Below are 288,358 nucleotides of genomic sequence, written 5' to 3'. Positions count from 1 at the left end.
GAAGCCTTGAAGCTTCACTTCCTCTATCCATCTGCACCACAACCCAAACTGAGTAGTGCCTCTGAGTATCTCAATACATGCTTTGGAGCCTTCCAATACAGCTTGGTCATGTGCTCACCAAATACATGAGTGAACCAAGAAGCTGCCTGTAAATAGTAGCTTCCACTACTTCTCCTGATGTAGAATCCTCCTTCCTCTAGTTACCAGCTAGAGGAGCTTCCATGGGTTTAATATTCTACATGCAGAATCTCCAGAGTATCTCATTGGCATACATTCCTTGAGAAACAAACAACTCCCCATCTCCCTGCCATACCTCCATGCCGAGAAAGTAATACATGAGCCCCATTTCCTTCATCTCAAACTCTCTTGCAAGGTCCTCCTTGCAATATTTGACTAGCTTCTCATCACTTGTCAGTGAGATCATCTACATAAAGTACAATGATCAAAAGCTTACCTTCCAAAACTATGTGATATAGGTTCATGTCTACTTCACTCTTCGTGAAGCCCAACCTAGTGAAGTAGCTATCTATGCTTGTGTACTAAGCACGAGGTGGTTGCTTCATCCCATACAACGATCTCTTGTGTTGGCACACATGCAACTCATGGTCCAAGGTTTCAAAACCTTCAGTCTACTATATGTACACCTATTCCTCAGTCATGCCATTTGAGGAAGGTAGTATTCACATCCATTTGATGGATCTTCCAACCCATCTATGTTGATAGTTCCAAAATACATCTAATTAACGAGTACCTTGCAACAGGAGAAAAGCTCTTATCATAGTCAATCCCCTCTACCTGTGAAAAGCCATGGGCCATAAATCTGGCCTTATGATTCTCAACACCACCATCTGTAGCTTGCTTTACCTTGTAAGGCTAATGGGAGCTCACAACTGACTTGTCCTCTGGTCTCAGGACCAGATCCCAAGCACTATTCTGAAATATGGAGTCATACTCCTCCACCATCGTATTAACCCAAACTGACTGCTACACTGCTTCCTGAAAGGAAGATGGATCTGTCACAACACATGCACCCATAAGTGCCATGTATCAAGTGTACCTCTTTGGTTACCTCCTTTATCTGTGCTAAGAAGAGGGTGCTCCTGTTATCACTCTAGGAAACTCTTCGAGGTTGTAGATCGGAGATGCCTGGTAACATGTAATCTTCAATATTTTTCTCTCAACTATTGGAATAAATGATGGTTTGGATCAAGTTAGATAACCATTTCAATTCTATTCTCACTCAAGACATGCATGAACACCCTCAACAACACAAGGCTTTAGACCACAAATGCTCAATAGTTTGCAGGTTTCATGGATAGATGGAGAATACTTACAATACCAACAAATTTCATACATGAATATATGAATGGCTCGCTATAGGCAGTAAATGAGGTTACTGACTATACTGGTAGATGCATATATAATAACACATATAAATGGCTAGCTACAAGTAGCAAGGAAGGTTGCTAATCTAATATATCAAAGTAGAGATAAGATGATAGTTATCTGGCCTTACACACACAGAAAACCTGAACAAATTGTTAAAGTGCAAGCGTAGAATAGCATAAAGGGAATGGACATTGAACATATAATGGAAAAAGAAGCTTATATTTCTTATAATGTATATGAGAAGATTGAATAAACATAGGAGGAATAATCTCCAAAAGTTGAACCTTTGTTACATATACTTTTATGCCTTTTATAGGCCCTTTACAATGCTCCCGATCTCTTTAGAAGTCTTGGAGTCTTAACCTTGTCTAATCTATCCCTTAACCATTTGATTCGCTCAATAGGCAGACATGGATCAGAGGTCTTTCTCTTTCTGATAGGGGAATAACTGCATTCAGATATTTTGGGTGTGGTGGCAGGGAGCTCTATCTTGATAGAGATGCCCACAATCTCTTCTATTGATTTTGGTTGTGTCATGTTGTGTTGCTCCATGATGTATCTGATTCGGGTTGTGTTGTGTTGTAGATGCCCATGATATTTCTATTTCAGGCTAGTTGGGCATGCTTTGTTGCGCTGTAGATGCCTCTCTGCCTTCGTTTCTCTTCAAACTATTTAATAATGAGTGTTTTCTGTTTTACATAGAAACTACTGTAATGCTATAAACTCCCACCAATGTTTGTTCCTTTTGGACTTTAAAAGTCCTCCAGAATGATTTATTTACCCTTTATATTCGCCCTTTGTGTTGCTGTCGCCTATCGTAGATGACCTGGTCCCTTTGTTCTCTTTGTATTTTTGCAATATGGTGAAAACCTTAAAAAACATGAAAAACCGGCCTTTGTGGACCTAAAAACATATATATATATATATATATATATATATATATATATATATATATATATATATATATATATATATATATATTTTACCTTTGAAACACATCGGGTCCGAACTTCATCATTATCGGCGTTGCCAAGGTTCCTGTGTATTTCGTTAAATAATGAAATATATGAAGAATGCATTACAAAATGCTTGGGCGCGGATTTGAAACATTAAGGAATATTGTTCACAATGTCGTCGAGTCCGGCCTTATCGCAATGCACATAGGAATATGTGAAGGCCCACCCCTTTGGTCAGCACCGACGTGCTAATGCGATGCGATCTAATTGAAATCGCATATCGCTATATGTAAAGGCCCTACCCCTTTGGTCTTCCCAATCTATGATATGTCAATGTCATTTGGGCCATTGATCCGTGTATGCGATTGACGGTCCTTGTTTAATCACCGATCACCATCTCCATTGCCCCATGGTCTACGTCAATTTGCCTCCGCTAATACGACCCACTAATTAGATCTAGGCTGTTGATCGGCCAAATCTAACGGCTACTATGCCTTCTCACTTTAAGCCTATGATTTTGGAATTTTAATGGTTTTCAAACGTTTCTTGCCTCCCAATAGTGTATTTCCTCCCCCTTAAGGGCTTTCCTCCTCTGACCATTTTGATTTCAAACGACCCTTAAGAGGATTTTGAAGAATTTTGGAGCACACTTGGGTCCTTTGGGATAATTCTTAAGTAAGTTTGGAGACTTTTAGGACATATATGGATACATTTTTGGGTTGTTTGCCTCCAAGGCTAACATTGGCTCCTTCTGGGGATGAAAGACTCCCTGTGAGGTTTCAAGAACTGCAGATCAGTTCCTTTCCTATAAAAACAAAATTTAAATCTTCCTTCTAGTATTCCAATGGGCATGGAGTCTTTTTAGCATAAAAATAAAAGCTGAAAGAAAAATATATTTACAATACCAAGGCTTTAAGGCCTTAAATGAAATAGAGTTTCAAGAACCGCCCATTTACTGGGCTACCAAATCCATATTCTCCTTCCAAATTGTGCAGAATGAATGTATTGTTGTGCCGAACTTGAGCAATGACAAAAGGACCTGTCCACAAGGAGTCAAACTTGCCATGATTACCTCTTTTTCCTTTAAATGAATCCCATTTAAGCACCCAATCACCAACTTCGAACTTGTCCGCTTTTACCTTCTTGTCAAAAGTTTCTTTGATTGCCTTTTGATGAGCCTTTGATTAATCAACCTGCTGCTCTCTTATCTAGTGTACTTCTACCAGCTTATTCATTCTTCTTACCATATCATTCTCTTCATCTTGTTCTTCTTGCAAGGACTTAGCCAGAGGGAGGATGAGTTGGATGGGGAAAACAACATCAGCACCATAAACCAACTTGAATGGAGAATTACTTATGGACTTTTTGATGGTAACTCCGTCAACCCATAGTGCAAACTTTAGCTTGGAATCCCAGCTCTTTTTGTTGTCCTCTAACAACTTTTTGATTACCCTTACCAAGCTCTTGTTAGATGATTCTACTAGGGCATTTCGTTGAGGATAATATGAGGTAGAATGCACCACTTGAATGCCCATGGATTCAGTCATGTCCTTCATGGGATACAATATGACCCAGATATTCCACCTCTTGTACTCCAAAGAAACTTTTGGATATTTTTTCATATAATTCTTTCTCCTCCAATAGTTGTAGCACCGTGTCAACATGTTCAACATGATCCTTCCAAGACTTTCTGTAGATTAGTATATCATCAAAAAATACTAACACAAATTTTCTAAGGAATTGTTTGAAAATGGAATTCATCAAACCTTGAAATGTTGAAGGTGCATTGGTAAGGCCAAAAGGCATGACCAAAAATTCATAATGACCCTCATGAGTTCTAAATGTTGTTTTCAAAAGGTCTTCAGTCTTCATTCTGATTTGATGATATCCTGAATGAAGATCCAACTTGGTGAAGTAAATTGATCCATGCAATTCATCTAGTAATTCATCAATGTGAGGAACGGGAAAGTTATCTTTAATAGTGAGCTTGTTGAGCTGCCTATAATATGGACACATGCGCCATGATCCATCCTTCTTGTGCACTAATACTACTGGAGCAGAGAAAGAATTTTGACTCGGTTGAATTATAATAGCCTCTAGCATTTCTGTAACCATACGTTCAATTTCACTCTTTTGGGCATAGGGATATCTGTACGGCCCCATGTTCTGAGGAACACTTCTTGGAATCAGATGAATAGCATGATCATGATCACGAATATGTGGGAGAACTTTGGGAGTCTCAAATACATTGGAATGATTGTCCAAGACTTTTTGGAGATCTGGAGAAATAGATGATTCCATTGTGGAAACATCTGGTGAACATAATTGTGCAATTACGCCCCTTTGTTCCTTTCTTAGAAGATTTTTCATACCGTTAGAGTTGATTATATTTCCTGGTTTCCCTGCAATACCCCTTAATTAAACTTCCTTTCCTTCCACAGAAAATTTCATGAAAATTTCTTGAAAATTAAAATCTATTGTACCCAAGGATTGTAGCCATTGGACTCCTAGTATAACATCAGCACCTCCTATTGGAATGGAAAGCATTAGGATAGTCAATACATATTCTCCCATCGATAGCTTGATATTATGGCACTTTCCAGAGCAATTTATTGTTCCTCCGTTTGCAACCATCACTTGACACTCTGGTGCTAGATATAAGAAGTAATTCAATTCTTTTGCTACCTTACAATGAATAAAATTGTGGGTACTTCCTGAATCAATAAACACTATTAACTTTTTCTTCTTGATTTGTCCTTCTATCTTGATGGTTTGAGGAGTGGTAATTCCTGCTAATGCATTACAAGGTATGGTCGGATTCATTTCTTCTTTATCTAGGCTTTGTTCCTAGAGTATATCCTCTTTTTCAAACCTTTCTTGCTCCTTTTCTTCTTCCTCTTCGCAATCTATGTAGAATAATTTCTTCTCAGCACACTTATGACCTTTAGCATATTTTCTATCACAACTGTAACAGATTCCTTTTGCTCTTTTTTCTTCCATTTTTTGTGGTGTCAACCTTACAGGTTGTGGAAGACTAGGGGCAACAACACTTCCATCTTTATAGTTGTGAGTGGTATGCTTCCTGGTTGCCATAATTTTGCTTTCCATTTTTCTTGCTAACCTGAATGCCTTCTCTAATGAAGTAGATTCCAAAAGGCGAACATCATGTTGGATATTATCCCTTAAAGTCCCTATGAACACATCAATCCTATGCTCCTTTGGGACATTTTTTGCCCTTATGTTCAATTATTGGCACTCCCCAATGTGCTCCATTATTGAACCCTTTTGTTTGAGACTTATCAATTGGCTAAAAAAAGTGTTGCTTTTTGTATCCTCATAATGTGTTGTCAATTCTTCTGTAAAAATTGCCCAAGTGATAATTTGGTTACGAGAGCAAAGCCATTGATACCATACAAACTGATTTGGTTCCAAATATAAAGTTGCAATACATACCTTTTGTGTGTTTTGCACATTATTGAGATCGAAAAATTACTCCATCTGTAATATCCATGTTGCAGGATCCTTGCCATCAAACTTCCTCATATAGATTTTTGGAATATGGTGGGTCTTCAATCCCACATTAGAGTCTATGAAATTATGATTAAGATTTCTTTTGTTTACATCATGATTTTCCTTTACTACCTTTTCACCATTAGTAAGTATTTCTTGTAGAAAAATTTTCAAATCTATCTTCAAATCTGCCATGTCTATCTTCAAATCTGTCTTCAAATCTGTCATGTCTCTCTTCAAATCTATCTTAAAATCTATCTTCAAATCATCCATATTAGCTTCCATGCCCTTTATCTTAGATTCCATTCCATTTATCTTAGCTACTGCTAGCTTTTGTGAGAGTGACATTTGTTGCACTCGTTCCTGTAATTTTGATATATCATGTAGCATTTCTTCCTCTTCTTCATGAGTCATGCTAGAGCTTTCAGGTTTCTTACTAGGTGTTTGAATTTTCTTTCCTTGGGGCATCAGTTACCGATAATAATGCTCTACTATGCCCTTTGAATTCCTTCAAAATAAATTTTCAAACCAATCTCAAGCAAAAATTTAAAAGAATCTACACACCTTTTTTCACTTTGTAGGAGCTCGATATTGCCTCTGACGTATCTCTGTACTTCTAGATCATCTAGTTCTGAAGTTGTGACCTACAGTAGCCCTCTGTGTCCTCTTTCCAATGCCACCATTCCGATCCGAATTCGATTCTCCAAGGAAGAGTTATGCAAAATCTCCCACAGTGACCTGATTATAGACTAGTTCAGAAGGGCGAACTTGTACGACATGCCACAAGTCACTATTTCGACCTTTGGCTCTAAATATACACAAGAAACTACAGTCCATCCTATTCCTATACTTTTTTACAAAATTTCAATCCGATGCTCAGAGAGAAAGTTATGACAATTTTGCCTAGGTCACCTATTTGGAATGTAATTCAGGAGTCCGCAAAAAGACCATCTTCCTCAGATGATATCTCCGTAAATATAGCGTGAAAACCTCTGAAATTTGGACACAAGGTTCAAAACGATTTATTCTCAAATGGGTTTTTTCTTTAGCTTCTAAAACGTTGCAAACGAAAAGTTATAGTGAAAATGCCACGATGACCTATTTGGAGTAGCGAAACCCTAGAATCCAAAGCTCTTATACCAAATGTTATGAAACCAGCTCAAGAGAAGAGAGAAAAGATAGATCAACACCTTATAATTTACCCTCTTCGAGGGGGAAACCTCCTTTACATTATATAAATGAACAATTCTTGGATGATTCAAATGACAAAACCTCCTTTCTATATATAGGACTCTAACGAGTCGCAATATAACCCAGCTGACCTAACAATAATAATATAAAGCCACAAAAATAACAATAGAGGGATTCTATGGGGCACAGTAATAACAATATGGGGATAATAGGGGCAGAACAATATTAATAAGGGATGAAACTACAATAGTAATGGGGTAATCACTAATATTATAGGGACCCAACAAAGAAGGTATGGATCTACCAAACATGGTTGAAAACTGGAAAAAGAAGGGAATGGAACACATATCGGAAGAAGAAATAAAAAGAATTAATGACATACTCACAGCATAGCAAAGAGTAGAGATGGACCTGCAAAGAAAAAGCTTGGGCATGACTAAAGGGCTTTGGGTCCAGACACAGGTTTTGCATCAAACCTCCACAAGTTTTAAACATTGTAAAAAGAGAGGACGCAGAACCAACAATGAGGCATTACAAGAACTGGGTCAAATGCTCTTAAACCCTAGTAAGATGAAAGCCCCAGAGGCTTTTTCTCTAACCTCCTAAACTCTGTTTAAAATGAAAATTCTTTCTTGGAATGCTAGAGGGCTAAACAACCAAACAAAACAACGTATTTTAAAGAAGAAAGTCCAAAAGGAACAACTAGACATAGTGTTTGTGCAGGAAACTACATGCTGAAGCAATATTGTAATCAATATAAGCAAAAAACTAGGTAAGCATATGGAATACTTGGAGACAGCCAGCAATGGATGGGAAGGAGGCTTAATCAGTCTGTGGAATCCACAAGTAATCAATATTCTTTCCTCTGAGGCGGCGAGATCCTTCATAGCTGTAGAAGCCCAAGTCGTAGGAAACTCTGAGACCTATCTTTGTACTAATGTCTATGGCCCCCAAAATCTAGAGGACAAGCTTCTTTATTTGAGAACTTTTCTTAACCTAAAGCTAAGGTATCCCCAAGCTAAGGCGATCATTGGAGGGGATTTCAACATGATTACCACCCTCATGGAAAAGAGAGGAGGTATAGCGAAACTCAACAGAGACTCTGAAGCTTTCCTAGACTTCATCAAGATGGGTAATCTAGTGGGTGTTTTCACATGGAATAACAAAAGGGAAGGTGAAAAGCAAATAGCATCTCGATTGGATAGATTTCTAGTAATAGAAGGAATACTGCTGGAAGGAATTATTGTGGAATCAGATATTCTTCGCAGTGGAGGGTCAGACCACTGGCCCATTACATTGACCGCAGCAATCCAGGGTACTCCAAGAAATAAACCTTTTAGATTCGAAAAATTTTGGCTCACTCATCTTGAGTTCATTCAACAAATTGAACAATGGCGGACAAAACCTTTGGGTATTAAAGGCACCAAAATGTATAGGTTACAGGGTAAGCTGAAATACATTAAAGACAAAATCAAAATTTGGAATCAAGAAGTGTTTGGGAACATATTCAAAGAGAAAAAGTAACTAGAGGAGCAATTAGAGCAGATACATGAAGGATGGATTCAAGGGAACATAAACCTAGAAACTGTGAACAAGGAAAGGATGCTGATGTAGGACAAGCAACTATGTTGCCAACAAGAGGAAACTCTTTGGAAGAAAAACTCTTGAGTTCACTAGCTTAAGGAAGGAGAACAGAACACGAAATTCTTCCATAGATCAGTTATTGACCACAAAGGAGACAATAAAATTCTTAGCCTCAAAGATGAATAGGGAGCCACGATACAGACGCATCAAGAGATCTCCAACCTTCTTACTATGCATTTCAGCAATATAGCTCAAGAACCTGGAGTTGACAGAATGGAGGCCATTGATGAACTTACTTTCTCAATCCCCAAGCTAATTACGGAGGAGAAAAACTTGGCTCTGACTCGAGAAATTTCTATGGAAAAGGTGGAAGAGGGCATGAAAGAAATATCTAATGGTAAAGAACCTGGGCCTAATGGTTTTACGATAAACTTCTAAAAAGCTTGTTGGGAAATAGTCAAAATAGAATTTTGGGAGGTAGTGGAGGATTCCCAGTGATCCGCCTCAATCCTCAAGTCCCTCAATTCTACCTTCCTTACCCTAATTCCAAAGAGGAGGAAGCTAACGCCCTTTCCAAGTTTCAGCCAATTGCGCTATGCAATGTCTTATACAAGATTATTTCCAAAGTAATAGCCAATAGAATGAAACCCATACTTCCGGGCATTATCTCAGAAGAGCAGTCAGGCTATGTAGAGGGGAGACAGATTCTGGACAATATATTACTGGCACAAGAGATGATTCACACACTTCAAACTTGAAAGAAAGTAGGTATGATGATGCAACTAGATCTGTCAAAGGCATATGATAAGGCTAACTGGTACTATCTGGAAGCGATATTGAAAGCCTTTGGCTTTCCTGAACAATGGATAGTTTGGATTCTAGCTTTTGTCAGATCCACTAGATTTTCCATTCTAGTGAATGGAGCCCCTTCTACCCAATTCTCTCCTTCGCGAGGTCTAAGATAGGGTGATTCATTATCCCCCTTCCTTTTCATGATTTTAATGGAAGGTTTAAGTAGACTTATTGATAAAGCTAAAGAGGAAGGAGTTATTAAAGGACTTCAGCCCCTGCCCTCACTTCCAGCAACTACACACCAACAATTTGTTGATGATACGATGTTGCATGGTACTCCATCAGTTAGAGAAGCCTTGGGCTACAAAAGGATTCTCAATCTCTTCAGCAAGGCCTTAGGTATGGAACTAAATTTATCAAAATCTTCTATCTTATTTTTCAATACTCATTTAGCTGTGTAAAAAAATCTTTCCTCCATTCTAGGCTTCAGAAGAAGTAGCCTCCCCTTGAGCTACCTAGGAGCTCCGTTAACTGACAAACCTTGGCAAAAAATGCACTGGGAAAAGATTTTGGCAAGCCTGGAAAAAAGATGTCATCATTGGACCCACAAGGCCCTAAACTTCTCGGGAAGATTGGTCTTAACCAAAGCAGTCCTCCAGGCCATTCCTCAATATATGCTTTCCATTATTCTAGCTCCCAAGGGAGTACTGCAAAACATAAGGGTCATCCAAAGGACCTTTCTCTGGTCGGGTAATTCAAAGAAGAAGAAATGGTCACTAATAGCATGGAACAAGATGTGAAAACCTAAACAACTGGGAGGGCTAAACTTGTAGGACCCTTCGATGGTTAACCGGGCCTATGGTGTGAAATTATGGTGGAGGTGGCTGAAAGAACCTAAAATACCATGGGCCAAACATTGCAAGGAAAAGTACGCTCCAAATCACAATTTACATAACTTAATCCGAATGCAAGAAAACCCAAAAGGCTCACCAATTTGGAACCTAGCGAGAAATAACTGGCAAATTATCCAGGAGCATAGCTTTTGGGAAATTCATGATGGAAAGACAACCTTTTTTTGGGAAGATGCATGGCAACAACTCCCCAAGCTGGAAAGGCCTGAATTCTAAGATTTCCAAAGAAGCAACCAGGAGCTAGGGAGAAGTATAATGAATCAGTATTGGAAGCCTAATGAAAATGACCAGGTGTGGAGAACCTGGATATTTAATGAGACAGAGCATATGACTGAAGTAAACAATGATATGAAGGACCGGAGAACATAGCTAGACAAGCGAAGGATAAGGAAAGCAGGGGATAGTGACCAATTACAATGGGGAAAGCTAGAGGGAGGAAAATTCATGCTCAAAGAAGCCAGAACACACATAGAAGATACTGAGCATGAAGAAAAGGTCAAATGGCACAACAAAGTCTGTGATGCCTAGCTTTGGTTGAAAATCAAAACTTTCATATGGCTCCTAATGCACAGGAAAATGCTAACCTGGGAGAATCTCCGGAAAAAAGGATTCACAGGCCCTTCATGCTGCCCCATGTGTGGAACGGAAGAGGAAACCATGAATCACATCTTCAACACTTGTGACTGGGCAGATAGTATATGTAAATGGGCGGAAACCATTCTTCAAAGAATGGATAGGGTTAGGAATTCTATTCAAGAAACTATCGAGAATTGGAGTGGTAATTTCTCCAATACTCAGTTGGTTAACACCATTTGGAAACTCACACCAGGGGTCATTGCATGGACAATTTGGAAAGAAAGGAACCGGAGAGTCTTCCTAAATGAAATTATAGATATAAACCACTTAAAAGATACAATTCTTCAAAATATCAAGCAAACAGTTCTCGTCAAAGGAAGGATAGAACAAGACATAAACATCTCTAGTGCAGACTTACAGATTTTGAAAGCTTTTGACATTGATAGGGGAGACTTCCCATCTTCCTTGAATCGTCAGCAAGAGCTAAATACTAATGTGAACACTTGGATTCGACCGCCATTAGGATTCCTCAAACTCAGTTTTGATGGAGCTTCCAGGGGTAATCTGGGACTTGCTGGCATCGAACGGGTTCTTAGGGACAACAAAGGCAGAATTTAGTACATTTATATTCGAGCGCTAGGTGAAGGGACTAATAACGAAATGGAATTTGTAGCAGTGGAACAAGGTTTGAGAATTCTGAGGAAACTAAAAGCTAGAGCAACTGTGGTGGAAGGGGACTCTCAACTGGTGGTTGCAGTAGCGAGGAAACTGTATACGGGGGCCAAAACAAGTAAAGTCACTCAGCACTAGAGATTGGCCAAAGCAACAGAGAGAATTTCTGAACACCTATCTTGTCTGGACAGCTTAATCTTTCAGGTAGTTAGACGCAAGGCTAATATAGTGGCGAATCACTTAGTAAATTATGGCATTAATAATCCCACTGCCAACTTGGACAGCTGTTGGTAGGAAATCACATGCACAAAGCTAAGAAACAGGTGCTCTCTTCTTTCGAGGCAAAACATTATTTAACGAAATAAGAGGCTAGGGGTATGAAGATCTTTCCCGTTAGTGGAGAATGACGCCATCCAATCGAAGGGAAGCAACGATGAAGGGTCGGCAGGCTAAAGGAATACAAGGTTGGAAGTGGCATTCAATGCACAAGCACACAGGGACTGTTCCAAGGAGAACCATGAACAAAAATTATGGATACCGCCAGCATCAAAACAAAATAGAAGCCACTTGGCACTCACTGGAATGGTTCAAGCGTGGGAGATTTAATAACAAGGATTCGGCTTATCAACAAAAATGGGATCTTCAGAGCAGAAGTAATTATGAATGGATGTGCAATCATAAGTTGACAAGATGGGGAGGCTTAAGCGACTCAGGGTTTCCCTCTTCTATAATTACAGTTCCAAATACAAGAGCAATGCTCTGCTCTCCAATGGATTCCAGCATTGTCTCAATTATGCTCTCAGAAGGTTTCGTTTCTCTGTTCTTTGTCATAAGAGGATGGTGTGGGAAGGTAGTAGAAATGCTTCGGCTAATAAAGACATGCACCATGCTTGGGAGGAATACGAAACAAGAAATTCGCAGAAGGAAAAACACAGAATTGAGGAGCAGGAAGCAATTGTTGCTGAAGAGGAAGAGAACCTGGAGGAAAATGAATTGGAAAAGGAAATGGAGTGGGTTCAGGATCCCAACACGGTAACAACTCGGGCTACTCAATATGTCTGCACTCAGGCGGAGATGTGGCATATGAAAACAATGTTAGCAAAAGCTATCAGTATGCAAGTGGAGTATCTCAATCAGGCTCACCATCCTATTTTTGTCTCATTTGCTTATCACGCGGTGGTTTTGGAAGCACTGGACTTCAAAATAAATTCACTGGAGCAATAATTCGGTGACATATCCAAAAAGTTGACAGTGTTAATAAGTCTTCTGAGGCATACCATATGCCAGGATGCCGTTGCTGTGGGGGAAGGGCAGAGGAGACCACAAGGATCAGTTAGGGGAAGCGTTCTTCCCAGCATCCACCTTAGCCCGAAAAACCCATAACTTTGGCCAGCTGGGATACCACAACTAAGGACTATATCATTCTCGGGCTGTAATGGGTTGCTATGGGAGTCTCAATGTGCTTCCATGGTTCATGGTTCAGCACTTGGTCTCTTTCGGTTACGCAAGTTTACTTGTTTTGTTTCGGTACACTGTTTCTCATTTTAACTGTCCATTTTCTTAGTTTTTCTTGTTTTTCTTGGAGGAGCTTTGGTCTGTTTGGTTTCTGTTTTGCCAGATGCTTAGATGGATTACTGGTTTTGCTTTCCCTAGCCTTCTTTATGCCGCCCTGCGTGGTGAGCCTTTGGGCTTTTTGACAGTCTTGATGGTTATGAAGTGTTGGAATCGAGCAAGGGAGTTAATCTTTAGTCTGCACGAGCAGACCTTTTTGTACTATATGCAATCTTTGTCTTAATACAAACTGCTGATTTACAAAAAAAAATATTAAGTTTAATATTTTCATAAATGGTATATATAAAATATTTGTGGCTTCTCTCTTTTTGTCAATATATTTTCTTAGGTGCTTCAATAGCATTTTCACTTTTTCAACATATAAAATATTAATTTTGCAGTTATGTTGACATGCCACATATGCCCTACAAGCATTAGTCATAGTATTATATACGCAGGGAATAATAATAGATATGAAACACATTCCACTTTGCCAATATTAGCACCATGTACTGTAAATTGCAAACGGTCGAGATATCCACAGATTTCATTCTTTAGAAAAAGAAAAGGGTCATCCAACAAGGGGACAAATTGGGACAAATTTGGGAGAGTTTGTGGTGAAACACAAGAAAGGAAATGAAAGGATCGATTGATTAGTTTGGGGTGAACACAATAGACAGACAAATAATTCCCTTCCCACCCACACTCGCCAAGTCCGTGTAAGCCAGCTACCCTAGTTATTTTTTTCTTATGAGTGTTTGAATTGACATTGAAGAGCATGATGATGATGATGATGATGATGGTTAACGTCCACTGACACCAAACTTGGTCTATCAGACCTAAAGAAACGAATTATTTAGTTTGATTTAAGATTTTATTCCTATGCTCAAAAAGGTTGGAGAGAAGCCTCCCGAGCTCACTTTAATTTTCACAACGTAAAAGGCTAGTAACATCAGTTTTGCAACAAATATTTTGAAACTGAAATCTAATGTGGATGTACGCAGGGCACTCTAAAAGGAAGTGATTTTCATCCTCGATGTTCGTATTCTCATAGAGATGGTAGAACCTTTCTATCCATGGTGTTTTAGGAACTGCCCAACGATCCATTTCACTATGGAGCTCATGAGAGTTCGTTCTAAGCTTTGCTATATTAATTTTCTTGTTTGAGATAGCTAAAAAAGAGAAATACTTTTGATCTTCTATGGTGGGTTTGATGACCTCCTTATAATATCTTCATTTTCTTTTAGCTGCTAAATCTTTCTCACATCACATTTTTTCTTTGAACTTAGAAGTAACAATATTTTTAATGTTATTAATGTTTTGCAATGCAACATTCTCGTCGATCTCCCAATGTATTAACCAGGCCTTGGTGTCCATATACCAACCTCATTTGAGCCTTAGGTGGTTTTGACTAGAAATTAAAGCTAGCTTAGGAAGTCTATGGTCTCCTATGTTATTAAGTTTGTGCTTGTACAACAGAAGCCTAGTCATACCTAGGCTCTCGATAGGGGAAAGACCCACTTCTATAAGGAGAATAGGATAGGGTGTGTTGCTTTTAATTTTGAGGTTATACTTTATAAAACGCTTCTGTATTTGTTCAATATTTCTCCAGGTTTTTTTAGAGATGCTACAACCACAAACCTCACATCCATATAAGATAACCAGAGTGACTAAAGTTTCAAAGAGGAACTTCTTCCTATCCCACATTATGAGGTTTTTCATTTTACAATTATTTTCAAGACCAAAATAAGCTTTCCATCCACCATTAATCGTTTTCTCAATGCTATAGTTCTAGTTGAGCTTGTGATGAATATCAATTCCTAGGTACTTGTAGGAAGACACTTCCTCCAAGTTACTATTGTCATACATAAAATTAGCATAAGTGTTCTTCTTGGATTTGATAATCATAAGTTTTGTTCTGTTAGTGTTAACAATCATACCCATGGTAGACCAGAAATCCTTAAGAAGCATATGTTTCTTATCAAGATCAGATGGGCACCTTGCGAGAAGAACAATATCGTCAGCGTAGAGAAGAAGGATGATGACTATCCCAGCTAAGATCGTGCCAGCACATCCTACTTCCTCTAATCAACCTTCTAGCTTGTCGATGTAAATGCCAAATAGGGTAGGGGAGAGGGGGAAACATTTTTTAACTCCAATATTACACTTAATATCTTTCAACCACCCCTCATTGCCCTTCAACTTACCAATTACATTCTCGTATAACCTTATAGCGGCAGTTCTCAACTCAGATGGAACCTTTACCTCTTCAAATATGTTCCAAAGGTTGTTTCTAGGAACCATATCGAAAGCCTTTCTAAAGTCCACAAAGCAACAAAAGGGATTGAATTTATCATTGTAGCATTCCTCCAAAATGATCCTAAGTGTAACGAGGTGGTCTGTTGTTGAGTGTTGCTTTCTAAAACCTGCTTGGCCTTTAGCCCACTTACCTTCACTTTCAAGCCATATGCTCAGCTTCCTTTCCAAAATAATACCATATAACTTGGCTAGGAGAGGGCTGATCATAATTGTCCGATAAGTAGAGGGGTTATTTGTATCCCTACTTCTAAAAATAAGGATAATTAGGCTTTGAGTCCATGGTTTAGGGAACCCTTGCTTAACCGCTTGATTGAAAAGCTTGTGAATGTGGGGGATGAGGACAAGACCTCCAACTTTTAAGATTTCCACCTAGTAACCTTGAATGTCCTTAGCTTTCCCATTAGCCAAGCGATTAGCCCAAAAATCAATACCTTCTAATGAGAAACCTTCCTTCATTGTGAGTAGGGTTTCAAAGTTATCCATGACGTTTGGAGATTCATAAAGCTTTTTAAGATAGGAATTCCAGGAGTGTAAAGCAATTTTATTATTATCTTTAGTTTTCCTAGTTAGAATCTGCCTCCAGAATTTCTTAGGAGCTACCTTAGAGAGGTGTAAGAGATTCTCGTCTTTTACGAATATACTGCCTTATTTTTTGCATTTTTTTCAAATTTATATTTTTTAAAAGATTTTTTTTTGTAAATTAAAAAATAAAACCCATAAAAATTGTCTATTCAAGAATTTAGACCATTGAGAAAATGGAATTTTTGAATTTAATTACAAACAATTTGTGTTTATGGTACATAGTAACTAATAAATAATGTTACTTTTCAAATTATTTATATTTATTTTACATAGTAATCAGTGATATAGCACATAGTAATTAATAATAGAGTACATAAAATTCAATTCTTGCCATCATTACACAATAAGAGGGGAAACATTTTAACCAATCATATTTTATATATATAGAAATAATTTTTATTTAAAAATAATAAATTTAATTTCACAATGTTAAACTTTCTATAGATTTTAATTATTTTTAGTCATAGAAAAACTAATAGCCAGACAATAAAAAATTGAATACCACCTACACAAATAATAAGTGATTTATGAATTTATTGATAAGTATAAATTTATATTAAATTTTATATATTTTGATTTATGAATTGTTAAAAAAATAATTATAGTAAAAATATTATGATGATGATGATGATGGTGGTGGTGGTGGTTAACGTCCACTGAGACCAAACTTTGGTCTATCACACTTAAAGAAACAAATTATTTAGTTTGATTTAAGATTTTATTCGTGTGCTCAAAAATCTTGGAGAGAAGAAGCTTGGAGAGAAGCCTCCCAAGCTCACTATAATTTTGACATCCTAAAAGGCTAGGAAGGTCAGTATTGCAACAAAGATTATGAAACTAAGATCTAATGTAGTTCTAGGCGCGACACTCCAAAAGGAAGTGATTTTCATCTTCGATGTTCATATTGTCACAGAGATGGAAAATCCTTTCCATCCATGCTGTAGAAGTTTGGAGAGAAGCCTCCCAAGGTCATTATAATTTTGACATCCTAAAAGGCTAGGAAGGTCAGTATTGCAACAAAGATTATGAAACTGAGATCTAATGTAGTTGTAGGCGGGGCACTCCAAGAGGAAGTGATTTTTATCTTCGATGTTCATATTGTCACAGAGATGGCAAATCCTTTCCATCCATCGTGTTTTAGGAACCGTCTAATGATCTGTTTCACTATGGAGTTCATGAGAGTTAGTTTTAATCTTTGCTATATTAATTTTCTTGTTTGAGCTAGTTAAAACAAAGAGATACTTTTGATCTTCTACGGTGGGGTTGATGACCTACTTATAATATCTCAATTTTCTTTTAACTGCTAAATCTTTCTCACACCACATTTTTTCTTTGAACTTAGAAGTAGCAATATTTTTGATGTTATTAATGTTTTGTAATGCATCATTCTCACCTATCTATCAATGGTTTAGCTAGGCCCTAGTGTCTTTATACCAACCTCATTTGAGCCTTATGTGGTTTTGGTTGGAATTTAAAGCTAGCTTAGGAAGTCTATGATTTCCTATGTTATTGAGTTTGTGCTTGTACAATAGAAGCATAGTCATAGCTAGGCTCTCGATATGGGAAAGACCCACTTCTATAAGTAGTATATGGTAGAGTGTATTGCTTTTAAGTTTAAGGATATGCATCATAAAACACTTTGAATTTTCTCAATCTTTCTCCAAGATATATATATATATATATATATATATTATAACAATGATGTTAAGTATTAATTTTTTGTAGAATTAACATTTTAATTCATTTTAATTATAGATCTAGTTAGAGCTCACAAAGATTAATTTGATGCAAACTTTTTTTATAATGTAAAACATAAAAAAGAAATGCACCTCCAAAGGTTTCATCTTTCTAGGCATTTGATAGATGATGCTTAAGATGAACCCCCCCCCCCCCCTCTCTCACTCTCTCTCTCTCTCTCTCTCTCTCTATATATATATATATATATATACATTTTTTAAATTGCATTTTGGAATGCAAAAAAGTGTATCAACGCCTTGAATATATAGAATAAAATGGCTTAAACATGCAATTACAACAAATATTTGCTCCATTCAAAATTTAATCCTTAATAAAAGGATCAACATAAAAAATAATAATACTTGAAATGTTATCACAATATGAATTTAAGTTTTCAATATTACTATTATTATATTAAAACCATATATAATATCTAAATTGTTGACATAATTTAGGCAACATGAGCATTGAGATAGTTTATTTATAGATTAGGATGTCCACATAAAATCTTTTTTTTATTAATATATTTTTAAATACATTTCAATATTACTTAATTTTAAAAATTGATATTTAATTTATAATGCACATTAAATTTTTAATTAGTATTACTATTTTTTAAATATCACATATTAATTTTATATTATGAATTACGTTAACTACATATTTTCATAATTTTAATAAATTATTTTCATAAGTTCCTCATTTATCATGCCATATTTTAATAAATCATTTTTATAATTTCCTCATTTATCCTATCTTTTTAATAAATTATGATGTGAATATAAATTTTAAAACTATAATTCTAAATATAAACAGCCTTTCACTTGAGAACTCATTCTCAAATAAAACACTCTCTTTTTTTTTTTATTTAGGCTTCCCTATTTTTGTCAATATAGCTTCCAACGCCATTGCACATGTCTATGTAGGTTAGCGTTTTCATTTTTTTCAACGTATAAAAATATTAATTTTGACATTCAGTTTACACGCCACATATGCCCCACAAGCATTAGTCAAAATCGCCAAAATGCAAAAGGCCGTCATATCTTGTCTACGCACAGGACGTTCTCTTTTCAAAATAGAGTGCTGGTCTACCCAAGGGATAAATTAATTATTTAAAAAAATATATATATTAATAGTCTGTTAATTTAATTATTTAAAAAAAAATTATAAAAGTGTTTGAATCTTATTTTTATGATAAAAATCTATTAAAAGTTTTAAAGGCACTTAGAATTCTAAACTTTAATACTTATTTAGGATTTCCAAAATTTCACTAAATTTTACCAAATTCTTATAAATCTTACAAAATAATAATAATAATAAACAATTATATATAATATTATAATCATAATGATGTTAGTTATCAATTTTTTGGTAAAATTAATATTTATGACGTTCGATCCATTTTAATTATGGATTTAATAAGAGCTCACACGGATTAATTTGGGGAAAATTCTTTTTATAATGTAAAACATAAAAAGTTGCATTTTTAACAGTTGCATTTTCAACCCCTTAAATATATGGAATCAAACAACTTAAGCATCAAATTACAATAAATATTTGCTCCATTAAAAATTAATCCTTAATAAAAGGGTCAAAATATAGGATAATATTACTTGAAATGTTATAACAATATGAATTTAAGTTTTCAAAATTATTACTATTATTGTAAAACCATATATGATATTTAAATTGTTGACATAATTTAGTTAACATGAGCATTGAGATATTTTATTTATGGATTAGGTTTTCACATCAAAACTTTTCTTTTTATTAATATATTTTTAAATGCATTTCACGATTACTTAATTTTATGTATTGAAATATTTTATTTATGATGCACATTGAAATTTTTAATTAATAATATATTTTTAAAATGTCACATATTAATCTTCTATTATGAATTGAATTAATTACACTTTAAAATAATGATACTTGAAATGTTATAACAATATAAATTTAAGTTTTCATTATTATTACTATTATTTTCAAACCATGTACAATATTTAAATTGTTGACATAATTTAGTTAACATGAGTATTGAGATATTTTATTTATGGATTAGTTGTGCACATTATTTTTTTTATTAATATATTTTTAAATGCATTTAAGTATTACTTAATTATATGTATTGAAATATGTTATTTTTTATGCACATTGAATTTTTTAATTATTATTAATATTTTTTAAATGTCACATATTAATTTTATATTAAGAATTGAATTAATTACACATCACATTCTTATTATTATTTTCTAAATTTAAAAAGAAGAAAATGAGTAATATTTAGATTAAATGTGCACCTGGTCCCAACAAATACATTGCTCTATTTTAGTATGGTTTCATATACCTATTAACCATAAATCCATTGCATCTTTGATACTAACCCATTAGCACTTTTTTAGCACTTTTTTTTAGTAAACCCATCCTGTAGAGAGACTTCCTATTAAAAGCTTAAAAAAAACAAAAAACCCAAAGACACATTGCATGTAGATCAATCATATTAAGTCAATGCTTCTTGAGGTCTATGTTATGCTTTGTCGCAGGCTCCAAACTGTGGTTCTCACCTATGGTTGATTCTCTTTACAACTTCAGAATAAAATAATTACCTTCAGTGTCTCTACATCATCTTCCAATCTTGAGATTTGATGCTTGAGGGCCAAAATTTGACTAACATGTTTGACCTCTGTGTGGTAAATCTCATAGAATTTCACTTGTAAATTGTAGTCAACCCCTTCATGGATTCTTGAGTAGATACACATTGGGAGCATGGGTTAATAACTGAAGAATATTAAGAATTAGAATAAATGTTCATGTTGTTGTGATGAGAGAAGTATCGACTGGAACGGGCTTTATGCAAGAAAAATGTCAACCACCCTAATCTAAATTTATTCGGAAGACAATTGTAGCCAACATTACTTCACATAGTTTAATAATTCTTCGAAGCTCTTAAATGGTAGCTCCATTCGACCCACCAATGTAAGTCGATGTGCTTCCTACACATATTTTCCACACTCAGGATTTGTACAGGTTTTGAATACCCCCTACTCACTTCCCTATTTACGATGAAATCCAGTTCACAACTTGTTAACCTAGGCTCATCCATTAACAAGAATTCATTCTTCGTTGACGAAGGTTCCCAGATATTTTTCAACAGAGCACGACAACTAGGAAAATGAATGAGATTGTCATACCAATTCTCTGTTATGTAATCGCATTAGAGAAAATCCTTTTAGATCTGAAAGAGATAAAACGAAAGAATAAGTTAAAACAAGAGTTCTGAAAATAACAAGGAATGAAAATAATATGTTCCAAAACATAAACAAATTAATTCAATCTATTTTCCCAGCCTTCAAGCCTGTGAAGCCTCTAAGTATACAGATATATAAAATATTGAAGAAGAAATATCGTTTAATATAACGTGGACACGCTACCAACAACAAATATTCTAAAACAGACAATGAGGCCTTGTTCTGGGAACAAATATTAAAAAACAAAACTAAAGAATTCCCCATAAAAGGGGCACGTCTACTAATAGTAAAAAGAATGAACTAGATTAGTCGTCCGTTTAGGGACACATAACCATAACTACCTATGAGATATTTATAGAATTTGGGTGTCAGAATAGATGTGAAGTGATGCCCCTGCACTAATAGACTTGCAAACACGACATGTGTTCCTAAATTTTTTGGCTTCACAGAAATAGCCTACCTTTATGCACGACATTTTCATCCAAATACAAGGAATATACGAGTAGGAATAAAGAGGAATCTAATTTCTCTCACCTTTAAAGGATTTAGAAAGATATCCAAGTCTCCTTTAAAAGGATATTCAAATTGTGAAACACACTCAATTGAGAACTCAACTGTGGTTGTGTAGGAGTCTACTTGCCTTCACTCTTAATTATCTTACATCCTCCCCTACCATACCATGAGTCATTTCCATCCTCCAAAATTATATGAAGATTAAAAGATTCTTCCTCTTAAACTTACTGAGTTCCTTCACCTATATCCATAGTGAATCACATATCTCTCATCTATTCCCTTCTTCTAAAAAATCCTTTTACCAAAAAAATACTCTCTTTCGATTTTTATAAACACTCGAAATCTTGTAAGATAATATCTCCTTAATCTCCAAATCTACTTAAAGGCTAGTGCACGGTGGCACCCTCTCCACTCACTGTTTAAATATTAGGGTTATAGATGACCCCCGCACCTGCTCCAACCTCCCCAAGATTCTCACGAGATGCATTGTCAAAAAATAGAGAGAATGAAGCTTCCATTTGTCTTCATTTTTTGAATTCTTGTTGGTCTAGTCTTATACATGGAATCTTGATGACATTTTGATGAAGTTGGGATTTAACCACTAGAGAAGAAGCTTGGATAGATTTGATCCAAGCACACTCCTACTGGTTTAGAGCCCTAATTTCAAATAGATTGTAACCCCAATCAATGATAGTCTAAAGAAGAAGGAAGGTGGCTTTAAAGGCATGTTTGTGAAGATACAGAATTTCATTCTTGAAAATTAATCCTTATTCCTAGAGATCAAAATTTCCAACACAGAAATTTGTTTTACCAACACCAAATCGATAGGGAAGAGGCCTTCCTGATCTAAGCATAATGAATTTTCCAAGACACAAACATATCCTCCGAGGAACTAGGGATCGAGGCAATATTTCAAATCTGACCGAAATCTATACACTAAAATTCCATAATGAAGGGACATAACATAAAGAGATGTCTAATGTTTTATTCCTCACTTCTGCATAGAACACATCTCAATTGCCCTGAGATATTCCTCTTCTTAAGATTCTCAGCGCTAAGAATTTTTCCATGGACAAGAGACCAAAAAAGGTGTTGATCTTTGGGATACTATCTTAACTCCAAATTTTACACCATAGATGACGTAGGGTAGAGTGATGGAGGAATTTTATAATAATAGAATAAGCCAGCTTAACCAAGTAATTTAAATTGGAACTTATGATCCAAGTGTGATAATTCTTCAACTGATTTGAGATGGGATCCATGCCTTTTTATATTTGAATCAACCTGTTCCAATTGGGGATCAGCTGAGATTGTCGAGAATTTTTGGTTATTCCAAACAAAATACAGTGGAAAAATCCTCTGTTTCCACTGTTGAGAATTTTCTGATAAATTCTGAAACAACAAAAATATGAACAGAGAGCAATACTCTGTTTTCTGATAATTCAAAAACACAAGAAAAGAGCATAAAATAATACTCTACTTTGCCTCAGGATCAAAAAATGATCAAAATAATACTCTATTTTTGACACAGAAAAATACTCTGTTTTTAACTCAGAAAAACAGAAAAATTCGTTCTCTGGAAACGGTGTGGCAGCAACACAGTTTTTTTTCAGTTGCTGTAACTTGTGTTGCAGCAACGTTGTTCGTGGTGTTGCAGCAACGTAAAGTTTTGACGTCAAGTATTTTTTGAGTTACGGTGTAACAGCAACAGGGATTTTTGACGTGAAGTATTTTTCGACTTATGGTGTAACAGCAACAGGCAAAAAGAAACTTCTATTTATGAACGATAAACTAACTGATAAAATAAGTCTTCCTCACGTAAAGGGATCTTCACAAAATATTATGCTAAAGAGCATCTTCCTCTTGACAGAGGGATTACAACAGGAACGGTTCAGTTCCACAAAACAACTATCTCAGAAAATTTCAGCACTGCTGTGCAATACAAAAAAAAACTCTCTTGTTCTACACTGTTGTGTGTTACAAAAGGACTTTCAATCTATGTTTTTCTACACTGTTGTGTCTGCATTTTATAGTGCGGGAAAGGGTCATCACTGCTTTAACTTGCTGATGAAGTCTCTGCTGCTCATGATTAACAGATTTGATCTTTTGCTGTATTTCTTGAGTCGGTGGTGATGAAATCTATGACTGATAAATGCTGCTACGGCTCGAGAATGGTTCTTTTCTGTTTCAGCCGTTATGCCCATTAATACGGTTGTTGAAAAGTAATGGTGTAGCGCTGGATCTGATCTTCTTCCTTCTGGAAACACAAAAATAATTAAAGAGTGAAAAGATGGTAATGGCGGTGATTTAAAAGATCGGGAAAAAATGTGGGGCGTCGGATCACGACAAATGAATAAAGTAGCTGCTGTTGTTCTATTCACTGTAGTTGAAATTAGAATTTCAACACTCCCCTTTAATTTCAACTGCTGGGTTATCAATCATATCCAGAAGTTTCCTTAAAAACTCAAAACTTTTCTGATCCAATGGCTTTGTCAGAATATCTGCAACCTGTTCTTGAGTCCTGCAATGTTGTAAAATGATTTCTCCATTGTTCACCAATTCTCTGATGTAGTGAAACTTTGTGTCTATGTGTTTCGTTCTCTTCTGGAATACAGAGTTCTTGGATAATGCAATAGCTGAGCTATTGTCACAAAAAATAACTGTTGCTGTTGCCTGCTGCTGGCATAGACTTCTCAACATTCTCCTCATCCAAACCGCTTTACATGCTACTGCTGTAGCTGCCACATAGTTTGCTTCTGCTGTAGACAATGCCACAATTGGTTGTTTCTTGGAAGCCCATGAAATGGCTCCTGAACCTATGTGAAAAATGTAACCAGATGTGCTTTTCCAGTCATCTACACTTCCAGCCCAATCACTATCTGTGTATCCAACTAAATCTGAACATTCTGAAATAGTATAAAATATGCCATACCTTTTTGTACCTTTAACATACCTCAGAATTCTCTTTGCTGCCTGCCAATGTGTTTCTTTTGGCTTCTCCATGAATCTGGAAATTAAACTAACAGCATACATTATGTCTGGCCTAGTTGCAGTCAAATACATGAGGCTGCCAACTATGCTCTTGTACACACTAGGGTCAAAATCTTCGCTGTTGTCCTCTTTGCTGAGTTTTAATCCCATCACTGTGGGAGTGATTGCTGCCTTGCTGTCCTGCATGTTAAATCTGCTCAACACTTCATTTACATATTTTGCCTGTGAAATAAAAATTCCATTTTCATTTTGATCTACTTCTATTCGTAAGAAGTATCTCAGCAAACCCATGTCAGTCATCTCAAATTCTTCTTTCATGACTGATTTGAAATTTTCAATGAGGTAGTCATCATTACCTGTAAAAATCACATCATCAACATATAACACAACAATTAAAATTTTACAGTCTTTTTCTTTGATGTAAACAGTGGGTTCTCCCTCACACTTCTCAAATCCGTTTTCCAGTAGATAGGAATCTATCCTACTGTAACATGCTCTTGGCACTTGCTTTAGCCCATAAAGAGCTTTCTTCAATCTGCAGACTTTGTGCTCTTGGCCTTTCTTTTCATAGCCTAGAGGTTGCTCAATGTAAACCTCTTCCATTAATACTCCATTCAAGAATGCTGACTTCACGTCCATTTGGTAAACTTTCCATTTGTTTTGTGCTGCTATGGACAGCACTGTTCTTACTGTTTCCATTCTTGCAACCGGTGTGAAAGTCTCCTCATAATCTCTCCCATACTACTGCTTGTATCCCTTGACAACAAGTCTTGCCTTATGCCTTTCTATCTTTCCTTCAGCATTACTCTTGGTCTTGTAGGCCCATTTAACTCCAATGACTTCTTTACCTTTTGGTAGCTCAACTAAATCCCATGTCTTATTTCTTTCTATGGCATTCATCTCCTCATCCATAGCTTCTATCCATTTCTTATTTTTAATTGCATCTTCGAAATGAACAGGGTCATCAACGTGACAATACAAAGCAAACAAAGAATTCATTCCTTCATCATAAATATCACTTAAATTTCTGAATTTCTTACCTCTTTCATTCGGTGTGCAAGTGCTTGTAGATGCACTTGAATTTCCTCCTTGTGATGTGCTTGGAGAAGCACTCTCATTTCTCCTCAAGGGTGTCTCTTAATGTTCTGTTGTTGGCGCTGCTATTTGGGGATGTGTTTCAGCCAACTCCTCATCATCATCATCATGAGACAAACAGTTTTTAACATTAACTGTTTTCTCTATGCTTCCATCCCAAGCTTCCTCTTCAATAAATTGAACATCTCTGCTCACAAAAAACTTCTTGGTGGATGGGATATATAATCTGTAAGCTTTGGATTCTTCACTGTATCCAATGAAAATACATTTCTCCCCTTTGCTGTCCAATTTCTTCCTTAGCTGATCTGGAATGTGTGCATAAGCCACACAACCAAAAACTTTCATGTGGGTGACTCCTTGCTTTCTCCTACTCCATGCTTCTTCTGGCACTTTGTTCATCACTGCTTTTGTAGGACATCTATTCAAAATATATACTGCACAGTGTACAGCTTCAGCCCAATAATCATTTGGCAAATGCTTTGCCTTCAACATGCTCCTCACCATATCCATAATTGTTCTGTTTTTCCTTTCAGTAACACCATTTTGCTGCGGGGTGTACCTTGCTTATGAATTCCATTTTCTCTGCAAAAACGTAAAAATTCTTTGGAGATATACTCACCTCCTCTGTCAGTTCTCAAAACCTTGATACGCAGCCCACTTTGATTTTCTACAAGTGCTTTGAAATTTTGAAAATTTTCAAACACTTCACTCTTATTCTTCAGAAAATAAACCCAAGTCTTTCTGGTAAAGTCATCAATAAATGTTAGAAAATATTGGCTGCCTGCAAGTGATGGAGCTTGCATCGGTCCACATAAATCTGAGTGGATAATTTCTAAGGGTGTTTTTGCCCTTATGCTTTTTCCGGTTGGAAAACTTTCTCTGTGTTGTTTCCCCAATATACAACCTTCACAAAGGCTGTCTGGCTTTTCTATCAGTGGTAATCCTCTTACCATTCCTTTTCTACTCAACAAATTAAGACCTCCAAAGTTGAGATGTCCAAATCTCAAATGCCACAACCAATTTTCATCCTTTGGTACGCTTTGGAGAGCCTCTTGTGTCACTGCTGCAATTACTTCTTTATTTTTCAGATCTGCCTTTATTCTGAGAGGGAACATCCTGTTCCTTGTCATCTTCACTTCAGCAATACAACGTTTGTTGGGTAATCTGTCCATGCTGGTGCATACATCATTCTTAAAGAAAACATTGTAACCCTTCTGAACAAGATGTCCAATACTCAAGAGATTACACTTCATTCCAGGAACATAATAGACATCTGCTATGGTTTTCTTTTCACCTTTCTTTGTAAATATTTTAACTTCTCCTTTTCCCATAACAGAAATTTTACTATCAGTCCCAAGTGTGACTTGTGATTGCACACTCTGATCTAAAGCAGAAAACAGGGCTATGTTTCCTGTCATATGGTTGCTGCAACCAGAATCTAGAAACCATATATCCTCACTGTTTGTTTCAGCCATATTACAAACTAACAACACATTATCTTGACTGATATTTTCTCTAGTGATATTTGCACTAGATCTATTACTCATATCATGCTGCTTCTTCCTACATTCATTTGCATAGTGCCCATATTTTTTACAATAATAACATTGGACATTGGATTTTTCATACCTTTGTCCTTGAGCATGATGTTGTCCACTTTGTTGACTGCTGCCATGGCCTTGGTTCTGATTTGGATTGCTGCCTCTTCCTTGAACGTTTGCTGGACTGTTTCTTCCGCCTCTGTATTGGGTTCTGCCTCTTCCTCTCTTGTTTCCTCTGCCTTGACCTCTTCCTCTTCCAAATGACATCTGGGTCTTGAATGCTTGCTCTAGAGATGAGTTTTCATTTCTACTCAACCTCTGCTCATGTGTTATCAGTGATGCATGAAGTTCATCAACTGAAAAATTTGAGAGATCCTTTGTCTCTTCTATGGTGGTGACAATCACATCAAACTTTGAGGGTAGGCACCTCAATAGTTTCTCCACAATCCTCCTTTCTTCAAGAGTTTCTCCATAAGACCTTATCTGTGTGACCAAACCAATTGCTTGTGTGAAGAATGAGTCAATATTGTCTGACTCCTTCATACGCAGGTTCTCAAAATCTTTCCTCAGCAACTGTAGTTTTGCTATCTTCACTTTCTCCATGCCTTGATAGGTTGTCTTGAGAGTTTGCCATGCTTCTCTGGATGTCTTGGCTGCTGCTATCCTCGGAAACACACTTTCATGCACTGCTTGATATAAAAGTACAAAGGCTTTTGAGTCCTTCTTCTTATTGCTCTTCAACAGCTCTTTCTCTACCTAAGTTAATCCAATAAACTCTTCTTCATTTGATGGTTCTTCAAATCCATATTCAACAAGTTCCCATAAATCTTGTGAGGCAAACACGGCTCTCATGGTTATTGCCCAGTAGTCATAATTTTTCCCGTTGAACTGTGGGAGCTGGGTATTAAACATACCCACGCTGGTGCTGGCCATTCTTACAATACTTAACTGTAAAAAAAATCACTTAATTGTCTTCAGCAGCTACATAAAAAACTAATCTGAAAAATACCTTGACAGCGTTTTCGCTCTGCTAGATAATTTGCTGAAGCAACAAATCTTCTTTCAGCTTCTTTGATGTCTTCAAAGAGCCAGGACAAGCTCTGATACCATGTCGGGAGTTTCTAGTTATTCCAAACAAAATACAGTGGAAAAATCCTCTGTTTCCACTGTTGAGAATTTTCTGATAAATTCTGAAATAACAAAAATATGAACAGAGAGCAATACTCTGTTTTCTGATAATTCAAAAACACAAGAACAGAGCATAAAATAATACTCTACTTTGCCTCAGGATCAAAAACTGATCAAAATAATACTCTGTTTTTGACACAGAAAAATACTCTGTTTTTAACTCAGAAAAACAGAAAAATTCGTTCTCTGGAAACGTTGTTGTAGCAACACAGTTTTTTTTCAGTTGCTGTAACTTGTGTTGCAGCAACGCTGTTCGTGGTGTTGCAGCGACGTAAATTTTTGACGTCAAGTATTTTTTGAGTTACGGTGTAACAGCAACAGGGATTTTTGACGTGAAGTATTTTTCGACTTACGGTGTAACAGCAACAGGCAAAAAGAAACTTCTATTTATGAACGATAAACTAACTGATAAAATAAGTCTTCCTTACGTAGAGGGATCTTCACAAAATATTATGCTAAATAGCATCTTCCTCTTGACAGAGGGATTACAACAGGAACGCTTCAGTTCCACAAAACAACTATCTCAGAAAATTTCAGCACTGCTATGCAATACAAAAAAAAACTATCTTGTTCTACACTGTTGTGTGTTACAAAAGGACTTTCAATCTATGTTTTTCTACACTGCTGTGTCTGCATTTTATAGTGCGGGAAAGGGTCATCACTGCTTTAACTTGCTGATTAAGTCTCTGCTGCTCATGATTAACAGATTTGATCTTTTGTTGTATTTCTTGAGTCGGTGGTGATGAAATCTATGAATGATAAATGCTGCTATGGCTCGAGAATGGATCTTTTCTGTTTCAGCCGTTATGCCCATTAATACGGTTGTTGAAAAGTAATGGTGTAGCGCTGGATCTGATCTTCTTCCTTCTGGAAACACAAAAATAATTAAAGAGTGAAAAGATGGTAATGGCGGTGATTTAAAAGATCGGGAAAAAATGTGGGGCACCGGATCACGACAAATGAATAAAGTAGCTGCTGCTGTTCTGTTCACTGCAGTTGAAATTATAATTTCAACAGAGATGTGAGATTTAGATTGATCCAACTTCTCCAAAGACCTTGTTCATCCACACATAAATGTCTTTTAGTTTCCTATACACCTTCCTTTGCATCCATTTCCTAATTTCATCAAATTCCTGAACTCTTTCAGGAGGAAACAGAGAAGAGAAGTTATCAATCAAAATATTGATCTGTGCACCATTGCCAGCACACCAACTTAGATGATCCACAACAACGGCGGCTGCCTCTTTGCATAGAGCCCAAATTTTCGATCCTGAGCTAGTCCAAGAAAACGATTCATCTATGAGCAAGAAATTCATATTGAAGTACTTTTGAATAAAATAATTCTTCCATCATTATTTGGAGTCTGAAATTAATTGTGAAATGATTTTGTCCTTGAGAACCAAATTCATTAATAAATGATCTCTAATGGCTAAACCTCCATTTATTTTTGGGAGGCAAACAATGTTACACTGGACAAGATGAATTTTTTTCATTATTTTTCTTGTGTTGTCGTAAGATTTTGGGGATGAGAATACTCAACTAGGATAACACCAATTTAGGTGAAAGAAGACTAAAACATAGATAGATCAGAAGGGAGGACATAACAGATTTAATGAGAATCACTCTAGCAGTAGATACAAGCCACTAAGTGCCCCATGCTTATATTTCCTTTCTATATTTACTCAAGATATTGGCCCAGCAATCGAGATTAGAGGAGCCTAGTGAAATTGTAATCCCAAGCTATTTGAAAATGTGGCATTCAGTGACCAAAGAAAATTCTAGAACTCGAGAAATATCACGAATGATTTGAGATGGAAATTTCCATCCATATATCCGACTTGTTTTGTTATTAATGAGACCTCTAGATAGATCTATGTATTTGTCGAGAATCCTCAAGCGATTCTATATCTACTATTATTCCCCTTCAATCTCACCATATCTGAATTCATTTTCACAAAGTAGCTATGAAAAGTGGGTTTTTGGTTTTGCAACAAACCCTCTAATAGGTGCATCATGGTAAGCTACAAATATAGGGTGTTTTCTTTAAAAAGTGGTGCAAGATCCAAAATATGACGTTAAATTTAGAAATATTGAGGAATATATACAATATATGTAGGATCATGCTCTAATCTACAAATTTATGGGATTATGGATCTCTGAATAGTCTTTGATTGGGTGGATTTGAAACAAATGGAGCTTCCAGGGTTAAATAGAATTGGAGCTAGGGGAAAAAGGTTTCTTCACAATCATTTTATACAACTTGGAAGAAAGATCGAGGATTTTTGAAGGAGCATCATATTTTTTTAACAATGCAGAGCTCTTCATGTGATTTTGGAGGGAGTAGTATAACTAAAATAAGAAAGATTTCCTTATTTCCCCTATGTGGATTCATATATTTTCTCTTCCCAAGGGATATTGGGAGGAAGAAACCCTTGACGACATTAAAAATTTCATCAATAACACTTTTACAGTATTAGAGGATACTAAGAGAGGGATGTACACATGATATGATCAAACCTATGTTTACATGAATATCTCCCAACCCCTTCAAACCTATATGATATTTATTATCAATATAGCGTTTGGAAGTGGTCTTTAAATTATAAACATGTCCAATTTAGATGAAAACAATTTCATGAATATGGGCATCTTATTAGGGACTATCTAACGAATACAAAGGGATCATTTGAAGCAACCCATTCTTAGAAAGAGTAAGATGGTTCAGGAAAAGTCCCCCAAAGAATAAGAAATTTGAGTCCTCAAGGTACCTCAAATGTTGATCAAATCCCTAGATCTGGAAATAGGATTGAGTCTCTCTTTTCTATAAAGGAGTCTCTATAGAAAGACAACATTCAATCAAGCATGAAATCAATAGAATGAAATTCCCATAACCCTCTACTAAATCCTACAAAGCCCGTGCAAAATTCTTTTGAACAGCACAAGAAAAATCCAACACCACAGGAAATGATTAGCTCCACTTCAGAAGAAGCTAAATTACAAGCCCTATAAGAATATATGGATCTATATAGCCCATTATTGATTTCCCTTTTAGAATAATGGCATGGAAAAGTTATCAAGGACATCCCAGATCATCAGGCTAAAATTTTGTATAACAGTTATCTTCGAATCAGGGAAATAAACCAACTAGTATCCAGTTCTTCATAGTTTGGTTTCGGTTTTCAAATGAAGGATTTCAAGGTGGCATCCATGAAAGACAAAGAACCCATAAATATAGGTTGCAAGAACAATAAGGAATTGATCTAAGAAGACAATGAACAATTAATTAACTCGGAGAAAATCATGCCAATTAGTTTCCATGGTAAGGTTGTACAAGAATGTTATTTCCAAGTTTAAGAATGTAGAGGAGTCATCAAAGAAATCAATTGTAATATAGGACTTAAGGAATATTGTCCCATGCCCCCTATCCATTTTTCATATGCAATAACAAGTTATAAGAATGTTTGGAAGAAGTAGGTCATGTCAAAATGACTCTCACCAATACATGCATCATCCTTATACATTACATCAATGATATTTTTCTTATTGTGAGGAGGCCCTATTATCTTGAAAAACAACTAAAAATCCTCAAGGATTTCTAGTTTATTATGGCTATGACTTACAAAACAAAGTTATGATAATTACATTTTAGGTGTGGTCTATATTGGAATTGGGCTTAAGGAATTTTATTTTTTCATGAATAAAAAATTGTTTGGATAGTCTTGATTTGATATGCTTGGAATATTCTTCATCTAAATCACAATCCAATGGATTAGATTAAGTGTGTGAGAAAAGGAAAGCCACATTTTTCAGTTTTAAAAAAAAATAACAAATTAAATTAAATTATTATTCTTTCACCACATGTTAAGCGGTAGGTGATCCTTGTATGTAAATTTTGTCGTCGACGATCCAGACTATGCAACTTGTGTACAATTTTTTTTCATATAATTCTACGCAATTATACTCTATTATACATCGAATGACCAATAAAATAAAATGTTCCCATGGCTTGTCTACTATAAACCATTGTGTTTTAGTGTCCATTCAGTTTAATTGACATTGTTGCTTATCATAAAACAATTCCAATAAAAAACGTGAAACACTATAAAGGTAGCTTTAATATTCTAGAAGCTTTTTGAAAAATGATCATTTATCTCCAGCTTGATTAGACATGTGGGAAATGTTAAAGCTTCTACTTCTTTATAATAGATATAAATAGACACACATTTTCGGGTGGAATATTTGTAGCCTTAGAATAAATATATAAAGAAACAAAACTATGCGCCTAATAATTATAAAGTATGCATATTATTAATAATCACATTAATAATCTTAATTAATATTAATAATACTAATATTAATATATATAATAATAATATTAAATTAATTAATACATAAATAATATATTATTATTTAATATTTAATATTAGGGTTGAATATTAAGTTGATGCATAGGGCATATATGAACTACATTTATTAATGTGATTGTGCTAGTTAAATTAAAAAATAATTATGAAATTTGATGTATGGAAATAATATCTTGAAGGAATGAAATAATTCAAATATATTGATATCAATCCTCATCATAAGCTTAATTGACCTATAGCATTGATAAAGGGTTATGGCCCAAAGATAAATTACCCATTGATATATATGGGCCATATATTAATGACTTAATCTACACAAATAGTCTTGAAAATTATATCTCATATATTGGACTTTGGAAGCCCCTTAATGCTTAAATAAAAGAGTCTAGGGAGGGCTAACTAAACATATAATAAGGAAAATTACTTGCTAATTTTTTGCAAATGCAATATCAAGTTATGTGGACTTGATTATGTGAAAGCCCCATACTTAAGCATGCTTGAGTTAGAGGAGTCTTAGAATGGGTGACCTCATAGAATTTCTTGGTTATTGGGTGCAATCGTTGAAGGTGATGATCGATGTTATTTTATTCACTTCACTAGCATGAAACCCACGTATTCACCCCTATGAGCATCACCAAATGTAGTGAATAATAAGTGAAATATTTAAAATCATGAGAAATTGGTGAGTTGTAACTAGTACTCATGGATATGGGTCATAGATTAATGACTTATTCTATGCAAATAATCCTAAAATGATATCGCATATGTTGGATTAATGCCCTTCAAGACTTAGATAGAAGAGTCAATAGAGCTCTAACTAAACAAACTCATATGCTATAGTACATGCCACGTTTTGAAAAGTGGGTAAAAAGTTAAGTAAGATTGATTGTGGGGAATACCCCATATTTATGTGCACTTGATCCATTAAAATATGATAAGAGGTTACCTCTTAGGAAGTCCTACCAGGTGCAAGCCCAAAAGATGATTATTTTTCCTATGCCATTCATTTTTCTAGTTTCAATCGTGCTTCTTCACATCTATGGGTAGCATTTGATATAATGAGTTGTAAGTAAACTATTCAAAGTCACAAGAAATTAGTCAATTGTGACTAAAACTCATGGATGTGGGTCACATATTAATATATTACTCTATATAGATAAACCCAAAAAGGATATCGCATTGCAAAAAGGATAAATGAAGGGTGAAAATATTATTATGGACTTGAAAGAAATTGTAAATTAGTAGACATTTAGCTATGAGATGAGAAGAAACTCCTATTTGAGATTCTCATCATTCCTATTGTCTTATATGGTTATGAATTTTTAGGTTGTAGTATCTCTGGAGAATCATGGAAAAAGATAAAGAAAATCCAATAGTGCTTTATAACTTACAAACTGAAAATTAGAGGAAATACATACTATCATATCCTCAGAGAAGCATTTTTTCCCCCATTAAGGACATGGTTATGACTAGGTACCCAATGTACAAGAATAAGAGAAAAATATGAAAGACAAGATGCTTCATAAGATTCCTTCAAACTCCAATCAAAACTACCTACAACTCAAATGAGGATGAAATAAAGGTGTGAAAATCAACTTAAATCATTAGGCAATAAAGGATGACATCACCCTACAATGTAATGATAATTTTAAAATCATTACTACATCAAAATTTAAGGAGTTGTGATGCAATAATGAATTAGAGAAAGAAATAATATTAAGAAACTATAAGGATTTCATCAACCTATTATGCCACAACACCCCCCATAATTTTTTACAAGAATATGGGAACCCTTCATATAAAGTTTGGTTAAATCACTCCTATATTACATTGACTTATTCTGTGATACTTCACTTTGCTTGAATTTTGTTTTCGACTATTCCATTGTGTGCATCTTGTCACCACATTTACAATGGTTCAAATTTTTCCCTATTTGGGCTTATGGTTTGGAAAATATTCTTAATCAAAATTTGGTTAAAATTCGCCACCTCGGCATAACATATGTAAATTTGTATTTTATCATGTTTTATAAACTATATATTCAATTCTCTTTTAATATAATGTAATTAATTTTGTCTTAATTAATTAAGTTAATATAGTTTTATTTAATTAATTAAATGTAATTAAATTTTAAATATGATTAATTAATTGATTGATTGATTTAATTGATTATTAATTTGATTAAATAATTGTGATTAGTTATGATATGAACATAGTTTTAATATTTTAATAAAATAATCTCAAACAAGTGGGTCGATGCCCGAGTAGTTAATGAGGACAGACTGTAAATCCATTGGCAATATGCCTATGTTGGTTCAAATCTAGAAAAGAACTAGTAAGGAAGGGCTCTGCCCTAGGGGAATAGCACTTTCTATCTTTGGGCTTTTTTATTCCCCAGGAACATATACGTTCCCTTCACACCAAGCTTGCCCTTAACACGAACAATGGGGCACAAGCAACTACAGGGCATAGGGTATGAGAACTCCAGAATGATGAAGGTGAGTTCTGGAGATAGAACAATTCCTTCTATCGTGTATCCCCAGTCAATGCACCTTTAGATGCTTTCATCTATTGAGGATTTTAGTACCGATCGAAAGGTTTATCTAGATAGATATAGAATAGGTAGATATCTGTTAGCGGGTAGCGGGAATCGAACGAAACGAAGTATGTCGTATGGAACCTATTCGACTAAACACCACTTATTCGAAATGGGAGCGCGGGATAGGGCCCTTTGTCCCGACATGACCAACTGCACCAGCTAGTGCCAGGATCATTTGCTTCCCACTTTGGTCAGTTGGCAATAATCTTTCTGTGGACCTCTGGTAATTGTTCCATGTGGCTTGGCAAGGCAATTTTGAAGTATGGGTAATTAGTTCTATTTTGTTATTCAAAAACCATTTTCTTTTTCAATTCACTAGTTCTAAAAAGGTCAAGGTATTTTTGAATTTTCTGTTGAAACAATTAGGGAAAACTTCGAAAATGATTTCAATATTGAACCTTGGACATATGATAGCTCCAATGAAAAATAAGATTGTGTTTTTTTTCCACGGTAGCCTACTCTAGTCTCCTTACAAAACGTTCATTTTTGAATGTATAAATAGATTCAACACCCTGAAAAACCCTAAGACACACAAATTGTATAGGTTAAGTAACTTAAACTCAAGTTTTTAAATATCTCAACTAGATTTTTATTAAAAGTTAACAAACAAAATGCTCTTAAAAAAAATAATTTCATTTATAAATTGAACTAAGCACACATATAGAAATAGTTTGCAGATATAATAGATTGGAAAGCTCGTTGAGTTCTCTGAAGTTATGGTCTCAGACGAAAATCAAGGGTGCTCCCCAAAAGGTTCTTCCGAAGTCATAATCTCTGAAAAACCTCGTACCATAATCGTCGAGAACTATATACTTTGAGAGAGTGGCTTTAAGGGAAGTTTGAGTAAGGAGGAAGCTCATAACAAAGTTGTATGTCATAAATATTTAAACAGTGGGTGGAGAGGGTGCCACTCACTGTTATCTCCTTAATCTACTTAAAGGCTAGTGCACGTAGTGGTTCCGGTGAATTTGTCATCCATGTCAATTTGACATGGACTTAAATTACTGATATGAATTGACATGGACTTAAATTACTGATATGAAAGACTGGATGGTGAGATTGGAAATGAAAATGAAACTACAATCTATAAGTGATATTATCTATCCTCTCAAACTTTTATAAAAATTATAAAACCATTCGAGTAGGTGGTGGGAACTTATTCTTGGTCACCTTCATAAAAACCATGTCACCTACATTGATCAATGCATATGTTTTATCTTGATCTACCCACTTCATCTTGTTTGTTACTTCTATGAAGTTCACTTGAAGCATCTCAAATGTATCTCACCATCTAAATCCCAAGGACGAGGAAGTACTCATGTAATAAGCATGTATAAATATATGTGGCATCATGGGAATATTCCCATTGATTATGTTGAATGGATTTTAACGTATGTACACACTCTTTTAAAAGTTTTAATTGAATTGTGTTCATCCAATTATTTTAGAGAGTTCTTTACATCAACTCTTATAAAAGTATCAATTACTCCTCCAATAGAGACGTGATACACTCTTTCTATCCATTTCTTTGCATAGGAAAAATGTAACTATGTAACAACTTTGTATCCAAAAAAAATTTAACATTGAAGTAAAAAATTTCCATGTAAAACATTTTATCTATGTATGATACAATACAGACCCAGTCCTATACATGTCAAAATAATTTATTTTCCATCTATTACACATTATATGACACCTTCACATTATATGACACCTTCATTGAGATAGAGATGATGTACGTGGAAAAATAGTCAACCACAACTGTAATCCCATTATACTAATCCCATTATACTCCTGCACCATAGCAAGATGTGAAATGAAATCCATCGAAACTCACCTACAATTCTAGATTTACTCCTCTACTTTCCACCTCATATCCTCCCAGAATTGACCTCTCTCCAATAATTCCACTATCCTACATTATTTAAGGTGCTCCTACATTGTTTAAGGTGCTCAGTATATGCTTTATCATTCCATAATCTATCATGCCGTGTCAATGCCACATGCTCGTCTGAATCATCAATGTTTCTCTTATGATACCCGTTGAGTTGAATTTATATTTTATATGAATCTATTTCCTTTTTCTTTAGAAAATCGGATGCTTTTAATGTCTATCACATTCTCAAACATTCTCAAATTTATCGGATGCTTTTAATGTCTATCACATTCTCAAACATTCTCAAATTTTTTTATAGTGGAAAGAAAAAAACTTATTTTGGATGGGCCCATGAGAATTTTTTTAATAGTGACTTAAGTTTTATTTTTTTTAATGCGCAAGAGAGTTTTTTTAATAGCGATTTAAGTTTTATCTTTTATTTTTAGACTTTTTTTTAAGGAAATGATATCTACATGGAAGAAATCATTTCGCAGATTTATATGCACTCCATGGGTTAGGATATCTTTAAATATTTAGACTCTATATGTTTTTCCATATTTTAAAATAGTTATAGGATCAATGTAAAATTATTGTTAGATTGCTAATCAAAGTCTTATTGATATATAACTTTACAATCGCAAGAGGGTGAGGATGTGTTTTATGATATATTTTTTTCTCATATTAATATTAATGATTCATTTGATAAGTTCTATATGGAGGTATTTATGATCAATCTTAACATTATCATTATTGAATGATGAAAAATTCAATGATGACATCTTTATTGGTAGAAATGAATCAAATTTCAACAAGATATGGGACTTTAATTTTTGCGAGATTTTTAAGGTGGAGTAAGTAGAACTTGTTTGAACTATTTCCTATGACTCATGTCCTATTATCTTCGTCTACCTTAATTTATTATTATTATTATTAGTTTATATATTTGTAATAAATCTCTTTGTAATACTCTATTTGGATAAAATATTATTTAAATGTATCACAAAAGAGAAAATAATTTTATTGAGATATCACTTTAGGGACAAAGTGTTTCAATCGAGAATGAGATCTTAAAAATTAAAATATAAGTCAAAGGGCGTTTATTGTTAGATGCATAGTTTTAAAATCTATTTTCTTAGCATAAAGTAATGAATATTCACATATAAGTTATCAAAAGGAAGGCATGATAAATAGGAAACTTTGAAAATGATTTATAAAAAGTATTATAAAATTTAATTTTAAATTTGGTATTTATAACAAAACTATCTTTTAAGGATTATATTCAAACACTTTGTTGATGGGAAAAAGTGTCGTGCATCAATATCATGTGGAATCCACCATCTTTGAAGGAAAATGGTCTAATTTGCGCCCAATGTGGGTGGTATCCCCTCATGTTGATGGACACGTAAACTGAGTGTTGCAATATATTCTTTAAAAAACATTTATTTTTTTTTTATAAATAACAAATTTAAATTTTTTTTTTAATATTTTTTAATAAATCATGTGAATATTTATTACTCTATATTAAGAAAATATATTTTAAAACTATACTTATGAAGATAAACACCTTTTTACTTATATTTCAATTTTTGAGATCTCATTCTCTAATAATATTCTGTATCCCTATATATATATATATATATATATATATATATATATATATATATATATATTAGGTGATATCTCATTAAAAATATTTTCTCTTGTGTGATAGTTTTAAATAATATGTAGTAGGGTTTACAATTTGATCCAAGTAGAGTATTAGAAAGAAATTTATTACAAGGTAATGTATTAGAAAGAACTTTATTACAAATATCCAAAATATTTTATAATAAATTATAGTAGAGGAAGATAAAGAGGACATGACTCATAGGAAATGGTTCAAACAAGTTCTATTTACTCCACCATAAAATTCTCACGAAAAATAAAGTCTCATTTTATGTTAAAATTGGATTCACTTCTACAAATAAAGATGTGATCACTGAATTTTTCATCATTCAATGATGAAAAATATTAAGATGGAGAATCCAAGCCTCCCTGTAAAGCTTATCCAATGGATCATTCATACTAACATGAGAAAATAAAATATCATGATACACACCCACACACTCCTCCAATTATAAGGCGATATATTAATAAGACTCTGATCAACAATCTAGCAATTATTTAGAATTTATTGTATAACCATTTTAGAATGTGCAAAGACATGTAAAGTCCAAACATTTAGGGATATCTTAGGATATAGTAACCCATGGAGTGCATAAAAGTTTGCAAAATTATTTCTTCCATGGTTTATTTATCATTTCCCAAGAAAAAAATGTTTTTCAAAGAAATGAAGAGTAAATCGTAAGCCACTATAAAGAATCCCCTCCCACCCATCAAAAATAGGTTTTCTTTCTAAGTATAAGTATCTCACTCGAGGGCTATTTGTCCTTAGAGAAAAAATTTGAGAATGTGAAATAGAACACCGACAAAACTATTAAGGTTGGGATATGATCTTGTCTTTAATACATTTTATTATGCCCCAACCAAATGCCCCATGTCATAGTAGTAGGTAATTATTTAAGCTCTTGTAGAGATTGATTCTATAGAATAATTTAAAACATTCTAGAATGTATTATGGAACTTATTTAAGTCCCTGTAGAGATTGACTCTATAGAATAATTTAAAACATTCTAGAATGTATTGTGGAACATACTTGAGTCCTTTTACCGATTGATTTTCAAAAAATAATTTAAAACATCCTAAAATGTATAGTTTGTTCCGCAGATGATGTGGCTTTACCTAAGATTCCAAACAAATGCAAAAGAATATTGTACATTGGTACTAAAGATATATATGACAATTGTTGTCAATGACATCTCTGCATAACGCACACATATCCAAACCTTTGAACCCAACCTCTGGATCACATGGAAAGTAAGAACCTAACTCTTCAAAATGGGTTAAAAGATAAAGATGTCCTTTGAAGAAGCTATTATTTTCCAATATTTTTTTCTATTATTAATTATACCCTAAGTTGGTTTCATACTAACACCTAAAGTTTTGTATCCCAAGCAATTTGATTCTATTTTTTCCTTACTGTAATACTTCATAAATAAAATTATCTGATATCAATCAACCTCCAAACCCAAATGAAAAGCACAGAACAACCCTTGTCTCATTATAAAAGAAATATCTAAATTAAATATTTAATAAAAAAATATATTTATTAATTTAAAGTAAATTATAATGTAAAAATCTTATATTCTTTTTTTTTGTAAACTAAGGTGGAACCATTTCTATTATAACAGGTTAAAACCAGTGCATACATACGGTGGCCTCAACCCGCCCCATAGGGAAACTGGGTCTGTTGGCCATCTAAAGTTTTTAATAGCCATCCAAAAACAAAATTTAACTAGTCTGCTTGTCCATGCTATATAAACTATCCATTCAAAAAAACTACCACTCTTTACTAGCTGCATTATGGAAATTAAACAAAGGGTGGCGAGCTTTTCTACTTCCTAACTAAGGAAGAGATAGACATATCTTGACAAAGTCATTCTTCCATTGCGCTCGGCTGATGTTCCTCCTCTTTAACCTCCTGAGTGAGCTTCTTGAGCTGCTGTTGTATCTCGTCGAGCTTGCCATCTTGCATCATGATGGTTATCTGCAGTTTGTTTATCTCCTTCTTTAGATTAGGAATACCTTGGGCTAGTTCGGCCATCTCCATGGCTACCTGCTCCATAGCCTTAGCTAGCAGTCGCTTCATGACCCAATACACATGTAAGGCCTATTTATACAGAGACATGCGACCTCTGGTGTTGCCAGGATCTGGTAACAGGTACTCCCAATCCTCCATCTCAGACTCGGACTGCTCCTGGGTCGCTTCCTCTTCCAGGTGTTGAATTATTCTCCTGATGTCTGCATTCGTGTCTTTGCAATATGCCCTCTCTGCATACTGCACTTGACGGCTTATCGTTTTCCTTCCTCATTTGGGTCCTACTGTCCTGGTTCGTCCCTGATCTTGTCGACCTTCTTGCCACCGTCCCCTTCTCCCCCTGTGGCCCCTTCCTCGTCCTGCTCTGCCTGCATTGTATTCCCTTGCTCTGCTGCCCTGACCTACTTCTCTGGCTGGTGCTCCCATGTCGGCTTCCTCTTCTCGGTCTCTGTCTTTCCTTTCTCCTATATCCTCCACTGTCTGTCGTGTATTCTCCTGAATTCTCCCTTTACCTCTATCACTTCTCCTTACCTGTTGTTGCCTATCCCATTCCAGGTCAAGTGTTTCCTCTGTGTTTGCGTAGGTCTGTTCCTCTTCTTTCCCTTGTTCTGCCTTGGAACCTTGTGCTCGTGCAAGTCTGCCTCCCCTGTTTCCCTGCATTGCAGTCCTCATACCGTCCTCAATTTTCCTGCTCTGAGTTTTCCCCAGCTCCAGAGGTTGATCCTGAGTAATTACACCTGCTCCGTCTACCACCTTTCCTTTCCTTCCTCCGTTCACCTCGAGAGCGCTCCTTGCATGCTTCCCCTTATGTCTCCACCCGTATCTATTCCGGCTTACCTGCCACCCTCCTCTGATCTGTTGTACCTCCTTTCTCTGCCGCCTGTATTCACCATAAGAGCCCACTCCTCCTCTGCCATCCCTTGTGCGTCCTAGTCCTTGTCCCATCACCGTTCCGCCGTCACCTCCACCACCTCCGTGTTTGAGTTTATTCCTCCGTCTACCATTTAGCATGATGCCCAGTCCACCTACCTTGTCATCCACCTGCCGCGAGCTCCTGCTGTAAGGTGGCTCATAATTGCCACCCCGCGTCCCTATACTGCCTTCCCGTCTCATCATTTTAACCACCCCGATCAGGGAATGTAAAAATCTTATATTCATTTTAATAATAAACCGGATATAAAAAAATATCTAAATTAATTATTTAATAAAAATATATTTATTAATAAAAAATTTTATAAAAAAAATATATTCATTAATAAAAAAATTATAATATAAATAAACTGATATTTATCTTCATAATAAAAAAGATATTATAACTAAAAACGTCCATCATAAACTATTCAATGTATAGTACAAATAAATATTTTAATTATAATTTATAGTAATCCATACAAATCTGACTAGAATTCACTTTCTATCCAAAATATTAATGAACCACCCAAAGAAAGCCACCTCTCAAATCTAACTGTTAAAAGAATTCCGACATAAACCAATTTAATTATTAAAAGACTTCCAACATAAATATATAAATATAATTATTTAAATTTCATGTTAATTGAAGATATTTTCCTAAATGGTATATATAAAATATTTGTGGCATCTCTCTTTTTGTCAATATATTTTCTTCGGCGCTACAATAGCGTTTTCAGTTTTTCAACGTATAAAATATTAATTTTGCCGTTAAGTCGAGACGCCACACATCGAGATCTGGATATGCCAGATCTGCCCTACAATCATTAGTCATAGTATTACATACGGAGGGAATAATAATAGATATCCCACTCCGCCAATATCGCCACAATGTACTGTAAATTGGGAAAGGTCGAGATATCCACGGATTTCATTCTTTGGAAAAAGAAAAGGGTCATCCACCAAGGGGACAAATTCCGAAAAATTTGGGGTTGTTAAATTTGTCGGATTGTTATTTTGTTTTTTTTTTAAATGATAAGAGTGTTTGAATTTTTTTATGATAAAAATAAATTAAATATTAAAAAAAAATTAAAATACTTAGATACGATATTTTGGATTTCCAAAAAAAACACGTTTTATTATCAAAATTCTACAAAAATTTATATTATTTACTAAACAAATTTACATTATTTTTAAATTATCTCAGTAAATATATCATATTTTAGATATATACAAATAATTTTTATTTAAAAATAATAAATTTATTTTCATAATGTTAAACTTTCGATAGATTTTAATTTTTTTAGTCGAGGTAAAACTAATAGCAAGTCAACAAAAAATTGAATAATAGTAGCACATATAATAAGCCAATTATTAATTTATTGATAAGTATAAATTTATATTAAATTTTATATATTTTGATTTATTAACTGTTAAAAGAATAATTATAGTAAAAAGCTTATGATGATGATGGTGATGGTGGGTGGTGGTGGGTAACGTCCACTAAGACCGAACATTGGTCAATTGAATCTAATGAAACGAATTATTTATTCGATTTAAGATTTTGTTCTTGTGCTCAAAAAGCTTGGAGAGAAGCCTCCCGAGCTCACTATAATTTTGAAATTGTAAAAGCCTAGGAAGGTTAATATTGCAACAAAGATGATGAAACTGAGATCTAATGTGGTTGTAAGTGGCCCACTTTAAGAGGAAGTGATTTTCATCTTCGATGTTCATATTGTCACAGAGATGGAAACGTCATGTTTCACTATGCACCTCATGAGAGTTCGTTCTAATCTTGGCTATGTTAATTTTCTTCTTTGAGCTAGTTAAAACAAAGAGATACTTTTTATGTTCTACGGTGGGGTTGATGACCTCCTTATAATATCTTAATTTTCTTTTAGCTACTAAATATTTCTCACACCACATTTTTTCTTTGAACTTAGAAGTAACAATAGTTTTAATGTTATAGTTCATTCTAATCTTGGTTATATTAATTTTTATCTTTGAGCTAGTTAAAACAGAGAGATACTTTTGATTTTCTACAGTGGCGTTGATGACCTCCTTATAATATCTTAATTTTCTTTTAACTACTAAATCTTTCTCACACCATATTTTTTCTTTCAACTTAGAAGTAGCAATAATCTCCCAATGGTTTAACCAGGCGTCGGTGTCTTTATACCAACCTCGTTTGAGCCTTAGGTGGTTTTGGCTAGAATTTAAAGCTAACTTAGGAAGTCTATGGTTTCCTATGTTATTGATTTTGTGATTATACAACAAAAGCCTAGTCATAGCTAGGCTCTCCATACGGGAAAGACCCACTTCTATAAGAATTATAGGATAGGGTGTATTGCATTGCCTAATCTTTCTCCAAGATTGAGAAAGATATATATATATATATATATATATATATATATATATATATATATAATATTTTATAATAACAATGATGTTAATTATTAAAATTTTCTAGAATTAATATTTAGATTCATTTTAATTATAGATCTAGTAAGAGCTCACAAAGATTAATTTGGTACAAACCTTTTTTATAATGTAAAACTTAAAAAAAATGCACCTCCAAAGGTTGCATCTTTCTAGGGATTTGATAGATGATGTTTAAGATGAATCCCTCTCTCTCTTTCTCTCTCGCTATATATATATATATATATATATATATATATCTTAATTTTTTAAATTTCATTTTGAAATGCATAAAAATGTTTCAATGACTTAAATATATAGAATAAAATAGCTTAAACATACAATTACTACAAATATTTCTTCCATTCAAAATTAATCCTTAATCCTCAATAAAAATATCAAAATATAAAATAACGATACTGTATGTTATAACAATGTGAATTTAAATTTTCAATGTTATTATTATTATTTTAAAACCATATATAATATGTAAATTGTTGACATAATTTAAGTAACATGAGTGTTGAGATATTTTATTTATAGATTAAATTGTCTGTATCAAAACTTTTTTTCTATTAATATATTTTTAAATACATTTCAATATTACTTAATTTTATATATGAAATATTTAATTTATAATACACATTAAAATTTTTAATTACTATTAATATTTTTTAAATATCACATATTAATACTAATTTATGAATTAAATTAATTACACATCTTCATAATTTTAATAAATTATTTTCCTAATTTCTTCATTTTTAATAAATTATTTTTATAATTTTTTAATAAATTATGATGTAAATATTTATTATTTTATTTAAAAAAAAATAAAACTATAATTCTAAATATAAACACCTTTTCGCTTGAAATCTCATTATCGAATAGAACACTCTCTTTTTCTTACTTTTTTTAATAATATCGCTTCCAACGCCTTTGTTTGCACATGTCTATGTAGGTTAGCGCTTTCATTTTTTCAATGTATAAAAGTATTAATTTTGAGATTCAGTTTACAAGCCACATATGCCCCCACAGGCATTAGAATAATAATACATATGAAACACATCCCACTCCGCCAAAAGGCCGTCATATCTTGTCTACGCACAGGACATTCTCTTTTCAAAATAGAGTGGTTCTCTACACAGGGGACATTCTCTTTCTGAAAAAATAGTGGTCGTCTAACCAAGGGACAAATTTGTCCGAGAGTGTGGTAATTTAATTATTCAAAAAAAATTGAAATAAAAATGATTATACAAGTGTTTGAATCTTATTTTTTTATAATAAAAACTCAATATCATAAAAAACTTTAAAGTCACCTAAAATTCTAAATCTTAATAATTGTATTTAGGATTTTCCAAAATTTCACCAAATTTAATTAAAATCTTATAAATCTTTAAAAAAAATTTATAATAAAGAATTATATATATATTTATAATAATAATGATGTTTGTTATTATTTTTTTTGAAAAATTAATATTTATAAGTTTTGATCCATTTTAATTATGGATTTAATAAGAGCTCACACAGAGTAATTTGGTGCAAATTCTTTTTAAAATGTAGAACTCAAGAAGTTTCACTTTTCACTAGGGACTTGATAGATTATTGTTAATATGAACCCCTCTCTCTCTCTTTCTTGATATATATTCATTTTTTAAATTATATTTTGGAATACAGTAATGGATTTAACCCCTTGAATATATGGAATAAGACAACTTAAATATGAAATTACAAAAAATATTTGCTCCATTAAAACTTATCCTTAATAAAAGGGTTAAAATATAAAATAATGATACTTGAAATGTTATAATAATTCGAATTTAAGTTTTCAATATTTTTACTATTATTGTAAAACCATATATAATATGTAAATTGTTGACATAATTTAGTTAACATGAGCATTGAGATATTTTTATTGTGGATTAGGTTGTGACATAATTTTTTTTTATTAATATATTTTTAAATGCTTTTCAGTATTACTTAATTTTAATTTTATGTATTCAAATATTTTATTTATGATGCAGATTGAAATTTTTAATTTATATTATATTTTTAAAATGTCACATTAATTTTATATTACAAATTGAATTAATTACACTTTAAAATAATGATACTTGAAATGTTGTAACAATATGAATTTAAGTTTTCAATATTATTACTATTATTTTAAAACCATGTCCAATATGTAAATTGTTGACATAATTTAGTTAACATCAGTATTAAGATATTCTATTTAGGTTGTGCGCATTATTTTTTTTTAATTAATATATTTTTAAATGAATTTTAGTATTACATTATTATATGTATTGAAATATTTTGTTTATGATGTACATTGAATTTTTTAATTACTATTAATATTTTTTAAATGTCACATATTAATTTTATATTACGAACTAAATTAATTACACATCTACTTCTTATTACTTTTTTTTTTTAATTTAAAAAGAAAAAAAGAGTGATATTTAGATTAAATGTGTGCCCCGTCTCAAGAAATACATTTCTCTATTTTAGTACATTTTCATATACCTATTAACCATAAATCCATTGCATCTTTGATACTAACCCATTGGCACGTTATTAGTAAACCCATCACATAGAGATACTTCCTATTGAAAGCTTACTTGAAATGTTATGACAAAATGAATTTAAGTTTTCAATATTATTATTATTTTAAAATCATATATAATATGTAAATTGTTGACATAATTTAGGTAACATGAGTGTTGAGATATTTTATTTATAGGTTAAATTGTCTACCTTAAAACCTTTTTTCTATTAATATATTTTTAAGTACATTTCAATATTACTTAATTTTATATATGGAATATTTAATTTATAATACACATTAAATTTTTTATTTACTATTAATATTTTTTAAATATCACATATTTTTTTATTTTTTATTTTTTATTTTTATGTTTATTTTTTTGAATAAGATTAAATCTATTAAAGATACAAAAAATAATGTTACATGGAAGCACCGGCCTCTACAGAACTTGTCTCAGAGTTTTTACCAAGCATTAGCAAACAGTAGTTAAAAAAACGAGATTGCCCTCAAGGGAAAACCAATCCAAAAATCATGGTGAGAGCTGCCCACGCAGGGGAACCAGCATGTAATTCCCATGTTAGCGAGTTTTTGGAGCAAAACAAAAATAAGAAAAGCTCGCATATGATCTGAATTTGAAACTACTTGAAATTTGTTTGCAAGGTATTCAATTCGGAATTAAACATGTTTAAAAGATTTCCATGTCTTGCTGAAAGAAAACACATGAGATTATCAGCTCTTCATGACCCATTTAAGCATAGCAGAGTTATTTCCTTTTACTATTTAACACATTAAAATGAATTTGTTCTGCAAAATAAATCAACCACAAATGCAAAAGAAGTTGATAAAGCAGTTCACCCCCTCCAGGGCTACGTCTGCTAGGTCCAAAGCTCCCAACCGGGCTTGTCCTTGTTTTTATTAAATGCTCAAATTGAAAATACAGCTGAATAGAAGCATCTATAGGAGAAATAGATGGTAAAAATAAATTTATAACACTTGAATCCTTCAGGATTGACTATTGGATCACCTCCAATGGATACCTGCAACCCTATACAGTCTTCACAACACTGGGCCCTAGTGGCTCCTAGAACTTTCACGACTCCAAAACCTCTGCAAAATGACCTCAAATGGCTGTAAGATCTGCACCAATGGATTTATAAGGTCAAAAATACCCAAAATAAAAAAAAAATTCGTCCAAAACCGACTTTCCTAGCCAAAGTTATGGCCATTTAAAGTTTCTCCAGTTTTTCCCTAGAAAAACTCCAGCTAACTTTAGTTAACTCCAGATAGCTCCGCCAATTATGGCGGGTCCGCCAAATTTGGCGCTCCTGCAAAAATTCCGCCAACTTAACTGCAGTTACATTTAATGTTTGGTGGTTGCCTCGGATTTCGTGCCCGACGGAATATTCCTTTTTTAATTTTCTTTTGAAAAATTAAAATTTCTAGTGTTATGGACAAATTCTTCTTTTTGCCATAACTTTCTCATACGACGACCGTTTTTCGAACCGTTTGTGGCGCCAGAATCAAGAAGATGAGCACTTTCCATTCATTCAACTTTGAACTAGTTCTAAGCACTTTAAATTTTGGAGCATTTTACGACACTTAGGACATCAGCACCTGATCACGCCTCCCCATTGGGAAGCTTTTGGACCCCAAAAGCCTTCAACTACCTGTTAAAGAGGTGACGGTACAGCTCCCTCACTCTGTCCACCTCCATCCACTTTGCCTTGTTCGTTTTGCTACCTTTGAAACCAACCCGAACATAATCTACACTGCCCCTCCTTGAAGTGCGTGTCCTTCTGTCAAGGATTGTATCTTCTTTCAGCTCATCTAAGAATTCTAGTGAGAAATCTTCTATAGATGGCAGTTGAATAACATTTTCAAGATCAGCAATCAAAGGAGGTTCATACAAACGTAAGTTCTCAAAATTGACAACAGAATACATTTGCATGTAGGAAGGCAAATCTAATTGAAAAGCATTATTTCCAACCTTCTTGAGGATTTTGAATGGACCATAACGAATAGGCTTCAGCTTTTTACCTTCTCCTTGCATCCTTTCCTTACTAATGTACAGCCATACCTCATCTCCTTCTTGAAACTTGTGATCGACTCTATGCTTGTCGTGTCTTTCCTTGTACTTGCGTTGACTCTTCTCAAGTTGTTCTTGAATTTGCTGATGTATTTGCTGAATTCTTTCAATGAATGAACGAGCTTTGTCAATGTCACTATGTCCCTCAATGGCAACATCTTTCTCAAGAATGAAATCAAGAGGTGATTTTGGCAAGTAACCAAAACAAACTTCAAACGGTGAGGTGTTTGTGGAAGAGTGCTTGGCACGATTGTAAGCATGTTGTATGTAGTGAAAATGTTCATCCCAAAGCTTGGGATGCTTGCTGCAATAACCTTTGAAGAGGTGCACAATGGTTCTGTTCACAACTTCGGTTTGTCCATCTGTTTGCGGATGGAAAGCAATACTTTTCTTCAACTTTGTGTCCATCATCTCCCATAGGTTGGACCAAAATTTCCCCACAAATCTGGAATCTTTGTCACTAATAATGGAAGTAGGCAAACCGAAGTGAATCCATACATGATGAAAAAATAATTCAGTAGTTTGTTGAGCAGTTATAGTTTTCTTACAAGGCATAAGTATACACATTTTTCTGGAACGATCAACTACTACATATAAATAATCATGCTGCTTTCGAGATTTTGGCAAACCTCCTACAAAATCCATAGAGATGCTCTCCCATGGTCTAGAAGGTACCGGCAAAGGAGTATACAAACCAAGCTTCCTGTTGCTAGGCTTGCTTGTAGCACATAATGAACAACCTCTTATGAACCTTGAAACAAAATCTACCATGCGAGGCCAATAGCAATACCTCTGTAGATGTGCAACTATTTTGCTCACACCAAAATGGCCAGCAATAAGAGAAGAATGAGCTTCTCTTATGACATTTATCCTCTCCCCCTGTGGTATACACAACTTGCCCAAATGAAACAACAAATTGTTATGCATGTGATAGTCATTTTCCTCTACATGATTTCCTTTACTCAAGTTAGCATACACATCTTTAAAGTCACCATCAGATGCATATTGTTCTATGTAACTATCATGTACAATGGAATCATTCTTAAGTAAAGTAACAACACCAATAATAGGCCTTGAAAGCATATCAGCAACCTTATTCAAAGTACCTTTCTTATACCTTATTACCAAATGGAACTATTGCAAGAAGCCCATCCATCTGAAGTGTCGTGACTGTTGTAACTTGCTTTGTGATTGCAGGTACTGTAAGGGTTGATGGTCAGTATGTATAACAGTTTCTTTGCCCATCAAGTAGTGTCTCCACTTTTTGACGCTTTGTACCAACGCATACAACTGCTTATCATATGTAGGATAATTTACAACAACACCATTAAAAGTTTCAGAATGAAAAGCAATAGGCTTACCATGCTGTAGAAGAACTGCACCCATAGCATAATCACTAGCATCAGTTTGTATCTCAAATGGTTGTCTCAAATCCGGTAATGCAAGGACTAGAGCTGAACTAATCTTCTCTTTCAAAGATTCGAAAGCTTTTTGCTGCTTGCCTCCCCATTGGAAAGCATGCTTCACACTTGTCACTGCATGCATAGGAGCTGCTATAGAAGAGAAGTTAGAGATAAACTTCCTCCAATATTGAGCTGCACCCAAAAAACTTCTTACCTCTGTTATGGATTTGGGAGTAGGCCACTTCACAATAGCCTCAATCTTAGCAGGATCAATTCTCAAAGCACCTCCTCCTACTATGTGTCCCAAATAAACCAAAGAAGTCTTTCCAAATTCACACTTTGACATTTTAAGAAATAACTGATTCTTCTTCAAAACAACAAGTACTTTTCTAACATGCATGACATGATCTTCTCTAGACTTGCTGAAAATTAAGATGTCATCTAAGTAGACAATAACGAAATCATCAAGAAAAGGACGCAAGACATCATCCATTACCCGCATGAAAGTTGCAGGTGCATTGCACAAACCAAACGGCATCGCAAGCCACTCAAAGAGTCCTTGTTTGGTTTTAAAGGCTGTCTTCCAAATGTCACTTTCTTCAATTCTTACTTGATGATATCCATTGCGCAAGTCTAGCTTAGTGAAATATCGAGCATCTTTCAGCTGGTCTAGCAAATCATCTATCCTTGGGAGTGGGTAACGATTCTTTACCGTTATCTTGTTCAAGGCCCTGAAATCAACACACATACGCCAAGTGCCATCTTTCTTTGGAATCAATACAATCGGTGACCCACATGGCGGAGTACTTGGCCTTATGAAACCCTTGTCCAACAAGTCCTTGATTTGCTTCTTTATTTCAGCATTCTCCATAATAGACGTGTGGTACATGCCTATGTTTGGAAGAGGACAATCTGGATGCAAATGGATTTCATGCTGAATCTCCCTCTTAGGAGGCAAACCTGTTGGCTCCTGAAACATCTCATGATATGCATCAACTACATCATACAGATCTGATTTAAGTTTTGGATCACAGTTGTCAAATGACTCATGATTCACATCAACCTTGGGCTTAATCATAAGAAGAACAAAATTCTTACTTGAATTGACTAGCCTTTTTACCTGTCCTGCATTCACCATCGCTATATTTGTCTTCTTGCGATGAGCTCTAACAATGAACTCCTTGCCATCTTTGAACAATGATATTTGTTTTCATGGCGATGAAAGATAGCTTTCCTGTCAAACAAGTAAGGACTTCCCGAAACAATTCCTGCTATATCGAAAGGTACCACATCAAGTTCAACTGTGTCAATAAAATGTGCAGTAATTGCAAAGCGCAATGTGCACTTTCTTGAAACTTGTAAATTTGCATCCTTGCAAATCCATCCAAGTGGATATGGCTTCGGATGTGGAACGGTCTCAAGTTGAAGCTGCTTGACCAAGTCCTCTGATATAAGGTTTGCTTGTGACCCACTATCAAAAAGGGTGTCAATTTTAGTATGTTTTGAAATCACTCTCACATGAAACAGTTCAATTCTTTATTCCTCATTAGGAGCTTGTACATGGCAGTTTGAGGTACTAGTGCTGGCTTGAGTTTCAATTTCTTTTTCCTTCAAGTTTTTCAAACCCATGGCTGTAATTTTGGTTTCATCACCTGAATCTTCCCCTAAATCTTGTGGTGTAGATGTAGTAGCAGCAGTTTTCTGTTTCCCTTTGGATTTGTTAAATTGAGGTCTTTTTTCAGGATATAATTTCCAACAGTTTTTCTCCTCATGACCTGGTTTAGAACAGTGTTTACAGATCACTTTCTCACTCTCCTGTTTGATAGATGCATTCTTTTTGCCCTTTCCCTTGGAGGTTTTCTCTTTGTTTTTCCCCTTGGGGGGCTTGTTTCTACCCTCTTCAAATGTGTTTTTTCCCCTTGCCTCTAAATGGGTAGCTTGGACACAAACCTCGTCCAGGCTAGTAGGGTTAAACATCAAGATGGTGTGTCTAAGGTAGCTACGCAAGCCACCAATGTATTTCAACAATGTTTCCTAGGTCTGCAAATCTACCCCTAACAAGAGAGCTCTTCTCCTGAATTCTTGGGTGTAGTCTTGGACACTCTGACCCATAAGTTGTCTGAAATTTTTCCAATTCATAATGGCCTTCTGCATGTGAGCAAGAGGATAAAACTGTTTTTTAATGGCTAATAGAAATTCAGGCCATGTTAAGGTAACCTTACCAAATTTCTTGATCTCCTCTTTAGTCTTGGCCTCCCACTAGACCAATGCTGCTCCATCCATTCTCAAAGAAGCCAACTAAATCTTTGTGGCATCATCATGCATATTTTGGATCCTCAAGTAAACTTCCAATTGCCTAATCCATTTGTCATGCTTTTCTGCATTCACTTCACCATTAAACATAGGTAATTCGAATTTTACATCAAGCTTCAAAAAAGGACTTTTTCCAGAGGATCTATGCTTATGAACAGAAGAAGACGAAGATGAAGAGGAAGAAGGTGAAGATGGGGGTGGTGGATCACCATTTCCTCCATGTCCTTTCGTGGAATGATCATCATACTTCTTACCTCCTGAAGAGCCCTCTCCTTCATGTGGATGTTTAGACCCTTCTCCAGCCAATTTCTCATTTCTTTCTTGGTACAATATCCTCACCATTTCAGTGAGGTCCAAGAAAGCCTTTCTGAAGACTCTTTCTTCTTCTCTTGGATCTGTCTCTGTAGGAATTTCTCCTTCATGTTCAGACATCCTTGAAGCTTCTGCTGAGACTCTTGAGGGTGAAATTGAAGGTGGAGGTGATGGCTCTCTGGCCTTCCTTGACTGAGGATTCTCTCGTTCTCTAGTCAACTGTCCTTCCCCTCTTTTAAGTTTGAACCTGGTAAACATCAATACTTTCCAAGACAGTTAGAAGATCTTTGCACAAAAAACCTGAGCTCCGATACCAACTTGATCTGAATTTGAAACTACTTGAAATTTGTTTGCAAGGTATTCAATTCAGAATTAAACATGTGTAAACGATTTCCATGTCTTGCAGAAAGAAAACACATGAAATTTTCAGCTGTTCATGACCCATTTAAGCATAGCAGAGTTATTTCCTTTTACTATTTAACACATTGAAATGAATTTGTTTTGCAAAATAAATCAACCACAAATTCAAAAGAAGTTGATAAAGTAGTTCACCCCCTCTAGGGCTACGTCTGCTGGGTCCAAAGCTCCCAACCAGGCTTGTCCTTGTTTTTATTAAATGCTCAAATTGAAAATACAGCTGAATAGAAGCATCTACAGGAGAAATAGATTGTAAAAATGGATTCAGAACACTTGACTCCTTCAGGATCGACTATTGGATCACCTCCAATGGATACCTGCAACCCTATACAGTCTTCACAAAACTGGGCCCTAGTGGCTCCTAGAACTTTCACGGCTTCAAAACCTCTGTAAAATGACCTCAGATGGCTATAATACCTGCACCAATTACTTTAGAAGGTCGAAAATACCTAAAATAAAAAAAAACTTTGTCCAAAACCGACTTTCCTAGCCAAAGTTATGGCCATTTAAAGTTTCTCTAGTTTTTCCCTAGAAAAACTCCAGCTAACTTTAGTTAACTCCAGATAGCTCCGCCAATTATGGCGGGTCCGCCAAATTTGGCACTCCTACCAAAATTCCGCAAACTTAACTGCAGTTACATTTAATGTTTGGTGGTTGCCTCGGATTTCGTGCCCGGCGGAATATTCCTTTTTTAATTTTTTTTTGAAAAATTAAAATTTCTAATGTTATGGACAAATTCTTCTTTTTGCCATAACTTCCTCATACGGCGACCGTTTTTTGAACCATTTGCAGCGCTGGAATCGGGAAGACGAGCACGTTCTAGTTATTCAACTTTGAACCAGTTCTAAGCACTTTAAATTTTGATAATTTTACGACACTTAGGACATGAGCACCTGATCACCATATAACAGCAATTACAATTGAAATCTACAAAAAAGACCCCTGAAATGGTGACCGGGTGTCTAAGAACCTGAAAAATGAGCCGTAGCTTGCTAGGTGTCAGCAGATGGCAGAGGCTCCTCCACCATGAGACACCCGTAAGCATATAAATCTTTGATGTTATGCTGTTGTTCACTAGTCGTGGCTTCCGTCTATGTCTTTCCACCTGGAGTGCTCGTCGCGGCTGCCATCTTCCCATTACCACCAAGGGTGTTGTTCATCCTATTCAGAGCTTCCAGCATAGAGTGAGCAGCTTCCGTCCTGTTCAGAGTGTCACCCTTAGAGCTGTTGTCATGAGTGTTCCGCCTGCTAGTGCCAGTCCTATTTAGAATGATGCTATCCAGGACAACAGTGCGTTGAGGCTCCTCTCTGAAGGCAACATAGATGGTGGCAATGATACAGGGGCGTTCCAGGGTGCATCTGAATTGAAACTGGGTGGAATGATAGGGATTCATCATTGGCACAGAGTCATCATGGGGGTACTGGGTTTCCTCATTACGCCGAAGGCCAGCCCTCTAGGCCTGCCTTCTACCACTGTGGGTGTTGGGATACCGACCCGTGCTGAGAGCAGCAGTCGAAGGCGAGGAGGAATCCACCTAGGCCAAGTCAGACAGGGACAGCAAGGGAGGGCGAATTGCTCTCCCTCTGCTGTTTGCCCTGCGACTTCTCATTTTGTGCCTCAAGCGGGGCATATTTGCTTGGTGAATATTAGTATGTCAGGTGCTTGGAGGAGTAGGAGAGGGGATGGAATGGTTTATGGAGGCAAGGGAGTGAGGAATTCGACTATCAGTGGTGGAATTGAGTGTCGAAGCAGCAATTCTATAGCACCAAAGCTGCTTGTGCGAGAAGTGGGCACCTTCGTTCATCTCAATGTAGTAGAGGAGATGGCATCTTCTCCCCATTGCTGTTAGAGAGCTCGGCTTTGTTGCAGCGGGGAGGCAGTGACAGGCCAAAGGAGCCATAACAGGGGGAAGGCGCTCAGCATTCTCCATCTTAAGGACTAGAAGTACGTAGCCTTGGCTCTCTCCCATCATTAAAGTTTTTTGGATTTCAAGTAGCATTAAGACGCCATAAATTATGGTGGTGGGTGTCTTGGAAGTAGCGCGTGTGGCCATGTGGCCATAGCACTTTCCCGCCCAGATGAACAACATTGTACCTGCACAATTAATCACCCGCATTCAGGGGTTCAATATCTCTCTGCACCAGATTGATGCAGTCCTATAAATGAGAGCTATCATTTAGAATGTCAGCGCAAGCCAACATTTAGAACTCGATCACTATTCACCCTTATATTCTCCAGGATATCTGCCACTTTATTGCTTTCCCTTTTGGTTTGTTGGAAGGTGATAGCTCTATTAGTTAAGATCCCTTTTTCAATGAGCTCTAAACGAGCCTCTAGTATCCAACTACTAGCTACCTTGTGGGCATGAGTACCTCGGAGAATGTGATTGACTATGATGATAAGTATTTGTGAGTCTCTTTCAATTTTTATAGGAAAAAAAATCATGCTTCAGAGCCAAGCACAGACCCTGCCATAGTCCTTCTAATTCCGCTGAGTTGTTTGTTTCCCATCCTATCAATCCATATAAAATCAGGAGAGGTATGCCTTCATGATCCCTAAAGGTTCCTCCATAACCTGCCTTACCTAGGTTGCCTATAGAGGCTCCATGAAAGCTTAATTGTATCGTTCCTTGGAAAGGAGGTCACCAATGACTTGAAGCATTGGAATTTTGAGCGATGTTGCTAGAGTGCTTATGGGTCTGGGAGATACAAAGAAGCCAATTCTCCCATATATTCTTTTCCTGAGGAAGGGTAGGAAAGTATTCTTCATGCCAATTTTGAATATTCAAGGTTTTTTGTAGATTGTTGCAACCGTTATTCCAAAGGATATTCAGAGGAGTGCATTGATTCTTAAAGATTCTGTTATGAAACCAACTCAAGAAAAAGATAAAAAAGATAGAACAATGCCTTAGAATTCAGCCTCTTTGAGGGGGCAACCTCCTTTACATTACATAATTGAACAATTCTTGGATGATTCAAATGACAAAACCTCCTTTCTATATATAGGAGTATAAGGAGTCACAATATAACCCAGCCGACTTAACAATAATAATATAAAGCCACAAAAATAACAATAGAGGGATTCTATGGGGCACAGTAATAACAATATGGGGATAATAGGGGCACAACAATATTAATAAGGGTTACAAGTACAATAGTAATGGGGTAATCACTAGTATTATAGGGACCCAACATGCCCCTCTCCTTCAAAAAAGTGTTGTCCTCAATGCTTGAGAAATTCTAGATGCTTCTGTATAAAATTCTCATCCTCCCATGTGGAATCTTCAGCGGATAAATTCTTCCACTTGATAAGATACTCCGAAATTGATCGATTTCGTAGCTATAGAGTTCTTATTTCTGTGACTGCTTCCGGTTCCAATATAATTTTTCTTTGCTCGTCAAGTTCTGGCAATATTATTTGAACTGGGATATTGTCGCCTATAACCTTCTTTAAACATGAAACATGGAAAATTGGGTGCAATCAAGAAGCTGCAAGACGCTCCAATATTTATGCCATAGTACCAATCTTTTGCAACACCTTGTATGGACCATAATACTTTGTGATAATTTATTATCCTTCTTAGCTTGCTTGAGGGACATTTGCTTATATGGTTGTAGCCGTAGGAATACCCAATCACCTACATCAAAACTTCTTTCACTATGATGTTGATCTACCTATTGCTTCATTCTATTCTGTGCCAACACGAGGTTATCCTTTAAGAGTTCGAGGACTTGTTGTTGATGTTTGATGTGATCTTACACTTCTTGAACCTTAGAATTTTCTCTTAAATATGATGTGATGGATGGTGGCTGATACCCATAAAGTGCCATAAATGGGGTCTTTTTTGTTGTTGTATGGAAGGAAGTGTTATACCACCATTCTGCTAGAGGCAACCATTTGACCCATTGTGTCTATTTATCAGATACAAAGCAACGAAGATATCCTTCCAAACATTTGTTTACTATCTCAGTTTTCCCATTAGATTGAGGATGATAAGATGAGCTATGAGCTAACTGAGTACCAAGACAAGAAAATAATTATGTCCAAAAATTTCCAGTCAAAATGGATCTCTGTCACTTACAATAATCTTTGGGTTTCCATGTAGCTTTTGAATTGTTTCCATAAGTGCAGTAGAAACTGTACTGGCTTTAAATGGATGTGATAATGCACAAAAGTGTGCATACTTGGTAAGTCTGTCAACTACGACCATGATGACACTCTTTCCCTCAGACTTGGGTAAACCTGTGATAAAATCCATTGAAACCTCCTCCCAACGTTGGCTTGGAATGGATAAAGGTTGTAATAGACCCGGTGTCTTAACTGTTTCAACTTTATTTTGTTCGAAAACGAAACATTCCGCCATAAAATTTTGAATATCTAATTTAAGGCCATCCTAAAGAAGTTCCTTCTTAACCCTGTGGTAAGTTTTTAAAAATCTTGAATGCCCTCCTAAGGGAGAAGTGTGCAATTCCATAAGAATCTTTTGTTTTAGCTAGGAATTCTTACAGAGGTATAAGTGATATTTATACCATAACAAATCATTTTGCCAGCTAAATGTATCAGTGTTATGAAACCAGCTCATAAAAGATAGAAAAGATAGATCAACGCCTTAGAATTCAGCCTCTTCGAGGGGGCAACCTCCTTTACATTACATAAATGAACAATTCTTGGATGATTCAAATGACAAAACCTCCTTTCTATATATAGGAGTCTAAGGAGTCACAATATAATCCAGCCGACCTAACAATAATAATATAAAGCCACAAAAATAACAATAGAGGGATTCTATGGGGCACAGAAATAACAATATGGGGGTAATAGGGGCACAACAATATAAATAAGGGGTATAACTACAATAGTAATGGGGTAATCACTAGTATTATAGGGACCCAACATGCCCCTCTCCTTCAAAAAAGTGTTGTCCTCAACGCTTGAGTAGTTCTGGATACTTCTGCATAAAATTCTCATCCTCCCATGTGGAATCTTCAGCGGATAAGTTCTTCCACTTGATAAGATACTCTGAAATTGATCGATTTCGTAGCTGTCGAGTTCTTGTTTCTGTGACTGCTTCCGGTTCCAATATAATTTTTCCTTCCTCGTCAAGTTCTGGCAATATTGTTTGAACTGGGAGCTTGTCGCCTATAACCTTCTTTAAACATGAAACATGGAAAACTGGGTGCAATCGAGAAGCTGCAGGAAGCTCCAATTTGTATGCCATAGTACCAATCTTTTGCAACACCTTGTACGGACCATAATACTTTGGTGATAATTTATTATCCTTCTTAGCTTGCTTTAGGGACATTTGCTTATATGGTTGTAGCCGTAGGAATACCCAATCACCTACATCAAAACTTCTTTCACTGCGATGTTGATCTGCCTGTTGTTTCATTCTATTTTGTGCCAACACGAGGTTATCCTTTAAGAGTTGGAGGACTTGTTGTTGATGTTCGATGTGATGTTCCACTGCCTGAACCTTAGAATTTTCTCTTAAATATGATGTGATGGATGGTGGTTGATACCCATAAAGTGCCATAAATGGGGTCATTTTTGTTGCTGTATGGAAGGAAGTGTTATACCACCATTCAGCCAGAGGCAACCATTTGACCCATTGTGTCTGTTTATCAGATACAAAGCAACGAAGATATCCTTCCAAACATTTGTTTACTATCTCAGTTTGCCCATCAGATTGAGGATGATAAGATGAGCTATGAGCTAACTGAGTACCAAGACAAGAAAATAATTCTGTCCAAAAATTTCCAGTGAAAATGGGATCTCTGTCACTTACAATAATCTTTGGGTTTCCATGTAGCTTTTGAATTGTTTCCATAAATGCAGTAGAAACTGTACTGGCTTTAAATGGATGTGATAATGCACAAAAGTGTGCATACTTGGTAAGTCTGTCAACTACCACCATGATGACACTCTTTCCCTCAGACTTGGGTAAACCTGTGATAAAATCCATTGAAACCTCCTCCCAACGTTGGCTTGGAATGGATAAAGGTTGTAATAGACCCGGTGTCTTAATTGTTTCAACTTTATTTTGTTGGCAAACCAAACATTCCGCCACAAACTTTTGAATATCTGATTTAAGGCCATCCCAAAAAAATTCCTTCTTAACCCTGTGGTAAGTTTTTAAAAATCCTGAGTGCCCTCCTAAGGGAGAAGTGTGCAATTCCATAAGAATCTTTTGTTTTAGCTGGGAATTCTTACAGAGGTATAAGCGATCTTTGTACCATAACGAATCATTTTTCCAGCTAAATGTATCAGACGTACTGGAATCTTGTTGTAGCTTTCGAATAAGTGCCCACACTTCTTCGTCATTCTTCCATTCCTCCCTTGCTTCGTTTATCCAATCTGGTTGGATAATAGAAATGGCACACAACAATGCTTCCACATCCTCATCCTTTCTTGAGAGTGCATCTGCCACCACATTTTGCTTCCCTTTTTTGTAGATGATTTCAAAGTCATAACCCAACATCTTTGTGACCCACTTTTGTTGCTCTTCAGAGGATAATCTTTGTTCTAAAAAGTATTTAAGGCTATCATGATCCGTTTTTACCTTGAAGTGTCTTCCCATTAGGTAGGGTCGCCATTTCTTAAGTGCATGGAGTATTGCCAACATTTCCTTCTCATAAATAGCTTTGCTTAAAAACTTTCCCTTGATTGGACGACTTTCAAAAGCAATGGGTCTTTCATCTTGCATTAGAACAACACCAATTCCATTTCCTGAAGCATCACATTCCACAATAAAGGTTTTTGTGAAGTCCGGTGTAGCTAAGACCGGTGCTTGGCACATTGCCTCTTTAAGATGTTCAAAGGCCTTTGTTGCTTCCGGAGTCCATGAAAATGCATCTTTCTTCAATAATGTTGTTAGAGGTGCTGCTATTCTCCCATAATTCTTAACAAACTTGCGATAATACCCTGTCAACCCAAGAAATCCTCGCAGATGCTTTATGGATGTGGGGATTTTCCATTCCTTAATGGCTTTAATTTTGCTAGGGTCTACCTTAACTCCTTCATGAGATACAATATGACCCAAATATTCCACCTCCTGGACTCCAAAGAAACATTTGGATCTTTTTGCATATAATTGTTTCTCCTCCAATAGTTGTAGCACCCTGTCAACATGTTCAACATGATCCTTCCAAGACTTGCTGTAGATTAGTATATCATCAAAAAATACTAACACAAATTTTCTAAGGAATGGTTTGAAAATTGAATTCATCAAACCTTGAAATGTTGAAGGTGCATTGGTAAGGCCAAAAGGCATGACCAAAAATTCATAATGACCCTCATGAGTTCTAAATGCCGTTTTCGGAATGTCTTCAATCTTCATTCTGATTTGATGATATCCGAACGAAGATCCAACTTGGTGAAGTAAATTGATCCATGCAATTCATCCAGTAATTCATCAATGACAGGAATGGGGAACTTATCTTTAATAGTGAGCTTGTTGAGCTCCCTATAATCCGGACACATGCGCCATGATCCATCCTTCTTGTGCACCAATACTACTGGAGCAGAGAAAGAACTTTGACTCGGTTGAATTATACCAGCCTCTAGCATTTCTGCAACCATACGTTCAATTTCACTTTTTTGGACATAGGGATATCTGTACGGCCTGATGTTTGGAGGAACACTTCCTGGAATCAGATGAATAGCATGATCATGATCACGCATAGGTGGGAGACCTTTGGGAGTCTCAAATACCTTGGAATGATTGTCCAGGACTTTTTGGAGATCTGGAGAAATAGATGATTCCAATGTGGAAACATCTAGCGAACATAATTGTGCAATTACACCTCTTTGCTCCTTTTTTAGAAGCTTTGTCATACCATTAGAGCTGATTATCTTTCCTGGTTTCCCTGCAATACCCCTTAATTCAACTTCCTTTCCTTCCATAGAAAATTTGATGAAAAGTTCTTGAAAATTAAAAGCTATTGTACCCAAGGATTGTAGCCATTGGACTCCTAGTACAACATCAGCACCTCCCATTGGAATGGAAAGCATTGGGCTAGTCAATACATATTCTCCCATGGATAGCTTGATATTATGGCACTTTCCAGAGCAATTTATTGTTCCTCCATTTGCAATCATCACTTGACACTCTGGTGCTGGATATAGGAAGCAATTCAATTCTTTTGCTACCCTACAATGAATAAAATTGTGGGTGCTTCCTGAATCAATCAACACTATTACCTTTTTCTTCTTGATTTGTCCTTCTATCTTGATGGTTTGAGGAGTGGTAATTCCCGCCAATGCATTACAAGATATGGTCGGATTTATTTGTTCTTCATCTAGGCTTTGTTCCTGGAGTATATCTTCTTCTTTTGACCTTTCTTGCTCCTTTTCTTCTTCCTCTTCACAATCTATGTAGAATAATTTCTTCTCAGCACACTTATGACCTTTAGTGTATTTGCTATCACAACTGTAACAAAGCCCTTTTGCTCTTTTTTCTTCCAATTGTTGTGGTGTCAACCTTATAGGTTGTGGAAGACTAGGGGCAACAACACTTCCGTCTTTATAGTTGTGAGTGGTATGCTTCCTGGTTGCCATAATTTTGCTTTCCATTTTTCTTGCTAACCTGAATGCCTTCTCTAATGAATCAGGTTCCCAAAGGCGAACATCATGTTGGATATTATCCTTTAAAGACCCTATGAACACATCAATCCTATGCTCCTCTGGAATATCTTTTACCCTTATGTTCAATTTTTGGAACTCCTCAATGTGCTCCATTATTGAACCCTTTTGTTTGAGACTTATCAATTGGCTAAAAAAAGTGTTGCTTTTTGTATCCTCATAATGTGCTATCAATTCTTCCGTAAAAATTGCCCAAGTGATAAATTGTTTACGAGAGCAAAGCCATTGATACCATACAAACTGATTTGGTTCCAAATATACAGTTGCCATACGTACCTTTTGTGTGTTTTGCACATTATTGAGATCGAAGAATTGCTCCATCTGTAATATCCATGTGGCGGGATCCTTGCCATCAAACTTCCTCATATCGATTTTTGGAATATGGTGGGTCTTCGATCCAACATTAGAGTCTATGGAATCATGATTAACATTTCTTTTGTTCACATCATGAGTTTCCTTTACTACCTTTTCACCATTAGTAAGTATTTCTTGTAGAAAATTTGTCAAATCTGTCTTCAAATCTGCCATGTCTGTCTTCAAATCTGTCTTCAAATCTACCATGTCTCTCTTCAAATTTGTCTTTGAATCATCCATCTTAGCTTCCACGCCCTTTATCTTAGATTCCACACCATTTATCTTAGATTCCATGCCATTTATCTTAGATTCCGCACCATTTATCTTAGCTTCTGTTAGCTTTTGTGAGCGTGACATTTGTTGCACTTGTTCTTGTAATTTTGATATATCATGTAGCATTTCTTCCTCTTCTTCATGAGTCATGCTAGAGCTTTCAGGTTCCTTACTAGGTGTTTGCATTTTCTTTCCTCGGGGCATCAGTTACCGATAATAATGCTTTACTATGCCCTTTGAATTCCGTTAAACCAAGCTTACACAAAAATTTAAAAAAAAACTACACACCTTTTTTCACTTTGTAGAAGCCTGATATTGAATCTGATGTATCTCTGTAATTTTAGATCATCCAGTTCTAAAATTGCGACCTGTAGTAGCCTTCTGTCCTCTTTCCAATGCCACAAGTCTGACCCAAATTGGATTCTCCAAGGAAGAGTTATGTGAAATCTCCCACAGTGACTTGCTTATAGACTAGTTCAGTAGAGCGAACTTGTACGACGTGCCACGAGTCACTGTTTCAACCTTTGGATCTGAAACATGCATAAAAGAAACTACAGTCTGTCCTCTTTCTGTACCTTCTTACGAAATTTCAATCCGATCCCCAGAGAGAAAGTTATGACGATTTTCCCCAGGTCACCTGTTTTGAATGTAATTCAGGAGTCTGCAAAAAGACCAACTTCCTCAGATCATATCTCCGCAAATATCACGCGAAAAACTCTGAAATTCGGACCCAAGGTTCAACATGATTTCTTCTCAAATGGGTTTTTTTTGTGACTTCTGAAACGTCACAGAAAAAAGTTATAGCGAAAATGCCACGATGACCTGTTTGGAGCAGCGAAACCCTAGAATCCAAAGCTCTGATACCAAATGTTATGAAACCAGCTCAAGAAAAGATAGAAAAGATAGATCAACGCCTTAGAATTCAGCCTCTTCGAGGGGGTAAACTCCTTTACATTAGATAAATGAAAAATTCTTGGATGATTCAAATGACAAAACCTTCTTTCTATATATAGGGGATTAAGGAGTCATAATATAATCTAGCCGACCTAACAATAATAATATAAAGCCACAAAAATAACAATAGAGGGATTCTATGGGGCACAAAAATAACAACATGGGGGTAATAGGGGCACAAAAATATAAATAAGGGGTATAACTACAATAGTAATGGGGTAATCAATAGTATTATAGGGACCCAACAATCAGACATACTGGAATCTTGTTGTAACTTTCGAATAAGTGCCCACACTTCTTCGTCATTCTTCCATTCCTCCCTTGCTTCGTTTATCCAATCTGGTTGGATAATAGAAATGGAGCACAACAATGCTTCCACATCCTCCTCCTTTCTTGAGAGTGCATCTGCCACCACATTTTGCTTCCCTTTTTTGTAGATGATTTCAAAGTCATAACCCAACATCTTTTTGACCCACTTTTGTTGCTCTTCAGAGGATAATCACTGTTCTAAAAAGTAATTAAGGCTATCATGATCCATTTTTACCTTGAAGCGTCTTCCCATTAGGTAGGGTGGCAATTTCTTAAGTGCATGGAGTATTGCCAACATTTCCTTCTCATAAATAGCTTTGGGTAAAACTTTCCCTTGATTGGACGACTTTCAAAAGCAATGGGTCTTTCCTCTTGCGTTAAAACAACACCAATTCCATTTCCTGAAGCATCACATTCCACAATAAAGGTTTTTGTGAAGTCTGGTGTAGCTAAGACCGGTGCTTGGCACATTGCCTCTTTAAGATGTTCGAATGCCTTTGTTGCTTCTGGAGTCCATGAAAATGCATCTTTCTTCAATAATGTTGTTAGAGGTGCTGCTATTCTCCCATAATTCTTAACAAACTTGCGATAATACCCTGTCAACCCGAGAAATCCTTGCAGATGCTTTATGGATGTGGGAATTTTCCATTCCTTAATGGCTTTAATTTTGCTAGGGTCTACCTTAACTCCTTCATGAGATACAATATGACCCAGATATTCCACATCTTGTACTCAAAAGAAACATTTGGATCTTTTTGCATATAATTGTTTCTCCTCCAATAGTTGTAGCACCCTGTCAACATGTTCAACATGATCCTTCCAAGACTTGTTGTAGATTAGTATATCATCAAAAAATACTAACACAAATTTTCTAAGGAATGGTTTGAAAATTGAATTCATCAAACCTTGAAATGTTGAAGGTGCATTGGTAAGGCCAAAAGGCATGACCAAAAATTCATAATGACCCTCATGAGTTCTAAATGTTGTTTTCAGAATGTCTTCAGTCTTCATTCTGATTTGATGATATCCTGAAAGAAGATCCAACTTGGTGAAGTAAATTGATCCATGCAATTGATCCAGTAATTCATCAATGACAGGAATGGGGAACTTATGTTTAATAGTGAGCTTGTTGAGCTCCCTATAATCCGGAAACGTGTGCCATGATCCATCCTTCTTGTGCACCAATACTACTGGAGCAGAGAAAGAACTTTGAATCGGTTGTATTATACCATCCTCTAGCATTTCTGCAACCATACGTTCAATTTCACTCTTTTGGGCATAGGGATATATGTACGGCCTGATGTTTGGAGGAACACTTCCTGGAATCGGATGAATAGCATGATCATGATCACGAATAGGTGGGAGACCTTTGGGAGTCTCAAATACCTTGGAATGATTTTCCAAGACTTTTTGGAGATCTGGAGAAATATATGATTCCAATGTGGAAGCATCTAGCGAACATAATTGTTCAATTACACCTCTTTGTTCATTTTTTAGAAGCTTTGTCATACCTTTAGAGCTGATTATCTTTCCCGGTTTCCCTGCATTACCCCTTAATTCAACTTCCTTTCCTTCCATAGAAAATTTCATGAAAAGTTCTTGAAAATTAAAAGCTATTGTACCCAAGGATTGTAGCCATTGGACTCCTAGTACAACATCAGCACCTCCCATTGGAATGGAAAGCATTGGGATAGTCAATACATATTCTCCCATGGATAGCTTGATATTATGGCACTTCCCTGAGCAATTTATTGTTCCTCTATTTGCTACCATCACTTAACACTCTGGTGCTGAATATAAGAAGCAATTCAATTCTTTTGCTAACTTACAATGAATAAAATTGTGGGTACTTCCTGAATCAATCAACACTATTACATTTTTCTTCTTGATTTGTCCTTCTATCTTGATGGTTTGAGGAGTGGTAATTCCTGCCAATGCATTACAAGATATGGTAGAATTCATTTCTTCTTTATCTAGGCTCTGTTCCTGGAGTATATCCTCTTCTTTTGACCTTTCTTGCTCCTTTTTTTCTTCCTCTTCACAATCTATTTAGAATAATTTCTTCTCAGCACACTTATGACCTTTAGTGTATTTGCTATCAAAACTGTAACAAAGCCCTTTTGCTCTTTTTTGTTCCAATTTTTGTGGTGTCAACCTTATAGGTTGTGGAAGACTAGGGGCAACAACACTTCCATCGTTATAGTTGTGAGTGGTGTGCTTCCTGGTTGCCATAATTTTACTTTCCATTTTTCTTGCTAACCTAAGTGCCTTCTCTAATGAATCAGGTTCCCAAAGGCGAACATCATGTTGGATATTATCCTTTAAAGTCCCTATGAACACATCAATCCTATGCTCCTCTGGAATATTTTTTACCCTTATATTCAATTTTTCGAACTCCTCAATGTGCTCCATTATTGAGCCCTTTTCTTTGAGACTTATCAATTGGCTAAAAAAAGCGTCGCTTTTTGTATCCTCATAATGTGCTGTCAATTCTTCCGCAAAAATTGTCCAAGTGATAATTTGTTTATGAGAGCAAATCCATTGATACCATACAAGCTGATTTGGTTCCAAATATAAAGTTGCAATACATACCTTTTGTGTGTTTTTCACATTATTGAGATCAAAAAATTGCACCATCTGTAATATCCATGTTGCGGGATCCTTGCCATCAAACTTTCTCATATCGATTTTTAGAATATGGTGGGTCTTCAATCCAACAATAGGCTCTATGGAATCATTATTAACATTTATTTTGCTCCCATCATGAGTTTCCTTTACTACCCTTTCACCATTAGTGACCATTTCTTGTAGCAACTTATTCATATTTATCTTCAATTCTTCCATGTCTGTCTTCAAATCTATCTTCCAATCATCCATATTAGCTTCCATGCCATTCATCTTAGCTTCCATGCCCTTTATCTTAGATTCCATGCAATTTATCTTAGCTTTTGTTAGCTTTTGTGAGACTGACATTTGTTGCACTTGGTCTTGTAATTTTGATATATCATGTAACATTTCTTCCTCTTCTTCATGAGTCATGGTACTGCTTTCAGGTTGGTTACTAGGTGTTTGCATTTTCTTTCCTCTAGGCATCAGTTACCAATAACAATGCTCTACTATGCCCTTTGAATTCCTTCAAAATAATTTTTCAAACCAAGCTTAAGCAAAAATTTAAAAAAATCTACACACCGTTTTTCACTTTGTAGGAGCTCAATATTGCCTTTGATGTATCTTTGTAATTTCTGATCATCCAATTCTAAAATTGCGGCCTGTAGTAGCCCTCTGTGTCGTCTTTCCAATGCCAGCAATTTGATCCCAATTGGATTCTCCAAGGAAGAGTTATGTCAAATTTCCCTCAGTGACCTGATTATAGACTAGTTCAGTAGAGCGAACTTGTACGATGTGCCACGTGTCCCTATTTTGACCTTTGGCTCTGAAAAAGATATACAAGAAACTATAGTCTGTCCTCTTTCTATAGCTTCTTAAGAAATTTCAATCCGATTCTCATAGCGAAAGTTATGACGATTTTCCCCAGGTCACCTGTTTGGAATGTAATTCAGGAGTCTGCAAAAAGACCAACTTCCTTAGATCATATCTCCGCAAATATAGTGCGAAAAGCTTTGAAATTCTGATCCGAGATTCAGCGTGACTTCTTATCAAATGGGTTTTTTTTTAGCTTCTCAAACGTCGTAGAAAAAAATCTCTAGCGAAAATGCCACAATGACCTGTTTGGAGTAGCGAAACCCTAGAATCCAAACCTCTGATACCAAATGTTATGAAACCAGCTGAAGAAAAAGATAAAAAAAGATAGATAAATGCCTTAGAATTCAGCCTCTTTAAGGGGGAAACCTCCTTTACATTACATAATTGAACAATTCTTGGATGATTCAAATGGAAAAACCTTCTTTCTATATATAGGAATATAAGGAGTCACAATATAACCTAGCCGACCTAACAATAATAATATAAAGCCACAAAAATAACAATAGAGGGATTCTATGGGGCACAATAATAACAATATGGGGATAATAGGGGCACAACAAGATTAATAAGGGGTACAACTACAATAGTAATGGGGTAATCATTAGTATTATAGGGACCCAACAGATTCACCTGTTTCTTTCTTTCCATAAAGTCCATACAAGTAAACATGGAATAATTTTCCATAGTAAGTTTAGCAGCCTACTCTTGTAAGGATCAACGGTCCAATTTCTAATGGTGTTTGTGATATCCCCTATTACTCTACCCTTTTTTTGACATCTGAATTCAACTTTTTCCCAAAGTTTGTTGGCAAGATGGCAAGTGTACATAAGGTGCTGGATTGTCTCTTCCTGTTGGCTACAATTGGGGCATCGAGAGGGCCCATAGAAGCTTTTCTTCCTTAGATTGTCCCAGGTGAGAATCGTTTTTTGACATAGCAGCCATAGGAACGTTGAGATCTTGGGCCAAATAACTGGAGACCAGATTTTCTCCCATATTGGGTCTTTTTCATCTTGATGGCCAGTCAAGAGACTGTACACATCTTTTGTAGTGAAAGTCCCACATGGTGTATATCCCCATCGTAGGATATCCTTCTTGTCTGAGAATAAAACTTTCCTATTCATGAGTTCTGTGTCCAGCTCATTATAAATTTTCTTTGTTCCTTGTCTACGTATCTAAGCTGCGTTTAGCCATTGCCTATATCCTTGATTGAGGCCTGGGGTCCAATGATGATTGATTGTTTCCTCCTGTTGCATTTCCCAGTCCTTTATATGTGGAGGTTGAAAAACATTGCTGAGCCATGGTCTTTGATTCCAAGAGTCCATCCAGAATCGAGCCTTACTGCCATCTCTGATTTCCCAGAAACTATGTTGTTGTATCATGTTGCTATGTTGTTTTGCTGCATTCCAAATTAGAGAACCCTTTTCAGTGGGAAGAAGTATGAGTAAGTCGTCTGGCGGCCTGTTATTTGAATATTTGGCTGTCCATAGTGTTGCCTAGGGTGTGTGTGGCACTGATAGCCATTTCCACCATATCCTTGCTCCCATAACAGAATTGCTATGTTGAGGATCCCGGAGGCCTGCTCCTCCATATTTTTTAGGAAGGCAAATTGTCGTCCATTTAACCAATGCCCATTTTCTATTTTGGCCTGAGGATCCCCAAAGAAAGTTGTGTTGCAAGTTTTTTATTCTTTTGAGCACCCATTTTGGTGCTGCTAACACAGAGAAAAGATAAAGAGGCATTGATTGTAAAACTGCCTTAACTAGCACCATACGGTTGGCCATGTTAAGGGCTCTATAATTCCAAGAATAAAGACGGGCCTCTAGCTTTTCGAGGAGAATATGCCAAGATGCATGCTTAATGGCTGATTCAGTTAATGGGGCACCTAAATATTGGGAAGGGAGAGAGGCTTTAGAGAAACCAAAGATGCGAGACATAGAGGATTAAGTGGAAGGGGGGGTGTGAAAAAAGAAAATTTGGGATTTTGTTGTGTTGATGCTGGCTCCAGAAGCCTTCGTGTAATCATCAAGCAGAGATTTAAATTTAGACACTTGTTAAACTAACGAGTGCCCAAACATTATGTTGTCATATAAAAAATGTTGATGGATGATGGCTGGGGATTCATGGATAGAGATTCATCTGATCTGCTGAGTATGAATAGAATTTTTTATTAGACGGCCTAGCCCCTCAGCCATTAACACAAAAAGAAAGGGAGAGAGAGTATCTCCTTATCGAATGCCTCTGGAGGGTTGGAGAGGATGAGAAGGAATGCCATTTACTAAAATGGATAAAAGAGAAGAGGAGATCATATTCATTACCCACCTAATTGAGGTAGGAGAGAAACCAATGGCCATAAGCATTTTTAACATGTAAGTGCAACTTAATTTGTTAAAAGCTTTTGAGAGATCAATTTTGAGAAGCATACCTACTTTTTTGCTATGCTTTAAAGAATGGATTATCTCATGTGTGAGGATGATGCCGTCAATAATTTTCTGTCCTTCTACGTATCCCGATTGTCGTGGTGATATTAACAAGGGTAGTAGCAGTTTCATGTGAAAGGCTATAACTTTGGATATGATTTTGTAGATAACATTGTAGAGAGCTATTGGTCTAAATTTGTCCAAAGTCATAGAATTCTCTTCTATGGGTATGAGCGCTATGAAGGTTTCATTTAGAGATGGAAGCATCTAATGCAAAGTTCTAGATTCTTCCACTACCTACCAAATATCAACTTTGATGAGTTCTCAAAATTTATGGATGAAATTAGAGGTGAATCCATCTGGTCTAGGAGCTTTCCCCTCTTTGAGTAGATTCATTGTTGTTTCAATTTCCGAAAGAGTAAATGGTCTGAGGAGTAGTTGATTATGTTCATCTGTGATAATTTTAGGGATATGCTGGAGGATCCTTTCTATTGTTGGATATGAGTTAATTTGTGGTTCTTGATGACTGCTTTTGTAATGTTGGAGCATTTCTCTTTCAATATCCTTGTGTTGTTCCATCCTTTCTCCCTAATGATTCTAGATTTGAGATATGTTGTTGTGCATTATTCTTTGAATGGTGGTGCGGTGAAAGAATCTTGTGTTCTGCTCTCCCTCTTTTAACCACTTTACTCTAGATTTCTGCCTCCAGAGGATCTCTTCTTGCTTTCTTCTTTCATGCAGTTGCTTCTATAGATTCTGTTCTTTTTCGATTAAAGTTTTTGCTCTTCCCCCAGTTATCATAGTTTGTTGAATTTCCATCATTTCTTGTGCCAAAACTTTTTGGGCCTAGAGGATGTTTCCGAAGGTCGTTTGATTCCAACGCTTGATATGTTCTTTGAGATGTTTGAGCCGTTGTTGAAATTGGTACATTTTTTATTCTTCTTGGGGTTTAAACCTTTTCAAAATGGAGGTGACCATATTACTGAAATTTGGGTGGGTAAGCCAAAATGCTTCAAAGCAGCAAGGTCTCCTGATGGAGTTTCTAGGTCTTTGCCATTGCAGAGATATGGGCTAGTGATATGATCCTGAAAGCAGCAAAATTGATGCAGTAAAGTCTCCTCCTATATGAATTGCATTGTCAGATAATAAAAAGCAATCCAACCTTGAGGCAATTTGTTTCTAGCCTGATATTTTGTTGTTCCAAGTATAAATTCCATTGTTAAAATGCAGATCTATGAGCTAGTTATTTTGTATGAAGTCCTTGAAGTGGTCACTTTCCATTTTTAGTCTGACTCGGCCTCCACTCTTTTCTTCTAGCTTACTGATCATATTAAAGTCACCCCCTGTAATATAGAGAGGATGGGCTCTGGTGGAATTGATCCTTTCAATTGTGCTCAATAGTGTCAGTTTCTTCGTAGCATCCTGAAGGAAGTAGACATTGGTGAGATGTCCATGAATATTGGTTCCATTAATATGAAAAGTTGCTTGATTGAGATTATGGTTCACATGAAAGTCGGAGAGCGAAATAGCCTGGGTATCCCAAGCTTTTGCAAGAATGGTGCCTATGGTGTTACTGTTACATTTTGTTTCTTGCATGAAGAATATGTGAGGTTTCTCCTGCTGTATCATGTTTTTGATCATTTTGTACTTCACAGGGTTATTTAACCCTCTTAAATACAAAGATGTGAGCTTCATGATTCAAGATTGGGTAGCGGCCTATAGCACTTTGTTAACTTGGAGTATCTTCCTGATTACATCGACATTTCCCTAATGATGATGGCTCTTTGTAGGTCTGTCTTTCTTCCTCATTTCTTGGTATATTTGGGAAGGTTTTTCCCATCCCCATTGACAACCCGGCTGAATCCCTGGAGTTTGCTGCTGGTGTGCTCTAGAGAGGATCACCTCCAAACTTTCTAGTTGTCTGTCCAAGATTTTATCAAACTCTTTCCTTCTGCAAGCTTACTCAAGGCTGAATATGTCCAAATTCCCAATGTTAATACTTTTCGGTGAGAGCTAACCAATTCCATCCCATTGAACCTTGATTCAGATTCCTTGGTGGGTTTGGTTGTTGGGCTTGTCATGGTTTTGCATGGCTTTGGGTATTTCTGAGAGATAGAAGGCTGAATTGCCACATATGGCATGAGAATATCTTCGATATGGGTGGGGGGCTTAGTGCCTTTTGAGGATGATTGAGCTAGGATATCAAAGTTGTTACTAGTAGAGGGTATGGTTGAGTTGGTCATGCGATTTTTGGATCATGTAGTGGATTTTTTGCGGTGTTTCTTCCAGGTATTGACATTATTAAATCCTTCCTCATCGGTTTTCTCTGGGGAAGTATGGGAATGGGGGTTGACATTTAGAGGGCAGTCATGGAAAAGATGACCATGTGCATGGCATTTTATACATCGAAATGGAACATGTTCATAGTATATTGGCTTAATCCATTCAAAATCATCGTGATAAAGACTTACCGAGTTTGGAAATGCCTTGTCCAAATACATGTAAACACAGATGCATGCATAGGAAGTGTACCTTCTTAGTTTCATTTCTTCGGCTATCTTGATGAAGTCACCCGGACCATGTCCAGTGTCTTTTAGAGATTCTTCATCCCAATATTCTAAAGGAAGGGAGTACAGGCAGATCCAAACAGGTGCCCAATTGAAATTTTCTTTGTCTGGATTAAATCTTTCTATCTAGTCTCTGAGATACAAGCCGACAGAGTTGAAGGAATATGGACGTTCCCCTAGGACTCTATTACGGTCTTCTATGCAGTTTAAGACAGCTATAAAGAAGCATTTTGGTTCGAGCTGCAAGGTCACGTGTCCTTTCTGATTCGATTTGGCCACAACCCACCCTTGCAGGGCTTTCTCTGTTGGCCAAAAGCCAATAAATTTTGCTATGAGAGTGTGGTACTTCATAAATTGGATTTGAGCATTAATCCAGTGTCCACGTAGTTATATCTTGAGTCTCTTTGCTGCAATAGGTTTGCAGGTGGCCAAGGTGGCTTTGGGGATCTCGTTGTTCAATGTTGCATTATCTTGCTGCTGAGTCAGAGGCAGTACCTCTGCATGCTGTGGTGATTTTTGTTTCCCTTTCTTTGCTGGGTCAGTCTGTTGTACATTGTTGATGGGTTCTGCCATGTCAAAATCCTGTTTAGTCTCATTTTGAATCTGTATCATGCTGTTGCCGCTTGGAGAAGGCTCTGCGACCTCCCCCGGAAGGGGACACATATCAATGAACCTGTAAGCTAGGTTGTGCGGTTGCCAGAGAATCTCAGGTTCTGCAGGTCTGTTGTTGTTCAGAGAGGGTCAGATGCTGTGAAGCACATCTGAAACCCTAAACGCCTAACCTGATTTTTTTTAAATTTCACATATTAATGTTAGAAAATAAATTAAATTAATTACACATCTTCATAATTTTAATAAATTATTGTCATAATTTCTTCATTTATCATACCATATTTTAATAAATCATTTTATAGTTTCCTCATTTATCGTACTTTATTTTAATAAGTTATGATATAAATATTTATTATTTTATTCTAGATATGTCATTAGTAATAGTATTAGTCATGGCATTAGTCATAGTATTACATACGTAGGGAATAATAGATATGAAACACATCCCACTTCGCCAAAAGGCCGTCATATCTTGTCTACGCACAACACATTCTCTTTTCAAAATAGAGTGTTTGTCTACCCAGGGGACATTCTCTTTTTGAATGAATAGTGGTTGTCTACCCAAGGGACTAATTTTTCTGAGAGTCTGGTAATTTAATTATTTAAAAAAAAAGTTAAAATAAAAATGATTATATAAGTGTTTGAATCTTATTTTTTTATAATGAAAATTCAATATCATAAAAAACTTTAAAGGTATCTAAGATTATAAATATTAATAATTGTATATAGGATTTTCCAAAATTTCACCAAATTTTACAAAAATCTTATAAATCTTACAAAAAAAAAAAATTATAATAAAGGATTATATATATATTTATAATAATGATGATGTTAGTTATTTTTTTTTTGTAAAATTAATATTTATAAGTTTTGATCCATTTTAATTATGGATTTAATAAGAGCTCACATAGATTAATTTGGTGCAAATTCTTTTTATAATGTAAAACTTAAGAAGTTGCAATTTTCAAAGTTGCATTTTTCTAGGGACATGATAGATAATGGTTAAGATGAACCCCTCTCTCTCTCTTTCTTGATATATATTCATTTTTTAAATTACATTTCGGAATGCATTAATGGATTTAACCCCTTGAATATATGGAATAAGACAACTTAAATATGAAATTACAAAAAATATTTTCTCCGTTAAAAACTAATCCTGAATAAAAGGGTTAAAATATAAAATAATGATACTTGAAATGTTATAACAATACGAATTTAAGTTTTCAATATTATTACTATTACTCTAAAACCATATATAATATGTAAATTATTGACATAGTTCAGTTAACATGAGCATTGAGATATTTTTATTTATGGATTAGGTTGTCACTTTAAAGCTTTTTTTTATTAATATATTTTTAAATGCTTTTACTTAATTTTATATATTGAAATATTTTATTTATGATGCACATTCAAATTTTTAATTTATATTATATTTTTAAAATGTCACATTAATTTTATATTATGAATTGAATTAATTACACTTTAAAATAATGATACAGGAAATGTTATAACAATATGAATTTAAGTTTTCAATATTATTACTATTATTTTAAAACCATGTACAATATGTAAATTGTTGACATAATTTAGTTAACATGAGTATTAAGATATTCTATTTAGGTTGTGTCATTATTCTTTTTAATTAATATATTTTTAAATGAATTTCAGTATTACATTACTATATGTATTGAAATATTTTATTTATGATGCACATTGAATTTTTTAATTACTATTAATATTTTTTAAATGTCACGTATTAATTTTACATTATGAACTGAATTAATTACACATCTCCTTCATATTATTATTTTTTTTAATTTAAAAAGAAAAAATGAGTAATATTTAGATTAAATGTGTGCCTCGTCTCAACAATAACATTTCTCTATTTTAGTACAGTTTCATATACCTATTAACCATAAATCCATTGCATCTTTGATACTAACCCATTGGCAACTTATTAGTAAACCCATGATATAGAGAGACTTCCTACTGAAAGCTTACAAAAAACCAAAAAGACCCAAAGACACATTGCATGCAGATCAATCATCTTTAGTCACTGCTTCTTGAGGTCTATATCTTGGTGGTTCTCACCTATGGTTGAGTCTCTCTATAGCTTTAGGTCTAAAATAATTAACCTCAGCGTGTCTACATCATCTTCCAATCTTGAGATTTGATTCTCGAGGGCGAAAATTTGATTAACATGTTTGACCTGTGTGTGGTAAATCTCATATAATTTCACTTGTAAGTTGTATTCAACCCTCTATAGGGATTCTTGAGTAGATACACATTGGGATCATGCATTCAAAACTGAAGACCATTAAGAATTAGAGTCAATGTTCATGTTGTTATGATGGGAGAAGCATCGACTACAACAAGATTTATGCAAGAAAAATCTCAACCACCCCAATCTAAATGTATATGGAAGACAATTGTAGCCAACATTACTTCACACAATTTAATAATTCTTCGAAGCTATTAAATGATAGCTCCATTTGACCCACCAATGTAAGTCGATGTCCTTCCTACGCGTATTTTCCACACTCATGATTTGTACAGGTTTTGACTACCCCCTACTCACTTCTCTATTTATGACAAAATCCAGTGAACAAATTGTTAACATAGGCTCATTCCTTAACAAGAATTCATCCTTCATTGACGAAGGTTCCAAGATATTTTTCAACAGAGCACGACAAATAGGAAAATGAAAGAGATTTTCATACCAATTCTCTCTTATGTAATCACATTAGGGAAAATCCTTTTAGAGATCAGTGAGATAAAATGAAAGAATAAGTTTAAACAAGTGTTCTAAAAATAATATGGAATGAAATAATCTGTTCCAAAACATAACCAAAGTTTCTTCGATCTATTTCCCCAACCTTCATGCATGTGAAACCTCTAAGTATACATATATATATACAATATTGAAGAAGAAATGTCCTTTAATATAACATGGACATGCTACCAACAAAAAGTATTCTAAAATGGACAATGAGGCCTTGTTCTAGAAGCGAATATTAAAAAAAAAAAATCCCATAAAAGGGGCATGTCTGCTAACAGTAAAAAGAATGAACTAGATTAGTCATCCGTCTAGGGAAACCTAACCATAACTAGCTATGAGATATTTATATAATTTGGATTTCAAAATAGATGTGAAGTGATGCTCTTGCACTAGTAGACTAGCAAACACTACATGTGTTCCTAAATTTTTTGGCTTCAAGGAAACAACCTACCTTTATGCATGACATTTTGATCTAAATACAAGGAATATACTAGTAGGAATGAAGAGGAACCTAATTTCTCTGACCCCTAAAGCATTTAGAAAGAGATCCAAATTGTGCAACACACTCAATTGAGAACTCAAGTATGGTTGTGTAGGAGTTGACATGCCTTCACTTCTAGTTATCTTACATCCTCCCCTACCATGAGTCATTTCCATCCTCGAAAATTATATCACTACTAAAGGACTCTTCCTCTTAAACTCACTAAGTTCCTTAACCTATATCTATAGTGAATCACATATCTCCCATCTATTCCCTTCCTCCAAAAAATCCTTTCACCAAAAAGATACTCTCTATTTTGATTTTTATAAACACTTGAAGTCTTGTATGCTAATATCTACTTAATCTCCAACTCTAGCTCATTAATAATCAAGGCTAGTGCACATAGTGGTTCCACTGAATTTATCATCCATGTTTATTTGACATGGACTTAAATTACTAATATGAAATACTATATGGTGAGATTGGAAATGGAAAGGAAACTCCAATCTATAGGTGACATTATCTATCTTGTCAATAACGTCGAACAACCCTTCAAACCTCTATACAAATTATTTAAGCATTCGAGTAGGTGGTGGGAGCTTGTTCTTGCTCACCTTCATAGAAACCATGTTACCTACATTGATCCATGCATATTTTTTTTTATCTTGATCTACCCACTTCATCTTGTTTGCTACTTATATGAATTTCACTTGAAGCATCTCAAATGTATCTCACCATCTAAATCTTGAGGATGAGGAACTACTCATGTAATAACCATGCATAAATATATGTGGCATCATGGGAATATTCCCATTGGTTATATTGAATGGATTTTAGCATATGGACACACTCTTTTATAAGTTTTAATTGAATTGCGCTGCATCCAATCATTCTAGTTAGTCCTTGACATCAACTCTCATAAAATGTATGAATTACTCCTCCAATAGAGACATGGTACACTTTTTCTATCCATCTATTTGCAGATGAAAATTGTAACTATGTAACAACTTTGTACCCAAAAAATTTAAAAATGAAGTAAAAAAATTCCATGTAAAACCTTTTATCTATGTATGATACAATACTCAATGGAAGACCCCATTAGTCTAGTACATGTCGAAATAATGTAGTTTCCATTTATTCCACATTACATGACACCTTCATTGAGATGAAGATGATGTATGCGGAAAAATAGTCAACCACAACCATAATCCCATTACACTCTTGCACCATAGGAAGATGTTAAATGAAATCCATTGAGACACTCACCTACAATTATAGATTTACTCTACTTTTCACCTCATATGCTCCCAGAATTGACCTCTCTCCATTAATTCCACTATCCTACATTGTTTAGGGTGCCCAAATGAAGGTGAGTCATGACACTTCTTCAAGAGTTCCTTTTAAAGTCCACCGGTCTTAGGAACATAGATACAAAAGCCAAAAAATAAGAGACCATCACACATCAAAAAATTCCGTGTCTTTCCTTCCTTCACTTGTTTCATAATTTTCTTCATTCTAGTGTTAGTTTGAAAACTATCTCGAATTCTCCTCTTCAATTTCTCAACAAACTAAATCCATATCTCTCCTAACATTGGTAGGTCCTCCTCCTCCTCAAGTGAAGCTAAATGTGCCTTCCAACTAATGGAATTTTCTACAACATTGAGCTTCCATAGTTTATACGCGATGATAATTTCAAACTCACCAAAAATATCATGCCATCATTCCTACCCTAGTGTTATAGACATATTTGGGTAGTTCAAACCTGATCTTATATGTCGATAAATTAGGGCTCTTCAACCCCTAATAGTGTTGTTTCATACCGTAAAAGAACATGGTCAACTGATTACATTATTCCCCAAAAGTTCCACCTAAAAAACCATCTAGAATTGGCCTAAACTGGACTATACTGACTGCTACACTGGCTAGGTCTAATGCATATTGAGTGGTACACTACTTAGGTGTGATGCATACTGATTTGGCCTTTTGTAGGGTGGGATGGGTGAGAATGTAAAAATTTCTGAGACAGTTTCCTAAGTGGATGCTCATGCGATCTTCTAGAAACTTCTCCTATGACACTGGCCTCTCTGAATTCACCCAGCGATGAATAAGAGATCCAAGAAATCTCCAAGTGGAACCAAATGCAACAAGTGGAATGAAACTAATCAAAACCCCAGAGATGACTCACATCCTTGGACACATCTATAAATGGATCCCTCATCTAAGAGATCTGAAGGGTGGAATATTGTAATTTGCAAGGAAGTGTCGATAGCTTGTATTTGAGAAAAAGCATTGTATTGTTGGTTTGATCTTGCTTTTCATGAGGTGAAGAGGGCTTTGATACTGGGAGGATGATGCTAGATCAGACAACTAGGTTGTAATTCTCCCTTCTATTTGATAAATTTCTTTGAGTTTTCTTCCATATAACTATGCAATAATGAATGTTATTATTTGTGAATGCCATTGTATGTTCATTACATTTTTGATTCGGTAATGCTTATGATATAATAGATCAAGATGCTTTCACAGTTCCTTGATACTGTGTTTCTACAGGTACTCTCCAAGCGGGATAAGTACGGAAAGGAGTTGCAAGGTCTGTCAAGAGGGAGAGAGATCGAGCAAGGAGTTAAGCAGAAGATCCAGGTTGGTTCCTTTGACTTTCTGTTATCTATTAATCATAGAAGAAATCACAAATGACTTTAAACTATTGTTTCTAGGGTAGTTGCCAAACCTAGAGGGATAATCGATCGAAAAGACACTAATTTTCCCAGAAACAAAATGGCGACTCCACTGGGGATCGAAGAGATGTTTGTTTGTTGTTGTTGTTTGCTTTATAAACTATAGACATAGCCTAAAGTCAGCCAGGTGGCCTTCAAACTTCTCTTTCTTTGAAATTACATAGTAGATGAATGCTGCTTCAGTCGATCTCCAATTTAGTTTATGAATTGAACATTTCACTTACAAGAATTCTAGATTCCTTTTTGGTAGCTCAGTAACCTCCCAAGGTCTTTCCTCTGTACTTTTCTCTTTATTATCCATAATTGCTCAACGTAACTCACTAAAAGCAGCTGCAAATTTGAGCCAAAACCCACTTCAGTTGTGCTCCGTAGCCCATCTCACTATCTGTCACTATAAACCAGTATGCATCGCACTTCCTGAGTGTAGCATGTGCGATGCATCCCTATTTCTTTGAAGCCCAGGTGCGATGACTGATTGAACCTATTTCCATTTTTGAAATTTGGGGTTTTTGTCTTTGTTTTCGGTTTTGTTTAGTTGATTTGCTGCTTATGAACAACACCTCATTACTGAAGCCTACTCACATTACATAGATCAGCCTCCACTGATTAGGATTAGTAAATATTTCTATGTATTTGTCCATCATTTACAATCCTTTGTCAAAAAGTTGCTTAAATCGATTTGTCATTTTGGTACAAAAAGTGTCGTAGCTGTCGTTTTGTGTCAATAAGAGAAGTGTCGTTGAGTCTTCCTTCCCTAAATAGCTGATTGAAATTTTCTTCAAGTATTTGATTTGATTTGTTGATATATGAAGTGTCGAAAATATTTTCTATTCAAAATTGAAAACTGTCGTTTAGTCTTCCTTTCTATTTTGAAAAAGATATTGTTGAAAATGTCGCTTTGAGTAAAATATTTCAGATCTTTACTATACTTAGTTTTCCTTTTTGGCATTTTTCACATTAATGGGAATGAAAAAGAAATACATGCATTTGCATTTGAATTTATTTTTTGTGCAAAAAATGATTTAGGAAATTGCATTAGTGTGAGCTCTTTGCTCTTTGTTTGAAAGAATTGTAATTTTCTTTCCCTAGTAGCTAGGATTTTCATTGATCAAAATAAACAACAATTGTTTACCATTGTAGATTGCATTTTTAGGAATTTAATATCTACATCAGAAGGTGAACCATTAAAAGGTGAAATTTAAACAAGATCAACTCTAAAATAAATCTCAATGAACCTAACAAAGATTTGGAACCTAATGCAACACGTCTAAAGGTCTTGGCTAGAGATGTGTTCCAGCGTCGTAAAAACTAGTAACTATCATTTTCATCGAAGGTTGGGCAATTCCACCTCTTTGATACGACAAGTGCTAGCACAGACTTTTGCTCCCTGTACCGTCGAGTATATATTGGGAGAACACAATAGGCTTATATCCTTTATCTTGAAGAAGCCATGTCTTCTGCCCTATTGATTGTAACACACTGAACACAACATTCAGGAAGATTGACTGTCGTACATAAATCCTTGCTAATTTCTCTTTAATTTATCACAAAGGTGTACAATGCAGTTTTGTGATTGGTTTGGTAATCCCTCTGTCTAAATTTCCAAAGTAGTCACTTTCATTCCTTTTTGAATCTTTAAAAGAAAAGGTCCATCTGAGCACTTGTCACTTCAAGCTCATTAAAAATCGAAGGGGACTAGAGTCATTTTTATATTTTTCTTGAGTCTTAAAAATTGCAAAAGAAAAGTTGTGTCAAAGCGTCATTAAAATTTATTTAATTCGTAATAACATCATTTTCCCCTCAATTTTGAGTTGATCAAGTAATCCGCAATCGTGGAAGAAAGTCAATCAAAACCCTGCCATTCACGAAGACTAGTGATTCAACCATCTTTGACTCTGGAAACGAAACCATTCTAGGCAAAATGGTCTCTTTTAACTGAGTCCAATTCACCTGGTTTATTTGAAACTTTTGTCTCAACATCGTCAGTGACTACAGTTACTCTGATCATTTATGGTACATTCACCTTTAGAGAAGAAGTTCTGCAGTTACAAGAGGACATTAGAATTGACCCTATTGTAATAGTAGACACTTCTATACCTAAAACAGCTCCATCTAGAGTTGATCCAGAGACTGAAGTTCACTTACATGAACATCTGGAAGTTGAGTTCCAGAATTCAGAAGGTGTCACCCCTCCAGTATCTGTCACTACAGAAGCTATACCTTATATAGCTCCAGAAATCTTTTATGAACCTGACGGTCTACCTCTTCCACCTAGTTTGATTGCTATAGAGGAGATGGTAGAGTATCCTACATCTAGTACCCCATTACATTTTGGAACTGGGATTCATTTATATCCTTCTACTCCTAAAGTTAGTCCTTTTAATCATCATTCATCGCAAGTTCCTGTGGAATCGCTAGGAAATCTTTTGGATAGAATAAACATGTCTGAGCAACCACCAACATCTAGGACTGTGTCCTCTGATACAGCTAAAGCAGAACTTCCTGCTACCATTCCTACAATGTTTTCTAGTATACCATTTATTCCAACTAGTTATCAAACACTAACAGGAGTCCACTTAGAGGCTGCTTTGGCAACATGGTCTACTCCTATTTATTCATCTGGAGTCCCATCTGGTATTACTTATGTTGAAACTCAACAAATTGATTCTGCATGCCAGTATCAATTTGGGCAGACTAGTCTTGTAAGACCGATATATCCTTTGAACACTAGATTTTCACCATATGGAGGGAAGTATGCTTTTTCATTGTTCCCTCCTGGGGAACAACCATGTGAGAGTTTACAAAAAAAAATCAAGTCAAACTGGATTTACATCCAGCGGTTGGGTACCAATACTGGCTCAACAAGCAAGGGTTGTATATTCAATGCAATTGATCCAACCTGTGTCGAATATTCCCACTACACCTACTATTATGACTCTGTCGCAAGTACAAGCACTACCTGCTGTGTTTCAACCTCAAGTCTCTTAGGTTGCAATACAACAACCTCTTGTCTCTACAACTCAATCACAACGTCAGGTTAGTGCTTCCTGACCTGGAACGACCCAGGCTCAAACGGGTATTATCACTCCACATCTTGGTCAATCATCCAGTATTGGGCAATAGAAAATGGTCCAACAACCATTGCTGGTATAATACCAACAACCACAATTCTAGCAAACCTACCGAGGACCTGAGCAACAAGGATTTATAGGTAATGGACAACTGCATTTTCAAAACGGTTATCAACAACCACACTATATTGCTTATGTCCAACAACCTTATCAAAGTTACCAGCATCAGATACATTATGCTGGTATGCAAAGACCTACTGCTCAGGCGATTCTATCTTATCCTGGGTATGCTTCACCTAACTTGAATCAGCAATTACCTTTTGTAGCAACTCTAGAATTACCAGATTTGAACCGGTTGACAAATGATCCAATTGCATACACCCCTTGGTGGCTAGCGATTACTCATAAACTTCCCTCCGATATTCCTAAATTCAATGGAAATCCAAGTGACGATCCATCGAATCACGTAATGAATTTTCATTTGTGGTGCTCATCTAACACCCTGAATGATGATTCAATTAGGCTTTGCCTTTTTCAGAGAATGCTCACTAGTCTGGCAGCGAAATGGTATATTGAATTTCCTAGAGCTTCGTTTGATAACTTTAGTGCCCTTGCCACTACTTTTCTAACCCACTTTCATTTAACCGTAAGGTATGAAATCGGAACAAAACTCCTTACCAACTTTAAACAAACCATAGCCACTCACATATCTGATCATATTCATGAGTGGCGACATCGTCGTCGAATGGTAAAGATGTACGTTCTTGATTAGCTTTTAGTTGAGTGGTTTATTAAGTCCTTATGGCCATCTATAACTGAGGACGTGGCAAAAGGAAGAGTTGTCACTGAAGAGTAAGTCATTACTCGTGCCAAATATTTAGACTTGATCTATACTCAGTCTAGCACAATCTACGACAAAATTCCTGATGCTCCTAGACCAGAATTTTCCATTCCCCCCTCCTAAATCAAACAGGGACTCTCACGCCGGTGATGGCATGCTCAATGCCTCAAACACGGAAACTGCAAAGGCTCCATCTGGTAAAGCCCTTGCAGTTTCTAGTCAAAAAGCAAATGAAAAACCTCTTGCCTCAGAGATTAATGCCATGTCATCTGACAAGGGCAAAAATCCAGAGCAACCAGGGGGCAAGAAGAAAGGGAAAAATAATAAGAAGAAACATGAAGATTCAACTCCTGAAAAAATCTTCCGAAAATTCTACTGGGCGAAAGAAACCTCATGATCCATGTTACATATGTAATGAGGAGCATTGGATGAGAGATTGTCCACATCGAGTTGAGATTATGAAACTTTTAAAGGCTTCAAATACCTCAGCGGTGTTGACTGATCCATTTCCGAACTCAGAAACTAATCGAGTTACTATCGATCATGCTTCCACATCCCAAGTGCTTATGCTATTCATCTCAAAACAGAAAAATGATGCTTTGATATCGACAAGGAACAAAGGTTAGCGAATCCAACATCATTAAATAACCAGGCTACAGATCAACCTAGTAGTTTGACAACGAATTCGCCAGAAGTTGTTCCACCCATTATTCCTGAATTAACTATAAATCCACCAAAGGGAGTCATACATAAATCAAAATTTAATCCTTGTGCTCGAGCTATGCAAAATTATAATATAGTGGAGGATCTAGCTCAATCACCAACCACTATGTCAACACTTGAAGCACTGCAGAATTGCCCCTCCCAAAAGCAGGCTTTGTTATGAGCAATAGGTGGGATTGATCCAGCGGATTCCAATCTGGTGGCCTTTAACCATAAAGGATACGCACCTCAGTTATTGGCCCAACTCACTTTCCTTATACAGGTAAAAGCCCTCAATAAGACTATTCATCGAACAATCATCGACAAGGGGGTATCTACTTGTATGATGTCAATGAGTTGCTGGAAAACATTAGGTTCACCACCCTTGTCATGATCATCAACGAGATTAAAAGCATTCGATGGAAGAATATACACGCCGTATGGGATTTTAAGTAACTTACAAGTTGAACTAGGGGGAAAGATAGTGGAAATTGAAGCCGAAGTAATTGATGGAAACCTTGATTACAATATCTTACTGGAAAGGCCCTGGATTTATGTTATGGCTACCATTGTGTCTACATATTTTAGAAAGATTGCATTTCCCTTCCAAGGTGGAATTACAATCATTGACCAACTAGCCTTTTTTCCTAACAGTTCACAAGCTACTAGAAGCATTCCATTGATCCATGGAGGTTCTCAATCGCTTCAAAATATTGAAGTAGGTCTCCTAAAAGACCCATGCTTAATGGGAACTTTTTCCCTCCTCCTCCAACTGGTCTTGCAGAAGTGGCCATAGTGGAAATATGTCATATGATATCTTCTACATTGTCAAATATTGAGAAGAGCTCTGACCATTTTGATAGTGTGGATCACCGTGAGGTGTTGCCCCCAAGCCCCATAGAATCTTTGTAGGAATCAATTTTCTGGGCCTGGGCAGCAAACCCAAATCAGCACTCAACGAGTGTTTAGATAGAGAAGTCTCGAAAGTATGGTATCTCTTCCGATCCTTGGTCTCGTATACATTCTAGGGATGTGGGAATCATCCAATGAATGATGATAGGAGAGACGCCGTGGGAAGATTACCACCGTCATTCCCACCTTCAAGACAGCAATGAAGATTATTTAAGTGACCTTAATCATCCTTCAGTTTTTGATTTTCTGTCAAATACTATAAATATAATGGATTCTGAGTAAAATATGTCCAATATTGAAGAAACTATCGCCATTAATATCTCGACCAAACCTAATGCTATAGAGAATATTCATGTTGGAAAATCTTGTTCTCCATCAGAACTAGAAATTTACTACTCTCTCTTTCGTAAATTCAGAGATGTATTTTCATAGTCATATGAAGGAATGCCAGGGATTGACTCAAGAATTGTTGAACATGAAATCAAGATGTATCTAGATTTCAAACCAGTACAACAACGACTTTGACCCATCCATCCAAAGAAAGCCGTTGCCATTAAGGCAGAAGTTGAAAAAATATTGAATGCTGGTTTCATTTACCCTGTTCCTCTCACTGATTGGGTATCGGATATTGTTTCTGTGATGAAAAAACAAGGAACAATTAGAGTGTGCATCGATTATACAGATGTAAATCAAGTGTGTCCAAAGGACAACTATCCTATGCTCTTCATCAACCAGATAATTGATGAATGTGCCAGATGCGAAATCTTTTGTTTCATGGATGGATTTTCCGGATACAATCAAATCAATATCCGCCCATAGGACCAGTCGAAGACTTCATTATATGTCCATGGGGCACATTCGCGTATTGTAAATCCCGCATTTCCACAACAATCGAATCAACATCTAGTTGATACTGAAGTTGACCCTTCACCTTCTTCTTCGTTTGTTTCTCCCTCCCCTTCTTCCTCTTCTCTCGGTGAATGTGGCAATGCTAGTAACTAGGTGACTAAGAAGAAGAATAAATGGAAGGAGAAGAAGAAGAAGCCAATTCAGCAAGGGAGCAACCATGTAACATCTGGTGAAAATCAACACATTAAACTTTCCAAACCCAGATTTCCATGCATAATTTGTAGAGGATATCATTTTCATCCAGAATGTCCGTGCATTCCTTAGATCTTGAGAGAATGGTCCCCCCGTTCGCACCAACCAGTGTCATCAACCTCTGGTGATGATGTTGATGCAACACCATCAACTAGTAACAGTGAAGTTCATGGACAAAAAGGAAAGGTCAAAGTTCCATGTAGATTATGTGAAGGGGACCATACCCTTCCCTGTTGTCCTTTTTTGGATGAAGCCAAAAGTGTCTTGCATAACTGTCCTGCTTCATCGTAGTGACTTCCATCCGGATTCAGGAAACTCTCCCTAAGTCCATTATTAGTTGAAAAACTAATTGACTTAACTCAACCGTCGATCGAAACACCTTTCACTCAGAGTGAATCTTCTAAGTCTATACCTGACCAAAGTCAACAGGTTGAGGTGACAGTTGACCCGGTTTTACTTTCAGAAGATCATACCCTTCGTGAAAAGAGTGAGAATGATACCATTCAAATTCTTTTTGTTACATTAGAGTCTGATGAACTTGAGGTCAATCCACTCGTTCCTTCACAATAGGGAGAGAATCCCCCAGTTCCCACTACTGAAGGGGTTATTTCTCTCGTTTATTCGGTACCCCCTCCAAGTAGTCTAGTCACTTTCTTTGATTGGAATCGACTAGTGAGATCTCACCTTCCTTCTTATGTACCTTTTCGAATCATAGTACAAGCTTACAAAATGATTGTGTCAGGAACTATCTTAGATGAGGGTGCATCAGTGAGTATCCTTTCCTCAACTACTTGGAAAGCGCTTGGTTCACCATCGCTTATGCCTGTTACATAGAATTTGTCAGGCTTTAACAAAGGAACCAATCAACTGTTAGGGATCCTTCCTAAGTTACCGATAACTTTGGGATGGAAAACTGTTCACCTGAATGTGATGGTAATCCCAAGACTGTTAGATTAGCATCTACTCATTGGACGTGACTATTTTTACAACATGGAGGCTATTGTTTCAACACTCTTTCGAGTGATGTGTTTCCCGCATGAAGGCAAAATCGTTACTATTGACCAACTTTCATTTCCTGGTTCAAGCATAGCTCCAAATCAAACATCATCCCTAAATGGTCCTTTTGCATCAAGAGTGTCTCTTCAACCTTCATTCCATCCACCTGATTGCTAGGAGTAGTCCAGTGAATGTAACAAAGCTTAGGGGCATGCACCCTTGTCTATTTGGCAGACAAAACCAACTAGAAAGATAGGTTTACCTGTAGGTTTTGTGATTGGTCTGACATACCATTCACCTTTTTTGACGCTGCGGACGAAGCCAAGGAAGTGTTTTGTCTGTTCTGTGGACGAAAGCATCCTACCATATGAATTTCCCTGTAACATATGTGATTGGTCTAACACACCATTCACCTTTTTCTACGCTACAGATGAAGTCAAGGAAGTGTTTTTCTACTCTGCAGAAAAAACCATTGTGATTAACCACAATGATTTCCATATGGTTACTGGAGACTCTCCTTTTCATCATGCTGGGGGCATAAAAGCGTTTTCAATTTTCAATTTTTAGTTTTTTAGCTTTTAGTTTTTATAGCTTTTTAGTTTTTTCGTTTCTAGTGTTTTTTTTAGTTTTTACATTTCTACCTTGCATAAAAAGAAAAAATAAAAGTCGAGCATATGTTATCGCATGGTTCAATCTCATTAAAGAAAGAAACCTACCACCGAGCATATGTTATCACATGGTTCAAGCTCATTAAAAAATAAATCTACCACTGAGCATAGTTCCCCCACGGTTCAATCTCGTTAAAAAATGAACCCACCTTCGGTATATAACCTTTTTGATTGCCATGCTATCAGCCTTTTGAGCCTTGTTCGTGTTGCCCCCATCACCTCCATTCTTTTGGCTGATCATGCGCTTCCACTTGATTGTTTACCATTTTGAGGAATAGCTGGAAGGAGTGGTATTATTAGCCAACCTCTTTACATCACCATGTTTTGAGGAGTTCCAAGCTTACCTAGAACTATTTTGGTACCCTAGACATCACTCGTTCCTAAAAAATGAGTCTCCTTTAAACTCTTTTTAGACTTGTTAAATATGAAAAGATTGTTGAGCAATTGGCTTTTCCAGCTCGCTAAAGTGATTGGAAGTGCCACCCCTCATCTATATTTTAATCTTTTTCAGACCTGAGGGATTGTCTCATGAAAAAGTTTGAGCGCTTGTCTTTTCGGCTCATTAAAGTGATCAAAAGGTCATCCCTTTTGTATTATTTTATCCTTTTTCAGACTTAAGGGATTATGCTACAAAAAAGAATTTCTGGAGTTTCCTTTTCATCCATTTTCAAACTCTCTAAACATGAAAAGGACCGAGTTATCTTTGTCGTTAAACTCATTAAAACAATAGCGAGAAGCTTGTCCACCTAGACAAGAATGAGTTTCACTGTTGCTAGACTCGTTAAAACAGAGCGATAGGTTTGCCCGAAGGGAAAATTATTGAACAAGCGTATGTTATCCTCCTCAAGCTTGACAAAAATAAACATGTATTGGTTAGCAACGATTGAAGAATTTTATGGTAGCAAGTCGCTCTTGAACATGACACTTTCACTCCATCACCATGATTTAGTTGGGTTGGGTTATTCCCCTCACCAGTCATTTCACCATTGGTATTGTACACCATCCATCTATTGGGGTTAACGCTACCAATCCATCTCAATGTCACCGATATGTTCAAGAGAAGTCATTCACTTGAGAAACTGCAATCCAGTTAATGCCTCATCCACTACAATACCTTCACCCTCCATTTTTCATGACCACCATTCCTGAACCTTGTGTTGTTAGATCCTTTTCACTTCCAGAAAATCATTTGCTTCATTTTATGTCGTAGATGTGGGATACATTAAGGCCCTCCTATGATGTGTCACTTCTTTTTGACATTAGCTCATCATCCAAGAAGTTGACTTTGAAACAACCCTTTCAGTACTTTGAAGCTTGCATGCCTTAATGGCAAGTTTTTCACTTTCGGCGACAGGCTGACATTAATGGCCTTCGACCGAAAGATTTTGCGTGGTGTTCGACATCGGATCATATATTCACACCATGTAAACTATATTGTCGTACCTTGAGGGTCATTATCATTATCGATGATTCCTCTTGCATCTGTTAATAGCTCACATTATTGGCTTGTAATCAGGCAATGTCTTTCCATGTTCAACTTCAGAAAATCCTTTTACATGGATCGACTTGTACAATAGAGCGAAGATTGAACGAGTTTGGAGACCTTGGATCTAGTTTCGTCCATCTGGGCTACGATATATTCAAGGATATAAAGACATAAAATGTACACAAAAGCTACACAAATAATCATCTGAGCCAGGGATGATGACTCTACATATGATGACTCTCTAGTCTACAACTGCAGACGATTATCTATTCCATGTACATGAAATGAATTTATAAAGCTGAGCATGGGAACGCTCACCTCAGCTACATCATGAAAGCTATATTATGACGATGTATTGTATTGTATCTTATACAAGTCACCTTCCAGTTCGAAAACCTCGGATCCTCATGATAAATCATTTCACCCGACATCAAAGATTTCCGACTTCATGCTTTAGGGGGCAACTGTTATAGACATATTTGGGAACTTCAAACCCAATCTTATATGTCGATAAATTAGGTCTCTTCAACCCCTAAAAGTGTTGTTTCATACCTTAAAATAACTTGGTCAACTGATTACATCATTCCCAAAATGTTCCACCTAAAAACCATTAAGAATTGGCCTAAACTGGACCATATTGAATGCTACACTGGCCAGGTATGATGCATATTGAATGGTACACTGCTTAGGTGTGATGCATACTGATTTTTCCTTCTGTAGGGTGTGATGGGTGAGGATGGAAAAATGTCCGAGACAGTTTGCTAAGTGGATGCTCATGAGATCTTCTAGAAACTTCTCCTATGACACTTACCTCTCTGAATTCGGCCAGGGATGAGTAAGAGATCCAAGAAATATCCAAGTGGAACCAAGTGCAACAAGTGTAATGACACTAATCAAAACCATAGAGATGACTCACACCCTTGCACACATCTATAAATGGATCCCTCATCTGAGAGATGTGAAGGCTGGAATATTGTAATTTGCAAGGAAGTGTTGATAGTTTGTATTTGAGAAAGGGCATTGTATTGTTGGTGTGATCTTGCTTTTCATGTGGTGAAGAGGGCTTTGATACTAGGAGGATGATGATAGATCAGACAATTGGGTTGTAATTCTCCCTTCTATTTAATAAAGTTCTTTGAGTTTTCTTCCATATAACTGTGCAATCGTGAATGTTATTATTTTTGAATGCCATTGTATGTTCATTACATTTCTGCCTTGGTAATACTTATGATATAATAGATCAAGATGCTTTCATGGTCCCTTGTTGCTGTGTTTCTACAGGTACTCTCCAAGCAGGATAAGTACGGAAAGGAGTTGGAAGCTCTGTCAATGGGGAGAGATATTGAGCAAGGAGTTAAGCGGAAGATCTAGGTTGGTTCCTTTGAATTTCTCTTATCTATTATACATAGAAGAGATCACAAATTACTTTAAACTGTTGTTTCTAGGGTAGCTGCCAAACCTAGAGGGCTAGTCAATTGACAAGACACTAGTTTTCCCAGAAACACCTAGTGACAACCTAGGTTGATTCGTAAAGTTAAACATCAAAATGTTATGTTTCTTAACACAAATGGGTTTCACGTCAAACATTGCCTCCATGCTTATAGAAAATACACAACTATATTCATCTCATTTTCATGTGTGGGACACCTCCTATCCTAATCCTATAATGTATTTCTCTCAAAATATATTGGATCACCATCCCACATCAAAACTCCTCCAATGGAAAAATCTAAATCATGTTTCTGTACCTCAAATGATTTCTCAAAGTTTGGGAGATTCAATATGGGGGTAGTCAAAATATTATGTTTGAAATCCCTAAACACATCATTGCTCTTCTCTCTATACACCTTCAAGTCTTGTCATTATTCAACAAATATTCCAGTGGTGTATTGGTCTTGGAATAAATCTCCACAAAATTCCTATTGTAATTGGTAATACCTATGAAGACTTTGGTATCATGCATGGTGTGAGGATCCTCCCAATCCTATGGTGTGAGGAACATACACTTTGACTTCTTTAAGTACACTTGATTATGACTCAGTGCTTCAAACACTCTTTCCAAGCACTTATTATTCTCATTCATTTAGTTTTTGAGTACTATGATATCAACAAAATATACCACAATAAACTTGTCCTAACCATTGTTTCTCATCCCTGCTCATTACAAATATATGTAGAAAATTTGGTTACAAATTCAGGGTTCATAATGGTTGAATGGAGCATGTTTTAGATGTCATGCTAGATTAGAAGTTTATGTTTCTAATTTAGGGTTTCTAACTTGGTTTTCTACTACCAAAACATGTTATTGACTTGGATAATCTATTCTCTTATTCAATTGTATTGAGTTCATTACTTCTAAAATGGGTGGTTTTTTCAATCATGTGTAGAGGGTCATGAATATCTAACCCATAGTAGGTTTGTTAAAAGGGTGAACACAATTTCTTCTCTAGATTTGGGTTGTGTTGCCTCCACAAAGAAGAATGTTAAAATCCTTAAGGAATGAGGGTTGATTGGTAATTTCACAAGACTTTCGCATAGCTAAGATCTAATTTTTAATGGATCTTTACAATTTCGGTAGAGAATGAGCCTATTGGTACCTTATATTGTTGACATTTTTATTCTTATTTTTTTTAAAGGAAAGAGGATGAGGATTTGATATATAGATTAGGATGTTATTTCATGCTCTCTATGGGAATGTTCCTGACTCACTAGACTTTGGATTTTAATATTATGATGTAAATCTCTTCTACACCTATATGGATTATATTTTCATATCTTTCCCTTACTTTCTAGGGAAATGACATTTCCAAATCTATTGGTCACAAATTTGGCTACTATGTTACTTGTTACGAGGGAAAGGACAATAGCTTCTCCTATTCTATAATTTTTGTTTAAATGGATTCTATAAGAGGACTCCCTCATATGATTTAGCTTGACATTAAGGGGTGGTATCATCTTCGAAATTTGGATTACGGGCAGATTTCTTTCATATGTATGTTTCTCCATGTGTATGGACATTTTACAAAAAGTTATCCAAAAACTCCAACATATCAGTTTCCTTTTAGATCTCCACCATATTTTCAGTGAAATTATGAGCAAGGAGCATTCAAACCAATTTCAAGGAAGTACAAGAATCGTCCATCTAAAATATCTCATTCCCATAGGCCTATGTATAATGATTATTCTTCCTCTAGTAATAAGTATGAGGATTTTAACCCCTTAGAGGTAGAAATTGAAGAAGATAAACCAAATCTAGATCAAGTGTGCCCAGATAACACCATTTTACCTACTATGGAAGCAACTACTTCTAGGAATATTGACATAGCCCCTCATTTAGATAAACAAGATGAAGAGGCCAGTTTGAAGGAAGAGAAGGAGGTGAATGTCTCCTCTTCTTTTGCTATCTATCAAGATGTTCCAGAAAGAAATCAATGATATTATCCATTAAGAAGAATTAGAAAATATCAAAGCTACAAATCCTCAAAATATGGTGTGCATCATTCCTCGTCTTCCTGTGGTTCCAGTGGGGGCAAGTTTTGATTAAATCCAAGAAATGTTTTGTTTTTACCATTTTGTGCAACCAATTTGCAGGAATCTACTCTTTTTTCAACAAGTAATAGGCTTAAGTCTGAGAAGGTTTAGTATTAGAACATCCCTTCTTTTTTAGGGAGGAGGGTGTTTTTTCCCTTTTTGTGCTAAGATGTATTTTCTATAGCTCAGTATGAGGGAGATGACAATATTGAGTTCACACATCTCCCTTTTACAATAAAAATAAAATATTCTATAAAATAAAAACAATGTTCATTATAATAAAAAACACAAATGAATACAAATATTTGGTTAATTTTAATTAAAAACATTATAAAACATCAATAATATCACTCTCACTATGTTTTCTAGATTTTTTGTTTCTATTACAACACAATATGAAGGAGATGTGTAAAATTATTTCACTCTCATTCTGAGCCATAAATAAAGAATGTCAATGTGCACGTTAAGTAACATAATTACATGAATAGCCTCTCCAACCTAGTATTGAAAGGATGTTGTAATGTCATATGATGTAAACATTTTGATTTGTAAAATTAAATTAAATCATTTAAAGTAAGTTAAAATTAAATATTCATAACAAACCAGTCCTAATAAATATTCTTCAAGTAAAATTGATGTCATGGATTGAATTTAACATTGGTGGTTTTTCAGCATGGTTAAACAAAAAACTATGTATATATTATATAAATCAATTGAAAAACATAAAATATTGTGTTTAAAGATTTTCAAATAGTCTCACTATTTTAGGTTTTTGTCCCCTTTTGATTAAAATGATTTATGGGGATCTATCATTTTCAAGCTTCTTATGGTCTCGCTCTTGTAGCTGTGGATTATGGCCCCACTATGCTTTTGTGGTGCACGTTGTCTCATGCATCCATGCAACATTAATTCATCATGCTTGGATCAAACAATAATTACATGCAATGTTAATTTATCAAACAAATTCATTGCATCAAATCACCATGCACACAATTTTTTTAATGTAAACCAAGCATTAATTTAATTGCTATATTATTGCATGGTACCTCATATAGCCAAATATCTATTCTAACAGCGACCCTTCATACGCAGAAGTTTACAATTTATATTATAAAATTACAGTATCATGGATTAGTTCAATATCATAGATTATTTCAAGATCCACGATCTTGTCCATGTATATCTCAACATGATCCTCTCCACAAATCTCTCTACATGATCTTCTCCAAATCTCCCAACGAATTACTAATCCCTCATGGATCTAATTTCTCATGCTTTTAATCCTTTACAAAATATATATTACCTTCATTTTGGATAACCACACCTTCTGAATTTGATTCTTGTTGATGATCTAAGAGGATGGGTCAATTCTCCTGCATCATACTCCCAAGGTACAAAAATTTATTACCTCTTTGTCATATGCATTTGGTCTTGTCATAATAACTTCAATTAGTGAGCCGCAACAAACATCTATAGTCATAAGTCTCCACCTAGCTACACGATATGTCACCAAAGTTTCTCCTGAGTTTTGGATTTTGGTATCTTCATCATTCTCTTCCCTAGAAGCCTTCGAGATCTCCTTCCTCTATGTTGTTTCCAATCCTGTCACCTTCCTCTAGTGTCACCTACACAGAAAAGATAAATTTCTTACTAGATCTTCAATAAAATTGTAGCTTCTTCCATTGCTTCTCCTCTAGACTACACACCAGAATATTCTAGTTTGTGATACTGCTTATTGAAAATTATTTATGGGGGCCTATCATTTTTATGTTTTATTATGGTCTCACTTTAGGACTTGTGGGTTATGGAGTTGTTATGCTTATGTTGCACATTGTATCTCGTGCATGCATGCAGCATTGATTCATCATGATTGGATCACATAATTGTTACATGAAATATTAATTCATCAAACAAATTCAACGCATAAAATAACCATGCACACAAACAAAATTACATAAATCAAGAATTAATTTAATTTCTATACTAATACATGGCGCCTTTACTAGCCATATATTCGCTCTAATGGATTCCCTTCATACACACATAAGTTCACAATTTATATTATAAAACTACAATGTCATGGATTATTTCAAGGTCTATTATCTTCTACATAAATCTCTCAACATGATCCTCTCCACAAATATCTCTACATGATATTCTCCATAAATCTCTCAATGAATTCCTAACATCCCTCATGGATATGATTTTTCATGCTTCTAATCTTTACAAAATAGATATTACCTTTATTTTTTATAACTGCGCCTTCCAAAACTTGTTCTTGTTGATTTTCATAGAGGATGGGTTGATTCTCCTACATCATACTCCCAATGTATGAAAATTTATGACCTCTTGGTCATATGCATATAGCCTTCTCATAACAGCTTCAACTCATGAGTTGCAACATGCCTTGGCATTAATAAGTCCCCACCTTTCTACATTATACATTGTCAAACTTTCTCATGAGTGTGGGCTTTTGGAATCTTCATGGTTCTCTTCTATATAATCCTTCTAACACTCCTTGCTAAAGGTTGTTTCTAATCTTTTCACTTTCCTCTATCCTCACCTGCATAGAGAAAACAAATCTCTTACCAGATCTTCAATAAACTTGTCCCTTATTCCATTGTTTCTCCTTGAGACTATACACATGAATCTTTTGGGCTCTGATAACACTTCTTAAAATTGATTTATGGGTGCCTATAATTTTCAATTTTTATTATGGTCTCACTCCAGGACTTGTGGGTTATGGCCTTGCTATGATTTCATTGCACTATGTCTTGTTAATTCTTGGAACATTAATTCCTCATGATTGGCTCACATAATCGTTACATGCACTGAAATTAATCAAACAAATTCAACATATAAAATAACCATGCAGACAAATAAAATTACATAAATCAGGAATTAGTTTAATTTTTATACTATTACATGGTGCCTTGGCTAACCAAATATTCGTTCTAATGGCTGCCCTTCATACACACACAAGTTTACAATTTATATTACAAAAATACAATATCATGGATAATTTCAAGATCCATAATCTTCTCCATAAGGCTCTCAACACGATCCTCTCTAGAAATATCTCTATATGATCTTCTCCACAAAGTTCTCAATGAATTCCTAAGATCCCTCATGCATTTTTCTTTTCATAATTTCAACCTTTACAAAATAAATATTACCCTTCATTTTGACAACTACACCTTCTAGAACTCATTCTTGCTAATTTCTTTAGAGGATGGATCAATGCTCCTGCATCACCTTTCAGGTATTTTTTTATTCAACTTTGTATGAAATCCAGCTAATATTTTTTTTAATTGCAAGTTCAAGTTGAGCCACCTACACAATCCAAGTGGCCAATGGGATTTTTAGGTTGTTGAATTCATTTATTCCTTCAAAAATACAACTTAACCGATGAAGAATTATATATATATATATTTAATTGCAAGTTCAAGTTGAGCCACCTACACAATCCAAGTGGCCAATGGGATTTTTAGGTTGTTGAATTCATTTATTCCTTCAAAAATACAACTTAACCGATGAAGAATTATATATATATATATATGTATGTATGTATGTATGTATGTATGTATGTATGTATGTATATATATATATATATATATATATATATATATATATATATATATATATATATATATATATATATATATATAGGTAGATATATATATGTCCATTTTAAACCCAAATCCATCACTTTGGAAGGGAACCAAATCTCTTGAGCTACAAACCTTTTTAAATTTTGCACTCTAATGCATGTTAATATTCATATGAGTGTTGGTAGATCCATGGTTAAGATGGATCTATATTGATCTTATGTCAACTTTAAAATATAAAAAATATTTAAAAGTTAAAAAGAAAATTATATACTTTATGTTTACAAATATGTGTAATTATTCTAACTTTTAAATATATTTCAATGTAACACTTATATAAACTATTTAAAAATCCATATATGTGTGTGTGTAATCTAGCTAATTTTTAATAGAAAGTTGATACGAGACATTTAAAAAATAATAATAATAAAAAACATTTTAATATAGAAAATGTCATTATATATATCTATATCTATATATATATATATATATATATATATATATATATATAGATATAAAACAATGTGAAAGGAAATCATGGGATTAAAACAATGAATTCATCTCACTTATCCCTTTTCAAAAATATATTAATATAATAAAACGTTTCAATCTATACAATGTGATTACAAATCAAATATTTTGAAAATTAGTTTATTTATTCTTGTGAAAAAAATTAATTAGTCTCACTTGCCTCTATCAAGTATAATTTCTATATATCTTGTGATTATAATGTAGAAAATCCTTGTAGATTCAAACTGCAGATTGTAATATGCTAACACAATTGACTTGAGTCTACTCTACTCATTAGTGAAAACAATTAACAATTGATGAAATTATGAAGCACAAAAGAGAAAGAATTCAATCACACATAACACAATAATTTTCTAGGGAAAGCCACAACTAAAACCCCTGCCATATATACATTGCATTAATCAGAAAATATGAGAAGGTTACAATGCTTTACTAAAGCCCAAGCAATATCCACACTATCTAAAATCTATCTCACTACTTCAAAAGCCAACTCAAGCCAATATTTAGCCAATTATGTTGCCTTCCAAGATCCTATTTCATTGTGCTATTCCCTTGGGAATTAACCAGTATTTAATTGGGAAATTCCATAATTATGAATTTCCTAATCCTCATAGGCCTTCCTCTAATTGCATGCACCACCTGTACAATTTGGATGATTATACAACTAATAGTATGTTGTCCCTAAACACCAATCTCAACTCAGACTTTCTTTGGTCTAACGCACATGAGTTAATTATTAGTGAATCTTCAGTTTACTGGTTGTTGAGTGCTGGTTACACCCCACTACTACAGGTTACACCCCACTACTAGATCTCCCACTAATTCCTCCATTAGTTAGAACTAGTTTAACTAAATTAAATAATTACAACTCAAAATAAACTCAAACAGGGCTCCTAAAAAGTTGGAAACACTCTACATGACTCTTGTTAGACTTTAAAATCGAATTAACTGAGCCAACTAAGTCAAATTAACTTAGTTAACTATTACAAGTTTTCATGAGATATGGAAGTACAATTTAATTCCTAATTTAATTCAAGGACAAACTTAAATTAGGATTTTCTTGTTTCATTTTCAACACTCCCTCTTAACAAGAAAGGGATTATTTGCTACCTTGATCCTACCTTTGTGAAACTCAAATTTGCATCTTAACAATGCCTTCGTCAAAATATCTACATCCCGCTCCTCTGTGGGAATGTACTCCAACAACATTACTCTCCTCTACGCACAAAATTGTAGATGGTGATACCAGATGTTGATGTGCTTAGACCGATCATGAAAAAATGGATTCTCAGAGAGCTCGATACAACTTTGATTGTTACAATAAATCATTGTAAGATCCATCTGCTGACCAAATAACCCAACCAAGATATTCCTTATCTACATATCCTCATAAGTTTCTTTGCTTGCATCCATTTACTTTTCTTGTGTTTAATTTAGTGCAATTGATATTTGCTTCTTTTCGTACCAAGAAACTGTTGCTGACCCAATACTGAATAATCCCACTATTTTTCTTTTTTTGTTTGATGGACTCCTTTACCAATATGCATTTGTGAATCCTTGAAGCTTCACTCCCTCTGTCCATCTATACCAAATGCCAAAATGAGTGGTGCCTCTGAGGTATCTCAACACATGTTTAGCCACCTTCCAATAAATTTTGCTTTTCTTAACCATGGCTTCACTAAGATTGTTAACTGCAAAACACATGCCCCATCGTGTGCTCACCAAATACATAATTGAACCCACAAGTTGTCTATAATTAGTAGCCTCCACTACTTCACCTGAAGTAGCATCTTCATTCCTCCAATTAATTACTAGAGGAGTCTCCATGGGTTTGTTGCTCTCCATGTGGAACTTCATCATTATCTCGTTGGCATAATTATCGTGAAAGACAAATAGTTCTTGATCTCCTTTCCATACTTCCATATTAAGAAAGCAATGCATGAGCCCCATGTCATTCATGTCAAATTCTCTTGCAAGATCCTCTTTGCAAGATTTTATCATATTTTCATTACCTATTAGAAACAAATCATCAACATATAATACTATAATCAATAATTTAACTTCATCCACAATGTTAGAGTATTATAGCCACTATGATCAAAATTACTCTTTTCAATATTGGTTATAGTCTTATGTCAAATTATAATATTTTCAAATTAAATTTGACATCTGTGTTGGTTTTCAAATGGTCCTAAGTCACCGTATAGGTGTCATTGCCACTCCCACTCGAAAAATGAAGATAATTTAATCATGGTAGGTCATCTCCATATTTCATGATCCTTTTGATTAATCATGGTCTGACAAACCCTATCAATCATACCTGCACCTTCTTTCCTCAAAGATTAAGTCAAAATTGTGTTACTAGGTTTTTTGTTGCGCTTTCCCTTTTCTATGGTTCATAGCTTCATCCAGGCATCAAATTCCTTGGTTTTAAGCTTATACCTCCTTCATCACCTTTCAACGACCATTCTCCATCATTCCCCTCATCAAAATCCTTTCATTTCCTTATTTTCCCAAACACCCTAGAAATATGTTGTGCTTTTACCGTAGGCTTGTGTTTTGACGTTTTGCCCCCATCTTTATCACTATTTTTGAGAAATTCCACGTTTTCCTATCCTCCTTACCCTTCATTCCCTTCCCTAAATTTGTTGTGCTTTTAGCCCTATTTTGCAGATCAAATCCCTTCCCCTTTCTTGTTTGAAATTAGGGTTTTCTATTTAAAGTGAAGCCAAAAGCAAGGTCAAGAAAAATGAAATAAGGAAGTATAATGGAGGAGAGAGTAAATTATCATTTGCTGAACTTATTGAAAAAGGAAAACAACAATACAATTATGCAAATAAATTTAGCAAGACACTACTATGCAAGGAACATGGCTTGCAAAGATAGGGTTAAAAACATGAAGAAGAAGCTCAAGAGAACCCTAAGGAAACTGAAGAATAGGGATAAACTTGAACTCTTATATGATTCATCATTAGTGGTTCGAGTGCATGACAAAGAGGAAAGAAAAGAAGACCAAATTTTGAAATTTTGAATTTTTGTATGCACACAGGAAAATGTACCCTATAGAAATGAAACAACTAGTTGTTGCGCTTTTTCTCAAAGGGTCAAAAGTCAAACTTTCAAGCATGATTGGATATCTAAATGCATAAGGATACCAAAAAAATACATGAGGATGCTTGAAGAATGATAAAACAATGCCATCTTTTCACCTTTCTGCCACCTTTTCTGGACTGTTGCTGCATTTAGACACTTTGTTTTGGAATTAGTTTTGAGCAAGATTAAATGATGATTTCTCTTGGTTTAGGGGTCCAAGGGTATAGTAGAAATCCTAATATTTCTTCACAAGCCTTCATAAAATATTAGAACCTCTCTCAATTCATATAAAGATCAATCTAAAGGTTTTGCGCTCCTGCTGAGGAGTTGCTGCATGTCTGGGTTATTTGTTGCATTTATGTGCCTTAAACTTTTTAACTATATTGTAAATGATAAACGTCAATTAGGTTGATGTAAATAGTTGTTACTAGATTTTACCTAAGGTAAATGAGTTTGTTAGGGGTTACTAGAGTAAAGAATCTTGTAATTAATTTTTTGAGAGATAAGCTCAGTTAGTTAGCTAAAAAGGGGAATGTTGTTTTTTATTCCCCTAGGAATTAGCAATGATAGGATAGGTTCATGAATCAGTTTCTATGGAGCAGGATTCAACCCCTTAGAGAGGAAATAATTTTTTTCTTATATATGTACTAAAAAAGAAGTCTAAGAGAGGGGTTGGTTACTTGAAGCTCATACAGTTCTGAACTAGTGTACTTGACTTTTTCTAGAGAAATAACATACAGTTGCAGCTATTATTGTGGGATTTAGGTGTTGTGGTCAGTGGCACTATTTTCTCCAGTATTTCTTAATGATTTTATTTTAAATATTTTTTGCAACCATTCATGTTTCTTCTCATGATTATCTCTTAAGCTTTTAAATAGAATACATTGTCTAGAATGCTCTATTTTTTGTGTGAGATTTTTATATAGGTGTTTTCATCATCTAAAACAAATGAATTCTTACATGTATGATCATTTTACTCCTCCTTTCCTCATTACCATACTATAATTAAAAAACATTTTTGTCATTAATTACACCTACTGTGACTCATTCTATGTGTGCAACTAATATTTTGACGTATTTGGCCTACTTCCTAAACCTAGTGCTTCTTATCCAACAAAACCTAAATCAAAACCCTATTGAGTTGATACCTAGCCTAAAACCCTAACGTTATCCAATCACTTTCATTAGATGTGAGGTCGATTTTAGAGAGAGCCCTCTCTGATTTGGCAGGGCTAGCTGCCAAGTTAAGAGTTTGTTTGTGGTTACCTCTTTGCTTTCCTTTCTTAGCCTTGGGAAACTAAGGAATGCTAACACACAATATGGTAAAGGTTCGCATCTAGTTCACATTTTTTCAGCCCAACCTTGTGAAATATCTATCAATTCTGATGTTTCAAGCATGTGGTGCTTGTTTTACTCCATACAATGCTTGATTGAGTCTGAAAATATGTGACTATTTGTTGATGGTATCAAATCCTTCTAGTTTCTCAAAATACACCTCTTACTTAGTCATAGCATTGAGGAAAGTTTCCTTCACATCCATCTAGTGTATCTTCCATCCCATCTGTGTTGATAGTGCCAGAATAGATCTGATTGAAGAGTACCTTGCTACTAGAGCAAAGTATCATCATAATCAATTCCCTCCACCTAAGTGAACCCTATGGCCACAAATATAACCTTGTGTTTCTCCACACTCTGATCTGCTTCTTGCTTTACCTTGTAAAGCCATATGGAACTCACCACTGACTTTTCTGCTGGTCTTGGGACCATTTCCCAAATAATGTTTCTGATAATATAGTTATACTCGTCAACCATGGCATCAACCCATACTAGTTGCTGAATTTATTCCTCGAATGATCATGGCTCAACCTCTAGACTCTCGTTCATCAAAACTATTTAACCAATGTACCACTCTAGTGACCTCCTTTTCCTGTGTTGTAATGTGGGTTCTCCCACATTCTCTCTAACATCATGCATTAATATATCAACCTCTATGGCGTGCTACCTTCCATCTCTAGAAGTCTCTGCATGAGTGGGTGCTTCCACTCTCTGATCCTCTACATGTTTCTGATCCACATCATCTTGAGGTTCCTCCTTTGGACTAAAATCTCCTCATCTCATAGCCTCCTCTTCATCAAAATTCACATCTCTACAAACAGCTTCCATCGTTTTAGATGACAAGTACACTCGATACTTGTGAGGTGTATCATTGTACCCCCCAAATATGCCCAACTCAGTTGTTTCATATATCTTTTTACCTGCATCCTTTGTAACATGACAGTAGACTAATGAATCAAATACACTAAACTGTGCCACATATGATTTGTTACCTGAAAAATCCTCCTCTAGTATACTCATCTTGTGAATTCGATGGTGGATTTTGTTCTTCAAATAAAGAGTTGTGTTGCATGCTTCAACCCACAAGTGCAATGCTAGGCCTTGATCATGTAACACCACCCATGCATCCACCAAAATAATTTTGTTCTTTCTTTCAACTACCCCATTCTATTGTGGATTATGAGGTGTTATTAACTCTAGTTAAATGGCTTTTGAAGCAAATAAGTTCTTGAATTCATTCGACACATATTCTCAACCATTATAGCTTCTCAGAGATTTAACATTCCTACCAGTATACTTCTCGAAAAGTGCTTTAAATTCACAAAATTTAGTGAATGTCTAATCTTTCTTCTACATGAAGAAAATCCAGCATTTACGAGAAAAATCATCAACATATATTACATAATATATGTTCTTTTCCGTGGATGTTGTCGAGAATGTTCCACACACATCTGAGTGAAATCTATTAAGGATCTTTTGTGCTTGAATGTCTTTATCATGAAAGGAATCTTTGGTGTACTTCCCCAATGTACACCTTCTGCATGTGTCTCCTTGCTCTCGTGTACCCTTGGGAAGTCCTGTCAAAAATTTCCTCATGATATTCAAAGCTCCGTGGTGGAAGTGACACAATATTGTATGCCAAAACTCACCAATGTCTCGGCCTTACACCTTCTCTTCTTTAGTGATCAAGATAAGACAGTCTTCTACATCCAATTTGTAGAGTTTCTTCACCCAAACCCTGATTTTCTTCGCCAATCTTGATGCTATCTAACAAAGTAAAGCCTTTCCCTTGTTAAATATCACATTGTAGACATGCTCCTCCAACATGGAAACTAAAATGAAATTCATCTTCAAACCTGGAACATACATGACATCTTTTAATGTGATAGGAGAACTAGATTCCCTCTAAAATGTAACAGTTTCAATGTTCTTTGTAGTATACCTTCCATAATCACACATCTCAATGTGCATCTGGAGGTCCTTCTCCTCCAAATCACTAAATAACTCTTTGTTTCCAGTCATATAGAATGAGGATCGACTATCCAGGTACCACACACTACCCATCACTATTGTCACCATGGAAATGATGATGGTAAAATTCAGTTCTAAATGTGAATAAAGAGCTTCACCTTCTACTGCTCCTAAGGACTTCTTACCAACCTTCTTGCAAGGACACTTTGTAGCATAGTGTCACAGGTCATGATATTTAAAAATTTTAATCTTTGACATGTCCTTGTTCATTCTGCCTTGACTGGAATCTGATTTGGAATGGGATGTCGTACCCTTCCTTTTATTCTCCTTCAGAGATAAGGCACATTATCCCCATCATCATGCTTGGATGAGGATCCATCTCTTATGTTCCACTGAATCTCTGCTTTTACCAAGTAGGACCATAATCACTCCCACTCTGGTAGCTTCTCCTTCCCATTAACTAAGTCCTGATAGCTTTTGCAACTTTTGGTAAGTCCTAGAAGTCCTAGGCTCACCAGATCATCTTAAACAATTATAACACTAACACTTCGAAGCTCATCCTCAGATTAGTTGAACTTGGTCAAGTAATTTGGTATTGAGTCACCCTTCTCCATCTTGATCTTTCTGAGATTTTCCCTCAGTGCCAGCTTCATGTGATCACTGTTGTTTTGAAACAGGTCTGTCAAGGCCTTCCGCATTGCAAATGGAGTTTCTTTGCCGTGGAGGTTCAAGATAATATGCTATAGAACTCCTTCAAGGATATCCTTCTCACCTTTGCCACACACTTTATCCACTCTACCACATCTTGAGCGTCGACTGGTTTAGTAATATCTTTGTCAATGAATTCCTTAAGCCCATTGTCTTCTAACATGACCTTTATCCTATCCTTCCAAGAAATATAGTTCGGACTATAGTCAAGGGAATATGTGAGTCTCAATCTATAGAATGACATCCTGTTAGCTCTGAAGTATGATGCTACAAATTTGATTTCTCTTGCAAAAATACAAAATCGTATTCTACTTTTCTATAGTGATTTAGGCTTCGATAACATGCAGAAATTCCTTGTAGATTCAAACTGAAGATTGTAATATGCTAAAGAAATTGACCTGAGTTTATTCTACTCATCAGTGCAATTATTAATTGGGGAAACCTGATATGAATTCCTATGATTCCATGCACCACCAGAAAAATTCATAAGATTATATAGCTAATAGTATGTTGTCCATGAATTCCAATCTCAACTAGGTGTTTCTCTGATCTAACATGCTTCAATTAATTATGAGTGAATCTTTAGTTTAACAGTTGATTAGTGTTGGTCACACCCCACTACTTCATGTTACACCCCACTACTGGATCTCCCACTAATGTCTCCACCGGTTGGAACTATTTTAATTGAATTTAACTCAATTAAACTAAATTAAATAATTACAACTCAAAATAAACTCAACCAAGGCTTCTAAGAACCAGGATACACTCTGCATGACTCTAGTTATACTATCAACTAGAATTAGTTGAGCCAACTAAGTCAAATTAACTTAGTTAACAATTACAAGTTGTCATGAGATGTCAATAAGAATCTTAATATGAAATTTAAAGTAGTTAACCACTAAAACTATCTTACATTGTTCTAATGTGATCATGGCTATATGATATAGGAATGGAGAAAAATGTTTTTACCATGGCATATATGTTTTAATTGGCATCACATTTTACTATTTTTTGTGATTGGTGAACAATAATATTAGTGAGAAGATATCTATGCACTTATGCATCTTGTTTCCTTGGATTGAGGTTAAATTAGAAGTAACTTTTAGTATCTACACTTCATGTATGGGGTTAAATGATAAAAGCTTTTAGATATAACATGACAACTCTTTAGTAGCCTTATAAATGTTCAAAAAGGATATGGGGTTTAATTGATATTAATGATTAGCTAAAATTGGTTTTGTTGTCCTTGAATAAGACACATAACTAGTTATAATTGGCTAAGAGATTTCTATCCATACACATAAGGAAATATCTTTATGATACATGATCCAAACGCATTGGGTGTGATAGGAGGAATTCCCATCTACAAAGAATAAACATGTAATTTTGGGTGGCCAATGTTTGGCTACACATGATGATGTACATACATGTTGAGGTCATGAGATTATATCATTATACACTAAGATGACCATGAAGAATGTAACCTTCTAAAAAAAAAAAAAAAACTTTATCGAATAACATCAGAGGGAATATAAATCATAACTTTTGTGTTGGGAACTAGTAAAAGGTAGACTATGTTACTATCTATGTAATATATTTTATGGGTGCAACTATGTAAGTATTGGATATTTGATTTGAGAAAAAACATTGTGGGATACCAAACACTATAGTTGACATGTAATTTTGTAAGGGTTTTAGAAGCACTAGACACATGTTAAAGAAAAACCAATGAGGTAGTGTTAAGTCCCCCATGTTAAGGTCATAATACTTATTGATTATTAGTATATTATATATCATTCAATTAGCTTAGTGTTACGTTACGTCATGCTCACTTCACCCACCATTTATAATAAAGGAGATTCATTTATGTAGGCATCAAGTATTTTGCATTAGATGTATTATGAATGGACTATGTTTTGGTTGTAACAATAAATGGGCAAAAATATCAATAAATAAAATTGATTGGTTGAGAAAATAACGATGAAGAGGAAATGGATGAAACTATAAAATTGATAAGAAAGAACTTATGAACATAAAAAGAAGGAAATAGATGTTAAAGTTGAGCAAAACATAGACTAAAACTAGTGTGAAATTCGTTTTCATGCATTAGTAGGCTTTGTAGTACCTCAAACACTTCATATTGTATGGTACGAAGATAAGAAAAAGTTCAATATACTTATTGACTCATGTAGTACTCATAAATTCATTAATAAAATATTAGTACAACCCCCCAATTTTTTGTGTGCCTAATTACAAATATTCAAGGTTTGGTTATTAATGGGGCAAGAATTGATTGTGTAGAAAAATTACATGACACCAAATTGAGTTTGGAAGAATATAATTTTAAAATCCTAATGTACACCATTCTCATTTGAGAAAGAGATGTTTTTAGGGGATTCAATGGTTGAGAAAATTAAATATAATTTTTAGAGAGTATAATGAAGTATTCATGGAATTTGAATTGGAAGGAATTAAATATGAAATCAAAGGGTTCAGATATATACTTTCACAAAATTAGCTTTTGTAGAATATATTTTCATAAATTATGCACAAGAAAAACGAACTATTGTCCCATAGATTCCATCTAATAATTTTGTTAAAAAGTGGAAAAAAAGAGAAATTAAGCTTCCTATATCTATTACAATCTCATCCTTTCATAGAATGGAAATGGAAAGAGATGAAATTCCTTATAATCCACACATGTTGATGAAGGTTCTATACCCACTACTATAGCTGCATATCCTTCTCCTAGTCAAAGATATGATAGGAGAAGTTTCACCAAACACACACCTTATATTAATTTAGGGAAAAAAATTACATAATAAAATGCAAGAGCTTACAACAATCAATGATTACTCTCACAAGGAGGAGAAACATAAGATTTAACTAAGATTATTTCCTAAAACTAATTTAGCTTTTGATCAGTTATTTCATATGACAAGTGTCCATTTATATTTAATGTGATTCTAACAAATCTCCTAACAAATTTCCTAATTTTATTTCTAAAATACAACCCTTTTTCTAGATGTCAAAACTATTATTACAAATAAATATTCCAATACTCTATTACTCTAAATAATTTAATACTAAACTACGTGTGTTGGATCATATATCTAACATTCCCCCTTTTAATAAAAAATTACACCACACCAAGTACTAAATCTTTCCCTAAACTTAGTAGATTTGATATTGCTGAGTGTTTTAATGAAAATATCAGAGACTTGGTCTTCTAAAGGACAATATACTAGTTTAATGACATTCTTTGTGATGAGTCTTTGGATGTAATGATACTTTATGTCGACATGCTTTGTTTTGAAATGGAAAACTAGATTTTTTGCAAATTTTCTTGTTGATTAGTTTTCGATGAATAAAGATGTGGCTTCTACTTAAGGTACTCATAAATAATCTCTATGAAACCAAATAATATCACAGGTCTCTTCCCATTTTGATATATTTTTGCTTATGTTGAAGAATTTGTCACTATGGCATTCATATTGCAACTCCAACAAACTATTGTTGACCCCATGTCCATCAAATAGCCTATTGTTGATGCCCAATCATCAACATTTGCAATAAAATATGCATTTCAGTATTCACCAAGTACAAAATTATTAGTCATTTTCTAGAGAAGACTCAATATTTCATATCTTAGATATATCTAAGAATCCTATTTACTCCATTCAAATAGATTTCCCTTGGTTCGTCCATAAAGCATGATAGGATACCAATTACATAAGCTATGTTTGGATGAGTGGTTTTCAGATAGATCAAGTTGGTGAGCCCTGGTATTGCACCAAGAATGCTGCAACTCACAATGGCTCCTGAGATCAAATTATCAACTTGGGGTTCTTACAAACTTCAAGGTGATAGTGTTATATGCATAGCAGATATGATTCCAATCATGCCACCATTAGTCATGACATTAGATAAAAAAGTGCTCAAAGACCCTTCCTTATACTAAATTAGAATGAAAGATCAATAAATGGACAAATTGGAAAGTGATTGAATGTTATGAAAATAGAAATGGCATTGAATCAACTTGTAAACCCCTACCTACTCAATTCATGAAAATATAGAGGCTAACCTACTTGTAGAAATGAAGTTATGTTATCTTGTAGAATTCATCAAATTACATCATTCTACTTGTACAAAGGAAACTAATCTATATTGCATAATTGATCAAACTACAAATCAAAATCACAGGTACCATCTACCTAGTTGATATTTTCTCATAAATCACTGACCTACTTTCATGATAAATAAGATTACTTTACTATGTTTCTATATTGAAGACAAGGAAGCTCTGGAGTGTCATATAAGCTTTTCCTAATCATATTATCACATTTGACGGTAATTATGCGTCTATTCTAGGTCAAAGTTGTAGTGTTGGTGAAAAAGCATGAAGAGAAATCCTTATATAAGTTTGATATAGATGTTTTCTATAGGAGGCTTGTAATGCTACAGGTGGGCCTGTAATGCTACATGACGACATCCAAGTGGTTTTTGAAGGTGAAAACATTGGATTCAGCATATGCAGAGGTAAATAGTAGTTGAGTAAAATGAAATGAGGTTGGTTTGAGCTGGTATCCCAGCTCAGGACCTCTCATATGCTTATCTTGTACAAGGATGAGTGCTCTTGGTGACGTAGAGAAAATAGCTTATAAAACATGGTTTTTTGGACGGAGCTTGGAGGTGGAAGGAGAAGGTAAAAGAGTTCGGGATGGACATGACCAAAGTGACATTCCTTGCAGATTGATCGACCATGAAATCAAGCCCATGCATGCATGCATGTACCATTTATACAAGAAAATAACTTACGATGGAAAAGCTGAGTTGAATTTAAATGACATCTAATTCAAGCAAACCACTAATCTAATCACTAAACTAACTTATAAAATATAGAAATCAAGTGAAAGTAGGATAAAAAAAAATACAAATCTATTTAGAAGAAATCATAAGCACAATCTTTTTGGGTTGTGGTTGTGAATCCTTCCACTCATTTTCCCACAAGAGATGTGATGTAGAGGCCGCAACCATATGATTTTGTACATTAACTTCTACTGAAATGTAATAAACTGTTAGCTACTTGGAATCATGAAGAAACATAAGTAAAATAAGAGGGACCAAAGCCTCTAGTTTGTGGACAAATCCAAAGGTCTCATCCTTTTGAAACTAACTCAGATGCAACTTAAAATCCAACTTCTTATTATCAAAAAGTGGAGATCTAATACATCACATAAAAGTTGAAAATAACAATGTCAATGCTTGGAGCTCAATTGGTACACCTAGCTAACCAAAGACTTTAAATCTTAATGATATCTTCCCCTAGTTTATTTATACAAAAGGGTATATCAAGGAGCTCCATTGAAAATAAGAATCATTTCCTCCTTGATCTAAAAAATGGTGGATCTTATCCTCCTCGATCTTCAGTTGGACAAAGAGTCACTCAGATGCCAATGAACTCAAACTAGTGAGACATGATATGGTGATATCAAGTCGAGTATAGGGAGTTAAGGAGGTGGAAAAACCCTCTTGATCCTCTCCTATTTGTCTCCATTGAGCCCCTGCATCATAATAGTCTAATAATTGCCTCATTTTTTTGAAATTAAATGACATTAGGCCACATACTATGAAAAACACCTTTTACTCCTCTTATTAACAATTTTATAATAAAAAATGTGAATTAATGAAAGAGAAGTGTAGTTTTAAGGTTGGAGAATGATATATTAATCTTCAAAATGTACCTATTCATGGGACTCATCATCACTTGTTGAAAGGGTTTCTCACCCTATGAGAAACTCGTTAATGCATGTGCAACTCTTTCATGGCCCTGGTAGCCTCCCTAACATTCGAAGGCTCCTCAGATGGTTTTCCCTCTTGGGGGTAAAAACCTGCATTGTTCTCTATTTTTTTCCATCCCTTCTGCTCTCCACTTATCTCTTCTTTCTTCTAAGCCCAACAACAAGGGTGGACTGAACTTGAGTCATATCCACTTGAATTTCATCCTCAGCATGATCCTCTTGTATAATGGTGTTCTCTCCAGGGCATTCCTTAGCCATTTAGGGGAGTGATATTCTCTTATCTATAGATTGTGGGGTAAGGCATGCATCTCCTAGGGAAAGATTGCATAATTTTTCTTCCCAACAACTTGAATGTGTCTTCAAAGTGTAGAATGGCTTGCTCTTGGTTGGAAAGATATTTAGGTGCTAAAGTAACATCATTGCAGATGAGGCCATGATTTCTAACGGCAACCCTTGGGATCATTCGCTCTGCCTTAATATACAATGGTTCCTTTTCTTCATTTTTCATTACCCTTTTCATTTCATTAGCTCTTGTATCCTCATGAGTCATCCAAGATTCTAATATCATCAGTTGTATATCTCCCAATGTTGCATTGGGATCCAAAAAATTCATTTATTTTCAAAGTGAGGTTGTGCATGTAATACTCAACCAATTTTTCTTTGTCTTCCATGTTGGGTTGGCTACAAAATTCAATGAACTGTTTGTAATCCTCAAAGGGCTTAAATCAATGTTGTACCAAGGTTTTGTTTTGGAATTGCAGTCATTGTTCTTTCAAAAAGAGGGAATAAGACTTTGATGGTTGTTTTCATTGCAATGCTTCCATGGAGAGACTTGCAATGGTGGAATGTTGTGCTTCTTTCTCCTAGAGCCTCTCTTTAAACCTCGTGTTTTCTTCCTATAGATGCTCCTTCCTTAAAGACTCTCTCATTCTCAACCTACTTAATTCTTTTCTCATTTCAATGAACTTTTCTTCCATGAGACCTTCATACTCTACCTTCTTAGATTTAGAAATTTGAATCCACTTGTGGGTTGTACCTCTCTCTATCTCTAGCTTATAAAGGAGTGGGACTGCAAATTGTTTAGGGATAATCCTCCCTCCTTTAATGAATTTATAGTAGGAGCTCAAGCTAGGCTGTGGGCTAGGTTATTGGAGCTCTAGTAGGTCTTTTCAAATATCTTTTGAGGTGCTATCTACCTCTCGTGAATCTTTATTGGGCTCTTGTAGCTTCCCCTATTCCACTTGTCAAAAAAATTTCCCCTCCTATAGAAAACCATGTCTCTCCTGTAGCTTCTCTTGTTCCTCTTCCTCAAATGACATTGTGTCGCTTTCTTCTTGAAGGTGATGGAACTCGTGTTAGGCCTACTCACAAGTGCTACTTGTGATTTTTTTTGGTTCTAGGAGGAGTGAACTCAATTTTTCCCATGAGGGGTCCCATTTCTTCCCGTTTTCTTGATGAGTCATCAATAATTATAGGAACCCTTGTAGGTTTTTGTGGCTTTCCTTGTCTAATTCTAGTGCTCTTTCTGGTTCTGAAATACACTTTACCTGGTTTTGGTTGCTTCCTTTTTGGCTTCATAGGAGTGACCAATGTAGCTAAGGTTACAACCACTTCCTGTTCAATTTCTTTTTTCCTTGGAGTGGCGACTTCTTCTTAGGGTTTATTATTTCTTCTCTTTTCTTCTTCTCCTCTTCTCTTTTCATATTTTCTTCTTCTTCCTTTGTCTCTACTGCCTATTTCTCTTCCACCTTTATTTCTTCTTCTTCTATTCTTACTTCCTCTTCCTCTTCTATTGTTGCCCCCTCTTCTTCCTCTATTTTTTCCTCTCTTCCTCCAACACTAGAGGCTAGGGTTTCTCCTAGTGTGAGGGCTTGTGTTTCTATGAAAGTATCCCTATCCATGTCTACAAATTTGTTCAATAGGATAGGGATTCTAAAATGGTTCAAAACATATACCATTATTAATTTTATGAGGCCATGGTGAGCTCAATGTTGATGTTTTCCTTCCCTTACCTTCTGAATCATCTCCATGATTGAATGAAAAATAAAATGAGGGACACTCAATCTTTCAGAAAGGGGTAAGTGGTACGCATAAGATATACTTAATCTCCCTTCACAAGATATGTATATAAGGTATGGTAGGCTACCTCATCCCAAGGGTAACACATAATTTCTCTCCCCACTCCATTCTCGTCTTTTATAGGCTTCTCCCTTGAAAGGAATAAATTTTTCTTAGTTGCGACACTTACTTGCTTGTCTTCTCTGCTCCATATCATTCCTGGAGATAAGGTGGTTACTTTGCTAATAGTTTTCGGATTGAGAGTGATCCAAATGGATCCTATAAAACCCTCTAAGACTTGAAAGTCTTCTAAATATTCAAGACTATTGCAAAAGAAGAAACTTTTCTAGAGTCACATTAGACTATTGGGAGGGAAAAACACAGAGAAAACATTGAAAAATAGAGTATCGGTGGCATAAACTACTTTCAATGGGAGTTGTTGAATCTCGCTGATCAATGGTCTAGATTTGACTGGAAAATCACAATCGGCAGTGGCGAGCGGAGGCTATCGGTGGAGATCACATGGAATATGTGATAGTGATCAGTAGGCTCAACGAGGATCATCGATGAAGCACATAGATCGACAACGTAATTTGAATCGCAATATCACATCGGCAAACCACAGAGGAGCGCTTACAAAAGGCCCAAGGGTATGTACGATTTGCGATTGTGATCAATTGCATCACAACATCGCATCAGAGCATTACAATGGAGCGGGGTCAATATAAACATAACTCATGATAGCCAAACGCGATGGAGATATAGGTGATATTTGATATATTTTGAGATTCGGAAAATAGGGTTTTCCTTTGTATTTGTGTTTTTAGTTAAATAGACGAAATACCAAGGATAAAGTGCCGATGCAATGAAATCATACTCGAAAGGGTCTATGAATGCATATGTATATTATTTCAAGTACGATATGAGTTGGATTTTCATGTTTTAATGTACTTTTAAATACAAAGGGAAATCACGATACAAGCGGGATTTCGGGTGGGGCAAAGGCGATAAGTGGTTTTGGCCAGGCTCTGCTCGAGCCCATACACTGGCTGCCACGTGTCTAGGTGAGGGAGAGAGAAAACCACCCTTTTTAGGTAGTTAACCCTTGTATGAATGAGCCGCCCAAAATGAATCTCAGCCATTGGATCCATATCTCCTAGATCAACATTGGAGATTCGATAAGCAACATAAAGGCTGACCAAATAGGAGTTATAATGTGGAATCTATAATAATTCAAACCCGATAAGCGGCAGTTTGGCGGATTTTCATAGTTTCTATTATATTTCTCGGTGTAAATAGAGAACACTATTGCTGGGGATTTCAAAGCCTCGATGACCCATTCCATTACAGAATAGGTGGCCACCATCCCTAAAAGCGTTTAGTAATGATTGCTAACGCTCAGAGTGGGATCTGAGTGGACAGAGTCCGAGAAGCCAGAGAGCTCGAGAAGGAGAAACAAAAAGATAACACTGATTGGATTTAAAGCCACAGACTGATAGAAATAGAGGCAAGCAGTGCTGAGACAGAGAGTTAGTGAGGAGAGTCTGTGTACTCAGAAAGACTTGGGGGATCCATGTAAAGCCTTGTTATTTTGTATCTATTATGTGAGACTCAAATTTAGCTCACTTTTGTAAAACTTTGCTTCTGAATACATAATAGAGAGGTCACCACTGAAGGTTGGACCAGGAGATGTAGCTCAAGAGTGTTGGGTGAACTCCTTATTAAACTTGATGTGTTTATGTGTGTTTTTCTATTATGTTCTTTAATTGCTTCATTGTCTATGTATTTCACAATCTTATCGATCCATTGCACAAAGTAACATAGGCATATCCATGCACATGATTCTGTAATACCTTAATAATTGTCTAAGATCGTATCATCAAATTAAGCACTATCATAACTTTAGGTTTGCTAAGGTTAGACAAGCTTGTGTTGGATTGTTGAATGCTAACTAGATCAAAGCTCAAACTAGGAGAAGGAGAACTTGTACAAACTAATCCAGAATTTGAAATAGTCTATCCTAGGAGGAGGATGGTAGAAAAAACCTCATCGGAATCAGACTCTTAGTTCATGGATAGTTTCATGACCATGAGAGCCATGGTGGAAGAGATGTATAGAGAATTTAAGAAAGGCAGAGGTGAAAGCACTTCAGCATCTCAAATAGAAAATGGAGAAGAGGAACCTCTTCTAGATGGCCATCTAGAAGGCAAAGGAAAAGAAGAGAAGCCCTCTCCACCATCTACTCCATCATCACCATCGTCATCATCTTCTTCACATAAAACTAGCTCCTGAAAAGAAAAAGAAGAAAATTGTTGTGATTAAATTAGATGTGAAATTTGATTTACCAATTTATGATGGTGCATTAAATGTAGAAAAGCTAGTTTACTAGATTAGATATATTGATGTATATTGAAGGGTGCAAAACATCAATTCAAAAAGGAGAAAGATTTAGCTAGCTAGCCCTCACCTTGGAGGAGCTTCCCTAGTGTGGTGGGAGGGCAAGAAATAAGATGATTTGAAGAAGCATGGTAAAATTCTTTCTACCTAGAACGAACTTGTTTCTGCCATTAAAAAAAAATTCTATCCAGTAGCTTATATGCAGCAAGCAATGATGAGTTCGCAAACTCTTCACCAATTAAAGGGGCAAAGTGTACAAAGCTATACCTAGGAATTTAGAAAAAGAACATTAATTCTAGACATTTCCCTAGACTCACTTGAACCTTTGTTGAAGTATATAGGTGGTCTACACAGCTATTTGAGGCACAACATTCTCATGTTTAATCCCACTAGCATATATGAGGTATTCATTTAGGCTACACATATAGAGGCTAGAGGCAAGAATGAGAACCCAGAGATTAGCGGATAATCAAAACCCACTGCAAGAAAGAACAAGGAAAAGAAGAAGCAAAAATGGAAGGGGGAAGACAACTGTTGTACAGAAAGACAAACGTTCATGCACTTCCTGCAGGAAGGATGGGCATGATGATGAACACTGTTGGTTGTTGCATCTGGACCTGAAACTCCGTGGTAAGAAGAAGAAGATTGTTGTTTCTATTCAGAAAGAACTAGGGTTAGACCCAGGTGATGAAACAACAATCACAACCACATGTATAAAAGGTAAAAATTTTGAAGCATGTACTAGTAATTCTTCACAATCTATTGATAATGAAGACAATGAGAGTAAAATACATGAGCTTTTTCATATTAGAGTTATTACCAAGCATCAAAAGATTGATACTTTATTTGATAGTGTTCCACAAGTAGACTTTATTTCTAAAACAATTTTAAAGAAGTTGGGCTTACTAAAAACACCTCACAAGAAGGCATATCCATTAGGTTGAGTATGTGAGAAAGCAAAGCTACAAGTGACTAGACAATGTAAACATAGGTTTGCTATTGGGTCAACTTTTGTAGATGAGGTTGATTTAGATATGGTTCCCTTGGATATATGTGGTAGTGTTTTAGGATGTCCTTACTTGTATGATAGGAAGGTCATTTTCTATAGAACTGAAAATAAGCATCAACTCACAAAAGATGGAATAGAATATATTTTAAGAGTTCATCATCTCAGAAATAGCTACACTCTCATAAACTCAGGGCAGATGAAATGAATTGTAAATTCATGGAAGAAATTTTTAGTAATGGTTGTAATGGAAAAGACCCCTGATAAAACCAATGCATTTTAAGGGTGTGATGCTAAACAGAAAGCTAATTTAGAAAAAATTGTTTTAGAATATGATATCCTATTTCATGAACCTAAAGGTCTGCCACCCAAAAGGGAAATATTACATGATATTCATTTGCAGCAAGATGCTCCATTGCCTAACATCGAAATGTACAGGTTATCCACTTTAGAGAATGCAGAGATCAAGAAGCGGGTACAGGAGCTTCTCGATAAATGGTTCATCAGGCCAAGAACATCACCATGTGGATCTCCAATTGTGTTGGTAAGAAAGAAAGATGGCTCATGGAGGATGTGAATTGATTACAGAGCACTGAATAAAATAACGATCAAGAATCATTATCCTCTCCCTCGCATTGATGATCTATTAGATCAGTTGAAAGAAGTTGTTTACTTTTCCAAGTTGGACTTGCGTAGTGGCTATCATCAAGTCAGAGTAGCAGAACAAGATGCATGGATGACTACTTTCAAAACAAAGCAAGCGTTGTATGAATGGTTGGTTCTGCCTTTTCACTTAACTAATGCTCTTGCCACTTTCATGAGAGTTATGAATGATGTACTTAGGCATTTTATTGATGATTTTGTAATTGTATATTTAGATGACATTCTTGTTTTCTGTAAAACATGGGAAGAACCTTTAAAGCATGTAAACAAAACTCTAGATGTTTTGAAAAGAGAAAATCTCTATGTTAAGTTATCAAAATGTGAATTTGGCAAAATATCTTTGAATTATGTTGGTCATATTGTAGGGGGTGGTGAATTGAAGATAGATCCCTCTAAGGTTGAAGTCATTGTGCACTAGCCTAAACCCAAATCTGCTACAAAAGTTAGGAGCTTCCTAGGAGCAAAACAATATTGGAGAAAGTTTGTTGCTATCTTTTCCTTGATTGCATCTCCCTTACATGATTTAACAGGATTGAACGAAGTGTTTCAGTGGGCAGGCAAACAACATAAAGCCTTCGACACCTTGAAAGAAAATATTAGTACAACACTAGTACTAGCATTGCCAGATCTTCAAAGACCATTTAAGATTGAAACAGATGCCAGTGACTATGCCATGGGAGCAGTGTTGATGCAACATGGTAAACCCATGTGTTATCATTCTGAGACATTTAATTATGCAGTAGTTAATTATCCCACATATGATAAAGGATTGTATGCATTAGTATAGAGTGTGAAAAAGTGGAAACATTACCTAATGGGCAAAGGAACAGTTATACATACTGATCATCAACCACTTCAATATTTGCACTCACAAACTAAATTGCAGCAATCAAGACACTATAGGTGGATGGGTCTTCTACAATAGTTTCATCTTGTCATCAGATATAAGAAAGTCATACACAATAAGGTTGCAGATATGTTATCCAGACCAATCATAAATGCATCTACTATACTTAAGCATAACTCAGTATTGCATGAAATATACATTGAACAATATGCTCAAGATGTAGATTTTAAAGATGTATATGCAACTTTAAGTCATGGAAAACAAGTAGAATAATTGGATTATCATGTTAAGGACCAACTCTTACATCATTTGGGAAAGTTATGGATTCCTCAAATTGAAAGAGTTAACATAATCCGAGAATCACATACTTCTCTAATATCAGGTCATTTTGGTGTAAGTAAAATAGTTGCACAACTACAAAGGTTCAGTTATTGGCGAAGAATGCATGAAGCAGTTTCTAGATATATTAAGGGGTGTACCATGTGTGCCAAAAGCAAGCCTAGCGATAGAAAACTAGGCTTGTACACTACACTTCTAGTTCCTTCTGATCCTTGGGAAAGTGTTTCCATGGACTTTGTTGGGGGATTGCCAAATTCTAGAAAAGGTCATGATTATTTATATCTTATTGTGGATAGGTTCAACAATATGTGTATTTTAATACCTTGTAACAAGCATATTATAGTTGAACAAACAACAAAGGTGTTCTTTCAGCATGTATGGGTTCATTTTGGGTTACCCACTTCTATTGTATCTGATCAAGATTTCCGATTTATTGGGAAGTTTTGGTCTAGTCTATGGGATTTAATGGACACTAGACTAAAGAATAGCACAACCTTTCATCCACAAATAGATGGCCAAACAGAGGTGGTCAATAGGACATTGATCCAGTTGATCAGAGGCTATTGCAGCAAGCATCCCAAGCTTTGGGATGAACATTTTATGTGCAACATGCTTACAACCATGCTAAACATTATTCTACACTGAGATCTCATTTTGAGACTTGTTTTGGTTTTACACCAAGGTCTCCCTTGGATTTTGTCTCTAGTAAAGACATAGATGGACACAATGATGTGGAAAAAGCAACTAAGTTCATTGAATAGATCCAAGGAATTCACCAAGCAGTGCAGGAACAACTGGAAAAGAGCCAATCCAAGTACAAGGCAAGGCATGATAAGCATCGAATTGAGCATAGCTTCCAAGTTGATGATCATGTCTGGCTATACATTAGCAAAGAAAGAATGCAAGATGAAGGTAAGAAGCTGAAGCTAATAAGGTATGGGCCTTCAAGATACTTAAGAAAATTGGTGAGAATGCTTTTCACCTTGATTTTCCAGCTTACATGCACATATATTCAGTAGTTAATACAGAGAACTTGAGACTATTTGGACCTTCAATGATTGAAGATCCCGAAGAGAAAATTCAGTTGCCTTCTATTGATGGTCTATTGCCTGAATATCTCAATGAGTTGTAGGAAGATACAGTTCTTGATAGGAAGGTGAGAATTACGTGTAGAGGGGATGTTGAGTACCTCAGAATCAGACTCAAAGGTTCAAAACCAAGTAGTGCAAGATGGATAGAGATTGGGTAAGTGAGGAAGTTATATCCTCACTTGATTGATGCTTAAAAACCATCTTTTGGTGGTCCAAAAGCCTTTTCAGTGGAAAGGTGTGATCCAAATGGATCCTAGAAAACCCTCTAAGTCTTCAAATTCTTCTAAACATCCAATACTATCGCAAAAGAAGAACCTTTTTTAGAGTCGAATTACAGTATTGGGAGGCAAAAACATAGAGAAAACATTGAAAAACAGAGTATTAATAGCTTAAAACTATTTTGCATGGGAACCATCGGATCTAGCTGATCAATGGTCAAGATCTGATTGGAAAATCACAATTGGTGGTGGAAAGCGGAGGCTATCGGTGAAGACCAAATGGAATATGCAACAACAATCAGCAGGGTCAACGAGGACCATTGATCAAGTGCACTGATTGACAACCCAAGTGAATCACAATATCAGGTTGGCAAGCCACAGAGGAGTGCTTACAAACGGACTGGGGGTATGTGCGATATGTGACTGAGATCAATCACTTCGCAACATCACATCGGAGTATTACAATCAAGTGGGGACGATATAAACATGACACGTGATAACCAGACTCGATGCAGATATAAGTGATATTTGATATATTTTGAGATCCATAAAATAAGGTTTTCCTTTTTATTTGCATTTTTCGTTAAATAAATGAAATACAAAGGATAAAGCGTCAATGCGATGAAAGGAGACCTGAAAGGGTTTATGAATGCATATGTATATCAATTCCGATATGAGCAGGATTTTCATGTTTTAATGTATTTTTAAATACAGAGGGAAATCATGATACAAGCGGGATTTTGGGCAGGTTGAAGGTGGTAAGTGGTTTTGGTCAGGTTCCGCCAAAGCCCATACACTAGTTGCCACGTGTTCAGTTGAAGGAGAGAGAAAACCACCCTTTTCGGGCGGTTAACCCCCATATGAATGAGCCGCCCAAAATGAACCTCAGTCATTGGATCCAGATCTCTCAGATCAATGGTGGGGATGAGATAGGTAACATAAAGGCCGACCTGATAGGAGTTATAATGCGGAATCTATAATAATTCAAATCCGATAAGTGGTAGTTTGGTGGATTTTTAAATTTTTTAGTGTATTTCTCTGTGTAAACAGAGAAAGTTGTTGGTGGGGATTTCAAAGGATCGATGACCCATTCTCTTATAGAACAGGTGGCCACCATCCCTGAAAGCATTTAGAAATGATTGCTAATGCTCAGATGGGGATCTAAGCGGACAAAGCCCGGGAACCCAGAGAGCCCGAGAAGGAGAAATGAACAGACAATGCTGATTGGATTTAAAGACACAGACTGATAGAAATGGAGGCAAGTAGTACTGAGATAGGGAGTCAGTGAGGAGAGTTTGTGTATTCAGAAAGACTTGGAGGACCCAAGTAAAACCTTGTTGTTTTGTATCTGTTATGTGAGAATCAAATTGAGCTCAATTTTGTAAAACTCTTCTTCTGAAGACATAATAGAGAGGTCACCACTAAAGGCTGGACTAGGAGACGTAGCCCAGGAGTGTTGGGTGAAATCATTATTAAAATTGTTGTGTTTATGTGTGTTTGTCTATTATGTTGTTTAACTGCTTCATTGCCTATGTATTTTGCAATCTTGTCGATCCATTGCAAAAAGTAACATAGGCATATCCATGTACATGCATCTGTAATACATTAATAATTTTCTAAGATCATATCATCGATCAGAGAGAAATGGCCAACCCTTTTACAAGAGTTTGGCACTTTCTTTCCCTTAAGAGTGTAATGTTGCATCAAATGCATGAACAATGTCATCGACATACCCCTATCAGAGGGTTCCATTCTATTAAATCCTCCCCCCATTGATGCTATGTAGGTGTGGAATTTAAAAATTCAAGCAATATTAGTGATGAAATAATGAAATAGACAATGGTGAAACATTGGAACAATACTTAGTGATATTGAGGAGGAAGGGTGCTAAAAGTTATATTCACCAATACATTTCTTTTATCTCAACCACAATAACCACCAAAAGGATCCACTATGGATGAACTGACTATTATATGCTCTTAATTTCAAGCAGACAATTCATGAAATTGGGCGTAGAAACAAAGAAGGAGGGTATCACTTACTTCTTATTAGAGAATTTTTGGTGTGAATGAAGTTTTAGAGACAATATTGAGCAACTATGACTCCTTTTTATCCTCTCAATTCCTCTTGTAGCTCCTCTCAGCCCTCCTCTAGCAATTGCATGCCTTCTAGTAGCTTCTTCCTATAGCACTGTGCAAGTAGGGTTCAAAAATCGTAGGTGGCACTCTAGTTTCATTATGCACTAGCTCTTCCTTCCTCCACTGGTTTTTAGAATGATTGATGATGTAAATGGAGTCAAGCCAACACATAATACCCCTTTTTTGTTGAAAACTTGGAGTGATGTGGTGACTTGGAATTAACATAGGTTTCTTATCTTTTACCATTATCCCCACTAACTCTCATCATCTCTCCCTCGTGATTATCACCCCACTCTTCAAGGATGCCACTTTATTTTGAGTTGACATTTCCATGTTGCATGTCTAACCTAAATCACACTTGACTTTATTCGTCGAGGGTGGCCAGGTTCTATCGCCACATCCAACCTATCAAAACATTTTTTTCTTCCTTAAAACACACTTTTGTCATTTTGATGCAGAGGCAGTAGGTTAGGGTTGACATACCTTAGCGTACCTATAGATCGATTTGTTGAAGTGGCTTGCATGTTGGAGCTACACCACACAACATTATGAACAAGGGAGTTGACCTCTTTGTCTTATTTCATGTTCATGTCTTCATTTTTTATGTTGCCTTGACTGTTGTTGTTGATGTGCGTTTGTAGGGACTTTCTAATATCGAGTTTGTTGCTACTGGTGGAGAGCCTCCCTGAGAATGAGGTTTCTCTTCATGGCTACAAACTAAGATTCATCATCCATTCTGGTGGTGAAAAAAAAACATAATATCCATGTTTTTTGTGTGGTTTTACAAGCTTCTAACCGAGGAGTTTCTTCTTGTAATAGTCCCTTGTTCTCCCCTTCAAGTATTTAGTTGGCATGAGGGAGATGAGTGATATCATGATGAGTGATGAGGATATAGTTAGAATCATGGATGAGTAGTGTATGTATTGTAGAGATAGAAAATGATAGCTTCTATGTTTTCATAAGGTAGGACAGAATGGAGAAGTTTCAGCAAACGTTTAGTGAAATGAGTGGATGGATGATGGATGAGTGATGGAAAAGTCATAGGAGGACCCTATTTACCATTTCTTATAGTTAGGATGGTATTTCACATCATTTTCCTCATTGTATCTCCCTCATGTAGCTCTACAGGCTCCTCGTGTAGAATTACATGACCTTCCTGTAGCAACACATGTCATTGTTATAGCAACATAGAGAGTAGGTGAATTTCATATCTCTTCATGATGCAATGGTTAAGAGAGATAGTAATGTGAATGCAGAAGTGGATGGATACAGGGTGCATCAATAAAGAAGTGGATGTAAACTTGCAGGTATTGTCCTGTAACCATGAAATTATCCACTGTGTACAACTATGCAAAACAAAAGAAAGGTTAGCAAGTAGGATATGCACTCCTTTCTTTTTTTTCATTTCCCTTTCTCTTTTTTTTTTTCTATTTTTTATTTTTCTTGAGACACACATGTTTCCTCACAGGATGTTTTCAACTTGCATTTCTACCCTAGGTGTATCAATACAGGTTTTCACTTAGGGATCTTTATTATCTTTTCTTTCTTTTTGTTTTGGCTCCTAGGCTGCCTGAGAGAGGTTTTCAACCCAAGAGTTGGCCTCAGAGTCATCATAGAGGTTTTCACATAGGCCTCTTATTTTTTTTGTGTGTTTTTTGTTTCTAAATATTTTTTTTTGAAAGTGGTGTGGACTAGAGGTTATGAACCTCCCAATCACACTCAATTTGTTGTTGAATGAACTAACAAATAGCTCTTTGGACAGAGGTCTTCTATATAGCTTTAACCTATGACCATTTGCAAGAAATGGGATGCCTTCCTCATGAATGGTTCTAATCTAGACAGATCCATTTTCATGACATTTTTATACTAGTTATGTACCCAACCATCTTCTTATTAGCTTCCATTTAAAATATATGAACCTATAATCATATAACAAGGCTCAATCCCCTTATTGAAACGTATTTTCCTTCATATCCTTGTGATGTCAGTCTTTCCTTTGTAGTTGTATGAGTTCAATGTGTAAGATAACTTAAATTTTGATCTCATCTAAGTCATTCAATTAGAGCCACCTTTCTTCCTTTGTTGTGGTGACCTATAAGTCCAATTGAGGTATCATTACCAAAGTTTTATATTCAAACTCAATAGAAAGAAGCAATTTCTTCCCACAAACAAATCATATGGATTGAATCTAGTGGTGGTATTACAAGTGGTATTGTAGGCCCAAGTGGCCTCTACTAGTATCTCTGCCTAATCTTTCTTGCTGTTGCTAGCGACTTTAGTTAGGATACTCTCTAGCACTCTGTTTGCAACCTCTACTTGCCCGTTTTCTTGAGGATGATAGGTAGTGGATGCATTGTTCTTGATATGGTGCTTTCTCATGAGATCCTCAATAATATTGGATGTGAACTATGCCCCTTAATCAATGACTACCTCCCTTGGATACCCAAACGTATAGAAGATGTTCTCTCTTAAAAAAATTCCACTTTCTATAGAGTTGTTGCTTTTATTGCCTTTGTCTTAGCCTGCTTTGTCAAGTAATCAATACACATAATGTTGTACCTTTTTTTTCTCTTGATGTTGGATAAATTGGCCCAATGAAATCCTTTCCCCACTTATCAAATGGATCTAAGGCCACTTGACATTATAGGTGAATTTGATCCCTTTTTGTGGGTTTTCCAATTCTTTGGCATCGATCACAACTATTGTTATATATCTTTGAATCTTGATGTAAGGTGGACCAATATTAAAAAACTTGAAAAACTTTAAAGGCTATACCTTTTGTAGCAAACTAACCTCCATAAGGACCATCATGACATGATCAAAGGATTTCAAAGACCTCCTCCTCTCTTACACATCTCCTCAATATTTGATTTGGTCCCAATCTAAAAATATTTCTCCCAGTCAAAGTGAAAGGGGAGATTTTTCTTACAATTTTGTTTTTCACCATGGGCGATAGATTAGGAGGAAACCACCCAATATCCAAGTAGTTTTCTATGACAAAAGACTAGGGAGAAAGCACCTAGATACCAAATAGGTTCTTATATGGTAGTTTATCATCCACCATCTCTTCATTATCTATAGGAAAGGTGAACCTGGACAAAAAATTAGCAACCCCATGTTCTTTTCTTGGTTTGTTAATGATAGTGAAATCAAACTATTGCAGTAGCAACAACCATATAATTATCCTAGCTTTAACATCACACTTGTTCATGAAATAACTAATAACTACATGATCAGTATGAACAAAATTTTGGTACCAAGTGATATAGTGCCTAAATTTGTTTAAAGAATGCACTACATATAAGAGTACTTATTCAGTGAGTGTAATTCATCTTAGCTTTAGAAAAATTCTTACTAATGAAGTAAATGGCATAAGGAAACTTATCCTCTACTTTTCTGAAGTCCCCCCCCCAACATCTTTGTATGATACATCAGTATGGATATGGAAGGGCAATGCCTAGTTAGGACCTGTTATGATGGGTGCGGTAGTCAATATTTATTTAAACACTTCAAGGGTCTCTTGAAAACTACTAGTGCAATAGAAATCTACATATTTGGCTAGTTAATCAATCAAAGGTGAAGCCACTTTACTAATGTCTTGGATGAATCTCCTATAATACCTTGCTAGTCCCAAGATGTTGATGACATCCCTTTACTTCTCAGGGGTAGGGACCCTTTTGATGATAGTTTTTTTTTTTTTGGTTCACTTCTATCCCTTCCTTGGATATGGAATGGCCAAGGAAAATCCCCTCATTCATCAAGAACTCATATTTCTTAGGTCTTAGAGAGTGATTCATTTTAATGTATTTTTTCAAAACCTTGCACATATTGGAGAGAGCTTCATGGAAGTCACATCCATAAGGAGTGAAATCATCAATGTATATTTCCACAGAATCATGAACCAATTTAGAAAAAATACTCAAAAATCCCTTTGGAAAGTTGTTGGGGCATTGCACAAAACAAATGGAAGGACCCTATAAGCAAATGTACCCCAAGGACATGTGAATGTGGTAGGTTTTTTGCCTTCGAGTCTAATCTATATTTGATTGTTCCACTAAAGCCATATAGGAAGGAGAATAATTTCTTCACTGCAAGGCCATATAGCACTTGGTCAGTGAAGGGAAAGGGAAAATGGTCCTTCTTAGTGGGCTGGCTGAGCTCCCTATAATCCACATACATCCTCCACTTCCCATTCTTCTTGGGAACTAGCATAAGAGTTGATACCCACTCACTATCTCAAATAGGGTATATGAAACTTGCATTTAGTATTGCTTGTAGTTCTTCCTTCACAATATCCCTAAGAGAAGGTTTCAGCCTACTCTGGGGTTGGAACATATGCTTGCATCCCTCCTTGATGTAAAAATGGTGGGTATGTACTAAGGGATGCACACCTTTCATTTCCTTTTATTCCGAAGAAACAAAATCTAGGTGTTTCCTCAACACTTCGCGCAATTGTTGTTCCTGTTTGACTGAGAGAGAAGGGCTGCTATTTAATGTTTTGGACGAGCCAAATTATACAATATTAACATCGTGCAAACTTGAGTCAATATGGCATAAGTCAACCCAAGGATTACTTTCAGATCCTGTCATCAACTCATCAATGGGTATGGGAGTTGGAGGTTGATTCTGAAGGATGTGGTAAATGAGATCATCCTCATCAAGTTTCCCCCCTCGTATAATGTTTTCCATAGTGCCTATTATTATGGGTAGAATCACCCTAGGGTCTTGGGTTGAGAACCCCAACAAAGAGGAGCGAATACAACATAAAAAGACATGTAAATAGGCAGTTCTAATACTTAAATTACTGAAGTAGGAAGAAGAGGTATTACTTGGAGGTCTTACATTTGAGGTCGTTTCTGTAACTTCTTACGAAATTTCAATTTGTTGCTCAAAGAGAAAGTTATGATGCTTTTCCCAAGCTCCCCTGTTTGGGATGTAATTCGGGAGTCTACAAAAACCCTAACTTCCTCATATCATATATTCTGAAATATAGTGAGACAAGATCCGAAGTTTAGATCCAGGATTCAGAATGATTTCTTCTCAAATGGGTTTTTTATTTAGCTTATGAAACTTTGTAGAAAAAGAGTTATAGCGAAAATACCATGATGACATGTTTTAGATGAAATTCTGGAGCTTGCAAAAACCCTAACTTCCTCATATCATATCTCCAAAAATATAGCAAGACAAGATCTGAAATTTAGACATGCGGTCTTCGTAGATGGGTTTTTTTAGCTTCTGAAACATCGCAGAAAAAAATTTATACCATGATGACCTGTTTGGAGTAGCAAAACCCTAGAATCCAAGGCTCCGATACCAAATGTTATGAAACCAGCTTACAAAAATATGGAGAAGATAGATCAACGCCTTAGAAATAAGCCTCTTTGAGGGGGATGCCTCCTTTAAATTACACAAATAAACAATTCTTGGATGATACAAATGATAAGACCTCCCTTCTATATATAGGAGTCTAAAGGGTCATAATATAATCAAAGCTGACATAACAATAATAATGTAAGGGAACAATAATAAAAATAGTGGGCTTCTATGGGCACAATAATAACAATATGGGGACTACATGGGCACAACAATATAATAAGGGGGTTGTACTAATAATAATAAGGGGTTACACTAGTAGTATAGGGACTTAACATCGTTTTCGTAGGGTCTAAACCCTCTGCTTCTTCCAATGCTTTCAAACCTACAACTCATTCAAGAAAATCATATCAACAGAAGTAATAGAAAGCATGTTCATGATATAGGTGTTAGTTCATATAAGCATGTAAGCAAATAAGCATTAACATAAACTAATGCATTAAGACCATAAACTTTAGGAACAAGACAATGCCTCTTTATTGATGTAAACTAAATAAAGTATGGAATAACTAAAACGTGAGTTGTCCACTGGCTCCAAGAGAAACCATCCTCCAGATCCATCCTTCCTAGGCCTCAGCAATCATCTTTCATAAAGGGATGAAGGAAATATCAAGAAGGAAACAGAGGTTTCCTATGACTTGGGAGTGCAGAAGGAACAAGGACTTATTCAGACTTGTTCAGGGATGTAATCAACCATAATATCAATATCTAATACTTTCTTCTCCCTTATTCCTTCCCATGGAGGTCTATTTATACTTCGCCAAATTAGTTTTTTCAGTTGGGAAACAGTTGGGCCATGAGCTACAGTAGTTGAGTAACAGGTAAAACCTGTAAACTCCACCTTAATTTAAGGAGATTATATATATTTTTAATGTTTTCACACATATATGCGGGTTGGGTATAGACTGACCTGCGTGTACATGCGCTTTTACAGGGAAAAATAGTGTATGGGATTTAAAACATTGTTTTTTAGAATTTGGACCAAGTCATGAAGGGAAGGGTTTCCCTAGGCCATAATACAAAGCATCAAATCTACCAAGGGTGGTAAATGGTGCTATAATAGATTCCCCCTAATATATGAGGTTAGAATGGGTACATGATGGTCAAAGTGTATTAAGTGTATAAAAGGAATCTTGCCAGGACTTGAGAGGATTTCACCAGATTTCAACCTCCTAAGTCAGTGGAAGAGATCAGAAAGAAAGTTGTTGTCTGAGATGGGCATACCCATGCTCAGAGATAATAAATCATGTCCACATATCAAATACAAAAGTGGATCTAATATCTATACAAGTATAAAAGGACTAAAAATACATAGTGGATGATCCAATCATATCCATAGAAGTACATGTCAGAAATCACATATAGAGAACTAATCAATGATGATGAAGTAGAAAGCTAATCACTGAAGTCATAAAGATGATCCAAAAAGTACCATGTTGAATAGTGGAACAAATGGTACTACATGCAACTCGGGTGCCAACATATAGGATTCCACTGTAACGAACTATAACATATAAGGTTCATGGTGTCACTGATAGAAACAAGAGGGACTGGCAAGTGAGCCAACAAATTTTGATGCAATCTCTAGGACTTCACAGACCACCATGGTACATTTCTACATAATGGGAATAAATGATCTGAAGTCAACCATGTGAGAAATAATTTGATTATTAGTCATTGATGTATATTGTTAACAAACACGAGACTACTCACTGATAATAATGATGAGAGCCAAGGTACCTACTATAATTTAATAGCAATTGAAAATAAATGAGATGAAGTTGAACACATGGAAGAATCTATCAATCAGGAGAAAATGATGCTTTCCCACTATCAGTAGTGAAGGAGTCTACCACTGATGCCTCCAAACCCTAAGGTACTACTAAATGGACTCTAGACCTTGTTTGCAGAGCAATGAGTTGAAGTCAATAAGAAAAGATATGTTGGAAGGAAGGTATTAAGGCATCCTTCATCAATCTAGCATGAGTGTAACCCATAGGCCAATAATGTGGAAGGAATCAGATGATGAAATAGGTAGTTTCCAAACCGAAGCACATTTTTGGCACACACAAGATGTAGCTAGCACATGATAGCAACCCTCTAAACCAGCCTGTTGTAGCTTATATTGTGTTTGAAGTTTATTTATCAGTTATATCATCATCGGGAGTTCAAACTCAATGAAACTCCCTTATATTATTTAACCCCCCACAAAGTCTAAAATAAATAAAGCATTTTGTTTATTATATATTGGAATCGTTAAAAGAAGAAGTGTAAAAGAATCAGCATCGTTGTAGCGAAGGTCATTATATGAACAAATCAAATCGCTATATAAATGGTTATATGGAGCGAGACCCGATATATATATATATATATATATATATATATATATATATATATATATATATATATATATATATATATATATATATATATATTCGTGTGTGTTAGCAATGTAGTTAATCGCAATCACAAAAATGTAATGGGAATTTGTGTTATTACCATGGAATCACTGATTGCGATTTGCGATAATGGACCAGACCTGAAATACTATATGTTGCATTTTATAAGCCCCGATGGATCCGTGATATCGCATAACACTTGCCAATTGCGATTTGCGATGATGGGTCGGACCTAGAAAATATATATTACGCTTCATAGTTTTGGCGGATCCTTCATATCGCAAAGCACCTTTATGTATATGTATATGGTCCTAGTGATTGTGATGACTGATGGTAAAGCCGGACCCGAAAATATATGCATTATGTTTAAAAATCTTAGCGCGTCTATGACATTGCATATTGTTAAGTTTTGCATTGATATATCATTTGAAAGGGCCAATTGCGATTTGTGATGGGAAGTCAACACAGTGCTGAAAAGGTAGAACCGATGGGTTTATGAAAGAGATTCAATTCCCTTTGAGTTCCACGGTAAATAAAAGGTTTGCGTTAATTTTGATATATAAAGGGAATATCACTGTTAAAGCCGAGTCTGAAGAAAAGGTGATTGGTTGGGTTTCATTGTGCTTCCGCAAATCAGATCATTCCAGACATATATATATGTGGACTCCTTTCAAAACTTTTGGCGCAGTTTACATATTTTTTGAGTTTTAATATTGTATATGTAATCAAGTTGAATAATTTCAAAGAGAAAATATTTTTATAACTGTTATAAAACGGTTTATTAGCTGTTCCAAGAAATCAGTTCCAAAACTGATTTGATAGAAGAGATAAAAGCCCGAAAAGGGAATTGTAATAGTGTTGTTGGAATTTTGGGAGAACTTAGAGACTAATCCACTGTATTCCTAATATAGTTGTTGATTAATGAAAGAATCAGAAGTTTCCATGAATTGTTGGGTATAATTTTGTAACTCCTCTGTCATATGTCATCTTATGTTTTCTTCTTTCAAGTTTAGGAATGAAGTTGCAGGTCTTTATTTGCTTATGTAGATAAATGTAAAATCCCTTAAAAGAGTGCTCCTATACTTGAATTTTTCACCTTCCTTTCTAAGTTATAGATAATATTTTCTGTGTTAAGTAGCATATTATCTTTAGCTTCTCCTTCAAGCTTTTCTCATCCATCATTTATATCTACCAACAAATCGCATTCTAAGATTTTCTGGTCACATAGGTATTAACGGTTAAAGACCAATTTTTCCAAGTCCTTCATTTAAGAATACAACAAATAATAAAGTGACAAATAACTGACAACAAACAATAATCATTAAAGTCTTAAGCATAATTTCTCCACATCCAGGAAATTGGTTTCTTAAGGTATACATTAATTGGCATTGTTGCCAGGGAGAAAAGACAAGAACACTTTTCCCTGGTATTTCACTATTTTACTCTGGTTGTTCAGTGAGGAGGAAATACTTGGTTGTTCTGAATAAAAGAAATAAAAGGAGACTCCATAAAAACAGAGACCACAGCCTACAAAATAATTGAATAAGAACACTTTTTGATATGTTTATTAAGTTTGAAGCTGATTCTTGAGAGTGACAAGTTTCAGCAGTTGGTTGTACATTCACACCTATGATTTTCACTTACAACATTAATTGGAAATTTTACTGCACTTTGAAGTTTTCTTTTCTAGGTTTTAATGGCTCTCCCTACATTCTTAGCCCATAAATTTGATCCATTTGAGTTTACTAGGATCACTGGCTATCCTCATGATATGCCTGAATTTCCTGCATGGAATGAGTATCTTCCAAAATTCAGTAGACAGGAATATGAAGATCCAGCTCAGCACCTCCAATAGTTTCATGAATGCATGGAGTAGCAGGGCATCATTCATGAAGATGTGAAGACGAAGTTGTTTTTGTTTTCCTTGGACCTAGAAGCTAGGCTTTAGTTCAAGTCTCTGCCTCTTTCAAGCATTTCATCCTTGAAATATTTCCATTCAGTATTCAATTATTCTTGTAGAACTTATTATCCACACAAGTTTCTTTTTGAAGGTTGTTGTGAATATTATGATGCTAAAGAAAATTTAAAAGCTCATGATAATCCTGTTGAAGAAACTAACGATATTGTTGATGATATATCAAGCATTCCGAAAGGTTATAGCTAGATTAATTATGAGCAGGTCTCTGAAAGCAAAAAAATATCATTTTCTCAAAATGATGTGGAGAATTCTTCAATAATATCCCTAGCAGAGAATTGGTTGAGCCAATTCCAAGCAAATCAAGAGAGTATTCAGATAGAGGAAAGTTCAAACATGCATTAAGAATTTCTACTCAGTAGTCGAGAAGAGGAGGAAATAATTAAGATGCAAATAAATCCCTAGAGATCTTATCTTGATAAATTTGATGGTCCTCCTATATATAACGAAATTGGTTTAAATGGGGAGCACAATGAAGCTCTTCAAGTTCATCAATTGGGTGTTGAACGTACAAGAAGAAACCAACAAGTGAGATATATTGGATAGCAATATATTGAGCCAATTATCATAGCAAAATAGGCTATCTGATGTAAAAAGAAAGCTGATAAAGAGATTATATATCATGGCATTTAAGAAAACAATGATGCCCATGGAGTAGAGGTAAAAAATCTAATTGAAGTTGATCATATGTCATATAGTAATGTGAAAACATTTCTTTTTCTTCTTGAGGTTAGAATTACAAATTATTTTCAATCAAAGCTTAGAGATGAAAAGTGGAGACATAAAAGGGACATAGATCAATTTCTTAAAGATGTTGCTGATTTTTCTATTGAGCATATTATTCCAACAAAAAGTTTATTCGAGCACGAACCTTCATAAATAGAGAATTGGTTTTTTGGAGCTGATCAAGATGATATTTTTTCTTATACTTTTGAAGATCCTGTGGCAGATTATATGGAGGAATTTATCAGCAGTCTACACATCCTACATTGTGGAAATATTCCTAACTTTTGTTGTGAGCTGCCCTTATGCATAGTTTATTTTTTGTTGAGGATGAATTGTATTTTCAAGATTATCTGGCAGAATGGTTCTAGATCAGGCACTCAGATGCTAACCTGGTACCATTGGAAGATTGACTTCACCTAATGGAAATCAATCATGCACATAGGTGGAAACCTATACATAAATAAGCTCAAGTGTTGAGCATTTGGGTTCCAGTTGCAGTTCTTTAGTTAAATTTCAGTGGATAAATAAGGATGACTGTCCCAGTTGGAAACCTATTTGCAAAGGTCTCAAACTTCAAGAATGTCAGGTTTCAGTTTATTAAATTTCAGTGTTTTCACAATTTTGGACTCAATGCCCAACTAAGGCTACTAATCTACGATTCTAAATATTTTGCTATAAAAGCACAAGCATCCTATCACTGCAAATATTGCCATGGGTTCACTGTACAAAATTTTCACATAGTTAAGTTTGGTAAAGCAATATATGACTCCATGTCTAATGGATAAGGCAGTGATCTGTGGTTCTTATTGCTTCTATGGTAAAAACACTATCCCCAGTTGGAGACAGATGTCATAGCTTATATTGTATTTGAAGTTTATTTATCAATTATATCATTATCATGAGTTCAAACTCAATGAAACTCCTTTATATTCTTTACCCCTCGCAAATTCTAAAAGAAATGAAGCATTTTGTTTATTATATATTGGAATTACTAAAAGAAGAAGTGTAAGAGAATCGGCCCTGGTGTAGCCAAGGTCATTATACAAACAAATCAAATCGCTATATAAATGGCTATATGGAGCCAGACCTGATATATATATATATATATATATATATATATATATATATATATATATATATATATCTGTGTGTGTGTGTGTTAGCGATGCAGTTAATCGCAATCGAAAAAATGTAATGGTCATTTGTGTTATTACCATGGAATCACTGATTGCGAATTGCGATGATGGACTAGACCCAAAAAATATATATTGCACTTCATAGTTTTGGTGGGTCCATCATATCTCAAGGTGCCTTTATGTATATGTATATGGTCCCATAGATTGCAATGACAGATGGTAAAGCTGGACCCAAAAATATATGCATTGTGTTTAAAAGTCTCGGCGCATTTGTGATATCGCATATCGTTAAGTTTTCTATTGATATATCATTTGAAAGGGTTGATTGCGATTTGCAATGGGAAGTCAACGAAGCATTGAAAGGGCGGAACCGATGGGTTTATGCAACCAAGTTAATTCTTTTTTAGTTCCGCGGTAAACCAAAGGATTGTATTAATTTCGTTGTATAAAGGGAAAATCAGTGTTAAAGCCGAGTTTGAAGAAAAGTTGATTTGTTGGGTTTCATTGTGCTTTTGCAAATCATATCATTCCCAACATATAAATATATATATATATATATATATATATGTGGACCCCTTTCAAAACTTTTGGTGTAGTTTACGTATTTTTAATAAATTTGAATAATTTCAAGGAGAAAATAGTTTTATAGCTCTTATAAAATGGTTTATTAGTTGTTCCAAGATATCGGTTCCAAAACTAATTTGATAGAAGAGATAAAAGCTTGAAAAGGGAATTGTAATAGTTTTGTTGGAATTTTGGGAGAACTTGGAGACTAAGACACTGTACTCCTGATACAGTTGTTGATTAATGAAAGAATCAGAAGTTTCCATGAATTGTTGGGTATAATTTTGTAACTCCTCCGTCATGTGTCATCTTATGTTTTCTTCTTTCAGGTATAGTAATGAAGTTGTAGGTCTTTATTTTCTTATGTAGATAAATTTAAAATCCCTTAAACGATCACTCCTATACTTGAAGTTTTCACCTTCCTTTCTAAATTATAGATAATAGTTTCTGTGTAAGGCAACATATTATATTTAACTTCTCCAAGGGTCGCAGATAATAGATTTTGTGTCAAGCAGCATATTGTCTATGATTCAGTTCTCATTTTCATAATTCTTCTAGGTGACGGATAATAGGTTCTGTGTTAAGCAACATATTATCTTTAGCTTCTCCTTCAATCTTTCTTCATTTATCATTTATATCTAGTAGCAAACGACATTCTGATATTTTCGGTCACATATGTATTAAGGGTTAAAGACCAAGTTTTCGAGGTCCTTCATTTAAGAATACAACAAACAATAAAGTGACAAATAAGTGACAATAAAAAATAATCATTAATGTCTTAAGCACAATTTCTCCATAGTCAAGAAATTGGTTTCATAAGGTACAACACAACCAGTAATGAAATCTAACGCAGAGGCGAGGAATCAACCAATAGGGTCAAATGGAAACCAAGGTAATGAATGAATCATAATATGATAATGAAATCTGATGTTGAACACAAGGGAAACCACTAAGTCAAAGACCCATGATAATGATCAATATTGAGCACAAGGTGACCTATCAATAATGAAAATATGGCCAATGTGAGGCTCTAGGTCCACTCTTAGAGAAATTTGTCGTAGTCAATAAGAGAAAGACCTGCTAGCAAGAAGTGAATGGAGACTTTCTCAAACTAGCACAAGCAAAGGACCAAATAGCTGATGTGATAGTGAACATGACTTTGACAACCAAGGATGGTCGATTGAAAATAAGTCAAGGTACCCTACATAAAGGCGGACTCAATTTTACTTCCCTTGAACAAAATCACGACTCAAATGTGACAAAATGGCAGCATATCATAGCTTTTTATAAGTTTCTCATGTAAGATGCACAAACAAACTATCCATATGATTGGAAGAGATAACCAATCGGAGGAGTACTGACTCAATAACCAGGTTAATGCTCTCCTACATCAAACTAGAGCCCATGCTAATGGAGGAAAGAATTAGTTTTGAGTGCTTTGTTTAAGGGTGACACAACTGACTCTAGTTGCCATCAATCATTGGAGTAATGTCACGTTCCAATTCTTTTTGGAATATTTTATTTTTTTTGTCTCTTTTGTTTTTAGAAAGCCTGGAAAATAATAAAAGAATGCCTATGGTATAGTGGAAATAACTTGTGTCCAAATCCAGATGCATTAGTTCCTGGGAGGGTGTTGGCTTATGGGGGCCTGACCCAAGTTTGGAGTTATTTAGCCAAACAAATCCATACACTACTGGCCCTTTCAACATCAACCCATGGAGCACATACTAGAGTCTCACTCGAAGCAGTATGGGGGGATGATGGAACCAAGTTTCTGCACCCTTCAAATGTTTGTGATTCCAATTTAGTCCAACTTTGTCTGTCTTCACGCATGTTGCTTCGCGCATTGTTCCAACCTTCACTACCTTCGTGATCTATTACAATCATCTTTCACGTAGCCCTAACCAAGGACTAAGATGCTTTCACCCTGCTATGGTAGCGAACTGCAATATTTCCCCAAACTACACCACGTATCTTACTTATATTCTTAACATATCTTAGTTAACTTTGCATAAATAGTTATTCTATCTTTCACTCACTTAATGAATACAATTATACACATTCGCACATCATATAAGTATTAGAATTGAATTTTATACCCAAGATAATAGATGCATAAAACAGTAAATAAATAGACAGAAATGATAGGAAACTTATCTTTACTAATACTTCCAACTATTATAGACTTGACTTGACATGTGCACTCAGCTGCAGGGGTTTGTACACTCAGCTGCAGACTACTAGGACTCTGCGCACTCAGCTACAGAGCCTTCTCCTACTCTAAGACCCAAAAATAGACTTTACACTTCAAATCTATCTCGCACACATAATAGGTTCTTCATTTTCATTATGCTTATTTCTATCAAACTACTTAGAGCCTCTCTCTATTTATACAATCCATGGTCCGTGGACCATAGGTAGATCTCTACAGCCAACATTACAATAGCAAAATGAAGGGCGAACAACCATATGACTCTTTAACAAACTACACCCACCATGCCCACAAAATGAGAGTCTTTACATTGGAATTACAATTTTTGACCAAAATTTGGGCTCTAAGCCACAAAACTTCCCTTGGGTGATCTCCCACCCAGCAGGCCCCCAACACAAACATCGTGACTTGCCCTCGAGTCACCTTGTCGGTGTGGAGATCCTTGTGCAAATACCTCCCAACTTTGACTCGATTGCAACAAGTTCGGCAACGTACTGAGCGACTTCTTCGTATACTTCCTCTACACGATGTTCAGTGATGTTGTGGCTAAGATGCTACCCTAAATCCTCTCCTGTGTTGCTTGTAGCTACGTGAGCTTTTCTTCAATGGAGGTTATAATAGTATAAGCCTCATCGATCCAGGCCGTAGGCATGCCTTCAAAACTACTTCCTTATGTCGAGCAGCATCCACCTACTCCCTGAGCGCTTTATCCTGCTACATCCTCACAAGCCTCTGTGTAAGGGAAACCATTTGCATGGTCCCTTTTACTTCATCGTATTTTTGATGTAGCTCGCACAAATCTATCTCCAGGTGCTTTATGTTTGGGTCCTCTTGTAGGGTGGTGAGGACCTTGAACAACTGCTCGAATAGCTTTATGAAGTCTGTCACTGCAATATTAACCACCACCATTATTGTTGTGATCAAGTGGCTCATTGTTCCTTAACCTCCAATGGAGTTGAAGGTTGCGCCTTCAATTGCAATTCTGCTATTTGAAAGTCTAGCTCTAGCTGAACCCAGCCATTTCCTCTCTTCCGTCGCGCACCCCTACTGCTAACTTACATACGCACACCTCCACCAATTCCTCTGCTGGGTTGGCCAACTCCAACACTAGCTGGCATGCTTCCTCCACCACCTGCACTATTTGTTTGTTCAACGCCACTACCTTGTCACATTGCAGGCTCAATTTCTCAATGTTGATGTGATGTTCACTCATTTGCTGTATCGCACAGCTCTCTTTGGCCCAAAGCTCTGCAGCGAATCCATCTTGTAAAGTATAGAGCATTTCCCAAGGTAGCACAACCATGTTTAACTCGATCCCTTTCAACCCGCTGACCATAGGCCTTTCAGACTCATTTTCTATAATGAGTGCTCCATCTGGCAGCATTATTGTGTTGGCCATCTAGGAGCACAACATTTCCTTGGCCTAGGAAATGCCTACTACGAGGCTCATTGACACTGTGCTTGCCTATGGAGTGTGCACTTGCAACTCCTGTATCTGTGTCTAGAGAGCCCCCAACAACATCTGGTGTTGCTCCTCAAACTGCTAGAGGGACTCTGCGGTGACATCCCTCACTGTCTCATGAATATCATGTAGATCCCCCTCATTGAGGGTGATCGGGTCGAATGAAGACTTTGAGGCCTTCGTCTTCTTTCGTAACCCTACCTGTTCTCTTGGGCCTGGATGTTTTAGCTAGGTGGTCATTGTCTACGGGTCCATGCAACCTTGTTTTGTATTGGTCTCCAGCTCAGGTGAAGGCAACTTTTGTCCTTTGTGCTCTTGTTCTTTTGCCTTCTGCTGCTCCTCTGCCAACTTCGCAGTGTCACGTGCTTCATAGGCCTTAGCTATTACTTCCTCCTTCGTTTGTTTTTCTACTAGTTGCACCATCCACAGTTTCACCTCTTCCTTCTTCCACTATGTGGTGTACTTCTCTACTTCCACCATGGAGCCAGCTAGAGCACACCACTCCAGTGGCCAAGAATCAAGGACCGCAAAAATTACATCATCGGTCACCAAATAGGGTAGATCACACAACGTCTTCATAGGGTCCTTTTGTGCCCTGAAGAAGACATGGTGGAAGTCTGATTTGAACTCCGCGAAGATCTGCAGACTGTTATAAACCACGAGTGATAATCGCAACTTGTGATTAATCCCCATTTTGATGTTCATCTCCATGAGCACCGAAAATATTTTTCCTTCCCTTATCCTTTGTGCATTCTTGGTTGCACAAAGCGAAGCGTACTTCGCTGCCTTTGGAGGGTCTTATGCGATCGTCGAGAACTAGCTATCTTCGAGCAATTCTCATGACACCAGTACTATTTACAACAGAAGCCATGCATAGTGCCCTGCTCCTATGCCTCGCTAAAGTTCTCAAAGAACTCACCGCACAGATAGCTTTCCTAGTTAAACTGGACCCTTCTGTGCATTGCGTTGCTAGTGCAACCACTAGCACAAGCACCTCATCCACACAACATTTCCACATCACCTTCCCTGCCAATATCTATGTCGCTATCTCGACTGAAGGGTTGTTGATGCTGGAAGTGGCATACCCTTGCTTCTTCTTCTATAGATTAAATTTATTTTTCATGGCCTTCGCAATGGTCAAATCATCACTCGTCCCTTCTAAAATGTTCGGTGGGCCCTCCCCTGCACAATAGAACCATGTAATCCTGTGAATTAGATGGTCTATGATGTGGATGGGCTTCTCCACCGACAAGAACCCATGATGCACCAAGAAGAGAAACTGCCTGATGATAAAAATGGTCACTTGGGTGTGATGATAATGTAGCACCAAGAGAAAGTTTAGCAACCCTGCTTTCTCAACTCCTCTTAGCCAATTGCATGGCTCCAACTCTATCATTCCAGCCAAAGCATCTATATTCTAGAGAATTAGCTACGTGGTCGTGAAATGGAGAAACTTGTCGTGGTTGGCAAGGTTCCAATCCTCAAATTTTAGCACGAGCACCCATCCCAAGTGAACTCCTTCAAAAATAATGTTGTCAGGGAGAAGCAAAGTTTGTAGAGGGCTCTTGCTCTCATATATAACCTTGGGCACCTTTGCTTTACCCTTCCGAGGAGGAACATATACAGGGATTTTGGTGAGAGGGTCCGCACCTTGGATTTTGACCTCCATCTGTACATCGTCCTCCTCAACTAGGATTTATTCGAACTCTTCTTCCTCATCAACATCCAAATTGATAGCCTTCCCATTTTATTCCATGGTGAGCTTGGTCCTTAGTGGATTTGTGGGTGATACATGCACCGATACCATGACTTGCTTGTCTTTCTTGGGTCTCAGCATGTGCGGTGCTTTACATATTTCAGCAACTATCCCGACACTCTCTCGGGCTTCCAATTCCATAATTTCCTACATGGATTCCTCAGTGGTCATTGCTCCAGTATCCATGGCTTCTTCTGGTGCTACCGTAGTCCAATTCCACAATTCTCTCAACGTCTTGGGTAATTGCTCAAGAAAAAAATTCACCTTCAAAAGATTGAAAAAGTCTTAGTTCATGAAAGTTTGTGTGCACAACAACTTAGTCCTCATATTGCCAAGTGTTGCTTGTTGGACAACACTTTGTAATTTATAGAGCCTTTTGAACTTAAATTTGACCATTCACTCCACATTCAGTCTATTAATGCTCGTTTGGCGGTAGATTTTCAAGAATCTATCCCATAAAGTTCGCCTTAAATGCATTCCACCCACTCCATTTGGTCTCAAACCAAGCATCACATCATGAATTGTGACTGTAACAGTCACTTTCTAGCTTATCCATGTAGCAGCATAGCTACCCTTGCGCTATCGTGGACCTTGTGACAATTCGTTACTACGCGCAGTCCTAACATCACGTAGCTCCTGGGTAGAGTAGTTAACAGTCTCGCGCCTCGTTTCAGCTGTCTAGAGAACTAAGAATGTGCTTCCGTCAGCTAGTCAGGTGGTCGAGCCACCTGTGTATGGCTTCAAACAACTTCCATTCACTTTTCCTGGGAAGGGCTCTCCATTTAACTTGACCAACAATATCGTGCCTCCATCAGTAATCTCCTTAATAACATATGGCCCTAACCAATGCATTCTGAATTACCCTGGGAATTCATCAAAATTACTATCATACAACAACACAAGATCATTTGCCTTAAATGTGGGCAACTTAATATGTCGTTCCAGCCAAAAATTGTTCTTCTTCAAGCTCTCCCAGTGGCGCGAGCCTCTCCTCCAGGGCTCCATGATCTGTCATACCTGTGAGCGCTTCTATCCCTAGACTAGGCACAATGTATTCCATACGCATTACGGCTTCCACTCCATAGACAAGCTTAAAAGGTGTCTGTCCCATCAGCTTCTTGCATGTCGTCCAATAAGCTGATAACACTACAGGTATGCATAGGTCCCAATCACTTCATTGCGCATTTCATACCATGGTTAGTGTGTTTTCTAGCACATTGTTGAATGCTTCTACTGTCTCGTTAGCCTGTGGGTCATATGGTGTGCTCTTCTGGTGATACACATCAAACTCTTCCGTCAACGCGCTTATCGTTTCATTCAAGAAGTGTGTACCGTGGTTGCTCATCAAGATCTGTAGACATCCAAATTCCGTAAGTACGTGTTCAAATAAAAAAAAATTGGCAGTCATGCCCATGCAATCCTTCACCAATTGCGCTTCTGCCCAACGAGTCAGATACACCATCGTAGTGATAATATACCTTGCCTTGTCTTTCCTTGAGGTTTAATAGGCCCTACAAAATCTATTGCCCACTTTTCGAAAGGTTGTAATGTTATTTGTGGACTCAAAGGCGTTTCATCCCTCTGCAATGGCCTTCCTATCCACTGACATACATCACATGCCTTATAATATGCTTTTGAATCCTGATGAAGGGTTGACCACCACAACCCAACACGTAGAATCTTCTGCACAGTTTCACTTCCCGCATAATGTTCTCTCATGGGGCCCCCATGAGTGTCCATGAGGATTGTTCTTTGTTCAAATTCAGGTACATACCTTCACCATATTTCATCATTCCCCATCTTGTATAAATGTTGAGAAATGACAGAGAAATCTACTGTGTGCACCACTAATTCCTTCTTCTGCTAGACAAAGTATTCTTTCAGTATAGTTCTAATTGTTAGAAACTGAATTATATCTTCAAAAAGTAAATCTGCTACATGCACAACAAAGAGCTATGTGTTAGGTAATACTCCCTCCAAATTAGTAGGTTCCTCCCCAGTCTCAATGTGCGATAGGTGATCTGGTCCTGTGTTCAACCATCCAAGTTTCACAACAACCTTGAAATCATATTCTTGGAATAATAAAAGCCATCTGCAAATGCGCCCCCCCAACACATTCTTATTGACAAGGTACTTTAGCACAAAGTGATTTGTGTACATCTTAACAAGCGCTATACAAGATGCATCGACATGTGCATGGAACATTTTATTCCAGTTTGAGAAGGCTAGAATCAGTGCATTAACCATCTTTTCTTTTAATATATCTAGGCTTTTCTTACAGTCATCGTTCCAGTAGAACGTAACATCCTTCTTTAACAATTTTTCCATCAACGTGGTGATCTATGCATAGCTTTTCATAAAAATTTTGTAATATCCTATATGTTCTAGAATGGTGCACAATTGTTTCACACTTCCAGCGCTTCCAAGTTTAGAATCACCATGATACTCGTGGGGTCTACTAGTAGTCCTTGTTTACAAAACACATTCCGCAACAAGTTCACAAAAGGAAAGAGGAACAGACACTTCTTGAGGTTGAGCATGATTTGGTATCTTCAGAAGGTGTCTAACATCAAGCACAAGTTTGCTACATGGCACTTAACCAAGCCAAATACAGTCTAGTCATCAAAATAGGCTTCCAAGAACTTATGAATATATTCCCTGAATGTGGCAACAACCACACACAAAAAGATAGCAGGGGCATTCTTCAATCCAAATGGCATGACAGTATATTGAAAGGAACCCCACTCAGTTGCAAAGGTTATCTTGCTCCTATCCTTTTGCGTGATTTTGATCTGGTGGTACCGTGAGAACCCATGAGTCAATGAATATGCTTCCTGATCTCCTACATTTTTCGACACTTCATCTGTGAAAGGAGTTGGGAATGGATCATGCACACAAGTGTCATTAAATTTCCTAAGATCCATGCATATCCTTATCTCATCCTTCTACTTCCTCTCTTGTACTAACATTGGGCTTACCCAATCAGATTCTTCCACAGGCTCAATGATGCCTGATGTGAGCATTTTGTCTAGTTCTATGTGGACTTGCTCCTTGTATTTTTTATTTAAGCGATAAGGCCTTTACTTAACTGGCTTCGCGTCGAGCTTTAATGTGATCTTCATTACTCCTAAATCTCTGACTATTCCTTTCAAATCCATAAACTTGGTCGAGAATAAGTCTTGATATTCGTGAAGTAATTCAATGACCTAATCCACTATCACATCATCCCAGTAGTCTGTGATCTTCATGAAATTAGGTTATATCTCCATACCAATGTTTACCTACTTAGTTTTCACTGGCGCAGTTATATTGGGGTTCTCAATCTGCGGTCCGTGAATCTCATGGTGGCCTTCTGTTTCTAGAATTTTGATATTCTACGGATCCTCATCCTCCTCTTTGGAAGTTACATTATAACATTCCAGCGTGTGACTCAACTGAGTAGCCCATTCAGGCTGAATCAATTCTACCGGCTCCTGTGGTATCCTAAAGATGAGTGCTTTTACCTCTTGTAGAACTTCATCAATAATGTCCCATCCATCCTCAAAACTGAAGGTCATCACAAACCCTTTGCGCAGGATTTCCCATTGACCTTTCCCATGGCAAAGCTCTGTTTTTTTATACTAGTTCATTGTTATAACATCTAGGGTATGACAGAACAGGTGCACCCACTCAGGTTCTAGCTTTTCTCCATAAGCCTGTGTCCACTTGGCCAAATGGATGTGTGGAGCATCCTACCCATCATACCTGTTTCTCAGTTGCACCCTAGGCTTCCCAAATTGTGTGCACATAATTCTCCTACATTTGCGTTAATCATCAAAGCTTCCTTTGTGTGTACCCCACCATCTCATAGGCATAGCACACAGTACCCAGTCCAAGGCTTGGAAGCGTTGTTGTTCCAACACCTCTCTTTCAAATGCATCCAAGAAGGTATCTACATCATTTAGACAATCATAAATAGGCAAATCTCTTACTTCTGTCGACACACAGTGCAACAACCTTGTCATCATATTGCAGTTCAGCGTAGTTACTTCGTGTAACCAATTTTGCCATTGTTCTACTTCTTCATTGGAATCTGAAGTGCAGGAACTCTTGTGCTCCCATCTAATCCACCGATCCATGGTGGGATTCACCCAGTCTTGGTCTTGCGTTGTTATATTTTAGATGAAGTCCAGATCATCATCACTTTCATAGTCGTAGATCGGCTCCGTATAACGCGATTCTTTAGTAGGGTCCAGGGGTATAATTACGCATAGTGACTTCTTTTCAAAGATCATTTTTCACTTTTTTGTTATCTACCCCATTCATGTCAGTGGCCAGTTAAATTCCTAGGAGCACGAGGTAGCGATTGATGCCATCAACAAGCTCTATCACTTCGAAATTAGCCAACATGCTCGCTCCCTGAATATCCACAGTTATTCCCTGCAATCAACCCATGGGTATTATTTTATGTTGGTTCACCATCCTTAGCTGAATTGGAGACCACAGCAGCGCAAGACTTCCCATTCGCTCCCATCTCTGTTTTGGCAGAATATTTGCATCTGATCCAAAATCCAAGATGATTTGATCCATATCATATTCTTCGATCTACGTGTTCAGCCTCATTTCTCATCTCGTCCTTTTCATATGGTTTCTAATCTTCCAGACTATGCACGGTTCTCCTGTCGTAGTCTCAACGCATATGTTGATGATTTCCCGTAACCCTTTCACAACCTTACTAACGCAAAAACTTCATACAGGTTTCCAAGAATGTTGTGAGAATAGATGTGTTTATTTCTAGCTTCAGTTTATGTTTTCCTCCTGATGTGGAGGCATGAGCGAAGCTCTTCTTAGCTTCCATGAAGGTTTCCCGATTGCGCTCCAAATCAAACTCTGCTTCTTTCACTTGAGCTTTGTGAACCCATGTACTATCTTCTAGTTGTTTACCATTCTCATCTCCTGTTGTGATTCCACTTCGGACCATAATGTTCACATTTGTATCTTCCTCGCGTGGCTCATACCTCATCATCTATAGGTTCTGAGTTGGGGGAGGTAGTAGCACTCCTTTGTCATGTATCCTAGTTATCAGTGTAGAAAAATCTTCTGTCTCATTATCAAATAATGTGCAATACAAACATGATGGGTGAGTTGGATTCATGTAGTCACGGGCATAATGTCCTTACCCTTCGCAATTGTAGCAAATCAACTATCCACGACCTCTTCTAGGTCCTCCTCTGACTCAACCTCATCTACGCCCCTGAAATAATGTTCACGCCATTCCTGCATTCTGATCAAGGGGCCGCATTTCAACCTGAACTCAGTAGGTGGGAGTTCTATCCATCATCAACTCATAGCTTTTGTAAGTTCACTCGTCATGTCTCACCGACCAACAAAAGTTGTAGAACAACTGTTACGAATTTTCGATATACTTTTGTAACAAGTGACAATTGTCCATGGCATGCTTTCTAGCTATTTGATAGATTTCTCACTGCAAAGTTGGCACCATGCTAGGTCTTTCTTGAGCTTACAGCCTTAAAGGAATCGGTCCTCCTCCTATGACGTAATTTGTAAAAACCATGAAGTGGTCTTTGTCATGACCCTAACTCTTGCATTTCACACTCCGTACTTCTTCACGCACTTCTAGTTGAACTGTCTTATCCTGTTTCAGACTCTGCATCTCAAGGCACAGATTTTTCAGTTTCATGTGGATCTACTGAACTCCTAGGTTAGGATCCTGTATCAGGGTCTCATGTAGCCTCATAAAAATCTCTAAGGCCTCTGCCTGAGTCGTTATCTTCTACGGCGATAGCAAACTCCTTAAATGTGGTCGTAGTGAAGCTACAAATGACTCACGATGATGTCCATTTGCCAGATTCATATTGGCTTCAGGAATCAGGCATTTCAGCCTCTGATCTAGCTCCCAACGAGTCTTTCCTTGTTAGCATCATAATCTATTTAAATCCAATGATCGATTGTGCTTCAGGTTTAGGCCTATTAAATTCTCTATTTAGCATTGCTTGGATATCGGTGACTATCACATTTGGGTTATCGTTGGAGTACTTAATATACCAGGTTAGCATGTGATCCTATAGGGTGCTAACCAGTTTCACCTTATTTATATGGTCATCTGTAACACCTTGCACTTCTCATACAACCCTTACAACGAACTAGAATTGTTCCAGATCCTCATTTCCCAAACCTTTGAACATAGGAAAATTCACTATGCTTGCCATATTCAATTGCAATGGTGGTGGATTTGCTATGGGTGAAGATGGAGGTGATGGCAGTGAAGCTGGTGGTCATGTGGGTGGAGCTGGTATTCACAGAATTCTTTGCCTTATCAAATGAATGGCAGTTCGTGGAGAGACCTTCACGAGCTCTTCCTCGTCTCCTCGTGGAGGTGAAATCAAGGGGATATTTTATGAACCCTTATTTCCTTCATTCCTATAAACCTTTCCACATCATGTAGCCCCAAACATCAACATAACTGCATAACCCTCTTTTCGCACAATAACATTTTAATCCAAGTATTCAAAGACTTTACGTAGTTACCTCATGGTGCTTTGAGAAAGAGTTTCTCTACCTCATTGTAGCTGACTGAGGTATTAACTACGAACTCAGTAATGAATCCTCGTATAATCTGATCAAGCCAATGATCAATGATGCAGGTGATCTTATCCTCCATTGCTTCCAATCTTCACACTAGCTTTGGGGTCCCCACAATAGGACTGTCAAGTTTCCACCTTCCTTGGTTGTCTACTAGCTTTGCAATCAACTCCTATGGCTCAATGGGGAAGGACGTGAAGAATATTTTGTGGATCTCTGTATACAGGTAGTTTTCTAACCACTCTTCTTTTGAAAGTCACAGGTTTCTATTCTCCTACGCCAAGAACTCGTGAATTCTTCTGTCCAACTAGCCTTCAATTTCTTTCTTAGTTGGATTCCAATTATACGACATCAGATAGCTATGTACATATTTCGGTCCTAGAAACAGAACCATTTGTTGGCTTATGCAGGCTTGACCCAAGTTCGGAGTTATTTAGCCAAACAAATCCCCACATTATTGGCCCTTTCAGTGTTAGCCAATGGACCGCGGATTGAAGTCTCACCCGAAGCAGTATGGGGGGATGGTAGAACCAATTTTCCACACCCTTGAGATGTTTGCGATGTCAGTGTAGTCCAACTATGCTTGTCTTCACACAGGTTGCTTCATGCATTGTTCCGACATTTATTACCTTCATGATATGTTATAATCGTCCTTCCGCACTGCTATAGCAGTGAACTGCACTATTTCCCCAAACTACATCGCGTATCTTACTTATCTTCTTATTAGATCTTAGTTAACTTCGCCTAAACAAATATTCTATCTCGCATTCACTTAATCAATACAATTATATACATTGGCGCTTCATATAAGTATTAGAAGTGAATTTCATACCCAAGATAACAGATGCATAAACCAGTAAATAAATACATAGAAATTATAGGAATATTCTCTTTATTAATACTTCCAACTGTTATAGACTTGACTCGCCCTACGCGCTCAGCTTTAGGAGTCTGCGCACTTAGCTCTGGACTACTAGGCCTCTGCGCACTCAGCTGTAGAGCCTTCTCCTACTGTACAACCCAAAACTGGACTTTACACTTCAGATCTATCTCACACACATCATAGGTTCTTCATTTCCATTATGATTATTATTATCAACCTACTTAGAGCCTCGCTCTATTTATACAATCCATGGTCCACAGACCATGGGTAGATATCTACAGCTAACATTACAATAACAAAATTAAGGGTGGACAACCCTATGACTCTTCAACAAACTATGCACTCCGTGCCCACAAAATGTAGAGTCGTTAAATTGGAATTACAATTTTTGACTAAAATCTGCGCTCTAAGCCCCAAAATTTCCTCGGGGATCCCGTGCCCAACAGATTGGAACATTCCTATACTAAATTCAAGGTGATGAAACTCATCAGTACCACTCAAAGGAGCGTTCTTTCCATGGGTAAGGAGGTGTCAAGTTCTAGAGGCTAACTGATTTCAAGGTTAATTTAACAAAAGACATGGTCAAAAGGTGGGTTAAACATGATTCCAAGTGAAGCCAAATTAAGGCCAAAAGGTACAAATGGTCAACATGAAATGCAACAGTACAACTCAATAAAAAGGAGCCTCTAGTTTATAAAGCTAGAAAAATAGTGAAGTAAGAGAATGATTCTTCAGAGTAGAATTCATGGTCGGACTAAAGAGGACTCCTGAGCCTACATAATATGTTGGGTGTGGAACCTGATTATTTTCTTTATTTAGAGGTCTCATCGCATTGGACCTCAGTTTGTAATGTGGTGGCAACACCACCCATAATATTTTTGCTACAAGGAGGATCTAGGGGGGTTGGTTGCGATCTTTGGAAGCCCCCCGCTGTTGTAGGGAAAAGTATCCGACTCGGATGACCCTATCCCACTCTAAGGGTGATAGTTCCTTAGCAACAACTGTAAAACAAACTACTCAAGGTTTACTTCTTTATGAAAGCAAAAGAGAATGGAGAAATGCACTAACCGTTGCCTTGCGCTTAATGTCGAATCCAAACTCTTCTCTTTGGCCGCTTGCTCCTAGCTCCCTGTTCTTTTGCTTGCCCACCTACAATGAGATCCTGCAAAATAACGAAGAAGGAAACTACAAGAGGCATGCAATGATAACTGGTTCATGGATTAGTGTAAACCAAACATGCAATCATCACAATATATTATTGAAACAAGAGCACATAGAAGAACCTCAATAGCTTTTATTAATGAAGAAGTAAAGGTTCTGAGAGTATTACAACCATTGAAGGTTCCAACCCAGCAACACCTCCCAGCAGAAAGAATTTCTCCTCTTCACCTCTCTCAAACAATCACCCAATAGTTCTATAGTGAAACCAACAGCATATCATTACTTTGCACAAAATTCCAGCCTCCTGAGCTCATAGGAGAGAGCTCAATATATAGATGAATTGAGAAAGGATGAGTCAGCTTGCAACTGATGTGTAGCTGCCTTGTGTCCTCTCTCTCTTCAGTTAATCTTTAGTTGATCTTCAGTTCTTGAGTCCACTTGGAGAACCTTGCTTCCACTTGGAGAAACAGAGCCTCTGACTCATCACAAGGCGAAATACCTGATCCAAGTGTCATTTTTGGAAGATTCCAGAGCAATGACTCAGTGTGCCACTTGTCCCATCTCGCTCAGCGCAGGTGGCCTTTGTTCCACTTGCTTTGCAACGCAGGTACACCATGGAGCAACTGAGTTTCAGCGCAGAAACCTAGTGGAGCACCTGCTTTGATTTCAGGATTGCTTGTTTTTGAGTGTTTTCAGGTGGAGAACTGATCTGAGAGCTGTTGGTTTGCTGACCTTGTTCCTCTAGGGGTAGGAACATCATGTTTAGGGAACTTTGGATCCCTTGGATTATTGACAATTCATGCTTGTTGCTGTAAGGCACAAATTTGTCTATAACAGATGCCCCCTAAAGTATGAGGTCGTTTATCGGGTGAAATGCTTTATTGAGAGGATCCGAAGTTCATTCAATCTGTTGAGAGGTGTCCTGTAATAAGATACAATACGATACATTATTTTTCATACATTTTCATGATCTAGCTGAGGCGGGCATTCCCATGCTCAGCTTTATAAATACATTTTGGTACATAGAACAGACGATCGTCTGATTGTAGACTGATAATTCTCTGCTGAAATTATCATCCTTTGAGAAGGATGATCATCTGCTGCAATGATGTACATATCAAATGTCTTTATATCCTGAATATATATCGCAGCCCGGATGGATGAAACTAGATCCGGGGTCTTCAATCTCTTCCGATCTTCACTCGATGTACAAGTCGATCCATGTGAGAATTTCTTGAAGTCGAACATGGAAAGACATCGCTTGATTACCGGCCAATGATGTAAACCGTTAACAAGCGCGAGAGGAATCACCGATAAGGATGATGACCCTCAAGGTACAGCAGTACAATTCACATGGTGGGAATAAAGGACTTGGCGTCGACCACCATGCAAAATCCTCTGGTCGAAGGTCATTGATGTATACCTGTCGCCGGAAGTGAGAAACTTGCCATTGAGGCATGCAAGCTTCAAAGTACTAAAGGGGTTGTTCCTAGATCAACTCCTTGGATAATGAGCTGATGTCGACAAGGAGTGATCCATCAAAGGAGGGCCTTAATGAATCCCACATCAGTGACACGGAACGGAGCTAGTGATTGTGATGCGGTGAAAACAAACTGTGATGTATGATTCAGGGTGGCGGTCATGAAGTGGATGAAGGATAATGTATGGCAGTGGATGGGACACGGTTGACTCTTTGCAGAACCACATCTCTTGAACATATAACGACACTGATGTGATGGATCGGTAGCATTACCCCAATTGTGGATGGTGTGGCGAGGACCATGGTTATGAGACCGGTGAATGAAACAACCCAACCCGATGTGATACGGAGGACAAAGTGTCATGTTCAAGAGTGACTTGCTACCATTAATGCTGTGAGGTTCTCCCAATTTTTCCCCAGTCATTGCTGACCAGTACCTCTTTATTTTTGTCAAGCTTGAGGAGGATAACATATGCTTGTTCTATAACCTGCCCTTCGGGCAAGCCCATCGCTATGTTTTAACGAGCCTAGCGATAGGGAAACTCGTTCTCGTCTAAAGACAAGTTTGTCGCTATTTAATCATTTTAACGAGTCTAACGACAAGGAAAACTCGGTCCTTTTCATTTTTAGAGAGTCTGAAAAGGTACGGAAAGTTAACTCCAAAATTCCTTTTTCGTCTTCTAATCCCTTAAGTCCGAAAAAGTATAAAACAATACAGAAGGGATGAATTTTCGATTGCTTTAACGAGCCGAACAAAACAAGCGCTCGATCTTTTTGTGCAATAATCCCTCAGGTCCAAAAAGATTAAAATCTAGAGGAGGGATAGCTTTCCGGTCGCTTTAACGAGCTGGAAGGCCAAAACTCGGCAATCTTTTCATATTTTATGAGTCAGTGAAAAGAGCTTAAAGACGACTCGTCTTTCGAGGAACGAGTGATTAACAGGGCAGCAGCAGATTCCAGGTACAGGTTGGAATATTCCAATCATGACAGTGTCACAAGGATGGCTTAGTGAAATCACTCTTCGCAGCTGTTCCTCAAAACGGGTAAACAAACATATGGAGATGAACGATTGGCCAAATGAACGGGTGGAGGTGAGACTGCAAGAACACGACCAAGGGCTTTAATATGGCTGTCAAAGGTTACATTTACCAAGGTTATTTACCGGTTCATTTTTTCTGGGTGAGCTTGAACTCTAGGGGAAGATTGCTCACAACTTATGTTTATTTTTTAACGAGCATGAACTATGCGCTAAAACTGCTCGGATCTTGCGTTTATTTTTTAACGAGCATGAACTATGTGCTAAAACTGCTCGAACATACCAGTCATAATACAAGAAACGCCTCAGGTGAGGTAGTCATATTTAAGGAGCTATACCTCACTAGTTACTCCAATTTGGCAAGTTTTAACTTTTGCCCCACATCCCTTTTTCATGCTAGTTCGGAAACGACTAATCCAAAAAACAGATAAATAACCGATCTTTGCTTTCACTCCAAAAGGTTTGCATGCCCCCAGGTATAAAATATAATTTCAAGGCTACCCCTCCTCTGTCCCACCTCTGTTTTTCTACTTGTCGTCTTGCTATATTTTTAACGATACTTGTCTTCTCGTTATTTTTCGGTGCCGACGGTACTTGTCTTCCCATCAGTTCACTTTTAGGTTTTTGCAAGATCGCAACAGATAAAACATTGGTGTTACGGAGGGAGGTTTTCCTCTTACTTATTATCCGAAAAATGGTTTTGTTTGCTGCCGCAAACTAAACTCTTTTTCCCGGCGATGTCTACCATTAGGTTACTAAAGATGGTGACCACTTGTTGCAGCAATAGAATCTCTTTCCTTGGAGGCTGCCCCTACTTATCCTTCAAAACATATGTTTTAATGGGTGAGGCTTGTCTTCAAAGATGGTTACTACTTGCTACCGCAAATGGTCCCCTTCCTCGGTATCCTTATTATCTAGACAAGGGGAGCGAGAAGCAGATTATCTCACTCACATAACTTTGACAAAAGAATCTTATTCTAGAACAACCCTCCCTTCCTTCTTTCGGACGGGGTACGGACTAGTCATATTCTTCTGCGGAAATCAACTTTATACCCAAGGTTTCCTCTGCCCAAGGCAAGCCAGGGTGCATGCCCCCTGGGTCCCAGTTATATCTTTCCGAATCACTCGCATTCATGGGGAAGTAGAACCGGGGGTGGAGGCATTTCTTGAGTGAATAAGCCGTTTAGGGTTGGTATTTGACTATTTGCGATGCGAGATCCCGGAAATGAAAGTTGGTCTACGAGCTTGACCATCTTTCCTTCGTGTGGAAAACACATTACTCTAAAGAGTGAGGAGACTATAGCTCCCATGCAATATATATAGTCCCGTCCAAGGAGTAGGTTATAATCCAAGGGTCCTTGGATGACCATGACATTCATATGAACTGTCTTCTTCCTCAATGTAATGGGAACATTGGGGAGAATCCCTAATGGGCGACTGGTTCCTTTATCAAAACCCGATAGATTTCTCATCTCAGGTAAAAGCGCCGGGGAACCCAGTGCTTTCCAAGCAATAGAGGAAAGGATACTCACAGATGCCCCTTCATCAATGATGGTCCCAGCCATCACCATTCTATAGATTTGGACAATGATTCTGAATGGTATACTGGCTGGTAACCGGGGTCTGCCTAGTTGGTTCCAATCAAAGGACACAACCAGGTTGCTTGGTGGTGGGACCGAATACACGGCCGGATACGACCCTGACGATGTTCCTTCCTGCGATAAAGGAATGGGCGCATTGCCCTGATGCTCATCAGAGTCTGTGTTGATGAAAAGAATCTGGACGGTGTCATCCTTATTCTCTTCAGTGAGGATGTCATTTGAAGATGAATCTTCAACGACGGTGTCATTTGAGGATGAAACCTCTGAAGGAAGAACTGGGTCAACTGCCGTTTCGACCTTTAGACTTTCGTCTGGTCTGGAATCAGTTGGTTCATTCTCAATGACCGACACTTCAGCTGACCACTTGAGCGGGCCAGCTGGATTTTCAACTATCGAGGGATTAGGCACGAGTTTTTGGTATCCAGGAGGAAGTCGTAACGGTGATACCGGACGATCTTCCAAAACTCTCTTTGCCTCATCTAAGAATGGACATCGGTGGATGGCGTGATCGCCTTCACACAACATACAGGGTGATCTTGGTCTCCCTTTTCGTCCTTCACTCTCGCTAGTTGACGGATTGCAATCAACATGACTACCAGAGGTTGATGCTACCGGATTGTGCAACCTGGGGGACCAGTCCCTTAATATCCGGGGAATACAAGGACAATCACGATGGAAGTGGGTCCCTTTACAAATGACACATGGCGATTTAGGCCCGGTCGGTGCAGTGTGTGGATTTTTGTCAGATGTCTTTTGCTTGCCCCCAGTCGCCTTCGCCATAGGCCCCTTCTGCTTCTTTTCTTTCTTCTTCTTTTCCTTCTTCTCCACGGGAGGCTGACTTTTGCCGGCTCTACCTTGTGAATATGAAGGATCAGAGGAAGAAATGTAAGAAGTGGAAGGCTGGTGGGCAGCTCTAGATTGGTCTGACTGTTGATTCGACTGCTCAGGATTTGTGGCGATTTGAACTACATTAGTTGAAAAGAGCCATACAGGTAGGCCAATTGTCAATCCTGGAAGTGACAATGTGACCATATGAGGCGCACCAACATCTCCCCAAGAGGAGAAGGGATTTGGACTTCCACCAAGGTTACTTCCTTGGTTGGTGGGCTCCATACTTTTCAACTGAAAGATCAACGTGGGAATAAGAGGTGATTATGTTCCGTTTAAAATAAATTTTATTAACGACGCTTTTAGACACAAACTTGCTTTTTCATGTTTTAAGAGTCGAGAAAAAGCTAAAGATGACTCTAGTCTCCTTCGATGTATTAACGAGCCCGAAGTGACAAATGCTCGGATGGACTTTTTCAGTTATAGAGTTTGAAAAAGGCCAAAAGAACCTTCTCTGGAGTTCTAGGCAGAGGGTGTGCCAAACTTTTCGCGAAACCACAGAATACGTTTTACGGTACGAGTGGTCGATCTTCGTGAATGTTGTGTTCACTGCATCGCGATCAGTAGGGCGGCCGACACGGCTTCCTATGGATAAAGGATAATTTCCTATAGGGGTCTCCCAATATATACGCGACGGTACGTGGGAGCACAAGTCCGTATTAGTGCCACCGACTCTCAGGAGGAATCACCCACCTTCGTAGAGATCGACAGTCACTATGTTTAACGACGTCGGAACACGTCTCTACCTAGACCTCTATTTGTTTGCGTTATGTTACAAAGCGTTGTTATGTAAATTGGATTTATTTTAATGTTGATCTTGCTTAGCAGTTTTCCTTTAAGGATCACCACGAGATGTATGTAACAAATTCCTGAATGCAGTCTAAGATGAGAAGCAAACTTTTCAATCTTTCAACTTTGAAAACCTTAACTACTGAGGGAAAAGAAAGGCAAATCTTTTCACACAGATCATAGAGCACACACTAAATGCAAATTTTTCCTAAATCGTCAAGCAAACAGTCAAATGCAAAATGCACAATGCATGTATTTTCTTTTTCCCTTTCTTAATGTGGATGGGTTACAAAAAGAAAGTTGTTATATAACTTTGATTTCGATTTAAAGCGAAAGTAAACAAGCTTGTCCAAAATCAAAAGACACCTTAAGATTCACTTGCTTAATCACTGGAAATGCATGAAATCAAACCATGATGACGAAAGTAAATGACTAATCAGCTATGGACAGCAAACAAGCTAACTCTTCAGACCAGCAAAATGCCTAACACAGGTTCAGATCTAAGAGGCCAAAAGCAAGACTAGTTTACTTTTCGTTATGGGAAATTGTAAATGAGTAAGAAATACAAAAGAACAAGTACAATTTCGTTATATAACAGAGGCGGAATGATGGCAAGTAAGATCGGTTTCAGAACAGGTGCAAGACTGGTAACTGGCAGCCAAATCTATAGTGAAAACAGGCAAGAGAAAAGGAGGAAACCCCAACAGCACTAGGCAAAATTGGGCCAACGCAGGTGCTGCACAGCCAGTCTGGCTCTCAGCGCAGGTAGCCCCTTCGGGACCTGCATTGCAAAGCAGGTAGCCTGTGTACTACCTGCTTTGGAAAACAAAAGTTGCGTTTTCACAGTTTCCGGGTCATAATTTTCTCAAAAATGCACAGTTTTTGCTCAAATCAGAAGCAATCAGTCAAGCACACTCAAAGGGATGATTAGGAAGGTGAAAAGCTATCACTAAGAGCTTACAAGGATCCTTGTAGATCAGCGCTTCAAATCATGAACTTGCTCAGAAATGAGCTAGAGTAGCTGCCCTCTACTTCGCTTTTGATATAGTCAAAAGCTTTTCGATTTGGTACTCTTTTGTTCAGGAAATGAATAGCAAGATACTACAAACACAATCAAATGGATACGATCCCTAGCGGAGTCGCCAGTTTGTTGTAGGGAAAAGTATCCGACTCGGATGACCCTATCCCACTCTAAGGGTGATAGTTCCTTAGCAACAACTGTAAAACAAACTACTCAAGGTTTACTTCTTTATGAAAGCAAAAGAGAATGGAGAAATGCACTAACCATTGCCTTGCGCTTAATGTCGAATCCAAACTCTTCTCTTTGGCCGCTTGCTCCTAGCTCCCTGTTCTTTTGCTTGCCCAACTACAATGAGATCCTGCAAAATAACGAAGAAGGAAACTACAAGAGGCATGCAATCATAACTGGTTCATGGATTAGTGTAAACCAAACATGCAATCATCACAATATATTATTGAAACAAGAGCACATAGAAGAACCTCAATAGCTTTTATTAATGAAGAAGTAAAGGTTCTGAGAGTATTACAACCATTGAAGGTTCCAACCCAGCAACACCTCCCAGCAGAAATAATTTCTCCTCTTCACCTCTCTCAAACAATCACCCAATAGTTCTATAGTGAAACCAACAACATATCATTACTTTGCACAAAATTCTAGCCTCCTGAGCTCATAGGAGAGAGCTCAATATATAGATGAATTGAGAAAGGATGAGTCAGCTTGCAACTGATGTGTAGCTGCCTTGTGTCCTCTCTCTCTTCAGTTAATCTTTAGTTGATCTTCAGTTATTGAGTCCACTTGGAGAACCTTGCTTCCACTTGGAGAAACAGAGCCTCTGACTCATCACAAGGCGAAATACCTGATCCAAGTGTCATTTTTGGAAGATTCTAGAGCAATGACTCAGTGTGCCACTTGTCCCATCTCACTCAGCGCAGGTGGCCTTTGTTCCACTTGCTTTGCAACGCAGGTACACCATGGAGCAACTGAGTTTCAGCGCAGAAACCTAGTGGAGCACCTGCTTTGATTTCAGGATTGCTTGTTTTTGAGTGTTTTCAGGTGGAGAACTGATCTGAGAGCTGTTGGTTTGCTGACCTTGTTCCTCTAGGGGTAGGAACATCATGTTTAGGGAACTTTGGATCCCTTGGATTATTGACAATTCATGCTTGTTGCTGTAAGGCACAAATTTGTCTATAACACCCACCACCCCCTGACGAGGGATCGGGGGCAGTGCCCCAAAAGCTAAAAATAGATGTAAAATTGCCTTGTAAAATGTTGTAATTTCATAGTCATTCTGGGTCATTCATTACGCGGAGATCTGACGGTTGAAGTTATGTTAAATTTAGGATTTTTTCCCTAGAAGGCAACCCCTAGCTATATATGAGGGAATTGTATTGCGTCTATGTAGATCTATATTCTGAGTGAGAAAAAGAGAGGAGATTGTGTGAGAGAGAAAAGGGAATTACAGGGGATCTGTTGTAGGTTGTATCACTTCATTTTGATGGATACTATAAAAGGAGGAATTGGTTGTTTCTCTGTGGATGTAGCCCAAATTGGGTGAACCACATATATCTATGTCTCTCTTGTTTTATGTGTTTTCTATTTTTATATTTCTGCAATATATTTTATGTGTTCCATTTATCTGTAATATCTAATTTTCCAACACAATATAGCAGCATGTGGAACATATGCTAGCAAGGATCTAACTAATATTCCCACGTAAAGGTTGGCTCTACCATCATGTCATGATTTTATAAGTTGGCAAGTTAAAAATGGTTTAAGAACCAAGACATGATGGGGTTGACCCTATGGCCAAAATATCGTAGTATGGAGGCAAGTATGCAAAATGTAGCTGAAATGATATTCCCTAACCTATATTCCAGTGAAAAAATGATACTTGTGATGAAGAGTTTGCAGTCATGGAATCGAAGAAGTCTCTAAAATCCAAAGTTTCCCGAAAAGAATGACCCATCCCAATACTCCAAGCCAAAAGATCATAAAGCCCATAAAGTTTTAAAAAGAAAAAATGAATTTTTTAGAAAAAGTGATTTTCATATGTCAAGTTATATAAAGACTTTTTGACTCAAAACTCTTCATTTGTGTTATGAGTGAGGAGTTGTGGAGAAAAAAACCAAGAAATATTAATCCATCAAATTCATCCATTCATTCAACCTTTGATCTTCTAGGTAACCTTCTAACTGGTTTTTTTGATAAGTTTTACAACGTTTTAAATGCTTTAGTTTGAAAATTATGCTCTGTGTACATGTAGGTTGGACAAGAATTAACCACGTATAGAAAATCCATACACATGACTGTGTGAATATCGAACCCACGTGTGTGCGAATTGAAAAGTTGGAACACGGTTTTTAATAATCCGAAATACTTTATTTTGCAGAATGTCGAATACTAGGCAAGAGAGAGAGCATAGTGTGATTGATGACGAAGTGATGGAATATCCAAATGCATTAGATGCCTTATGAGGATGTAGATTTGAAAATTTTCAAAATTCCAAATATGAAGGAAAATGCCAGCTTGCTTGAGATGTTAATCCACTACTAGGATCCAGAAGAAGATGCTTTTATTATTGACCAAATGCCTTGAGGATAGAAATAGAGGATATATTTTTCATCACTGGTCTTTTCCCTAGAGAAGAGAAGGTCAACTCAATAGGAAGAAAAAGTGGTAGCCTCAGTGTGGAGGACTATGTATGCATCTACTTCCCAGGAAACACCAAGCATATTGGAACCCATATTCCAATCAAACATGTAGAGATCTTAGCCCTGAGAATCCTTATCTTTACCATTTCCATAGTAAATGGTTCAACTTCTCTACATGAGTCTTTTCTAGTTTCGATGAGTCTTGCCGTGGAGTGTCTCACAACAGTTTTTGATTGGTGCACAACCCTCTTAGCCAATATGAAAAAACAACTTACATCTATCGGAAGAGGTTAGACAAGGAAATTTGGATATCGAACCATGTTGTGTTCCATTTTCTTTGAGAGAGTACTAGGGCTTCAACCCAAAGTTGTAGGTTTTAACCCCGTACAGAAATTACCTACATACGAATCCTAAAACACAGAAAACAAACAATGCAAGATCATAACACATAAAACACATATACATAGAGATTTTCCCCTGGATCCCAAAACCGGGACTACCAGCTTGATTTTTCATTATGTTCCTTTCAATGTTATAATACATATTTATATATGCCAAAGCATCCAATATCCTGGACCGAAAACCATCGCATCCAATACCATGGACTGAAAACCATCACGTCCAATACCATGGACCGAAAAACGATCGCGTCCAAAAACGTGTACGAAAATCATGCACGAAAACCATAGGTGGGTCCGCCCATCCTAACATAGGGTCCAAAACCAAAATCTTTTGGGGCGCTACCCCTAAATCCATAAAGTCGGGTCACGGGTATGCCTCAAACCCCCTATGACCCCCCCGCTACATAATCGGCCCAACGAAGGGGGGCTCTACCCCCACTCTAACCCCCTGGTTAACTACGTGGGCTACTCGTGGAAAGAATATAACACAACCAAACATTCTCCCACTTGTTTTCTTCTTTCCACGAGGGGCCACAAGAGAGGTTAGTCATTTTTCCAGCCCTAAAATGCCCATTATCTCTCTACACCAAGAGAACTTATCAAAGCTCACAGATTTTGTCAATGCATTTACAATATTCTTCAAGGTGTCCACCTTTACCAGCAACACCTTTTTGTCTTCTATCATATCCCTCACAAAGTGATATTGAACATCAATGTGCTTTGTCTTTGAATGATATGCGGGGTTCTTTGCCAAGAAAATTGCACTTTGGCTGTCACAGTCTATCCTTATAGCTCCCTATACTAACCCCATACTTGAACATAATCTCTGCAACCAAACAACTTCCTTGCATGCATGAGTGGTTGCCATGTATTCTGCCTGTGTAGTTGATAGTGCCACTACATATTGTTTCTTACTCATCCAACTGACTGCACCTCCAAATACGTTAAACACATACTCACTTGTAGATCTTCTCTGATCCAGATCTCCAGCCCAGTCTACATCAACAAAGCCACAAATATCCAACATTCTGTCCAATCCTGATCTTCCTTGGTAGCACAAACCATAATCACTAGTGCCACGCCAATACCTGAAAACCTGCTTCACTGCTGTCCAGTGCTCCTTCCATGGTTTTGACATAAACCTGCTCAATACTACCACTGCATGTGCAATTTCTGGTCTAGTAAAGACCATTGAATATGACAGGCTATCGACTGCACTTGCATATGGAACATGGGACATGTCCTCTTCCTCTTCTTATGTCTTGGGACACTGTTCAGCAGATAACTGCACACCTACAGGAATAAGAACATTCAATGGTTTACTATCCTGCATATTAAACCTCTACAATATTGTCTCAACATACTTCCTCTGGTTTAACCAAAGCTTCCTCTTTGCCTGATCTCTTTTAATTTCCATGCCCAAAATATAGTTTGTAGCACCAAGATCTTTCATGTCGAATTTGGAGGACAATTGGGTCTTCAAATCCTGGATAATTTCTTTGTCATTTCCAACCAGCTAAATACCATGGTCACCAATTAATTTAAAATACACACAGTGATCTGCTTTGCTTCTAGTGAAGCCAAGTCCCCGTATAAATGTATCAAATTTCTAATACCACATCCTTGGTGAATATTTTAACCCATACAGAGACTTCTTTAACTTGCATACCAGTTGTTTCTTACCCTTCACTACAAAGCCTTCAGGTTTCTTCATGTATATTTCCTCTTCCAGATCCCCATGAAGAAATGTTGTCTTCACATCCATCTATTCTACCTCAAAATCAAAAGCAGTAGCAACATATAATGTTGACACCTAATCATCAGGATTAGGTGAACATAATGTAAATAAATAAATAAGTAATATGAACAATTATCACGAGATGAAGTGAATAGTCTCTCCCTCATGTATATAATGAAGACCAACTTGAAGGAATGAAATATATGAATCAATTTTGCTTTGAGGAGTTACTACCTAGCCTGACATGGTATCAGAGCCAGCTCCCAAAATAGTTGTAAATCCCTTCTGCCTACTGCTTTCTGTCCATTGTATATTGTGCTCTCTATTCCCTCCACAATCACTGCCACTGTCTAATGCACAATCACTGCCTCTATCTAATGCATGACCAAGAAAAAGAAAAATTCCGTTGTAATATTAGCCAAGCAGAAGTATGGGTTACTCAATTTCATTAACATATCTTCGAGTGGTTAATGCCCGATTTCTCTTCTGAACAAGTTGGAAGAAGCAACAACATAACGTTTGAACACCTTACTTTTATAATCTACCCTTTGTTTCTTTGCATTGAATGAACTGATGCACCCTTTGTTTCTCTACGTTGAACGAACCATTCCGCACTTTGTTTCAAAACCTTGCTGTAGTTATTGGGTCATCCTTAGATGATGGGAATTCTGTGTCTTCTTAAGAGCCAGCGAGGACTCCGAACCAATGCCAATCTTGCAGGATGTGTGTGGGATTGATGGGTTTCAAGTGTGAGTGTGGTTATGTTTTCTTCACCGATATTCAGACAAGCATGGATGCTCGTTTGATTACAAGGAGGTCGGGCATCTGGAGACGATTTTTATTTTAAATTGATTTTACATGACAAGCTATGCTAATATGGTGATTTTTCCGGGCAAAGCTGGGTATGATTTTTTATTTTAAATCGATTGTACATGAAAAGCTATGCTAATATGGTAATTTTATTGGGCAAAGCTGGGTATGATTTTTTATTTAAAATCGATTGTACATGAAAAGCTATGCTAATATTGTGATTTTATTGGGCAAAGCTGGGTATGATTTTTTATTTTAAATCAATTGTACATGAAAAACTGGTCTGACTTGCTATCATTGAATTTACGTTGACATACCTGCTGCATGGTATCCAATGTGTTAAAGTTTTTGGTATTATATTAATGCCAGCATGGAATTGTGAATGGTTGGCTAGCATCTTCACATTGTTTTTTCATTGTATTAAAGTTGTTTTGGTATGCCATACGTTGAACGTTGTTTTGGGATGTTGGTAAGCCATGTAAAATATGTTAAATGCATATGTGAGTTGATGCATATGTAAGTTAAACCATGCATTGAATGTACATGGTACATTGAACTATTTTGGTATGCTGGTTATGACGCATTGTCCTATGATGTGAGTTGAGCCCTGATTTTGTGCATGTTTTAAAATCGCCGGTGTGTTAAATTTTTTTGAAGGGCTGCATTAGGTGATCAATGTAAAAAGAAACCAATATATATCTTGAATAGTGCCGATATATATGTCTTAGGTATAGAAATTTTCTTTCAAGTTGAATTTGTTGTCCAGTCGTATCAAAGCTATAGTTTTTTCCCATTAAAAGTAAAAGTTTTGTAGCATAAGCTTTTTTGGTTACAGTATGCATTCAATCATATCCATCGTGGGAATAGTTCTCACTAGGAAAGAGAACTATCCTGAGTGGTCTCGGATGATAAAACACATGCTCATTTTCAATAAGTTGTGGAAAGGAGTGTGTGTTGGAGATGGAGACAAAGAGCGGAACAACATACATCAGACAAAGAGCTCGTCATTTGGGAAAACAAGAACAACAAAGCTTATGCACTAACCGCAACATCTGTAAATGAAGAGGTGAGTCACGATATTTCTCCATTTTCAACTGCTTTCAAAGCCTTACAAAAGCTAAAAGAACCCTATGACTCACATTTTTCACTTGATGTTGTTCAACTCAAGATTAAACTCTTCACTCTCGAACTGCAAGATAATGATCCTCTTGCTCTTGCATCTGAAGTAAAGTCTATAATGCATGATATCAAATCCACTAAGGTTGAATTGGATATTCCTCTTATTGCTTTTCCCAAGGCACCTTATCCTACTTACTCCAATTATCTTGAGTCATTGCAAGCAAATGGAAATCTCAAATATATCACCTTTGACTCGTGAAAAAGTTTGTTGAAAGAGAGAAAGCTTCTGGAAAGAATACAGCCCCTGAATCTTTTGAAAAGGTTATGTGCCTTGCTCATAAAGAAAAGAATCCTACTAATGATTCTTCCAGAGGAAGAGGTGGTCAAAGAGGAAGAAGAAGGTATTTTAGAGTCAGGGGGGCAGACACTCTCAAGGAGAAAAGGCAGATTTTCACTGCATACGCTACAAAAGAAATGGATCACATGATGCCTCTACATGCAAGTTACCATGGGACAAAATTGAGCAGCAAAGAAATCAACATAAAGGTAAAACTGATGATACATACAAAGGTAAAGCACCTGAATCCCCTCACTATGTTGTGGCACAATGTAATATTGGAGTAGATGAAGATTTATTTAATGTTCTAGTTGCCTCTTGGAAAAATGATTGGTTGCTTGATTCAGAGGCAACCTGCCACATGACTCATAGAAAATATTTTTTTGAAGAATTTACTGACAATGTTGATGGAGCAGTATACTTTGCAGACCAATAAAAAATAAAGCCGTCAGGGCTTGGCACAATCAGGCTTAAATTGCCTGATCTTTCCATACTTTCTTCTGCATCGCGTTCTATATCTCCCACAACTCAAGAGAAACTTGCTGTCCTTGGTCCACATCCACCAGCAAGGTCATTCCATTCATATGTTTAATGGCAAGATTGAGGTAAGAAAAGAATCTGACAACTCACTTGTCATGAGGGGAATAGAAGAAGTGTTAAGTTATGGTATGTTTTATGCTTATAATAGTTTACTTCTTTTTCTTATTATATTCCACCGATTAGCAATCACATGTACATAAAGTAAAGTGTAGATAGAACATTAAACAATCGATAGAAAACAAGCCAAGACAAGAGACACAAGATGTGGCGGATAGCCAGGGACAAGCCCCACAATGTGTGGGGAAACCCTTTGATCAAATCTTCTTTTATCTTCAATAATTCAGCAGAGAGAAATAGTACAATAAATCTGATTCGTATCAGTAGTAGCAAACCTTATATTAGCAGCATCAACATTAGCGGCTTCATTATGAAACTAGGGCACACCATATCTCACAAACAGACCGTCGGATTGACTTCATTCCACCACCAAAAGTTTCAGCTTCCAGAGGAGGTTCAGATGAACCTACAGCGCAGTTCAGATGAGGAGATCTTCTAGGCCACGCAAGTCAATCTTTACTTCTGCAGTTGCAGCTTCAGTTTCAGCAGCTTCCCGCTTCAAACTAGGGCAGTCGATATCTTGCAAATCGTTCATCAGATTGACTTCATTCCACCACCAAAAGTTGCGGCTTTCAGAGGAGCTTCAGATGAACCTATAGTGTAGTTCCAAAGAGGAGATATTCTAGGCCACGCAAGTTAATCTTTACTTCTGCAGTTGCAGCTTCAAATTCAACAGCTTCTGGCTTCACATGTGAGAGAGAGAAACCCATTTCAGCACAGTAGATAAGAGACTCATTTCTGCGTAGTAGAGAGAGAGAGATGTGATGAGATGAGTGAGTCCAAATGAGGAGAAGTCCTCTTATATTTATACACAACGTTGGTGGGTGAATAGATGCGAATGTTGGGCTTCTGAGCCTCCATGAGTTGTAGGTCGGCTTGATAATAATTCCACAATAAAAATAAATTCATATCTCCATGAATACTTATCGGAATTGGATGATCTTTATATCAATCCTACACCTCTCAATGAGAGGAATCTAATAAAAATACTATCAGCCATGAATAAGGTGACTGTTGGGTTCCTATAATACTAGCGATTACCCCATTACTATTGTAGTTATACCCCTTATTTATATTGTTGTGCCCCTATTACCCCCATATTGTTATTTCTGTGCCCCATAGAATCCCTCTATTGTTATTTTTGTGGCTTTATATTATTATTGTTAGGTCGGCTGGATTATATTGTGACTCCTTAGACTCCTATATATAGAAAGGAGGTTTTGTCATTTGTAGCATCCAAGAATTGTTCATTTATGTAATGTAAGGAGGTTTCCCCCTCGAAGAGGCTGAATTCTAAGGCGTTGATCTTTCTTTTCTATCTTTTCTTGAGCTAGTTTCATAACATTTGGTATTGGAGCTTTGGATTCTAGGGTTTCGCTGCTCGAAACAGGTCATTGTGGAATTTTTGCTATAACTTTTTTTATGTGACGTTTCAGAAGTTTCAAAAAAAACCCATTTGAGAAGAAATCATGCTGAACCTTGGGTCTGAATTTTAGAGCTTTTCGCGCGATAGTTGCGGAGATATGATCTAAGGAAGTTGGTCTTTTTGCAGACTCCTGAATTACATTCAAAATAGGTGACCTGGGGAACATCGTCATAACTTTCTCTCTGGGGATCGGATTGAAGTTTTGTAAGAAGGTACAAAAAGAGAACGGAATGTAGTTTCTTGTGAATGTTTTTCAGATCCAAAGGTCGAAACAGTGACTCGCGGCACGTCGTACAAGTTAGCTCTACTGAACTAGTCTATAATCAAGTCACTGTGGGAGATTTCGCATAACTCTTCCTTGGAGAATCCAATTTGGGTCAGACTTGTGGCATTGAAAATAGAACACAGAGAGCTACTATAGGTCACAAGTTCAGAACTAGATGATTGGAAAGTACAGAGATACATCAGAGGCAATATCGAGCTCCTACAAAGTGAAAAAAGGTGTGTAGAGTTTTTTTAAATTTTTGCTTAAGCTTGGTTTGAAAATTTATTTTGAAGGAATTCAAAGGGCATAGTAGAGCATTATTATCGGTAACTGATGCCCCGAGGAAAGAAAATGCAAACACCTAGTAAGGAACCTGAAACCTCTAGCATGACTCATGAAGAAGAGGAAAAAATGCTACATGATATATCAAAATTACAAGAACAAGTGCAACAAATGTCACGCTCACAAAAGTTAATAGATGCTAAGATAAATGGCATGGAAGCTAAGATAAATGGCGTGGAAGCTAAGATGAATGGCATGGAAGCTAAGATGGACAATTTGAAGGTAGATTTGAACACAAATTTGAAGACAGGCATGCCAGATTTGAAGACAGATTTGACTAATTTTCTACAAGAAATACTTACTAATGGTGAAAAGGTAGTAAAGGAAACTCATGATGAGAACAAAAGAAATGTTAATCATGATTCCATAGACGCTAATGTTGGATCGAAGAATCACCACATTCCAAAAATCGATATGAGGAAGTTTGATGGCAAGGATCCCGCCACATGGATATTACAGATGGAGCAATTCTTCGATCTCAATAATGTGCAAAACACACAAAAGGTACGTATGGCAACTTTATATTTGGAACCAAATCAGTTTGTATGGTATCAATGGCTTTGTTCTCGTAAAAAATTTATCACTTGGGCAATTTTTACGGAAGAATTGATAGCACATTATGAGGATACAAAAAGCAACACTTTTTTTAGCCAATTGATAAGTCTCAAACAAAAGGGTTCAATAATGGAGCACATTGAGGAGTTCCAAAAATTGAACATAAGGGTAAAAGATATTCCAGAGGAGCATAGGATTGATGTGTTCATAGGGTCTTTAAAGGATAATATCCAACATGATGTGCGCCTTTGGGAACCTGATTCATTAGAGAAGGCATTCAGGTTAGCAAGAAAAATGGAAAGCAAAATTATGGCAACTAGGAAGCATACCATTCACAACTATAAAGACGGAAGTGTTGTTGCCCATAGTCTTCCACAACCTACAAGGTTGACACCACAACAATTGGAAGAAAAAAGAGCAAAAGGGCTTTGTTACAATTGTGATAGCAAATACACAAAAGGTCATAAGTGTGCTGAGAAGAAATTATTCTACATAGATTGTGAAGAGGAAGAAGAAAAGGAGCAAGAAAGGTCAAAAGAAGAGGATATATTCCAGGAACAAAGCCTAGATGAAGAAAAATAAATCCGACCATATCTTGTAATGCATTGGCGGGAATTACCACTCCTCAAACCATCAAGATAGAAGGACAAATCAAGAAGAAAAAGGTAATAGTGTTGATTGATTCAGGAAGCACCCACAATTTTATTCATTGTAGGGTAGCAAAAGAATTGAATTGCTTCCTATATCCAGCACCAGAGTGTCAAGTGATGATTGCAAATGGAGGAACAATAAATTGTTCTGGAAAGTGCCATAATATCAAGCTATCCATGGGAGAATATGTATTGACTAGCCCAATGCTTTCCATTCCAATGGGAGGTGCTGATGTTGTACTAGGAGTCCAATGGCTACAATCCTTGGGTACAATAGCTTTTAATTTTCAAGAACTTTTCATGAAATTTTCTGTGGAAGGAAAGGAAGTTGAATTAAGGGGTATTGCAGGGAAACCAAGAAAGATAATCAGCTCTAATGGCATGACAAAGCTTCTAAAAAAGGAGCAAAGAGGTGTAATTGCACAATTATGTTCGCTAGATGTTTCCACATTGGAATCATCTATTTCTCCAGATCTCCAAAAAGTCCTGGACAATCATTCCAAGGTATTTGAGACTCCCAAAGGTCTCCCACCTATGCGTGATCATGATCATGCTATTCATCTGATTCCAGGAAGTGTTCCTCCAAACATCAGGCCGTACAGATATCCATATGTCCAAAAAAGTGAAATTGAACGTATGGTTGCAGAAATGCTAGAGGCTGGTATAATTCAACCGAGTCAAAGTTCTTTCTCAGCTCCAGTAGTATTGGTGCACAAGAAGGATGGATCATGGCGCATGTGTCCAGATTATAGGGAGCTCAACAAGCTCACTATTAAAGATAAGTTCCCCATTCCTGTCATTGATGAATTACTGGATGAATTGCATGGATCAATTTACTTCACCAAGTTGGATCTTCGTTCGAGATATCATCAAATCAGAATGAAGATTGAAGACATTTCGAAAACGGCATTTAGAACTCATGAGGGTCATTATGAATTTTTGGTCATGCCTTTTGGCCTTACCAATGCACCTTCAACATTTCAAGGTTTGATGAATTCAATTTTCAAACCATTCCTTAGAAAATTTGTGTTAGTATTTTTTGATGATATACTAATCTACAGCAAGTCTTGGAAGGATCATGTTGAACATGTTGACAAGGTGCTACAACTATTGGAGGAGAAACAATTATATGCAAAAAGATCCAAATGTTTCTTTGGAGTCCAGGAGGTGGAATATTTGGGTCATATTGTATCTCATGAAGGAGTTAAGGTAGACCCTAGCAAAATTAAAGCCATTAAGGAATGGAAAATCCCCACATCCATAAAGCATCTGCGAGGATTTCTTGGGTTGACAGGGTATTATCGCAAGTTTGTTAAGAATTATGGGAGAATAGCAGCACCTCTAACAACATTATTGAAGAAAGATTCATTTTCATGGACTCCAGAAGCAACAAAGGCCTTTAACATCTTAAAGAGGCAATGTGCCAAGCACCGGTCTTAGCTACACCGGACTTCACAAAAACCTTTATTGTGGAATGTGATGCTTCAGGAAATGGAATTGGTGCTGTTCTAATGCAAGATGAAAGACCCATTGCTTTTGAAAGTCGTCCAATCAAGGGAAAGTTTTTAAGAAAAGCTATTTATGAGAAGGAAATGTTGGCAATACTCCATGCACTTAAGAAATGGCGACCCTACCTAATGGGAAGACACTTCAAGGTAAAAACGGATCATGATAGCCTTAAATACTTTTTAGAACAAAGATTATCCTCTGAAGAGCAACAAAAGTGGGTCACAAAGATGTTGGGTTATGACTTTGAAATCATCTACAAAAAAGGGAAGCAAAATGTGGTGGCAGATGCACTCTCAAGAAAGGATGAGGATATGGAAGCATTGTTGTGTGCCATTTCTATTATCCAACCAGATTGGATAAACGAAGCAAAGGAGGAATGGAAGAATGACGAAGAAGTGTGGGCACTTATTCGAAAGCTACAAAAAGATTCCAGGTATTCTGATACATTTAGCTGGCAAAATGATTCGTTATGGTACAAAGATCGCTTATACCTCTGTAAGAATTCCCAGCTAAAACAAAAGATTCTTATGGAATTGCACACTTCTCCCTTAGGAGGGCACTCAGGATTTTTAAAAACTTACCACAGGGTTAAGAAGGAATTTTTTTGGGATGGCCTTAAATCAGATATTCAAAAGTTTGTGGCAGAATGTTTGGTTTGCCAACAAAATAAAGTTGAAACAATTAAGACACCGGGTCTATTACAACCTTTATCCATTCCAAGCCAACGTTGGGAGGAGGTTTCAATGGATTTTATCACAGGTTTACCCAAGTCTGAGGGAAAGAGTGTCATCATGGTGGTAGTTGACAGACTTACCAAGTATGCACACTTTTGTGCATTATCACATCCATTTAAAGCCAGTACAGTTTCTACTGCATTTATGGAAACAGTTCAAAAGCTACATGGAAACCCAAAGATTATTGTAAGTGACAGAGATCCCATTTTCACTGGAAATTTTTGGACATAATTATTTTCTTGTCTTGGTACTCAGTTAGCTCATAGCTCATCTTATCATCCTCAATCTGATGGGAAAACTGAGATAGTAAACAAATGTTTGGAAGGATATCTTCGTTGCTTTGTATCTGATAAAGAGACACAATGGGTCAAATGGTTGCCTCTGGCTGAATGGTGGTATAACACTTCCTTCCATACAGCAACAAAAATGACCCCATTTATGGCACTTTATGGGTACCAACCACCATCAATCACATCATATTTAAGAGAAAATTCTAAGGTTCAGGCAGTGGAACATCACATCGAACATCAACAACAAGTCCTCCAACTCTTAAAGGATAACCTCGTGTTGGCACAAAATAGAATGAAACAACAGGCAGATCAACATCGCAGTGAAAGAAGTTTTGATGTAGGTGATTGGGTATTCCTACGGCTACAACCATATAAGCAAATGTCCCTAAAGCAAGCTAAGAAGGATAATAAATTATCACCAAAGTATTATGGTCTGTACAAGGTGTTGGAAAAGATTGGTACTATGGCATACAAATTGGAGCTTCCTGCAGCTTCTCGATTGCACCCAGTTTTCCATGTTTCATTTTTAAAGAAGGTTACAGGCGACAAGCTCCCAGTTCAAACAATATTGCCAGAACTTGATGAGGAAGGAAAAATTATATTGGAACCGGAAGCAGTCACAGAAACAAGAACTCGACAGCTACGAAATTGATCAATTTCAGAGTATCTTATCAAGTGGAAGAACTTATCCGCTGAAGATTCCACATGGGAGGATGAGAATTTTATGCAGAAGTATCCAGAACTGCTCAAGCGTTGAGGACAACACTTTTTTGAAGGAGAGGGGCATGTTGGGTCCCTATAATACTAGTGATTACCCCATTACTATTGTAGTTATACCCCTTATTTATATTGTTGTGCCCCTATTACCCTCATATTGTTATTTCTGTGCCCCATAGAATCCCTCTATTGTTATTTTTGTGGCTTTATATTATTATTGTTAGGTCGGCTGGATTATATTGTGACTCCTTAGACTCCTATATATAGAAAGGAGGTTTTTTCATTTGTAGCATCCAAGAATTGTTCATTTATGTAATGTAAAGGAGGTTGCCCCCTCGAAGAGGCTAGATTCTAAGGCGTTGATCTTTCCTTTCTATCTTTTCTTGAGCTGGTTTCATAACAGTGACCCACATGAAGTTTTGCCCTGGTTGCCAATTTTAACACTCCCTCTCAACCATGGAGATCTTCATCTGCAATATGTCTATCAGTCATTACTATTCATCCATCAAATGCACTGCCCTGTTGTTGTGGTCACCAACAACCCCCCATCTTTGTTTAATGTTATTAATAACATCAAACAAAGGGGGACCCTTAACCAAAAAATCCAAAAAATATTTTTGCTTAAATTTTTTTTTTGTATTAACTCCCTAAGAGCTATATCGCGTCACAAAGGTAGAAAGAAGCGTTTTCCCAAAGCGCATAAATACACTGAAAAAGAGCGACGCAAGAACCCATCGCATCGCGTGCATTAAAAGCGCTCAAAAAAGGGAAAACCTAAGGAATTGCCGACGGCCGATATGCGACGTCGCACGTCGCAATGTCGCATAAGCAGCATAGAGTGATAAGGCGAAAATTCAGCGATCTGCGATCTGCGATATTAACAATCTGCGATATCTGCGATCTGCGATAACACTTAATGACGTCGCAGCCCTCGATACTGCGATACCAATGGTAGAAAAGACTCATCGCAAGAATTCTCCGACATACACGGTAGACCCAAAATTGAGCGCACGCCTTAAGGGAAATTAATGACCGCATGCTTGAGTATCCAGAAATGATTGCATCACATTTTTCGAAGAGTCAAGTCATGATGAATGTCAGAATTACGCATTCATTAGAATTTAATGCTTTCATGTCAATCTTTTCGTCATTTCCCTTCTTCTTTGCGTAAACTGCAAGACATGCAACTAATATAAATCTATATGCAGGAAACATCTAAGGAAAAGGGGAAAGCGCCAATAAGATAACAGAGAGAAGATGCCTCCGCAAATAGATGCCGCATGCAGCAGAACCGCGGATTCCAGAGTATCACCCAACAGGCACTGATGAAAATAGACTATCCAAGACTCAGAGTCAAAGGCGCACAAAAGCAGCATGTTTGCAAAAGATCCTGAAGCTCAGACTTGGTAAAGCAGAAAGAGAAATGCAAAAGAAGGAGGACGCTCCAGAAAAGCCTGGAACAAAGAACGGAAGCAATTCTCGATACAGGGGATTGTCCATACAGCGCGACTCCTAACTCATTGAGTCATTCACACGACCAGAAACCGAAATAGCAACAACAAAATCAGTTCGAAAGGAACCTGGGTTGTACTAAGTATACGCACAGCGAATACACCCGGCTAGAGAAAAGTTTTCGAAAATATCTTCTAGTCTGTCAGAAAGAGGTGCCAGCTCTTGTTATTTCTAATTTTCAAGCTCGAACAAAAGGAAAGAACAACCAGCCAACTCTTTCAGGGCGAACAACGCATTGCTTACAGCACTAAGGAGCAGATACAGAAACGGTTAGAAATTAGATTTCATTTTTAGAAATAAATTTGCTTTTAGTAAAAGGGCGGTCATTTGAAGCCGTTCCCTAAATTTGTGTGATTAAGATTAATTAGTTAGTAGTATTTAACCCTTCTCATGGCATTTGGAGAAGGGTCCGGAAATCTGTCAAAAAACTTGTCCTCAGAACATGCACTTTTGCACCCTCGGAGGGGGTTTTTGATGAATGGATGGATTGAGATTTATTTATGTTTGCATTTTAATGTCTGTTACTGATGTTGCACTTTTGTACTCTTAGCAGATATTAGAACAAGTAGAAATAAATCGTTATTGCTTGAAGTTTATTAGTGAAATCAGTCATAAATGGTACTTTTATCTCTTGACTAATTTCTGCTTATATTCCTAAAGTGATATGCAGCTGAGTTCTTTATATGTTAATGTATGAATGTGTGTATTACCATTTGGCACTTCTGTACGGTGGAGTCATTTATTTGTGCTTGACATATGAATAACTAATTATGCGATATGCTGTTCACAACTGTTTTGCCTAACTTTTTATGCAGAATGGTTTATCTTTATTGATTTATATTCTTATAATAGCTGAATGATCTTTATTACCAGCTGTTGTTCGAAATCTTTTTAGATCGCATAATAGAAGAAAATACCCCGGGTTAGCGTAGACTAGATGTATTGTTTTTCCATTAGATTACAATAGCATAGAGTTACTTTAGAAGTTAGAATTAAAATTAGCTTAGAATACCTCTAGATCAATACCATCAAACTCTACACACACACGCACACCCCTCACATTGGGAAACTGGTCCCATTATCCCCAGTCGGACCCGCTACTCCAAACGGGCAAGGAGCCGCCAACCAGGTTCCCGACCGGGTGGGTATCCCCCTTGTTGTTGACCCGATTTTGGGGCCCTCAACATTTCTGGCGCTAGAAGGAGGGCACGAGCTATGAATGGCGCATAAGTTGAAATCTAAATACCATTCTGAGAGAAAATCACCCTCATCAACTCCCCCGACTTCTCCGGTACGATTAAACTCGGAACTAGAAGTCGCTTGGGCATCCACCGCTGCTACACACCCTAATATATCAGACCAACTTATCATTGATCCCCCTGAACGTCAAACTTTGATTCGTAAACTCCAGGGATTCTCTATTTTTTCTCAGAGGTCTGATAAATCTAAAGGCAGCGTGACTTCGCAGTACAATCCTACTCATCCCCTGACCAGATTGAAGAGTGAAAAGTTTGGCATCCAGCCAACTGAAATCCCTCTCCCCACTAGGAAAAGAGCAAGGAAAGCACTTCCAGAGTCTGACAGAGAGACTCTTTCATCTACCTCGTCCATTTCAACTCCCTCACCACGAAGTCAACCACCCACATCTTCACCCCAGATCACTCATCCATCTTCCGCAACCCTTCCTCCGCGATCATCAAAGATCATAATATCTCCCTCTTCTCAGCATCAGAGATCATCTTCTACACTTCCATTAACTAGCAGCTCAATGATGGCCCAGTCTCCATGGAACAATCCTGGGGCGGTTTTAATGCCTCCACCCCTGAGCCCTATACCGGCCCATCCTGAGAAATGGCTGCCTAAATTCAATCCAGAAGCAGGCATGCTAGCCGAAGAACATATCAATAACTTCATGCCTTCTGTTAATCTCAACGGAGTTACTAACGAAGACGCTGTTGTCCGGTTTTTCCCTTATACAATGCAAGGAACAGCTGGGTCGTGGTACTTTTCGTTACCTTCCGGATCCATCACAAGCTGGGACATTTTTCATAGTCAGTTCCTCACCAAGTTGGGTGATGACAGATCCACGGTGACATTGATCAATGACCTATCTAATCTTAAGGCTGAGGCTAGAGAACCCATTAAAGATTTTAACTTACGGTTCAATAAGATCCTCACAAGATTCCCGCTGCTTCACAACCCAGCGAGGAAGTAAGATGTGAATGGTACATCACGGCCTTACCATCTAACTTGGCTATCTTTGTAGATAGGGCAAGCAAGACGACCTTAGTTGAAAATTTAACTAAGGCGCTAGTAGTAGAAAAACGTGTAGTTGCCCTAGAAAAGAGATCTGCAATAGAAGAACGCAAATCTAAGAAGATCTCTTTCAAAGAAGACACCAAGAAGAAGCAAACGAAAGATCCTTTCGATATGGAAGGATTACAAAAAGTATTAAAGGCCATGTCCAATGAGATGATTGATATAAGAAAACAAGTAGCAGAAATGTCTTCAAGAAAGCCTTTCAGGACTTTTAAAAGAAACCCTCCCATGGAGACGAAGCCACCCAACGTTGTCTCAAACGTTGAATCTGAAGAAGAAGAAGAAGAGAATACCACTGAAGGGCAGACCGACGATGAAGAAGTTGTAGAACTACAAGGAATGTGGGACTTCATCCTCCCACAAGAAGAGGATCAGGAAGCATTTCCTGTTAGCACGAGAAGCAAAAATCAACTTGATCCTCCCCAAACTACCCCAAAACAAAAGGGCGCAAGCCCTACAACAAAAGATAAGGTCGCAACAAAAAAGACAACTACTAAAGCGACCCAGTTTAGCCCAGTCCAATCTAATCAAGCACCTCCATCAAGAACACTGATAGTGTCGGATGAAATGGAGTATAACATCATTGATGACATGAAGAAGACTAGGGCTAACATCACTCTTTATGAATTGAGTAAATTGAAACACCAGCAGAAAATAATGATGAAAGAATTACATGTCGTGCCTACTACATCTTTACCTACAGCTGTAGCTTCCCACAATTTGGGAAGGCCTCCAACCAACGCGACCAATAAGATTGATCCAAATGACATCGCCTTGATTGGAGGAAGATCAAGATCTCATACTCCTCCTTTTCTTCTCACATATGAAATCTTCAATAAAAACGTGCACAATTGCTTGGTTGATTCTGGTGCTTCAACCAATATTTTACCCAGGTCAATATGTGCCAAATTGAATGTTCAACCGCAAAAATCCGCAGTGCGCATAGTTCAACTTGATCAATCACAAGTCGAAGTGATAGGTGAACTTAATCAAGTAACCATAAGACTGTCGTTTAACCCCAAAGTATGCCAGGTCATTGACATTCTAGTAGCTGATATCCCTGAGTTCTATGGTTTGATTCTTAGTAGGGATTGGTCGGAGAAACTCCACAGGTATTTCTCAAACGACTGGTCGCACATGTGGTTACCATACAATGGTAAACCAAATCAGATAAATGTTGAACGAGAGTTGCACCAAAAATACATAGTGACAGAAATGGAAGGAGAAAATGAAGCCATAACATACAATAGCAGCATTGTAGGCAATTACGCAGTAGATTCTTTCCTCAGCAATTTCAATGCTCATATTTCACCTTACTTAGAGAATTCAGTTTTATCCCAAGTTGAAAATTTCTCCCAAACTGATGACTCAAAATGTTTTAGTTTTTTAGATAATTCTGTAAATACTTCTTTATTTTGGAAATTATATTTTGATGGGTCTAAATCCAATGAGGGAGCAGGAGCAGGATGCATTTTGATTAGCCCGGACGGGAACAAGATTATGCTCACATGCAGACTTGAGTTCGATTGCACGAACAACACGGCGGAGTACGAAGCCTTGGTTCAAGGCCTATACAAAGCGATCGGATTGAACGTTAAGTATCTTCAAGTCTTTGGAGATTCTGAGATCGTCGTAAAACAGGTACGTAACACCATACACTGCCTGTCAAGTCATTTAAAGCACTATCAATCATTAGTTCAAGATCTCACTGCACATTTCATAGCATTCAACATCTCGTCAATTCCAAGAATTCAAAACGCGAGCGCAGACCTGTTAGCTAACGTAGCCTCTAGACTTATTCCTTCCGAAGACTTCAGTCTAGATAGATTCTCAATAGAATTAATCTTTAGACCGTCCATCCCTGACAACATCACCTACTGGAGAGTATTCAACGATGATCCAGACATCGTAAGTTTCCTCACCTCTGAAGGATCCTACTCAAACCAGATAATCGACGAATACTGTCATGATCACCAAATACAACGAAGTAGCACTGATAATTCTATACCCAAATCGGTGGTCAAGTTAGAAGACCTATATGATTTAAAAGGTCGGTTCAAAAGGTCAGCTAATGCCAAACTCTACAGTTCAACTCTGAACTATGAATCAGTGAACTTAGGAACCGACGAGAAGCCACAAAACGTTAATCTAGGCCAGGTCCTAGCCCCTGAAGAGAAATCAGCATACATCCGTCTTCTAAGACAGTACAAAAACGTTTTTGCCTGGAATTACGATGAGCTGAAGACTTACAACACTTCTATCATTCAACACACTATCCCTATGATTGACAATGAAAAACCTGTCCAGCAGAAGCTCAGAAAAATACACCCTAACTTAGAAAATCAGATAAAAACTGAGCTTAATAAGTTGTTGAGAGCCAGAATAATTTTCCCCGTCAGGCATTCCAAATGGGTGTCCAATATGGTACCCGTTAGGAAGAAAAACGGAGACATTAGAATCTGTATCGATTTCCGAAATCTCAACAAAGCCTGTCAGAAAGATAACTTTCCCCTCCCACCTATGGAGCAAATATTACAGGCAGTAGCAGGCTCAGAATTAATGTCTTTCCTGGATGGATTTTCAGGATATAATCAAGTACTGGTGCATCCCGATGATCAGTTAAAGACTACGTTCCGAACCAAATGGGGCACTTATGCATATCGGAAGATGCCATTTGGTCTGATCAATGCCGGAGCTACCTTTCAGAGAGCCATGGACATCGCATTTAAAGGGTTAGTCAATAAATCGGTAGTGATTTACCTGGACGATATAACAGTGTACTCCAAGAACCGAAGCAACCACCTCAAAGATTTGAAACAAATCTTTCAAAGATGTTTAAGGTATGGGATCTCACTTAACCCGAAGAAATATTTTTTCGCATTAAGTGAAGGGAAATTGCTAGGATTCATAGTGTCAAAATCTGGTATCCACATTGAACCTGACAGAATCAAAGAAATTTCCGAGATATCCATGCCCCATAACAAAAAGGCCATGCAATCCTTCTTGGGACAGATCAATTTTGTAAAAAGGTTTGTCCCAGATTTTTCACGTATTATTTCTCCTTTACAAAAAATGATAAAAAAGAATTCAAACTTTAAATGGGGTCTAGACGAGCATGAAGCATTCAACTTGATCAAACAAGCCATCATCAACACTCCATCTTTAGCAACCCCAAATTTTTCAGAACCTTTCATCTTATACACGTTTGCCTCAGAAAAATCTTATGCTGCGATTTTAACTCAAGCGAATCAAGAAAAGGTAGAAGCTCCAATCGCATTTTTTAGCTCGAACTTACAAGGTGCTGAACTCAATTATTCAGACGTGGAGAAACAGGCATATGCTGTTTTCAAAGCAATCAAATATTTCAGACCTTTCTTGCTAAAGGCCCATACCAAAGTCATAGTACCGTTTCCAGCGGTAAGAAACCTCCTGATACAGAAGGATGTGGGCGAAAAGAGAGCGAATTGGATCACCGCCTTACAAGAATACGACCTTGAGATCAAGCCGGCACACATCGTAAGAGGTCAAGGCTTCTGCAAGATGTTAGCTGGAGCATCGCAAATTCCTGAGAACTCGTCTGAAGAGGTACACACGTATGAGGTAAGCCTAAACGACGCAGAATCATTATATGTCGACACCATTTATTTTCTTAAGAACGGGTATGCTCCATTTCACCTGGATCACACCAAGAAGAGAGCCCTGAGATTGAAAGCTAAACAATACCAGCTCATAAATGATGTCCTGTTTAAAAGAAATTATGATTCTGTGCTTCTTAGATGTCTTGAGAAAACTGAAGCCGAAAAGGTTTTGCAGGAACTCCACGATGGACCAGCAGGTGGACACTATGCTGGAGAAGCCACCGCACATAAAATCTTACGTGCAGGATATTACTGGCCCACGCTGTTCAAAGACTCATACAATCACGTAAGGAAGTGCCAAGTCTGCCAGACTGCTGCAGGGAAACAAAAGAAGTCATCCATGCCACTGCAGCCGGTTAACATCGAGCAGCCGTTCAGTCAATGGGGCCTGGACATAATAGGTGAGATCGTTCCTCACTCTTCTAAACAGCATAGGTATATCCTCACAGCAACTGACTATTTTACCAAATGGGTAGAGGCAGTTCCTCTCAAGACAGCTAATTCTGAAAACATTATTGAATTCATAGATCAGTTTATCATCACTAGGTTTGGATTGCCAACGGCCTTAATGTTTGATAATGCATCATATTTTTCTGGAAATGCAATGACTGAGTTTGCGCTCAAAAGAGGGTTCAAACTGAAGTATTCTGCCAATTACTATCTGCGAGGTAATGGGTTGGCTGAATCGACAAACAAGAACCTAATCAGGATTATTAAAAAGACAATCGAACAAAACCAAAAGAATTGGCACAAAGCACTGGTAAACGCCTTATGGGCAGATAGAATTACAAAGAAAGCTTCTATCGGCACTTCTCCCTTCAATTTAGTTTACGGGAGAGAAGCAGTTCTTCCTACTCACTTAGTCATTCCCTCTTTGTCCTTAGTACAATACATTGATGAAGTACCTACTTCCTCCTTACAATTAAGACAAATGGAAATAATCAAACTAGAAGAACGACGAGAACAGGCTAAGAAAACCCATGCTCACCACCAGGCGCTAATAAAATCCTCTTTCGACTCAAACATCATGACCAGAAAAAACTTTCAGATGGGAGATTTAGTTTTAAAATGGGATAAGGCACATGAAGAAAAGGGCAAACATACGAAATTCCAGAAGCTGTGGCTTGGTCCTTTTCAGATTGTAGAGGTCATAGGCCCATCGACTTTTGTGTTGCAGGATTTAACAGGCAGGAGAGATTCTCTGCCTGTGAATGGACAAATTCTCAAAATATATTTTCCATAGAAGAGAATTCTTCTAATTTTTGTAGGATAGATTTAATTTTTAGTTTTTATTCTGTTTTGTTTGTTTTTGTTTTCTTTTTATGAATAAAACCCGTTGTAAATGATCATTTAAAAAGGATTCATGAAAGAGCACGCCAATTCTCTATCAGATTTTGATTTCGCTTGTACAAATAGCAAAATTTTTTGAAAATCTGAATTTTATTATTGACAAATAGAGTTAACTTCACCCTGATTACGATATTAGTTTCAACCTCAAAAAACTTTGACGAAAGCAACCTTTGGTAAAGAATTGTTTTGTATCAGCACAATGAAAAGTATCATCAATAATAAAATAAGTATTCTCTGCAAAACTGTTGTTTTCAAAAACTCTATTATTGTCGTCCAGAGCTTTCTTAAGGAAAAACAATGACTTCCTCCCTGCTAAAAGGAAATTGCAACATTCAGAGAAACAATCCAAGGAAAACACTATATCTCAAAGAATAAGAGGTCTCATCACGAGCCGGCTTATCATGATCACAGATATTATAACTTGCTGACTTTGCCAATACTGTCTATCAAAACAGGGCAACGACTTGAGATTGTTGCAATCAAAAGACAAGAGGTCTCATCACGAGCCGACTTGTTCAGCAAAAGTGTAAATCAAGTGAATGAATGTGTCATAATTTGGCCACCAAACCAAGACATTGTTCTTTAGAGAATTAAAAAAGGAAAAGTGTGTCAAAAAGGATTTTTCTTTGGAATGTTGCGAGTAACCTCAAGCAGGAAAAAGGATCATTGCTGGATAACATGGTAACCCTGTCGAGGCTATGGACGCTTGCGGGCAGCAGAGGCTCTACCTACGACAAACGAGCATACTTTTAAGCCAGTACGCAGAGAAGACCTTATTTTATCTTTAATCAAGACCAAGTAATGTCTGGTGCGAATGCAAGAAAAAGCCTGAGGAAGCAAGCAATTGGGATATAAAAAGGTTGAGACAAAGTATCGTTGACGAGGTGAGGGGTAATCTACTCTATCTGTCCATAACAAAATTTAGACATATAAAATTTTTTTGCTGTTTCGGAAGTGAACGGTCAATAGAAAAGCAGAGATAACTGGTTCTTCACAGTGAATCGCCATTATTGTGGTCACCAACAACCCCCCCTCTTTGTTTAATGTTATTAATAACATCAAACAAAGGGGGACCCTTAACCAAAAAATCCAAAAAATATTTTTGCTTAAATTTTTTTTTTGTATTAACTCCCTAAGAGCTATATCGCGTCGCAAAGGTAGAAAGAAGCGTTTTCCCAAAGCGCATAAATACACTGAAAAAGAGCGACGTGAGAACCCATCGCATCACGTGCATTAAAAGCGCTCAAAAAAGGGAAAACCTAAGGAATCACCGACGGCTGATATGTGACGTCGCACGTCGCAATGTCGCATAAGCAGCATAGAGTGATAAGGCGAAAATTCAGCGATCTGCGATCTGCGATATTAACGATCTGCGATCTGCGATATTAACGATCTGCGATCTGCGATATCTGCGATCTGCGATAACACTTAATGACGTCACAGCCCTCGATACTGCGATACCAATCGCAGAAAAGACTCATCGCAAGAATTCTCCGACATACGTGGTAGACCCAAAATTGAGCGCGTGCCTTAAGGGAAATTAATGACCGCATGCTTGAGTATCCAGAAATGATTGCATCACATTTTTCGAAGAGTCAAGTCATGATGAATGTCAGAATTATGCATTCATTAGAATTTAATGCTTTCATGTCAATCTTTTCGTCATTTCCCTTCTTCTTTGCGTAAACTGCAAGACATGCAACTGATATAAATCTATATGCAGGAAACATCTAAGGAAAAGGGGAAAGCGCCAATAAGATAACAGAGAGAAGATGCCTCCGCAAATGGATGCCGCATGCAGCAGAACCGCGGATTCCAGAGTATCACCCAACAGGCACTGATGAAAATAGACTATCCAAGACTCAGAGTCAAAGGCGCACAAAAGCAGCGTGTTTGCAAAAGATCCTGAAGCTCAGACTTGGTAAAGCAGAAAGAGAAACGCAAAAGAAGGAGGACGCTCCAGAAAAGCCTGGAACGAAGAACAGAAGCAATTCTCAATACAGGGGATTGTCCATACAGCGTGACTCCTAACTCATTGAGTCATTCGCACGACCAGAAACTGAAATAGCAACAGCAAAATCAGTTCGAAAGGAACCTGGGTTGTACTAAGTATACGCACAGCGAATACACCCGGCTAGAGAAAAGTTTTCGAAAATATCTTCTAGTCTGTCAGAAAGAGGTGCCAGCTCTTGTTATTTCTAATTTTCAAGCTCGAACAAAAGGAAAGAACAACCAGCCGACTCTTTCAGGGAGAACAGCGCATTGCTTACAGCACTAAGGAGCAGATACAAAAACGGTTAGAAATTAGATTTGATTTTTAGAAATAAATTTGCTTTTAGTAAAAGGGCGGTCATTTGAAGCTGTTCCCTAAATTTGTGTAATTAAGATTAATTAGTTAGTAGTATTTAACCCTTCTCATGGCGTTTGGAGAAGGGTCCGGAAATCTGTCAAAAAACTTGTCCTCAGAACATGCACTTTTGCATCCTCGGAGGGGGTTTTTGATGAATGGATGGATCGAGATTTATTTATGTTTGCATTTTAATGTCTGTTACTGATGTTGCACTTCTGTACTCTTAGCAGATATTAGAACAAGTAGAAATAAATTGTTATTGTTTGAATTTTATTAGTGAAATCAGTCATAAATGGTACTTTTATCTCTTGACTAATTTCTGCTTATATTCCTAAAGTGATATGCAGCTGAGTTCTTTATATGTTAATGTATGAATGTGTGTATTACCATTTGGCACTTCTGTACGATGGAGTCATTTATTTGTGCTTGACATATGAATAACTAATTATGCGATATGCTGTTCACAACTCTTTTGCCTAACTTTTTATGCAGAATGGTTTATCTTTATTGATTTATATTCTTATAATAGCTGAATGATCTTTATTACCAGCTGTTGTTCGAAATCTTTTTAGATCGCATAATAGAAGAAAATACCCCGGGTTAGCGTAGACTAGATGTATTGTTTTTTTCATTAGATTACAATAGCATAGAGTTACTTTAGAAGTTAGAATTAAAATTAGCTTAGAATACCTCTAGATCAATACCATCAAACTCTACACACACACGCACACCCCTCACATTGGGAAACTGGTCCCATTATCCCCAGTCGGACCCGCTACTCCAACCGGGCAAGGAGCCGCCAACCAGGTTCCCGACCAGGTGGGTATCCCCCTTGTTGTCGACCCGATTTCGGGGCCCTCAACACCTGTACAGCCTGACCCTTGCCATGCTCTGCTCTATTCTTCCTGTTCTGCTTTGTCTTGTTCTGCCCTGCACTGATCTGTACTGTTTTGCTCTGTTCTGCTCTGTTCTTGCATTGTTCTATTTTGCTCTGCTTTTGTCCAAATTATGAAGAAGAAGAAATGATCGAGGATGTATCATACTGACTCAAAGTCAGTCTCAGAGTATGTACCACTGGTCTCAAACCAGTCTCAACCAACCCGAAGTCAGCATCATAGTGACTACAACTCCACTGGTCGTAGACCAGTATCATCCTCCACTGACTCAAAGTCAGTCTCAGAGTGCGTACCACTGGTCCCAAACCAGTCGCAGTCGAACCGAAGTCAGATTCATAGTAGGTACCACTCCTACCACTTGTCCCAGACCAGTATCGCAGTTTCAGAGAGTGTACCACTGGTCCTAGACCAGTCTCAACCTACCAAAAGTCATCGTTGTAGAATGTACCACTCTCACTGGTCCCAGACCAGTACTGTACTGACACGAAGTCAGTCTCGGAGTATGTACCACTGGTCCCAGACCAGTCTCAATCGACCCGAAGTCAGCGTCATAGTATGGTATAACTCCTACCACTGGTCCCAGACCAGTATCGCAGTCTCACAGAGTGTACCACTGGTCCCAGACCAGTCTCAACCAACTCGAAGTCAGCTTCATAGTATGGTACAACTCCTACAACTGGTCCCAGACCAGTATCATTGATTCCAGATCAATGGAGGTCATCCTAGCGTAGGGAGTATGGTAGATACAACAATGCATCCATCGATACTACTATGGTCCCTAACTTCATTTCCCTGCTCATTGATCATATGAGAGGTACTTCCCATGAATCCAAAACTGCATAGGTAGGATGCCTCGACAGGAGAACTAATCAATCCTGTCCTCACAGGAGAACACATAAATCCTGCTACAATCGCCATGGAGAACACATCAATCTAGGATGCCATGGAGAACACATCAATCCAGGCCTCACAAGAGAACTAATCATCCTGCTACATAGGAGAGTGAATCATCCTATTCCACAAGAGAGCGAATCATCTTGTCCCACAAGAGAGGAAATCATCTTGTTCCAGTGTGCACCACTAGGGGAGGGTGAGTCACCCTGTAGTCATATGTTGCTCTAGTAGGAACCGCAAGTCCTCAGAGCTCCTAGAGGTCAATGTATGCAACATGCAGGGCCATTGTACAAGGATTTCTTGCTGACTCCAAGTCATTTGGGAAGATCACAGATTAGATCTTTCCTCGGGGCTTTGACAAGGTGTATCAACCTGTACATCATCTTAATGTGATGGAGCTTCCTTGCTCATCGAATTACCATATCCCAGATGATGTCTATCTGCTGGAGCAATTGAGGAATACGGGATTCCTCAATAATCGAATCCCACATCTAGTTGTTACAGAGAATCACAGTGGTATCCAATGTAAATCCAAACAGCTCACTGAAGAACCTTCGCAACCAGACTGCCTCACACGAGGTTATGCTAGCAACAATATATCCTACTTCGGCGGTGCTCAAAGCCACAGAATTCTACTTCTTACTCATCTAGGATATCGAAGCAGGTCCCAAGGTGAAACAGTACCCGGAAGTGCTCTTACGGTCCACCACACTGCCTGCCCAATCAACATCAGTATATCCAAGTAGTCTCACATCTCCAGCAGTGTATCTTAATCCATGAGATTTTGTGTCCTGAAGACATCTCAGAAGATTCCTGGCATCAATCCAGTGAGGCTCAACCAAATATGAGCTCACAATGCTAACTGCAAAACATATGTTCGGACGGAGGTTCACCAAGAACATCAATGCGAATGAGTTTTTGAAACTCAGAGGCATTTCCCAAGTCTGGTCCGACATCACTACCATATAACTTCTAAAAGTTAAGATCCTCGAGGTAGTCACAGGCTTGCAGTCCATCATACAGAATATTTCCAATATATTTACCACATATTTTCCTTGAGATAGGAAAATTTCCCTTGGCTTCTGCCACACTTCAAGTCCTTGGTCCTTCATTTCAAATTCAGAAGCCATCTCCCTCTTACATTTGTGAATGAGAGGGTTTGAACTTGTTAGAAAGAGGTCATCCACATACAACACTAGCATGAGATGCTTGTCATCTTCAACCTTAAAGTAAAGGTTAGGATCAGCTTCACTCCTAGTGAATCCCAACTTCATTAAGCAGCTATCGATCCTCTCATACCATGCTCGGGGTGCTTTCTTCAACCCATAGAGAGCCTTCTTCAACCTGCATACATGAGATTTTCAATCATAAATCTCAAATCCTTCAGGTTGCTCCACATAGACCTCTTCTTTGATAGAACCATGCAAGAACGTGGTCTTAACATCCATCTGATGTAGGTTCCATCCTTGTGAAGCCACAAGGGCTATGATCAAGCGGATGGTCATATATCTGGCAACAGGTGCAAATATCATAGTCTATACCTCCCTTCTGGGATAAACCACGAGCAACAAAATGAACCTTATACTTTTCCATACTTCCATTTGCTACATGCTTTATCTTGTAAAGCCATTCTGAAGTAACAATTGTCTTGTCCTGGGTCTGGGAACTACTTCCCAGACATCATTCTCCATAATAGACTCATATTCTATGGTCATAGCATCCTTCCATAGTTAATGCTTGATGACATCTGAGAATGATGAAGGTTCATTTTGTATGATCGTGCTCATGATGGTTAGGTATCCCTGATACCTATTAAGTTTCTTACTTTGATGGAAGGTTCCTCAGGGTGCAACATGTCCTTTAGCATCATCAAGTATCCCCCTAAGCCATGAAGGCCTCTCCCTAGAAGAGGAAGGCTCATGTGGATGAGGATCAATCGGATCCATGGGTTCTTCTACATTAAGCATTGATTCATCATCCTTTTCTTTCGGTTCCCTGGTGTCGGCTTCTTGAGAGCTACTCAAAGTTAGCAGATTCTCCACCTTGTTGAGAGCCATATCTTTGTCAAAGGTGACATCATGAATAATCACGACTTCCCTTTGACCGGTGGTGAACATCTCTTCAGGAGTTTAGAAACCCAATGCTTGATGAGGGCATCAATTTTGTACATATACGACGGTGATTGTAGTTTCAGCCCATAGAAACTTTGGAAGTCTTTGATCATGTAGCATGGCCATGACAGCTTCCATCATCGTGTGGTTCTTCCTTCCCACCACACCATTCTGCTCAGGAGTATGTGGTGTAGTAGTCTCCCTCTTAATGCCAATCTCAGGTATGCCTGAGTAAACCAATTGTAATATATCGGAGGTTTTCTTTGGCTTGAGTGGAATGGTCCCCTTTTGATCTTTCCTTTGGCACATCCCGGACATACACCTTCTTTCTCTACTTGGAATTCGGGCATCCCTGTTACCATCTATCTTACATCGGGTAGAGCTTTGTAATGAAGGTGGGCAAACCTACGATGCCAAAGTTTGGACTAAAGAGTTGTGTCACAAGACATGACACCTAGCAAACTTCCATCGACTTGATATAATGAATCAACACTAAACCCAAGAGTAAAGGCATATTTAACATTATTTTTCCATATACATACCTTGCCATTGTTGAAGGTTACCTTGTAGCCTCTATCTTCCATTGCCAAGATGGACACTAGGTTCCTTTTGAGGTCAGGTGAATTTAATACATCCTAAAATTTCTAGCCTTCTTGAATGCTTGTCCTCTTCCTTGATTCCCAGCTCTCCTCTTACCTTTGTTGTTGAATTTGTCATTCCTTTGACTGCCATCAGAGGGATTTTGAGTTGCACCACTGCATACTATACCATGCTTCTCTAATCATGATTATCATCATGTTGCCCATGTCCATGATTTTATCCATCATAATGCTGCTCAAACTAGTGTGCATCATCATCATGCTATCCTATATGTCCATGATCTCATTCATCATGATGCTCATGATCTCATACATAGTGACTTGCTTTATCACAAATGTAACATCGTCATTTTCTTCTAGCCTTAGGTCCAACCTTTCCTTTTGATTTAGTCCCGGAATTATTTCTTTTCTTTACATGAGAAGAAAAGGCAGCAGGAGGACCTTTAGGCATGGGCATTTCTTGCACTTCTTCCCTTGTTTCTTCTTGAATGCATCTAGCCATTAATTCCTTGAAACCAGGAATTACATTATAGTTCAAAAGAGTAGTCCTGAACACACACCATTCAAATGGCAATCCTCCAAGAGTTGTGAGTGCCATTTCTCTGTCAGTAATAGTTTCCCCAACAGATAGGAGATTGTTCTTGATCTCGGTGATTCTTAAGAAGTATGCTTGCATACTTTCATCTCTACCCTTCTTGATTTCCCTCAGCTTATTTCTAAGAAAAAAAACTTGATTTGCATCATTAACTTTAAATAAACTCACCAGTCTATCGTAGATTTCCTTGGAGGTTTCTAGTTCAGAGATGTAGGCCACCAACTGCTTATCGATAGAGTCCCAGATGATCTTCTATTATTTTGACTTCTCCATTTTTCCATTTGTTCTAGGTAGCAGCAGGTGCATTTCATGGAGGCTCAACAATATTGCCTCTCACGCGATCCAACACTCCTTGATTCTCAATGGTTAGATCGATAGACATCTTCCATCCATGATAGTCAGCTTTCTCACAGAGCTTGTCTTCAGTAGGAAAGAGTGTTGAGGACCCCATAGTTCTTTTAGGGTAGCCTTGCCAATCTTCTCTTCAATTATTGCTCTTGCTCTTGCTCGGGCTTTGTCTTCACCTCAGCTCTGATACCATGTTAAGTTATGGTATGTTCTATGCTTATAACAGTTTACTTCTTTTTCTTATTATATTCCACTGATTAGCAATCACATGTACATAAAGTAAAGTGCAGATAGAACATTAAATGATCGATAGAAAACAAGCCAAGACAAGAGACACAAGATGTGGTGGCTAGCCAGGGACAAACCCCACAATGCGTGGGGAAACCCTTTGATAAAATCTTCTTTTATCTTCAATAATTCAACAGAGAGAAATAGTACAATAAATCTAATTCATATCAGCAGTAGCAAACCTTAGATCAACAGCATCAGCATTAGCGGCTTCATTATCAAACTAGGGCAGACCATATCTCACAAACCGACCGTCGGATTGACTTCATTCCACCACCAAAAGTTTCGAATCCCAGAGGAGGTTCAGATGAACCTATAGCGTAGTTCAAATGAGGAGATCTTCTAGGCCACGCAAGTCAATCTTTACTTCTACAGCTGCAGCTTCAGTTTCAGCAGTTTTCGGCTTCAAACTAGGGTAGGCGATATCTTGCAAACCGTTCATCGGAATGACTTCATTCCACCACCAATAGTTGCAGCTTTCAGAGGAGGTTTAGATGAACCTACAATGCAGTTCCAAAGAGGAGATATTCTAGGCCACGCAAGTCAATCTTTACTTCTGCAGTTGCAGCTTCAAATTCAACAGCTTTCAGCTTCACATGTGAGAGAGAGATACCAATTTCAGCGCAGTACAGAAGAGACTCATTTCTGCGTAGTAGAGAGAGAGAGAGATGTGATGAGATGAGTGATTCCAAATGAGGAGAAGTGCTCTTATATTTATACACAATGTTGGTCGGTGAATAGATGCAACTGTTGGGCTTCTGAGCCTACATGAGTTGTAGGTCGGCTTGATAATAATTCCATAATCAGAATAAATTCATATCTCCATGAATACTTATCAAAATCGGATGATCTTTATATCAATCCTACACCTCTCGATGAGAGGAATCTAATAATAATATTATCAGCCATGAATAAGATGACCCACATGAAGTTTTTCCCTGGTTGCCAATTTTAACAAGAAGAAAAGCTTCTCAAGCTTCAAGGAACCTCTACTCGTGCACAACATTTCTCATACAATTCTCTTTATGAAGAAGGTACACTTCCATCAATTTTATTATGGCACGCCAGATTTGGACATTTCAACTATGACAACCTCCACTTGTTGAAGAAAAATGGTGTTGCTGGTTTGCCTACAATTCCTAGGAAATTTAAGCAATGTGATGCTTGTATTCTAGGAAAGCATAGCAAGTAGTCTTTTCATGATTCACATTCAAGAGCACATAGAAAAATTGAACTCATTCATTTAGATTTATGTGGTCCAATGCCTGTTCCTTTCGCAAATGGAAATAAATATATGATGACATTTATTGATGAGTACACCAGAATGTGTTGGGTTTATTTATTGAAGAACAAATCTGATGCTTTTCAAACATTTAAGAACTTTCATAAATGGATTGAAAATGATGGAAAATCTCATATTGGGTCTATTCACATTAATAATGGAAAATAATACACATCAAATGAATTTGGGAACTATCTTCGCCAACATGGGATCAAACATCAAACAACTATACCTTATAATCCCCAAAAGAATGGTGTAGCTGAAAGAATGGATAGGGCAATCTTACGATCCATGCTCTTCTTCAAAAATGTAAAGATAATGTTTTGGGCTAATGTTGTTCTATGTTCTGCATATATAAAAAATAGATGTCCGTCTAATGCTATCAGAAACAAAAATCCATATGAAATGTGGTATGGACATCTTGCTTCGGTAAAGCATCTCAAGGTCTTTGGTTCCACCTATTATGCCCTGATAACAAAGGTACATAGAAACAAACTTGGTGCTATAAGTCGTAAATGTATCTTCCTGGGGTATTCAAACACCTCCAAAGCATACTGTCTCTATGATGAAGTAGATAAAAATTGTGTTGTATCCAGAGATGTAATTTTTCTTGAATCATCCAAATATGACAATGTTGTTGAGCAACAACTTGATCACTTGGATAGATTCACAAAAGAAAAATAATTTCAAGAATTTGATAATCAGATTCCACATCTTGAAGGGGGGATTCCTATAATAGATCAACATGTGGAATCTTCTTCTGAAGAACACTCTACACTGGATGAAACTCCAAGAACAGATGATTCTTTAAGTGATGTGATTGATAAAATTGGGAGACTCAATCTTGATCCAGTCCCAACTCAATCAATGCAGTAGCGTGGACCATCTGAGAAAGGTCCCCCAAAGTGGTTGACAAAGAAACTTGAAAGTGTTCATCCTGATGAGGTTGGAAAGACTGGAACTAGAAATTGAAACCGGCAAAATGGAGGTGATGGAGATGACTCTAATTCACCTGTTGATATGGATGTTTCTTATGATTGTGAATTGAACTTGTCTACAGATTTTGAACCAAATTCCTTCAAAGAAGTTGCTTCTCATGATGAATGGAAAGAAACGATGCAAAAGGATTATGATGCCCTCATAAAGAATGGCACTTGGAAGCTGGTTGATCATCCATTAGGAACCAAACCAATTGGCTGTAAGTGGGTATACAAGAAGAAGTATAAATCTGATGGCTGACTTGACAAGTACAAAGCTAGGCTTGTGGCAAAAGGTTTTTTATAGAAGGAAGGGGTTGATTATGACGAGACTTTTTCCCCCACAACAAAATGGGCTACCATCCAGACACTCTTTGCCCTAGCAGCTCAGAATGGTTGGAAAGTCCATCAAATGGATGTAAAAACTGCTTACTTGAATGGAGATCTAAAAGAGAATGTTTTTATGTCCCAGCCTGAAGGATTTGTTGTGAAAGGACATGAGCATAAAGTATGCAAACTGGTGAAGTACTTGTATGGCCTCAAACAAGCACCACGAGCCTAGTATGAAAAACTAACTGAGCATCTTCTGAAACTCAATTTTGAACATTATGATCTTGATGATGCAACTTTATTTGTTAAGAAAGTTGGCAAAAAAGTTGTATATCTTGTGGTATATGTAGATGATCTTTTAATGACAAGGAACAATGAAAGCTACATTGCATCCATAAAGAAGGAATTGGGGAAAAGTTTTGAAATGACTGATTTGGGCTATGTTCATTACTATCTTGGTATTGAAGTAACCCAACATCCGAAGTCCACATTTCTTTCTCAAAAGAAATACACTGGAGATCTGTTGAATAGGTATGGCATAATGGAATGCAATCCTCTTACTACTCCAATGGAACAAAACTTAAAGCTCACATCTATTGAAGGAAAAGAATTTGAGGATGCAACAAAGTATAGACAGCTTGTAGGAAGTCTCAACTACCTAACTACTACCAGACCAGACATTTCGATTGTTGTTGGAATCCTCTCCAGGTTTATGCAAAAGCCTTGTGAGGGACATTGATCTGCTACAAAAAGAGTGCTAAGGTAGTTGAAGGGAACTCAAGACTTTGGAATCAAGTATACAAAAGTGGACGACTTCAGCTTGAATGGATAATCTGATTCAAACTTTGATGGAGACAAAGAAACCGGGGTATCTACTTTAGGATATGCTATGAGTCTTGGATCAGGAGCTGTCTCCTAGAAATCACACAAACAATCAATTCCAGCAGATTCCACAACAGAAGAAGAATCTATGGCAGCATCTAAAGCAAGAAACGAAATTGTGTGGCTCACGAAAATTCTTGAAGATTTGCAGGTAAAACAAGTACAATCAACTCCACTCATGATTGACAATGACTCTCAATAAAGTTGGCCAAGAACCCAAAGTTCCATGATCGAACGAAGCACATCAATACTAAATATCATCTGATTCGACATCATGTTGAGGCCAAAACAATCCGTCTATGTCATTGTTCCACTAATGAGCAAATTACAGACATCTTCACCAAAGTGCTTGGAAGAGAAAAAATTGAATGATTTAGAATGATGCTTGGACTCACCAACATCCCTTCAGATTAAGGGGGGAATATTGACACCTAATCATTAGGATTGGGTGAACATAATGTAAATAAATAAATAAGTGATATGAATAGTCATCGGGAGATGAAGTGAATAGTCTCTCCCTCATGTATATAATGAAGACTAACCTGAAGGAATGAAATATACGAATCAATTTTGTTTTTAGGAGTTACTGCCTGGCCCGATAGATAAAAGTAATCTAATAGAAGTTACTTTGGCAACAGGAGAAAAAATATGACCAAAATCAATTCCCGACACCTGGGAATAACCTTTTGCTACCAACCAAGCTTTGTATTTCTCCACCTTTCCTTCTGAATTTGTCTTCTTCTCGAGCACACATTTGCTGCCATTGGGTTTCCTTCTAGCCGCCAACTCCACCAGATCCCAAGCCTCATTTTTGTGCAAAGATGCCATTTCATCAACCATGGCCTCTTTCCAGAGTTTGCCATCCTTTGAATCTACTGCTTCCTTCATAGTTCTGAGATCTTTGTCAATAATAGATAAAGAAAAATTTGAACAAAAAGCATATGGACTATACCTTTCTGGCTGCCTTCTTTCTCAAACTGATCTTCTCACACCCGGAGTTTGTGGCTCTCCATCTTTTGATTCCTCCTCTGCTATAGAGTCTGATTCTTCCTCCTTAACCTCAAACTCTATCTTCTCAAGTTCCTTTGGTTTGACTTCATGTTTAATGACATCTTTTACCTCTATGAACACCACATCTCAGTTGTACATAACCTTCCATGTGACTGGGCTCCAAAGCTTATACCCCTTTAAACCATACTTATACCCAATAAAGATGCACTTTTCAGATTTACGATCCAGCTTGGTTCATTTCTCCTTTGGAACATGTACATATGCATCACATCCAAATACCCTCAGATGTGAAAGAGAGGGTTTCTTACCAGTCCATACCTCTTGTGGAGTCTTATCCTTCAATGCTGATGAAGGTGACCTGTTGACCAGGTAACATGCAGTATCCACCGCATCTGCCCAAAATTCCTGTCCTAACCGGACACCACTGAGCATGCTTCATGCCCTTTCCATCAATGTATTATTCATTCTTTCTACAACTCCATTTTCTTGAGGTGTATATGGAGTAGTCTTCTACAACTCAGTGATGGAACCTTCACAGGTCCAAACACATCACTGTGCACAAGTTCTAATATCTGTTTCACCCTCTTACTACCAGAAGGGAAACTCACCTGATTCTACTTCCCATATACACAATTTTCAAAGAAATCAAAATCCAGAGAGCTATTACTCATACCTTCTACCATACCTTTACCATGAAGTATTCGAAGGTCCTTCTCTCCAATATGTCCAAGCCTTTGATGACACAACATGGTCTTCTCTCCAGAGACCACTAGATTTTTTGCTTCACTTTTAGGAACCACAGAACTGTTGCACCCTAAATAACAGTGCTACCTTGTAGCTTGTACAGAGTTCTAATTCAAATTCCTTGCATCAATACCAGTGCTCCCCGAACCATTTTACAGGTATCCTTCTCGAACACTGTTTTTACACCTGCATCATCCAGCTTACTTACAGAAATCAGATTTCTGGCTAATGTAGGAATATGCATAACAATCGAAAGTTTTCTAACCCTTCCACCTTGCAACTTCAACTTTACTTTTCCACGACCAATGATTCTAGCCTTCCTATCATCCCCTCAGAAGACATCGCCACCATCATATTCCTTGTACTGGCAGAACCACTGTTGAGGGATAAATTCCCCTAGGGTCTTGGGTCAATACCCTAGCAGATTGGGGGTTATCTACAAAGAAAAACAAGCATTCCACACAGACATGATGCTAATATAAACAAACTACACGAAGAGAGTTGCACCTGGGGATCCTTCATTTGGGAAGATCCAGCCAGGGTACAAACACTCTTGGAGTTCCTTTCGATCCTTCAACTTGCAAAACAATCAATTCAAGAAAGCACAACAGTATATGGACCAAGCATCATAAGGAAATCAACTTCATAGCATATTGAAAAGTAATTAGTTATACAATTGAAACAACCATTCATATATAAATCATAACATTATATCATAAGCACGAAGAAGATTAATATCAGGAACAAGACAAGTGTTTCTTTTATTATAGATAACTAAAGTACATAAAGGAATGATTTCACCTGAGTCATCCTTTCGTAGGCTCCAAGCGGGACCGTCCTTCAGATTCTTCCAATCTCAGGCCTTCAACAAGCTCCTTCCATAACTCACTCAAGGATATCTCAACTAATGGAAAGACATCATAACTGAAGGAAACAAAGGTTTCCTGTAATGGGGGAAGTGCTGGAAGCACAAGGATCTTCAGACCTAGTCAGGGATAATCTTAGTGGAGTGATTTTTCTCTCTATTCTCTCCTCCTTAGGCCTTCCCATTGAAGCCTTTTCATACTTCTCCCAGAGTATCTTTTTAGTTGAGAATTCGTTGGGAACAGTTGGGCCATGGGAACTAATAGGTAATCAACAGGTAAAACCAGTGATCTCCACCCGAAATTAAGGAGGATTTAATTTTTTTAACTGTTTTAAGACATATACACAGGTTGGGTGTACACAGACCCACATACACACGCGTTTAACTCAGGGAAATGTCACATATAGGGAGTAAAACCCTATTTTTTAAGTATTTGGACCAGATCTAGAAAGAGTGGTTGCCCTAGGCCATGAGTCTAGCAACACAAACATCAAGAGTGATATTTGGAGCTATAACAACCACTCTCTATGGGGAGTGAAGTGAAAGGATGCACCTAAGCCAATCAACCATGCCTCATGATCCACATGTGTACTTGAAGAAGCCAAGTACACATCCCCACCTTCATCTGAGGTGGTTTTCGCCTCTGCAGAAGGAGCATCATTAGATCCCTTTCTTTTATCAGGAGCTTTCGATTTACAATCCCTTTTGTAGTGCCCTTCCTTTCCACATTTACCACACACCACCTTTATAGGTTTTTCTGGAGATTTAGATCTCCCTTTAGATTTATATCTCCCACTCGATGACTTATTTTTGTTTCTATTCTGGTACCCTCCTCGTACAGACAAGGCATCACCATTTTGGCTCTCGATATTTTTCTGTCTCATCTCCTCCGTTAGCAAGGATGAGACTATTTCATCAAACTGTAAGGTAGTTTCATTGCTACCTATTGCAATAACTAGACTATCCCACGAATTTGGTAGAGAACACAAAAAATTGATGCACTTATCTTCATCTAAAATTTTAATATCAATTGAAGCTAACTGACTTACCATAGTATTAAATGCGTTCAGATGCTCTGTCACCAAGTCTCCATCTTTCATGCTCAAGTTATACAGCTTTTTCCTCAGGAACAATTTATTCACTAGAGACTTACATTGGTACAAAGTCCCTAGCTTGTACCACAAAGCCTTCGCCGTTGCTTCCCCTGATACATTCAACAATACTGAATCTGAGACACATAATCGTATTATGCTCTTTGCCTTCCGATCCAACTTCTTTAATTCCTCATCGGACACTCCTGTTGGTTTAGTACCTAGATCTACTATGATCACTGATATTTATCCACCAACAAATCCTCCATCTTGAGTTTCCACAACTCAAAACTCTGACCATTAAATTTCTCGATCTCTATCTTTCCATTGCTCGCCATCTTCTTTCACCACCAGAATTGATCTCGCAGATCTCCCACTGAAAAGGGTCTACTACAGGCCCGAGCGAAACCCCTCAGCAACAAAGGAGTCCCCTTGAAACCAAAACTGCTCTGATACCAAATGTAGGTTTTAGCCCCGTACCGAAATTACCTGCATATGAATTCTAAAACGCAGAAAATAAACAATGTGAGAGCATAACACATAAAAAACATATACACAAAGATTTTCCCCTAGATCCAAAAATTGGGACTACGAGCTTGATTTTTCATTATGTTCCTTTCAATGCTATAATACATATTTATACATGTTGAAGCATCGAATACCATGGACTAAAAACCATGGCGTCGAATACCATGGACCGAAAAACCATCGTGTCGAATACCATGGACCGAAAAACTATCGCGTCTAAAAGGATGTGCGAAAATCATGCACAAAAGCCATAGGTGGGTCCGCCCATCCTAACATAGTGTCCAAAACCAAAACCCCATAAAGTGGGGTTATGGGTATGCCTCAAGCCCCCTCGCTACATAATCGGTGCAACGAAGCGGGGCTCCCCCCCCCTCTAACCCCCCAGTTAACTATGTGGGCTAGTCGTGGAAAGAATATAATGCAACCCAACAAAACTATTATCCACGATCAACAGCCCAACGGATCCACAAATGGGCAGAGAGGCCGATATAATGAAGAGACTAGGGGGTGGTGAGGGTTGTAGAAAGGCTTTTGATGACGCGTTCTTCCTCTGGTATGAAAAACAAGTCATATCAGTCAAGGACTATCCCTATGCTGGCATGAACATCAGAGGAGATACAAATTTGTTGTTTCCACTGGATGCAGTGTGGGGAGCCATAGGAGGTACAAATGTTTCTAATTTTTTGATACTTTTAGATATTTTTTGGATTTTAAGTATAAATGAAATGAAAATATTTTTGATGAGACAAATACTTACAAAATTATTTTGATCATGACATAAATGTTGGACCAGTAAGACCTTAGGGTCTACCTCGACATAGGCGTTGCAGAAGAGACATAGAGGGAGCTACAATAGAGACTAGGAGGACCCTCCATGTCACTAGTACAAAATGGATAATTAATTACAAAAAAAAATGACTAAAATCTCCATATAAATGACCATTTTTCAGTCGGTGATTAGTAGTAACTAATTTACAGTATCTTATAACGCGACCAAGTTTTAGTTTTTTTTAACTTAGTCATTAATTGGTTGTCTCAATTTTATCATTTAGTAGTATATTTAGTCATAAATTTGGTCATTAATTTATTCATTGATTTAGTAATTAATTGCCACAATTAATGACCAAATATACAATAAAATATATTACTATATGATCACCCAAGTAAACAAATTAATAACCAAAGAAATTTAACCAAAATCTTGGTCGTGTTATAAGATACTGTAAATTAGCTACTAATAGTCGTATATATGCAAAATTTAGTCGTCATTTGCAATCAAAAATTTAACCTTTTCAATATTCATTTGTCTTATTTTGGTAGTATCATATTCATTACATAAACAACTAATTTCGTAGTTTATATTCATTTCATTTACCTTCATTAATAATCTTATAAATGACTAATTTCGTATATTCATTTTATTTGTGTTGATTATTAATCAATATAAACTACTAATTTAGTAGTTTTACATTGATTTTATGTGTTCATTATTAATCAACATAAATTAGCTTGTATGATTTTGCGGCTAAATTTAAAAAATGTCATACAATGTGCATGTTCATCTAATATGAAAACGCAAAGTTTCATGTTAATCACAATACTAAATAATATCAAATGCAATTATAAATAATTTCAACCACGCAAATTATATTGTATGAAATGTTAAAGTATTACAATATGAATTTCCAACTTAATATTGTTTGGACTACAATTTGCACATCAAATGATGTTTCAACACTTCAAAACATTATCATTGTGTTGCTAAGGCATTGAAGGTGAATTCACCAACTTTGAATACTTGAACATCCGTTTCTATGTGTGTGTCTTATGTGGAATATTGACTCTAAGGGTATCACTAGAACGATTCTCTTCTCTCTCTTTTTGCATTTGTCGCTCCATTGTTATTTCTCTCAACTTCTTTCTTCAATTCCTGCTTCCTACCATCAATAATGAGTTCCTTTTCTGAAACCAAAAGAAATACAATGCAAAGTTTAAGACATGAAATACAATGAACAGTAGAATATAAGCTAAAGTAGACTATAATGATTTTATATGACAAATACCTCAACATCAACAATGTCAAAGCCATTTTTACCCATACAAGTAAGAAAATCGAACAAGTTTTCTTCATGTTAGATTTCAAGCTGTTGTGGTAGTTTTTTGGAGTAGCATGATCCGGATTATCCACAGTATTGTGTTTATTCCAAGTTTTCTTCAGTTGGGCGATAATAGCCACTATAATGTGGCGATATGACCTGTATAAACAAAGAAAATAAAATGTCACCTTATAGAATAACACCTCAATAACTTAATATTCAACCTTTAGGAAAATCTTAGGCACAATCATGCCAATTAGGTTGCATGCTAAAAATCTAAAGTTGTAGATAACATGTGAAAACAAATAATTTGAGGTGTGATGTTTAATCCTTGTCATTTTATTCGCAACAACATTTCATTTTCTAATGCATGAATTTTGTCAAGTATATAAACAACAAGTGCTCAAATAACAACATGAAATAAAACTTTTATGATAGTCATGAAAATATCTTAACACAAAATAGCTATAAGGATTCCAATCAATATCGTGTAATACTAATTCCAACTTCAAGATTTGGTTTTTGTTTAAATGGACATGATATGAAGTATTTTAAATTTCCTAGTTAAAAGACAATAGAAAATCAAAGGAAACATTCAAAATATAGTCAAATAATAAAGAGAGGATATCATCGAATGGACATTATAGTTATAAAAAAAATTGTTTACCTATCCACCAATGTCTTGTCTGGCATTCGTAAAACATTTTCTTTCCCATAATAACCATGTGGTGAAAGAATCACAACATTAAAAACCGTAGTAATCCCTACTAGAAACATTTCCAAAGTCAATGGCCTAGGTGCCTGAAGCATCTCTAATAGTAAATGAATCATATCCAACACATGCTTTGCATTGTCTCCCTATCCTTTTTCCAATCATATTTCTTGTAACCTGCCCACAAAAAAGAAAAGTTACAATCAAACGAAGGCATTGGCATTTGTTTTGATCTTTTATATCTTTAAAATTTGAATTTGATTTGTTTTAGGAACATATTAATTCATATTTAAAGTCTTCCTGACATATGAGAAGGTATAAATCAAGCATGACATTAGAAAAATCGACCCTAATGAGGTCCTCAAACAAGGTAGGGCATATTTTTTCTACTCAAAAGGGAGGGATCCTTCTTTCTCATATATATCGAAGCTCTCTACTATTTTCTCCTTGTTTTCTTGGATATTAATTTGATCATCCATAACCTACAACACAAGAAAATTCTAGCCAATTCATTATATTGTAGTTCCTGCCAATGAAAATTACATATATTTCTTTACAAATGAAATGATGACAGACTTAAAATGAAAAATATCAATATAAGTGAAGTTTTTTTTGTCTCTTAGCTTACAAATTGGAACATTTCCTGGGTAATTGTTAGAGAATCGAACATTGGAGAAGAAGTTCCCTTATCAAGTTAAAATGAAAGATCTCAATGTAAGTGAAGTATTTTTTTTCTTTTTAGCTTACAATTTGGAACATTCCCTTGGTAATTGTCAGAGATTCAAAACATGACTAGGAAGTGCACTTACCAAGTGATAAAGTTTACTAGGATAAAAAGGTAAGGTTTTAAGAGTGGCTAAGATAATGTGGTCATGAAAGGGTTTTAAGTTCACCAGGGTACATTCTTGAAAGATTATCAAAATTAGACTTACATCTAGTTTTCGAGGTAAAAAGAGGGAGCTATTAAATATGACTTGTTGCAAGAAAAAATATGAAGGAATGGGGTTAAAATATACCCTTCTATTGGATTTAACATATCAAGATGACCTTTTTACAATTTTGGGGGATGGGTGACAGAAAATTTGGTATCTAAGGATGGAATGAAAATGCAGTCAGTAAAATAAAATCCTAGAAGGCTTAATAATAGACACTAAACCAAAAAATCACAAACAAATTCATGATATCCAAAAGGTTTGTTACTAGGTCCTAAACTAAGAAACAAACTGGGTTGTGATAAGATGGTGTTAGTAAGTCATCATGCAAACCTGAAGAGTATCTATATCTTTCTTAGCAATTTCATTCTTGGGTATCTAGATAGGTAGTTTCTTAAAGGGAACTCAAACAAGGAACCTTATAATTATAACAAGTCATTTGTTGCATTTTAAAAGTAGTTGATTGACTCTTTGACACTAGTTAAGGTGCAGGCTTCTGTAACAAAGGTTAAAATCTATTATTTAAAGTAATAAGTATAGAGAAAAGATGAATAGATACTTAGATCCTTTTGTGTAACAACCTTTGATTGAGAAAAATGACAATCATAGTTGTGGTGACCAATTAGTTGGTAATAAGAATTCATTGTGTGTGTAGCATGTGCCACAATAGTATTTGGAGTAAAACATGGACCACCTGCTTGAATAGAACTGTAGTCTACTCCCTGTCCACATGCATAAACTATATTATCTTGGAGTACTTTGGGATCTTCATTTGGTTTAGAAACACACCAAGACTTATCTATTCTTGTAACTAGTGCAGGGTTGGTTGATGTTAATAGTATTGTAGAAATTGGTGCAAGGGTTGTTAGTGTTACTAACAATGTAGAAATAAGCACATAAGTTTCTCTCTGGATCAAAATAAATTTTGTTAATCATTGTACATCAGTGACTTTTAAGAATCGAAAAATATTAATTCAGATGGAAATAAACATGAGGCAAAATCCAATAAAACATGAAGATTTAGTAGTTTACAATTACATAGTTGGTTGAATTTTCTCTCTGAACAGGTAAACATATTTATAATGTTTAGAACTTTAAAAATGAGTATAGAAAATATGAATATAGTAGGTAAAGACAACCTTGAGGTAACAAATGCTAAACGTAATGCATAAAATTATTATACAAAATTTTGTTGTAAGAATTGATCTCTTCATGAAGTAATTAGAAATATTATATTGTATTCTTTTAATAATAATCTTGATAACCTCACCCTTCTTTGATAATTTCCTGACTTACTCTATTCCCAAATCTAAGATTAACTACCGAGGTGATCCCTAGGACCTTCACAATATGTAAACTATTTTCTAAGAGTGGCTGAGCCAGTAGGGAAAAGCATTAGGAACAATAAACTAGAATTTTAAATTGGCCTCACTCACCATGATTATAGATGCTTTGCAAATGATTACTGTGCAGACGGTTAATGACGTTGTTATTGGGATGATTAGTGCAGTATTTACATGGTATTTTGACCATTTATATGGTAAGTTATCATTAATTTGGGGTTCTTATTCACATTTCATTTCAATTTATCTATAAACTATGTTACCAGAAATGGGAAAACGAATGAGAAATGGGACTGGAGGGTTTCATGGGATAAATATGTGCCAACCTTGTTGTGTATATAAAATGTTTAACAATATAAATAATAGTGTCAGGATAGGAAAGGAAATTAGAAAAAATGAAAAACAAGGTCTCCTGATCAAGTTTCTTGTACTATGATATGCTCATAATTTTATACATTAAATTTTTTTGAACATAAATCTTTTGAGAAAGAAAAAATCTTAGTCTTCATTTTTTTTCCTTAACCCTTTCAAGAATTTTTAAGTTCTTAAGAGATTTGTGGTGGGTAAATTTCTCCATGGGGACATCATTTAGCTCCAATAAAGCATTTTATATATTCTTTGCATCTACCAACTCTTAATATCACTTGTTTGTGTTTATGCAGTGGTTAAAAACTACAAATATTAACTTTCTATCAAGCGGAACTATAAAATTATTTGTTCAAATCAATTAACATCAAATAGATGAAGAAGTTGAAAATTTGGATAGACTAGACCTGCCCCCAAATGACTGGAGGCTCTCCCACTTTGTTACGTGTTTTCCACTCTCACCTACATGCTCTTTCCTTGCTAATCCCACTCACCTACATGCCATCTACATTATTAGTACCTGTTGGGTGTGGAGCCTGATTATCTTCTATATTCAAAGGTATCACCACATTGGACCCCAGTTCGAAATGGGGGCGGCAACACCGCCCATAAAATATTCGCTGCAGGGGGGGTCCAGGGGGGGGCAGCTGCGACCTTTGGGAGCCCCCCCTAGCGGGGGGTTTCGGGGGCAGCGCCCCCGAAGCTAAAAACAGCTATAAAATTGCCTTGTAAAATCTGGGCCGTTCATTAGGCGGATGATCTGACGGTAGAACTTATGTTTAGTTTAGGGTTTTTTCCCTAGAAGGCAACCCCTCTCTTTGTATGAGGGCATTGTATTTTTGAGGCTGTGTGATAGATGTTTATTCTGTGAGCGAGAAACAGAGAGGTGAGACTGTGAGAGAAAACAGAGGATATTACAACAGATTTTCCTTAGGTTGTGTCTCTTCATTTTGCTGTCCAACATTCTTTTGAGGTCCAACATTGGCTAGTAATTTACAATCAGAAGAAAAGTGGCGACATGGAACTTTACTCATACTAGCTTGAAGGCAACTAAACTCGCTAAAGGAAAAACCCGTAAGTTAAAACAATGTGTTTATGTGTTGAAATGATTAGTATTTATAACATTTCATTTAAGCCAAAGGATGCCAACAAATATCAACATAGCCTCAAATAATGATATAATATTTACAAATAGTCTCTCTATTTCCTGCTTGATGCAACATTTGTAGTGATGTAGTAATCTCCCTACTTGTATGGCTCTCGCTTGGACCTTTTTCTCATACCTCTAGTGAATTTTGTGCATCTCCCAGCTGGGTCTCCTATATTTGTATCATCATGCAAAAACAAATCCACATTGTCATCCAATGATACATCCTGCCCAAGGAGATCCATATCAAGCCACAGTGAAAGTTTTTATCATCATACTTCCAAAATGGAGTGCTCTTGAGACTGCATGCAACAATTTTTAGATAACTTTGCTAGGAAAACTATTAAAGTAGTTCCAATTTAAGCTTAGTAAAAGTATTTACATAATTGTAAATAGATTTTAGTATCCTTACCAATTGGTTGGATGGGGAAGCAAGTGTCCCATGTGATCAATACATAAGTAGAGGCTTTGAGGAGCTAATGTTGTGCTGCAATGCACGTTCCATAGAAAACACATCATCGGGTGTCTGATTAGATGGTGTTGAGGGTGTAGAGCTTGAGGAACGACCAACATTATGCATTGTTCCAAAACTAATTGCAGGACCGAAAGAGGAACCATACTTCCTCCTTTTTGCTTTAACATTCAATGCTTTGAACTCCATTAGTGGGCTTACCTTTTCCATGTTGTGATCTTGAAAGGATGACTCCAAGAGTCAAACTACAACATGGAACATATGTTTCAGTAGTGGATGCAATGGCCAATACTATTTATTAACCTAAGACTCAGCTAAAGAAATTTTGGGGGTGGGTGAACAATAATCCCTTTTAAGTCTTGGCACAACAATCGATTTATCCAATGGCCATGACATCAATATCCAAGAGAGATAGCATAACAGAAAAAATATGGCCCAAATAAATTCCAACAATCGATTATATGTAGGAGATGGAACCAAGGGACTCACTTGCAAAGTGGGCATGTATTCCCATGGTTCCTTATATAGCTAAAGGGGAAAATAGTTGCAGTTTCTGAGGATAAAGTTAAGAGAAGATATATTTTGAGACTTGGAAGGAAACAAAAAGAAAAATTAGAATGGAAGAAAACTAATGCAATAGCCATATACACAAATGAAAAAGTTGATTTGGTCTGCTTTATATATGAGATGATAAGCTCCATATTCACTTTCCAACAATATAAGAAAACTCGTTGAAGGATGCACCAATTTACAAAAAGTTATCGTTTTATTACTTGGGTTCTTAAATAAAAAAAATTTATGTAGGTTCTTAAAAGAAAATTTTTCATATACTTATTTTCATAATAGATAAAGGAAGGACCTTAGAATCTAAAAAGAGGATTCACACCCTAAATCATGAGATTCTCCTGTGATGGTAGTTAAGCACTGCCTGCCAGATCACATTGAAAGGCAAGTCAAGTAGCAACATCATGCCCACCAATATAAATTTCTCGAAATTTTTTTTATTCAAAGGCCAATTTCAGTACCAGAAAATTAGTTTGGTATTTCAAAATTTGCTAATGTTGTAATAGATGATAACAAGTTTAAAGTGTGCCTGGCCAAACTCCTAGTGTATAAGACTCTTCGAGGACCTGTAGGTTCTCTAGGTTTCTTAAAAACAAAACTAAAACAATCCTAATTTATACATTTGGAGATCAAACATTTAGTTGTGGACTTGGGATCCCGCACATGTATATTTTCATGATTTCCCTTCAACAATGAAAATAATTCAATCATCAACTATCAAGCCATGTAACCCTTCAACTGGTGTCAACATTTGTGAAAGGACCAATAACTGGAAAACATCTTTCCCAACAAATGAATTTCAAGAAGCTCAAGTAAGAATTAGAAAACAAAAACCTAGAAGAAAGAATGATAGGAATATGTTTAATGGAAAGAAAGTGTATGATTTCCACTATGGCCTGATAATATTTGGTCCTTTGGACCTTCATGTAATCCAAGATTACAAATATTTTGAAACATCCTGAGATTTTTCTGATTCTATTAAAGCAACAACTACAATGGCATCCTACTGAATATTTTCAGCCTAGTGAAGGGCATCAAGAAGCATAATACAAATTTTAACACATATTTTACATCCAGTCAACCCTTTTTCTTCAAAAAATGTGAAAGCTTCGAGTGATCAGTTTGCATTGCTCAGCCCAATTATAAGGCCATCATAACATGCACAGTCAGGCTTACGACATGTGCCTTTTCATTTCTCAAATATTAATAGGCCTATGTTATATTCCCAGACTTGGCTAGAATAAGAATCATAGTGGTGTATGTAGTCACATTAGAGGTGTGGCTAAGCTTTTTCATTTCTTACCAAAACACAAAAGATTTGTTAAATCTCCGCACTGTGCAAAGGCCATATATAATTATACTGTAAGTGACAACATTGGGAGAACACTTCATATATTTCATTGATTGAAAACATACAAATGCCTCATTTATCTCCTCTGCCTTGAGGAGAGAGTGAAGTAGACAGTTCCATATATATACATTCGGGTTCAATGCTTTCTGCATCTTTCATAGATAATCAATTGTGCCTTGTCTATTCTTCCTACCTTTCCAGCTCATCTACATGACTACTATAAACAAATACATTCAAAACTACGCCTTTGGCATTCCTTAAAAAGTATGTATGCCTCATCTAGTCAGTCAACCTTTGCAATTCCATCAGTAAGTGCTCCATAAGAAACTACACTAGGAGAATGGCCCTTTATCCTCATCTCTTCAAAGAGTTGGAAGGATTTGTTGACCTTTCTTGACTTCAAAAAACCATCAACGGTAGTGTTATATGCAAGAGTATCAAGTTCACAAGCTTGCTCTTTCAGTGCATAAAACAACTTGTATGCTTTTTGTGCTTCATCAGTCTTTATAAGACCATGTAGTGGTGTATAGTAAGTACAAACATCTTGAACATATCGATGCTCTGTAATTTCCTCAAAAATTCGGTGGGCCTTGTTAATCTACCCTTCTCTAAGAAGAAAGTTCAGATATACATTATAAAGTATTATATCTGGTGTGCAACCTCTACGAATTATATCCTTTAATATTTTATGCCCATCATCCTTCCTACCCCACTTGAAAAAGGTCTTAATAAGAGATGCATACACAACATCATTTGGTGCATGACTATCATCCAACATCCTTTCAAATAGCATGTATGCTTCATCAACCCTACATTGCCTACCTAAACTATCAACCAGAGAAGAATATGTTACTACATTTCACCTACAAGCCTTTTCTCTTAAACTATCAAAAAGGTTGTCGACATCATCCAACATCCGAATCTTATAGAAACTATCAATCATGGTGTTAATTTTCATTACATTTGCAAACAATCCTGCATGGGCCATTGTCTCCATCACTTTGTAAGCATTATCTAATATATTTTCCTTGCATAGGATATCAATCATAATATTGTAGGTGGAGAAATTAGGTTCTACATCCATTTTCATTTTAGTGAAAAGGGTAAAAGTGTCATCAAACTTTCCAGCATTTCCAAAGCCCATAATTAATGTGGTTTATGGATAAGCACACAGAACATTTCTGGTGAGTTCCATGTTCTCCAAAAATTCTTTCGCTTCATCCAATCTATTTTCCTTGAAAATTTGGTATTAAATCCAACACTTGATGTGATTCCTGAGGGAATTCATAAAAGAATGGGGAACTTTGTTCTATTGAAACTTTTGCTGATTACAGAGATAATGAGACCAGCAGTGGAGACCTTTTTCTTCCAAATGAATTTCATCTTGCAGGAAATTGGGAGAGGATGAACAATAGATTTAAGTTGTTATGAGAAACTTCTCCAACCTTTGTATGGTGATATTAAAAACTAATTATAGTTCTACTTTTAAATGAACTATGTTATCTTTTGTAACTAAAATTTACATGGAGAAGGTTCCCTAGCTTGAGGAGTATTAGACTGAGTTCATGGTGTTATTATTTGCCAATACTTGTAGAGGGTGCCTGCTTTTGAAACCATTTCAGTCTAAGTTAAGAAATAATATATAGCATGCAGATGAGCATTACTTTGAAGAGATCAGCCTATGGTTGAGAATTTTTTTGAGGAGATATTTTTGTTTTCTTTACACCTTTTGAATGTAGATCTATTAGCATGAGATCAGAAAGTTTTGGTTAATATATTATCATTCTTAAGGGACCATCCCTTGTGGCCATTTTTAAACACGCATTACAACAACAGTGAGGAGAAGAACACACCAATGGGAGTTGCCTTACCTACATTAACCTGTGAAAAATCAGAGGATATGACATCAAAAAGTGAAAAAAAATGGCTAAGAGAAAAATGAAATTGATTAATTTCTATTTAATAAAATCTCAAAGAAGAAAAATGTCTTTGCACTTTTGACATGTGTTTGATTTTCAATTTTCATAACAACAATATTTTCATGGGCACTAGGAAGCTTTTTTGATAAGTAGGAGCTCCAAATGAACACACTTTATCTTTGCCTTCATGAAAAGTATAATAAATAGAAGAAATTATAAGAATGTATGCCATATAGTTAGCATTGGTCATAATGGGAATGTCCAATTTGTAGATTAGGTACACAACTTAAGGTTCAATAGTTGATTTAATACATAAGTCTTGAAGAACCTTATATTTCCTCATAGAATTATGACAGAGTTCAGCCACCAACTTAAAATGTGTGTCACACACATAGAGTTGGCCACAATGATGAAAGTCCAATTTGTAGCTATGCAACACAACTTAAGGTTTAATGGTTTATTTAATTCATAGTTCTTGAAGATGCTTTTGTTTCCTCATAGAAACGATGATAGAGTATAGAAACCACCTTACCATTATTTCAATAGGTCTTTAAAATAGTTTTATTTCAAAACTTTCAAATATGATGTCTAGACATAATAATGTTTGGTCAAGTCTAGCTTGATCATATTTTATTGGGAATAGGGGTTGCCTAAATGAAAACAAATATATGTAAACCGTATTTCTTTTCATTACATTCGATATTAAATGGTTGATTATAAATGTGCTAATAGAATTACTTATTTTCTTTACTTTAGGGGCCATGCATATTGGTGCTTCTACATGTTGCTTGAATCTCCGCTAACACAATGAGATTTGGATAGCTGATTTTAGTTCTTGATGTCAAATGTGCTATCATTTCATCCCTCATTTATTGTGTAATGAGAGAATTCTGAATACAATAGTTGTAAGAGGTTACAAATTTGAGGTATTTTTCATTCAAATAATAAATTTGAATTTGCTTTCAGAAAACAAAGAATGATCTTTATCTTCTATATTTTGATCCACTTCATGAAGTGGAATTTCCTAGTATGATCAAAATACCAGTCAATTTGAAAAATAATGTTTCACTATCAAGCCTTCATATGCAAGTCCAGTCCCAGAGAATGTTGATTCTCATTATGTGAGCGAATCGTGTTGAGTATTTTGACTGCATTTTTGGGAACTACATCAGTGATTTCAAGCCTCTTTATAATTGTTATTAAAGATTGTAGTGCAAGACTTATAAGACAATCAATAACCATGGAAAAGTCACTGCATGAAATAAGATATATTTGAGCTCCTCTCTCCATGGAACATGTTGTCAAGGTATCACATTGCATCTTGGTTATAAATGAAATTTTAGAAAAAGAAAACTGAGAAATCTGAATATCTATTGAGAAGGTATCTTTTTGTTAAAATAGGAATCATAAAAAATGGCCTCCAAAAGGGAAGCAAAGTAACAATTTTACATTTCTGGAAATAAATTCAATAGGTACATTAAACAATTATTAGGAATGAAAATACTCACATACAAGAATAGAAAACCCCAATAGATCAAAGATTGTGTAGAGACACAACATTTTTTAATTTTCATATCATTGTATTAGGTATTTATAGAAGTAAAAAAATGATGAAGTGTGATCATTTTCTACCATGTCTCCTAGGGTTAACTAAAATATACATATTTGGTGAGTGATTGGAGTCTTGTACCAAGCCCCTTATGGATCATGTATAACAAGATTGAAAAAATAAACTGAATGTTACAAATTAAAATCATAATACATATAACAACTAAGTGCATTGAAAGTGGAATTGAGTGACTAAATTACATCAACTCCTCCTTAATAAGAGAAAATCATTGGAAATTTCTATTTATGATAACCTTCTTTCCAATGAAGAATACTACACAATTGGTAAGTGTTACATGTGTGTTGGATTGTCCTAATAGAACACTAGAAGGTAAACCACTATTGAAATGTGAGCCCATGCAACCATTGGTGCTTGGTGGGAAGAACAAATGTCCTTCCTACAGTTGTTGAAGGGTAGGGTAAAAAGCTATAACCCACATGTCTGTGCGGAGAGGGGAACAACTAAGAGGGTATCCTTAGAAATATTAGTAATATTTGTAGCTGTCTTGGTTATGAGTGGTATTTTGTCAAGGCTTATATCATTCATTCTTACTTACATTCCATTTGGCTATATGGTATGTCATCCTACATCCATCATATCCTATCATGCTCCATATATTCATATATAACTATAAATTGTTTTAATCTAAAATATATATTGTCATATGCGCCTAGGTTCATACTAGTGTAAATCCACATCTTACAGTCTATCATAAGATTAGAAAAAAGTACAGTCCTCATATCATTTACCAGTTTATCCACTTGCAAAAAAAAAAAAAATAATTCCCCACACACACACTACGCTCTGTATACTATTGTATCAGGATTCAATCACATGCATGGAAAATCGAATTGAGCCTCTCCCTTGGTTTCTTATTTATATATCCACAAACAATGCATAAGTGAACACATAATTGTATCATGAAATGTTTTATTGTTAATGTGCCATTGAAAATCCAATATGAATCACATGTTTTCTTGTCAATTTTCCATTGACAATCCAATATGAATTACATGTTTTCTTGTAAACGTGTCATTGACAGTATAACATGAATCATACGCAAGTTGGTTCGGTTGTGGTAGAGGAGCTACAACATTCCCAAAATGGATACTATGTGTTGGTTGGATGAATTCCTCCTACTCCTTTAGTGGAAGGGAAATGCACCCCAAATTTCAACCCATGGCAAGCACTTCATTCCCACATGGGCCAAAATGCCACCTTTCCAAACTTCTCTTTTCATCTCATACAAGAAAAGTCTTTGGCTAGAAAAAAATGATTGAATGAAATGATTTTCATTAGCCAGTCTATCAACACCACACATTAATGAGAAGTTCTATTTATTTTATTGAAATGTAAAACCAACAATATTATACTGAATTGAAAGGAGGAATCCAAAGGGTATAAAATTCAATACTTTGTTCTTTAGGTCCACAATAAATTGTGTAGAAGAAAATCAATGGAAAAGTTGCAACAGTAATGCACTATTGCAAATTTAATTTTTTTAATATTTAATGGGACCATTAATGTGGATGTGATAGCGTACCAGACCAATCTTGTACCATATCCTCAAATTCATTTTATGTTTTCTTCGTATGCTCTAGTAATCTCTACAGAGAAAACCGTTCATGAGAAACTACATTGGCTTGAGATTACAAATGCAATGTTTTAACCCTTAAACATGATGGCCAAGTATGACCTAAGGCATGAGAAATACATGGCTTGCTATCTCATGTACTGAGGGGATATTGTGGAAAAATGTGTGAATGTAGTAGTAGCAACCATGAATACTAAACAGATTGTTCAATTTGTAGAGATAGGTGAATATTTATTTTTGTTTCACTTTGAAGCCTTAATAGACCTATGAAGTTTATTCCTCTATTTCCCATCATGTGGAACTGGTAGTTACTAGGTGCCCCACAGGTTTCAAATGTGGCATAAGCTACCAACCACCCACTGTGGTGGCTGGGGGAGACCTTGCCAAGTTGCAATGTGTTGTGTGCATGATCAGAAGCAATATTATTATGGCTTAAGTCTTTTCTTTGATAGACCACAAGTTTTATTTTGGTTTCATTCTATCAAATATGATTTACATTCTCCAGTTGTTAGGTTTATCATTATGTACCATATGTAGATATATTGATACACTAAAAAGGAATCACACATTTATAATTGGCATACTTCCAGTAATGTGCAAACATAAATAAGGTAAGAAACATCTATTAATACACAGACGTTTGGTATGATTACCATTTGGGTAGGTAAATCTCAATATTTAGTCCCATGCATGATAATTACAGTGCTAATTTTTGAGCCTTGATAGTGCTACATTAATGGAGGAATTAAACTGGACATGCCATCCTCAAGTCGTTGATGTTTTCTTCTTTTTGTATTTGGGATTCATAATTTATTGAGGTTCAAGGCCTCTATAAGACCAACAATATATTCTCAGTTAAAATTTTAGTTTTTATAACTTCATTGCATAATGATTTTGGGTATCTGAAGGCTAGTTAGCTCAAATTTTTGCAATTGCAGATTTGTTGTCTTGTGTTGAGGATTTCTATTTGTGTAAAATTTTCTCACAGGACACATCAATTGGGAATTATGTAAATAAACTAGATTGCCCTCTTTTTCCTTTGTTATGGCCCAAGAAGACTCAAGATCCTTGCTGAGAGAAACCAAGGTTCTTTCCAAGTCTTTTAATATTCCCATAAAGCTTACCTTTTCTTAGACTTTGGACATTAATGTTATTTTATTCAATTTAGTTTGTAAAGAAGCATTCTCCTCATCAAAGAACATTTTTGTAATAGCAAGTGAAGAAATATGATCTTGTAAACTGGACAATTGGAACCCTTTATTCTCTACCATAGCTAGAACCTAACTCTCTATATAAATGACTTGACCATCTTTTTCATTTGCAACATCTAAAATATCGATACCTAGTTGAGTTATTTGTTGTTCACCCTTGGAAACATATTCTACCATTTCTTCCAAAGAAGACTTTGTGGACAAAATTTTTTCTTCAAGTGATATATAATAGAGATTTTTAACAATAGTCTTTCATAAGAAAGAAATTTCTTTCTAAATCTAGAATGAATCGTTTGATACTTTTTTCATATCTTATTTCATCTTGTTCACTTCAATAGTAATCCCATCACAATTTAACTTTACTGCCACCAATTCTGTATGAAATCTCAATGACTAGATCTCTAGGTCTGACATTCTATAATCACTATTCAAATATTTCTTTGAAATTTCTTCAGATCTCTTAGTTTCCTCCTTGAGACTCAGAAGAAGAAAATTTTTCTCACTCCTAGGAGAAGGATTTTCTCCTTGCTACGACTTGAAAATATTTCCTTGTTCTTCATTGTATTTCAACAATTGAAAGTGTTTTTCCTCAACATGTCTAAACTTCTTGGCAACCTCTGCATGTAGTGATTCAAATGCCAAATTTTTCTCTTCCTTTTCCAACCCTAGCTTGATATGTTCTATTTGCAACTCTACAAGTCTCTTACTCAACTCCTCAACATGCCTGTTAAGTCTAGATTCTTTGAGAATGAATTCTTTAATTATTTGTTACTTCCCACCTCTTATTGTAGCATTTCATTCTATTGTTTAAGAGAATTTTGTTAAGCAAAATGAATCCTTTTAAGCTTCCCAATATTGTATGACTATTTTAGGTTGTTTCTCAATGTTAGTTGAACAAAAATAGGATTTTAGATATATATCGATGATAAGTATTAATTGAGAGTAAATATTGTATGGTAAAAAGGCCATCTCTAATATGGTAAGCTCTAAGACATGTGAAGTTTCTGATACATATAAAGAAACAAAAAAAGGGTTCCTCCAAGAAAAGTCTAAGATTTTTCCACCTAGATAAACACAATTTTGTAGAAACTTAAAGAATGCATGAGAAACAAAAAAGATTCAATGTTGTACATTATAATATACACCATTAAGCACACATGATTTAGCTACTATTGTAAAAAGAAATATAATGGTTTCAGATCACAATTCATTATGTACTTGCATATGTATATTTTGCGCATGCATTTCCCCAATTAATTTCGTCAAAGCCTATACTTACAAGGAGGATGAAAACAACCCTCCATGATCCCTTTTATAAAATCTGAAGAATCAAAATAATTTCATCACCCTTGTTTCAAATTATCATTCCATCCATTGTTTGCAGATAAAAATTTAAATGGAGGGTGTGTAATTTAATCTTGTGCATATATGGGCCAAAGATCAGGTATAATGGAGGTGTAGTAGTAGCTTTCAATCTATATGACCATAGTGGAACTCTAATCAATCTAGAAGTGGCACAGAAACTTGTAGAATCAATTAATATCTCCAATGGCTTGGGTTTTCTTAGTCATCTTTATTTGATGGAAAATTATGTAGAACTCCAAGAAGCTTTGGATTCAAATAATACTTCTTTTTGTGATCCCATGGCCAATGGATGCTATGAAGGAAAGAACATGAAAATTTGAGTGGGAGATGTAACTGCATCTCTTGGCTTTTAAATGAATCTTGAAGATGTGTATAAGATTTGGGCTTTTGTGGAAAATTTTCTCAATGCAAGTTTTGCAGAAGTAAATTGAGATGAGTTAGTTTCGTAATCTGGAAGAAGGTAAGGAAACTATTAATTTTGGAAACTAGGGACAAAATTCACATTCGACAACTCATATGAGGAAGCTCATATTTTTCTTGGATTCATCTCTCTGAGAGGTGTAGGATTGATCTAAATATCATCCAATTCTAACATGTACAAATGGAATTATGAATTTATTTTGATTAAGGACAAATCATCAAGGTCGACCAACAAACTCATGTAGGCTCAAAAGCCCAACAATAATGTATATTCATCCTCAAATCTTGCATATAAATACATGATGGTATCCTGAATGAAGATCCAACTTGGTGAAGTAAATTGATCCATCAAATTCATCAAATAATTCATCAATGACAAGAATGGGAAATTTATCTTTAATAGTGAGATTCTTGAGATCCCTATAATCTAGACACATGCGCCATGATCCATCCTTCTTGTTAACCAATGCCACTGGAGCAGAGAAAGAACTTTAACTAGGTTGAATTATACCAGCCTCTAGCATTTCTGCAACCATATGTTCAATTTCACTCTTTCGGACATAGGGATATATGTAAGGCATGATGTTTGGGGGAACACTTCCTCAAACCAAATTAATAGCATGATCATGATCACCAATATGTGGGAGGCCTTTGGGAGTCTCAAATACCTTGGAATGATTGTCCAAGACTTTTTGGTTATCTGGAGAAATGGATGATTTTGATGTGGGAACCTCTAGTGAACATAATTATGCAATTATGCCTCGTTGTTCCTTCTTTAGAATCTTTGTCATTCCATTAGAGCTAATTATCTTTCCCAGTTTCCTTGCGATACCTCTTAATTCAAATTCCTTTCCTTCTGAGGAGAATTTCATGAAAATTTCTTGAAAATTAAAAGCTATTGTACCCAAGGATTGTAGCCACTGGACTCCTAGTACAACATGAGCACCACCCATTGGAATGGAAAGAATTGGGCTATTAAATACATGTTCTCCCATCGATAGCTTGATATTATGGCACTTTCTTGAGCAATTTATGTTTCCTCCACTTGCAACCATCAGTTGACACTCTAGTGCTAGATATAGGAATTAATTCAAATCTTTGGCTATCTTACAATGGGTAAAATTATGGGTACTTCCCAAATCAATCAACACATAGATTACCTGTTTCTTCTTGATATGCCCTTCTATCTTGATAGTTTGAGGAGTGGTAATTACAACTAATGCATTTCAAGATATGGTTGGATTATATTCTTTTTTTCTAGGGTTTGTTCCTGGTGTATATATTCTTCTTTGGACCTTTCTTATTCCTTTTCTTCCTCCTCTTCAAAATCCATGTGAAATAATTTCTTCTCTACACACTTATGACCTTTAGTGTATTTTCTATCACAACTGTAACAAAGCCCTTTTTCTCTTTTATCTTCGAATTCTTGTGGTGTAAACCTTGTAGGTTGTGGATGGCTAGGGGCAATAACACTTCCATTTTTATGATTGTGAGTGGTAGGCTTCCTTATTGCCATAATTTTGCTTTCTAATTTTCTTGCCAACCTGAATGCCTTGTCCAATGAATCTGGTTCCCAAAGGTGAACCTCATGTTGGATGTTATCTTTTAAATTCCCAATGAACACATCAATCGTATGCTCCTCTAGAATATCTTTTACCCTTATATTCAATTTTTGGAAGTCCTCAATGTGCTCCATCATTGAACAATTTTTTTTGAGATTTATCAATTGGCTAAAAAAAGTGTTGCTTTTTGTATCCTCATAATGTGCTATCATTTCATTCATAAAAATAGCCCAAGTGAAAATTTGTTTACGAGAGAAAACCCATCAATACCATAGAAACGGATTTGGTTCTAAATATAAAGTTGCAATCCGTAGCTTTTGTGTGTTTTTCACATTATGGAAATCGAAAAATTGCTCCATCTGTAGTATCCATGTTGTAGGACCCTTGCCATCAAACTTCCTCATATCGATCTTTGGAACATGGTGGTTCTTCGATCCAATGTTAGAGTCTATTAAATCATGATTAACACTTATTTTGTTTTCATCATGAGTTCCCCTTCATACCCTTTCACGATTAGTAAGCATTTCTTGTAGAACCTTTGTCAAATCTGTCTTCAAATTTGCCTACAAATCTTCCATGCCTTTCTTTAAATCATCCATATTAGCTTCCATGCCATCCATATTAGATTTGATGGTGTCCATATTAGATTCCACATCATTCATCTTAGCTTCTACACCTTTCTTTAAACCATCCATCTTAGCTTCTACTCCTTTCTTTGAAACGTCCATCTTAGATTCTACGTCTTTCTTTAAACCATCCATCTTAATTTCTGTTACTTTTTGTGCGAGTGAAATTTGTTGCACTTTGTCTCATAATTCTAATATATTGGTGAGCACCAGTATTGCAACAATAATGTTGCAACTCCTGGGCTGCCTACTTTACCCTTATCAACCCGGTAGTTCGTAACAAACTTGGAAGCGATGGTGCTGTATGCACAATTACTAGTTCTTACTCAAGCTTGTCACTTGGTCAGCCAATGCAAGATCACTAGGAGCTCAAGCCAACTTCTATGGATTCTATAAGAAGCTCTATATGTGATGAAAGAAGAAATTACTCTAAATAGGCTACTCTAATTGCAAAAAGGAGAAAGACTGAAATGAAAAGCGAACCTAGTAAACCCTAATGAACCAACTAATCCTACTTTTGCAGAAAGAACTATGAAAACCATGAAATGAATGCCATTACCTACTCAAGGAAGTAAACAACATCCACTCAAGCTATTTCAAGAAGTAAACAATATCTACTCAAGCTATTTTTGGATTTCTGTGTTTTTATGTGAGTTTTATATGCATGTATCTTATGTGTGTGAAGGTGGAAGCGAACAAGTTGTGTTAAAGGGTGTCTTTGGGACATGAGAGGATGTAGGATGGTGTGGATGGGTCCTATATGGTCTCAGGTGGCCCTCTAGTGGCTTTTCCCACACTCATACTTCAAAAGAAAGTCTATAGGAAAATCTACAAGAGGACACATGGGATCTACAAGAGGTTTACAGGAGGCCGAGAGCAGTTTTCATGGTTTTGAGGGTATGAGAATGGGTGGAATAGGTGGATGAAGGTTGGAATGAGGTGTTAAGGTGCCTAAGGTCTATCAAGAATCACAAAGAGAGAGAAAGATGATTGGGCTTGCTCAAGCAGAGAGGAAGAAGCTTGATGGAAAAATGCATAAAACTAAGGTAGATTTGAGGTGAGCTTTGGGTGACCTGTAGGGAATGGATCAAAGAGAGGATGTGATGGATGATACGATGTCCTGTTGTTAGAACAAATCTGCTACAAAAGAACTGACACTCAATCGCATTTGGAAAAACATAATTTTGCATCAAGCTAGTCTAAACTATGATTTATGAAAGCAAATGATGAGAAATGCTACAAGAATGAAAGCATGGAAGAAGAATTATTGCAAATAAAGAAGTGAGCCTAGTGGGAAAAATCTAAAGAAAAGCATTAACCTTCTAACAAACTACAAACACTAGAAGTCCCATGAATGAGGAAAATCAGTGTTTTTGGGCAGCAAGAGGGTCTTTGCCTCAATTCATGGTCCCAAAGGGAGGAAGAGACGCCAAGGCACTATTTCTAGCCTTTTGAATCTTCTTTTTATCACTGCTTGACCTGCTATAGAAGGAAGAAATGGAAGAAAACTCCTAAATCATAAAAAACAACCTATTCTTAACCATGAAAGAGATACATCAAACAACAGATAATCTACAAACTGAAACAAAGCATATAAATACAAATGAAGAGGAGCTTGACTACTTGGATTGGGCCCTAAAAAAAGAGATTTAGCCCTCTGAGGTAACTCAGTGCTAACTCAAAAAGGATTCCATCTTTATTCTCAACACAATAACAAGGTTACCTGAATTGTCAAGATAATAAGCTCGAAGTTGAGCAAAGTTTACATAAGCAAATAGCCAACAAAAATCCAAAAAAAATCTGACCTTAGTGGGGCCCTAATACTCTCTACTTATACTACTGAAGCTATCAACATCTTCCTTAAAATCAGGGAGGCTTGGCTCCCAAAACTCGAGATAATCATCAGTTTTCCTCCAATTGCCCGGCTGCCTCCTAGTGCATTGATTTGGTTGTCTGTGCTCCGAGCTGAATGAAGGGGAATTCGAAGTGCGGAGTAATAAATGAGGGGGATTCCCTCCCATAAGTCCTCTCCTTTTTCCACTTCGAGTTATTTCTTCCATTTGTCAACTGAATCTTTGACTTTATCCTCGAATTCAACAATAAGCTGCATTAAACACATATTAGACCACATGGCATCATAACTAACTCAACTCATTCCATAAGCATAAGTATAATAAAAAAAAGATACAATAAGCTAAGAGAATGGTTGATTTGAATATGTTAGGAGGTAAAATGAGCCCATATAATCACCCATTTATGGGGCTCATCGTCACCCCCCTATTGAAGGTGTTGCTAATGCTCTGAGCAACTTAGTCCACCTGCTCACCTTTTATCGCCCTCGTGGCCTCTCTAGCATCCAAAGCTTTTGATGTTGTTTCCTCTTCCTAGACATATAAGCCTACTTTCCTGTCTATCTCTTCCCACTGCTTCTTCTCTTCTTCTTTTGTTCTTCCTTCCAGCATGCCTAACGACAGTGGGGGGCTCAATTTGAGGCCAATCCAGTTGACCTGCAGCCTCTGCATGGAGTGCTTGTACATTGACACTCTCCTTAGTGCCTCCTTCATCCTCATGGGGGAATGATAATCCCTGATCTTCAGACTATGTGGTAAGGTGTTCCATCTCCTCATGCATGCATGCACATAGTCATCCCCAAGTAGCCTTTCCATGTCCTCAAAATGTACAAAGGCTTGTGCTTGATCACTTATATATCTAGGCGCAATCTGAGGATTATTAGCAAGCATCTGGTGTGTGCTGATGAGTGACATGGGACCTAACAGCTCAGCTCTGATCATTAATGGCTCATTCTACTCTCTTATCATCAACCTTTTTACTTCTGTTACCCTCAACTCTTCATGGTTCCTCCATGAGGCCATGGCCATTAGTTGTAGGTCCCATAGCCTAGAATTGGGATCCCACACATTTATTTTTGTGAGGGCCATATTATGCAGGTAAAATTCTCCCATCTTTACCTTATCTTCTGCTATGCTTTGGTCACATAGGTCCATAAACTGCCTATAATCTTGAAAACGCATTGTGCATCTTTGTGAGAAAGTCTTGATCTGAAATTGTAGCCATCGGTACTTGAGATATAAGCCATTGGATTTTGCTGGTGTTCTACACTGCAATGCCTCCATGGATAAGCTAGTCATGCATGCCAATTGGGGTTCCTTCTCCTTTAGCTGCCACCTTAGCAATTCATTTTCAGTTTCCAGTTGGCTTCGTTCAATTGCTTCTCTATGTCTGACTGTGCTTAACTCTCCACCCATTTCTCTAAGTTTATTTTCCATATGGCCAACATCCTCAACTCCCTTGGATTTGGCTATTTTCATCCACCGATGTGTTCTTATTCTTTCCTTTACTAATTCAAAGAATAGTGGAATTGCAAATGTTTGTGGAATTATCCTACCTCCTTCAAGAAGATGGTAATAGGAGGCAAGGTTGGGCTGGTGATCAAGTTCTTGTAGCTTTGTAGCTTCCTCCTTCCCCTTTGGTTGTTCCTATATTCTTTTCTGAAGCTGTTGGGTCTCCTGTAATTTTGACAGTGTCTCCTGTTGAACTGTCTGAGCCTTATGTAGGACTGCTTTTGCGTCCTGTAGTTGCACTTTCTCCTTCAAGGTGGAAGATATAGGAGTCCCTCTTTCATATTTCATAGGTTTTTTAAGAGGAGATTCTTCCTCTTTGACAAAGGATGAATCTTCAATTGTAATTGGCACTGTTGAAGATGGTTAGGGTTTCCCTATTTTGATCCTTGTGCTTTTCCTGGCTTTGAAATACATGGAGGTCTAGCTTTTTCTCTTTTCTTTTGGCTTAATTAGTGTGCTCAGGGTAGTGAGGGTAGCTATTTCCTCCCTTTCCAGAGTCTCAAGGGACCCTTCTCTTTGTTTTGCCTCTGCTACCTCTTTTTGTCCTCCCTTTGTCTATTTTTCTTTCTTTGTTTGCTTCGTTTCTTCACCCTTCTCCTCTTCTATCTTAGTTTCTTCCTCCCTTTCTTGTCCTACTGAGTAATGAGCTACTTCACCTTCTCCCCCTTTTTTCTCCTTCTCCTCAATGTTAGAAGGACTGATATCATAGGTGAGGGCCTTTATGTCATCTTTTGTTGTCATGTTTCAAAAGACTTCCCATGTTATAGAGACTTTGAATGTATGGAGGTCTTCTTCCACTAAGATTTTGATTAGCCCATGGTGAGGTAGCTGATGTAAATTCCCTGCCTTAACCTTAATGCTGGAGTCTATGAGGGACTATAGGAGGAAATAGGCGATGCTGAGTTTCTGGGGTGTTCGAGTTTCCATGCCATATCTTAGTTCATGAAGGATTCTAAAATGGTAACCATACACTACGTTGTACCTCCCTTCATAGGAAATGTATTTGATGATTTGGTAACTAAAATCATCCCAAAGGTATGGTATGCTAGCCCTTCGAATGCCATTTTTATCATCTACAGGGGTTTCATTGTTTTGGAAGAAGTTTTTCTTGGCAGCGTATCCAATTGGTTTTTCATCTTTGCTCCAAGGTAATCCAAGAGGAAGAGTAGTAACCCTACTGATAAATTCAGGGTTTATCTCCATGGAAAGACCTCTAAAAGTGACAGTGACATGTGTTTGTGAGTGAGGGACTAAAGAGAGGGCAAATTCTTGGGCAATTTCCTCATCAAACCCTTGGAATTTCTCAAAAAAGTTCATCCAATTTGCCCTTGTGAATATGGCGACTACTTGGGGATGTTCATGGAGCCTGGTGGAATTAGTGGGCTCCTTCCTCATGAACCCTCCTGTAATTGTGTTTATACCCCTTTGGAACACCAAATGTGGAGATGAAGACAATATTTTTAAAGAAAATAGGAAAACAGAGGAAAACTATGTTTTTTTTTAAGAAAACAAGCAGAAATTTTTATATATTTCTCCTTCTTCTCTGGACTTAATTCCTCCTTATATTGATATCATTTCGTGCATATAATGATAATCAAGGTGGATATGCATGGAACCCACCTCCTCCAGCTAGAAATCATTGTAAAAGCCCGTGTTTTCTTCTTCAAAACAGCTCACTGCCCTTCCTATAGAACTTCCTGTAGGTGCTCCTATAAAACCTGTAAGTGCTTCTGTAGAGAATGTCGAGAGCAGGAGGATGGGAGAGATCGATGGAGAATGATGCTTTCAAGGTTATGGGGGCACAAGGAGTCTGCTGCAACTTAGTTTACGAGGAGGGAATGAAGGAAAAGGTGGTTTGAGTGCTCGAGGAGGAGTACTTATTACTCTTTTTGGATATTTCAGATGATGGGGTGAGCTGGAAAAAATGTACATTTCCATATTTGGACCGTTGGTCCCCACCTCCCTTGTCATCATGGCTTCTCCCTACAATCACTTCTCATCATTTTATCGGAGTTTACACACCCTCCACTACCTGTCCTTGACATCTCTCTTGAGTTGACTGTGCACACGTGTGGGTGACATCTTTGGATGAGTGCACTCAACTAGATGAAGGTAGCCAAGTTAATAGGCCACCTCTTCCTTGTTCGACCTCAACCATCTCATTGCTCATGCATATCTTTCAATTACGCAAATGCAAACAGAGAAGTAGGTTAGTCACTTACTTGTGATTCGGATGCATGTGCTGTGAGTTTTTTTGGCCCTTTCTACTGCTACATGCGTATATTTCCTTTGATGCATGATGTCTGCTTGCCGATGTGTGGATTTTTGTATTGTGTAGGTATCCTTTGGTTGGATCTGAGCTTTAGACGTCTCCTTCAATCCTCATGGTTCCACTTCTTTTGCTGCTATGGCTGCATTTTAATGGGATCAACTGCTACAGGAATTCCTATAGGAGCTCCTGTAGCTGCTTCTCCCCTTGATTATTCAACTTCTTTCTATGCTGGGAGTTGTGAGGATGATGCCAGAGATGAAGATGGAGATGGAGAGGTAATAGGTAAGCTGCAGGTTAGATTTAAGGCTCTGTTTCCTCTCTTATTTTTGTTTTTTCCTTTTTACTATAAATTGTTTTTTCTTGTGTTTTTCTGGTACAGGAAGAAAAAATGATGATTGGGGTGTGATGCAGGTGTGGAATGGATGGAAATGAGGATTTAATACTGTAGGAGGGTTTATATGTTCTTCCTTAAGCTTCCCTGTCCCTCGAACTGCTTCTTATATTCATTTTTGTCTCTCTGTAATTCCTACAGGAGCCTCGTGTAGAAAGCACAAAGCCTCCTGTAGAACACACAGTTTCTGAAAAGGAAGCATAGTGGGGTGAAAGAAATGTCAAAAATGATGGAGAAGAGTGTGGAAGAGATAAGATAGGTGTTGGTGTGAATTTCAGGGGTGTGTGGCATCTTCTCTTGCTCTCTGTAGTCCTCCTGCAAACCTGCAATGCACATTAAAATTCAATTTTTTTTTCTTTTCTTTCCTTTTCCTTTTTTTTTTGTAAACAACTAGGGTTCCTCAAGGAGGTTTTCACCCTAATTGCCTTCCCTGGGCACCTTCAAGGGAGGTTTTCACCCAAGGACCTTATTCTCTTTTTCTTTTGACATCATTAGGCCACCTGAGGAGAGGTTTTCAACCCAATGATGGGACTCAAGCGCCTCATGGAGGTTTTCACTTGAGTCCTTATTTTTCCTTTTTTCCTTTCCTTCAGTGAATGGGTGAAGTGGATTCTAAGACATGCTCCACTACCATCATTGTCTTATTCAAATCTTCAATGAACTCTCGCTTGGAGAGGGGTCGCTTGTAAACTTTCAACCGATGTCCATTGACAAGCATGGGGATGGGTTCATCATCAATGGTTTTGATTAGAACTGAACCATTGTCATTTCATTTTTCCATAGTGTAGGGTCCCAGCCATCTTTTCCTCAGCTTGCCTTTGAAGTCTTTATATCTTGAATCATAGAGTAGTGCCAAATCTCCCTCTTGAAATTGCTTCTCCTTGATATTTTTGTCATGCCATATCTTCCTCTGAAGCTGAACTACCTCTATGTGGAGAAGGGTCTGCCATCTTTGTTCATCCAATCCATTGAGCTAGAGTAATCTTTACTTTTGTGCATGGTTGAGGTCCAGGTCCAATTGAGCTACCATCCTTAGTGTATTGAATTAAAATTCTATTGACAATAAAGCCTTCTTCCCATAGACTAGTTCATAGGGTGTGAACCCTGTAGTGGTCTTCCATGTTGTGTTGTAGGCCCAGGTGGCCTCAACTAATCTATCTGCCCAGCCTTTTCTACTGCTACTCACTACCTTTGTCAGGATCCCTTCCAAAGCTCTGTTAGTGACTTCCACCTACCCATTGGCTTGTGGATGGTAAGGGATGAAAGTCTTGTGCTCGATTTTATGATGTGTGAGCAAGTCTTCAACCAAATTGGAAGTGAACTAATTGCCTTGATCTATGACCAATTCTCTTGGATATCCAAACTTGTAGGATATGTTTTCTCTTAAAAACTTAGCTACTTTTTCCTCTGTTGTTGCTTTTATTGCTTTTGTTTTTGCCCACTTTGTTAGGTAATCAGTGCAGATGATGATGTATTGTTTCTGTTTTGATGGAGGGCTGATAGGACCCACAAAGTCCATGCCCCACTTCTCAAATGGCTCATAGGTCACTTGAGGTTGCATGGGAATCTCATCCGTTGTAGTAGGATTCCCAATTATTTGACACCGATCACATTGGCTAGTGTATCTCTTCACATCTTGATGAAGAGTGGGCCAGTAGTAGCCTGCTTGCAATATCTTGAAGACAGTTCTCTTTGCTGCAAAATGACCTCCACAAGGCCCATCATGATAGGTCAGGAGAATGTCAAAGACTTCATCCCCCCTAACACATCTTCTCAAGATCTAATCTGGGCCAAGTTTGAAGATATTTCCCCCAATCTAGGTGAAAGTGGCGCTTTTCCTTACTAATTGTGCTGAGACCAAGTAGTTTGATATATCACAAAGCATGGAGAGAGTACTGAAATAGAAAATAAATGTTCATCTGGAATTTGGTCAGCCACCATTCCTTATTCACCTATAGGCAAATTTACTCTAGACAAAAAGTCAGCAACCACATTTTCTTTACCAGGCTTATCCATAATGGCCAGATCAAACTGCTGCTGTAAAAGAAACCATCTAATAATGCAAGCATTTACATCTAGTTTGTTCATCAAATATCTTATTGCAACATGATCAGTGTGCATGTAGGTTTGATAGCCTATGATATAAAGTCTTAATTTGTTTAAGGAATGCACAACAGTTAGCAGTTCCTTCTCTGTCACTGTGTTGTTTAACTCTGCCTTTGACAAATTTTCGCTTATAAAATATATGGCATAAGTCAACTTTTCATCAATTTGTCCTAAGGCTGCTTCTATTGGTTTGTTCGAGGCATTTGTGTGAATGTGAAAGGGTGGGGCCCAATTTGGGCCTCTGAGAATTGGGGCAGTTACTAACTTTCTCTTCAAGGTATCTAGGGCTTCTTGACAGTTTTCTGACCATATGAACTCAACATCTTTGCCTAAGAGGCCAAACGAAGGAGAGGCTAGCTTAATGTAATCTTTAATGAATCTTTTGTAATACCCAGCTAAGCCTAGGAAACTTCTGACATCTCTCACCTTTTGAGGAGGTGGGACCCTTTGGATGATGACAATCTTGTTGGGGTCCACCTACAGTCCTTGTTGAGATATTGCATAACCTAACAAGGTCCCTTCAGTCATAAAAAAATCAGATTTTTCTGGACTGAAGGATATGTTCATCTCAATACACTTGTCTAGAACTTTACCTAGGTTAGATAAAGCTTCCTGAAAGTCAAAACCATAAGGATTAAAATCATCCATGTATATTTCCACTACATTATGAACCAGTTCAGAAAATATACTCAATACCACTCTTTGGAAAGAGGTTGGAGCGTTGCACAAACCAAAATGAAGGACTCGGTATGAAAAGGTACCCCAAGGACAAGTGAAAGTGGTCTTATCTTGGTCTTATGGACTGATTTGGATTTGATGTATCTGTTAAAGCCATCTAGGAAGGAAAAAATCTTTTTCCCTGCTAGACCATCCAACACTTGATCTATGAAAGGTAAAGGAAAATGGTCTCTTTTTGTGGTTTTGTTCAATTCTTGATAGTCGACACAAATTCTCCACTTACGATTTTTCTTTGGAACTAGCACTATAGGAGAGACCCATTCACTGTCAGAGATGGGGTAGATGAATCCTACATCAAGCAATTTCTGTAGTTCTTCTTTAACAATACCTTTAAGTTTTGGATTCATCCCCCTTTGAGGCTACCTGACTGTTTTGAAATTTTCCTTAATGTATATGTGATGAGTACACACATAAGGGTGCACTCCCTTCATCTCCTTATAAATCCAAGTGAAGGCATCTAAATGTTTCCTCAGTAAGCTGCGTAGCTCCTTCTCCTGGGAAGTGGATAATGATGGATTCATTTCCAAGGTTCTTTCTTGGCTCAACTCTATATTCTTAACACGGAGAGAAGTCAAGTCGGCCACACAGAGATCAGTTGAGGGGTTTTTTTAGGTTTCTCTCACTATGTCCTCTAAGGATAATACACTGGGACATGGATTCTAAATAAAATTTTCAATCATATCATGCTCATCTTGCGGTTTCCCCCCATGATGGTTTCTAATGCACAAAGTGGTGTAGAATAGACTTCATTCTCATACTCCTCCTCCAACCAGAGAGGTAGATCAAGTTATATCAATGGTTGGGCAGGAGGGTATAGGATTAACTACTTGGACATATGCCCGTTCTTTATGGTCATGTTCCGATGTCGACAGTTAATCTAGGCATCGATGATAGCCAACCAGGGTCTTCCCAGGATGAGAGGATACCTAGTGAGCTTTGCCTTCGGCTGGAGAACTAATAAATCAATAGGGTACTCCCAAGAATTAATGGAGACCATCACATCTTCCACAATCGTTTCAAGGGTCACGGTGGAGCAGTCTGCTAACTGCAGTACTGTCGTGGTCTTCCTCGAGGAGCCCTACAGGTTAAGTTTGAGCATTGTGTCCTTTGTCATCACATTAATGGTAGCTCCTAGATCAATCAATTTATGTGGGATAATGGTGCCATTGATGTGGACATCAACTACTGGGCTTCCAGGGTCCAGATATTTTGGACATATTACCTACCCCAACATCAGGTCGAACAATTTCCCTATGACATTGATGGTTGGGGCATCTCTCTTGCACGATACTGGATGCATAAAGCACTTCTATTTGATCAACCTATTGTAGATAGACACATATTTTATGGCTTGGAGAAGTGGTCTCTTCACACATAACTTTTTCAATTCTCTGAGAAGTTTAGTTTCTTCTGGGGTAGGCTATGTTGTCCTAGATAGTCTCTCAGGAAAGGGTGGAATTACTTTAGATTCAATTCCCTCTTTATGTTCCTCAACCTCCCTGGGTGGAGAATGGCTATCTCAATGAACCTTCCCAGATCGTAGGTTAATCTCCTGAATCTCCACAGCATAAGTTGGGCATGATGGTTCCCCACTATACATTTCTTGAGCTTGTCTGTTGTTCGGGTTCGAGTTTGGCTGGGCAGGCATTTAGGGTTGCCTTAGTGGAGCAAAATGTAATGGTTGTGGTTGAGCAGGTGGTGGAGGCAAAAGAGCTAGAGGAGAGTTGTACTAGGGCCTCCACCACTGATGAGATGCATTCCACTAAGGTTGCAGCTAAGCATAAGATTGAAATGAATGGGCGGATGGTTGGGCATGATACTGAGATGGGAAGGACCAAGGAGGAGGCGTGTACCAGGAAGGATGAGTAGGAGGGCCCCAAGAAGTTACGGAAGTGACTTGGTTGGGGTGGTAGTGTTCTTGAGATGTCCCTTGCATCCCTTGTTGGTATGGTCTAGGTTCATGCAGTCTCTTTTGGTTCATGAAATAGAGTGGTTCAATGGCTCCTTCGACCCCTTGGTATACCGCTTTAACTCTGGGAAAGGAAGGGTACTTATCTGTAGAATGATATTCTTCACAGACTGAACACACCTCTATAGAGTTCAATGGACATTCATTCCTAGGATGGCTCCTGGTGCATCTAGGACAAAAACTGGCCAAAGCCCTCTCTACTTCCTCTTGTTTTCTTTTGATATTTAAGGTATCCATTTTCATTGCAAGAGTCTGTAGCATCTCACTCTTGAAGTCTTCTAGGATGTTTCCAATTTCTCCTTTAATGGATGAATTGGAAGAAGAGGTACTGGCTGTGGGTTGACTCCCACTACCTTTCTTGTTGGATGTTCTAGAATGGTTTCTAAAAATAGTCTTTATGTCCTCATAAGATAGTTGGTAGATGTCTTCCCTGGCTAGCAGATGGAAGGTGTCTAGAAGGTCTTCCAAAATTCGCCATAGAAGGACAAACTTCAGAGACTCAGGGTCAAGTGTACACCCGGCCCTTTTGTAACTGAGCTGGAACCTCTCTTCAGAATCTTCCAAGGATTCTTCACTGTCATGGTCATTCAGAAGATTTCTTCTTTGGTATCTTTTGACCTACAATATTCTTTATAGTTGTCATTAAAGGCCTGCTGCATCTTAGCCCAAGTTGTGATGTTATTGCTAGGTAACCCCATGAACCAGTTTGTTGTTTCATCCTTGAGATTAGAATGGAATAGTTTCAACTTTTTCTCATCTTCTGCATAGTCATAGGTTCAACAGATTACAACAATCTCATTACAACAATCTCAAACAAGAAGGTGTCAGGATCTTTTGTAGTCAAACCATGGAAGTGAGGTTGGGCTGAAGGACTTATATTCTTCATTTTGGTGTCCCCATTAGTCTCCTGAATGGGAAAGGTACCCTCTATTCTCTCTCCATTTCCCCTAGAATTTTTTTTTTCAGGCATTAGCTCAGGAGGGATGTTTTCTTCTTCTTCTTCCCCCATAGGTCCTTCAAATGTCTCAAGTTGCTCACCTAAAGGTTATTCTTGATCACTGCCACCGAAGAAGAGAGAAGGTTGGTTGTGTGAGGTAGTGGGGGTGTTGAGCAAAATTTTTCTTGAATGATCTCTATTGCTACAAGGCATGAAAGGAAATCTTTTTGGTTGGTTTTTGTTTCTTTTTCCCCACACTCATTGTACTTGCAAAACTGAAATTGATTGAACAAAAAAAATTGCAACTAAGTGAAATGAACTTGCTGAAATAAAATTTGTATAATTGAAAAGGAAAGAAAGGAAGTGTATAATTTGAAGCAAAAGAAATGACTATTCTACTCTTGTTGAAACGAAATTTGCAGAATAGAAAAGGAAAGCAAGGAAATGCAGAACGGAAAGAAATGACTAGTCTACTTTTGCTTAAATAAACTATTAGCAGAAGATCGCGATAGAAAATAGAAGAAAGCAATAATTACAAAATACTCTTACTCTTTCCCGGCAATGGCGCAAAAAGGTGGTGAGCACCAGTATTGCAGCAATAATGTTGCAACTCCTGGGCTGCCTACTTTACTCTTATCATCCTGGTAGTTCGTAACAAACTTGGATGCGACGGTGCTGTATGCACAAGTACTAGTTCTTACTATAGTTTGTCAGTTGGTTAGTTGATGCAGGATCACTAGGAGCTCAAGCCAAATTCTATGGATTCCAGAAGAAGCTCTATATGTGATGAAAAAAGAGAGTACTCTACAGAGGCTATTCTAATTGCAGAAAGGAGAAAGACTAAAATGCAAAGCAAACCTAGTAAATCCTAATTAACCAACTAATCTTACTTTTGTAGAAAGAACTATGAAAACCATGAAATGAATGCCATTACCTACTCAAGGAAGTAAACAACATATACTCAATCTATTTCTGGAAGTAAATGACAAAAAAACATCTTTTTGGATTTCTATGTAATTTTATGTGAATTTTAAATGCATGTATCTTATTGTGTGTGAAGGCGGAAGCGAACAAGTGGGGATGAAGGGAAACTTTGGGACATGAGATGATTTAGGATGGTGTGAGTGGGTCCTAGGAGGTCTTAAGTGGCCTTCTGGAGGCTTCTCCCACACTCGGCCTTCAATAGAAATCCTACATGAAAATCGACAGGAGGACACAAGGGATCTTCAGGAGGTCTACAGGAGGTCTACAGGAGGAGGTCGAGAGTAGTTTTCATGGTTTTTAGGGTATGATAGTGGGTGAAAAAGGTCAATGAAGGTTGGAATGAGGTATGAAGGTGCCTAGGGTCTATCAAGAATCACCAAGAGAGAGAAAGATGATTGAATTTGCTCAAGGAAAGAGGAAAACGTTCTATGGAAAAATGCAGAAAACTATGGAAGATTTGAGGTGAGCTTTGGGCAATCTATAGGGCATGAATAAGAGAGAGGATGTGATGGCTGATAGGTTTTCCTCTTGTTAAAAGAGATCTACTTCAAAAGAATTGACATTCAACCAATAAGATCAAACAATCAATGAAACAGGTGCATCTGAAAAAGCTGAATTTTTCATCAAGCTAGTCTAAACTATGATCTATGAAAGAAAATGTTGAGAAATGCTACAAGAAAGAAAGCATGGAAAAAGACTTATTGCAAATAAAAAAGTGAGCCTGGTGGAAAATATCTAAAGAAAACCATTAACCTTCTAACAAACTACAAACAGTAGAAGTCCTATGAATGAGGAAAGTCTGTGTTTCTGGAGCAACAAGAGGGTCGTTGCCTCAATTCATGGTCCCAAAGGGAGGAAGGGAGGCCAAGGAAATGTTTCTGGCCTTTTGAATCTTCTTTTTATCACTGCTTAACCTACCATAGAAAGCACAAATGGAAGCAAACTCCTAAATCATCAAAAACAACCTATTTTTAACCATGAAAGAGATACATCAAACAACAACTAATGTACAAACTGTAACAAAGCATATAAATATAAACGAAGAGGAGCTTGGTTGCTTGGATTAGGCCCCAGACCAAGAGCCTTAGCCTTCTAAGGTAACTCACTGCTAACTCAAAAAGGATTCCATCTTTATTCTCAAAACAATAACAAGATTACATGAGCTGTCAAGATAATAAGCTCGAAGCTGAGCAAAGTTTAAATAGGCAAATAGCCAACAAAAATCCAAGAAAAATCTGACCCTAATGAGGCCCTAAGCCTCTCTACTTATAAAACTAAAGCTACCAGCAACTTCCTTAAAATCAGGAAGGCTTGGCTCCCAAAACTCGAGATAATCATCAGTTATCCTCCACTTTCTCAACTACCTCCTAGTGCATTGATTTCACTGTTTGTACTTCGAGCTGAATGAAGGGGAATTCGATGTAGGGCATAATAAATGAAGGGGATTCCCTCCTATAAGTCCTCCCTTTGTCCATTTTGAGTTATTGCTGCCATTTGTCCACTAAATCTTTGACATTGTCTTCAAAATTCAACAATAAGTTGCATTAAACACATATTAGACCACATGGCATAATAACTAACTCAACTCACTCCATAAGCATAAATATAATTAAAAAAACATACAATAAGCTAAGCGAATGGTTGATTTGACTATGTTAGGAGGTAAAATGAGCCCATATAATTACCCATTTATGGGCCTCATGATATATCGTGTTGCATTTCTTCCTCTTCTTCATGAGTCATGCTAGAGCTTTCAGGTTTCTTACTAGGTGTTTCCATTTTCTTTCTTTGAGGCATCAGTTACCGATAATAATGCTTTGCTATGCCCTTTGAATTCCTTCAAACTAATTTTTCAAACCAAGCTTATGCAAAAATTAAAAAAAATACTACACACCTATTTTCACTTTGTATGAGCTCGATATTGAATCTGATGTATCTGTGTAATTTTAGGATCTCCCAGGTCTAAAATTTCTTTCTACGCTAGCCCACTAAGTAATATTTCTAACTCCGCAAGTATAATCAGGATTGGATTCTCCAATGAAGAGTTATGCCAAATCTCCAATGATGACCTGAGTATAGACTAGTTCAGTAGAGCGAGCTTGTACGACAAGCCGCTAGTCACTGTTTCAACGTTAGGTTCTAAACATGATACCAAAAACACTACAGTCCATCCTCTTTCTGTAACTTCTTACTAAAATTCAATATAATGATCATAGAAAAATTTATTACGATTTTCCCAAGGTCACCTGTTTGGAACGTAATTCAGGGGCCTGCAAAAACCCTAACTTCCTCAGATTATATCTTTGGAACTATAGCGAGACAGGATCTGAAATTTAGATCCTAGATTCAAAATGATTTCTTCTGAAATGGGTTTTTTTTTTTTAGCTTCTGAAACATTGTAGTGAGATTTCCATGATGACCTGTTTTAGATGGAATTCTAGAGCTTGCAAAAGCCCTAACTTCCTCAAATCATATCTTAGCAAATATAGTGAGACAAAATCTTAAAAGCGGACTGAAGGTTCAGTGTGATTTTGTGTCAAATGGGTTTTTTTTTTATCTTCTTGAACGTCACAGAATAAGCATTATAGTGAAAATTCCACGATGACTTATTTGGAGCAGGGAAACCCTAGAATCCAAAGCTCTGATACAAAATGTTATGAATATAGCTCACAAAAAGATAGAAAAGATAGATGAGCACCTTAGAAATAAGCCTCTTCGAGGGGGAAACCTCCTTTAACTTACACAAATGAACAATTCTTGAATGATTCAAATGACAAAACCTCCTTTCTATATATAGGAGTCTAAGGGGTCACAATATAACCAAGCCGACCTAACAATAATAATATAAAGGCACAAAAATAATAATAGATGGATTCTATGGGGGGGAATAATAGTAGTATGGGGATGATAGGGCAACAACAATAACAATAAGGGATACAATGACAATGGCAATGGAGGAATCACCAATATTATAGGGACATAACATTCTCTCTCATTCATTGATTGGGTACAAAATTCAGATGCTCCTCTCCACATGGGCGAAGGAAAGGAAGGGTTTTCTATTTCAGCCATTGACCAGAGTTGACCAAAATTGCAGAGACCATTTTGACTTGAGTTGAACAAGCGTTGACCTGTTTTGGTGCGGTTTTTGGTGGAGAATTTTTGTTTGAATAGGCCACTTTTCTGGGCAACTTTGACTCTTGTTTGACCACCGTTGATTGTCGTAGGGCTGGCTACAACGTTGACCTTTATTGGCCAGGTTTGACTAGACCTTTTCGGAATATTTTTGGGCTGATTAGAGTTGTTTCTAAAGTTTGAAGTCGACTGGGTTTGAGCGAACCAAATTAAGGAAGAATTCTTCCTTGTTGACGAATGCTGACTTTCTAGTTAGGGCTTTCTCTTTCTGTTGTTTGACTGATCAGATTTTCACTGTAATTGGACAAGTAAATATTATACATTGTACTCTCTCTCTTTGCTAAACTTTTGAAGAACTATAAAATGAATTGGTCAAGGTTTTCCCCATATTATGGTTTGTCCCTAGCTAGTGTCGTACCTTGTGTCCTCTTGCCATGGCTATTCTTCTATTTTTATTGGTTATGTTCTATTTGCATTTCACTATCATGTTGATTTGATTGCTAAACTAGATACTGATATTGAACTACTAAAGAAATTGAAGTAAAATTTCTCTAAGCATAGAACATACAATTTTTATCCTAAAATTAACATGGTATCAGAGTTGAGGTGAGGACAAAGCCCAAGCAAGACTGAGAAGAAAAATCACGAAGAGGAGAAATCACTGATCAAAGATAAGATTCAATGGCTTCCACATCCTACTTCAAGTCTGATGATAAGCTTCATGATAATTCTGATTATCATGCATGGAAGATGTCTCTTGATTTTGCATTATAAGAGCAAGATGTGATGGACTATGTGCATGGAAAGATTTTAGAACATCCTTCTAATCCACCAATTACTGCTAAGACCAAGTATAAGAACGGTGAAGTCAAAGCCAGCAAGATCATCAAGTATTCTATTCATAAGAATTTAGTTTCTTACATTTCTGATCTGAAAAATTCAAAGGAGATATATGACAGGTTGGTTCGCATGTTCAAATCTAGCAATGCAAATATAATTCTTTTCCTCAAGAATAAGCTGAAGGACATAAAGAACTAAAGAAATAAATATATTCAATCCTACTTCATGAGGATTACAGAGATAAAAAATGATCTTCTTTTGATTGGAGAAGGTATTTTTTATCAGGAGCTTACCCTCATTTCCCTTGGGGGACTCCCTCATGAATGGCACATGTTCAACACTACTATTCTTAACAAGCACATGATTCTAGGTTTTGAAGAATTGCTTACTAGATGCTCTCAAGAAGAAACAATGATGATGGAACTAGATATTCCCTCAAATAGGAATGATCCTACTACATTCTCCTCTCATGCTAAAAAGAAGAATAATGCAGGTTCAAAGAAGCAATATCAAGGAAGGCCAGGTTTCAAAAATGGAAGGGAAGATGCTTCATTTGTAGTAAGTTTGGTCACCATGCTAGGGAGTGTCCTAATATAAGGGATACACCTCACAATGATGAAAACCACAACAACAACAATTAAGGGGCAGCAACAATCAAAGGAATGGCAGATTCAAAAACCAAGGAAAAAAGAATCCTCTCGCTTCTCATGATGGAAATGGTCACCTCCCAAGAGATCAAGAAACACCAAGTATGATGTATCTAATGTTGTTGATAACAATAAAAAGGAATTATATCTTATATCTGCCCTTTCTATTGCATCTCCTCTGGACACTTTGGGAAATTGATTGATTGATAGTTATGCCTCAAGGCACTTCAGTGGGTATAAGGAAGCTCTTTCAAATATGATTGAAAGTGATACAAATTTACAAATTATCCTTGGACATAACGCCACCTATCCCGTGAAGGGAGTTTGGAATGTTACTCTTCAATTGAATTAGGGTAATACCATTCATCTGCAAGAAGTACTATATGTACCTAATCTAAAGAAGAACCTGGTATCTATCTCAGCAATGGAGGAAAAAGGATTCAAGGTGGCATTCATCGATGGAAAGGTGCATGTGTGGAATAAAAATTTCAAATACGCATTTACACTTGGCTTCAATGTTGATAGTGTAATATCAAGTTGGAGGAAGCCCATTGGGAACTATGTCTTGTGATGCAAGGAAGATTGTGATAGGTATGCTCGAATTTAAGGTAGAACATTAAGGTGTTTATTAGGGGTGTTCCAAAGGAAAGCATACAAGGTGACTATTCCACTCAAGTGATAGCAAGACAACTGACATATTGCAATTGATTCATTATGATCTATCTGGTGCAATGCATGTGAGCTCAATGGGAGGACATTTGTATTATGCCATCTTTATGGATAATTTCTCTCACAAGACTTGGATATATTTCATGAAGAAGAAGGATGAAGTATTGTCATGTTTATGTTCTTTCAAATCTTTGGTCGAAAATCAGATCGGGAAGAAGATCAAAATATTATGGAGGAATAATGGAACCAGATATGAATCAAATGAGTTCAAATATTATTATATAGAAGCTAGCATTAAGAGGGAGACTACTACCATATATACTCGTCAGAAAAATGGTGTTGTTGAAAGGAAGAATTATTCTATCATAGAAGCCACTTGTGCCATGCCTCATGATCAAAGCCTTTTGAAGTTCTTATCAGCCAAAGCTACAAATATCGTCATGTATGTTCAAAATAGATGCCCTCAACAAGTGTTGGACTCCAAAACTCCTGAAGAAGTTTTCACCAGTAAGAGACTTGATGTTTCTCATTTTATGATTTTTGGTAGCCCTGTATATTTTTGTGTGCTGAAAGAAAAGAGAAGCAAATTGGATGCCTATGGGAAGAAAGGATTATTTGTGGGCTATAGTGAAACTTCTACGGCAGACAGAATCTATGTTCCTAGTCAAAGAGAAGTGGATATAAGTCATGATGTCAATTTTAATGAGGATGTTGCCCTTGGGAAGATTAGTAACCTTCCTCTTCCATGGAAGGACAAACTAGAAGATTTTGGAAAGCAGGGAGAACCGCAGGATGAGAACATGCCCGATGCTAAAGTACCAATGGATACCATTGGTCCACACCCTAATCAGCCCTCCTCGTTGAAAAGGATACCCTCATGTCTTAGGGATAATCTCGAAGATTCCGAGAGACATGTTGCAAGTAGGGGGATATTTCGTGAAAGGAAGAGGTTGAATAGGTACCAAGGGTACTTAACTGATATGAGCACCATTGTTCAATTTGAGCCTTGCACACTTGAAGAAGTTGTCAAACACAAAGCTTGGAAGGATGCAATGAATGAAGAGTATGAGTCGATTATGAAGAATGATGTCTGGGATGTGGTCCCTAGACCCAAGGACGAATTCGTTGTCACCTCGAAATGACTCTTTTTCAAGATCAAGCATGGAGTTGATGGAAGTGTTGAAAATTTCAAGGCTAGATTCATTGTTGAAGGCTTCTCTCAAAAGGAAGGTCTAGATTATGTGAGATATTTGCACCGGTTACATGCTACACCACCATTCAATTGATTATAGCCCTTGCTACCTCGCAACAATGGAATCTTCATTAGATGTATGTCAAGACTGCCTTCTTGCATGGTTCACTTAAGGAGGAAGTCTATGTCAAAAAACTTGAGGGGTTCGAAGTTCCAAATCGTTAAACACATGTATGCAGGATGAATAAAACCGTCTATGGGTTGAGGAAATCACCCCAGTCTTGATATGAGAGGATCGATAGCTATCTAATGAAGTTGGGATTTACAAAAAGTGAATTTGATCTAAACCTTCACTTTAAGGTTGAGAATGATAGACCTCTCAAATTGGTACTCTATGTGGATGACCTCTTTCTGAAAGGTGTGTACCCCCTTATTCATCAATGTATGAGGGATTTGGCTTTCGAACTCAAGATGAAGGACCTAAGACTGATGCATTACTTCCTAGGGATAGAGGTCTGGAAAAAGCTCGATGAAATTTTCCTTTCTCAAGGAAAATATATTGTGAAGATACTTGAAAGATTTTGGATGGTGGACTACAAGTCCGTGACTACTCTGATGGAACTTAACTTCACGAAGTTATGCGGAAGTTTTGTTGGGCCTGATTTGGGAAATCCTTCTGAGTATCATCAACTTGTGGGGGAATTCTCAGTGAATTCCTGTATGGACATATGTTTTGTAGTGAGTACAATGAGCCATTTTATGGTTGAGCCTCATCACATACATTGTATTACAACCAAGAATATCGTTACATATCTTTGAGGCACAATCACTTATTTACTGAGATACACTATCACGAATATGAGGCTCCATGGTTACTTTGATGCAGACTAGGTTGGCAGTGTGGTGGATCATAAAAGAAAATCTTGATGTTTCTTTTCTCTAGGTTTTGCTTCGATATCATGGATGAGCAGGTAGCAGAAGTCAGTTGCCTTGAGCACCCATAAGGCTCAATACATTGCTGCTAATTTGGCCTCCTGTGAAGATGTTTGGTTGAGGAATCTCTTTAGTGAGTTGTTTGGGAATGTGTTGGTTACCATTGTGATCTTCTGCAACAACGATAGTGGCATTCATCTTTTGGAGTATGCCATGTTTCATGACCGCTCTAAGCATATTGATATTAGGTACCATTTTATCCATGATATGGTACAATGGGGAGAAATAAGTCTCCAACACATTGGGACTCATGACCAGTTCATTGATATTCTTACGAAGTCCCTATGGAAGGTCAAATTCTTAACCTTTTGTGAACGACTTGGATTCATGGAAACACCTTCTTATGAGGGTCTCGTATGAGATGGATGTTGAGCTCTAGGAGCATCAAGGGTTTTGGGGTACTTCTCAGAGTGATGAGCGACCATAGGGTTAGTGATTCACCTTCCCCTAATGGTGCACGATGTACAGGGTGAGCGGTTCACCTTCCCCTAATGGTGCATGATGTATAGAGTGAGTGGTTCACCTTCCGTTGTGATACCCCATGGGGGCATATCCATAGCATGAGTGGTTCACCTTCTCCTATGGCATATAAGCATGATGAGTGGTTCACCTTCTCCTACTACCACATCCTACCCATGCAGTCCGAGACTTATGGGAAGTATCTCTCATGCACCCAATGAGTAGGGAAATGAGGATAGGAACCATAGTACTACTGATGGGCGTGTCATGTACTACTATATTATATATGCTAGTATGTTGATATTAATCTAGGATCAATGGAGACTGACTTCAGGTCGGTTAAGAGTGGTATGACACACTCTCTATTATTGGAGATTGACTTCAAGTCAGTGAAAAATGGTATGATACATTTTTGATCATATCTTTTTTCTTCATAGTTCAACAGAGAAGAGCAAAGATAGTGATGGTACAGAATGTTAGACAATTTTTTGATCAAGGAGTAATGAATCATATGGATGGGAAAGATAACGGTTGCCTCCCTTTCAAATGTGTGATGTGTCTTCGCATCTGACAATGAAATCTATATATTGAGGATATTATATTGTAAAAGGTTTGTTCAACTTCAAAAAAAGCTCAACATTTTGTCTTCACAAAAATTTGGCTGAGTAGATTTAATAATTTCATGATGACTTAGTGATGTGTTCAATTTTTTTATTTTTAAATATGTCATAGGTATAACCCTTTTATTTGCAATTGGCAAGGTTCATGCGACTAGGAATGCCCAATATTTTATCGTCCTCACATTTCAACATCATTCTAATTTGGATTTATTGGCAATTTTGAACACGGATACATAATAAGCATGACATTCCATTAGATTCGTGAAATTCAATTAGATGCCTGAGCTTCACCAACCAAAAATCATAAATATAATGAAACTCATCCAACTGCAAGCATGGTTATATTGTTGGTTAATTAGAAGATACCAAGCTCAAAAGAGAAAACAATGCTTAACTTATGTAAATGAGCTTGAGGTGAAATAAGAACCAAAAAGCAGTGTGCAACTATGAGTACTAAGGAGATCAGTTAGTAGTTGTAGGGCTTCACAAGCATAAAAATTAATACAGAGATAGAATGTTCATGATCAGGTCCCAAAGAAAGATAATTTCTAGTTGAGAAGTTGAAAAGATAATCAAGAATTTAAAAGGAAATTAAATGGCATACCAACATTGAGGAATACATCCATATTTTAGCTAACAGACTTTAAACAGATCAAATCAAGTAGGCTGAGACAAGCTTCCCTGCACTCATAAAAACATGAGTGGTTTGAGGAAACAACCACATCTATAAGTAGAGAACTTTATAAAGAGACATATTTGCTCGTATTATGTTATGAGAGGAATTTTGTTACAAAATCTAAAAGAATCCAACTATTATGCTTATTTAATTTGCATTGAGTTTTTTTTCCGCATTCGAGCATTGTGAGGAATGCATCTATCTTCCAGCTAGCGGACTTTAGACAATTCAAATCAAGTAGGCTGAGACAAACATCCTTGCACTCATATAAAATTTAGTGGCCTCAGGAAACAACCACATCTCCAAGAAGAACACTTTATAAAGACACATTTTTGTTGGTATTAGGTTATGAGAGGAATTCTGCTACAAAATCTGAAGGAATCCAACTATTCTAGTTATTTAATTTGTGTTGAGTTCTTTTTTCCTCTATTTCAAGTCACTCATTTATGTTTTGAGCTTTTCAAGCGATTGATGTTCAGTCTCCATATTGCTGGAGTGTTATTTATAAGATTGAAGTTATTGCTAGATATTGTGTGTAAAGATCATGAAGTAACTTTGAGTTGGAAAGCACAACATCGTAGATATTTTTATGACCTTTGTACAAAGCCACTGTGAGCATCCTCTTCATCTTGGGTCTGAGTAGATCAGTCAGCAATTGTAGGGCTTCACAAGTTTAGCAGTTAAAACAAATACAAAATGTTCATGATCAGATCCCAAAGAAAGATAACTGCTAGTTGGGAAGTTGCAAAGACATGCAAGCATTTAAAAGGAAATACAATGGCAACCCAACACTGTGAGGAATGCATCCATCTTCAAGCTAGTGAACTTTAAATAGTTCAAATCAAGTAGGTTGAGACAAGATTCCTTACACTCATACAAACTTGATTGGCCTAAAGAAACAACCACGTCTCCAAGTAGAGCATTTTATAAAGACACATCTCTATTGGTATTAGGTTATGAGAGGAATTCTACTACAAAATATGAAAGAGTCCAACTATTCTGGTTATTTAATTTTCATTGAGTCTTTTTTTTTTCTCTATTTCAAGCGATTCGTTCATGTTTTGAACTTTTCAATGGATTGATGTTGAGAATCCATATTCTTGGAGTGTTGTTTATAGTATTTAAGTTATTGATAACTATTGTGTGTAAAGACCTTGATGTGGTTTTAAGATGGAAAACACAACATTGTATATATTTTTGCTACCTCTATACAAAGCCACTGTGAGCATCTTCTTTGTCTTTGCTATTTTGATGGCAATTGAGAGAATCAATGGAGATCCTGATGTGGTCTAGGACTTCTGCATGGAAAATACCAAGCCCTCTATTTTTATCAATGCAAGGCCCTGCCTGAATACCAATGAAGTTTTCGAAACACTTCATGAGATCACACATGCACAACCCAAGGAAGATATCACAAAATTCCTTTGGGATATAGCATCATTGCCACTTTTTCACTATATATGTTGGGCCTCAACAATCTCAGGTAAATGATGGTACATCTCCCCTCATGGCTTTCACCCATCCCCTCTGGAAAAAACAAGTCTGTAGATCCGATATTGACAACCCCTTTACGTTGAGCCTCAAAATTTATGGCTTTCACCCATCCCTATTGGAGCAAATAAGTTTTCAGATCTAATATTGACAACCCATTTACGCTGAGCCTCATCATTTAGCACACAGAAAATTATCAACAACTGTCCTTTACGCTAAGCCTCACCATTCAACGCGCAGTTAAAATTATCATCAACTGTAGTTCAAGAGCAGGAATCCTCCTCATTCTCATTCCAATTCCATGTGTCAAATTCCTCTCACCACTACTCGTGGTTGATTGTATAAGAGAAAATCATTCCCTCCAATATTTCCAATGAATTAATTTTAAAATTATTTTAAAATTTATTTTTTATATTATGTTTTCAAATTTATTGTTTATATTATCTTAAAAGTTTTTTTCGAGAAAAATAAATTTTTAGCTATTATATTTAGGCATAAAGGATAATTTATTGCCACCAATATGTGTATGTTGAATCACTATGGATTCATTTTAATGTTGAATATAAAGCGAATAGGAAGGAATTAATGTTTTTTTTTAACATTTAGAAAATGTATGGTTAAGAGTTATTAATAAGTAAATGTGTGGTTAAGAGGTATTAACATGTAAAGTGAATTTTTATTTCTACATTGTTATCAAGTTAAAGAAAAAATGGAAGAATTTTGCATTAGAAAATATGAAATGGATATAATTCTATAAAGTTTAATAAAATATTGAAAGCTTGAAAATTTTTTCTTGGATCTTATACTGAAGATCTATTTCAGAATTTTTAATACACAAAAAAAGTGAATTCATGATTATTTCTTTTAATTATATATTTCTGTCAATTGAATCCATCTACATAAATTCTAACATTGCAGATAGATTTAGAGACTCTATAAATTTTAACATTGTAAATGGATTCAGAGACACCTTTGTCACTAAATTTTAATACTGCATATGGATTTAGAGACCACATTGTCTCCAAATTTTGACATTGCATATGGATTCATAGGGGGTCTTTGAATCCATCTACAATGTTAAAACGTAATGAAATGTAACACATCAATATCAAAATTTCAACTTTCCATTCTCAGAGTCACAAAATAAAAAATTATTATCATAAATGACTAGTCCATATACTTGTTGTACTTGTTAGTTGGTCATATGTTTTTTCTTGGGCTATAAGAGTCGTTTATGTCAATCAATTTTAATTTTGTCAATTGTTATCTATTCATATATTGTAGACATGGACTAAATTAGTCATTTAAGCTAGTCGCTTTTAGTTTGATCACTTATTATCTAGTCGAATATTTTATCCCTAGACTAAATTAGTCATTTATGTTAGTAGTTTTTAGTTGGGTCTCTTAATATTGCTAATTTTTGGTAGTATTTCACATGGAAAAGTTGTTGTGACTGACTTTTTTAGTTACCTAGTCACTAATTTCACCATTTTCTAATAGTGATGTTCTCCAAAGAAACTTGGTGAGGTTGACTAACCAGGTACCTATGGTACCTATAGAAGACCTTCCAGAGGAGATGCAAATACACATGGTAGGAGTGTCATGCGATTGGGTGCAACTATTATGATGGGTGGAAAATGTCGTCAGCTTCTTTCATGTCGCTCTCCCTGAGAAGGACCCATAGATGGATGACGAAATCTTTTTTTATTAGACATGATTATGGGAATAAGCCCTAATTTTGTAGGACAGTTTTGTCCCAATCTTTTATATTATTTTGAACATAAAACTCTATCAATGTACTGATGGTTTACCATGATGATCATATATATACAAATGACTCTTATATTATTTTTTATTTTTTAATGGCATGAAGGATTTATGTGTCAAACTAATGATTGATTAGCAATAGAACCTACAAACGAATTTTCTGATCATGGAATATGAATTAATGCGATAGAAATAAATTATCTCTGTAATAAACAAACTGTCAGAAATTGGAAATATAAATAAGGATCTCTCACACGATAGATGTTATTTAATTTAGCTACCATCAATTGTGAATCCAAGTAAACTACTAATGAATCAATATCAAGAGATATTGCCCCAAATAGTAGATTAATGACAACAATATATTCTACAACATTATTTGAAGCGGGATCGATCCATATGCATCTTGACACCAACAATCGCTAGATGGATAATAAATCACTGAAGTTGCGGGATAAAATTTTCTAGTGTGTCTGTTAGCACCATTGGAGAACCCTAGATATATCAAATCGTCCATCAATACGTCCCAAAGCATAACCAAAATATTGACATCATTATGAAATTGATAGATAGATATTCACAAATATACAATATTTACAATCAAGAAAATTCTAGGTCGAAGCCTAGGGAAAATACTTTTTAAGGTAGAGCCCATTTCTAGGTTCTGCCAACTTGTTTCCGTCAAAATCAATAAACTTGTAAGCTACCTTTTTCAAAACCCTTTTGACAATTAAGGGACCATACCACATAGATGTAAACTTTCCTAACCCCAAGGAATCTTTCTCTTGGTCATAGACCAGGACAAGGTCACCTTCATAGAAAACCCTAGGACACACAACCTTATCATATTAAAAAATATTTCATTAAATTTGGAAGTATTCAATGGATATAGAATTTAGAACTTTAACTAGATTAATTTTTTTCAAAATGAGGAATTAGCAAGTCACTTAGTTCACTAATTTTAATATAGATATTCACCATTTTTTGTGTAAAAATTATCATGATAAACTTTATAAAAAAAAATTATATAAACTTGCTAAAGAAAATCTTTCACATCTTAATCTTGGATTCCTTACATTATCTATTTTAATAGTTTTTATGGTTTATATTAAAAGATAAAAATTTTAAGGTAATGCTATGAAAATAATGATGTGTATGTTACTATAATTAACCCATTTATTTATAATTACATATAGTAAATATCATGTATGTGTTAAGCTACAATTATTACTAAGAAAGTGTTGGCACAATTTAAAAGTATATCGCCTTTGCAACACTAGTAATATGGTTGAAGATTAAAAAACTCTCATAGGTCATCCAGTTTATACTCATATTGGAATTAAATTTCAAAATATTTGTGACACTACCAACCTTCTTGATTGTTTAACTAAACAAAATTATGATGATCTTGAAACACTTCTTTTAATACTTTTTAAGCATATTAACAATAAAATTCAAAATAACTTTTACTAATATCTTTTTGCCTTCTTATATACCACTTTTGGTCTTAGTGGATGATAATCATCATTATCACCATCATAATTTGTTGGGTCCCTATAATACTAGTGATTACCCCATTACTATTGTAGTTTCATCCCTTATTAGTATTGTTGTGCCCCTATTATCCCCATATTGTTATCAATGTGTCCCATAGAATCCCTCTATTGTTATTTTTGTGGCTTTATATTATTATTGTTAGGTTAGCTGGGTTATATTATGACTCCTTGGGCTGTTGTATATAGAAAGGAGGTTTTGTCATTTGAATCATCCAAGAATTGTTGATTTATGTAATGTAAAGGAGGTTGTCCCCTCGAAGAGGTTGAATTATAAGGCGTTGATCTATCTTTTCTATCTTTTCTTGAGCTGGTTTCATAACATTTGGTATCAGAGCTTTGGATTCTAGGGTTTTTCCGCTCCAAATAGGTCATCGTGGTATTTTGGCTATAACTTTTGTTCTGCGATGTTTCAAAAGCTAAAAGAAAAACCCATTTGAGAAGAAATCGAGCTGAACCTCAGATCCGAACTTCAGAGCTTTTCACACTATATTGATGGAGATATGATCCGAGGAAGTTGGTATTTTTGTAGACTCCTGAATTACGTTCCAAACAGGTGACCCGGGGAAAATCTTCATAACTTTCTCTCTGAGCATCGGATTGAAATTTCCTAAGAAGGTACAAAAAGAGGATAGATTGTAGTTTCTTGTATATATTTTTCGGAGCCAAAGGTCGAAACAGTGACTCGTGGAATGTCGTACAAGTTCACTCTACTGAACTAGTCTATAATCAAGTCATTGTGGGAGATTTCGTATAACTCTTCCTTGGAGAATCCAATTTGGATAAGACTGGTGGCATTGGAAAGAGGACACAAAGGGCTACTGCAAGTTGTAATTTTAGAATTGGATGATCCGAAAGTATAGAGATACATCAAAGGAAATATCGAGCTCCTACAAAGTGAAAAAAGGTGTGTAGATTCTTTTAAATTTTTGCTTAAGATTGGTTTTAAAATTTATTTTGAAGGAATTCAAAGGGCATAGTAGAGCATTATTATCAGTAACTGATGCCCTGAAGAAATAAAATGCAAACACCTAGTAAGCAACCTGAAAGCTCTAGCATGACTCATGAAGAAGAGGAAGAAATGCTACATGATATATCAAAATTACAAGAACAAGTGCAACAAATGTCACTCTCACAAAATCTAATAGAAGCTAAGATAAATGGCATGGAATCTAAGATAAAGGGCGTGGAAGCTAAGATGGACAATTTGAAGATATATTTGAAGACAGATTTGAAGAGAGACATCGCAGATTTGAAGATAAACATGGCAGATTTGAAGACAGATTTGACAAATTTTCTACAAGAAATACTTACTAATGGTGAAAAGGTAGTAAAGGAAACTCATGATGCGAACAAAATAAATGTTAATCATGATTTCATAGACTCTAATGTGGGATCAAAGAGCAACCATATTCCAAAAATCAATATGAGGAAGTTCAATGGCAAGGATCCCGCAACATGGATATTACAGATGGAGAAATTTTTTGATCTCAATAATGTGCAAAACACACAAAATATACGTATTGCAAATTTATCTTCGGAACCAAATTAGCTTGTATGGTATCAATGGCTTTGCTCTCGTAACCAAATTATCACTTGGGCAATTCTTATGGAAGAATTGACAGCACATCATGAGGATGCAAAAAGCAACACTTTTTTTAGCCAATTGATAAGTCTCAAACAAAAGGGTTCAATAATGGAGCACATTGAGGAGTTCCAAAAATTGAACATAAGGGTAAAAAATATTCCAGAGGAGCATACGTTTGATGTGTTCATAGGGACTTTAAAGGATAATATCGAACTTGATGTTCGCCTTTGGGAACCTGATTCATTAGAGAAGGCATTCAGGTTAGGAAGAAAAATGGAAAGCAAAATTATGGCAACTAGGAAGCATACCACTCACAACTAAAAAGATGGAAGTGTTGCTGCCCCTAGTCTTCCAAAATCTATAAGGTTTACACCACAAAAATTGGAAGAAAAAAGAGCAAAAGGGCTTTGTTACAGTTTTGATAGCAAATACACTAAAGGTCATAAGTGTGCTGAGAAGAAATTATTCTACATAGATTGCGAAGAGGAAGAAGAAAAGGACCAAGAAAGGTCAAAAGAAGAGGATATACTCCACGAACAAAGCCTAGATAAAGAAGAAATGAATCCGACCATATCTTGTAATGCATTGGTTGGAATTACCACTCCTCAAACCATCAAGATAGAAGGACAAATAAAGAATAAAAAGGTAATAGTGTTGATTGATTCAGGAAGTACCCACAATTTTATTCATTGTAAGGTAGCAAAAGAATTGAATTTATTCTTATATCTAGCACCAGAGTGTCAAGTGATGCTTGCAAATGGAGGAACAATAAATTGCTCCGGAAAGTGCCATAATATCAAGCTATCAATGGGAGAATATGTATTGACTAGCCCAATGCTTTCCATTCGAATGGGAGGTGCTGATGTTGTACTAGGAGTCTAATGGCTAGAATTCTTGGGTACAATAGCTTTTAATTTTCAAGAACTTTTCATGAAATTTTCTGTGGAAGGAAAGGAAGTTGAATTAAGGGGTATTGCAGGGAAACCGAGAAAGATAATCAGCTCTAATATATGACAAAGCTTTTAAAAAAGTAACAAATGGGTGTAGTTGCACAATTGTGTTCGCTAGATGTTTCCACATTGCAATCATCTATTTTTCCACATCTCCAAAAATTCTTGGACAATCATTCCAAGGTATTTGAGACTCTCAAAGGTCTCCCACCTATTCATGATCATGCTATTCATCTAATTCCAAGAAGTTCTCCTCCAAGCATCAGGCCATACAGATATCCCTATGCCTAAAATAGTGAAATTGAATGTATGGTTGCAGAAATGCTAGAGGCTGGTATAATTCAACCGAGTCAAAGTTCTTTCTCTTCTCTAGTAGTATTAGTGCACAAGAAGGATGGATCATGGTGCATGTGTCCGGATTATAGGGAGCTCAACAAGCTCACTATTAAAGATAAGTTTCCCATTCCTGTCATTGATGAATTACTGGATGAATTGCATGGATCAATTTACTTCACCAAGTTGGATCTTCATTCAAGATATCATCAAATCAGAATGAAGACTGAAGACATTCCAAAAACAATATTTAGAATTCATGAGGGTCATTATGAATTTTTGGTCGTGCATTTTGGCCTTACCAATGCACCTTCAACATTTCAAGGTTTGATGAATTCCATTTTCAAACCATTCCTTAGAAAATTTGTGTTAGCATTTTTTGATGATATACTAATCTACAGCAAGTCTTGGAAGGATCATGTTGAACATGTTGACAGGGTGCTATAACTATTGGAGGGGAAACAATTATATGCAAAAAGATCCAAATGTTTCTTTGGAGTACAAGAGGTGGAATATCTGGGTCATATTGTATCTCATGAAAGAGTTAAGGTAGACCCTAGAAAAATTAAAGACATTAACGAATGGAAAATCCCCACATCCATAAAGCATCTACGAGGATTTCTCGGGTTGACAGGGTATTATCGCAAGTTTGTTAAGAATTATGGGAGAATAACAACACCTCTAACAACATTACTGAAGAAATATGCATTTTCATGGACTCCAGAAGCAACAAAGGCCTCCGAAAATCTTAAAGAGGCAATGTTCCAAGCACTGGTCTTAGCTACACTGGACTTCAAAAAAACCTTTATTGTGGAATGTGATGCTTCAGAAAATGGAATTGGTGTTATTTTAATGCAAGACGAAAAACCCATTTCTTTTGAAAGTCATCCAATCAAGGGAAAGTCTTTACACAAAGCTATTTATGAGAAGGAAATGTTGGCAATAATCCATGCACTTACGAAATGGTGACCCTACCAAATGGGAAGACACTACAAGGTAAAAATAGATCATGATAGCCTTAAATACTTTTTAGAACAAAGATTATCCTCTGAAGAGCAACAAAAGTGGGTCAAAAAGATGTTGGGTTATGACTTTGAAATCATCTACAAAAAAGGGAAGAAAAATGTGGTGGCAAATGCACTCTCAAGAAAGGATGAGGATGTGAAAGTATTGTTGTGCGCCATTTCTATTATCCAACTAGATTGGATAAACGAAGCAAGGGAGGAATGGAAGAATGAAGAAGAAGTGTGGGAACTTATTCGAAAGTTACAACAATATTCGAGTACGGCTGATACATTTACTTAGCAAAATGATTCTTTGTGGTACAAAGATCGCTTATACCTCTGTAAGAATTCCCAACTAAAACAAAATATTCTTATGGAATTGGACACTTCTCCCTTAGGACGGCAAATTTTTAAAAACTTACCGCAAGGTTAAGAAGGAATTTTTTTGGGATGGCCTTAAATCAGATATTCAAAAATTTGTGGCGGAATGTTTGGTTTGCCAACAAAATAAAGTTGAAACAATTAAGACAGCGGGTCTATTACAACCTTTATCCATTCCAAGCCAATGTTGGGAGGAGGTTTCAATGGATTTTATCATAGGTTTACCCAAGTCTGAGGGAAAGAGTGTCATCATGGTGGTAGTTGACAGACTTACCAAGTATGCACACTTTTGTGCATTATCACATCCATTTAAAGCCAGTACAGTTTCTACTGCATTTATGGAAACAATTCAAAAGCTACATGGAAACCCAAAGATTATTGTAAGTGATAGAGATCCCATTTCCACTAGAAATTTTTGGACAGAACTATTTTCTTGTCTTGGTACTTAGTTAGCTCATAGCCCATCTTATCATCCTCAATCGGATGGGAAAACTGAGATAGTAAACAAATTTTTGGAAGGATATCTTCGTTACTTTGTATCTGATAAACAGACACAATGGGTCAGATGGTTGCCTCTGGCTGAATGGTGGTATAACACTTCCTTCCATATAGCAACAAAAAGAACCCCATTTCTGGCACCTTATGGATATCAGTCAGCATCCATCACATCATATTTAAGAGAAAATTCTAAGGTTCAAGTAGTGGAACATCACATCGAACATCAACAACAAGTCCTCCAACTCTTAAAGGATAACCTCGTGTTGGAATAGAATAGAATGAAACAATAGGCAGATCAACATCGTAGTGAAAGAAGTTTTGATATAGGTGATTGGGTATTCCTATGGCTACAACCATATAAGCAAATGTCCCTCAAGCAAGCTAAGAAGGTTAATAAATTATCACCAAAGTATTATGGTCCATACAATGTGTTGCAAAAGATTGGTACTATGGAATACAAATTAGATCTTCCTGCAGATTCTCAATTGCACCCAGTTTTCCATGTTTCATTTTTAAAGAAGGTTATAGGCTACAAGATCCCAGTTCAAACAATATTTCTAGAACTTGACGAGGAAGGAAAAATTATATTGGAACAGAAAGCAGTCACAGAACCAAGAACTCGATAGCTATGAAATCGATCAATTTCAGAGTATCTTATCAAGTGGAAGAACTTATCAGCTGAAGATTCCACATGGGAGGATGAGAATTTTATACAGAAGCATCCAGAACTACTCAAGAGTTGAGGACAACACTTTTTTGAAGGAGAGGGGCATGTTGGGTCCCCATAATACTAGTGATTACGCCATTACTATTGTAGTTGCATCCCTTATTAATATTGTTGTGCCCCTATTATCCCCATATTGTTATCACTGTGCCCCATAGAATCCCTCTATTGTTATTTTTGTGGCTTTATATTATTATTGTTAGGTCAGCTGGGTTATATTGTGACTCCTTAGACTCCTATATATACAAATGAGGTTTTGTCATTTGAATCATCCAAGAATTGTTCATTTATGTAATGTAAAGGAGGTTCCCCCCTCGAAGAGGCTGAATTCTAAGGTGTTGATCTATCTTTTCTATCTTTTCTTCAGCTGGTTTCATAACATAATTACATACTATTGTAGGAAGTTTACACCATTTTAGAGTTGAGGAGAAAAAAAAATAGTATCAAATTAAATGTTGAATGTGAGTAGTAGCATAATTTATTTTTATTTATTATTTGTACTTTTGTGTTAATAAAAAAGTTTATTGAGGCTTGCTTAATGAATAATAGATTAATACGCAAGATACATATTAAGTATAAAGTTATTTAATGACGAATGATCTTAGTGATGTGTCTAATATATACCATTATTTAGAACTTTAACTAGATTAAGTTTTTTCAAAATGCGGAATTAGAAAGTCACTTAGTTCACTAATTTTAATGTAGATATTCACCATTTTTTGTGTAAAATTATCATGATAAAATTTATAAAACAAATTTATATAAACTTGGAAAAGCAAATCTTTCACAGTTTAATTTGGATTCCTTAAATTATTTATTTTAATATTTTTTATGGTTTATATTAAAAGACAAGTTTGTTAAGGTTATTTTATGAAAATAATGTTGTATGTTACTATTATTAATCCATCTAATTATAATATGATATAGTACATATCATGTATGCCTTAAGTTATGATTATTACTAAAAGAGTGTTAGCACAATTTAAAAGTCTATCACCTTTGCAACACTAGTAATATGGTTGAAGATTAAAAAACTCTCATAGATCATCCAGTTTATACTCATATTGGAATTAAATTTCAAAATATTTGTGACACTACCAACCTTCTTGATCATTTATCTAAACAAAATTATGATGATCTTGAAACATTTATTTTAATGCATTTTCAGCATAACAATAAAATTTAGAATAACTTTTAGTAATATCTTTTTACCTTCTTATATACCATATTTGGTCTTAGTGGATGATAATCATCATTATCACCATCATAATTACATACTATTGTAGGAAGTTTGCAGTATTTTAGAGTTGAGGAGAAAAAAAAAATAGGATCAAATTAAATATTGAATGTGAGTAGCATATTGAGGCTTGCTTAATGAATAATAGATTAGTATGCAAGATATATATTAAGTATAGAGTTATTTAATGACAAATGATCTTAGTAATGTGTCCAATATATACCATTATTTAGAACTTTAACGAGATTAAATTTTTTCAAAATGAGGAATTAGAAAGTCACTTAGTTCACTAAATTTAATGTAGACATTCACCATTTTTTGTGTAAAAATTAGCATGATAAAATTTATAAGACAAATTTATATAAACCTACCAAAGCAAGTATTTCACATCTTAACGTGGATTCCTTACATTATCTATTTTAATATTTTTATGGTTTATATTAAAAGATAAGTTTGTTAAGGTTATTTTATGAAAATAATGATGTGTATGTTACTAATATTAACCCATTTAGTTATAATCCGATATATAGAAAATATCATGTATGTGTTAAGTAATGACTATTACTAAAAGAGTGTTAGCACAATAAAAATGCTATCACCTTTGCAACACTAGTAATGTGGTTGAAGATCTAAAAATTGTCATAGATCATCTAGTTTATACTCATATTGGAATTAAATTTCAAAATATTTGTGACGCTACCAACCTTTTGGATTGTTTAACTAAACAAAATTATGATGATCTTGAAACACATTTTTTTAATGTTTTTTGAGCATAACAATAAAATTCGAAATAACATTTAGTAATATCTTTTTACCTTCTTATATACCATATTTGGCCTTAATGGATGATAATCATCATTATCACCATCAACATTACATACTATTGTAGGAAGTTTGCACCATTTTAGAGTTGAGGAGAAAATATTTTTTTAGGATCAAATTAAATGTTGAATGGGAGTAGTAGCATAATTTATTTTTATTTATTATTTGTATTTTTATGTTAAAAATTTGAGGCTTACATAATGAATAATAGATTAATATGCAAGATATATATTAAGTATAAAGTTATTTAATGACAAATGATCTTAGTAGTGTGTCCAATATATACCATTATTTAAAACTTTAACTAGATTAAATTTTTTCAAAATGAGGAATTAGAAAGTCACTTAGATCACTAATTTTAATGTAGATATTCACCATTTTTTGTGTAAAAATTATCATGATAAAATTTATAAAACATATTTATATAAACCTGCCAAAGCAAGTCTTTCACATCTTAATGTGGATTCCTTACATTATCTATTTTAATATTTTTATGGTTTATATTAAAATATAAGTTTGTTAAGGCTATTTTATGAAAATAATGATGTGTGTGTTACTATTATTAACCCATTTAATTATAATCCGATATATAGCAAATATCATGTATGTGTTAAGTTATGATTATTACTAAAAGAGTGTTAGCACAATAAAAAGGCTATCACCTTTGCAACACTAGTAATATGGTTGAAGATTTAAAAATTGTCATAGATCATCTAGTTTATACTCATATTGGAATTAAATTTCAAAATATTTGTGAGGCTACCAACCTTTTGGATTGTTTAACTAAACAAAATTATGATGATCTTGAAACACTTTTTTTAATGTTTTTTGAGCATAACAATAAAATTCGAAATAACATTTAGTAATATCTTTTTACCTTCTTATATACCATATTTGGTCTTAATGGATGATAATCATCATTATCACCATCAACATTACATACTATTGTAAGAAGTTTGCACCATTTTAGAGTTGAGGAGAAAATATTTTTTTAGGATCAAATTAAATGTTGAATGCGAGTAGTAGCATAATTTATTTTTATTTATTATTTGTACTTTTACGTTAAAAACTTGAGGCTTACTTAATGAATAATAGATTAATATGCAAGCTATATATTAGTTATAAAGTTATTTAATGACAAATGATCATAGTAATGTGTCCAATATATACCAGCATAGATCCATTTTAAGTGTATATGTAGGGATCAAATTTCTTCACGTGCAAACATTTTGAGTGAAAGATACAATGTGTTATTTTTCATTGTTGAAACTGTATTTTTGAATGCTAAATAGAGTATATATACGACCAAATAAAAATTTTAACCATAAAAAACTTTTTTCTCATATATAGATATATATGAAGTTGATATTGACATAAATTAGTTAACATAAATCTTCAAATAGTTTCTCTGTATTTCTAGCTGAAATATTTTTGAAAAGTATAAGATTTAAGCATCTAATTCACACATTTTGTATACTTCTAATTACTTTACAAAATATTCATTTTTTTTCGATTTAGAACATAATTTTTAATTTCCCCCCCATATTGGGTTGTAAAATGAGCATCTCATCTCAATTACTAATCTTTTTAATGATCAAAATCAATCATGAATTAGAATAGAAACAAAGTAGTACAATTTGATTATTTTCAAATATAACAGGAAAGAGAGAAAATTGACTAAGATATTTATTACAAATGTTTAGCTTTTATCCCTGTAGTGTTTAAGGATATTACATTGAAAAGAACATATTAACATTCATCTAAAACTTATATTCCTTACATTATTTCTATTATCATTAACATTTATATTTATGTTTTAATTTGACTCATGAATAATAGTTTTTGCAAAAAAAAAAAAAAACTTACCTATAAAGTTATTTAACAATATACTAATATTGTTTTTCTTACTATTATTGGCCATTTTAAATTGACAATAACTACTTTTCCTATGTTGAATACAAATTAATTATACTAGTACAATGTTGGCACCACTTCAAAATCTATAAGAGGAAATATTTTATAATTCTCGTTGTGTTGTTCAATGATAAAAATATTTTTTTTATAAATTAGAGTGCAACAAAATAGTGAATTTGATTTATATCAATTATAATAAGGAAAATTAAGGAAAACTCACCTCAAACATTATATCAAGTGTGTAGCATTTATTCATTAAGTGTTTAAATTGTTTATATTAAATAGAATACTAATTAAGTACTCCATTGTTGGTCAAATAAAGCTTTGAAAACTTAAATATTTTATGGCATTGTCATGTAATTTGTATAACACATGATTACATTGAAATATTAAATAATATAAAACTCCTCCAAAAATAATATGAAGAGAATATTCGATATACAACAAATATGGAAAAGTGTATCTGAATGTATATTAATAGATCCTTCCAAAAAAATTACATTCATGAATCATATAAACCTACTCTTAAGATATTCACTGAAGTAGATCAAGAATGGCTTCTACACCATATCTATTTATCTTGGTTTTCTTGCAATGTTCTTTCTTTAGCATCCATGCCCACACTATGGTATTAATTGGAACAGAGACAAGTTCTATGTCATCAGGATTTGGTTCCCAATATTTCTGTAAAATTTTTCCATTGTATTTCCTTGACATAGGCTTCCACTAGTCAACCTTTACATGAAGATTCTCACTTTCATTATTCCTAAAGATATCTGAGATGGATTTTTCCATCCAAATCATCTCTCTTGCATCCTCATTTCCTGATCTAACTAGCAACATCTTTTCTTTCTCAACATAAACCATCGGATTGAAAGTTGGTTTCGGCTTGTTGCATTTGGGTCCAACATATATTGGTTCATCTATCACATTATGAAAATCTCCATCCATAATACTTGAGATTACTTGGAGTGCATTACGATCAACATCAACAATGTGCCTTTTCCTGGGCCAGAAATCCTCAGAAGATGAATCACTTCCATCTATTATTCTATGATCATTATAGATTCCATCTAAGGTATGAGGAATGTTTTCCCAATACACTACCTTATTTTTCCATTCCTTTGTAACAATTGGTGAATCCTCATTCCCAATAGTGTCTTTCCACATTTTTATGTATGATGTTATCCCTTCCTTTAGTTCTTTTAAATAGAAATCATTCTATTTGGAAGCTAAGAAAGATGGCTTCCCTATGGGAATTATAAGTGAGCCTTCATCATCTATATTCCATAACTCAATTGGTTCTGACCACTCAATATCTCTAATTGATTCTTTGTACCTTAGTACTGGAACATCATTGAGTACAAGAAATTGGAAGTATTCGACATTAAGATGTCCAACTAGTGAATTTTTTCCCTCCTTGATGTATCCATCAAGGAAACTTTTGAAGTCATAGACCTTGTCAATAAGTGTAGGTGGAAACACTCGATTTTCTTCAATTATGCGATATGTATCCATCATTTCAGGTAAAGAATAAATATCTTTACTTTTTAGGTTAGAAGACATTCTTCCATAGGTTCCATATATGTCTTCATGGGTGTACCCCACAGGCAAGAACCCAACCTCAATAGTGATGAAGACACCAAGTGTAGTTAAAAGTGATAGAAACATGAAAAGATAGCGATTCTTATTATCACTTGTTGCATTGTCCAACTGTAACAACAAATGTGGAGGAAGAGGTTTAAAATCAACATTTTGACCTTTTGAACTTCCATGAGATATAAAATCATCCTTGTACCCTTGACATTTTGAGTAAATAGAGGTCTCAAGTAATGGATTTGTAAGCGGATTTCTTGAAATTCCACTTTCATAAAGTAGATCACCATACATATCAATTTATGGGTCTTCAAGGTCCCTAAGCACTTTGCAAGGGATGTGATAGTAAGTTGTGATCCCATATGGACAAATGGTAAGGAGAAATTACCAAAACCTCCTGCCTTATGCCGATGTGTAAGCATACCTATTAATGACAAACCTAAATTTGTTCCTACAATAGATTTTGATTTGACACGTAGCCTTGGGATTGAAGTCTTTGATTTGTCCATTTTATCATGGATAATGCTCAAATACTCCTTTAGAAACCTCTCTGACATAATTCTATGGGCATAGTAGCAATATCTTCCACACATAACAATCTTGTTATGTTTCTTCAACCTACCTCATGCCTTCTCTTCCAACTCTTTTGTAGTTGTTGACTTCATTTGTTCTTTCAACACAATACGTTCACTGCATTTATTGAAGTTGGTGTTCTTTTAAAATTTCACATCTCGAAACTTAGTATTCCATATCTTGCTCATTGTTGACTGTGATATTGATGGGTAATTGAGATTTTGAAGAGCCTCATTGATCTCTTTTAACAAAGAATTTTGTGTGTAAGTCGAAGGAAGCAATCTTAAAGGAGTAGATGTTCCATCTTCTTCAACTTGACATGTTTGGTTTGGTGAAAAATCTGAATTATCCATTACAATTTTGTGCAATATTTCTATGGTTGCTATTGTGTGAGCTCTTGCTTTGCATGTGTTAGTGTTACCATGAATAGCTTTGATTTGTCCATGTAAGAAATAATGTTGGTAGTTATAGAATGTTCTTTGAGGAATTTTATGTATCTTATAACATGCTTTCTTACAGATAATATTCCCATTAAATCTCATGTCCTTTACATTTCTAGCAATAGGTGGTAGGCCATGGCCCTTTGACATGATTGTGTTTGGCATGAGTGAATTCAAGACAAATTCTCTAATACCATTTTTATTTATTTGTCTCATATCCCTTCTAGCACCTGCAATGGCCTTCCTATCCACTCGTTGAAGACAATCTTTTGTACAACATAAATTTGATGCCAAAACTTGAATTTCTTTCTCTTCATCTATTTTTGTTTGACATTTTGCAAATTTTTTTGTAGCCATAACTCCGTTTAATCATTTTATATGGCCTTTTTTCATGCATATCAATTGAGTTTCTATCTTTTTCATTACAAAAGTACCCATCCCAATTGTTTAAGGGATTTGTGTCCTCTATAACATCCCATATCACCATTTCCTTGGGTGGCTCCTTGAACTTTTCCTTGACCCTTAATATCACACCTTTGTTGTCCACCAACTTATTTATTGGCCATCTAACCAAAAAGTGTATAGACTTATCCTCACTTCTGCATATCTCAGAATTTCCATCTATCTCTTCTAGGAAAACACCAAAATCCATTTCACCTAGTGTTTCACCTTCAACAATGTCATCCTCACGGACATTAACTAGCATTCATTTGGAAATGCACATGCTTGTTCCCATGCATTCATGTGTAAGAGAAACCTTTGTACATATGAATCTAACCCTATATGGGGAATATTTGTGGCATGATCATGGCAGTGAGGCCCCAAATCTGATTGTAGCCAAATTTCATAAGATTCTAATGCACCCCCAAGTGTATGCTCAAATCCTATTGGATGTGGTAGAGGAGCATTATGTTTTAACACCTTCCCAATTTTAACCACTATGCACCCTTTCTTTACCATCTTTCCATGCACTTTATGCCCAAGCTCTGTATTGAATATGGAGCCCTTGCCCACCTTCACTCCATGTTGCAGAAGATCTACCTTGGCTCCAATAGAAAATGTGGAAGAAACATGTGCACCTATAAACGAATGTAAATAAGGTTAGTATTTACTCAAAAAAAAATTATTATGTAATCAATAATATATAACACATGCTTCAATATTTTGATTTACCTATGTTGTGTCTCAAATGCATCATCTTCCATGGATGTATGTCCCCTTCATTAACATCCTCATCAATCAAATCTGGTTGAGTTACATCAATTATCAAAATTGTAACATAACCAGCATTAACCCTTTCTCCAACATAATAAGTTCTAGACTCCACAGATTCGACCCTTCCTAGCCCAATGACTTGATCATTAATAAGGAGATCAACACAGTCCCCTTTTGCCAAAATTATATTTTCCATTGTAGCTTGTATCATTTTTGTAACAACAATTAAATCGTAACTTGTCGTTAAAAGGTTGAACCGTGTAAAGTGTGACTTTATATTTTCACAAAAACACACAACTTACGAAAAATTAATATAGATGCAAAACTTAGAATCGTATGGTAGTAATATTGTATGTAATGAAACATTGTTTCCTAAAATGAAAGCTAACAATCAATATCATTCCCTCTACTACAAACATAAGCATATTTCTAGAAGCAACATTACATGGTCAAATAAATCTAGCACATGCTAGATTTCCTTCTATGATAAACAAGCACATTGTCAATAAGAATATTCTAAGGCAAAGGAAACCACCACATAATAAATTTCCTCCTAACGTAAATAGAAGCATATTACTCACAAAAACATTTCAAAGTAAAAGAAATCTTACACATTTTAGATTTTATTCTAGCACAAACACAATCACATAGCCAAAAACAACATTGCAGTGTGAAAGATATCTAGCATACGCTTGATTTACTTCTAGCACAAACAAAAGCACATTGCCAACAATAACATTGTAGGGAAAACACAATCACATTTCCAATAACAATGTCATAAGGTAAAATAAATTTAACGCATGCTAGCTTTACATGTAGCATAAATACAAGCATACTACTAAAAACAACATTTCATGCCAGAAGAAATATAGTGCATGCTATATTTCCTTCTAACACAAACAAAAGCACATTACCAAGGTGAAGGAAATATAAAACGTGTTACATTTCCCTCTATAATAAATAACGGAATTGAAAACAACAATATTGCATAGCAAAAGAAATCTAGCGCAACTTCTAGCCCAAACACAAGCACAACATTTCTAATAACATTGCCAAGGTGAAGGAAATCTAACACTTGCTAGATTTCCTTTTATCATAAACAACCAAATTGACAACAATAATATTGCAAAGAAAAAGAAATCTAGCATAGTTTCTAGCCCAAACACAAGCACGTTTCCAATAAAAATATTTCAAGGTGAAAGAAATTTAATGCATTTTAGCTTTACATGTGGCACAAATAGAAGAAAACTACCAACAACAACATTGCATGCCAAAAGAAATCTATTGTGTGTTATGTTTCTTTTTAACACAAATACACAAAGTGTAATGGTGATTCTCTATTTTGAAGACCCATATTAAAAGTGGTATAATGCTAATAAGACCAATGCAGGTACTACCAGGATACCAATGTAAAGTTTCATTGTTCAAACGTTTAGGGCCTCCTTGGTAAAACCATGCATGTCATATTCAGTGACTATGGCATACTTTGAGGTAGATTCAGTGATAAATTTTGTTCATCAATAGAGTTTTGGCATTTCCTATCTAATTTAAGGCACCAACACCACAACTGTTATGAATCACCTAGTCAAGTCTCAAGAGAGAGCCTCTTTTGTCTCATCACTATATCAATCCATGAAATGGTGGAGAGCCTAACAACCTTTTCTTTTAATCACTCAAGCTAGACCAAATTGACAAGTTGTATTCCTACCTAACCAAACATTTTCCATGTTTTTGCTTCCTTATAAAAAGATAGCAGTCTAGGGGTTATCCTAATGCAAAATGTACCTCTCGGCAGACTATGTTAACACCTTGTTTTAGCAGATTAACCCACTAGCCTTTGTTTTATGGTGACTCTCCAAACCCAATAGCTCCTCCATAAGATTACTCTCGTATTGAATCTAAAACCATTTAACTATGATTAATTGGCAGCACATGGAGTTTTCAAGGAAGGGTCACAGTTTCATGTTTGGACCATTTAGTCAGGTTTATAGCTTAAATGGTAGTTTCATACTTCGAGTTAAACTATATTTGACATATATAATATAACTGACCTAGTCCATTTTTATATCACTATGACAACAATCCATGAAATGTGCATGCAAGGTCTAAAACCAATGCTTGACTTGGCTTCCACAATAATGTTCCACATTTGAATGTACTTCCCCAAAGATTGCATTGTGTTTATATAATGCTTCATGCATCTCTAGTAAAAACTAAAGGCTAGATGCCAAATGTGTTTGTCAGATGTTTCTTATGAATGCATAAGATAAGGTTGGTGTATTTCATATATTCTCATCCATCTCTAGTAAAAACTAAAGGCTAGTTGCCCAAGGTGTTTATCAGATGTTTCTTATGAATGCATAGTTAAGATTGGTGTATTTCATATATTTTCATTACAATAATGAATGTTGGATCTAACTCTTCAATGTTCCATGGATTGAGTTTTAACTCATTGAGGTATCTGTTACAATGGGCCAATATCTTGAGCACTGGACAAACAGGTTGCCTGGTTTTTTATTGAATTTGATTACAAAGGAGGTATGCTAGAAACTCTTGACATCTTCTACGGTCCTCACTCAATCACACAACAAGTAGATTACTAGGTAATCCCAATTAGATGTTTGGGGTGCCATAATACCAGACATCTAATACCAGAATGTTCACTCAGATTTTGTGGGGATCGTATCAAAAGGAATGGAATGGCTCCTAGTTTCAATTAGGTTCCTAATTTATATAATATGGAACACACCCCTCAGATGCCCTCAAATGAACTACATATATTTGTGCTTAAGGAGGCTCCCATCCATAATTGCAGAATAAAGGACACTAGTCAAATGGCTCTTGGAAAGATAATCCTTGGAATGGACTCCCAATCGGTGCCACATAGACATAGCATAATGGATAATAATGTAGATTATATTATCATTCATATGGCAAGTCAACACTGACACATTTCCAAAGGCAAATATTCCAATCTATATCCAGACCTGAGGTCTTCAGCTTCATCTCCTCCCTTATATAAAAATACAAAAATGGATACTTCCCCTATCTCAATATAGATACAGATGTGGAAAATGTAAATAATGATGAATCATTGGGTCTTGAGCTACTAACAATCAAAAGGGCCTTCTTTAAGGAAAAAAAGACTTTTATTAATCTAGATCACCCCGGAATTGGATTGACTAGGAAAACGAAGGGCATCAAGTATAAAAATATATCCTCCTGTGTTGGTGTGGGGTCCAAGCTCAATACATGATTTTATGAAACCATTGAAGCAACTCATTATCCATCCATTGATCCAGGCACCTCTAATGAAAACTATGAAGAAATAGAGCATGTGTTGTTCACTCTTGCTCCCCCAATCATCAAGTTTCCTCACAGGCATGAGTTGTTCACTCTTGCTGATATTGGCTTCCAACAATCTATCATTTCTCCACTGTGTGGAGGATGGGGAGACTAAAAAAATTGTAGAACTATTTGGGATTAGAGTTAGGCCTTTCGCTAAAACGTAGTAAGCTCCCATCCATAATTGAATAATAAAGGACACTATTCAAATGGCTCTTGGAAAGATAATCCTTGGAATGGAGTCCCAATAAGTGCCACATAGACATAGCATAATGGAGAATAATTTATATTATATTATCATTCATATGGCAGGCCAACACTGACACATTTCCAAAGGCAAATATTCCAATCTATATCTAGACCTGAGGTCTTCAGCTTCATCTCCTCCCTTATATAAAAATATATAAGTGGATACTTCCCCTATCTCAATAGATACAGATGTGGAAAACCTAAATAATGATGAATCGTAGGGTCTTGAGATGCTATCAGTCAAAAGGACCTTCTTTCAGGAAAAAAGGACTTTTATTAATCTGGATCACCCCGAAATTGGATTGACTAGGAAAAAGAAGGGCATCAAGTATAAAAATATATTCTCTTATGTTGGTGTGGCGTCCAAGCTCAATACATGACCCGAACCAACCATGCCTCTAGTACTAGATAGAGTGTAAATGAAAAATCAAAGTAGAATTTATAGTCCTAGACCAAGGCTAATATCCACACGTGCTCTACAGTCAGCATTTCACTCATCCTGTCAAATTAGAGAAATGCTCTAACAAAGAATTTTTAGCACCAGCAACATGATTTGATCTATTATGAATTCCTTTAAGACGAACTCAGTTTATAAACTAGCTATTAATGTAGTAATGTTATTGTCCAAACAAAGCTAAAAAGCACGGGCGAAAAGGAAACAACTCTAGCATTACTACAATTAGCAATAGAGTAAAGTTAAGAAATACAAACACTAAGACAAAAAGCTATATAATCAATTTAGTTGTCATCTCAGTAAAGTTTACAAGTGCGGGCATTAAAGATAATTGCAAAATTGAATAGTGCACAACAATCAGGCAGATCATTGTCAATGAAAAACATCACTTGTCTGTTGTCATTTAGAATAACATCACTTGTCTGTTGTCATTTAGAATAGGTGCCAAAGGCAAGTGCTGGGAAAAAAAAGATTTACAAAGGGGAAATCACAACATGTGGACCCTAGAGCATGAGCTGTTCACTCTTGCTAATATTGGCTGCCAACAATCTGTCATTTCTCTACTATGTGGAGGATTGGGAGACTAAAAAAATTGTAGAACTATTTGGGATTAGATTCAAGCCTTTTGCTGAAGCCCAATAACTATAAGAAGAGGTTTTTGGATTGGCTCATTGAAAATTTCGAAAATAAATTGTTGTTATGGGAAAAAAGATGGCTCTCTTTACACAGTAGTATGGTCATGATAAAGGTAGTCCTAGAAGGTATCATTGTCTATTGGATGCATTTGTTTCATTTTCCAATGTCAATTATTCACAAAATCGACTCCACCATCATAGATTCCTTATGGGTTGGGTCTGGTTACAAAATACGCTTCACCTATCTAAACTAGACTCAATTTGCAAGCCCATTGATGAAGGTTGCGGCATCAAACACACTCACACTTTCAATCTGGTACTTCTCACCGAAAATCTATGGAGGGCCTTCAAGTGCCTTGGTATTTAGCAAAAAATTATCATTAAAAGATATATCAATCATGCTACCCTGGAAAACTGGATCCTAGTTGGGGCTCTGGTTAAGAATAATGTGTCTTTCATTTAGAATAGCTTGATGAAATCTAAGCCTTGGATACAGGAATATATAATATGGACAGTTAGACGTGGCGACATAATTTGCATTGGCCTTGATGCAATCATTGGATTGGCTGGGAATCACATTCTTCCTCCCCCAATCATCCAGTTTCTCACAGGCATGAGCTATTCACTCTTGCTGATATTGGTTGCCAACAACCTGTCATTTCATTCTCTTCTAGTTGGCCACATGCTGAAAATTTGGCTCTCTTGATGGAGCTCAATGTCAAATGGGAAAATTACAGATCTCATCTCTATCACGTAGATATTGCTCTGTCTAAGAGGGCAGATAGGCATTCTTGGGGCGGTCTTTCTCATGGAGGAGAAGTCTCTACCAAAGAAACATACAAGTACATATACAACATGCAAAGGTAGTGCGCTAGAACTATTTAGCAAAATAAAGGCACCACCCAGTGCTATGGATAATTCAGTTGGTTGAACTCCATAAAGTATTTCGAGGTGTGAGTTCAATTCTCTTTGGTCCATCCAGACTTGACCCAACCAGACTTTATGTGTTCAGTGGCCATCTAGTTCAACCCTCTATAGTAAATTAGTCTTATCAAATCTGGATTCATATTTCCACCCACTACAAAGGTCTAATGAGACCTGTAGCTATTTATGGACACCGTTCAATCTACTCGCCATCCAGTTCAGCCCTATATAGTAAATCGGCCTTATCAGTTCTATTTTGATATTTCCACCCACTAGAAAGGTCTAATCAGACCTGTATCTATTTATGGACACAGGAAATAAAGAATGCAATGTTTCAGGAAGTTTCTGGGCATCCACCATGGCTCCAGCCACCATAACTGCTGCAACTATTAGTCGCTTTGAGAAGCCATATTCAGATCATTAAATATATTTTATATATGATCTTCTCGGTGGAAGTTTTCTTGTAACTTGCTTTTGTTTTGAATAAACACATGCTAGAGAAAGCAAGTCCGTTCATATGATCCATAGACGTGGGTGGGGTGAGAAATCGGAGACGTGGGGGCTCTTTTGTCCTTCTAACTCAACTTGATTGATGTCCAAATTTACCTATGAAAACTCAAAGAATGCATGTCCTTGGAATGGTATTTGGTGTATGCAACACACCAAAGAATTGGTTGCCACAATATTCTCTAAATTAGGATTTGAAGGTATCATTTCCTCATTGCTTCACAATCTCTAGTTTTTTTTTTCCAGTGGAAAAAATCTGTAACCTTTTATTTAAAAAATGAAAAGTTACAATTGCAGATGCATGATGCATTCCCATAAGCTGCCCAATGGGCTCCAGTGCCATGGCACCAAACGCAACGTTACATGACTAACGTGCAAAAAATGATGAGAAGATAGTAGAGAGAGAGAGAGGGAGAGAAGTGGAAGCAGGAAAAAAAAAACTGAATTTCATATGTGAGTAAGACTCACTCTTCAGGTTTTTCTTCCTTTTTTCTTTTCGACCTTGCGCCACTCGCCTTGGGTGGGCTCGATCGAGGCTATGACTAACTGTGTTTCAACTTTCTGCGAGCCTGATTCCTTGTCTGAATCTGATGTGTCTGATTGGTGGTGCTGCTTTATCCCTCCCATGTTCTGGTCATCGTTTATCTTGTCTGTCTGATTTGGGTGGAGCTGTGGATCCTTTGACGGTGCTATGGGAGAGGATGCCGCGGCTTCGCCTCCAATTGGGTCATCGTCATTTGCAGGTGGAGGATTGTCTTCCTCCTCGTCTTCTGTTTCTTCTTCTGGATTCACTGTATTCTGCCAGCCTCTTGGTTTTTTTGCTTGTTTCTTATTCCTTCTGTTTTCCTTTTTGGGTTGAGGACAGTTGATATGGAGATGTCCTGTCTGTTGACATCCTCGGCATCTGAAGGCTGTGTTTTCGTAATCTAGTGGTTGTTTCCACTGGGAGTTGTTATGGATCAAGATGATGCTGTCAGGAAGCCCTTGACTGAGGTCAACTTCGACACAAATTCTGGCAAAAGTGTGAATGCATCTAGCAATTCTTTCGACATCTTGCTTGATGTATTTGCCTATTGCATTCCCCATTGCTTCAAATACTTTGGGAAGCCAGAAGTGAAGCGGGAGATTATGCAACCTTACCCAGACTGGCATTTTGGAGACCACCATAGAGGAGGGGTCAAATCCCGGAAACCAAGGGGTCGTAAAGAGCCCTGCGTTGCCCCAGAACCATGGCCCCTCATGGAGGGCATGGTCTTTTTCCTCCACTGTGTCGAATTTTACAATAAAAAAACCCTTTGTGCATAAAAGGATGTCACAATTTGGTGTCCATGTGGAATGGATCCAATGCCGTAAAGCATCTGTTTTTGGCCAAAACCCATTGAATCTACAAATGACTGCCAAAGAAGAGAGATCATCATGAAAGTTGTTTACCTCCGGCAGATCGATTGTCAGAACTGGGTTCTGCTTACTTTGCTCCACTATATAAGGACCAGGCAGATCTTGTGGTGGCGCTGGCTTGTTGGTGGCTTCCCCTTTTCCTTTGACAGCGTCCTTGAACGAACCTGTGCCCTTTGAGCTAGATCCGAAGCTTCCTCCTCTCAGCCTCGTACTTAGAAAAATTGTTGAATCTCTCACTATTCCATAATGCTGCACTGTAAATTCTTCCTGTAGAGTGTGTCCTGCATAGACCAAGCTCAGCTGACTTGCTGATATGCCTGATAATTCTTGAATATCGTCCTTTATATTTTTTATCAGCATCCCTGTTCTTATTTGCATGCAGATTGTATTCCCTGACAAGGTTCTTATGAAAATTTGAATCGCTTCTGGACCGTCTGGCTCTGTCCCTCCAAACGCTGTATGCCCTTTCAATCGTTTGATGCTGCCCCTCGTTGGATCGGTGGGAGGCAGAGGATCTGTACCCATACGTAGGCTCCTCTTTTGTTTTTTGGCCAGATCGGTTAGATCCGGGCCAGATCTGCTGTCTTTGTGGACAGGGGAGAGCGGATCTGTACCATGCAGCCCCCCTTTCTTTCCTCCGACAGCAGATTCGATGGGTATGCCTGCAGATCCAAAAACCGCTGCCATCCAGTTCATGCATCTGACATAGTCGGTTAAACCCCGATCTATATGATTGCTCTTCAGATCTGGCGGATCTGTGGTGATTCTAGAGTTAGAGGGCTTGATACCTCCTATCTGCAAAGATCTAGCTATCTCTGCCTCCGCGTATCCACTTCCTCCGTCACCATCCATCAAGGATTTATGACCATGGAAACCCTGATACCTGTCTAGAAAAACCTTCTTCATGATGCTCACCTTGCAGATCGTGATGCGCTTGATAAGGTCGTTGAAATCGGGGTGAGTGGAGGCGTATACCCAGTTCTCAGCATCGCTGGCCCACACGCAGGCCTCGCCACCGCTCAGCATGCTGAGATTAAGACTGTGCCGCGGCGTTTTATCTCTCCCATCGATCTGCAGCCGCCCCTTCAGATCTATCGTTTGCTGCCTGTAGTCTTCGGTCGACCATGTGTACACGGGCATCAGGCTTCCATCCAATTCTGTGGCGGCTCGGAGCAGGCCATTCTTGCCCAGGAAGCGAAAGCCGAAGGCGTCCATTCGAAACCCTAGATCCGTCGTTTGCTTCAGAGCGTATATCCAATCGCAATCTCTAGTTATTGTGCACTCTAAATCTTATAAAAAAATTAGTCATTGAAAGAATTCCATCATAGTTTGTGTAGCTTAAAACGCTCCTGGGAATACATGACCTTAGTTTTAGTTCGCAGTGGGGTTTTATTTCAAAGGAACTATCTAATTCTACTCACCTTAAGGGACACAACTTGGAAGTTGGAGAGGGTCCATACTTTGAATGGCCCTAAAGGAAGTATTCTAGCTCCTTTGACTTGCTGAACCCATCTTGATTCTCTGTCATATTTTTGGCTTGGATCCAGCTACATCGATATCATATTTAAACACAGATCTGTAATTTTGGGATAGTGTTTGTGGATTCATTCAACTAGACACCACAATTACATTGGCACCTGTGTAAATAATAGATCTGATGTTATATGGGCATGTAGCTTCAAGGACAACACGGGGTAAAGCCATTGCCAGTTTAAGTCAGTTGGCCTTCCTAAACCTGTGTAGAAGTAGCCTCACCGGCAAGATTTATGAAGCCATCATGAGTTAACCTTGACAAATATATGAGCAGGATTAGATCGAGTAGAAAACAACAAGGAGGGACTCATTCCTGGAAACAAGCAGAATGGAGAACAGTGATTCCCCAATCTGCATGCAAGTTGAAAGCTGAAGCTTATATATAAGCAAGTAACTTGTTGTGAGGTATATTTTTTTGGTGGGTCTGATTCATGTGAATTTTAACTATAAATTTCATGGTTTACATAATATTTCATAACATGGTAGTTAAATAGATACAGTTACAAAGAACCAAGGTGTCCCAGATCTGAGAAAAAATGTCCTAGATCTAAGCAGAATGCAGTCTTTCCAGCATCTGTGGCAATTCTTTGTGCTCATTTTAATCACATCTTTGCCAATATTTTGGGATTTTTGGCCATCTACATGGAAGCTACTATTGATACTCAATGGAAATCTGGTCTCAGTCTTTTCAACATCTAGGCAATTTTCTCTGCTCATTGTTCCTCGACCAACTGTATCCAGCTTGCAGCTCAGTGAAGTCTAGTCACAGCCTTTCCAGCTTCTATAGCAGTCTTCATCATTGTAATCACTTCTTGGCCACTATACGAGAGTCTTGAGCTAACTGTATCAAGCAGATGGGTACATGGGAAAATGCACTGACAGGTGAATTTCCTAGCATGTTGTACCTGTTCAACGATATTAGAATTTTAAGTTGTGCACTGGATTTTCGTTTTTCTTCACTGATCTCACAACTTTTATATTCCTAGATTACATATATAATTAAGTTGTTTGTTATTATAATAATCTTGCAGGTGTTGATTTGAAGGGAAGCTTGAAGCTCGTTTGTTATGTTATTTGTTTTATACAACAATAAATTCACCATAACAAGTTCTGGGAATTTGCAATGAATATTTGGAAAATCCGGTGGAAATAATAGAGTATAGTTGTTTAACTCTAGCATTCGAAGCCTTAAAATCTTGCCATTATTGAATTTGTATGCAAACAAATTGGTAGGATAAATACATGTTCCTCTTCCTCAACAATTTCTCTAGACTAATCATCCCTGAGAAGACAAATCCGAACAGGTACACAGGTTCAAATCTTTGATTGTGATTTCATTTCAAAGAAAAAATTCATAAATATATTACCAGCTAGAGGCGTGCAGTGTTGCGGTCCTCTAATGACCAGATTCTGTTGGTATGGTCATGTTCAACAAGTTTTTATATGGAACTTGGATCCATTGAAAGTATGTACAATTAGACAATTCCTTTGGAATAGAGCCGTATTGCGAAATAAAGGTGAGGTTACTAACATTCCAGTAGTGCTTTAAGCTGTCCAGATTGTGATGAAATTCTTTTTGTCAAATGTTATATGAAAGATTCAAAATGAAAATAATGAGAGGTTATCAAGAGATGGAGAAAAGGGTTTCTTCCAACCCTATAATTGAAGAAGATTATGGCATTGGCAACCACTCTTCTAATGTGTTGTTTGCACGAAATAACATTCCGCAAGCATACATTCTTTGAATTCTCGATGATCTACTTGGACAGTGTTCCAATTATATCAGAATTTAACTGCCTTTCATAATTACAGTAAAGCCTCCAAGTCCCTACTTTTAACTCCTTGCCCTCAATGGATGATGGGAATTGATCAGCTTCCTCCAGTATGTGTCCATTCAAAACAAAATCAAGCCAAAAAGAACATTTGCCCAGGGGGTGATAAATTTGCAGCAGTTACTGGGGATGGCATGAACACAAGTAGCATCATAACACCGGCTTTATACAGTTCTTCCATGTTGAGAGCTGGGAATGCATTCTCTGGTCAATTGGTCATTAATTGCATCCCTTTGCATCGTAAATTTCATTCGTAAGGATGAAGGCATTGTCTATCTGTTTAAAATTTTATGAAAAAGAGATTTTATCATTGAAAGAAAGGGGTTGGAAGTATAATTCCAAGTTCTTAAGAAGAATTCTTAAAATAGATGAACCTTTACCATAATGTGTACTTAGCATTGAGTGTGATGCTGATACACAAAACACAGTTGTATGAAAAAAAGGTGAGCTTCGTCAAAAGATGTAAATTCATACTTGTGGCTTCATTCAGGCTATCTTAGTTTATTGAAAATAAAATTTATGTTTTTTCATTTATGTATTATAATTTTAAAAAATTATTGGAAGCTTGGGAGAATTGCATAAAAAGCCAAAATCTAAAAATGGTGAAAATCAATAGGGTCATCAGAGTCTCCAACATGATTTTCAATAACAACCCATACTATATAGGTTGTAAATGTGGTATTATCATAAAATATTATAGCTTGCAATTATCTTTTTTATTTTTTATTTTTTATTTATCTATTACACTAACCTAAGTACCCACTGGGGATTTGAACCGGTGACCTATCGCAAGGAGTGCCTTAACAGCGCACCCATTCACCATCAATCCAAAACCCAGTGGGCTATAGCTTGCAATTATCACAAGTATAATAAAAATCATAATATTATTGGTAAAGCTTATTGTATATGAAAAATTATGGAAACAATCATGTAGAGATTTTCTAACAAAATTATAGGTTTGAGGAAAACTCAAAGATAGTTTTGAGAAAGTTAACATGGGGCATGTATTAGAAGGGAATTTTTTTTTTAAAACATTCAAAATCATTGGAGTGATGATGATGTATTAGGTCCAAGACAATTATGGTGTGATAACCCAATATAACAAACTAGAAATCTAGTTTTTGCAAAAGATGATGATGTATTAGGTCCAAGACAATTATGGTGTGATAACCCAATATAACAAACTAGAAATCTAGTTTTTGCAAAATATGCATGAGAGGCTTACATAGGTTAGCATCATGGACGATAATAATCAAATATAATAGCAGGAGCAACTCTCCCTAGCCAAGTCAGAAACCATGCGCAAGGTTTATTTTTTGTAATTTGTTAGTGTTATTTTACACTTGTCACATTGTTTTCTCTTTCTCTTTTATTAGAGAGACATTTAGGGTTCAATCATGACATATAACCTCATGGGAAGGTGTTCCACATCATGATCTATCATTTCCTACTTCTTGCTCATTTATTGGGTCTTTATCTTAGCCTCAACATGCATTTTCATAACCCTACATGGCTTTTTCTCCAAGTGGCTAAAACTTTCAAATTAGTGAAAAAAACTTTTAGCGAATTGAAGGTATACATTTATTGATGAGTTCGAACATTATGAGACATGGGTATTGTCACCAATATTGTAGATACAAACAAGTACTTGCATACTAACATATATATAAATGTATAGAAGCTTTGTGTTCATTTCTCTAAGATATTAATTGCATTTTTTTCACTTTGCTAGAAGCATGTTTTAAGTGTCTATATAGTTGAAAGTTTTATGGTTCAAATTGGAAATTTGGAAACATGAAGATGTAAAAAATGATACAAGACCTTCATCTAAGGGTCCTACATGTTGCATGCATTGAGCTCTGGGAGATGTGGGGGGCTTGGGGTACTTACTGGAGCAACACACGACCATAGGCCGACTCACCCTCCCCTAATGGTGCATTGTGTATAGGGTGAATAGATTAGCCTTCCCCTATGATACCCTGAGGTGACTTTGGGATAGGATGATTCATTCTCCTATGAGCTAGGATGATTAGTTCTCCTGTGGGATAGATGATCAGTTCCCTTATCAAGGCATCCTACCCATTCAATCTAAGACTCATTGGAAGTACCTCTCATCTGATTAATGAGCAGGGAAATGGGGTTAGGGACCATAGTAGTACTATTGATGACAACAAGATGTATGGTGCAACATTGGTGCAGCAGTATGGAAAACAAGATGTATGGTGCAGCAATGGGGCAGCAGAATGGATAGTAAGATGTATGGTGCAGCCGTGGGACTACAATGCTACATGGTGCTGCAATGATATAAAAATGCGACAACAAAGGCAAATTGGTCAATGGCATATAGTGCATAATGGGACAGCCATGACAGCGTGTAGCAGTGGCACAATGGGACAACCATGACATAGTGCAACAGTGGCACAATAGGATAGTCTCGTCAAGAGGTGTAAGATTGATCTAAAGATCATCTGATTCCAACATGTATTCATGTAGATATGGATTTATTTGTGTTATGTAACAATTCATCAAGGAATTCCTGTAACCAAATTACCCCCATCTATCCTCAACATTTTATTATAAATAGAAGAGGTTTTCAAGTCATTTTGTACACACAATTAACTCTTGATCTCTCCCCACTTGAATGATTCAAGAATTATTCTATAAGTTGTCCTAGAGACATGATTCCCTAACCGCAGTCCAAACTAGGAGTTGAAGTTGTTGTTCAGTTGTGCACTCATCAAGGGAGGGCTAATGCTACCCTAAATGTAGTCTTAAAAGAAGAGTCATAGCCGCAGCCATGGAGGAGCCCTAGTTGTTGTACAACATGCCCTAGCCGCAAGCCTTATATGATGTCCTAAAGGGATTAAATCATAGTTAAGAGAGGCTCCTTTGATGTCCCAAAAGAAGGCTCTTCATCATAGCAAGGAGGCCTCCATACACTATCAAAGGAAGCTCCAAAAGAGCCCTAGCCACAGTCTTCTATTCACAGCTAAGACACAGTCAAAGGTAGCCTAAATCAACCCCTAATCCACAATAAGAAAGAGACTCAATACACAGTCCTAAAGGATGTGTTTTAGGTGTTGTTCAAGTAAGGAGACCTAGCACATCTTTTCCATAGTCTTGAAGCCCAACCGTGTCGAAGGGAGAAGTCTCTACAATTGTCTTATGAGGAGGACCTATACATTGTCAAAAGAGGTTCTAACTTTCATTTTTCTTCCATTCTGGGTACTTGTCTATGATTTATGGCACATATGCAAGCCTTGAAAGTGTGAGAATGTGCAAGAACAAAATCTTGAGATAAATACCCAATCGATTATAATGACTTCTCTTACATTGATGTGAAAGTGTCAGCAAGGAAATTTGTAGATATCTTAACATAGAAACAAGCAATCACATTCCACTAAAATGCACTTAACTGTACATATGCCCAAAAGTAGAGGAAGTAACTAAGTTGGAATCCGATCCAAGAAAATGACCCATATTATCATCGTATGCTTAGTAATGCTTACAAGGAAATGGGTTGGGTATGTGTTTAAAGTCTGTACAATCAGAAAGAAAGAATCTAATGGTAGCCGCAACAATCTAAACAGGCAACAGGATATCAGTTTACCAAGTCAATCTAATAATGTAGCACATATGGACTCATCTTGATATTGCTGCCTTGAGTTTACTGGCTATTTCACTTGTCAAAGTGAAGGATATTCCCTTTGATTATGTGTATACAATGGGCCAGTATCTTGAGCATTGAGGAATCAGATGAACACAGCTAATTTTATCTCTCTAGAGGTAGCACTGGTGTATTCTAGCTGTGTAAGTGTCATTTAATGAGGTTGAAACTTTTCACATATTACAAAAATACGTGAATAAATGGCAAGATCATAACCAACCACACAAAAGACAATTGTTTTCCATTGAGAAGAATCTATATACCCCTCTCAAGTTACTGCAAGGCAAGGACATGGATTGAAAAGAATATATATACTGTTCTCAAAATATTCCTAGTTCTCCAAGTAGCAACCGAGCATCACGAACTTAATAGCTGTGAAGCATTGAAACCCATATTCTTCTACTCTGGTTTTCATCATATGATTAAGACAATAAGAAACTATACAAAGATATGTATCCTACTGATAAAATCAGTATACCCCTATCAAGGTCTTACAATGTAGATCGGCTAGATACACCCAGCTTTGGGTTGCGATGTAGATATCTGTATACTGCTCAGCCACAACCAATATTTTTTCCTTCATCGCTGTCTTAGCAAGTGCAAAAGTGCCAAGAACAAAATTTTATGACTTTTTGGAAGGTCAATAGTCACGGGTGTTTTAATATAATCTTAACCCTGAGCTGACAGGTTATGACGAAATATGCAACGACTGGGAATTCGGTAGGGTATATGATGGGATGTAGTGATTCTCACTAGAGTGGGAGGAAGCTTCTATGGTCCCTGTCTCTTCTACTTCTGTCTCTATAATTCAAATGTTTGTGTGTGCGATCACAAATATTCCCCGTCCGCAAACAAAATGGCTAACCTTCACTCTACTCTCCACAAAAGAGATATAATTTGTCAAGGTTTCTTACCCAAGGGATCCATCTCCCCTAATGATTCATAAGATATGCCCTAAGTATGATCATAAATTTACAAAAAGCTTAGAGTGGAGGGTCCCCTCCTTAATCTCCACCAAAATGGGCACTAGGCGTATATGTGCTCCCTCTTGATCAATCATCTCCTCAAACCTTCGATTTGATGTGCAAACAACAAAAGCAATTCAGGGGAAGTGGAGGTGCCTTTGAATTCATCCACCTATTTTCAGTTATGATGGGCATGTGAGCAATGTCAAAGATGATTACAGGGTAGGAATTGATCAGGGAAAACTCTTTGATAACCAATGAAAGTGGGATGGTACACCTCAACAGAGAAATTCCCTCCAAATACTAATACTAATGAAAATCATTGTGCCCTCCATACAATGGAAAAATTATTCAAAAGAAATTATTTTCGAGTTGAAGAGGTGACCCCCGAAACAACTTTTGTGCCCTCCATACAATCAAAAACCCCAAAAACAACTGTTGCGCCCTCCATACAATCGAAAAATGATTCAAAAGAAATTATTTTTGAGTTGAGGAGGTGACCCCAGGAACAACTAAGGAGGTGCGTGAGGTGGATATAGAGGAGGCTACAAAGGAGGCAGGAATGGCACTGGAGAGGATCTAGAAGCTAAAGCATACATGAAAATTTTGCCTTTAGTTTCTGCACCATATCTTCAAAGAGCTATTTTTTAAGAAAACAAACAGAAAGCTAAAACACATACCTATTTTAGGCAAAAAATATGGAAGATCGGCCTCACATAAAAAATAGCAGTAAATGCAGAGCTGGTAAACCTGTCTTGGCTATTTCTCCTCAAAGCACACTGATCTGTCTGCTCAAAAGTTTCCCAAATCATTGAATACCAAATATTTAGAGCCCAACTTGCCAAATATCATATAATAATATAAGCCAGCTGGTTCAGAAAATAAGCTTTCCTCCTGGGTGTGAACCCTAACAACGACACCCTAATCAATTGTTGCAAGAGAATGTTCAGGTAGTGGGACTTCGAGCCAAGGAGATAAGAACAACCGATTCGAGCCAAGCCCAGCCAAGGAGATAAGCGAAATTTTAAATTTTCCCACAAAATTTTGAATTTAAGTCTTCTTCATAATATTTTTTTAAAGGTTCATTTGTGAGGAGATCTATTAATTGAATTTTCCTACAAAATTTTAAATTTTCCCATAAAATTTTAAATTTTCTCACAAAAATGTTTGAAAAGTCTTCATCATAATAATTTTTTAAATGTTCATTTTCCAACAGTTCTATTAATTTGCGCATTTATTTTATTAATACAAAGCATATAATATTAACTAACCTGTGCATCCTATAAACGTTTCACCTTAGAGGCACCGGGAAGTGGTTTTGTACAACGTGCATAGTTTATATTATTGCTAAACCTTAAAAACCATTCATAGGCCCTAGGATGATAATGGTGTTTCCTCTTAGATGATGTCAAAGGCCCCAACAAAAGTCATCCTTGTTGGGAAAATCCTTACATTAACACCCATACAACATTTATATACCTATGGTTTATAACGATCGAAAATAGTGCTCCTCATCACCTAATTGTGCAAAAAGCCCCAACTAACCTAGTCTAGGTTAGATGCCCTTGATATTAACATATTATCCTACATTAACCATTAGCTCATGGAGATGGAGGGTTCAAGGAATCTCACTTGATGGTTGGGGACTATAGTCCATCAAGAGGTCAAATATTGGGCTAACTATATTAAGGACACCTCAATGTCAACCAGTACTAATGCAATGTATTAGTTGTCCGTACATTGACCTATCAAAATGTCACAATATTGGGTAGTAGACATTAGTAAGTAGGACACTTGTCACCAACAAGAAACCTTGATAATGATAGAGTAATGATGTGGTGAGTGGATGTGGACCCGGGGATACTGCATGTCAATTGTGTGGCAGTTGATTTGACATGCTAATGTCTCATTATGATGTGGCACCAATGTGGGTCTGTTGGCATTATGATGCATGTGTTGTACTTGATGGCAACCCTCTCATAGAAGAATATCTCACTTATGTATAACTGGATGAATCTTCAGAAGAGATATCAGATGTGACTGATGGAGGACAGCTCAAAGGAATCAGATGATAGTTCTAAGTGTGACAAGTTAGCTTTTCCATCAAGTCCAAAGGGGGAGATTGTTGGCATTATGAGACAAGTGTTGTCCTTGATGGCAAACCACACTGATGAGAAATCATAGTGCAGAAGGACAGCAGCAAGGAATCGATGATCAGACTATAAGAAGAAGAGGAAGTTCATACACGCAGGTTCATTAAGCCCAAGTCGCGTGTACACGCAGGTTTTCTTCAGGAAAAGAGCGTGTATATGGAAAACTTATCATTGGTCCACGGCGGTTATTCCTTGGAAGTTGTGCCTATGGTTTTGGACCTTGGTGTCTCGACGGACGTGTTGATCCCTAGTTTTGAAGTTGATGGTATTGGATTTCTATGGTTGTGGCCCTTGGTATTGAACAAGGCCTAAGGCTATATAAGGAGAAGGAAATCATTAGGCAAGTGTATCTGAAATGTCTTGAATATCTGATGAAGCATTAGATCCAGTATGCAGGGTTATGGGTTGATGATGCATTGCTTGATATGAGCTAAGGAGAGATCTCACCGGTTGATGGAGAACTAGACCTAAGGAGAGATTGGGGTCAAATGGTTTGAAATGAACTATCTTTATGATGCTTATTCTAGATCTACATACTGACGCATGTATTGTTCTATAAGTGTTATATGACTGATGTCTGGTACAGCTGCAAGTTATGAGAAATTATTATTTTTAGATCTGTACGCGGGTTGCCTTTGGCAAAAGCGCGTATACACGCGGGTTTGATTCATCGAAGTAGCGTATACATTGTAAAGCTTGATATTTGAAGTTGTAGATGGATCTGATGGTTATTACAGAGTTCTGTGTCTGCTCTGTGTTCTGGTGACTGTTGTTAACAGGGTTTCAATGATTCAGAGTTTGATGATTGTTTTGAGCTTCAATGATAGTTATGGGTCCAGTATGAAAATTGGATGAAAAGTGGCCTTACAGATTATGTGTTGTGCTTCAGTGTATCCAGTCTGAAAATTGATGAAACGTGGTACCTGGAGGAGAGAAGATTGTAGGCAAGCACCTACGTACTAGTATCTAAGCTAGTACAAAAGCTAAAGGAGATCTTTGGAGCATTCTAGCAGGTAGCGGCCTGCGTACTAGTAAATGGATCGGCTAGTACAAGAGCAAAGGGGGTTGTAGCTCCCGTACTGGTATAAGACTGCACCAGTACAAACATTGTAAAAGGATTTTCTTATTAAGAAGAAGATTGAGATGACTTGCAGTAGGTGGTTTTCACCCACATTGGGTTTCCACCTTATATCTTTGTGTTCATGTGTGTGGCTCTTGTGTGATGTTCTGTTCTGTTATTCTGCACCTGGTTACTGTTAATATGCTTAATAATGATCTGATGTATTTACTGAAGACTAAGCTAACTGAATCATAAGATTTCTGGATATACGCAAGTTTCTTTAGACACAGTAGCGTGTACACGCGGGTTAACTTAACTAAAGTAGCGTATATGTTTCTGAGCATTGAAAAAGTTTTATAGTTCTGATAATACTGATTCACCCCCCCCCCTCTCAGTATTATTTCCAACAATTGGTATCAAAGTAGGTCCTTTGATAGAAGCTTGATTGCTTGAAGGAGATCCGTGGAACAATGGGAAAGAAGCTTAATAAGAAAGCTCATAAGAAGAAGAAGACATCTCAGAAGGACTATGACAGTGGGAGAGTCGATTGGGGATTAGGTATAAGAAGCTCTTCAGATTCAGAATCAGATTCAGAATCATTATCAGGTATGAATGTGTTATCCTCTGATGTTCCAGCTATATTTCCTTGTGAAAGAGATGGAAGTGATAGTGAAACTACTGAACATGCTTTTATGGGTGAGCAAGAAAAGTATCAAATAGAGGCAGAATTTAAAAGGCTATCAGACAAAATCAGAGATCAACAAGATCTATTGATCATAAAGGATGGTGCCCTCGAAGAAGCCGTTACTAGACTAAAGACTCAACGAGATTTATTCAAGGACAAGGAAGACCAATGTCAAAAATTGCAGCATGAAGTGACATCATTAAGAAAAGAAGTCAACGAAAGAAGCACAACCATCAAGAAACTCAAAGATAGATCCAGCTACTATGAAAATCTTGAAGCTACAATCCTCTCACTAAAAGGAGATCTTGAAGAATCAAAGAAGCAGAATACAGATCTACTCCAAGCTATTGCAAAACAAGAAAACGAAGTCACCAGCTTAAAATCTCAACTAGAATGTGCCTTCCGAGTTCGTCAAATGCAGCAGGATCTGAATGAAGAACAAGAAAAGGATATTCTCAAACTAAGGCATCAGTTGGAAGAAGGAAGGAAAGATGGAGAAGACATGAAGAAGCAATGTCTAGAAAAGGAGGAACAACTTCAAGTTGAGGTAAATATCTTGAAAGGTAAAATAGAAGAAAAGGATAAGCTTTTACGATTTCAAGATAGTTCTAAAGTCTTGGATGATATTCTTAGTAGTCAAAGGTCTCCTGCTATCAAGACTGGTCTTGGTTTCCATGAATCTGTTGAAGGTGAATCTAGTTCACAAGGTGAGGCAAGGAACTCTAAAGAGAAATCCAAAATGATCAACAAGGAGATGAAAGGTCAATCTCATCATCAACCAAGGAAAGAAAGTCTTCAAAGAAAATCTTTTACTCCTCCTATGAATAATATTGAATGTTATGTATGTCATAATCTTGGACATGTTGCAGCTAGATGTAGAAGAAGAAGAGTTCAAGACTATTATGCGGACAGGTCATCTCAATCAAGGTACTTTAATGGATATTACTTTGCTTGCAATATGTATGGTCACAAAGCTGCTGATTGCTACAGGAGGAATATGAAACATGTTAGATGTTATGCATGTAACAATCTTGGACATATAGCAAAGGAATGCAGGAACAAAGGATGGACATTACACCGAAAGGAGAAAACCTCATCACACTTGAAGATATGGAGGAAGAAGGAAGTACAGTCAACACAATGTACTGAGACACAGCACAACATAGACATATCAGACTCAGGGGGAGCTGAAAGTGTAGAACTTCAGTGTTCTGAATCAAATACGCAAGTTACTTAAAGGGAAGTCGCGTATATACGTGAGTTAGACACTGCAAACTCGCGTATATGTCAGTCTGAGGAAAAGCAGTGGGGACAGGATCAAAAAAAGGATCTGATATGATTCAGTCTGTTATTTGCTCTATTGGTTACAGTCTGCTGAGGATGTGTGGAAATGTTTTGTTACTTGTATGATGTCTAGAAGTGTTTTTGATCCTAACTTGAAGATGATGATGTTTTGATGCTTATTGCTGATATATGCATGATCAGATCTAATAGATGGCACTGGTTGAGGGGGAGCATATGCCTTTAGTAATTCATTGTTGGCATTATGGTTAATAATCCTTGGTGATGATTCTTATATGGCTAAATGATATATCTTGCTATGATGATAAACTCTCATATGACTCTTGGGGTTACATAGTTAATGATCAGATCAGATTTATGGTTGAATTCTTGATGATGCATATATGGTGCTTACATGGTGATATTCATAAGGACAAGGAGAAGTACAAAGCTTGAATACACATCTTCCTCACTTGATGATGAGTCACTTATATACTGCTGTTGTCATATGCATAAAGATCATACAGTTATGATGCAGGCACTCCCGTGGATAAGGATTGTTGCTGTTGATAATATCAAGAAGTTTTTTCAAATGAGCTTGAGCTCAAGATACATAGTGCTGATACATGGATGACTACTCAAAGTTGCTTTGTTGGAGACATGGTGATGAGTTCATATTATGATAGGTTGATACTTACATATGTTGATTGGTGCAGATGTTCCCAAGTAATGATACTTGGATCATGAAGATCTTGACGTTGATGTAATGGCTATGGTGGTTTCACATGTAATGTGAATGATTTCATGATGATGTTTAAAAGGAGAAGTTGACATCTATGTTCAGACATACCTTGCTGCAGGACATTTACAGGTTGTTGATATGAAAATGGTTGTACGCGAGTTTCATAAGGCCTATCCGCGTATATACGCTTGTTTATGTGGATACAGACGCGTATATTGATTTTTGAAGGAAATCAGCAGGGACAGATGTTGGTTGCAGAAAGTCTGATATGGGTCTGACAGAGATCATCTGGCACAGGTTCAGGGGGAGCAGATAATCTTCCAATGATGCATTGTTGGCATTATCTTAAAGCCTTTGGTTCTAGTTCACATTTGTTGTTGATTTCAGGTGAAACAAAGTCAGAGGGAGAACAAAAGGATCTCTTGGTTGCTGATCTGAATGGTGATTGACAAGATGCTGGCGATTATTGGTGACTTTCATAAGTCTTGGTCTAGTTCTTTCGTTTCTATGTCATATATCTCTTTTGTGGTATCTCTTTCATGGTGTCAAGGTCATGTAACGGCCTATTTTGGTTTCCCCACTATGCCTGGGATGATTGATGCAATATGATTGGTTGTCATATGTAAACTTTTGATGTATCCCCACTTGGTTGGGTGGATGAGTCAATTTTTGTATATCCTCACTTAGTTGAGAGATGGATGTATGTATGAGTCTTTGATGATAGGAAGGTCTTTTATGATGTATAGAGTCATGTTCTTCTTGAAGAACATCTTTTGCAGATCTTGCCTACAGTCAGGAAGAGCATGAACAACACACTTCAGCGGTACAGAGATTCAGCATGTACTCAGAGGGAGCATGGACAGATTGGTACACCTCGGCATATACAAAGGGGGAGATTATTCAGAGATTTCAGCAAGTACTCAGGGGGAGTATGGACAGTGGAATGATTCAGCAAAGGAAGAGAATATCTTGGTCCACCCTTTGCCCTTGATGTCAAAGGGGGAGAGTGATTTGGTGTTGTTGCCATCAAGTCCAAAGGGGGAGATTGTTGGCATTATGATGCATGTGTTGTACTTGATGGCAACCCTCTCGTAGAAGAATATCTCACTTATGTATAACTGGATGAATCTTCAGAAGAGATATCAGATGTGACTGATGGAGGACAACTCAAAGGAATCAGATGATAGTTCTAAGTGTGACAAGTTAGCTTTGCCATCAAGTCCAAAGGGGGAGATTGTTGGCATTATGAGACAAGTGTTGTCCTTGATGGCAAACCACACTGATGAGAAATCATAGTGCAGAAGGACAGCAGCAAGGAATTGATGATCAGACTATAAGAAGAAGAGGAAGTTCATACACGCAGGTTCATTAAGCCCAAGTCGCGTGTACACGCAGGTTTTCATCAGGAAAAGAGCGTGTATATGGAAAACTTATCTTTGGTCCACGGCGGTTATTCCTTGGAAGTTGTGCCTATGGTTTTGGACCTTGGTGTTTCGACGGACGTGTTGATCCCTAGTTTTGAAGTTGATGGTATTGGATTTCTATGGTTGTGGCCCTTGGTATTGAACAAGGCCTAAGGCTATATAAGGAGAAGGAAATCATTAGGCAAGTGTATCTGAAATGTCTTGAATATCTGATGAAGCATTAGATCCAGTATGCAGGGTTATGGGTTGATGATGCATTGCTTGATCTGAGCTAAGGAGAGATCTCACCGGTTGATGGAGAACTAGATCTAAGGAGAGATCGGGGTCAAATGGTTTGAAATGAACTATCTTTATGATGCTTATTCTAGATCTACATACTGACGCATGTATTGTTCTATAAGTGTTATATGACTGATGTCTGGTACAGCTGCAAGTTATGAGAAATTATTTTTTTTAGATCTGTACGCGGGTTGTCTTTGGCAAAAGCGCGTATACATGCGGGTTTGATTCATCGAAGTAGCGTATACATTGTAAAGCTTGATATTTGAAGTTGCAGATGGATCTGATGGTTATTACAGAGTTCTGTGTCTGCTCTGTGTTCTGGTGACTGTTGTTAACAGGGTTTCAGTGATTCAGAGTTTGATGATTATTTTGAGCTTCAATGATAGTTATGGGTCCAGTATGAAAATTGGATGAAAAGTGGCCTTACAGATTATGTGTTGTGCTTCAGTGTATCCAGTCTGAAAATTGATGAAACGTGGTACCTGGAGGAGAGAAGATTGTAGGCAAGCACCTACGTACTAGTATCTAAGCTAGTACAAAAGCTAAAGGAGATCTTTGGAGCATTCTAGCAGGTAGCAGCCTGCGTACTAGTAAATGGATCGGCTAGTACAAGAGCAAAGGGGGTTGTAGCTCCCGTACTGGTATAAGACTGCACCAGTACAAACATTGTAAAAGGATTTTCTTATTAAGAAGAAGATTGAGATGACTTGCAGCAGGTGGTTTTCACCCACATTGGGTTTCCACCTTATATCTTTGTGTTCATGTGTGTGGCTCTTGTGTGATGTTCTGTTCTGTTATTCTGCACCTGGTTACTGTTAATATGCTTAACAATGATCTGATGTATTTACTGAAGACTAAGCTAACTGAATCATAAGATTTCTGGATATACGCAAGTTTCTTTAGACACAGTAGCGTGTACACGCGGGTTCACTTAACTGAAGTAGCGTATATGTTTCTGAGCATTGAAAAAGTTTTATAGTTCTGATAATACTGATTCACCCCCCCGCCTCTCAGTATTATTTCCAACAGGGTCTAGATGACATGGCATACCAGTGTGGAAAATGATGTGGCATGTTGACATGGCAATGGAAGGTTGACTTAGCACCGAGGTGATGTATAGGTGGTAACCATATAGTGACGAACTGGATGTTGGGCTTTTGGATGTTAAGATATCAACTAATTACTATCAATGACACTCTTTAACCTCTTCCCAGGGGTCTAGTGGCTTGATAGCTCAACCATTGGCCTTTCAAGATAGTGGATATTGAAAAATTAGGGCTTCAATCTACAAGATCGTATGGATGTTAGGTGTCGAGTATCGAGACAGTAAGTATGTATAAAGCATTAAGGAAAATCATGTGTTTCATGTGAATTTGGGCAAGCTTAGAAGTCGGTTTGCAAACTGCTATAAGTGTCGTTAGTTTTCTACAAGTAAAGTGTAATGTGAAGGTGAATATGCTAAATGTGATATTGGATGGAAATGATGCTAAGGAGAAGTTGGAAAATTGAAAAGTGTACCTATCCAATGCATCAAAACAACTTGTGGTAGGGCTAATCTAACAAAATGCAAGGTTGTAGTGTTTCTTGTAGTTGCAATATAGAGTAGAGTGTAAGAAACAATGAATAATACATAATGAACAAAAAACTAAAAATAGTAATGGAAATGAACTAAATTCAAAGTAAAATTCTATATAACTAATGTAACAGTGCTACAACTATCATCAACAAATGTTAAGATAATCTACAAGAAAAAATTGCTCATAAACTATCTAAATAAACATGCATGAAAGTAATGTTCATAAATATTTTGTAGACATAAACAAATGTGTGAACAAAAATGGTACAAGAGGGATATTGACCACCTAGGTTGGGCCTTAACACAAGGAAACTTAAAAACCTTAGAAGAAAGCTAAACTAAGAGCTGAAATCAACTATCACTTTGATTAGCAAAAATGTTGTTTGTACATGACAAAGTTACAAAAAATGCTTACAATCTAAACCTCTCGTATTATTCACATGCTTTCCTATGATTTTCTTCTAATCCTTTTATGCTACTCAATCCTATTGTTTGTACAAGTTGATAGGAGGAAAACTCCTTGAGTGGAGGACTGCTTTCCCTCCAAAAATCAATAAAAACCTAGATCTTGTTTCCTAGATCACCACATAGCAATAGTAAGGAGGATTTACTATCCTTAGGAAGTCGTGTTAGGTTTATTTTGTAGAAGGTAGTAGGCTGCATAAATATCTACAGATGATTCTCCTTGAAATTTGTGTAGAATCGATTCAAATATTACACAATAGTCATGTTAGGCACATAAAGTATGAAAAATATCTTGGACTCTCCTAAGAAATCATTAAGCTAGGAAAGTATTATTAAGTGAACAAAATTAGGTTCAATATAGCCTTTATGTGCCTAGGAGTGGTTAGAAAAACCTTATAGGAGACTCATCACATATATTAATTGAGAAGACAAATTTTGAATTTATCGATTATTATGCAATTTAATAAATTTTATACATAATATTAATTTAACATTTAAATATAATCTTAGTGTATTACGTATGGCATAAGAAAATAATATGAATTGTTATCAACCAATTTCCTTCCTTATATTTATTTGTAGTCATCATTATGTTTCTTACCCTTTTGCATATATTGGGCCCTTCATTTTGAGCTTGTTGGAGCACGAACATTGGTTCAACACTAGGAATATGCGTCCTCCATTCGCTCTTAGTGTATTGTTTGGCTTTGTGAGCGTCAGAATAGTCTTCTCTAACCAACATCCATACTTAGTGTATTGTTTGGCATTAAAAGCATCAGAGTAGTTATTTTTAACCAACATCCATATATTTTTTCTAGAATATTTCATTCCCTAGAATGTTTTGGTATTTTTTCTCAAAAATTATATAGTAGAAAAGTTCTCACATCACACATCAGACCAAAAGGATACAAAAGAACACACACACTTCTATGTACAATGTACAATCACAACTCAATCAAAACAATCATGTGAATGTGTGACTATTTTGGACACAAGAAAAGGATTCTTGTACGTGAACTCATGGAGGAGTTGAGGTACCATGTGGTGTGCCATGATGGGGCCATGCCATACAAATTTTAACTATGAGACTCCTAAATATTGATGATAACAAGGAAAACCTAGAATCATAGTGTTATTAGGAGTAACCAAAGGACATAAAAAGTGAGTGGTCTTGTGAGCTACTGTGGCTCCATGACAAGGACTATGAAGACATAAAGGGGTGACAAGAAACTCATTGAATGATGGATGTGTGTTGGAAAATTTAATGGAAAGTTCAACATTAGAAGCCAAAAATGTTACTTGGTCCAAGGGTGACACTTCCAAGGATGGTTGAGAAAATGCCCACTAGGTTAATTCGAGATTTAGTTTACCAATCTCTACTTTTTCCCATTTGGGGAGACTAGAGGAATCAAGATGCATAATATCCTTAGGATTGTCAATAGGTGAATCCATGACCTCCATGATGAATTTTTCCGAAGGAAATTCATCATTAGGGAGTCATGTTCAATAGGCAGAGTGACCACCCATGTGGTAAAATGATCCTAGTCATATTCCAAGGGATCTACCCCTCCAATAGTAGTCAATAAGGATTTGCGCTACATAAGGCGGGACTGAAAATCCTCTAGGGAAGACATGACAGATGATGCTTCGATTAACTCTTCAATAATACTAATGTTGGGAAGCCCACACATCGGGATTGTTTGTTAACTTTTGGACAACACTGTTAGGTGGGTGATATAATAGTTCCATAGGCTTATCTGATGTGAGAGATCTAGTGGAAGCGAAAGGGGTGGTCAAGTCCTTAGCAGTAGAACCTGACTCAGGAGGGTCATATGATTTTTATCTCGTGGTAAAATAAATGTGAGAATTAACATGAGGACCTATGCATTGTTATTAGGACCATATTACCATTTCCCCGCATTACCCCTAGGAGGAGGTGGAGAATCTTGTACAACCATTTGTTGTTATGGCAACACTTTTCATGGATATTACTCATTGTTAACTAGATTTATTATTTCTTTGTGACTAAAGTTGAAAAGTGGAAACAAAAAATATTTAATAAATGAGTAAATATTATTTCAAGGGTGTTACCAAGTGTATTCCTTTAGGTTGTATATGAGACAAGTATATATTGCTAGAAGAATAGAGATTGAAAGATAAAAAGTGTAGCAATAGGCATCAACATATAACATGAAAAATTTCAAACTCTTTTCAATAGGAATTAACCACTAAAGGGAAATAAACATTGTCCATACAACATACGTGGGGAAAATATTTTCTTTGTAAGTGTTGTATTGAAGTGGCTTGGGAGCTTATACATGGACCATGAACATTATCTTACACCTCTTTTGGGCCCTCAGGGGCTGGTTTTCATCCTTGAAAAATGTTCAAGGGCCTAAGAACCATCCCTTAGATGGTCTCCATGAGCACCACTAGGCCAGCTATTCACCTTAGAGGCATTGGGAGGTGGTTTTGTACCATGTGCATAGTCTGTGTTATTACTAACCCTTAAAAGCCACTCGTACTAGGTCCTAGCATGATAATGGTGTTTCTCCTTAGCTGATGTCCAAGGACCCAAACAAATCCATCCTTGTGGGGCAAAATTATCCTCACATTAACACCCATACACCATCTATATACCTATGGTTTATAATGATGGAAAATAGTGCTCCCCATCACCTAATTGTGCAAAATCCCCAACTGACATAGATGCCATGTCAAACATGTCCTCGATATTAGCATATCACCCTACATTATCCATTAGCTCATGGAGATAGAGGGTTCAAGGACTCTCACTTGATGGTTGGGGATTATAGTCCATTGAGAGGTCAAATGTTAGGCTAACTGTATTAAGGACACTTCGAGGTCAACCAAAACTAATGTAATCTATTAGTTGTTGGTACATCAACCTATCAAAATGTAATAATATTGGGTAGTATACATTAGTAAGTAGGACACTAGTCACCAACAAGAAACCTTGGTATCGATAGAGTAATGATGTGGTGAGTGGACATCGATCTGGGGATACCACATGTCAATTTTGTGGTAGTTTATTTGACATGCTAACGTCTCATTATGATGTGGCACCAATGTGGGTCTACATGACATGGCATACCAATGTGGCAAGTGATGTGGCATGTTGACATGGAAATGGAAGGTTGACTAAGCATTGAGGTGATTTCTAAGTGGTAACCATATAGTGATGACGTGGATGTTGGTCTTTTGGATGTTAATATATCAGCTAATTTGTATCAATGACATTGTTTCTAGCCTCTTCCGAGGGCCCAATCGCTTGATAGCCCGACCATTTGCCTTTCAAGATATCAAGTATTGAGACATTAGGGCTTCAATCTATAAGCTTGTCTGTATGTTAGGTGTCTAGTATCGAGACAGTAAGTATGTATAGAGAATTAAGTGTCCTCGGGGGATAGGGGCTTAGTGATCCGACAGATGGATAAGGTAGATGATGGAAAGGTAACTATGTTAATCGATGACCCATTTTTTGGTTATGTGAATACTGAGTAAGCAAGTTTTAAACTAATGTGATATTTCCCAAGTGGTCGATAGTGAATATAATAGCCAAATTAATTGACTAGGTAAGCTATCGTGGAAGTTGATATGCTATTTTATAATGGTGACATGTGGGCAAAGGACTGCGAGGAAAATAAATATGTATAAGAGAGAAGTTACAATATAAACTTAATTAATACCAAAGTTCAAATAAAAAACCTTTTCTTAGACTATACAAAATGAGAATTTTTAAATAAGAAACCCGGATCCCATCTTATTGTTTATATCATTGCTAAAATGAACATGGCCTGATTATTTAATATCTCTTGTAATGGAACCAAAGTTATGTATCATATGAATAGTTATATGTAAGAATTCCTATAAATGATCTTGATTACTATGTCACATATTGAAATCTTTAATTTCACAAATAGTTTCATCAATCAAATAACTATGACTTTAGGCAACACTTTTGATGGATTTTATTCATTGTTAGCTAGATTTATTATTTCTTTGTCACTGAAGTTGAAAAGTGGAAATACAAAATATTTAATAAATGAGAGTAAATATTATTTCAAGGATGTTACCAAACTTATTGCTTGAGGTTTTATATGAGACAAGTATATATTGCTAGAAAAATAGAAATAAAAAATAGTTAACAAATTCCTAAATTCCTTATTTGAATGAAAAGAATCTCTATTATTAATTTTTTAATAATTACTAAATTTTGTCTTTGAAATAAAGAAAAATATATTCTTTTTTTCTTTTAATAATTACTAAACTTAATATTTAACATAAATAAAAAAAATTAAAAATTAGATTTTTCACTACATACATATTGAACTTTTACTTACAATTCGAGGACCCCATCTTATTGGTTATATTATTACTAAAATGAGCATGGCCTAATTATTCAATATCTCTTGTAATGGAACCAAAGTTATGTATCACATGAATAGTTATAGGTAAGAATTCCTATAAATGATCTTGATTACTATGTCACGCATTGAAATCATTAATTTCAGAAATAGTTTCATCATCTGTAATAGATCAAATAACTATGACTTTAGGCAACACTTTTGATGGATTTTACTCATTGTTAACTAAATTTATTATTTCTTTGTCACTGAAGTTGAAATGTGGAAATACAAAATATTTAATAAATGAGAGTAAATATTATTTCAAGGGTGTTACCAAACTTATTGCTTGAGGTTTTATATGAGACAAGTATATATTGCTAGAAAAATAGAGATAAAAAATAATTAACAAATTCCTAAATTCCTTATTTCAATAAAAAAATATCTCTACTTTTAATTTTTTTAATAATTACTAAATTCTGTATTTGACGTAATTTCTTATTTGAAATAAGGAAAATTTTACTTTTTTTCTTTTAATAATTACTAAATTTATTATTTAACATAAATAAAAAGAAAAAGAAAAATTAGATTTTTCATTACATGCCTATTGAACTTTTACTTACACTTCGCACCTATCTCTAGAATCTATTTTAACAAGGCTTTGTAGTGTATTGATATATCCTGCACCTTTGCAGTTTTGTCTGTCTATCGAACTGTTTTTGCTCTCTATATGTCTATTTATGTATTTGGACTACATGTTTATAATACAATCAAGCTTTTTTTGTACTGAAAAAAACTTTTACTTACACTTCCAATCCAAATACAATTTTTTCCATATATAAAAAATATACATAATTTTTTAAAATTTTAGATTTTTCATTCATATCATGTGACCAATTCACAATCACAATATTTATCTACATGCATGATTTTGTTAGTAAATATAGGCTATTGAAGTAGGTGAAAGTAGTTAGTAAACTAAGTGTTGATTCCCACTCCACCATTTGATATCTGATCTGATCTCATCAGATAGTTCGGGCTCTAATGAATTAATAAATATGGTAGTTCTGATGGTTGAACTTAATTTGGAGAGCTGAGCCAAGAACCCACTTATGAGATACAGAGCGAAGCCAAGAAAGGATCCAATGGGCCGAGACAACTGGTGCTTTTAATGGATCACACGGGAATGTATTTTTCAGCCACGTAGCTACAGTTTCGGGGATGGTTCCTAGGCCATGAATGAAATCGCTGGTTCTTTCATGCAGCTTCCTAGTCCCTTCGTATGAGACGTGTCGGGTCATGAACCAACCCAAGGCAAGCTCCTATCGGTCCTTTGTCCCTGATTGCATATAGTTGTGTTTTATCTCAGAAATCAAAATTTTGGCTTCAGATTTTTTTCATCTCTCTCTCTCGCATGCCTCTGCGTATCTATTGAGGGTCTTCTCTTCTGGTTCCATCTTGCTTCTTGAACAATCTGGTCAAGTTCCTACTCAGACTTTCTATAGCTCTATCTTTATTTCTCGGTACTGGAACAGTTTTCCCCCATCTCCCAAAGTTCTGATGTTTCTTCATTAGCTTTTACATTTTAATCTTGCTTATATCATTTTTAGCCACTGTCAACCAGCTCTTGTCCATACCTTATCGGTCTGTTTTGAGGGTAAGAGTCAGTATTTTTGTGGAAGAATCTTGGCTAATCGAAGTGTGTGCAGATGATGGGTTCTTGGGGTGGCTCAGTCTTCTCGTGGTTTCTTCATGGTTTAGAGGTAAGCAGGATCTACTCCCATTTCAGTGAAATCCAGAGTAGTTTCAGAATTTTAAAATAAAGGAAAAATCTGTCTCTGTTTCTCGCTTGTTATTACTTTTCCATATCTGAGTGGAAGTTTAGGGACCTGTATATGTCTTTGAGTTGTGTTAACAGCCTCTTAGAGGATATAAAAGCTTTATTTATCAAGCAAGCATCGTTTTTGAATTCTATCTTTAAGATATCAAAAGTCTGTGTTATATCCAGGCCTTGTGTAGATTTTAGATTCAAAATTGGGAATTGGTGGTGCAAATGCAATGGATGTTACTATTGTTGCATAATTTTCTCAATTTATTCCTGAATTTTTAGTCCTCCTCTCTTTTCAAAGGTTTTAATCATCCTTAGTGTCTAAGTCATCTGATGGCCGAGCCCTCTGTTTTCTTCACTCTGGTTTTCCTAGGGTTGGAATTTCCAAACCTTACTTTTCTAGGATTGGGAGGGACCTGTGATGTAAGATAAGGATCAATATTTCTTGGAGCTGTCAATAATACGCTATTGTTTTCTTCATATCAACCTGCATCTTATCTTTTTCTGACGCTTACGTCATTATATTTTTAAATTCTGTCAGCTAAAGTACACTTTGTCTGGTCTTTTTCTGGAAGGGCTAAGTACAGTCTCTTCGGTTTTTAGATATTGTTAGTATTTAGGTGATGGGAATTTTTTTTGCATAACTTGACCATACCCTCCCTTATCTAGAATGTGCTTGGATCTGTCTATTTCCATTTAAAGTTGGACGCCTCCTTGTAATCTGCTCTTTGATCTTGCTTTCATCACCTATCAACACGGCTAACGTTTCCTTTTGCCTTAATCGGTCTCATGGAGATTTTATCGGATGTGTCTGCAACGTTTGCTATGGTGTGGGAAACCATTCAAGTGGAATTGATCCACAGGGTGTCCAATCCTCCATGTGACTGGAAGTCCACTCTAGCGGAGTTATTAATTTCTCCTACTACCTTGTCGGAATGTGAACAGAAAGGTGGTGGACATGAATTCACGCGACATGTGCAGAAAGGTGGTGGACATGAATTCTCGTGATGTAAACATAACCAGTGTCCCATTAAAACTATCCTGCCACCCTCGGCTATCAACCTGGATAGTGTTTTTCTCTCAGACCGAATTACTAGTCTTCAAAGTCGAGCACTTGTAGGTCGTTGGTATTTTTCAGAAATGGATGATGCTCAGATGAGAAATTGGCTTGGCACTAAATGGAATTCCTTACTGGGATACATTCCTACGATAGTCAAACTCATGAAGGATTGGTATAGCTTTCACTTCTTAAGTGCTGAAGACTTGGAAGTTATTCAGACTCTTCCATGGGTTCACGGCAAAAGCTTCTTAGCCCTTCATAAATGGTATATAGGATATAACCCTCTGCTGAATACTCCATCAAACAATCTTATTTGGGTGAAGTTGCCTAGTCTACCCATAGAATTATGGATGAAGGAGACGCTGACAGACATAGGAAATGCTATAGGGAAATTTGTCTTTGTGGACCCGAAGTGTCTCGGGGCAAAGGACAAAAGAGTGGCATGGATTCTAATTGAAAAGGAATATAGAGGAGGATTTCTTGAACATATTGATCTTTTCTGGGGAGATTTAAATATTCAACAGAGACTTGATTTCTGGGGGGTCCCTTTTCGATGCTCTGCTTGCCACAAAACCGGGCACTTAAAAAGAAATTTTCCTCGTCATCCGGGTGGTAGAACCAAAGAGAGAAATTACCATGATAATTTTTTCACAAAACTCTCGAACAAAGAGTAGAGAGGGGATGTGGGCATAAGGACTCAGCAAATCGGGAAGTCCACTCCTTTAGGTATGTCTATTTTATCCTCCCCTCATGGTTCATCTCCCAAATTGTCTAGAAGCTTATCTATGAAGGTTGGTCCCTATGTTTTTTCCCCAAAAATATATCTCTCCTCATGTGAATTTTGTTGTGCATCAATCCTCTCCTAGCAATCAATCTTTGAAGAATGTTTTCTCATCTGACAAAATCCGTAGGTCTGTTACTCCATCTGGGAGAGAGGTACTTATACATTACAATCCATATCCCCCCGAGCCCTCTGCTAATAAAGAAATTCATTCCCCCTTACCTATTCCTCCCCCTTTTTTTGATATTCCATCTACTTCTCACATCACTTACATCCCCTCATCCTCCCCATCTCCTAAAAAAATTCCATCTGCAGCTAAAGGGAAAGCGCCTTGCATCACTGTCACACCTCAAAATTCGCCAGTCTCATCCCCTATAAACTCTGTTGGAAGCAATCTGGACTTATTTCTGAGGAAAGAATCACTTGAACTGCATCCTCTCACTATTCAAAAACCTGATAAGCCTTTTCCCCTCTTATTAGCCCTACTTCGTTAGGGAAAATTATTGTTAGAAGTAAGAAAAACAGAGGTAGTAGGAAATTCTGAGGAAGGAAGGATAATTCCCCGATTGAGCTCCGAGACCTTTCCCTCATAGACATTCCTATGACTGACCTTGCTGTAAATGGGCCTCTTAGAGCAAGCCAACCTGGGGACAGGCCTACGTGACTCACTTCCTTTCTATGAATATTAGAGGTCTAGGGGTAGACCATAAATTCTTAGCCCTAAAGAATCTATTTTCTTCATCTCTGTCCAAGATTCTCCTCATGGTGTTCCTGAAACCATATCATATTTTGGGCGTATGTTTCCTTCATGGCACATTGCTGCTACTAAGGAAAATGGTCAATTAGGGGGTTTAGTTGTTGTGTGGGATCCAGTTTGGATAAAGGCAAGGGCATTTAGATGTTTTGTTGGCATCTTTCTTCTTGCATATTTTCGGGGCTTTTCTGGCTCCTTCCATGTTCTAAATGTGTGCGCCCCATATAAGGATAGGTTTTCCTTCTGGAACTGCCTCCTGGCATCAGAATTATTGGAAATTGATTCAATGATGATTGTTAGTGATTTGAATTGCACTTTGAGTTTAGATGAAGTTTGGGGCAGAGGCAGGAAGAATGATCCCTTGGCTGGATCCATAAAAGATGCTATGCTCCAGCATAATTTTGTTGATGTCTGTCCCTCCCAGTTGGACCCTACATGGGACAACGGTAGAACTGATGCTGCATATATTGCAAAAAGATTGGATCAGTTTCTAATTCATGACAGTTTATTGGATCGACTGGGTTTACCATTCTCGAATATTATAAAGTGCTTCATCTCTGACCACAGACCTATCTCCCTTTAATGGAGAAATCAGGGATTCAGGAAAGGCTTTCCTTTCAAATTTAATAGAGTCTGGCTGGAGGATGCAGAATTTAATGATCTTATTCAGAAATCTTGGCATAGTTTTTCTCCTTTGGACCAATCTTCTCCCTCCAAGTCTTTCTTGGGTAGGCTTGTATCTCTCAGGAAGTGTGTAAAAGACTGGCAATCCAAAAAGAGACTCTTGAATAGGAAAGCTCTTGATGACATTCAAAAGGAGTTGGACAGGATAGCTGTGAGATTGACTGATAGTATCATTTCTCTAGAATTGCATTGTCATATAAAGGAGCTGGAAAGGAAAAAACACAGTCTACTTGCCATAGAAGAAGCTACCTGGAGACTGAAAAGTCAAGCAATTTGGTTAAAAGAAGGTGATAGGAACACCAATTTTTTTCATAGATTTGCAAACTCCAGGCATGAAAGAAATGTTATTTGGGAGATAAAAGATGAGGAGGGTAATCTGCTTCACTCTTAGGAAGACATCTCAAAAGAGGCAGTAAAATTTTTTGAAAAATCATACAAAAGAAATGGGGACTGTGGGATAGAGGATATTCTCTGGGGAATTGATTTATTCCCATCTATGTTTGATGAGGAACAAAATGATCGTCTCTTCCAACCTGTCATCGAGGAGGAACTCTTGATGGTAATGAATTCCTTTAAAAAAGACAAGAGTTTGGGTCATGATGGATGTATGATTGAGTTTTTCATTCATTTCTTTGATCTAATGAAGAATGAATTACTGGGTATGGTAGAGGAATCAAGAACCATGGGAAAAATTCATCAGCACATCTCATCTACTTACATAGCCCTCATTCCTAAAAGGAAGGAAGTCTCCTCTTTCTTGGATTATAGACCTATATCTCTGTGTAATATCATTTATAAAATCATATCCAAAATCATAGCGGGTAGAATTCGGGGTACTCTATCCAATTTCTTGACTCAGGAACAACATGGGTTTCTTCAGGGAAGGAATATCTTGGAGGTGGTAGCAAACACACAGGAAAGCCTGCACTCTCTGCATACAAAAAAAATTGAGGCGGCCATTCTAAAAATTGACCTCAAGAAGGCCTATGACTGCCTTGACTGGGGTTTTTTAAGATGTCTTCTTATAAAAATTGGCCTAAATTCTCAATGTACAAATTGGATAATGGCCTGTGTTGAAAAAGTTAATTATGCTATCATCATCAATGGACTGCCATCTACATTTTTCTCGACTGCTAGGGGTCTGAGACAGGGGTGTTCTCTATCCCCTCTTCTGTTTATTTTAGCTATGGATTCCTTAAGCCTTCATATCAAAAGAGCTGTAATGGAAAAAAGATGTCACCCTCTGATGATCAGCAGGGGAAATTTCATCTCTCATAACTTATTTGTGGATGACATCTTGATTTTTGGAATGCTCTGTCAGCTCACTTGGAACTGCTTACATGAAATTTTGGAAAAATTCCAAAGAGCTACAGGCCTTCTTATAAATGATAGAAAATCCTCCTTCTATCATGGGGAAGTTAATATGGAATTTATAGAGTATCTGGTTCAACTGTACATGATTGAAGCAAAGTCCATCAATGAAGGCATGAAATATCTGGGTTTTCATCTAAAACCTACAGGCTATTCAAAATCTGACTAGTTATGGATTTCGAACAGATACTTCGAAAGGATAACTGGATGGGAATACAAGTGTCTCTCTATGCCAGGAAGAGCAGTTTTAGCACAATCAGTGTTGGCTCAACTATCAGTGTATTGGGCTCATCATTTTTACATTCCAGCGAGTGTCATTCATTCGCTGAATAGAATGACAACAAATTTTATTTGGGAGGAAATAAGGAGAAAATAAAATATCATTTGTCAAAACTATCAGGCCTTACCCTTCCTTAGAAGCATGGGGGATGGGGAATTATGGATCTCTGGACTTTCGGGATGGCCTTGCTATGCAAGTCTCTATGGAGAGGTGTTTTTGGGGATAACATATGGAGCATATTAATTATCAAGAAGTATATGGCTAGCAGAGATATTTCTTTTTGGTATATGAAAGGGATGATAGGGTCTCCTCAAGCCTCAGCCATCTGGATGAGTTTTCATAAAATTGAATCGATTTTCCTCCAAAACCTTGCTTGGAGCTTTCAAACAGGTAATAAGGTAATCATAGGTCTTGACCCTATATCGGGAGGGGGAGATGATATTAATATACCACAGAAATTAATAGAGTTCTTCCATTAAAAAGGGATTTTTACCTGGAATCAGGTCATTGAGATTCAGTGGTTTATAAGGAACATGGGCATATGTCGAACTGAAGTTGAGGATGTCCTCATCTGGAAGGGGAATAGTGGAAAGGAAAATGCTAATGTAAAAGATATCTACTCAACCCTTATCAGGTTTCACTCTTCTCAATCACTTAACACTTTTCCTTTATCATTATGGAAATCTGGGAGCCCTCATAAAATCATCATATTTTCCTGGTTAGTTTTCCATAACAAAAATCTTACGTGGGAAAACTTGCAAAAGAGGAACTGGTCTGGTCCTGGAATATGTTTAATATGTAAAGCAGAGGGAGAAAATAACTTCCACA

General features: G+C 36.7%; 1 pseudogene; it reads right to left on the bottom strand.

Moving 5' to 3' along the window:
* Positions 1-200,432: 200,432 nt before the first annotated feature.
* Positions 200,433-201,990, bottom strand: LOC149196501 (uncharacterized; annotated as a pseudogene).
* Between the last annotated feature and the right edge of the window lie 86,368 nt (positions 201,991-288,358).

Source organism: Pinus tabuliformis, chromosome 2_2 (genome assembly GCF_031772625.1).
Source record: "Pinus tabuliformis cultivar Carrire ecotype Pingquan chromosome 2_2, CPIR1, whole genome shotgun sequence".
In the NCBI taxonomy this organism is placed as follows: domain Eukaryota; kingdom Viridiplantae; phylum Streptophyta; class Pinopsida; order Pinales; family Pinaceae; genus Pinus; species Pinus tabuliformis.
This window is presented reverse-complemented; position numbering and strand designations above follow the sequence as displayed.